This window comes from Giraffa tippelskirchi, chromosome 3 (genome assembly GCF_054371585.1).
Source record: "Giraffa tippelskirchi isolate mGirTip1 chromosome 3, T2T-mGirTip1v1.2.pri, whole genome shotgun sequence".
NCBI classification, from domain to species: domain Eukaryota; kingdom Metazoa; phylum Chordata; class Mammalia; order Artiodactyla; family Giraffidae; genus Giraffa; species Giraffa tippelskirchi.
Window position 1 is genome coordinate 131,775,781 of NC_137277.1, and position 287,179 is coordinate 132,062,959.

Consider the following 287,179-nt stretch of genomic DNA (forward strand, 5'->3'; position numbering starts at 1 on the left):
GTTGGTCTCCCTCGGCTAGGACTTGGGTCTAGGTGGCTGTGGCCCTGGTCTCCCAGCTCTTAGGGGTGTGTTTGATGCTTCACAGTCCTGTGGTTATAGCATGCACCCCTGGCCTGGGGCCGAGATCAGCCTGGTTCCCAGGGTCAGCTGGGAGACCAGGCCCAGGAGTCCTGTCCAAGGGGACAAGAGCCAGGCAGGGACCAAGGAGAAGGGCAAGTCAGGCCTTGAGTAGACAAGGGGCCATAAATGATGCTCAGAATATTTAACCACCAGCACCCCCCCACCCCAACACACACCCAGACTGAGTCCTGTCATTAAACCAGCTGGGTAGTGGGAAGTGGGGTGGGTAGGTCACAAGGGGTGGGACTTCAGCCACATCTGACTGGTCATATTTCCACTCCAGAGAGTTGCTCAGGTCAAGATGTTGAGAGGGTTGTGCTGTGGAGCAGAGGATGGAGGGCAGGAGGCACTTGGGGTGGGAGGCCCTTCCCCAGGAGGGACAGCCCCTGTGGCCAGGCTACTGGGAGCAGAAGGGGTTGGCAGGGGACAAGAAATGGGATGGACCAAGTGGACCCACACTCTGCACACAGGGTGGTGGCAGGTGACACACACAGGGGAAGGGCATCAGTGGGTGGAGTGGGGGACCTGGGGAGCCCGCAGCCTCCACGGTAGAGGGAGGTGTTGAAACCCACTTCCCCTCCCAGGCCCTTCAGTGAACCATTTAGCCAACAGGACATCATGACTGTCCATTCCTACTTCCTCTTGACGGTCAGGGTCACCCTCCTCCAGCCAACACAGCCACCCTTCCAGTGCCGAGGTCGGGGGGACTCTGGGGATAAGTGTGGCTGCCACAAAAAGCAAAGAGGATTATGGCCAGGATCCAGGCATTCCCTCAGGAGTTTTAGGTGAAATTATTAATAAAGGAAAACCCAGCGAGACTAGCAAAGGGCTCAGGCCCCCCAGAACGAAGGTATGAGTTACCCCACTGGGTTACATAACCCAGCCACCTAAGGTGCTGGCGGAGGCCAATGGGGCCATGGAGGGTAGCAGAGGAGAGAGCATCCTGTAAGCTGTGGGGCAGACCAGTGCCTTTTACTGTCCCTTCCCTGCCATGGACATGGATTTTAATGCATCTCACCCAGTTTTCATTTTCCTTCCTCTCTCTTCTGCCCACAGGAATACAGGGCAGCAGTTCTCAAAAGTTGTTGGTCATGGGACCCCTTCAACACTCTTAAACATTGTTGAAGACCCCAAGGTGCTTTTATGTGAGGAGTAGTAACGTTTACTACTATAGACAGGAGAAACGATGACTTTAAAAAATATTATTTCTTTTAAAAACAAAAAGTCTGTTACATGTTAACTTTTTTTTTTTAATGAAAAATAACAAGAAATCTGGTGAGTTGAGGAGTGGCATTGTTTTTGCATTTTTGCAAACCTTTAGCATCTGGCTTAGTAGAAGGCGCTGCGTCTCAGGTCTGTGTCCGCATCTCACCTGCTGTGGTGTGTCCTCTCGGCTGAAGGATGAAGAGAATCTGCATCCCCCAGAGGTGTCGTGGGGAGGGGAGATGCTTGCAGGCCCCTGGGATCTTTGGACCACATTTGGAGGCCTGCTCTGGTGGTCACTTAATCCACACATTCTAGAATATACAGAGAACATGACAGGAGAGGAAGAGACGTCTCTAAACGCTGTGGATTAAGAGGTGGATGAAGCAATCAATGCGGCAGCTCTGCATTGTCTCCCTTCTCCCTCGGGGAGGGGTGATCCCTGCTTGGTCTCGAGGCCACTTGTGTCCTGCCAGACGGGAGCCATGATTTTGAAGCATAAGCTCATAAGAAGGACACATGACCGATTTGGTCATTAGCTTTGGTCACCCAGTGTCTGAACACCCTTCTCTTCTGGGCAGATCCTCTACTGAGCATGTTTTGGCTAAGCCCGGCCAGCCTCCTCCTCCCAGCTCCACAGGAACCAGGTCACCTTCCCTCTCAGTTCTGGAGTCTGAAGGGCAAATGCACACCTGAGTATTGCCCATCACACCTGCCCTCCGGGTACTTAAGTCTTGAGTTTTTGGCAGACGGTTGAGGAGTTACTCATAGCAGCAGGGGCCACACTGGTGGCATTTGTCATTCTGGTGGCAGCGTCTTGTGACAGATGGTGGGGTCACCAGCTGCAGCATCCTCACCAGATGGTCCCTGAAGTACAAACTTGCTGGGGTTTCTGGCAGCGCAACTTCCCTTGATCCTCACATGCCTGCTGAGTTTGGTCCCAGTCTTCCTGCCAGCATGTGAGCTTCCTGGATGCTCCTGATGGTTTCCTCCACCGGTCAGAGGCCTGGACAGGAGGATCCACTCTGACCCTCACCTGCTGCTGAGGCCCATCTAGACTCCGCTTCTTCCTTGTTTCCCAGCACCTCCTACCTGGCTGTCCCCCTGTGCTCAGGCTGGACCTTTCCAGAACACCCTGCAGGGTCCCCAGGGAAACCCTCTTGAGTCCAGCACTGTTATAATCCCATTGTGTGTGAAGCCCCCAGAACCCTCCACACTAGAGGAGTCTTAATGCAGGGTCTTTCTCATCTCACCTCAAATCCCCTCCTCCCTCCCAAGATTGCCTTCTATTATTACAATAGTAAACAGTGAACTTTAAAACGTTTGTAAAACATTAATGGAGAAGGCAATGGCACCCCACCCCAGTACTCTTGCCTGGAAAATCCCATGGACAGAGGAGCCTGGTAGGCTCCAGTCCATGGGGTCGCTAAGAGTCAGACACGACTGAGCGACTTCACTTTCACTTTTCCCTTTCATGCATTGGAGAAGGAAATGGCAACCCACTCCAATCCCAGGGACGGGGGAGCCTGGTGGGCTGCCGTCTATGGGGTCGCACAGAGTCAGACACGACTAAAGCGACTTAGCAGCAGCAGCAGCAGGGGGTAAATAACTCTACCACAAATTTTGTGATTCCAGCCTTCAAAACTATCTCACAACATCGGTGCAGACTGTGTCATCATTCCTTCGGCTTGAACTGGCCACCCTGAGGTTGGGCTTGGCCTTGTGCTTGGACCAACAGAACAGTATGTCATACACCATGTGTGAGTAGGTATTACGGGTCTGCTTGTGGGATTTGCTTGGCCTCTTGTGCTTCTGCCATGAAAGGACATCTCCCAGAGACTGCTAGTGCTGCTGCAGGACCTGGAACAGAATCAGGGATGCGGAATGCTTCGTGGGACAGACCTGGACCATACCCACAGCCTTGAGTGTAAGTGCCACAGGCCCCAGGGTGAAAATTTGTAATTGGTAGGGTGCCGAGATTTTTGAGGATGTTTCACAGTAAAAACTAAGCATCTTACAGAACAAACTAGTTACAGAATTTAACACATGCTACATACTGTGGATAGTCAGAGTTGCCTGTCAATTAGGTAAATCCCCAGGCAGAGCTGAGACTGTATTAACTTTTACAGATGAAACAACTTTTCTACAACTGTCATTCCCATTGTTTTTACTTAATATGTTCTTGAGGCAGGAAAGTGGCTTGACAGGGGAAGACCCACTGGGTGAGCAAGCGTATCATCACATCTAGGCACTGGTTTCCAACTCCAGGCCACCCTGGGGGTAGTGAGGAGATGGGTAGGGTAAGTATGGGGGGTGACCCCCCAGGTTAGGAGGGATTGTTTCAGGTGTCAACAAGTCCCTGGCCTCAAACTGTAACCAAGAGGGACGGGTTATCCCAATGCTGCCATTGAACCTGCCCTTTGATTCCTCAGGTAACCTTCTCCTTTCCTCCCAGGTCTTCCCAAAGTATAAGCCAAGCCGTTGGAGGTATTATTTGGGAGTGGAAGGGCATTCAGGGCAGGGCTCCAGAAAGAAACATGGGCCTGAGGTTCCAGGTGAAGTTCATCCTGAACCAGTGGCATCCTCCCATGTGTGTTGGCCTGGCTTCTCCCGTAGGCAGGCTCCTGTGATAAGCAGGCTGGGGCCACCTTTGAACTATTCTCCAATGGATCTGCACATACATGTCTGGCTCAGAGTAGGTCCTCAATATATATTTGTTGAGAAAGCAAACGAATGAATCCTCCCTTAGGAAACATTACACCCACTGTTTCTCAGCCCACCTCCCACATCCTGATAGCTGGCAGGAGCCAACTGTGTGTGGCTCTGACCTCAGTTCAGCTCTAGGTGACTAAACTGAGCTACAGCGCCCTTAGGCTTCCAGGGACCCGGATTCCAAAGGGCTGGCTTTTGCTGCTAGCTTGTCCTCTCACCAGGTAGACTGTTTACTTTAAGGTTCATATGGAGCCCGGTAATATAATACTCCTTTTACTTTTAACCTTTTTTTTTTTTTTAAAGGGTAACCTCCTTTTGAAAGTATTTATTTGTTCTTAGTCAGAAGAACATTACTTTCCTAGGATATGCTTTTTACCCTTCTGATTCCCTGGTACCACCAGTACCTAGAAAAACTACTTATTTTAAAAATAACCTGAGCTATTATTTCCCTGTCACTGCCCGATCAAGAAGGTTGGGGCTTAAAATAATACTTGAATCTGTTGGCCACTTCAGGTTGAGGTCAATTTCTCTGGCTTTCCAATGACAAGTACAAACACCACTGTATCACGGCCAACTAAGATTCTAAGAAATGGACAAACCATGTGCTTCTTTTGATTGTTCCTGAAGAGATGTTCTTGCCTGTGTGGAAGAATTCAAGGTGCTAAATAATAGTGTCACTTTAGGGTCTGATACCACACTGGGGCATGTCACCTGTTCTCAAAGGACAGTGGTTCCTTCCAAGAGAGACCTCCCAACTGTTAGAATCATCTAACACCTGACTAGTAAGATCCTCGGGATCTTCAATCCCTGTATTCATGCCTAGAACTGATAAGACCCCACACCAGGTACATATTCATGTTTTAAGCAATTTTTAACAACATCTGCAGTAGACATATATATCTTCACAAACTTAAAAAAAAAATACTTTAACATAATACACTGCACAGAACTAGAATTCAACATAATATATATTACATTGCTAAAACAGTCATATAAATATGGGTGGACTCACTGCATTAGAAAAATTCACCTATTAGGCTATTAAAGACCAGTATCAGTAAAGCCCAAAGAAAAACCATTTTAACAGCGGAAACACTGAAAGTAACAACTATGAGGTTTATATGCAAGTTGTGGGAAAGAGAATTCTTTACATTTGCTATTATGTCACAGCAGGCACAATCTGAAATACAATTTTACATTAGCAGTGTATAAAAATACTTTTCTAAATACTTTCAATAGGTATAGTACCACTTTAAAAAACTCCAGGTAGTTATTCCATTTGAGGACCTACCAGAACAACTCAATTTACTGCTCCCAGCTAGCTCTGCAATCATGAGCCTAGAAAACAAGTTCCTCCCTCATGGAGGAACACTGCACGTGCGCGCGCACGCACACCTACACAGTAAAAGAACCTCGTGCATCTCTGGTGAATACTGATGAGTCACTGATAGGCAGCAATTTCAAAGCATGAAATGATGTTCTGAAGCCTGTTTTCAGTTCCAGATTTGGCATGGATGGGCAAAGAGGCCAAAGTAAGGTGGATTTTGTGTGTATATGACTTCTCTTCCACTTGTGGGCACTCCCCAGAAGAGAGGTTTAATCAGGCATGTCAATATTTAACTTGGGGGGTGGGGGGACATATTTCCCAGGGCTCTGTGTTATCACCACCCTGGCTTTCTTTCCAAACATTGGAGCGATCTTAGGAGCTTCTGGAGCCGATGTTTCTTCAGCATCTTCACTATCTTCATGATGTAGATCATAGGAAATGTTCCCATATTCTCTTAAACATGGGAAAATTTCAAGCAGAAACTGACAGAAATCTCTGCGAATACCAAACCACCAATGGTTGCCCCCTTTTCGCCTAAACGTTGTGGCCATTAATGTGATTAATGAGAGCCAAAGGGGGACGAATATGGAGATGTAGGAGAACATGTTGTGTCCATCCAGCCTGTGCACCAGCAGAACCTCGAAAATGAGCAGGGGCACCACGATCGTTATCCAGCAGATGGCCATGGTCACGTGGGTTCTTCGCTGCTCAGCAACCACATCCAGGGAGCGCAGGAACAGCAGGGACCAGACGATGTAATAGAGGACCACCAGGCAAAGGAACGACATGAGGATCCACAGTGGCACAAACACCACCAGCCACGGCCAGTGGATGATCCGGTCCAGCCTCAGGGCGATGAAGATGAACTGCAGGATGTTGACGGAGCACAGGATCTCCAGCTCCAGGGACCGGTCGTGTCGGAAGCCCCAAACGCAGGCGGCCACGGACACGGGGGACACAAAGAAAAGCGGCATGAAGACCAGCAGCCAGAAGTGGGTCCCCCGCTCCACCCGGTCACAGACCAGGACCTCAAACATAAGCAGCAGCAGGTGGATGCCCACGGCGATCAGCATGGCCTTGAACTCCACACAGGCCTCTCCCTCCGTGCGGTAGCGCGGGTTTCGCGCCCAAACACCCGCGCCGACCGAGGCGCCCGCGAGGACCAGAAGCTTCCACAACCAGATGGGGGCGAACACGGCCCAGTAGCTCCATTGGATGACACCGTCCAGTCGGAGGGGCAGCAGCACTGAGAAGAGCAGCAGGCAAGCGTAGATGAGGAACTTACTCGGGTTGAAGTCCTGGAACAGGCCCCTGGGGTTCATGGCCAGGCCGCTGCCCGCCTTCCGGCGGGCGCCGCCTCTGCGCCGTTCCCAGACCCGCCGCCTCGCCGGCTAGCCCGGGCCCGCTCTTGGTGGACAGAGGCCCGGCGCCGGCCAGGACCGGCTTCCGGCCCCGCCGCACCTAGAGGCCGAAACACGTGCGCGCGCGGTCACGTGGCCTGGCCGGAAGAGCGGTGGGTGGGGCGTCCGCGCTGGCGCTCTCCCCGCGACCCGAGAGGCCGGGCGGCGCCGAGCGTTTGCGAGCGGTAGCCGCGCCAGCCCTGCCGCCCGCCTTCACTTTGTACCCATTTGGAAGGCAGCTACTGCGTGTGGCGCGGGAAGGGTAGGGGCAGAGGATTCTGCCTGGATTCCTGGCGCGCTGGTGACTCTCTGGCCGGTCCGTTGCTAGCGAGCGGGCGGCGACCTCGGGCGGCCGCTTCCTGGCGGCGTCGGGAGTAGGGAGGCGGGAGTGAGCTCACATCCTCCGGCCGGCCCGGGGGCGGGGCCGAGGAGAGGTAGGGGGTGGGGCTCAGCCCAGGGGGCGGGACCGAAGAGTGGTAGGCGCGGCCTGCCGCGGGTGCCCCACCTTCGCCCGCAGCCGACCAGGGGTTCAGACGCCGGCGGTGAGGCTTGGGCGCCCGCTGCGCTGATGGCGGACGGCATGGGAGCGAGCTGGGCGGGGGCCGGGGCGGGGGCCGGGGCGGGGGGGTGGGAGTTTGTGAGCGAGGGAGTGGGTGCTGCTGACTGAATGCACAGGACGGGTGCGCGCGGGAGGCGGTGGGCTTGTGCCTGTGCGGAGAGGCGCTCGTGCGTGCGGTCAGCGCCCGGTTTGTGCGTGGAACTGGCGGCTTCCGGAGCTGGACCCCACCGGGCGGGCCGCCGGCGGTTCTCCGGCCGTCTGTGAAGTGGCCGAGGCAGAGTGCCGTGGGGGGGGGGGAGGGTCTCAACCCGGAAGTGGAGGGTGGGCGCTGGAAGGGCATTAGACCCTGCAGGGTCCGTTGGCAAAGTTGCGACAAGCAGGTGCTTCCTGCCGCTGGTCATCCGGCAACTTAGAGCAGAATGGAGATTCCGGTTGAGTCCTTCGTCCTCCTTTGACTTGTCTGGTCCTGCCTTAGTCTGATTCTCACAGATACTGTTGGGGCCAGGGGTTGGAGCCAGAGATCAAGAAATCTGGCTTCCAGTTCAAGTCCTACCACCCAGCCGCTGAGAAGCCTGGGCAGGACGTGTGCTTTCTTGGCCTCAGGGGTCCTGGGCTGTAAGTTGGGGTCCGGCCGTGGTGGTATCCAGGACCCCAACTTGTCTGCTCCGCCGACGCTAGAGGCCCCTCCCTGCCTTCTCCAGGCTCCCTCTTCAGAGCCCTGGCTGCTCACCTTTCCTGCCCTTCAGCTCCCATAGAATCTGCCACACTCAAGTGCTGGGCTCTGAGCCTGTCAATGGGGCTCGGCTGGTGTGGGGTCTCCCAAAGAAGGGATTCTGGAGACAAAAGTGGTGGCCATGGTCCAGACTCAGGAGCCAGCCTTCCCCAGTCCACCTCGAAGTTGGTGAAGCCTGGTGAAGGGTGGACAGTCCCATCTCTCAAAGCTCTCCCACAGCTTCACCACCCTCCCCTCAGCCAGGCCAGTTGGGCGGTCCTCAGGAAAGGGACTCCAGCTGAGTGAACCTTAATCTCAGATTCCAGTCTTCAGGGTCCCTTGTTTGTTAGGACCCCTTGGGAGTCACTGTGGGGAGACTGTTGACTATATGGGACACCAGGTTCACCCTCCACCCCTTCTTCCCAGGCTCCAATCCATCTGTTTTGCATCCTGGTTTTTCTTTTACTGTTTCCTTTCAAGGAGGGATTTGTCAGCTGAAACAAAATTAAAAATTCGAAACCCCTCTACCAGTCCAACTACAAAATGGGCTAATAATAGCACTAAGGACCATTTGACGTTGAGATGAATCCATACATGGAAAACACTTTGCGTTTAGAGAAACAGGAGCCGGTAATATTTACCACACTGGGGCAAGTAAATCCTTTAGGGGTGGGACTGACTGGCAGCCCCCCAGGGAGGCAGTGGCCAGGCCAGGTCTTCTGGGCCCTGTTGGAATGGGCAGAAATCCTGTAGCCAGATGACCTCAGGGTCATCTATCTTTACTGTCTTTGTGGCAGAGGTTGAAGTTTGGAGTATGTTGTACTATCTCTGCAGCTCCTTAGGACAGGGACCTGTTTTTCTCCGTCCAGGAAGGGGGAATCATACGATGGCTGGTCACCATCCAATGAGTCCTTGCTGCACCCTCCTGAGGGGGTCAGAGCCTGCTTATGGGTTTGAGGTGGAGCCACAGGGAGAGGCTACTGTCTGCTGCCCCCACAGCTGGCTTTCCTGTGCCCGTAGGCCTGAACCCTCAGTTCTGTACAAGACTCCTCTCCTTTGCTACTTTCCCTGATGTAGTTAGGGTCTCAAGGACCTCCCCCTGTCCTTACATTGACCTTTCAAGCTAACAGAGGTTGTTTGTTCTGTGCCAGGTGCTGACCACCAGTGACCTTGAGCCTGGCATACACCCCAGAGCATCAATGCCCTGGTCCCCCAGTGTAGGCCTGTCATGCTGATTCTGGGCAGCAGCCTGCAATGTGTCTATGCCGCATGATCTCACCCCTGCTCAGCATCCTCAGTTGGCCCGGGAGGCCCCCAGAGCTTGCCCTGGCCCACCTGTGGTCCCCTGCTAGTCAGCTGTCCTCCCTCAGAACTTGCCATGCTGATTTTCTGTTCAGGGTCAGCCCACCACCCCAGCCTCCCTCCCTCCTGAACTACCAAGACTCAAGACAAGGCTTCAGTCCCAGGAAAACATTCTCGACTCCTGGTGGATCGATGACCCTTCTCTGACCTCCCTTCACTTCAGGGGCTTTGTTTCTGGGGGACTTCTTTCACTGGGTTGAGTCTGTTTGGCCGTCTTTTTCTCCGTGAGATTGGAGCTCGGACCCCCGGGCAGCACATATGTTGCAGCTAGTGCTTGAGGGAAGTCAGTTGAGTGAATGAGTCCATCTGCATCTGCTCAGGATGGTGCTTCTCTGCCCCCTCGCTCTGAGCATGTGGGGTCAGTAGCCAGGCCCAGTCCCCAGGCCAGCATCATGGGCCCTGTGCTGTCCCTTCCCCCTCCCCCGTCCCTTCTTTCCAACTTGTCATAACCATAGCAGCTCACAACAGTGGTCAGGAGCCTGGGCACAGGGTGCTCAGTGGGTTTTCTGTTCAGGTCTCACAGGCCAGAATCGAGGGCCTCATTCACTTCTGAAAGGCCCTGATGAGAATCAGTTTCTGGGTTCATTTAGCTTCTCTGCATTCAGTTCCCTGGAGCTGTGGGACTGAGGCTCCCCTTTCCTTGCCAGCCGTCAGCCAGGGTTGCCTCTTGGCCACCCATTCCTTGTCAGTGGCCCCCTTCACCGCCACCAGCATTGGGTTGAGTCATTCCTCCACTTTGAATCGCTGTGGCTCATCCTCCTGCTGCATCTCTGCTGCCTTTTCTGTTTTTAAGGACTCATGATCGCATTGGGCCCTGCTGGATGGTCAGTTCCCCTGAGCAGCTGGGACCAGGGCAGGAGTGTGGCCCCAGGAGACAGGGTCCCCCTCTGAATGTCCTCCTAGTAGTGACTTAGGTCAGAGAATGATCTGTACAGAAGGCCCAGGGACATTTTCCCTTTCAGACCCTTTTGGGTTTGCTCACCTCAGCTTCTTCAGGAGGAAACCACAGCCCACATGGCCCTTTGTGTCACCCTTGGCGCCTCGGTGCTCTGTGGTCCCCTCCATCTCCCAGGCCAACTTGTGAACCCTGGCACTGTTGTCCCCAAGCTCTGTGACCTTGGCAAGTATTCCCACCTCTGGTCCAGTCAGTGAGATGGAGATGAATTCATAGAATTGTTAAGTGTAAAATGAAACAACGTATAAAAACTCAGAACACACTCACTTATCCTACCCTGTTGGTGGCCGTGGTCTCTGTTTTGGCCGTAGAGGAGGCATCCCTCCTTTGAGAAGCCTGTCCTCCCTGCCATGTGATCAGTCCTGGGGCTCACACCACCAGGCATTGGAGCCCTATCCTTGCTTGCCTGGTTGTTCCTGGCACCCCGAGGGCAGGGCCCCTCTTTCATCTCTGTGTCCGCAGTTGCTAGCTCAGGCCTGTATGCAGTAGACATGTCCAGGAAAGCACAGGCAGGCAAGAGGGATGCAGCTGATGTGGCAGCTTTCCCATGTGCTGAGCGACGGAGCAGAGCAGCTTGTCTAAAGCTCAGAGATGCTACATTTACAGGGAGGATTCTGGGCTCCCAGGAGTACACCCTGGAGCACCCCAGCCCTTCAGATGTGCTAGGCTCAATATTTCAAAGCTCTGTATCATCTGAAGTTCATGCGGTGGCAGAGGCATGACCCTCATTTTACAGATGGGGAAACTAGACACAACTATAGTTTTCTGCTGAATTTTCAGCTGCAGACTTTCCTGAGTCCTGCCTTTGGCCCAGCTGGTAGCCTGGCCCTGTGCAGTGGCTCAGTCCAGTGAGAATAGGCCCACTGAAGAGCCAGACTCTGAGGCCCTTGGAGACCTAGGCTCATGTTTTAGCAGATTTTCCTCAACCTGTGTATTCATTTAATAAATACATATCTAGCATCTGCCCCATAACCTGGGCCCCATCCTGATGTGGGATGCAGCTTTGCACAGCTCTGACTACTCCTTTGCTGCCCCCCTTCCCAGTTCAGGAATCACCTCCAAGAAGCCCTCCCTGATCACTCCCTCCCTATGTACATCACCCTGTTCTATTTCTCCTGTTTCCTTTATGGTCACTAAATACATGCTTGCTTTACGAAAATCTGGAAAATGAGTTGTTTACAGAGAGGGGGAGAAAGCTCTCATCTTACTACCTACACAAAATCACTATTAACATTTTAGTGTAGTTCGTTCCACATGGTCTCCTCTGCAAAAGACATGTCATTATCCACATACCATTTTAGTCTGCTTTTTTGCTTAACGTTAATCCTGCAACTCACTTATTTTCACATCTCTGAGTCATGAATTCACTGCCCAATTGACGGTGTCTTACAGGCACTGTCAGCGTGTTTTGAAATCCAGCTCTTCCAAAGGGGGTTCTGTTAGCTTCTGATGGTCGCCTGGGGGGCACTGTCAACTTGAGAGCACTTTGTATTAAATTTCACATAAATTCAGTTCCAACTCATGGTGTTTTTAGGCTGTGGTGTTAGTGCAAACTCAGACTCCAGCCTGCCTGAGTCCTGGCTTGTTCACGTTCTCAGGGCTAATTTTGTTCCCTCCCTACATCTGGAATCGAAGTCGAATGCCATTTCTCTCTGACAGGGCTGTTTATCATTCCTCTTCCATGCAGGGAATAGCCCTTGTTGGGGGGTCCCAGTTTTACTTAGATGCCTCTTACTAGCTGCTCCTGCCTGGGATTTTTTTTCCTTCGTGATACATGAAACAGTGGTATGTCTTATAATCAATGATATTTCCAAGGTGATGAAATAACATAAAGAGAACCATGTCAGGTCCCCATAAATTCATCATGAGCGTCTTTATAGTGGCCCCGCAGGCTTGTCCCTAGCTTTCCTCACCTGTTCCCTTGTTGCATCTTGGGTTTCTTCCTGTTCTTTTCTAAGATAAGAGTCACTGTTGTCTTTCTTACTCCACGTATCCTCTTCTGCACTGAGTTTCTTATGGTAATTCCCAGAAATCGAATTGCTGGATTGAAGGAATGAATATTCCTAAGACTCTTGACATGTAAAGTCTAGTGTTTTTAGAGGTTGAGTCTTTTTCTTTTTTCTATGTTGTCTTTGCAGAAACAGAATCAGTACGAATCTGCCACTACTGAGAGCAGCTGGTCAAGTGTTTTCGGTCTATAAAACTCCACAAAGGTGAAGGATAACGTTAACAAGGTAAAAAGGCCCCAGTGAAATGTAGACTTGGGTGTCGGGCTGCATAAGATTGAAAGTCAACTAAAAACCAGGACTGGTTTTGACATGTGTGTGTGGGGTCAGTGGTTTATTTGGGGTCAATCACAGTAACCTCCAAATATTAGGAACCCATAAACCGAGCCCTGGGATTATTTAATTTGTTGTTGTTATTGTTACGTTGCTAAGTCGTGTCTGACTCTTTGTGACCCCATGGACTGCAGCATGCCAGGCTTCCCTGTCTTTCACCGTCTCCCAGAGTTTGCTCAAACTCATGTCCATTGAGTTGGTGATGCCATCCAACCATCTCCTCTGTCACCACCTTCTCCTTCTGCCCTAAATCTTTCCAGCATCAGGGTCTTTTCCAAATTCCAATTTATTTTGAGGCATCCAAATATAGTTAAACTTCATTAATTCAAACCTTTTCTTGTAGTTATGGGCAAGAAGCTTTCTGAACGATGGGATGTTGTTCAAGAAATGGTAGGCCACTCAAAATCCATTGTTTGTACTTAAATCGGCACTACCTGAATATTTTCAACAGTTCACATGTGAAATCTAAGTCTTCTTCTCCCAGTCTCATTGAGTACACTGTTAATTTACTCCCCCAAAAGTCTACTATGGCATAGGGTTAATCCTCACTCCTCTTCTCACCTGGCTTTGTCACAAATTGTGGGAGCATGTGTCATGGATGATGTGTTTACTGGGACAGAAGCAAGACATTTGTCAGCTTTAAATCACGATTTCACTCTGGAGTACCTCTCATTCTTCTACTAACTGGTGCAAAGTAGCAAATGACAATAAACAAACCAACAAGTACAAGAAATGCCTCTGCCTATCACTCAGTGACCCCAGGAACTGTATGAGGTTCTTGCCTTTAGGGGACCGTCAGTCTGGCCTGCAGGGTACATGGAGACAGTGGGTCACAGGGTGGAGTCTCCCTGCCACAGAGCTTTGGCAGCTTCTCATTACTAAGGACCGAAGCCAAGCGCCTTCCCATGCCCTTTGAGGCCTGGTTCACCAGCCTCCCTCCTCCCATCTCTCTGGCCTCATTTGACTGCTTGCCCTATGGCTGCCTCAGAGACATCGTGAGTTTGCATGTCTGTGCATACCCCTCCGGGGGCAGCTGGGACTGAGCCTGGCTCTGCACTTGGGCTTCAAGCCATCCACCATCACTCTGCCGTGGGCACCTCCCAGGACAATTGTGTGCTGGATCCTACGGCCTTGACCCCAAGGACTGCTTACTCAGCCATACAGTCACACGGCACAGACATGACACACGGAGCAACCCTGGAAGAGCCAGAGGGTGGACCAGAGTTCCCTGGGCTGAAACTAATTGAAAGTCAGCTGAAAATGAGAGAAAGAGAAGCGTTGGGAATAAGCTGTCGGGTGAGGATTGGGCTGGCTGGGTGATGGGGGAGGAGGAGGCTGGAACAGAACCCTGAACTAGATGGATGCCAGAGTCCCCCGGTGGATTTAAGCATGAACCACAGAAGGGACCACCTGGATTCAAAGCTCAGCTCTGTCATTTATGCAGATATGTGTCCTTGACCACACGACCCAGCGTCTGTGAAATGGGGATGATGACTTTGCCCCTGATAGGATAAAGGCGGGCTGATAGAGATGCAGGGCTGGCACGTTTGGGCAACCACCACCATGTGTGTACCTGCTGCTCGCCCTCTCGCCTGTGCTGAGGCTCAGAGAAGGGTGTCTTCGCAGGAAGCGAAGACAAGAATCACGCTTGGGGGGCACAGGTAACAACTAAAGGGGAACTTTGGTTCTGTAGTGTAAATAAACCCAGGTGACTGTACCTAATTCATTTCTCCACCTGGACCCAGGTCTGTTTTATCAGTTAAAGGGAACAGGACAGGGCGGGGATCTCCCAATGCAGCGCTGCTGGCTAAACAAGCAGATCCCTCAACTCAACCCCAACACCCCGAATCAGAGTCCTTGCAGGTTGGGTTCGGAATCCAAAGTTTTTTAAAGCTCCCTGAATGATTCCAGCGTGTGGCAAGCTTTCAGAACCCTCAGCCAGCTGACCTCTGACAGGTTATCTTAGTCCTTGGTGGTAGGTTTAGTTGCTAAGTCGTGTCCGACTTTCTGCGACCCTGTGGACTAGAGCCCACCAGTCTCCTCCATCCATGGGACTTTCCAGGCAAGAATACTGGAGTGAGTTGCCATTTCCTTCTCCAGGGGATTTACCCCTCCCAGGGGTTGAACTGGGTCTCCTGCATTGCAGGCGGATTCTTTACCAACTGAGCCACTAGGCATTGCTCCTTAGAGTCTGTGTTTCTGTCCCCATCAAAGGCCCTGTGCCGCCATGGGAGCACCTGGTCCAGAACTCACCTGCTGTCATCAGAGATGGGGCGGATCCCCTGGTGCTGACTCAGGTGATGAAACAACAAGGAGGGGGACCACTAAGTCTAGAACTAAGTTTCTAGCCGCCACCCAGTGCCCTGCCCTGGCAGTCGTCTTTGAGGAGAGGGAAGCAGCAAACTTCAGACCTGGGCTGCTTTCTCACCATGAATCAGCTGAATGTAAATGGAAAATGTATTTTTGAGGCTGGAGATACATTACAGCAGCAGTCCCCCAACCTTTTTGGCACAAGGGACTGGTTTCGCGGAAGACAATTTTTCCATGGATGGCTAGGGGGTAGGGGGAGATGGTTACAGGATAATTCTCGCACAGCTGTCGGGAGCGGCTGTAAATACAGATGAAGCTTGGCTCGCTCGCCCACCATTCATCTGCTGTGAGGCTCAGGTCCTAACAGGCCATGGACTGGTACTGGGGTTGGGGATCCCTGCATTACAGGACGAAAACCAAGACCAAGCAATCCCTCCTTTTATAGCAAGGAAGATGAAGTTGTGCAGAGTTCCTGTTGGTCTTGGCTTTTTGTCTTGTAAGAACATAAAAATTATTTACCATCATTGAGGTTCTTTCTGAATTGCCGGAAACAGCTATAAACTTTCTGGTCTTATCCAGGGAGCCCTCAGGGTGGTGAGTTACTGCTCACGTGATGAATTCCTATTGCAGATCAGCACTTGCAGATTTCCCCCATGAAGACAGATAATTTCTTGAACCCCAAGTGCTTTTACAGAGCAGAGGTTGGAGAAAAGAAGTTTTACTTTACAGTTTCTAAGTGGGTGATTTTTAAAACTCAGTGAAATGGTTTTACTGGCTATCAGGCACACCACAACAGATGTATAGGCGAAAGGGAACATCGTCAAGTACATGGTTGGGAGCTGGGGTGTGCGGGGGGCAGAGGTATGAAGAAGAGCTAAGATTTTTTTTTTTTTTAACGAAAAAACAGGTACACATTTAGAAGTAAATAGCAGGCGTTTCTGGCTGAGTGTGTTTCTGGAAGCAAGAGGCCAGAAAACAGTTTTCACTGTCACATACAATGACGGTGCCCATGGCAGTGATAACAGTAAGAAGAACTTGCTTTATTCGCGTGGGGTGGGGGGGAGGTTTGCCCACATTCCAAGGAGGACACTGATGCTCAGAGAGCCCAAGTGCCTGACCAAGGCCACAGCCGGATTGTGCACCCTGGGGTCACTGCACAGCGCTGCCTTATCTGCACAAAGTGCGGGGAGGAGACAGAACATCATTCTGGCTTGCGCTAAGTTGGATGTACTCCTAGGAAAAATCCTGGAGGGATTCTGCCAAACAGCTGGTGAGAAGTTGTTTTTAAAGAATCATTTCTTGAATGACTATGTCTCACCATTAAGAAAAAAAAGTGTGTATTGACCTTGGGTGAACAGAGAGGAGTGGATAAGAACCCCTTTTCTGATACAGTAACACAGGCAGTGCTTCTGGGTGGGATTTTGAGAAGATGCTGGGAAGGGTCTTTGTCCCTCCCACAAGGCCCGGGTTGCTGGGAGTCCTGCTCACCTGTCTGGGTCACAGCCGCCAGGGAGGGGTGAGGGTGACACTCCTGATGAGCTGGGTTTTCTCCTTTTCTTGTGAGTTGACATTCCTGTTTCTATCCCAGGGAACACAGGTCCAACCAGCAGACTGCCTGCTTCCCGTGAGCAAGGCTCTGACCTCGGTGTTGTCCTCACCTTTCAGTGGAGAGGTCTGCATGGATCACTCCTGCATTTCCACCTGAACACAGGGACCAGGGGAATGTGGTCGGGGGATCAGGGCTCAGACCCAGGCTGGGTTTGGCTTCTCAGCACACACAGTAGGCATTGACATCAGGCTGTCTCCTCAGCAGAGCCAGTGAGGGACATGGTCTGGGGCCCTGCTGCTTCCAGCTCCTTGGTCCACTGTCTTGTGGCCCATCGACTTATCCTACCCCTGTCTCCTGACCAAGCTGCTTCCTGGCCTTGTGCCCCTGGGGCAGCTTCTCTGTCTGGTTAGTGGTAGCGCTGGTCCAGATCCCACCTTTGCTGCTTACTGGGCACACAGCTCAGTCATGGTACCTCTGTTCTCTTTACTGTAAGATGAGGTGATGCAGGGACTCAGGAGGGCAGCCATGGGACTGGCTGAAGGCAGGCTTGGGAAGCCCTGGAACAGTCCTGACGTGCAGGGAAGCCGTCCAGAGCTGTTAGCCACCCTCCTGTGTAGAAAGCAGTCTTGCTTCCTTTTATCTTCACGCAGTGGGTCCTTGCAAAAGAACCTGGGCAGGCCGGCTGCCGGCTGCAGTATTTCCTCACCAGCCTGGTCCTTTTCTCTCTTGTTTGCAGCTTTGGGGAAGGGAGTAGGATTTTATTGCCGCTTTGGTGGGACAGTTACTTCCTATGTGTGTGTGTGTACTATTTGTGTACTCAGTTGTGTTCATCTCATTGCTGCCCCAAGGGCTGTAGCCCCCCAGGCTCCTCTGTCCATGGATTTCCAGGCAAGAATACTGGAGTGGGTTGCCATTTCCTCTGCCAGGGAATCTTTATTTTTTGGGTCTGTGATAAAAACCTGATGACCATATGCAACAGAGGGGCTTGCTGTAGCAGTCGGTCCATGAGGGAGGTGGCAGGGCTCACACAGGAAATTGCTGCTCCTCAGAGCCAGGGCCTGTCTCTAGGTGGCAAAGGAGAGGGTGGAGACCCATAGTACCAATGCCCCCATGCCTTGGGCTGGATTCAAGCTTTTTTTTTTTTTAATTTATTTTATTGAAGTATAGTTGATTTACAATGTCATGTTAATTTCTACTGTACGACAAAGTGACTCAGTTATACACGTATATACTTTCTTTTTCATATTCTTTTCCATTATGGTTTATCACAGGATATTGACTAGAGTTCCTTGTAGGAACTATACCGTATACAACTATACAGTAGGACCTTGTTGTTTGTCCATTCTGTATATAATAGCTTGCATCTGCTCACTCCAAAGTCCCAGTCCATCCCTCCCCACCCCCCTCTCCCTAGGCAACCAGAAGTCTGTTCTCTATGTCTGTGATTCTGTGTATGTCTTATAGATAAGTTCATTTGTGTTATATGTTACATTTCACATACAAGCGATATCATATGATATGTCTTTCTCTGACTTACTTTACTTGACAGGACAATCTCTGTGTCCATCCATGCTGCTGCAAGTGGCATTATTTTATCCTTTTCTGTGGCTGAGTAGGATTCTCAAGCTTTTATTTTGTACTAATCCCTCATTTAGTTTGGACACAGCTGGCTGGACTTCTCTCTTAAGATAAATCATAGCAGACACTTACATGGCCTGTGCCAGCCCAGGCGCATCGCACAGGTGGGCACAGGTGTCTGACAGTTTCAGCTTCGGGGTCACGGCCTCCCCATCTAAGCCCTCATAGGACACCCAGGAGTGCTGACCCAGCAGTTGGGTTGTGGAATCCAAAGCCCAGTTGATGTGGGGCTCGAGGGGCAGTTGTCTTCCAGCAGTGTGGCCAGACCTTCACGCTCTTGTGAGATGGAAGGTGCAGAGCATGTGCCGGGGCTATTGCTTGGGATCGGCTGCTGCCAAGCAGGCCAGGACCCCCACCCCCGAGATGCCTTACCCCCCCCCCCCCAGCCATGCCCTCCCCTAACTCAGAGCAGCAGGGCTGAATCCGGGCGAGGAGCTCTCCAGGCAGCTGTGCCTCCTCTGTACATTGCCCCAGACCCACATTTCCTGTGCCCCGAGAAACAGGTGCGTCAGCCCAGGCAGTTACAGGGCTGCTGTATTGCGTGGTCAAGGTGAGGGCTGAGGTATCAGCCAAGGTCAGAGCCAGGTGCCTGGGGGAGCCTTGTGGGCAGAGGCAGTGGTGTGCTGGCTGCCTGGCCTCCATGCAGACTCAGTGTCTGCGGCTGCCCTCTGATGGCTCTGGGACAAGTGCAGGGAGCATGACTTGGGACGCCCCCCAAATTGTAACAGGCCTCCTCTGTCTATGGTCATTTCCTTTGGGTGGGTTTGGCAACCATTTCAAGACAGGTGTCCTTCCTTGGTCACTGGGCTGATGGTCACTCTCCACGTGCAGTCGGGGGATGTACTCCTCAGCAGAGAGGTGGAGGTGCAGGGGCTTCTGCTGCAACCAGTCAGGGGGCTGAGCTTGTTGAAGCTGGAGCTGGGTACAGACGGTGGGTGGGCCTCAGAGAAAGAGTCCACCAGGCCCACCCTGGCTCATGCCTGTGTACAGACTTTCCTGGGAGACAAGGAGGTCATGGAAGTTGTTGAGGGGGCAAGGCCAGACCTTGATTGTGAAGGGGCAGGAGGGAGTACACTCCCTATCCCCCCACACAAACGTCTCATAGGAGCTCTGACTGCAGTCACAGAGACCAGAGCTGAAGATGAGAGAAGCTGAGTCAGAGGTTACCGAGTGTGGGAGGACTCCTGGGGGAGGCAGAGATGGGCTGTGGAAGGGTGGTGATAGTGGCTTTGCCTTCCAGAGCCATCTCTGGAGGCTGGGATGTTCGAGTTTCTCCCGCTAGCCCCGCAACCCCCTGGGCAGGGCTTTCCATGTGGGGGTGTCAACAAGGGCTCCCCAACTCTGAAACACCACCTCCCGCTGCCCCAACATTGCCCCGTGTCCACAGCATGCCATCCTTGCCCTGCTGGACTTGCTAAAGCCATTCCAGTTCCTCTGAGACAGCCCTGTTCAGCCTTGCCTGCCGCTTCCTGGGCTTCCCCACTTCCAGCCTTTGTTTTTCTCAGCACCCCGGCCTCCAGTGCCCTCCACCTCCTCACCCTTGTGTTTGGCAGGATCCTCTTTGCTTTTTCTAGCCTGGTTCTGCAAAGCTCCACCTGTCATCGGACACACCTGGCCACCTGCTTCATTCTGCTGCGTTTCCACTTTGCCCTGAAGTTCTCTGAAACCCTCTCCTCATTCAAGGCCTTGGTTTCCTGCTCTGTAAGACGGGACAGTACCATGTCGGGGATCTAGTATGAAGATTGTTTGCCGTGACCTTCGTGGAAGCGCCAGCACACAATAGGTGCTAAATAAAGCCATCAGTCTTTCCTGCTCTACACCAGGCGTGAGGCCACTCAGGTGGAAGACACTGGAGGAGGGGCACCTCACCTCTCCAGGGACTAAGGAGTAGACAGTGGGGAGCTCCAGGGGAGGGAGGGGAGGCAGAGGGACGTGAATGACAGGGGTCCCCCTCCGGGTGCTGGGTGCTATCAGGGAGACGAGGTCATGGAAGTTGTTGAGGGGGCATGGCTAGGCCTTGCTTGTGGAGGGGCAGGAGGGAGTGGAAGGAGGGGAAAGGGGAAGAGACGGGGGAGGCTTTGGGAGAGACTCTGGTCCAGGCCTCCCTGCCCCCGTCACCCATCCTGGGATGAAAGGAGAGCATTTGGAGCCCTCTCCGGAGATGTCTTGCACTCGGACTGCGGAAGGAAGGTGGAAGGTCTTTCCTCAGGACCCCAGCTTCCCTTCCCCTGTGCCCGCCTACTTCCTTGGGTTGAACTCCAGTCCTGCCCCAACACCCTGTCTGTCTGTCTACTGGGTGCCGGCTGCTTTCTGGACTTCACTTTTCTGCCTGCTTTCCCTGCTCTCAGCTTCCAGTGGGCAGAGCTTTGAGCACCAGTCACATGGGGAAAGGGGAGGGGGCAAAGCAGGCGGCGCCTTCCCTGGGTCCCTATCCCTGGGCCACCCCCCCCCCCCCACGGGGGCCTGAATTCCCGGCACAATGCCCAGCCACTGGCATGTGGTCAGCATAGCATCATGAAATGACTGCTTATCGGATGCTGGAGTCTCCGGGTGTTCAGTGAGTGCCTGATCATATCTCTCTACCTCTGCCCCTCATATGTTTGAGGTCCAGTATTTGGTGGGGGCAGGAGCCACAAGCCTGGAGGACGTGACTGCCTCCACCCCCATCAGGTTATCTTTTGGCATCTCAGCACATTCCACGAGGCCACGTGCTAATGGGTGTGTGGCCCAGGTGACGTGTGTCTGAAGGTGGAGGGGGTGAGGGTGACCACAGGGGCAGCCATGTCTCTGTTCCATGTCTGAAATGTGCTGGCCTCCTCCTGAAAGTGGTTCACTTTTCTTCTCACTGAGTTTGGCAGCCTTTGGGGAATTTTGGGAGGGAGGGGGGACCCTGGAAGGAAACCACCGTGGGACCCTTTGTTTCCTTAGAAGCCCGAACACAAAGAGAGGATGAAGTTGAGGTGGGGCTGCAGAGGGCTTGTTTTTTCCCTTCAGAACTGGCCAGCCCGAGTCAGAGAAGGAGGGTGTTATCCTTCCTTTTAATCTAGCGCTTTGTTCCTTCTGATGGTCTGACCGTGGAGGGGGATTTCGGCAGCTGGGGGTAAGAGTGGGCGGAGGGTAGTTTCTGTGTGAAACAGAGGCAGGAGGGTGGGTGCAGCGAGTGCCGGGCTGCATGGTGCCCCTGGGATTTAGGTGTTGGCCTTCTCACGGGGAAAAGCCCAGAGAGATGAAGGGGCTTGCGTGGCATCACACGGCAGGTATTAATAGGGCTGGGATTTGAACCCAGGTCTCCGTGGCTCCAAAGTCCTGCTGAAGCATCCCCCTTAATGTAAGGAACAGCAGGATACACACAGGCCCCCTTCCCAGTCTTGTTCTGGATCATTCCAGGCCTTCCCTCCCTCAGTATTTACCTTGACCACATGCCAGCCATGGTCATGCCTTCTGCCCCGCGTGCTGCTGGGTTAGTGAGGGGGAGGCTTCCAGACATCGAATGTGAGTGCTGGGGACTTGGGGAGATGGTGTCCTTGTGGTGGGACTTCCAGCTGCCACTCAGTCTGCTTTGGGGTGGGACAGTGAGGGCTTAGCTCCAGGGGGAGCGAGAAGACCTCTTTGGGGAACCAGGAGCGAAGTCAGTGGTCCCTCCAAGGAGAGAAAAAGCCTGTTTGCCTCTCAGGGACCCAGAGGGCCAGGGGAGGAAGCTCAGGACAGACTCACAGGACTAACAGCCACAACTTCCTGCTGGGAGCAGGTCCAGAAATAGGGGGGACTGGCCCCCCTCAAGCCCCAAGGACAACTGCTCTGAAAAAGCAGAAAGTAAGTGTGGGTGAGGCTGAGGAGAGAGTGGAACCCTCCCACACTGTTGGCGGGAGTGTGAAATGGTGCAGTCACTGTGGAAAAGAGCACGGGGTCCCTCAAGAAGTTAAAAAGGACTGTGTGATTGCAATTCCACTTCTGGGTATGAAACCTAAAGATTTAAAAGCAGGGTCTCAAAGAGATATTTGAGCACTGTGTCCACAGCAGCAGCATCCATAATAACCAAAAGGCGGAAGCAGCCCCAAGTGTCCACTGTTGGATGAATGAGATAACCATATACATATATATGTATATGGTTATTATATGTATGTAATAGAATACTACTCAGTCTTAGAAAGAAAGGAAATTCTGACACATGCTACTACATGGATGGACCTTGAGAATGTTAAGGGAAGTGAAACATGCCAGTTACAAAAGACTGACACTGGATGATTCCATTTACACAAGACCCCTTATAGGAGTCAGATCCATAGAGGCATAGCTCCCCCTGGAGCTAAGCCCTAAGAAGGGTGGGAGCCAGGGGCTGGTGGGGAGGAGGGTCCTGGGAATTACTGTTTAATGGGAAGAGTTTGGGTCGTGCAGGATGGAAAGAGTTCTGGAGATGGACGGTGGTGATGGCTGTACAAGAATGTAAATGTGCTTAGTGCCACTGAATTGTGCACCTAAAAATGGTTGAGATGGTGAATTTTATAATGTGTATTTTGTTTTTTTATGTTTTGTCTTTTTTTTTTTTTTGGCTGTGTGGCATGTGGGATCTTAGTTCCCCAACCAGAGCTCATACCCATACCTGCTGCATTGGAAGGCAGAGTCTTACCCACTGGACCACTAGGGAAGTCCCCTATAGTGTGTATTTTACCACAGTTAAAAAATAATAAATTAATTCAAAACAAAATATAGGAAACGGATGTGAACCAAGGTCTCCTACAGGCCAGATTGGCAGCGAGCTCTCTGCATTGTGTTATTTAACTCTCCCCTCCACCCTATCTCTTGTGTTACTTGTGTTAGCTGACTCTCCTGCAGACAGGAAAACTGAAGCTCAGAGCCCTGACATGTCTTGCTTGAGTTCCCTCGGCTGGGCTGCGGCAGGCCAGGATTTAAGTCAGCCTTCCGTTCTGGCTGAGAGCTGGCTCCAGTGCATCACTCTGGGCTGTAGCATCAGGCACTCAGTCTGCTGGGGTCTAATGATTTCAGTTGGGGCTTCTCCAACCCACAGGACAGCAGAAGAGTACAAGGAGCCATGCAATTGGTGGTGAAAATGTGTGCACAGATCAGAGAGGCCTGAGTCCAGAAGAGTTAGTCTTAGAGGAGGAGTTGGGATTGGATAAGACCTGGAGGGTGCCTCCCTGTACCACCTTCCTGAGGGGTAGGGCTGCCACACACCATCTCACTGAGCCCTGCTGTCCTTGCTGGAGGGGATTCTTGCATGCCCTGGGGGGAGTCACTCTGTCCAGGCCTGCCACTCTGTCCTCCCTTCTCAGCAAACCTTGCAGCTGGGGCTTTGACAACATTGGTGGGTGTGAACCATTGAGATCTGCCCACCCAGAGACCCCTGGGCTTGGGTAGCATTGTCACATTTTGCAAGTAAAAATACAAGATGCTTATCTGATTTTGAACTTCACCAATGAATAATCTGTAGTATAGATATGCCCCCAATATTGCATCTCTAGTTGATGTGGCAGCCTTAGTAGTCTTCGGACTTTGTCCACTGAGGGAGGGGCAAGTGAATGGATGCTCTGGGTGTTCCAGATCAGGGGCCTGCTGGCGTTGGTCATCAAAGCCTGGGCCCAGCCTGTCACAGCTCTGCTGAGACATACGTGGTGGCCTTGGTCAAGCCACTACCCCATGTGAGTTGACAAGGCTGACAGCAGAGGCCCTAATCACTAGGTATGAGTAAGATGGGCCATAGGCCATGCTGCTGTGTGCCACGCAGGGCCTGCAGTGGAAGACTGGCACTGTTGAAACGTTGGAGGTCTGTGTCCCTGATCTGGCACACTGGTCGCTGCATGTGCCTTCCCTGTCTCCTGCCTGTATTCTCAACACCTCCAGACAACCCTCTGGCTGCCCTTCTCTTGTGTCCACCACCTCACACCTACCTCATCAGGGTGTCTCCAGTTCAGTGAATGGCACTCTCTCATCATGGAGCCTCCTAATCGTATTCCTCCAATTCCTCCATTTCCTTGTCCACACACCCAGCCATCTGCCCACCTGTCCATCCACTCAATCGTCTGTTCATCCATCCATCTACCCATCCACCCATCCATCCACTCATCCATCCATCCTCCCAGCCATCCACCCAGCCACCCATTCATCCATCCATCCTCCCATCCATCCACTCACCCATCCGTCCACCCACTCATCTACCTATCCCTCCATCCACCCATCCATCCTCCCATCCATCCATCCATCCACTCATCTACCCATCCATCTACTCATCTACCCACCCATCTATCTATCCATCCATCTACCCATCCACCCATTCATCTACCCATCCTCCCATCCATCCACCCACCCACACACCCAGCCATCTGCCCACCTGTCCATCCACTCAATCAACTGTCCATCCATCCATCTACCCATCTACCCATTCATCCAGTCATCCATCCATCTACTTATCCACTCATCTACTCATCCTTTCATCCATGCATCCATCCTCCTATCCATCCATCCATCCATCCATCCATCCATCCATCCATCCATCCATCCATCCTCCCATCCATCCACTCACACATCCATTTGTTCACTCACTCATCTACCCATCCTTCCATTCACCCATCCATCCTCCCGTCCATCCATCCATCTATTCACCTCCCATCCATCTACTCATCTATCCATCCATCTATCCATCCTCCCATCCGTCCACCCACCCACACATCCATCCATCTTCCTATCCATTCATCCATTAGTTAACGAGCATTTCACTGTAGCAGGCTCTTTGATGTTTAACATCTCAGCTGTAGGAGGGACTAAAGGAATTAATATTTAAATGTGAGTGGCTGACAACAGCCATCAGACCTCCAGTGAACCGAAGGACCTGATCTCCCACGTTTCAGCACCAGGTCATCTGGGGAGAGATTCTCTAGCCTTGCATTTAGATGGCAGCCACTCCTCCAAGGAAGCTCCTAGAGAAGACTTCAGGCTGTGATGAGATGGGAGCAGAACACTGTGGGGCCAGGAGTCTTGGGAGGCCTCAGCAGCAGGGAGCTAAGCTAGCTTTGCCAAAGGTGTGGTGTCCACCTTGTCTGGGCACCCCCCCCGCCCAGGAGGGGTGAGAGCACAGGACGTGAGAGACACTGTTCCCTGACAGCTGGTGTCTGGCAGAGCTCTGGCCCATAGCAGGTGCTCAGCAGACTTGATACTGTCACCAGACAGAGGAAACCGAGATCCAGAGAGGGGAGGTGACTTGTCCAAGGTCACACAGCCTCGCTGCCATGGGACTGGGATAAAGAGTGTGTGGTCTTGTCAGGCACAGCTGGTTTGAACTCTCAACCTCACTGACATACCTGTGAATAGAAATCTCACCTCCCTCTTGGAATGTGCTGGATGAAAGATACCGAAGGGTGTTGTGAACCACTCAGCCCAGGACCTGGTGATGTGCTCGCCTGAGGGCTGAGGGGCAGGGCAGGCCCCAGTCTCAGTTGAGAGGCTCCCTGTGGCCTCAAACCCATCCTTGTGGCTTCCTGAGCTCTGGGCCTCATCTCCTGCCTGTCTAAGGTGAGGGCAGCAGCCCAAGGGGCAGAGGGCAGGAATCTGGCCTCGGGCCACTTGGCCCTTCCTGTGTGCAGGGGGTCTGCGCAGCCCCCTGAGTTGCTTCCCGCAGATTCTGGTCCGAGTGTCACCTATTGTGGCTGGATTTGCCTCCTGCATGGGTTGTGGAAGGAGGTCCCTGGAGTGTGACTCTCGCCATCTCGTTCTCTAGCTGTCCCAGTGGGATCCCAGCCTCCCTGGGAACCTGCAGCTTTACAGCCCTGGGGCCATACCCACCTCATTGCCGCTTTCATTTTGTTCTTGTCTACCTAGTTTCTTCTTGGCCATTGTAAAGAATTAAAACTCCCCAGACAAATGGATGCTAGAAAAGGGACTTGTTCCCCAAGCCCCAGCCCAGAGATGTTCTTTTTTTGGCCAAGCTGAGACCAGGGCTCGAACCCAGGTTCCCTGCAGCAGACATTGTAATATTTCGATGGTCTTGCTTCTGGAGGAGAGACTCGGGGCTGGGGGTGATTCTGCTGATAATAGTTTGCTTTCTTTCCAAAGCAAGGGTCTCCCGGCTCAGGGGTCCCTTATCCCCTGCCAGTCCCCCCACATCCCTCAGACCTCTGACCTGGTAGCCTTGTTCTGCTTTCTGGAGCAGATGCAGGGAAGAGATGGGGCTATCCATAAAAAAAAAAAAGCACATTAAAAAAGTCTTTTCCATGAAAAAGTCATGGCAGGGGGTGGAGGATTGGCATTTATGGATGGGAGGGGCAGATTGACAGTGGCTGCAAGAGCAGGTTGACTGTGGGGCCCCTCCCCAGCTGCTGAGGCAGGGGCTGAGATGCAGTTCCGCCCCTCTCCCAGGAGCAGGCAGGTGGTGATGAAAAGGCCTGGGCTTCCCTGGACCACACTGCTGAGGCGGGGGTGCGAGAAGGGAGGAGGGGGCCCCCGCCAGGATTGCTCTGATTGCACTAAGGCAAGAACAGAGCCAGTCAAGGCCAAGCACCAAGCCTGGCTCTTCCCTTTGGTCCTGTGGGCCCCTGAGGCCCAAGGTCCTCATCTGTAAAGTGAGGAATAGCAGCCCCATGGGCCATGGCAAAGGGCATGAGAGAGCAAAGGTCAGGCTCTGCAGTGCAGGCCCGTGGAAGGCATTGAGCTGCTGGGGAGGAAGGACTTTCCTTGACCCTTCTAGGTTCTGGTTGGTCTAAGAGTTAACTAGACATGGGAGAGATTAGCAAGAGAAATGAAATTTAATTATGTACATACAGGGCCTCTCTAAGCATGTGGAGTCCCAGAACAAGTTAGGTAGTTGAGGGTTATATGCCATTCTAGAGGAGAAGGGGTAGGGTGGGGACTTCAGAGAGGAGGAAGGTAGTTTATAGGAAGACAAAATGAGCAAATGTTTGGTAAACAAATGTCTGCTGAGCTGTGCAGTGACATAGGGATGCAGAGGTCCTCTGTTCTATTATGGTTTTCTATAGTGATGGGTCATCCTGCAACAGGTCCTCCATCTAAGTTCTTTTTTTCTTTTTTTAATTTATTTATTTTTGGCCATGCTGAGTCTCATTGCTGCAGGTGGGCTTTCTTTGGTTGTGGTGCATGGAGGCTATTCTCTAGTTGCCGTGCACAGGCTTCTCATTGTGGTGGTTTCTCTTGTTGCACGGGCTCTAGGGCACGTGGGGTTCAGTAGTTGCAGCACGTGGGCTCAGTAGCTGCGCCTCATGGGCTCTAGAGCACAGGCTTGCTAGTTGTCGCGCATGGGCTTAGTTGCCCAGTAACATGTGGGATCTTCCTGGACCAGGGATCAAACCACTGTCCCCTGCATCGCAAGGCAGATTCTTAACCACTGAACCACCAGGGAAGCCCTATCTAAGTTCTTTTAAGCAGTTAGGGGGAGGGTCACAGTCTTTTGGGCCTCGATTGTTTTTAGCTCAAAATGATTTTCAAGACAAAGAGACACATTTTGGGTTGGCACAGTTTGCTCCCCTACACAGCTGACATCACTGATTTCCTCATCCCTCTTCCTAACTCAGGTTTTGGTGTCCTCGTGTCCTTCTTGTTTGTCTGCCTAGCTGCCCAGAGCTGGCTAGCTCCATGGGTCTCATGCAGATCAGGAGAATGTCTGGGCTGGGAGAGAGGCAGGGCGTGTTCATCCTGTGAGAGGGGGCTAGCTTCCTGGGAGACCGTGGCGGATAGAGCTCAGCACAGGATGCAGGCACTTGGATCTCATTTTCTCTCACCCTTGTGGGCCTTAGCAGCACTCACTCTCCGGGGGGTTTTCTCTAGTTACCTGGAGGTCAGTACTGGATCTTGGCAGTGGTTTTCTGTGCAGAATTTCAGAAGCACAGAGCCTGTGTCCACAAAGCAGGAAGGGGAGAGCGTGAGCTGGCATGTGGTGGGGTTTAGCCATAATGATGAAGACATTACTTAATGACAAGACAGACTTGTCCTCATTTCTAAGGAGCTAGCTCATGGTAAGCTGTGATGGCAGAAAGATAAGTGCAGCTGATTCAACTATTCAAAATAGCAAGGAATCAGTTTTTTCTAACATGTTTCCCATGTGGATTAATTTCTGTTGGAAGATGAAAACATCTCCCCTAGCTAATTCCCAGCAGAGTAATTCCTGGGACACCTGGTTAGTTCCTGCAACTGGGCTGGAGCTGTAGAGACCACATAGGAAAGTGGTAATGGGGAAAGAGAAGTTCTAGATAAAATACTTGGCAAAAGTTCTAGATAAAGTACTTGACATCACACCTGGGAAGTCTTTTTCAATGACAGGAACTAAATTGAACACCAAAGTCAAGATTTTGAATACATTTGGAAACAAGCAAGCACCAGGGACTTTTGTTGGTAGCTGCCAGCAGAAGGCTACAAGGGCAAGAAGGCTTGGGACTACTCCCCAGGCTTTGGAAAAGGATCCTAAGAATGCATTACTGGCACCTTGAATGAGAACCCAGGAGCTTAAATCTTTTCCCAGGGAGGGATAAGTCACTTCATCCTAGTTGTGTAAACTAAACATCTCTGGTCCTCCCCTAAAAACTTCCCCTGGCCTAAGACTTCAGCTTTTGGTTTTAGATGATGCAAACCCTCAGGAAGGAGTGGGTACCCACAGAGCTGTCTTTGGTCATTTATTCCTGCATGCAAATGAGCCCGTGAGACCTGTTCCTGAGAAGAGGATGAGGTAGCAGGAAGCGCAGGGCACCGAGAGCTGAGGAAACACAGGAAAGACGATGCGAATGCTGGAGATGAACCTGTTTGGTTTTGCTTTTACAATAGATTCTTCCTGTAACCGTCAGTAGGTGAGAACGGCTGTTCACCGTCTGCAGATCAGCAGCTCCCCTCTTTTTTCTAGTGGAGGTGGTCACCAAGTATCAAGGGCCCACTGGGATGCTGGAGCTTGTCAGACTCTTTCTAATAATACCATTTGTTTATGTAACACAGCAGCTCAGGGGAGCAAGTCTCTTCTGCTGGCTGATGTTCTAGGAAATTGGCCAGCTGCTCGATCCACAGCCTCCCTCCTTCTGCCTGGCTTTTGAGCACCCGTCTCCCTGGGGTCAAGACATCTCTGGGGGTCCCAACTTCCAGCCTTGCCTCTGCTTTTTCTGGGAGTTGGCAGGAAGATCTTCTTTTTAGTCTTCAGTGCTTTTGCTCCCCTCCTCCTGCAGTCTCCCCAAATCTCCTGAGGGCAGATTTCTCTTCCCATCTCTGGCCCTGTGGACCTCACTTTGTTTGGACCCCTGGAACAGCCTTTAACCCCCATGCCCACATCGGCCCCTTATAGCCCATCCTCTACACAGTAGTGAGAGTTGTCTTTCCAAAATCTAAATCAAAGCATGTCACCCTCTGGGCTTGAACCTCCTCGGTGTCACAGTTGGAATAAATCCAGTCTCCGTATAACCTAGACCCCCCTGCCTCCCTCTGCCCTCTCCTGTGGTCTCACTTCCCTCCTGACCCACGGCTTTCTCTCCGCCGCCCCATCTGTTGTCAAAAGGACCACACTTTTTTCTGCCTTTGGAGTTTGTGTAGCTTGTTATTCCTCTCAAAATAATTTCTCCTTCCCCTCACTCCCAAACTTTCCTGGGACTGATTCCTTTGCATCCTTCAGGTCCTAGCTTAAATGTCACCTCCTGAGAGGAACTTTTCTTGATCACTCACTCTAAATTAGTTAATTATCTAGTTTATTTTATTTATCTAATTTAAATTAGAATTATCTGGGATTCTCCAGTCACTTGTCTGTTTACTGGTTCTCTCATCTGAGTTGTTCACCAATACACCCCCAGCTTGGTACACATCAAGGCCTGGCATCAGTCAGAGGAGGCTAAGCTTTGCAGCCAGAACAAACAACTACCAACTCTCAGTGCCTTCAAAACACAAAGGTTTATTTCTCAGCCACGTTAAATGTTCATCGCAGGTTGGGGTGGGGGGCCGGGGGGTGGGGCAGGGGCTGCTCTCATTGCAGGGGCCTGGGCTGATGGAGGAGCCACACTCCCAGACATTCCCAGTGGCCATAGAGGTGGGTCTCTCTCTGAGAAATTCTCCAACCCAAAATGATCTGTGTGTCACTTCTACTTCCAAATCACCGTGGAGAACTTGGCACGTAGCGTCACTCAAGCACAGGGAGTTAGAAGGTCAAGCCTCTCCAGCACCCAGGAAGGAGAAGTGGAAATATACGTCAGATGGTGCTCAAGACTCACACAACACTCAACTGATGCTTTTGAGCAGGGGGTGCAGGGGGTGAGGGAGCACCTAGACTGTTCTTTCTGCAGCTGAGCGTGGCCTTTCAGGGTCCTGCTGGGGATTTGTATCCCTGTTGTTCAGGCCCCTGGCGTATGGGGAGTCAGGGTTCCCTCAGGAGCTCAGCAGACAAGGGAATCCCCTGAGAACTGACAGGAGCAGTCTCAGAGCTTCCAAGGCTGGTTACCCTCCCAGAGCTCATCCCCAGTGCGTCGTGTTCCCCGGCTGTGTCCTCCGTGAGACAGCTCTTCCTAAAGGCTCCTATAATAGCCTTGAGTGTAATCTCGGCCTCTGGTGGCCATCACGGTTGAAGCTAACGTTTGTTAAGCACTCATCAAGTTCCTGGCACTGTACTGAGAGCTGTACAAGTAATCGCATTTACATCCTCACATCTGCAGGGTGCAGGTGCTGCTCCTCTGAGGGTGGCAGAGGCTAACTTCCTAATTAAGTCACTGCTAGTTCTGTGATAGAGTTTTCCTCTGAATCTATGCTTCCTGATTCTAAACCTGTGCACTTAGACATTACTTCATAGGAAAAAGTTTGCATCTGTTTCCCCTTCTAGGTTATAAATACTAGACAGCTTCTGTTAATTTTTTTTTAATTTTTATTTTAAAATTTATTTTATTGAAGGATAGTTGATTTACAATGTTGTTTTAATTTCTACTGTACAGCAAACTGACTCAGTTATGCAGGTATATACATTTTTTTTCATATTCTTTTCCATTATAGTTTATCACACGATATTGACTGTAGTTCCCTGTGCGATACAGCAGGACCTTTGCTGTTTATCCATTCTGTATATAATTGTTTGCATCTGCTAACCGCAAACTCCCACTCCATCCCCTTGGCAACCACAAGTCTGTTCTCTATGTCTGAGTCTGTTTCTGTTTAGTAGATTAGTTCAATTGTGTCACAAATTTAGATTCCGCATATATAAGTTATATCATATGGCATTTGTCTTTGACTTACTTCACTTAGTATGATCATGTTTATCCTTTTTGAGAAGTCTTCTACCTTATCCCTCATAGCATCCAGCAGAATTTCTGTCATATAATGAGCAGGCAATATAAGACTTTATGGAGAAGGAAACGGCAACCCACTCCAGTATCTTGCCTGGAGAATTGCATGGACAGAGGAGCCTAATGAGCTAGTCCATGGGGGTCACAAAGAGCCAGACACGACTGAGCAACTAACACACACACACACACACACACACACGACTAATGTGTATGAGGACAAAACAGACTACTTAAGATAGTAGGGTAACACTAGGATATTCTGGCGACATTTTGTTGTTGTTAAGCCTGTTACTTAAAGACTAAGTAAAAGCTTCTGTGCTTTTTGTTTCAGCTCTTGGTAGAGTGCCTGAATCTGTTTATGCTTATACATAGCAATTTAATCACAGCACAAAGCCTCTCATATAATACACACAGTACCCTGATGTATAATTATCAGCGAGGAAAGAATTAATTATACCGATGCTAGCTACTGTGGATATCAGATTGAACAAGAGATAGTTTCCATCCCTCGAGATTATGGAGGCGGTCATTTAAACAATTAATTGCCATAGGGTGGGTAATGGGCATGCCGTGAGGTTTGTGAGGGATCAGTGGGGCCATAAATCCTACGGAGGCAAGTGGAATGAGGGTAGGACTCAGCTCTGGGAACGGGCGGTTAGGAAAATCAACCCAAACCCTATTTGGATCGAAAGAACAAGTTCCCCGGCTTTGGGGGACCTTAACGGGACATACTGTGGGTAGAAAACCTGTCGGCCCACTGAACTTGCTGCATCAAGGCTACGGCTGGGGTAAGGATTCCAGCCCCTGTACGTGACCTGGGCCAAGTTATTGCTGGCACCGAGAGCCGCATTACTGCTAATGGGGTGCTATCAGCCTGGCGAGTCCCGGCGGCAGGCGGAGGTCCCGCCTCGGGAGGCCCTGGTCCGCGAGTCCCGCGCCGCCGCATCGTGATTTACCTTGGTTTCTCTATATCAGGCCAGACCTTCCCTTTTGCTTTCCAGGGTTCTGGCCTCGCCCTGACGTAAACTCACAGCGGGAACACCCCGGCCACCACACCCAGAGTCCCCAGACCGGCTGGGATTCCTTCACTGCAACAGCGGTCACGTGCAGCGCGTCCGCCGCAGACAGGAAGAAGCGGAGGTGGGCGGGGCCAGGGTGCCGAGCCCGCCCTTCCCGCCCTAGGCTTGGAAGTTCCGCTTCAGATTGGCTACTACGCTCCCGATGGGCGCGGCCTCCGGGGGGCGCGGGCAGGAGCGGAAGGCAGGGCGCGCTCTGGAGGGGCGGGGTTGCCTAGGCGACGCCGGGCGCGCGCTCAGGGGTGGGGAAGCCGGCAGGCTGCTCAATGACAAATCGGCGGGGCACGGCTGGGGTCCAGCCCCCAGAGGACGAGAAGAAGCGGGCGGAGCCGGTTTAAGGGCAGGGGCGGGTGCTGACGGCCAGGCTGCGCGGGACGGGTCCCAGGTAAGGGTGTCCGCGCTCCAGGGGGCCCCCCTCAGGCGAAGTGGGGCGCGCGCGGGGAGCGGGTGCGCGTTGCGGGCCAGTGGCCTCTACCCCAGTTTCGCGCTGGTCTGTGGCCGAAGGGCGTCCTGGCGGCGGCGGCCCCATTCGGGCGGGGATTGGGGTGGGTGTCGTCCCAGACCCGCTTGGGGCCGAGGAAAAAGGGGCGGCGCCCCGCTTTTCCTCCCTCTCCCCCACCCCCGAGTCTGCCACTCCTTCCCTTTTCCCGCAAGTGGCCTCTGCCTCCACTTCCTGCCCTTCGGGCCTCCTGCCGAGGATGGTCTACTTCCTCAAGCCCTTAGTCGCCGCTGTGGTCAGGGCGAGTCTGTGAATGTTGCAAAAACTTTGTTAGTGCCTTAAGAACTTGGCCGTGGACCGACCCGGGGCCGCTCTTCGGAAGTCGTGTGGTCTCTTCGCGGACTTGGTTTGGTCCTGTGTTGGAGATGAGCATGAGTTGGCCCCGTACCCCTGGCTCCATCCCGAGAGGGGCCGGCGTTGGGCGGCTTCTCCTCGGGCGCACCTGAACCTGCCCGTGCTTCTCTTCTCGCCCCCGGTAGGTCTAGGAGGTCATCTTTGGTGGATTCAGACGGCTAGGGGCAGCAATAGCTGCGCCCAGGCTCGTGTCCGTGTTCGTTTTCAGGTGAATCTGGAAACGATGAACTTCGTTGCTTTCAGGTGATTCTTCTAGAGAGAAGCTCTCCTGTCTGGCGGACTCATTTAGAATTGCCAGTGAGAGACTTGGCTGATTGCTCTCATTGGAGTTATCTGTAACTTGGTTTCAACCCTCGTAGAACGTGAACTTTCTACTTTGTCCTGGTCTCCTAACCTCATCTGGGGGGGAGGAGGACTAGGTTTTGAGGATGGATAGTGGGTACTAATGATCGGAGGGGATAGGGTATCTTTTCAGTGGATGAATGACCCATGTTATAAGCACGACAGTAAGATTCTCGGATGTAAGAATTCAAGCAATTTAAGGCAATGGTCCTTCAACCTGGAGCAGTATCATTGGAATATCAGATATGGGCTGAGCATGAAAGGTAGCATTGAATATTGGGAAGAACAGGAGGATCCAGATTCTGAAACTTGATTCGCTGTGTGATCTTGAGCAGGGCTTTGCCCCTCTCTGTACTGCAGAGTCCACAGCTGTGAAAAGGTGATAATAACTGACCTACTTGTTAGTATTAAACAAAGTAAGGAATGTTCGAGGTGCTGTTTGTGGTAGTGGGGGTAGATGGTGGTTGGGGTGGGAAAAAAGCCACGCACACACATCTCTTCTATGTGGTTTCAGTTGGGACAGCTAGTCTGTCTTCTGATCCCATCTGGGTCTTTCCTTCCTTTCTATTCATGTTATTTCCCCCTGGAAACAGTGGGTATTCTGATCTGAGATATCAGCAAGATTTCCCAACTATGCCAAAGGTGTAGAACCTTTCCCAAGATTTCATGTGAAAAAGAGTGGAGACATAAGTTAATTAGATACTTTATTTGTGTCTGTGTGTTGGGGGGGCGGATATAGGACTGGACATCTAAAGATAGGAAAAGAGAATTAGAGCTGTAAATGGGGTTTCAGTGAGTCTTGGTAGAAGGTAGACGAAGTGTAAAAGTTCTGATTTCTTGCCTTAATTCTTCAAGGTTCTTGCCTTGGCCCAAGATTGGCTTGAGATGCTGGAAATTTTTAAATCACACAGTTGAGATAACTCTTTGTGCTACATCACCCCATCCCACAATACTTCTTTGCATTCAGTTACTAAATTCTTATTCACTTAGTGGATTTGTGGATGTTAGAAACATAATTGGAGCTCTTTTCTGAAAGCTAAATGTGGAAACAGTGTAACGACCTAGAAGGACAGTACTGAGTAGTCCCGGGAGCTGTAACTTGTCTCAGGGTGATAGCAAGAGGCCCACTTTTCACTGGCTCCAATTACAGATCGTCCTTGACTTAGGGTGAGGCATGTCCTGGTAAACGCATCATAGGTTACAAATATCATAAGTCAAAGATACATTTAATACACTTCTGAACCTCATCGCTTATTCTGGTCCGTCTTAGACCTGCTCAGAGCACTCCTTAGCCTCCATTTGGAAAAAAATAACCTAACAAAAAGCCTGTCTTGTAGTGTTGAATATCTTATGTAACCTATTGAATTCTGTGTTCAGAGTGGAAGGCAGACTGGCTCTGTGGGTTTGGAGGGTATGGACTGTTGCTGTATCAGTTGTTCACCCTCATGATCCTGTGTTGAAAGGGGCTGTGGCCCATCATCACAGGAGAGGGTCTTTTTTTTTTTTGCAGTATAGTTGGTTTACAGTGTTGTATTGGTTTCAGGTGTACAGCACAATGATACATACATATATATATGTACACACACATAAAAAATATATACACATATATATATGCATATATGGAGAAGGGAATGGCTACCCACTCCAGTATTCTTGCCTAAGAATTCTATGGACAGATGAGCCTGATAGGCTACAGTCTATGGGATCGCAAAAGTTGGACACAACTGAGCGACTAACACACACATATACATACATATATATATATATTCATCTTCAGATTTTTCCCATTAAAAGTTATTGCAAGATATTGGATATGTAAGTACCCTGTGCTATACAGTAGGCCCTTGTTGTTTATCTGCTTTATATATAGTAGTGTATATATGTTAATCCCAACCTCCTAATTTGTCTCCCCGTTCCCCTCCCTCCTCCACCTCACCCTCCCTTTTGGTAACCATAAGTTTGTTTTCTATGTCTGTGGGTCTATTTCTGTTTTGTATTTAAGTTCATTTGTATTATTCTTTAGGATCCCACCTATATGTGATATCATGTGGTATTTTTCTTTTTCTGTCCGACTTCACTTAGTATGATAATCTCTAAATTCATCCATGTTGCTGCAAATGATGTTATTTCATGCTTTTTATGGCAGAGTAGTATTCCCGTATATATATGTACCACATCTGCTTTATCCATTCATTTTCCCATGGACATTTAGGTTGTTTCCATGTCTTGGTTGTTGTTAATAGTGTTGCTGTGAACATAGGGGTGCCTGTATCTTTTTGGATTAGTTTTCTCCAGATCTATGCCCAGGAGTGGGATTGCTGGATCATATGGTAGTTCTATTCTTAGCTTTTTAAGGAACCTCCATACGGTGTTCCATAGTGACTGCACCAATGTATATATATTCCCACCAACAGTGTAAGAAGGTTCCCTTTTCTCCACACCCTCTCCGGCATTTTATTATTTGTAGACTTTTAAATGATGGCCATTCTGATTGGTGTGAGATGATTGTAGCTTTGATTTGCATTTCTCTAATAATTAACAATGTTAAGCATCTTTTCATGTGCTGGTTGGCCATCTGTATATCTTTTGGGGAGATATGTCTATATAGGTTGTCTGCACACAAGAGAGTATCTTACTGTATATTGCTAGCCTAGAAAAAAGATCAAAATTCAAAATTTGAAGTATGGTTTCTAATGAACATATGTTGCTTTTATACTATCATAAAGTTGAGAAATCGTAGGTTACATCCTAAGTTGGCGGCTGCCTGTACCTCTCAACAAACATCCCCTTGGATATTTTTCTAAAGTGAATGCAAGTTGCTGAAGGAGTCCAAATGAAGGAGAACTAAGCAAGTACTAGAGAAAATGAAGCTGTTCTCACCATGCTGGGGAGCCTGGGGGGAGGTGAGGAGGAGGATGGAAACTGGTATTCATTGAGCATTAGCTGTCTGCTCACACAAGCCCTCTGATCTGACTAATGGCAGCTGAGTATCTGGTCTTGGACACTTGACCATGAGCTGTCTTCTTTTGCTCCTTGTTTTTTGGTTCCTAGGAATACAGTTATGGGTGTGTATATACATATTCTTGGATGTTCCAAAAAGTAGAGGGGCAAAGAAGGCAAGAGGACGTGGGAGCCTTTGGGTGAGTGAGAGTAGGAAGAAAGTGGAAGAGAATGTGAATGCTGCTTGTGAAAGAGGGCAGGTGCTTGTGGTTACCATGGCAACTACAGAATGCCAGCCAGATCTCAATTTCACATTTATGTTACCCTTAAAAAACAAACAAACAAGTACTTGTCGTTTTCCTGGGTGTTCTCTCTTACTGCTATAGACAAATCTTTGAGGAGTTTTTGCCGTTAAAAAAATTGAAACCTAAATGCAGAAACAGTTGCTTATATTAATTGATAATTGCTAGGGACTTCCTTAGTGGTCCAGTGGTTAAGACTTATCCTTCCAATGCAGGGGGTGCCGGTTGGATCCTGGTTGGGGAGCTAAGATCTCCCATGCTGCGTGGTCAAAAAGCCAAAACATAAAGTAGAAGCAATATTGTAATAAATTCAATAAAGACCTTAAAATGGTCCACATAAAAAAAAACTTAAAAAAATAGGTAGTTGCTAGTACGTTGTTCTTCTTTATTGCTTTTGTCAGTGTCTTGTGGGCAGTTTCTATATAGTATGTTTTAGGCCCACTGATTGGGAATTGACATACAGAATATTAAGTTTGGTCTGATCCAAATTAAAATATTGATACTCCAAGCTATGTAATTTTGCTTAGTATATGAGTTGAAGGAAATAGAGTAGTTTGGCCCTGTGTGACTGCCTACCTCTAAAGTTTATCTTTTGAATGAATTTTCTACTGCTGTGTAACAAATTTCCCCAAACTTAGCAGCTTGAAACAACAGACATTCATAATCATACAGTTTCTGGAATCTGGGAACAGCCTGGCTGGGTGCTTTTGTTCAGAGTCTCTGCGGAGGTTGTGGTCACTGCCCCAGAGTGGGGCACTCACATGGCTGTTGGGTGGAGGCCTCAGTCTTTACCACGTGACCACCCTACAGGACTCTTCACAACATGGGAGCTCACTTTCTCCTGAGAGCAGGTGATCTGAGAGGGAAAGGGAGGATGATCAGGCTGGAAAGTGTGGTATCCTGGTACCTAGTCTGGAAGTATGCCATCATCGCTTCTGCCAGCACATGGACCAGCCTGGTGCATTGTGGGAGTGGACTGCCCTGGGGAAGCTTAAGGACCATTAGCGTTCTTGGACACTAGCTACCACAGTTTCTTTTTGAAGGTTTTGTTTCATGTGCTTCCTGAAGTCTGTACCACAGGAGATTAAAATGCAGCTGGATTACTATTCTAGAACTTTTAATGTTATACCTGAAACTTTATGTTCTTTCTTCTGGTCCTTCATTGTCAGATGCTAGAGTTAATTAGCCAAATATGCAGTAGCTTTGGAAATTAGAAATTAAAATCTTGCTAGTCCCTAAACCAAATGGAACAGCTGAGTTTTTTTTTTTAACCCTAAAACAAATTGGTTAAAAATGATTGTCAAAATGATCTCCTTGATGAGCAGCATAAAATTAGTCATTAATCATCTGTGTATTTTTTAAACATAAAACTCACTGGCAAAGTAGCTGAAAAAGTCTCAGAGAACCTGGTGATGGGTACAAGGCTGTTTATTAAACACTTCTTCCTACCCTTATGTATGTGTGAAACTTTCCACAATGAAAAGTTTTTTTTTTAAGGGGGGAGGGAAGAGGCATAATCACAAGAAAAGTGCTTGTAGAGCCCTGACACTAAGACCAATAAATAAACTATGGCATTCCAGGGGGAAGAAAAAAAGCCACTCTTCCAGTTACCTTAAAGCTTTGGACAATATCTGCCTAGCAGTTCTTCATTTCTCTTTGAAACCCTGCGGTTGCTCTGCTCAATCGTGTTCAACTCTTTGTGACCCCAGGGACTGGAGCCAGCTGGGTTCTTCTGGCCATGGAATTTTCCAGGCAAGAATACTGGAGCTGGTTGCCATTTCCTTCTCTAGGGAATTTTCCCTACCCAGGGATTGAACTTGCGTGTCCTTCGATTCCTGCATTCACAGGCAGATTCTTGACCTACTGAGCCATCTGGGAAGCCTAACACGTTTTAATTATCCACCTGGAGAGAAGGGCCTCATTCTTTTAGTTTCTCAGTGAAATCCTTCTGGAGTGTCTGTATCTGGAGACAAGGATTTAGGGACCCTGAGCCAGAGGCCTGAGTCAATGATCTGCAGATTTTTCCTGTCTCTTAAAAATTCTGTGATTCTAATACTTTCATGTGACAAATATCCTTTGACTCAAGCATATTTATAACAAGAAGCTTCGTAAATCATGTTAAATTGTAATTTCAGAAAATGAAGTCCTCTGAGAATTGCTTTTGTTCATTCCAACCCAGTTCAAGCCTGTTAAGAGTCACCAGGAAGCAGACTGGAGAAGTCAGCACAATTTGCCTTTCCTTTCTTCCTGTTTTTGGCACCTTTCCCATCCACTGCCCTAATTTATGAGCTAGTATCTTCGTCTCCTCTTATCCTGCCTCTCCCGTCATCCCCCTCCTTCCTCCCATCCCCTTCCGCTAGTAAAAACAGGAAAAGATCTGTGGCCAGTCATTCACTGTGTATGAGTTGATGGATTTCAGCCAGAGAGGTACCTCTGCTCACCCTCGCATATTAAGCCTTTTTAAAATCTCAAATTATATATATTCATTCATTAACTGTACCATTTTTTAACTCCTAAAAGGGTTCTACACCCAATTCCAATGTGGGTTGTGTGTGGGGTCACATCACTGAGGAATTCTCTGACCCCAGCAGGGTGTCCTGCAGATGAACTCACCCGTGACACTCGCTACCCAGAGGCAGCATCAGACACCACAATTCAAGGACTCAGTCCCACAGGACTGGCCCCATTTCAGACACTAGTCACACATCCAGACTGTGTATCTGCCCAACTGCCTACAACTTGGAGGTACCCACAACACCCTGACTGGATTTCACATGCCAGTCACAAGCCCAGTCATCATCTGTACTCCTGACCCACTGGCTATCGACTACAGGGTCTCAAAACCCTCTGCTTTGGTTTGGTTAATTTGCTGGAGTGGCTCACAGAACTCAGCAAACCCGTTTAATCACTAAATTACCACTTTATCACAGAGGATGTTAGCAAGTATAAATCAGTAGCCAAGTGAAGGGGTTCACAGGACAGAGTCCTCATGGAGTTTGGAGCCTCCTATAGTCACTTGCTCCGCCACCTGGAAACTCCTTGACCTTGCCTTTTGGGTTTTTTGGAGGTCCTGTTCCATAAGCATGGCTCATCACATCATCAGCTGCTGGTGGTGGATTCAGCCTCCAACCCTCGCCTCCTCCCCAGAAATCAGGGGGTGGGGCTGAAGGTTCCAACCATCTTTTCAAGGTCAGTTCCCCTGGTGTCCTGAGGTGGAGCCCCAAAATCAGCTTGTAGGTGTGCCCCAGTTGTGGTCACAAGGGACTTGTTGTGAGCAATGAGGTGACCATTTCACCTTTATACCTCTGAGTTGGTTTCAGGAACTGAGGACAGGACCAGACATAACAACAGATGCTCCCCCTGCTCTTGTCACTCAGGAAGTTCCAAGAGTCGGAGCTGTGAGCCAGGAACTGTGGACAAAGACCAACTACACATGAGCATGGGTCTCTCTGGTGGCTCGTTGGTGAAGAATCTTCCTGCAATGCAGGAGACCCCGGTTTGATCCTGGGTCAGGGAGATTCCCTGGAGAAGGGAATGGCAACCCACTCCAGTATTCTTCCCTAGAAAAATTCTGCGCCTAGTGAGCTACAATCCATGGGGTCTCAAAGAGTTGGATACCACTGAGTGACTAACACTTTCACACATGAGCACTTTAATTAGGTCACCTGAATGACCAAATATATATCCTTTATAACTCAAAATATCATAACCTCCTAAGTAGTTCTAGAGTCTGGTCACCTTTCCCGTGTCCACTGTCTTTCCCTCAGGTCAGGCCTGCTGGCTCCACCCTGCCCCTCCTCATCAACTCTGGGCCCCTCTGCTTTTCTACACTATAGCTACAAGGACCTCAACAGGCAAGTCTAATTGTGTCACCCGCTGGCTTGTAACACTTGGAAGGCTCTTCTGTGTTCTCAGCAGCAGGTCTAACATCTCTAAACTGCTGTGCCCCTGGTCCCACTTTCCTCTCCAGCTTCATCTCCTGCTAGGCTCCGCCTCTTCCTTTCTGCTCCAGGCAGCCCCGAGGGCCTTTCTCCAATTTCCTGACAGTACTGTGTTTCTTCTTGCTTCCGGTCCTCCTAAAAGCAGGATGAGAAGGGGAGAGTGTATGAGAGGGATCCTGCAGGGCCCCACTTAGCAGGCCCTGCGAACTGGAAGAAGGTGCCTCCGGGTCTTGGGGGCCTGGTGGATGGAGAGTTTGGATTTCGTTCACATTGAGCCATTAAAGGGCCGTAGACACACGTTCACTTGTGCGGCTTTTGTTTACAGCAGGGACTGTGTGGAGAAGATGTTGCAGAGGGCTGAAGTGGCGATGAGAGGTCTGCTGGGAGGTTGTGACTGGTCAGTGGTTGGTGGGCGGGCTGGGCTGTGGCAGAGGAGGTGGAGGAAGCAGGTGGCTTTGGAGGTGGAGTCAGTAGAACCGGTGGTGACTTGAGTTGGGGAAAGAGCAAGGGGAATCAAAGGTGACTCGCATGTGTTCGGCTTTAGTGATGAGACCTGGATAGGATTCGATATGGGGAACCATGGAGGAGCAGTAGGTTTTAACGTGGCAGGGAATCAAGAGTTGTACTTTGGGAATGTTAAGTTTGAGATTCTTGTGAGACACCCTCCCTGGGAGAGGCAGCACAAGGCAGAGGGGAGTGAGTGAGTCTGGAGGCCAGGAGACACTCTGGTGCATGTTCTGAAAGTTTGGCTGCTGAGACAAATGGGATCCCCGAGGGGAGAGTATAGAGAGGTGAGGGGGAGCCTGAGCTCTGGGGGCAACTAACACTAGGAAGCCAGGTAGGGAAGGAACACCTGGTAGGAGCCTCTGCCGGTGACACTGCTACCAGAGGAATAGCAGGTGCCGTGAGAGGTGCAGGGTGCAGAGCCTGAGGGAGATGGAGAGGGGTTGGTTGGTGGTCCACCAGGGGCCTTCCACTTCTGGGCACAGTTTTATTCCAGTTGCTACAGCTCATTTAAAAGAACTAGAGAGGTTTGGAGAGGAGGAAGGAATGCTTTGATTGGAGTTTGCAACATGGAGTTTACTGGTGACCTTGATGGAACAGGTCTCCTTAAAGCTGTGCTGGGTTGGATTAGAAGGGATTTCGTACATGAAGGTGTAGGGAAGAAACACTGGGCTCTGCTGTTCAGAGTGGGGTCTGTGGCAGGAGCAGCATTTGGAGGGGCCAGCAGTACAGAAGCCTGTGCTCCACCCTAGACCTGCTGCATCTGATGTGCCTTTGAACGAGATTCCCTGGCAATTTGCCTGAGAGGCACCGGTCCAGATAACCAGGCCTACAGAGAACTTGTGTCACTGCCTAGAGGGACAGATGGGGACCAAGGGGGTGTGTTTAGGATGCAGGTTAAACAGAATGTGTCTGTGTGCTGTTGGAGAGGACCCCGTAGGGAGTAAAGGCTGATTAATGATGCAGAAGAAAGAGGATGATGGCAGAATGACGTTCTTGGGCATGGGGGTGGGGGCAGCACAGTGTCCAAAATCTGTGTCCAAGGCTGGCCTCTGCTGAGAGCAGGAGATGAGAAGGGGCGGGCACAGGTGCTGGTGCTTGTAGATTTGGAGATGGGGCAGTGAGACAGGTGTGTTCCATGGCCTCTGTCTGGGGAAATAAGGTAAGGTCACTGGTGGAGAGCTAGCCTGGGGAGCCTTACAGGGAGATTTCTGGGAGTGTAGAGTGAACGCTGGCTCCTGGTGTGTGATCATAAACACACTGAAGGTGATGCTTCCTAAGGCTGGCTGTGTGACTTTCTTTCCCGCTTCAGCAGCATTTGCACACCAGGTGCAGGTGCTGGAAAGGGTCGTGAGCCGGGGGAGGGAGAAGACCTTATTTGCAGGAGGGACTTGGGGCCTCAAGCTGGGGAAAGAGGAGAATGGGCCCACGGGGGGGTTGGGGCACCTGGAGAAAGTGCAGGAGTCCAGCACGCCCAAGTTCAGAGGTGGAGGTGGCAGCAGGCAGGCACATGAGCTGGTGAGCCAGTAGGTAGAGGCTGGGGCTGGACGGTTAGAGGAGAGGACACGGATGATGGCAATGCCCGGCCATGGGCTAGCTTCGGCTCCTTGGCCGATTTCTCTCTCAAGACCTTTCTAGAATATCAGAGCGATATTCAGAAAGCAAAGTGCTTACTGAGAGCCAGGTATCGTGATGGGTGTTTTCTCATTTCTTCACAATGACCCTGAGGATACAGATCTCCTGTGTATTTTCTGCATCAGACTGAGGCTGAAAAAGGCAACTTAACCAAGGTCATAAGCCTCCTTGGGGCAGGCTCCAGACTTCAAGCTGAGCAGTTTTTTTCTCCCCATCCACACCGCAGTTGGTATATAGCTACAACAACAACAAACAACAAAAAGACAATGGTAAAATATACATAAAATTTACCATTTTAATAATTTTTACGTGTATAGTTCAGTGGCATTAAGTACATTCATATTGTACAGTCATGAACACTATTCTGTTTCCTAAACATTTCTGTCATCCCTTTCTGAAACTTGAGTTCAGTCGCTCAGTCGTGTCCGACTCTTTGCGACCCCATGGACCACAGCACGCCAGGCCTCCCTGTGCATCACCAACTCCTGGGGTACACCCAAACTCATGTCCATTGAATCGGTGATGCCATCCAACCATCTCATCCGCTGTTGTCTCCTTCTCCTCCTGCCGTCAGTCTTTCCCAGCATCAGGGTCTTTTCCAATGAGTCAACTCTTCACATGAGGTGGCCAAAGTATTGGAGTTTCAGCTTCAACATCAGTCCTTCCAATGAACACCCAGGACTGATCTCCTTTAGGATGGACTGGTTGGATCTCCTTGCAGTCCAAGGGACTCTCAAGAGTCTTCTCCAACACCACAGTTCAAAAGCATCAATTCTTTGGCGCTCAGCTTTCTTTATAGTCCAACTCTCACATCCATACATGACCACTGGAAAAACTATAGCCTTGACTTGGTGCCCATTAAACACTCACCCCGTCCTCCCTGGCCCCCAGTCTGGCCCCCACTAGTCTACTTTTCATTTCTATGAACCTGATTGTCCCAGGGACTGTACATTTCCTCCCAGGTGTTTGTTTCAGAGCGTGTGCTCTAGTTGCCTGTGCATTTCTGCCGCTCATTGAGCTTTCTGATCCATGAATTCCAGGATTTCACACCACGTTTGCAGGTCTCTTCTTGTCCCACCCAAGTCCACTAATAGAGCCACACAGTGTCGGGCTCAGAGTGGGGACCCCAAGGCAGGACAGTGGGCAGCTGTTCCTAGCCCTGCACTGACCAGTTAAGTGACCTTCCAGGTCACAGCTCTGCTTGTGTGCATGTGATGTGCCAGTAGATGATGCAGAAATGGAAATGGTGGTAGCACACCTCTAAACAGGGTCTTACTTGGATACATCATTCAGGACAGGGCCATGTATGCTAGTTCCAGACTTGACATTCAGCCATCAGTAAAAGTAGCTTTCGTGACTCCTTTGCAGGTAGAAGGAATTTAAGTCTGTCTAAATAGGTGGCCTTCATCAAAGCCTGTGAGATCCCCAGATTCTACTGGGAGTGAGGGTCTCGTAGGAGAGGTCTTTATTTCAGAAGTAATCACACATTCTTTAAAAAAAATCAGAGCTTGAAAATTACCTCCCCCTGTTTCTTGCTTTGCTTGTAGTTCACGAATGTCACCCTTTAAGTGAATTGACTTTTCAGATCTTACTAGTTACCACTTGTCCTTTTGAGGACTGTCAACCCAGGTGGAGAGCTTGCTTTTTTTTAATCCACCAAGGACTGAGCGTCTCCTAAGTGTTAGGCACACGGCAGCTCTCAATGTAGTGGGAGGGACAGACCTCATCCAAGAGGAAAACGCTGTTCATCTCAGTGCAGCTGTGGGTGGTGTTGGTGGGCCTGGGAGCCCACTTGGACTGGGAGGGTCAGCTACGGTGGGGCATGGGGTCCAGGGAGGTGGTGGAGGAGATATTCAGGTGGACCTTTCATCAAGAGGAAGGAATAACCTGTGCCCAGAGGTACAGACCAGAGGCTTACAAGGAGCAACTCAGAGCTTTCTGGTGGTTTTGTTTTAGTCAATTGAGTTTGTTTTTATTTAGTTTTGTTTGTTTTCCACACACACACCCCTGCCCCCGCCTTAGGCAGGAGAACAGATTAGAGACACGCTTTAGGCAATGGAAACACCTAAAAGAAATTTCCTTAGGCACAGGGGAGCACTAATTTGTTTTGCAGACCTAATTTCAGGAAAAAAAAAAACTGCAAAAAATTGGAAAGGAACTTAGATCATTTAATTCAACTTCCTTATTTTCATAGAAATGGATACTGAGTCTATCTGTATGAGAAGATAAAAATATTCTGCTCCCTGGTGCTGATGGCTGTAGCAGCCACACACAGGGAGGGGACGCTCAGAGTTTCCTTGTCTGAGTCAGTCCATGTGGGAAAGGCTGACACTACAGAGAGAAAGACTCAGACTTCAGTTGTTTCCTGCCAGGATCATCACTTCTGGAATCCCGGTGTCATGAAAAGCAATGACAGTACAAACTTATCAACCAGAGAGGTCCAGTCTGAGCATCTTCATTTGCTAGAAAGATTTACTGGAGGCTGAGCGGTGGCCCTCATGAATCTGGTTGTAGAGACCCTTGGCTGGGTGACCAGCAGCCCCTGGAGCTCAGAGCCACGGTCCTGCTGTTCCTGTCACCTGACCATCCAGGTTCACTTGTCCCCTGGAGGGCCCTGGCTCCCTTCTAAGAGGCAAAGTCACATAAGAGATGACCAGTCAGAAAGGTCACTGCCAATCAGATAGCAATCAAGTGACCATAAATCCTCATTTAAAACAGTAGGTGAAATGATGAGATTCCTATAAAAGTAGGTGCTCTAATTTTTAGAGTATCTCTTGTATAATTGTAGGGAGTTTGCATATTGGATTGAAACACCCAACCACTGAGGCTATGGTTTTTTATTTATTTGACAAGACAAATAAATAAATAAACACTTTATTGTCAAATAAATAAACTTACTTTACCTGGTGCTGGTAATCTGTTTTGTGGGTGTCTCATCACTAATAACAACAGCCTCAGAATAAGTTCAAAGAAGACTGAAATAACCTTAAGAGATTAAAAATTTTTAGTGGCAACTTCTCAAACCTGAGACAATATATTAATATTATTCATTTGTCAACCTTTGTTTTTAAAATAAGGAAGTAGTGGCTTACAGTTTTTAGGCTTTTGACTATAAGTACCAGAAATAAGATATGGATGAATCCCCAAATGTCATATATATGCCATGTGCTAGATTTCACGATGACCATAGTTATGTCGTGTGAGTCGCTCAGTCATGTTTGACTCTTTGCAACGCCATGGACTGTAACCCACCAGGCTCCTCTGTCCATGGGGATTCTCTAGGCAAGAATACTGGAGTGGGTTGCCATTTCCTTCTCCCATGATGACCGTAGTTTGGGTAAAATTCGTGTTACTTAGGTTGCAGCATGCTTTATTTGATGATAAAGGGAAATATCCCTACAGTGGCAGGGTATGAGAGGGAAAAGGTAGCCCTGAGGCCAGCCTCATGGAGCTTCACCTGTAGTGGAATAAACAGCAAAAAAACAAGGAAGTAGAAAAAAAAAAAAAGGAACTGCAGGCTGCAGTCAGGGCAGCGAAAGATGTGTAAAGAGCAGAGGTGGGGCATGTGAGGTCCGGGAGGCCTCTCTGAGCACATGAGGTGTCTGTGGAAAACCGCAGGAGGAGGCATCGGGTCTGAGCATTGATGGCGAGGGATCTGGGGGTGGGGGCGGGTGTGATGGTTGGGGGAACCAGCAATAGAGAAAGTTTGGATCCCAGAGTTGCTGTCTGGGTCCCTGGAGCGAACTCTGTTCCTGAACATCAGCTGTGTGAGCCAGTCCAGGACTTTGTTGCTTAAGCTGCTTTCACCTGGGGCATCTGTCATCGTGGACAAGAGTCCTGATGTACAGGGGCAGAGTGTTGGGATTCCCTGGAAGCTCCTTCAGCAGAGTTGATGTTGGAGTTCATGCTTTATTCCTTTAGGAGGAAGTGTTCTTATGTATTTTCCCCTGGCCCTGCCTGGATCTCAGTTTCTGGACTTGAGTCGTTTGTACACTTCCAAGCTATGTGTGCTGTCACCTGGAGCCTTGGGCAAGAAGGGAAAGAAATGTCAGGTAAGCAGCATCACGCCACAGAGGGTTTTTTTTTCCTTCTAATTGAGGTATAATTGATTTACATTGTCATGTTAGTTTCAGGTGCACAACAAAGTGATTCAGGTATGTGTGTGTGTGTGTGTGTGTTTTTGAAGATTCTTTTCTATTATAGGTTATTGCAGGATATTGAGTAGAGTTCCCTGTGCTGGAACTTGTTCAGTAGAGTTCCCTTGTGCTGGAACAGTAGGTCCTTGTTCGTTATCTGTTTTATATATAGTAGAGTATATATCCAAAATCACTGCAGATGGTGATTGCAGCCATGAAATTAAAAAATGCATACTCCTTGGAAGGAAAGTTATGACCAACCTAGATAGCATATTAAAAAGCAGAGACATTACTTTGCCAACAAAGGTCCCTCTAGTCAAGGCTCTGGTTTTTCCAGTGGTCATGTATGGATGTGAGAGTTGGACCATAAAGAAGGCACTGAGGAACTGATGCTTTTGAACTGTGGTGTTGGAGAAGACTCTTGAGAGTCCCTTGGACTGCAAGAAAATCCAACCAGTCCATCCTAAAGGAGATCAGTCCTGGGTGTTCATTGGAAGGACTGATGTTGAAGCTGAAACTCCAATACTTTGGCCACCTCATGTGAAGAGTTGACTCATTGGAAAAGACCCTGATGCTGAGAAGGATTAGGGGCAGGAGGAGAAGGGGGCGACAGAGGATGAGATGACTGGATGGCATCACTGACTTGATGGATATGAGTTTGGGTAAACTCTGGGAGTTGGTGATGGACAGGGAGGCCTGGCGTGCTGCGATTCATGGGGTCGCAAAGAGTCAGACACGACTGAGCAACTGAGCTGAACTGAGAGTATATATGTTAACCCCAAACTCCTAACTTATGCCTCCCCCGCTTTCCCAAAGGAGGGTATACTAGGAGGGTACCAATGTATGCCGTTGACTCAGAGAGAAAATGAAGCCACAGGAAGGAGCAGAGGATGTGCAGGGCTCAGGCACGGCTGGAACCACCACCCTGGATGTTGCTGGGACTGGCCAGTGTTTCTCGCCACGTGTGGCTCTGTCCCTCTTTCTTGCTGTAGATCAGCTTCTACTACTTGGCAAAAAGGACAGCTGTCAGTTTTTGAAAGTGAGTGGCCTGCAGACATGCTTTGTTTGCTCACAGTGCTTTTAAAAATAAATTTGAGTTACTAACGTTGAAAAAAAGGGACATTGCATATAAAAACCCAGATTTCTGGTGCCTCATAAAAAAATCAGATGACTGACATTCCCAAATCCCAGCTGGGAGACTGCCCTCCTTTTGGAAGGAGCAGTGTACGGTTTGAAGAACCTCAGTGGTTCCTGCTTCTCTCTCAGCTCTGCCCCAGGGCTCCTCTCCCAGCTGCAGCCACCACAGACCCAGCGCTCTCAGCCTCCCACCCAAACTTGGGTCAGGTGCCTTCCTTGGAATCAGCATCTCCCCCGGGATGGAGCCAGATACTAACGTGGATATCTCATCTCCCTCAGCCCTGTCCTCCTCCTGTAATAGCCATGAGGATGGTGGAGGGGAGCCGTCTCTAGAAAAGGATGCTAGGCAGACAGTACTTATTTGTGTATGTTGTGTGCTATGTAGTGAAATCTTTTTAAAATTCATTTTACCACATGTACTTTTGCCATGTATATATATATATATATATATATATACACACACATTCCTTATATTCTTTTCCATTATTATTTATCTCAGGAGATGGAATATAGTTCTTTGTGTGATATAGTAGGACTTTATTGTTTATCCATTTCCTATGTAATAGTTTGCATCTGCTAACCCCAAACTTCCAGTCCGTCTTTCTCCCTCTCCCCACCGTGGCAACCACAAGTCTGTTCTCTATGCCTGTGAGTCTGTTTCTGTTTTGTAGTTAGGTTCATTTATGCTATATTTTAGATTCCATGTATAAGTGATATTATATGGTATTTGTGTTTTTCATTTAGTATGATAATCTCTACTTGCATCCATGTTGCTGCAAATGGCATTATTTTGTTTTTTTATGGCTGAGTAGCATTCCATTGTATATATGTACCATCTTCTTTGTCTGTTCATCTACTAATGGACATTTGGTGGCTTCCATGTCTTGGCTGTCGTGAACAGAGGGGTGCATAGGGGTGCATTTGTTTTAAGTTAAAGTTTTGTTGGGATATATGTCCAGGACTGGGATTGCTAGATCATACGGTAGTTCTGTTTGTAGATTTTTAAGGAACCTCCACACTAGCTGCATCTATTTGCATCCCCACCAACAGTATAGGAGGCTTCCCTTTTCTGTATACCCTCTCTTGCATTTATTGTTCATAGAGTTTTTGATGATGGTTGTTTTGACCTGTGTAAGGTGTTATCTCACTGTAGTTTTGATTTGCATTTTTCTAATAATTAGTGACACTGAGCATCTTTTCATGTGCCTTCTGTATGTCTTCTTTGCAGAAATGTCTATTAAGATCTTTTGCGCGTTTTTTGATTGGGTTGCTTGTTGTTGTTGAGTTGTATGAGCCGTTTGAATATTTTGGAGATTACACAAAGGGCCTGTTATTCTTAATGTGTTATTGTAAGCAGTCCTCTGCTCTTTTATTTTGGAGGAGAGTTGGGAGAGCTTTGGAGAAGTTTAGTGATTTATGGCAAGAAATAAAATAGCATATGAAAGTACACACCCATTGTTTTACCAGGTGATTAAATGTGTGGTTTGACAACACTGCATCTGGAGACATGCAGTCTTGCTGTAGACATGTTCTCCCACCACACACGTCATATGGAAGATTTGAGTGTGTAAGCAAATCTTTAAAATACTGCCCTGAATTGAATTTCTAGGTTTCATTGAGAGAAGATGAAGCAATTTGTACTTTTTTTTCTCAATATAAAGATTGATAAGCAGACCATCATTAAGAAACTAAAGTAATAATTTAGTCCTGGGAGGGTATCCATCAAAAATTAAAACATAAATTGAAATTTATGATGTAACATGGCTTATCCATTTGTTTTTATGGATGATTTAAGGTAGGATTCCAAAATGTTGCTATAAATAAACTAATAATGTTCCAAACCTGATTTAGTAAAAATTAAAATTTAGATATTAATAGAATTTGATAAAGTGTTAAAAGACATGTTTCCTGGTTTATGGAGTCTCTATCTGTTCTTTCTTTCTTTGGCTCTGCTGGGTCTTCAGGGGCTTCTCTTTTATGGCATGTGGGCTCTCTAGTTGCAGTGCATGGGCTTAGTTGTCCCACAGCATGTGGGATCTTAAGTTCCCCAACCAGGGATTGAACCCATGTACTTGGCATTAGAAGGCGGATTCTCAACCACTGGACCACCAGGGAAATCTCTTCTACTCTATTCTAATTGTGAAAATTCAAGAATGAATTTTCAAATCAGAAATCACTTTGTTTCTTTAAATTTATTTCATTATTTGGAAGTGAGCATTTGTTCTAAACCTTCATGATTTTGCCCTATCCTTGGTAAAATTCTACACTTTCCCAAGAAAGTGTCATTTAAAAACTTAAAACTTTTAAAAACTCCCAGTCTTTTAAAAACTTTCTTTCTTATTTACTCAGGGATCCTCTATTTCTGTAGGCTTTACAACTTCAGAGTGAATATATGGAGATGATTTTAGTACTTGAATTTGAAGAACAGAAGTTCAATAGATAAATCTATGGTAAATAAGATTCTCTAGTTAGGTGGTGAATATGAAGAGGAAAAGAATTCATTTGATGGGCTGAATGAAAAATAAAGAGATCATCTCTAGGGATGACATCAGAGAGCTGAGTGATGGTATTTCTCATCTCCACCAGGATACTAGAAAAATCAGGAAAGTAATTTTGAATCAATTTTTGAAAAGTGAATCAATTTTCTTAAGATAGCAATGAACCATGGCCCTTGCAAAAACAAAGGTGGTAGCATACTGTTAACTGTGAGACTGTCAGCTAGCAGTTATTAGAAAGTAGGAATTCTAGTTGAAGCTAGATTGGTTCCACCCAGATGATTGTTCTAGTTGTTGTAAAATTTAAGGTGACAAATTGGCTCCAATCTTAGTTCATTCAGTTGATATTTAAATATGCTTTCTGTGATAGGTAATGGGTGACATTGCAGTAAACAAAATACAGACTCTATTCTCAAAGAACTCAGTCTAATGGGATGGTTTTCAATCTACGTGTGAATTGGAATCACCTGGACACAAAGAACCTAGTTTCCTTGTGCCTAATTTGGAATCTCTAGGGGAGTGGGACCCAGGCACCTATATTTTTGTCCTCATTATTTTAAAAAGCTTTTTAGTGTGGAAATTTTCAAATATAAACAAAAGGGCAAGTACTAATATGATGAACTACTTTGTGTTTATCAATCAGCTTCAACAGTTTCTGATCAATTTATGGCTAATCTTATTTTCTCTACATCCCTACTCACTCTCTTCCCCTTGATAACTTTGAAACAAATTCCATATTCCATTTAGCTTCATTTGTAATGAAGTTAAATGTAGTCACTTGAAATTTTTTTTTAAAATAATAGTTCCTTAGTATTATCCAAGCCCGCCAAATGTTCAGAATTCTCCAGTCTTCTTATGTGTGTGTGTGTGTTCAACTTGGGATCCAAATAAGGTCCATGTATTTTAATCAGTTGATACGACTCTTAGGTCTCATAATTTACAGGTTCCCTCTTCATCTTTTTTTCTTGCACTTTGTTGACAAAACTGGGTGGCTTATTGCATAGAACTTCTACAGCTTCTGTGTTGCTGGTGGTGTGTCTGTGGTATGTTCAGCATATTCCCCTGTGTCCTGCACTTCCAGTAATTCAGTAGTTAGATTTAGAAGTTCCTGTTGTTTTTTTTGAAAGACTACATCTTTCATGGTTATGTGTCTTTCTCAAGATGTCAAGTTGTATCTTTTTTGTAATATTAGCAGCTATCGATACTCAACTTCTTTTCCCTTTTTTTGGCTGCATCACGCAGCCTGTGAGATTTTAGTTCCCTTTCCAGGGATCAAACCTGCACTCTTGTCTGTGAAAGCACAGAGTCCTAACCACTGGACCATCAGGGAATTCCCCCTGATACTTGATTTCTTAACTCATGAGGAGCTGCAAAGTGGTGATATCCCAAATTTTATTGTTCTTGATTAGTTAGAATATTTTGTTAAGGGAATCTTCGCTTCATCTATTATTTGGTACAGTTGGTATGAGAGAAGCAAGATACATTTTTAATTCTTTTCCTTTACCGGTTTTTAAAATAATGACTTACTAGTCCTCCAAAGGTGATGAATAAGGTGGTTTTTGGTATAATATCATTGTGAACAAACTAGGTATGTTTCAATCCATTGCAGTTATTATCTTTCTGATCTATAATTATTCATCTTTGACTCGTCTCTTCGGATTGGCCGCTGAGCGTGTGTGTGTACATGTGCACATGTGTGCATTTAAAAATTATGATTTTGGCGCGGCCGGAAAGGCAGCCGCCCCCTCGCCCGTCACGCACCGCACGTTCCTGGGGCACCTGGCGCTAAACCATTCATAGACGACCTGCTTCTGGGTCGGGGTTTCGTACGTAGCAGAGCAGCTCCCTCGCTGCGATCTATTGAAAGTCAGCCCTCGACACATAAAAAAAAAAAAAAAATTATGATTTTTGTAGCTAACAGCATTTATTGCTAAACTATAATAAAAACCTCTGGGGAGGGCTGCTGCTTTAATTGCTTACCTTCTAGAATCAGTGTTCACAATGTAACATTCGAGCCAATGTTTCCTTGACAGGTAGATGAGAAATGTATTTTTACTACAGAAATTGTTTAAAATGTGTCCTCATTTTTATTTTTTAGAACTCTTCTCTCATCATTCATTCATTCTTTATTCATTCTCTGGGCATCTCTAGGTCTCTGATTCACTGTAGGCCCTGGAGACACACAGGTGAACAAGACACTACCTACCTCTGTCCAGGGAATGTGTGTGAGACTGTTTACAAATTACCAGAAGTTTGTGTCATATCATTAAAAAGACAGTGATGTAGGGACTCAGTGCTGTCAATTTCTATTCTCACACACACCCATATATACAGTCATTTTATCACAATGATGTAATAATTTGTGTTAGATGTAATAATAGGTGTTAAATGCTGAGATTTTCAGTGTTAATGGAAATGATGTTGCCTGCATAGATGGCATCACTGCGCTCTTCTTTTTCCGTATTCAGCATTTACTGTCACTGCAATCCATCTGTTTCCTGTGCTCCTTCATATCTGAGAATGCTGTTTTGGGGGGAGGGTCCTTCATGACCTAATTTAGATCGGGTTGTTCCTAGTTTGGATTGTAACAGGATGTGGTATGAACAGTTGGGAGCTGTCTTGACACTTGGAATAGTGCTGCTTACTAAAGTGCAGAGTCTGATTCATAAGTAATCTGTGGAGACACTTTAAGACCGTGCAAATATCCTGTTCCTCATCTCAATCTCCCCTTTAGATTTAGCATCTTCTAACAATTCTTGCCTGAATCAGTCTTTACTCTGATAGCTGCAAAATGTTGATTTTTTGTTTTTTTCACTTCCCCACCCCTATGTTTATTTGCCTGGTGTTGGCATTCTTCCCTAAGGGGGAGCCCTCCTGTCTCCCTTGTTTAATATTTATTATAGGTATGGATTTGTGAATTCCTCATTTTTTAGTGTCTGCTTTCCTTACTGCCCATAATCATTTTGGCGCTTAAAGTGTCCCAAGTTTAGGATTCTCTCCCATTTTGATTATCTCAAGGATTAAAAACATGAATAACATTCTGAGAGACTGAAATATTATGATGATGGCCTATTAGTAATATCCAGGTTACTATTCGGAGAAAAAGTGCTAAATGCAGTTCTCAGCACGTGTAAAGTTGTTGGATCACTCCCTGTGCGTGTTTGTGCACCGTGTTACCCAGGACACTTGAATTTTATGAGGACTGAGGAGTAAATTTGTTCCTGAATTTTCAAATTCTCATTTGATTTTTATGACAGCCCTGTGATAGGCAAGGTACTATATTTTTCATTTTGACTCTACCTACCAATTTGTTTTCTTCCAGCCTAAGAAAGAGTCATGACCATGTTAGCACAGGGGACTGGGGTGCAGTAGAAACCACCGCCTCCTCATAACACACATTTGCATGGTTTATGTTTGTATATCATGATTTACTTTCAGAATTTTACTTCTCAGATAAATCTGTGTTCTTGTATTTGAATCAACACTAAGTGGTAGGGAGCCCCATCTAATACTAGTATATCCTATGAAACATTACATAGGACAAGCATTGCCCAGCTCTCTGCTTCCCTGCCGGAGAAGGCAATGGCACCCCACTCCAGTACTCTTGCCTGGAAAATCCCATGGACGGAGGAGCCTGGTAGGCTACAGTCCATGGGGTCGCTGAGAGTTGGACACGACTGAGCGACTTCACTTTCACTTTTCCCTTTCATGCACTGGAGAAGGAAATAGCAACCCACTCCAGTATTCTTGCCTGGAGAATCCCAGGGATGGCGGAGCTTGATGGGCTGCCGTCTATGGGGTCGCACAGAGTCGGACACGACTGAAGCGACTTAGCAGCAGCAGCAGCAGCAGCAGCTGCTTCCCTGCCAAGCCATCTAAATGAAAGTGTCTGATTTTCTGTATGGGAGGGTACATGTTCATTCTTACTGACCCAAAGCCTTACAGTGAGGTTGGGTTGGGGGACCCACCCTGCAGTGACTCCCTGTTTCTGTAGGATATGTTTCTAAAAACAGTGTTTTAGGTTCATTTGTAGATGAACAGGGCTTCGCAGGTGGCACTAGTGGTAAAGAATCTGCCTGCCAATGTAGGAGATGAAAGAGTTGCAGGTTCGGTCCCTGGGTTGGGAAGATACCCTGGAGGAGGGCATGGCAACTCCACTCCAGTATTCTTGCCTGGAGAATCCCAAGGACAGAGGAGCCTGACAGGCTACAGTCCACAGGGTCACAAAGAGTTGGACACTACTGAAGCGACAGCAGACATGCATGTAGATGAACGGTCTATCTTTTGAGACACAAAACCTGGCAGTTTCCTGCCTCACACCTGTGCTTCACTGTCAGATGACATCAGGACCCGCCAAGACACTTCCTGCCTCCATTGCTTGGCACATGCCCTCTGTTCCACATGGAAAGCATCCCTCTCTCACGCCCACTGCTGAATGAACTTGGACTCAATGTTGAACATTTCCCTATCTTCTTTTCCCAGAGTTCATTACACTCTCCATCAGACCTTGGCCCATCTTTATCACTGCATGTGGGCAGTTCTGTTTCCATGATCTGTTTATATATCTTCCCTTAGATTGAGTTTTCTAAGGGCAGAGATGCATAGCTTAGCACAGAGTCGTGTTTACATGTTTTTTGGACAAAAAATGAAGCCTACTTTAGAGCTTTCCTGTTGGTGGGTAGAGACATGGTAAGGGGTGTCTGCTGGTGTGTTTCTCAAGTCCCCGGTAAAAGACCTCCTACTGTAAGGTGTGAACTTGCTAGGACTTGGTGTTATGGGCCCTGGAGGAAAGTCTGTGTTGTGGCTTTTGGGTATTGGCTACGAACTCAAAACAGTTCATGAAAAGAGATTAAGAGTTCCAGGAGAGGTATAATTGCTTTGTAAAAAAACAGATGTCTGCTGGTTAGGGATGGCAGGTATTGATGTCTGCAGCTTCCATGGAAACACGTGAGAAAGCCAAGTGGATTGATGGATGGGGAGAAGGATGCCTGGTGACTGGGTCTGTGATAAAGCAAAAGTAGCAACATGTTGACTGTAGAATCCAGGTGGTAAGAATATGGGTTCCCCATGCAACTCTTTCTACTTTTCTGAAAACTTGGAACTTTTCATAATAAAATGTTGGGGGAAAGGACTACTGTGTTATTTTTTAAGAACACATTTATTGGTGAAGCTTATCTGTTATAAACATGAAATCATCAATGTGAAAACACTACTGTGTTTTCTTCCTGGTGTTTCTCCTCCTTTGTAGTCACTTCCTTCAGGGCTCAGTTCTCCTGCAGGACTGAGGAGAGGTCCCCTGACCTTATTCTCTGGTTTGGAAGTCCCTCCTCTGTACTTCTGACATACAATCTGTCAGCCCACACTAGAATCATTCACTCAGCTTCTGTACCTAATCACTAGACTTTGAGTTTCTTGAGTGCAAAGAGTGCTTCTGAAATGCTTTCGGTACAAGTAACAATAAAGAGACTCAGAAAGACTTAAACAGAGGTTTATCATCTCCAGGGACAGGGGTCTGGAGGGTTGGCATTTGCCATTTCCAGGTCAGGTCCAGGGCCGGGCACATGGCTGATCCTCCTGCCCTCTCCCTCTTCATGTCAGGTGCTCACACGTCATACAGACTGTATAGCGCCTGGTTATTTCAGTTCTTGAGCTCTGAGCACAGACACTTTGGCAATATCTGTGGATTTGTCAAACCAGTCCTCAATCCATTTATTATGGTTTCTTCTAGAGAAACTGACTTTGCGTTTTGAAAACAACAGCTCAGAATTAGATGTCTACATGTGTTTGAAAGCACCCCTGCCTCTAATCTGGAAAAGGGTTTCTCTATTTTCATACAACTATAATAATTAATGGAAGCAAGGTTCCTTTAGAGAAATCATGTGCCAGGCTGGTGTTCTGGAGTTTTCTAGCCTCAGGCACTGGCCTCAGCCCTGTAGTGAGCGATGGTCATGGCCCAGAAATTCAGTCAAAATCAGTTTCACCTCCTGAGCCTTTGGGGAGGCCTGCTCCTCATCCCACTTACCCTATTTTAGTCACAATTCAAATGTGCTTAATTATCTAGTTAATTGCTTAGAACACTTATTAAAAAGCACACAATTGGAAAAGGGGGAATTGGGACTTCCCTGGCAGTCCAGTGGCTAAGACTCCATGTTCCCAACATTGGGGGCCCAGGTTCGATCCCTGGTCCAGGGAACTAGATTCTCATATGCTACAAGAAGACCTGGAGCAGCCAAGTAAATAATATTTTTATAAAAAAGAAAAGGAGGAGTGAACTGAGGATCCAGCCTGAGGGGAGCAAGCAGACATGTGATCCCACCTGGAGCAGTCCAAGGTTGGTCACACAGCTGGTTTCCATAGAGATGGTGTTCCTTAAATCATCCAGAAAAGGTATGATTATGTTCAGTTCTCTGTTTAAGAATACAGGTAGATATGATACATGAAAAATAAAATGAAAACCTACATATATATGATCTTAGAAAGATTTTAAATATAGGAATATATGGATTAAAGTATAAGAATATATTGATTAAAATACAAGCAGGAAATAATACTGATAATAGTGAATATCTCTGGATGACAGGGTGTTTTTCTTTTTTAAAGCTAGTTTTGTGTATTTTCTAAACTTTCTACTGAGCATTGAAGGGGTCAGGGTATGCCTCCCCCAGAGATGCCACTTTGACATGCTTATTTGAGCTGAAGGCAGTTGAAAAGTGACAGACACAAAGAAAAATTCTCTGCCTTCCCCTCTGTACCAGGAAGGGTGGGGTGATTCTTAATCACCCGGAGGTGGCACCATGCATTAGTCCCCCCTGTATTTACCTTCTCCCAGTTTCCCACTCCTAGAAGTGCAAGGCCCCTGACCCTTGTCTTGTCACTTCCCTGCAGTACTCATTGTTTTTAGGTTCAGATGCTCTGTGAGCCCAAGTTCTAAGTGTCCCCTTGGAGTCACCACCACTGACCTCTGCTATGTGTGTGCAAGATGCACCTGTCTGGTTTTTGCTCCTTAATCTGTCTTTCGTCAGCCTGATTTTCAGGGCCCCAGCCAGTGAACTAAGATGGGTTTGTTTTCCTCCTACTACATTTTTATTACTTTCTGTGGTAAATACTTTTAAAAAGTACTGTAGACATTCAGAATGATTCTGTTCAACTCTTGGCCTTTTGATCAGTTCTCCTCACATTTTGGTTTTGTCTTTGTGAAAAATGATCAAATACCACTCTTTATAATGGCTGTCTGCAAAGTCCTGCTTGTCACAGATGCCAACTCTCCTGGGTGGTTAGTTTCTTAACTGTCTCATAGGATGGAGCTGTGGGCTCCTGTCTGGCCTTTGATTGTAGGAATCCTGAGCTGTCTTCACTGCATGCTGTCCCTGCTCCTCATGGGTTGTGTTTAGCCTCCTGACCAGCCTGGGGTTACTTTTTCTTTTATCTTCTGGCATTGGAGGAGTGCTGTGGTTATAGAGTGTCAGGGCACACTTTCCTTGGCCAGGGCTCAGGCAGACACACTTCCTTGTCATCCTCCCCTCTTGGTGCTGTAGGGGAGCAGAATTTATTGTCCCCAGATATGTCTCTTTGGCATACTAATGGTTGTTTTCCAGGAAACAACAGACATGGAAAAAATTCCAAAAACCATATGGGAGCTAAACTTCTGTAGGAAACATTGACACTTATCAGGTACAGATCCGTTTGTAAGGGCGTCTCCCTCGCTGTACCAGGAAGAAGAGGATGATGGAATCTCTAGAATCTCTTATCAGTGAAGCAGGCAGGATTTCAACCTGCATGACAACCTTACCTTGTTTACTGGGCTTCCCTGGTAACCGCCTGCACTGACTCTCCCCACCCTCAACATCCTCCTTTGCCTTTAGCTGAGGGTTTTGGCCATTTGAACAAGTGACTGAGTCTATGTGGGTCTCTCCTAGGTCTGTGTGTTACTAAACTTTGTTGGATTGTCTCTGTTAATCTGTCCCACATCAGGTTAATTCTCAGACCAGTCAGAAGAACCTAGAGGGAACTTCTTCCATTCCTTCAAGGGTCTTGGCTTCTCAATTCTCAACTGAGAAGAGTCTCAGTTCTAACTCCCACCTGGCATGGGCATCTGGTCTCCAAGCCCTGTGTGGTGGTGGTGGTTGTTCAGTCACTAAGTTGTGTCTGACTCTTTGTGACCCCATGGACTGCAGCATGCCAGGCTCCCCCGTCCTTCACTATCCCCCAGAGTTTGTGCAAATTCATGGTCCATTGAGTTGATGATGATATCCAATCATCTCGTCCTCTCTTGCCCCCTTCTTCTGCCTTCAATCTTTCCCAGCATCAGGGTCTTTTCCAATGAATCAGCTCTTCCCATCAGGTGGCCAAAGTATTGGAACTTCAGCATCAGTCCTTCCAGTGAATATTCAGGGTTGATTTCTATTAGAGTTGACTGATTTGATCCCCTTGCTGTCCAGGGGGCTCTCAAGAATCTTCTCCAGCACTACAATTCAAAAGCATCAATTCTTCAGGGCTCAGCTTCCTTTTTGGTCCAAACTCTCACATCCATACATAACTACTGGAAAAACCATAGCTTTGACTATACAGACAAGAGCAGCAGCCATCCAGAACTGTGGAAATATCAGCTCTTACTGCTCTGATTTTTTTCTCCCCAGCTTGGGGATTTCTTACTTTCTACTGAGCTTACCTGTGCATTAAATAGAAGTTCTCAACCTTGGTATCTACTGTCATCGCCTGGGAAGTGTTTAGATGTTCCCTGGTAGCCCAGACCAAAATCAGAATCTCCGGGGATGTTTGTAAAGCTCCCCAGGGATTCCCTTTTGCCACTGAGGATGGGAACCACCGATTTAACATGATGTTTTATGTTACTCAATGATATGTGTGTTTAGACATATTTATTTTTCTACTGCGGGTATTTTCAAATTACTTTGTCAGAAGTAGATTTCCATCATGTCTAATTAGAAAAAAGAACTCTCTTACAATGAGATAGGAAGGAAGCCAGCTGTTAAGTTCCTCTTAAATACTAGGCTCAGTGCTTTGGTGTTTCACATGTGTTATCTCATGTAATACTCAGAAAAATCCTGTAGGGTGGGTGATAGTTTGCTTGTGTTTGCAGGTAAGAAAACTGGCTTGGAGAAAGTGAGTAACAAGCATCTGGGTCCACATCTCACCAATGACAGAACCAGACTTGGGCCCATGACATGCCCAAGCCCACACCCTTTTTCCTCATGCCTTGGCAGATGTGAAAGATTTTCCATACAAATCTTTCAAAATAAAAATTGGCACTTGGTTTATGTAGATCATATGGCAACTCTATTTTTAGTTTTTAAAGGATCCTTCACACTGTTTTCCATAGTGGCTGCACCTTTTCACCACACCCTCTCCAGCTTTTATTGTTTGTAGATTTTTTGATGATGGCCATTCTGGCCAGTGTGAGGTGGTATCTCGTTGTTTTGATTTACATTTCTTTAATAATTAGTGATATTGAGCATTTTTTCCTTTGTCTATTGGCTGTCTGTATGTCTTCTTTGAAGAAATGTGTGTTTAGGTCTTCTGCCCATTTTTTGGTTGGGGTTTTTTTTTTTTTAATATTTATTTATTTTTGGCTGCTCTGGGTCTTTGTTGCTGGATGTAGGCTTTCTCTCGGGCTAGTTGTGGCGAGCAGCGTCTATTCTCTAGCTGTTGTGTGCAGGCTTCTCATTGTGGTGTCTTCTCTGGTTGCGGAGCACGGGCTCTGGGCTCTTGGGTTTCAGTAGTTGTGGCACACGGGCTCAGTTGTCCCACGACACGTGGTATCTTCCCAGACCAGGGACTGAACCTGTGTTCCCTGCCTTGGCAGGCAGATTCCGAACCACTGGACCACCAGGGAAGTCCAGTTGGGTTGTTTTTTGATTTTGAGTTGTGTGAGCTGTTTGTGTATTTTGGAAATTAATTCCTTGTTGATTGCATCATCTGCAAATATTTTCTCCTATTCTGCAGGTTTTTTGTTTTGTTTTGTTTATGATTTTCCTTTGCTGTGCAGAAGCTTTTAAGTTTAACTAGATCCCAAGTTTCAGGTATGTGTTAAATGTACTTATTCAGACTACTTTCTCTTCCCACACCACCCAGGTTGCTCTGTTCTACATACTTCATCTCACTTCTGATGAGGCTAAATTGATTTTGAGTAATAGTTGTTTTAGAAAAGCTTAACTCACTTTAGTTCATCAGTGTAGATCAATATGGAGTAAAAAATTGAGTTTTCCTCCTTTTAACTGTCCTGTATCATGAAGAGATGCTGATTATTAAAAGCAGGTTTACTCATCCTTTTCAGAGCCCCTCCTGGTCCCTGGGGCGGGCTGTGTGCATGTGTGTGTTGGAGGTGGGGGGCAGGGGTGTGAGGATACAGAGAACAAGGCTGAGGCCCCTGAGCAGTTCCCAGGGCACAGATGATGCAGGGTCACTGTCTGGTCCCTCCACGGGTTTGATGGTGGCTCTCCTCCCTGCCTCTCCAGTGATGGGGCATCAGATGTGCACACTTGTTTCTTCTCTGTGTCTCGCCTTTACTCTGCTCCTGGTCCATGACTGCGGAGTGGTTGGGGCTTTGTCTCTGCCTGGAGCCTGGATGAATGACTTCTCTGTTGGAACCTCTGGGTTAGGCTTTTACAGAGCATAGCATTTTCATTTGATTTCCTTCGGGTGGAAACCAAACTGCCTCTGAGTCTCTTGTTTCTTTCCTTGGCAGCTCTTCCACTGGGTCCTCCAGCTACGTCTCGCAGAAAACCAGCAGGATGGCTGCAAACAAGAGTAAGACCCAGAGCTCCCTGGCCCTTCACAAGGTGATCATGGTTGGCAGCGGAGGGGTTGGCAAGTCGGCCCTGACTCTGCAGTTCATGTACGATGAGGTAAGACATGCCAGCACATGCTGCCTCCCCATCGGGTCTGCTGTTGCCCCATCCCTCTTGTGCCTGTTCCCCCGTGCACATTAGTCATGGGGTAAATTATGTTACAGTGGCTTCTGAACAGCTTTCCAGCAGGTTCTAACCAGGGTAAGCTCTGCACTGCTGATGTTAGGTGATCATTTCAGCTCTGGCACGGGGTGTTTGGGGTCCCTGCTCCATTATTCTCATGATTGAATCATGACAGGAGCATAGGGGGCGCTTTTGCACAGGTGTATCTGAAGAGTGAGCCAGGTGCTTAGCTTTGTGACCGTTGATCTGGGGGACATACTGACAGCGAGAGTTGAGTTGTCGTAAGAAATTCATCTTTTCTCAAGTGACAGACGTCGCATGTGTTCTAGTTGTCCCATTGGTCAGGGTAAAGTTCCAAGTTTCCATCACTTACTGAGTGTAACGGCACTGGCACAAGTCCAGTGTGATGACACAGGCTTGATTCCTGTGGCAGCAAGTGTCCCTGCTTGACGGCCACTTGCCAGTCCCACGGCAGAGCCCCAGACCAGAGTTTGAGCCTCGGGGCCTCTTGCCGGCAGTGTGTTCGCATGACACGGGCTTTCCAGAATTTGTGAGAGAAGATACTGTCACCACAGTCAGTTAAGATCATCCTCTCTTTTCACCAGACTTTGACCCCCTGTCCAGCCGCCTCTTATGTAGCGTGGGGCTGGATGGCCATGACAGTTTGGGATATGGCTGAGGGAAGTGGGATTAACGATACACCTAGCAGGGGACCAGTGATGCACATTTGTGTGGTTTGGAATCACTGGGCATGTGGTTGGGTTATCACCAGCTATCCCAGTGTCTGCTGCCCGCCAGGATTATTCCTACCACCCACCTGACTCAACCTGGCATCCTGATGGGAGGTGTGGGGCCAGGGTTATGTCCTGGCACGCGTGTGTCCAAGGCACCAGGCACGGAAAGTGTGTAGGAAGCAGAGGAGGGGCAGGCTCAAAACATGGAGTCAGAAACTGGTCTGGAAGATTCTTCCAGATCTTACCGCTCCTTTCAGGGAAGATGGATAGAGGTTGCCACAATTTGCCAAGAGTCCTCAAATCTTCAGTACTAGCAATGTCATGTAGTTGTGAAGTTGTAAACCATCATCAAAGAGAAATTTAGATCAACTATGCCAGAAGAAAGACTACCTGAGTTTTTAATGCTCTATAGGAAATATTTCAGGATCACTGGCATATGACAAGATAGTTCAAGCACATACAGCAAGTGTATACAACATAGGACAGTATTCTAGAGGTGTGCCAGGCAGTTAATTAACAAGATTGTTATTGTGCTGGATTTGGGGAGTCAGTGGTATTTGTAGTGTTGCTGTGTAATAAATTACCATATGTTCAGCAGCTTCAAACTACACACAGCTGTCGCTTCCAGTTTCCAGGGGTCAGGGGTGTAGCCTGGCTGAGCTGAGGGCACTGCCTAGCGTCTCAGGCTGCAGGGAGGGTATCCAGCTTCCTGCCAGCTCACTGGCTGCTGGCAGATGCAGGATGGCACCCTTGGCTCCTGGAGGTTGCTCCTAGTTCTCTATTGTGTGGTCCGTTCCACAAACAACTCTTCCCCAGCCAGCAGGCAAATCTCTGGTAGTTTAAACAGTCCTCCTACATAGAAATGTAGTCATGAGGTCATTTCATCACAGCTGTCATATTCTGTTGGTTTGAAGCCAGTCTCGGGGTCCCCTACAGTCAAGGGGAGAATGTCACACAAGGGATTCCCGAGGGTGGGTTCACCAGAGTATTTTTACATTTAATAAAATGTATAATGAATTGTGATTTCTCCTTCGAGATAAATCATTTTTGTATTTAATATTATATGTGTGATTTCATATTTATTTCTTTAAAGAGTGCCCTTCAGTGAATAAGCTTCAGACCCAAACCTCCATCACCTCCTGAGTCCTACTCCCCTGTACCTTTGGCTGTTATGGGCAACGCTTCCTACAGATTTTTGTGTAGACACCTCACATTCTCTTGGGTGTATACCTCGGTGTGAAATTTGCTGGATTATATGGTAACTCTATTTAACTTTTTGGGAACTGCAAAACTGTTCTCTACAGCAGCCACACCATTTTACAGTTTATGAGGGTTATAATTTCTCCATGTTCTCACCAATGCTTGTTATTGTCCATCTTTTTAATTATAGCATCTTAGTGGGTATGAAGTAGTAGCTCATGGTTTTGATTTGCGTTTTCCTAATGACTAGTCAGGCTGAGCATCTTTTCATGTGCTTTTTGGCCGTTTGTATATCTTCTTTGGACAATGTTCAGATCCTTTGTCTATTCCTTTTTCATTTCATTTGTTATTTTCTTCCTTTGCCCATTTTAAAATTGGTATTTAACTTTAAAATTGTTTTCTTATTGAGTTTTAAGAGTTATTTATATATGCTGGATACTAGTTCCATATTAGATATGGTCTTTACAGATATTTTCTGCCATTCTGTGGGTTGTATTTAGACTTTGGTGGTGTCTTTCAAAGCACAAAATTTTAAAATTTTGATAAAGTCCAGTTTACCTATTTTCCCTTTTGCTGCTTGTGCTTTTGGTGTCATATCTAAGAAGGCATTGCTAAATTCAAGGTTATGAAGATTTCCACCTTATGTTTTTTTCTAAGAGTTTATAGTTTCAGCTCTTGCATTTAAGTCTTTGCTCCATTTTGAGTTAATTTTTGTAGGTGATGTGAAATAAGGGTCCAAGTTCATTTTTTCACATGTGGATATCCAGTTATACCAGCATAAAGTCAATTTTAATAGTACATTGCTGTCATTAAAATTATCCCCTGAATATCCTGACTTATAACATTAAAATTTTATGAATGATGCAATATCAAGAAAATAGCTCTGTATCATTATTACTAAGTAATATAACCACTGAGGGAAGTTTAACATTTCTTTGAAATTTTTTTGTCTTTAGTCTCTTTTAGTGGGATGTATTCTATCCAGATATTGCTTTAAAGTCTCTTGAATTAATTTCTTTCTCTGCTGGGCTCCAGTTCCAATTTAATATTCATTTACATTCGTTTCAGTTTTCCTGTTTAACAGCTTTTATTTTGCTTTGTCCTCCCAGGGCGTTTCTTCTCTCTTTCTTTTTTAATAGCTGCATAGTATTCCATTATGTAGATCCCTGGCCTGGGCAGTGGGGTGGTTTTTAACCTTTTGTTGTTATGTATGGTACCACAGTGAATAACCTTGTGTGTTCCTGTGCAGGTGTGTCTGTAAATTAGATTCCTAGAAGGAGGACAAAGCTTTTCTAGCTTGATTTGGTGTTGCCATATTTGTCTCCATACAGACTATATTGTTGTCTCCTCCCACTAGCAATGTGCAAGAGGGTCTTTTCCCAAGAGTATGTTGTCAGACTTTGGGATTTTTTGCCAGTCTGGTAGGTGAAAAATGGTATCTCTATGTAGTTACCATTTTTATTTTATTAGTGGGTATGAACATCTTTTCCTGTGTTTAGCATCATATGTATTTATTTTTGTGTATTATTTGTCTGTTGCCACTTTTCCCTATCAGCTTGGTCTTTTGTCTCTCCCTGTTTCTAGTTAATATATAGCTCTTTGTGATATGGCTTTAAATACTTTTTCCTTGTTTGTCATTTGTCTTTGTTTATAGTGTGTTGTGCCATATAGAAGTTTTAAAATTTTTTATGTAGTCTAATTTATCAATTTTTTCTTACATGGCTTCTGGATTTTGAGTCATAGTTAAAAAGGCCTTCCCCACTTCAAGGTAATAAAGGGATTTCACCCATGTTTTCTTCTAGTTCTTGAGTGTTTTGTTGTTAACATTTAATCTTGACCCATTTGGAGTTTATCATGTTGTACAGTTATTTAAGCCTCTTGGTACCTCTTGACCAATTACTTTTCAAATTAGTTTTATAATTCTGTTGATTATGAATAAGAGCTCCCATTTCTTACCCTCACCAGTGTTTAATTATAATTGTATACTGACAAGAATATTGCCAAGCATTCTGCTCTCTGCTTGGTGTCCTCATCTGTAAAATGGGAATATCTGCTCTTAATGTTTTTAAACAAAATTTAAAAATGGTAGAATTGAAAGGAGCAAAGAACAGAAATACTGCGTAAGGGATTATCTTTATTTTATAGTGCCTTACACATGGTGTTGATAATTATCCACACTCAGTACTCAGTTGATAATAAGCAAAGTGCCCATATATTGAAATTTATTTTTTTGGCAGCTTTTCTTTTATCTTAGAAATTTGTTAATTACTGATTGTGTTGTCTGTTTGCTCAGTTCGTGGAGGACTATGAACCTACCAAGGCTGACAGTTATAGGAAGAAAGTGGTCCTCGATGGGGAAGAAGTGCAGATAGACATCCTGGACACGGCAGGACAGGAGGACTATGCGGCCATCCGTGACAACTACTTCCGGAGTGGGGAGGGCTTCCTGCTCGTGTTCTCCATCACCGAGCACGAGTCATTCACAGCAACTGCTGAATTCAGGTGCGTTTGACGAGAAACAGCCTCCAGCAGGCCCTGTGCCTTCGGTCGTGTCTTAGCCTTGGGAGGAGTTTGGGGTTAAGCATACTCCTCCAGGGTTGAGCCTTCTTATCAGGAAGAAATCTGTCTAAAGAACTTTCTGGGGCTTTATGGATCTTAGCACATTATAGCTCATCATTTGTTATAGTCTCTTTGGGCTTCCTCGGTTTGAAATTTCCAAATATAAATGATCTTAATGATCTGTTGTCCCTAAAGAGGACAAAGCCATTCCAGACAGTCAGGAAAATAACAGGTTTTTGTTTTCACGTAAATCCTGAGAAGCAGGGGTTGGTAAGAGTTAACGATCTTTACCTCTTTTCATAATTTTGCTAAAAAGTGAACAGTTCTGCTCTATTTTGAGGTTTCTGAGACCTCCGAGGTCAGGAGATGGACGCCAGGGTCAGAGTGACTGTGTGCTGCTCCATGGGGACACGTAACCCGTGGAGTGGGAAGCACCGGCTTTAGGTCACACAGAGCCAGGTCTGAGTCCCTGCCCTGTCACAGTCGTGTGACCCAGGGCAAGTATAGTGTTCTGCTTCTTGTCCTGAAAATCTCTTACTGATGAAATGAAATGCTGTGTTAGGCTAAATTTCCCAAGTAGAACCATCACTGTGTGGTGGCCCGTATCTTCTCACCATGTGGGCACATTGTGAGTGTTCACTGCCATCACTTATTTGAAATCGTGAATTCATTGTTATAAAGAAATAGTGAGTGTGCAGGCTCAGTGCTCCAGGGATTCTAGCAGGCAAGCTCTCTCTCTGCCCCATCCCCTTGCCATCTTTTACACACCTGTGGTTTTTCATCCCGCTTCCTTGGAAGCAGACCTATCCAGGTGACTTTTCATTTTTTTGGTTGCCAGGGATGGCTTGCAGGGTATCTTAGTTCCCTGGCCAGGGGCTGAACCCACAGTCCCTTGGCAATGAGAGTGCCAAGTCGTAACTACTGGATGGCCAGGGGATTCTCAGGTGACTTTTTATTCTAAGAACCAAATCTAGAGCGGAAAAAGTGATTTTTTTTTTCACTCTTTAGCAAGTTCTGGTCAGAAATGAAAGCCATCAGCCAAAGATAAAACTGAGGAAGCTAAAAATCCCCTCAGGGTGTGGAAGGAGCATCAGTGAGCTGGGAGGGAGGCCTTGGGGACCCTGGCAGAGCAAGGGGAAGGGAGGCAGGTAGAGCCTCACTTGTCAGCTTCATGGTCTCAAGTCTCCCAAGGGTGAGTATCAACAGTTCTCAGCAACTAGGGTGTGTGTTGTGAGCAGTTAAATGGCTAGGATTCCCTGGGAGAAATCCTATTAATTTGGAGCTCTTTCTGGCATAGGCAGAGGTTTCTGTAAGTATCCCCTGTGTTCACAACGAAGTCTGTCTCCACATAGTCCTTTTGTGATGCCTTCTTGAGGCAGAACGGGACAGCGCACACACCACCCTGTCTCCTGCCCCGTCCTGAGTCTTTGCTTTCCTGTTGGCCCCAAGACTCCCCAAGAAAGGATGTGCTGACAGTAGAAGTCACCTCCGAGAGTAACAGGGCCACCATGTCCTGTCCCCGGGTCACCACGGGCACCTTCTCCTGGGAGAAAGGCTTTGTTTGGAAGGAAGGGAAAGGACAATCCTAACCTTAAAGAAAAGGAAGGGGAAGTTAGTGCTTGCAGCTTGAACTCTGGGCAGTTAAAGAAAAGCCCTAGAGCTGCCCACGTTCCCAAGGTGCACAGGATGCGTGTGGGCTATCTGAGCCCTTATGGTTAAACTCAGGCACTTCATGCCTGTTAGCAGTTTAAAAACAGCACTTCTGCATTTATCTTCCAAATGGAAAGCCCCCAACATAAATAGAACATTAATAGGTCATCTTTTCCTTGCAACTTTTCCTGGACATAATCCATAAACTAGAGAAGTAGTTTTGTTACATCAGAACTTGGTGCTCCTGTTTTTCCATCGATATGTTTATCAGTGAGGTAATTAGTCATGCCTCTGAAGCCTAATGAGCCAGAAAGCAGTCAGTTTTTATTGTTCATCGTGTATACCGACCACGTAACTTCTAAACACAGCATGCTCTTTGACACCTGGGAAATGCAGGATGTGGCAAAACTACTTAGAGGCAATTTTCAAGCATCCACTTATTTTTTTTTCTTTTTCATTTTTCTTAAAGGGAAGGATATATATATATATTAGGAGTTTGGAATCCACACTACTGTATATAAATTAAACAACAAGGACCTACTGTATAGCACAGGGAACTATATTTAACATTTTGTAATAACCTGTAAGGGAAAAGAATATGAAAAGGAATATATATACAGCTGAATCACTTGGTCATACAACACAACATTGCAAATCAACTGTGCTTCAATAAAAAAATTTGATATCTGGTACTTGACTGTATGGAAAAAAATTTAAATATTTTTATTATTATGAAATGTCACCCTATATTATATAAAAATCAATACAGATCTCCACAAAATGTTTTTGAAGGGGTCTCTTGTAGAAGTAGACATGTTCCCCCTGGATCAAAATAATGGAAGTGGAATATTTACTTTTTTTAAATATGTGGTTTTTTAAAAAATAATTTTAGAAAGCTGATTATTTTTAGTAGAGGTCAAGTCTGATGTGCCACAGGTAACAGTTACTTTAGAGAAGATGTTTTTGAAGTACTTTTCCATAGGCCTTGGAGTATTTCATTTTCTCCCACGACTTTGTAGTAGAAAAATTACGCACATTGAAGTAGAGTTCCTGCCTCACGGAACCAGTGGGGAGGGCAGGGGGCCCACACATGCAGATCAGATTTGAAGCAAGAGTTTTACAAACCATACTTACTGTTACTACCGGAGCATCTCTCTGGTGTTTCTTTGCTTTTCTGTAATATTCTATTTCACTGAGGTAAAAAGAATTACCAGTTGTAACTTGCTCCACTGATTTCATGGTCTGCTAATAGACTGTTCCCTTCTATATTCCTGTGGCTCAGACAGTAAAGAATCCGCCTCCAATGCAGGAGACCCGGGTTCGATCCCTGGGCTGGGAAGATCCCCTGGAGAAGGAAATGGCTACCCACTCCAGTCTTCTTGCTTGGAGAATCCCATGGACAGAGGATCCTGGAGAGCAACAGTCCAAGGGATCACAGAGAGTCAGACATGACTCTTTACAACTTACCACTTGAACTTGCTATATTCTTACAAAGAAATTACTTTTTTTCTCCCAACGTAATTATTAAGCATTTTGTATATGAAGATATTTCTTTTATCTGGTTTCTATCCAAAGCATTTTGTATACGAAGATTATTTCTTTTATCTCGTTTCTATCCCAGAGGGTCCCAAGTTTTCCCTTTTTTTGTTTTGTTTTTACAGAAGCATAAACTGGATATGCTGTTGAAGTGCAAAATCCTGGGCTCCTACCCAGACATTTACTTATGGGCCCAGGAACCTGCATTTGTAATGAGCACCCCAAGTAACTCTAGTGCAGCAAACTGAAACCAGACTTGAGGAACTCCAGCTAACCACAGGGTGGAGGGGGTGCTTCCTCAGCATGAGTTGTAAGTGGCAGCTCCCTCAGCCATGCCCGCCATCTTGCACGGGTTGGCAGAACTGGGCTCCTCATCCAGCCTTCTTAGCTGCTTTCTTCTTGATCCACTACCACAGGGAACAGATCCTCCGCGTTAAAGCTGAAGAAGATAAAATCCCACTGCTTGTCGTGGGGAACAAGTCAGACCTGGAAGAGCGGAGGCAGGTGCTGGTGGAGGAGGCCAGGGCCAAGGCCGAGGAGTGGGGCGTGCAGTACGTGGAGACCTCGGCCAAGACACGGGCCAACGTGGACAAGGTGGGTCGGCTCCCGCCTGCCATCTGCTACTCCTGGGGGACCTGTTCTGGGGAGACCGGGGTCACGGGGCAGGGAATGGATCCTAGCATCATGACAAGAAGCAAAGGGAGGTCCGACCCCAGATTCCACACCCCAAGCCTTTGTCAGGTGCAAGTCTTTGGCCAAATGGAAGCCCAGCGAGTGAGGCCATGACCGTGGAGGCCCTGTCCTTGCACACCCTGTGGCCTGTATCCTCTGGGGGCAGGACCGGCTGTGTCAGGTGGCCTCTTGGTTTTGCTTTCATTGACGGATTGGGTGGGCTTCCCTGATAGCTCAGTTGGTAAAGAATCTGCCTGCAATACAGGAGACCGTGGTTCAATTCCTGGGCCGGGAAGATCTGCTGGAGAAGGGATAGACTACCCACTCCAGTATCCTTGGGCTTCCCTTGTGGCTCAGCTAATAGATAAAGAATCCACCTGCAAGGCGGGATACCTGGGTTCGATCCCTGGGTTGGGACGATCCCTTGGAGAAGGGAAAGGCTACCCACTCCAGTATGCTGGCCTGGAGAATTCCATGGACTTTATAGTCCATGGGGTTGCAAAGAGTCGGATATGACTGAGCGACTTGCACTTTTCACTTTCACAAATTGGGTAGATTTGTTCTTTTCACCTTCCTCTCCCCCAACAGAGCCCAGGAGTCCTGTCTTTATAACTTGGTCCCTACATCGTAGTTTCTCCCAGGAATTGGCTCTCTAGGGAGCTCTTCTGTCTTCCTCAGCCCCAGAGTACTTTCTCATTCAAATGTCTGTAGCTAAGGAAAGGATGACCTTGACAGTGATAAATACCAACAGTTGAAAACCCACCTTACAGCGATGCAAGGCCTTTTAAATATATTATTGTATTTTTTGGCCATGCTGGGTCTTCACTGCTGTGTGGGCTTTTCTCTAGATGCAAGGGGTAGGGGCTGCTCTTCATTGCAGTGCATGGGCTCTAGGGTGCGTGGGCTGAACAGTTGTGGTTCCCAGACTGTAGGGCACAGGCTCAGTAGTTGTGGGGCACACAGGCTCAGTTGCTCTTTGGCATATGGGATCTTCCTGGATCAGGGATCAAACCCATGTTTCCTGCATTGGGAGGTAGATTCTTTACCACTGAGCCACAAGGGAAGCCTTTTAACACATTATTGACCAGAGACGTATTACATCAACAGGCATTAGTTTCTACAAAGATCTCTTTGTCCATAATGTGTTTTTTGGGGGGAAAAAAAAGTTCACAGTGGTTACCCCAGAGCATCTAAAGCTGAGACGTTCTCTCTGCCGTCACCCTGTTTCTTAGCTCTGACGTCATGACCTGGCTCCTGTAAAACCTGCACATATCACTTTGCAGCCAAGTAGTGGATACGTCTGCTCCATCTGCACAGCATCTGAGTCCCCCAACTTCCTTCTCACTTCTCCTTTGCTTCTTTCCTGAAGAGCAAGAAATCTGATACCAAGTGCTACTGCAGCCAGTGATGCTGGAAGATTTAGGATGTTGGTATCAGGAGGGGTTCACTCTGGAAGCCTCTCCAACAACATAAATCTGTTTAGTTATGTCTACAGTGTGAAGCAGGTTCCTTCGGCAGCTCCTTTTTCTCTGTTAGCTCTTAATGTTGATTCTTGTGTGTTTCCAAATCTTTCCATTTTTATCAAATAGTTTTCTAGCCATAGAATTATAACACACAGGAAATCCAGTCACATACTTCATTTTTAAAAAATCAGGATGACTTGCCAGGCATGGAACTGTGGACGTGGGGAGCAGGGGCTGTCACAGAGTAGCTTGTCACCTCCCCTTCCTGCCCCAACCTGGTGGACCTGCCAAACAGGAACCGGCAGAAACTGATGACCAACAGGCAGCATTGTACTCACTTGTCAACAGTTCATAGGAAAGGGGATTGTTGATAAGACTGGCCAGTGAACAGCTTGGTCAACATTTGACATGCACCCTTCCTCTTTCTGCCTTTTGCTGTTAGAAAAACCAGCGATATTTGAAGCTGTTCTCAGTCACTATTGCGCTTCCCTGGTAAAGAATCCACCTGCAGTGCAGGAGACCTGGGTTTGATCTCATGGGCAGAGGAGCCTGGCAGGCTACAGTCCACGGGGTTACAAAGAGTCAGACATGACTGAGCGACTGACACTTAAGCCACTATTGCACGGGGCAGGGGGTGTGCTTTCCCGAGAGACAGAAGGGAAGGAAGGGATACTTAGATTAGCCTGATCCAGTTTGGGGGATCCTTCACTGCACCTGAGCTGGTGGTGAGTGCTTGTGGAGCCCCCACTCAGAAAGCTTGATCTCACTTTCCCCAGGAAAGTAACAGGAGCCTGTTCTGTGCAAGTGTCCAAAGGTGAAAGCCTACTCTCAGTCTCACACTTGCCATCTTCTCCATGAGAAATCATGAACCTTTCTTTGTAGGAGGTGTATAATCAGTACCCGGGCATGGCTGCTGGGAGCAGAGGGCCAAAACCTTGTGATGAGTGACAATCCGTATCTAACACACCAGCGTTACACAACAGGTCTCATCAGTTCCTGATGAAGCCCCTTCAGCTGACATCGGGGAGTGGGGGCGCAGGTGTGGGGAGGAGAGGACAGGCTGCTCTTTCTGCTTCTCCCCGACCCCTGCATTCCCAAGTCTGCTGCTTGGGGCTTGTGATGAGGTTCCTGCCTTTAGGGTCATTGTTTCAGGAGTGGGAACTCACACCTCCCTTCCTTCTCCTGGTGCTTGGGAAGTACCGGGAAGTTTGATGACTGTTGTCACTCTCAGTGTCTATACGTTTCACAAACTGCTGTGGCTCTGTCCGGTGATTTTTATCCCTCATCATACTTACCCCGAGAACAGCTTTTATCATTCTGCAATAAGCCACTGGATGCAAGAACAGCGTGATGCTTCTGTCCTTAGCTTGACCCGTCGTGTGATGTGAGCAGAGATATCTCCTTTGTAGAACCAGAAAATGCTTTTAATGTTAATTATTCTCATTTGCTTTAAACCTTTTGTTTTTGATGACCAGTGGTTTCTAAGAATACATTTGGCTTGATGCTTTAAAATGTAACCACGTATCCTGCTTGGTCAAACTACTTCATTACATCATGAAATGGCTTTTTCCTCCCCACTCCAGGTGTTCTTTGACCTCATGAGAGAGATCAGGACAAAGAAGATGTCAGAAAACAAAGATAAGAATGGCAAGAAAAGCAGCAAGAACAAGAAAAGTTTTAAAGAAAGATGTTGCTTACTGTGAAGGCCCAGGTGCTGGACCAAGTGGGTCGCCACTGAGGACCGAGGGCAGGTTCCTTGAGATAAGACTTCCGTTGACCTCTCAGCCTGTTCCTGCGCTCCCCAACCTCCTTCACACATACTTCTGTAAATGGGGAAAAATATCTGTGAATCGTTGGCTGGCAGAAGAAATAAGCCCTTGACCCTGCGGTGGGATGGCTCCTTTGTCAGGAGGTTGCAGAGATTGATCTCTCTTTTCCTTCCTAAGGTTAACCATGAATGTAGTGCAGGGGTTAGCCAAGTGTAGTTAAAAAGACTGTCCTTGTTTCTTCTTTTTTCCTCCAGTTTGATAACATTAGTATCTCCTGCTTTGAAATAAAAATGTCTTATTTTATTAGATCTTGAGAGGCAAGGAGTGGGGTGAGACTCCCCCTACTCTTTGTCAGCTCCACAGTAGTTCTCAGAAACACCCATTAGGTTCTAATGACGCTGGAAAATTCAGAGACTTTTTGGATAAGTCTTTTGGCTATACCCTGTGGATTGGAAGCAGAGCTAAAAAAAAAAGAAAGAAAGAAATTTTTGAGTTGGGCCAAGCAGGTCAATACCAAGCTCAGAAATTCTTCTCAATATGAAAGTTGCATTCTTCAGAGTTAGTTAAGTATCAGCCAGTCACAGTCTGTGCTGGTTCCTCTTCTGCAGCATCCCGATTTTTGTGAAGGAGCTTCTTTTTAATAAAGATTCAAGATCAGTATACTTTATAATGAATGAAGATACAAGATAAATATACTTTATAAATGATACTTTTCTAATAAGAACTTAAAAAAAAAATCCTCTGGCCAAATCCTCTCCTCATTGCCAGTCATGAGGTCCTGCCCCTGCTCCTCTACCTGTAACCAGCACACTCCATCCTGACCATCTTCTTGCTGCAGAGGCTGAGAGGACCTTTTCTCTTGTTTTCTTTCAGTGTATCCTCAGTTCTTCTGAAGTACGTGATGAGTTAAAACTGTTCTGAACTCCTGAAGCCAGAGCTGTGCCACACACCTGGCTACCTCTCATACAATTGCTCAGTAAATACTGAATTTAAAATCAGAAGAAGTGGAGCAGGATAAGAAAAGCCAGTGACGCTTCACGTCTGAGAGCTGGTTGCTGTATCTAATGCAAATTTGTTTCTGAGACAACCATCTAGTTAAAAAAAAGATTTTTATGGATGACACATCATCCGTCTTTTTTGTGTCAATATTCTAAATTCGGCAATCAGAAAGTTTTTCATCGGGAAAAGACGACTATGATAAAATCCTAGTACTCAGCATATTTTTCCCCATTTTTCAGAAGTGACATTTCACATAGGTGCCAAAAGTGAATTGGGGTGGGGAGAATGGGAACCTTTGGAATTTATGGTTATTACAGAAATTGTAGAAATTATGATCTGACTGGAAAACAACCTTGTTATCACCTCCCAAAGAATCATGGGCTTTTTTCAATAAAAAAAGCAGAAATACAGTTTTTCAGAATTGCAGCCTTTTTATTTTATCCTTTTGTCATATATGTGAAATATAAGTATTAAAGAGATTGACCATAAATTATTCATTGTTGTTCTTATTAGATGTTCTACAAACTTTATTTCAATTATTTTTTTGAATTGTGCCATGGGAAATAAATTTTTTGATATAAACAGTAATTTTAACTAAATCTTTCCTTTGGGAGAGATGACTCCTTCCTAAAATTTAAAAAAGTTGAAGGTGATCACATTGTTGAATTTTCTGAAACCATCTTTTTCTTTTCATCATAGTTTGTCAGCTGTTTGACATCAGTTCCACTTGAGAGTAGGCAGATTTGGAACATGTGCAAATTAAGGGTGGTATGAATTGTTGCATCCTATGGAAATTATTCTTGGTGTATGCCAATAGTATATTTCTGAAATTATGTTTAATGGAAGAGCAATCAGCAATGGATTTTCCCAATATAATAATTTATATAGATGAGATTCTCATAGAAAAATAAGTAATGTTATTTATAAATTTGAAACACAGTACCTTGCTAAATGACTAGATTGTGTCCGTAGCCTAACATCATTTTTCTGAAATCTTCCTTCTAGACATATCTGAGCACCTACTGGTGTCAGGCTTCATCCCAGGTGCTGAGATACTGTGTTGAACAAGATAGGCCAGAGCTTGATTCTCCTGGAGCTTATGCTTTAGTGAGGAAAGAGATAAATAAGTGAAACTATCATAACTCTGATGACCATAAAACTGGGTAAAAGGAAATGTTCTGGGCCATTGAGCTGATTTCAGTTGGGATGGTCAGCAAGTTTGTGCAATGTTACTACATTCATTAAGTGACCCGAATGAGCCACATAAGCTCCCAGGCTCGGATGCGGCTGGTCCAGAGGTCATAAGGTACTCAGGAAAAGGCCCCAAAGACCAGCAGATGGCCACAGTGTGGTGAGTGGCAGAGTAGCAGAAAAAGGTGTAACAGGCTATAGTTCCATAAAGTGATGTAGAGGAAAAATACCCACACATATCAATTTCCTACAAGTTCATCAAATATCATATACCACTGATTTTAAGATATCACCATAATCTATGTACCACTAAGAAAAAGCCTGCCAATTAGGTGAATCCATCCTGATTTCAATGACATGAATACTTGGGGGAAAGAGAATGCTTTAGATTAGGTGAAAAGGATATGTAAATTTACATTGAGATACAAAATTCACCTCTGTTGGTCTAAACATGGTATTATAATACTATAGAAGCTTAACCATGGATAAGTATTAACAGTGGGAAAGTACCCAAGGTTGAGGTGGGACCCAGAACAGCACCAACAACAGTGTACCTTGTGAGCCTGCACAACGCGTGGAAGGTGAACAGCTCCAGTGGAGGAAGACTCGGTGGCTCCTCTCCCGGTGGGAGTTCTCCAATCCCACTTACCCCACATCACAGCTCAGAAACCAGTCTGGGGGCTGCTATTCCAACAACGAGAGAGTAGAAGCAGAGCCTGCCACTGACAGGGCTATGACAACCACGGAGCAAGGAGAAGGCCCTGCTAACCACGAGTGTCATAGCTTCTAAGAGGCAGCCGGCATTCACACTAAAACCAGTCCTGGTGCCAAAAATACTAAACCCACACAAGCTACACAGGCACTCTCCTGCATATAAATACCCTTCCAAGACCACGGTAGGTAACTGCTTCTAAACTTATGGAGTAAGAGAAATGTAAGTAAAATGGAGTAGAGGAAACACTCCTAGTTAAAAGATCAAGAAAACTCGCCTGAAAAAACAAACAATAAAACATCTCTTCAGTCTACTGGACACAGTTCAAAAAAGAGGTAATGAAAATACTGAAGGGATTAAGAAAGGTAATCAATAGAAATGCAGATTATTGTAAAAAAAGAACTAGAAACTACAAGGAGGAGTCAAGAAAAACTAGAAATTTACTGAAATGAAAACTGAGCTAAAGGCTATGAATAGAAGATTGAATAATGGAGAAGAAGGAATAAGTGATCTAGAAGATAGAATAATGGAAATTACCCAATCATAACAGCAGACAGAAAGCCAAATCTTAAATAATTAATATGAGAGACCTATGTGCCAATGTACATGTATTAGGGATTCCAGAAGGAGAAAAAAAAAGGGATAGAAATGTTCTTAAAATATGGCTGAAAACTTCCCAAACCTAAAGAAGGAAACATATCCAGGTATAGAAAGCACTGTTTGTCTGTGCTCAGTCACTCAGTTGTGTCCAGCTCTTTGTAACCCCATTGACTATAGTCTGCCAGGTTCCTTTGTCAATGGAATTCTCCAGACAAGAATACTGGAGTGAGTTGCCATTCTCTTCTCCAGGGCATCTTCCCAACCCAGGGATTGAACCTGCAAAGCACAGAGGGCCCCAAACAAGATGAATGCAAACATGCCTAAACCGAGACAGATTATAATTAAAATGGATTCTAAAGGCAGCAAAAGAAAAACAAACAGTTAATTACCAGGAAATGCCCATAAGGCTGTCAGCTGATTTCTCTACAGAAATGTTGCAGGCAAAGAGGGAATTGCAAAATATATTCAAAGTCTTGAAATAGAAAAATGTGCAACCTAGGATACTCTACCCAGCAAGATTATCATTTGGAAGAAGAGATAAAGAACTTCTCAGACAAGCAAAAACTAAAAAGAATACAGCAATATTAAAAAATTCCTAAAGGAAATATTGGAAGATCTTTCTAAATAGAAAGATGCAAGAAGCTATAGGGAAGAGGAACTCACAATTGAAAAATAAATCACTTAAATAAGCCAGTATACAGATTAAAAATAAAAAATCAGAATTCTAGTGAAAGCAATGATAAGCACAATGAATAGTAAAACGATAAACATGAAGAAGTAAAGGAAGACATCAAATCATAAAATGTGGAGGAGGAGAGTAAGAAAATTTGTAGATTTTTTAAAAAGAATGTGTTTTAGTCTATACAACTATCAATCTAAATCAAGCAGATATAGGAAGGAGTTAACATGCTTGAAAGACAGTATAACCACAAATGAAAAACATATAATCGATTCATAAACACCAAAAAGAACACAAAAACATAATATAAAAAAACAAACATAACATCAAACCACAAAAGGAAAAAAGAAGGAACAAAGAAGAAATATAGAATCAACTGGAAAACAAGGTTGAAATGGCAATAAACAATATATTTATCAATAATTACCTTAAATGTCAGTGGGTTAAATGCACCAATCAAGAACACACAATGGCAGACTGAATAATAAAACAAGAGTCTACAATATGCTGCCTACAAGAGATCCACTTTAGGGCAAAAGATAGACTGAAAGTGAGGGGATGGAAAAAGGATATCTCATGCAAAGGGAAATGACAAGACAGCAGTGTCACACACTCATATCAGACAAAACAGGCTAACACAAATGCCATAAAAAGGGAAACTATATAATGATAAAAAGATCAGTACAAGAAGAGGGTATTATGTGTGTCAATATACGCACCCAATAGAGGAGCACCCAAAGACATAACAGAGAAGGCAGTGGCACCCCACTCCAGTACTCTTGCCTGGAAAATCCCACGGACGGAGGAGCCTGGTAGGCTGCAGTCCGTGGGGTCGCTAAGAGTTCGACACGACTGAGCGACTTCACTTTCACTTTTCCCTTTCATGCACTGGAGAAGGAAATGGCAACCCACTCCAGTGTTCTTGCCTGGTGAATCCCGGGGACGGCGGAGCCTGCTGGGCTGCCATCTATGGGGCCGCACAGAGTCGGACACGACTGAAGCAACTTAGCAGCAAAGACATAAAACAAATGCTAACAGACATAAAGGAAGAAACTGACAGGAATACAATAACAGGAGACTTGTACATCCCACTCATACCAGTGGAGTGATCCTCTAGACAGAATATCAATAAGGCAACAGAGATCCAAAATGATACACTAGAACAGTTAGATTGTTCACATTTTTCAGGACATTACATCCAAAAGAAAAATATATACTTTTCAAGTGCACATGGGATATTCTCTAGAATTGACTACATACTAGGGCACAATATAGAAATTATTTCAAGTATACTTTCTGACCACAATGGGGAAACTACAAATCAACCTCAGAAAAAGAAATGAGAAGAAATGATTATAGGAGACTAAACAATATGCTACTAGGAAAACCAGTGCGTTGATGAGAAAATCAAAGAGGGAAGTAAAAATACCTTAAGACAATGAAAACAACCATGCAAAATCTATGGGATGCAACAAAAGCAGTTCTTAGAGGGAAGTTTATAGCCAAATAAGCCTTCTCTAAGAAACAAGAAAGATCTCAACCTTACCTCCCACCTAAAAGAATTAGAAAAAGGAGAACAAACAGAACTTAAAGTCAGCAGAAGGAAGGAAATAACCAAGATCAGAGAGGAAATGAAGAGATTTTGAAAACAAAAGAAAAAATTCAATAAAACAACCAAGAAGCTGGTTCTTTGATAGGGTAAACAGACAAACCTCTGACCAGGCTCACCAAGAAGAAAAGAGAGAGCACCCAAGTAAACAAAATAAGAAATGAAAAATTAGTAATACCAACTGATAATGTAAATATACAAAAAAAGTAAGAGAATAATATGAACAATTCCATGCCAACAAATTTGACAACCTAGAAGAAATGGACTAGTTTCTAGAAACAGCCCACCTAAATTGAATCAAGAAACAGATAATTTGAACATACTGATCACTAGAAATGAAATAGAATCTATAATTACAAAAGAAAAAAAGGCAACATAAAACCAACTCCCTACAAACAAAAGTCCAGGACAAAATGGCTTCATAGGTGAATTCTACTAAACATAGAATAATTTATACTGATCCTTCTCAAACTCTTCCAAAAGACCGAAGAGGAAGGAATACTCCCAAAGACCATCTATGAATCCACCATCACCCTCAATACCCAAAGCAAAGATACCAGCAGAAAAGAAAATTACAGGCCATATATTATCTTTCGTTTATATAGATGCAAAAATTCTTAAGAAAATATTAGCAAATTCAACAATGCATAGAAAAGACCATACACCATGACCAAGTAGGATTCATCTCAGGATCATAAGGATGGTTCAACATATGCAAATCAATCAACGTGATACACCACATCAACAAAAGACAAAAACCACACAATCATCTCAATACATGCAGAAGCAGCACTGGACAAAATTCAACATCCATTCATGATAAAAACTCTAACCAAAGTGAGAATAGAAGGAATATATCTCAACATAATAAAAGCCAGCTATGACAAACCCACAGTCAATATAATACTCAATGGTGAAAAGCCTGCCCAATAAAATCTGGAATATGACAAGGATGTTCACTCTCATTACATCTCTTCAGTGTATTACTGGAAGTTCTAGCCACAAACAAGGAAAAGAAATAAAAGGTATCCAAATTGGAAAAGAAGATGTAAAACTGTCATTGTGTGCAGATGACATGATACTATATTTAGAAAACACTAAAGGAACCAGAGATCAAACTGCCAACATCCGCTGGATCATTGAAAAATCATGGGAGTTCCAGAAAAACATATGCTTCTGCTTTACTGACCACGCCAAAGCCTCTGTGTGGATCACAACAAACTATGGAAAATTCTTAAAGAGATGGGAATACCAGACCACCTGACCTGCCTCCTGAGAAATCTGTATGCAGGTCAAGAAGCAACAGTTAGAACCAGACAAGGAACAATGGACTGGTTCCAAACTGGGAAAGAAGTACGTCAAGGCTGTATATTGTCACCCTGCTTATTTAACTTACATACAGAGTACATCATGCGAAATGCGAGGCTGGATGAAGCACAAGCTGGAATCAAGATTGCCAGGAGAAATATCAATAACCTCAGATATGCAGATGATACCACATTTATGGCAGAAAGTGAAGAACTGAAGAGCCTCTTGATGAAAGTGAAAGAGGAGAGTGAAAAAGTTGACTTAAAACTCAACATTCAGAAAACTAAGATCATGGCATCTGGTCCCATCACTTCATGGCAAATAGATGAGGAAACAATGAAAACAGTGAGAGACTTCACTTTTGGGGGCTCCAAAATTACTGCAGATGGTGACTGCGGCCATGAAATTAAAAGAGGCTTGCTCCTTGGAAGAAAAGCTATGACCAACCTAGACAGCATATTAAAAAGCAGAGACATTACTTTGCCAACAAAGGTCCATCTAGTCAAGGCTATGATTTTTCCAGTAGTCGTGTATGGATGTGAGAGTTGGACTATAAACAAAGCTGAGCACCAAAGAATTGATGCTTTTGAACTATGGTGTTGGAGAAGACTCTTGAGAGTCCCTTGAACTGCAAGGAGATCAAAGCAGTCCATCCTAAGGGAGATCAGTCCTGAATATTCATTGGAAGGACTGATGCTGAAGCTGACACTCCAATACTTTGGCCACCTGATGCGAAGAACTGATTCATTTGAAAAGCCCCTGATGCTGGGAAAGATTGAAGGCAGGAGGAGAAGGGGACGACAGAGGATGAGATGGTTGGATGGCATCACCAACTCGATGGATATGAGTTTGGGCAAGCTCTGGGAGTTGGTGATGGACAGGGAGGCCTGGCATGCTGCAATCCATGGGGTCTCAAAGAGTCGGACATGACTGAGTGACTGAACTGAACTGAACTGAATGCACCCAATGTATAACAGCCATAAAAGGGGAAATCAACAGTAACACAGTAATAGTGGGGGACTTTAACATCCCACTTACACCAATGGACAAATCATCTAGACAGAAAATTAATAAGGAAATATAAGCTTTACACGACACATTAGACCAGACAGATCTAATTGATATTTAGAGGATATTCCATCCAAAAGCAGCAGGATACACTTTCTTCTCAAGTACACATGGAACATTCTCCAAGATAGATGACATCTTGGATCACAAATCAAGCCTTGGTAAATTTAAGAAAACTGAAGTTGTATCAAGCATCTTTTCCGACCACAACACTATGAGATTAGAAATCAATTACAGGAAAAAGCCTGTGAAAGTCACAAACATATGGTGCCTAAACAATATGCTACTAAATAACCAAGAGGGGAAGACTTCCCTCCTGGTCTAATGGTTAAAAATAGCTAGGACATGGAAGCAGCCTAGATGCCCATCAGCAGATGAATGGATAAGGAAGCTGTGGTACATATACACAGTGGAATATTACTCAGCCATTAAAAAGAATACATTCGAATCAGTTCTAATGAGGTGGATGCAACTGAAGCCTATTATACAGAGTGAAGTAAGCCAGAAAGAAAAACACCAATACAGTATACTAACACATATATATGGTATTTAGTCAATCGGTGAAGATAACCCTGTATGCGAGACATCAAGAGACACAGATAAATAGAACAGTATTATGGACTCTATGGGAGAGGGCGAGGGTGGGATGATATGGGAGAATGGGGAAGCATATAGATTATCATATGTGAAACAAATCGCCAGTCCAGGTTCAATGCATGATATAGGGTGCTCGGGGCTGGTGCACTGGGATGACCTGAAGGGATGGGATGGGGAGGGAGGTAGAAGGGGGGTTCTGGAAGGGGAAAACATGTACACCCATGGTGGATTCATGTCAATGTATGGCAAAACAAATACAATATTGTAAAGTTAAAAAATAGAAAATAAACTAATTAAATTAAAAAAAAAATCCATCTTCCAATGCAGGGGACACGGATTTGATCTGTGTTCAGGGAACTAAGATCCCATATACTGTGAAGCAACTAAGCCTGCACACTGCAATTAGAGCCCGTGCACTGCAGCTACTGGGCCCACATGCTCTAGAGCTCATGCTCCACAACTACAGAAAGCCAGCACATCACAACAGAGTCCACACACTGCAATGAAGACCCACCACAGCCAAAAACAAATAACCAAGAGATCACTGAAGAAATCAAAGAGCAAATAAAAGAATACATAGAAACAAATGACAACAAAACACAACAACACAAAACCTATGGGATACAGTAAAAGCAGTTCTAAGAGGGAAGTTTATAGCAATACAATCCTACCTCAAGAAACAAGAAAAATCTCAAATAACCTAACCTTACACCTCAAGCAACTAGAGAAAGAACAAACAAAACCTAAAATTAGTAAAAGGTAAGAAACCATAAATATCAGAGTAGAAGTAAATAAAATAGAAAAGAAGAAAATTATTGCAAAGATCAGTGAAACTAAAAGCTGGTTCTTTGAGAAGACAAAATTGATAAACCTTTAGCCAGATTCATCAAGAAAAATGGGAGAGGATTCAGATCAATAAAATTAGGAAAGAGGGAAAATTATAACTGACACCACAGAAATACAACGGATCATAAGAGACTACCACCATATGTCAATAAAATGGACAACCTGGAAGAAATGGACAAATTCTTAGAAAAGTACAAATTTCCAAGACTGAACCAGGAAGAAACAGAAAATACAAACAGACCAATCACAAGTAATGAAATCCAAACTGTGATTAAAAATCTTCCAAGAAACAAAAGTCCAGGACCAGATGGCTTCATGGGCAACTTCTATCAAACATTAAGGAAAGACTTAACACCTATCCTTCTCAAACTCTTCCAAAAATTGCAGAGAAAGGAACATTCCAAACCTCATTCTATAAGGCCACCATTACCCTGATACCAAAACTAGACAAAGATATCACAAAAAAAGAAAATTACAGACCAAGAATCACTGATGAATACAGAGGAAAAAATCCTCAACAAAATACTGGCAAGCAGAATCCAACAATATGTTAAAAAGATCATATACTATGATCGAGTAGGATTTATCCCAGGGATGCAAGGCTTTTTCAGTATATACAGATCAATCATATTAACAAATCGAAGAATAAAAATCCTATGGTCATCTAAATAGATGCAGAAAAAGCTTTTGACAGAATTCAACATCATTTATGATAAAACTACAGAAAGTGGGCATAGAGGGAACTTATGGCAACATAATAAAGGCCATATATGACAAACCCACAGCAATCATTCTCAATGGTGAAAAACAGAAAGCATTTCTCTAAGATCAGGAACAAGGTAAGGATATGCCCGCTCTTGCCACTATTATTCAACATAGTTTTGGAAGTCCCAGCCATGGCAATCAGAGAATAAAAAGAAATAAAAGGAATCAAAATTGGATAAGATGTAAAACTGTCCTGTTTGCAGATGACATGATACTATACATAGAAAATCCTAAAGATGCTACCAGAACACTATTAGAGCTGATCAATGAATTTGGTAAAATTGCAGGATACAAAATTAATACACATAAATCTCTTGCATTCCTATACAGCAACAATGAAAGATCAGAAAGAGAAACAACCCCACTTACCATCACATCAAAAAGAATAAAATACCTAGGAATAAACTTTCCTAAAGAGACAAAAGACCTGTATCCTGAAAACTATAAGACACTGATGAAAAAAAAATCAATGATGACACATATAGATGGACAGATATACTATGTTCTTGGATTGAAAAAAATCAATATTGTCAAAATAACTATACTACCCAAGGCAATCTATAGATTCAGTGTAATCCCTATGAAATTACTAATGGAATTTTTCACAGAAATAGAACAAAAGATTTTAAAATTTGTATGGAGACATAAAAGACCCCAAATAGCCAAAGCAATCTTGAGAAAGAAAAACAGAGCTGGAGGAATCAGGCTCCCTGGCTTCAGACTATACTACACAGCTACAGTGTCAGTATGGTACTGGCACAAAAATAAGAAATATAGATCAATGTAACAGAAATGAAAGCCCAGAAATAAAACAATGCACCTATGATCAATTAATCTACAACAAAGGAGGCAGGAATATACAATGAAGAAAACACAGTCTTTTCAATAAGTGGAGCAAGGAAAACTGGGCAGCTATATGTAAAAGAATGAAATTAGAACATTTTGTTACACCACACACAAAAATAAACTCAAAATGGACTAAAGTCCTAAATGTAAGACTGGATACAATAAAATGTCTAGAGCAAAACAGAAGCAGGACACTCTTTGACATAAATCACACCAAAGTATTTTTGTATCTGTCTCCTAGAGTAATGTAAACAAAAATAAACAAATGAGACCCAATTAAACTTAAAAGCTTTTGAACAGCAAAGGAAACCATAAACAAAAGAAAAGACAACCCACGGAATGGGAGAAAATATTTGCAAAGAATGCGACTGACAAGGGATTAATCACCAAAATACACAAACGGTGTGTACAGCTCAATATAAAAAAAAAAACCCAATCAAAAAATGGGCAGATCTAAACAGTTCTCCAAAGAAGATATTCAGATGGCCAACAGGCACATGAAAAGATGCTCACCATTGCTAATTATTAGAGAAATGCAAATCAAAATTGCAATGAGCTATCACCTCATACCAGTCAGAGTACCCATCATCAAAGATGTATAAATAAACAAATGCTGGAGAAGCTGTGGAGAAAAGAGAACCCTTCTACACTGTTTGTGGGAATGTTAATTGATACAGCCCTATGAAGAACAGTATAGAGGTTCCTTATAAAACTAAAACCAGAGCTATGATCCAGCAATCCCACTCCTGGGCGCATTATTTGCAATAAATCATAATTCAAAAAGATACATACACAGCAAGGTTCACTGCCCCACCATTTACAACAGTCAAGACATGGAAGCCACCTAAATGTCTATCAACAGAAAAATGGATAAAGAAGATGTGGTAATATTTACACAATAGAATACTACTCAGCCATGAAGGACTGATGTTGAAGCTGAAACTCCAATACTTTGGCCACCTCATGCGAAGAGTTGACTCATTGGAAAAGACCCTAATGCTGGGAAGGATTAGGGGCAGGAGGAGAAGGGGACGACAGAGGATGAAATGGTTGGATGGCATCACCGACTCAATGGACATGGGTTTGGGTAAACTCTGGGAGTTGGTGATGGACAGGGAGGCCTGGCATGCTGCGATTCATGGGGTCGCAAAGAGTCAGACACGACTGAGCAACTGAACTGAACTGAACAGCCATGAAAAGAATGAAATAATGCCATTTGCAGCAACATGGATGGACCTAGAGCTTATCACACCAAGTGAAGTAAGCCAGACTGAGAGAAACAAATACCATATGATATCACTTATATGTAAAACAAAGATACAAATGAACTTATTTCCAAAACAGAAAGAGGCTTAAAGACACAGAAAATAAACCTATGGTTACTAAATGGGAAAGCAGGGGAAGTTTAAATTAGGAGGTTGGGATGAACATACACACACTACAATTAATGCATAGAAAATAAGCAAGACACAGGGAACTATACTCATTTTGTAACATCTTATTATAGGAAAATCTGAAAAAGAATATATATATATATATATATATATATTTATTTTATATTTCAGTCAGTGTGCTGTACCTGAAACTAGCATGATGTTGTAAATCAACTGTTCTTCAATTAAAATAAAAAACAATTAGAGATAGTTTAGACAATTTAAAAAGTTGACTTTTCTTTTGCAGCCTAGCCCTAACATGCCTCTGGTGACCAGGAAAAGTGGACACAGAATGGATTCTATTAATTTTCACACCATTTTACAACTGGACCTGTTTTGTAAGCAGTGCCCAAAATAGAGACAGGTCCCATATGTGCAGGCTTGTATGAGACTTTATCAAGAATCTGGTCTGATGGATTCCTGTCATGTGTGTATGAAGCCTCTATTCCTGTGATGCCCCCAAAAGATTCAGAGCCACACCTTCTCATGGACCCCCTCTTTCAACTGCTACTGAGCCTCCTTCTCAGGCCCTCATTTCTTCTGCTTCACAGTCTTCTTTAGCCCATGGGCCCCCACCTTACCCTGTCTAATCAGAACCCCTCATATCAGAACCCCCAGTGTTGTCCCCAGTGGAGCTCCAATTAGGTTCAAAGTTAGACTGACTTTTGCCCCCCAGGCCTTCACTCCCTCTGGAATTAGCTTATGTGATTGAAGGGATTACTAGAGTGCATTTCCCCTTCTCAATGGGGGACTTAGGAGTCTGTAAGGAGAGGTTTGGCAGGTTCTTGGAGAACACTGCCAAGTTTAGGGACTAATGGATCAGGCTGGGGTTGGCATTCTCTCTCACCTGGCAGGACACAATGGTTTTTCTGGCCCACTGTTCCATCCTGGATGAAAAGGAAGCATATACTGAGAAAGGCCAGGGACCATATAGATGGCCTACTGGCTACCAATCCACACCACCGAATTTATCAGGTGGGTGGGGATACAATCCCAGAACACGACCCACAACTTTCGACTGGGACTGTGAAGATCATGTAGGCCAGGCTAGGATGTGACATTATATTACTTGTCTGTAAGAAGGAATGAAAAGGTGTATGGTGAAGCCTGTAAATGATAAGGTCCAAGAAAGATGAGTCTGGCAGTCATGAACCGGGAGATAGAGGCATTCAGGAAGTCCACCAATATAGAGCCTGAGTCTGCAGAAGTGAGGTGTCTGTTGGCCCTGCGTTTTCTCATCTAGGCCACCCCTGATATCAGGGGAAAGTTACCAAAGCTTGAGGCTAAGCCCCCCAAACCACTGTCAATGTTGGTAGAGGAGGCCTTCAAGGCCTATAATGCCAACTGAAAATTGTCACTTGCCATCTGCCTCTAGAAGGATGAAGCCACTGCAGCTACTGATCTTTAACACACCCTGAAAGGAGTTCAAAGTGGAGACCAGGAATGAGGCACTGTGCTCTGGGAAAAATTGGCAGAAGAGGTCTTCAGATAGTTAAGATATTTTCAGGAGAAGATCTTATAAGCCCAGTTCTTTTATAAAAATTTTATTTACTTAATTTGGCTGCACTGGGTCTTTTTTGCTGCACGCAGGCTTTCTCTAGTTGTGATGAGTTGGGGCTACTTTCCAGTTGCAATGCAGTGGCTTCTCTTATTGTGGAGCATGAGATCTAGGGTGCACAGTCTTCAGTAGTTGTGGCGCATGGGCTTAGTTGCCCCATGACACATAGGATCTTCCAGACCATGGATCGAACCGATGCCCCCTGCATTGCAAGGTTTGGATTCTTAACCACTGGAATACTGGGAAAGCCCAAGCCCAATTCTTGTATCTCCTCATATCTAGAAAAGCACTAAAATCATAAATGGTGACACCTGTTCCTTGTGACTAGCAGCAACCTTCTGCAAAAATTTTATGTGCTTGATTGCATGAACTCCCCTTCACTGAAATCACATATATACTGACCTTCCCCTACTTCTTTGGAGCAGTTTCTCAGAGCTCTCCAAAATGCCCTCTCCTGGGCTGTAGTCCTCATTTTGCCCCGAAATAAAACTTAACTCACAACTCTCATATTGTGCTTTTCCCCTTCTGAGTTGATAGTTTTGGTGACCACAATGAGACCCAGAGCAGACTTCTCTCCTCTGTCTGAACTCTACAAAGATCTGGAGTCTTGGCACCAGCAGAGGCCCCCTGCACTGTCCACTCCTCAGGGAGTCCAAATGAATTTCAGGGAGACTCTCCTGGTTCTCAGATCTCCCATACTGGTTGATGATCCTGATTTTTATTTGGCAGTGTACAACGGTTACGTAACCTCCCAGTTAAAAGGTAGTGGGGGGCCTAGTTGAAAGATACCAGGGAATACCCAAGCAGTCAAAGGTACTGGAGGAGCCTGCTTGAGAAATATTGGAGTTTGCTCAGTTATAGGAGACTGAGTGGTTAGGTAAGAGGCTGATCTGATGCTTTGCTTCAATTGCCTTAGTAGAATTTGTCAAGATAAAAGTGAAGATATTACCTGAGAACTTCTGCTCCAAAGGAAAGGGATAGAACTCCTCCAGGCTGGTTACAGCTATCTTAGGCAACTAAGAAATTTACAGGAATTGTGGAGGCAGAGTCCTCGCTTATCTGGGGGTCATTATAAGAATCGGCCATTCATGATTCAAGCACCTGCAGTGCTCTTAGCCTGCTAAAGGGAGAAACTGAGACAACTAGAGGGCTGAAGAGATTCTAGGGTGATGCCTGGAGGAGTTAAGCTCACAAGCTATGGTCTTCCCAGTGGCCACATACGGTTGTGAGAGCTAGACTGTAAAGAAGGCAGAGTGCCAAAGAATTGATGCCTTCGAACTGTGGTGCTGGAAAAGACTCTTGAAAGTCCTTTGGACAGCAAGGAGATCAAACCAGTCAATCTTAAGGAAGATCACCCTAAACATTCACTGGAAGGACTGATGCTGACACTCCAGTATTTGGGTCATCCGATGCAAACAGATTAACTCACTGGAAAAGCCCCTGATGCTGGGAAAGATAAAGGGCAGGAGGAGAAGAGGGCGTCAGAGGATGAGATGGCTGGATGGCATCACCGATACACTGAACATGAACTTGGGCAAACTCCAGGAGATGGTGTATAATTTATTCAAACAAAACCAACTTAAAACTGAACTTCTTTGCTGGGATGTAGAACATTCTGAAGCCATGGAGACCTTTAAAAAACTTCTGGCCAGGGGCCCAGTCCTGGGACATCCAAGTTATGATCTACCCTTTGCCCTCTTTGTTCATGAAAAAAGAGGGACTTACAAAGAGGACTAACCCAGCAACATGGTGGTTACTATCAACCAATAGAATATTATAGCCAATGGCTAGATTTGGTAGCTAGGGGCTTTCCCCCTGCCTCCCGGCTGTCACAGGAGATATTCATGAGTCACCCTCTTACTACCTCTGTTCCTCACTCTGTGGAAGGGTTTACCCTCATCACACACACACATTATTCAGCAAGTCAATTAACTTCCCATGAGATTGTATTGTTCTCACTGAATATAACTTCATGGATGCAACAAGTTTAATCCAGCCACCTTACTACCAGAGGAATCAGATGTCAATGATGAAAAATATGATTGTATTGTTTTTTACAAAACATTTATTTGGCTGCTCTAGGTCTTAGTTGCAGCATGGGGATCTTTAGCTGTGGCATGTGAACTCTTAGTTGCAGCATGTGGGATCTAGTTCCCTGACCAGGGATTGAACCCAGGCCTCCTGCAATGGGAACACAGCGTCTTAGCCACTGGACCACCAGGGAAGTCCCCAGTTGTATTGTTTTAACTGACACACTCTTATCTCCCAGGATCCCCCTTCAAGAAAGCCCTATGGACAATCCTGCTTTTATAATATTTACTGATGGTTTGTATCTGCAGAGACCTCATATAAAGTAGCAGGATGGGTATGCTGTCATTTCTCCATTTTCAGTCCTTGAGAAAGTTCCCTTACCTAATGGCTCTTTTGCCCAACAGGTTGAATTAATAGCACTAAGAAGAGCCTGTCAGTGGCAAAAGGGAAATCCACTAAGATTTATACCCATAGCCACTGTGCTTTTGGGGCAGCACTTGATTTTGGCGTGCTTTGGAAACAAAGAAGATTTTTAACATCTTCAGGGCAGCCTGTTAAAAACAGAAGACAAGATGCAGAATTACTGGATGCAATTCTGCTACCAAGTGCCTTGGCTATTATTAAGGTATCAGGTCATTCAAAGTCTGAGACCACAGAAACAAAAAGGAACTCTTTAGCTGATCGCACCACCAAGACAGCAGCTCTACAGAATGGTAACAGTCAACTAACAGCTGGCTTTTTTCAGTCTCCCAGTAACCTTACTGACACCCTGTTAAATTTTTAGGAAATGGCACCAAATGGAGAAAAGTGTATGTGGAAACAAAAAGGAGGAATATTTGACTCCATCAACGGGCTCTGGGTAGGCCCAAATGGAAAGCCTATCCTTCCATTTGGAGCTCAATACCCCTATTTTACAATATATTCATGAGTTAACTCACTGGAACCCAGATAAGATGGTACCATGGGGTAAACTATTTCTGGATGCTTTCCTTCATCAAAGCTCAGAAAATTTATTCTAGATGCACCACGTGTCTAAAATACAACCAAGGAAAGACATTACATAGTTTTCAGGCCACCCTTTTGAACTTGGGCAGACTGATTTTATCCAAATGCCCCCCCACTCAAGGTTACCAGAATGTACTTGTCATGGTCTGCATGTTTTCACATTGGGTTGAGGCACTCCCAATGCAGAAGAGCCACTGTGCTAGTCGTTAGGCAAATTAATATTAGAAAGGGTAATTCCCATTTAGAGAGTTCTTGCAAAAATGCATAGTGATAGAGGAACCCATTTTACTGGACAAATTGTCAGGAAATTTGCTTAATCTGGCCAATTATGCAGCATTCCTATTCTGCTTACCATCCCCAGTCCTCTGGGCTATTAGAAAGAACAAATGGAACAGTTAAAAGTCATTTGGCTAAAACTGTAGATGCTTATTCCTTACCCTGGCCAAAGGCCCTTCCACTGGTCCTCCTCAACCTAAGAAATATCATTTGTCTCCCAAGTGAGACCAATGAGACTAGATGAAGGACTGTATGAACCTGTATTATTAAAAGGGGACATGTTACAAATGTAAAACCTTACTCAAGCTCTTAAAAGAGCATTCTAAGCTTGCTTCGGAAGCTCATCAAAGTAACCTATCTTTGGATAAAGATCAGATACTCCATGATCTACAACCTGAAGATTATGTATATCAGAAAAGACATCAATTAAAGGACCCACAACAACTCAGGTGGAAAGGCCCTCATCAGGAGCTCTTAACTAGTTCACGTGCAGCAAAACTAAAGGGAACTGACTCTTAGCTTCATATTTCCCACTTAAAAAGGGCCCCTGCACTGGACTGGTTTACAGAAAGACTGCTGACCTCAAACTTACTTTAAAACAACAGTCAAGCAGAGGAGAAACTACACACCTACTAGGACAAGAAGATGATGACATCGGAAGTTGACAACCTGAAATCCCATATCTGACCCATATGATCATTAAGTGTTTCCCTGACTTCTTGAACCTTTGCATATGAATCAAATGTTTTTTTTATCATGAGCAGGATCCTGTTAACTTTAAAAAGCAATCCAGCTATTGGATTTGTGGCCAATTACCTGTGTCTAGTAACTCTGGGTTACCTTGGTGGATTTCTCTTCTCCTAGGCTTGGATTGGATGGCCCTTAGGAAACTTATTTTAGAAGAAAGAAAATCCAGTCCTGTTCTGGCTACTGATATTACTAGGTGAGATTTCTTCACCTGGCCAGTTAATAATACCTGCTCTGACTCTGACCATAAATATGAATTTTCTTTTAGGATCACTCAAGTTCAATCAGAAAAATGACTTAAATCTCAATCAAAAACCATAACATCCCATTTATTAGAAGGAAACCTCACACAATTACAGGATAGATTTTTTGGTTAACACCAGGCTACTGTCTATAAGGCTCCTCTATTTGGAACAATTAAATCATACTAAGGATCATCAGCCTAGCAACATTAGAAATCAGGGTGGGTGCCTTATGAACAATGCCTACATATTATTACCCTTAGAGATAAGAATTGGTACAATACCGATTGAGTCAGATGACCAGAGATTCAGTGGGCTGCACCTAAAGAAAGTCAGTAGATTTGTGGTACTAATTCGTGGTCTTGGTTTGGACAGGTATCCCAGGATGGATAAGAAGATGTATCCTAGGATCCTCTTTGACTCAAGGTCATAGTGTAACAATTCAGAGATGGTCCCAGCCAATTTACCATTGGTACAAGCCTGATGGGTGAAGAGATCTGTATTCCGCTAATATGACCATTTAGCAGCTATTTTTGTGCCTTCAATAGGATTGAAAGATGAGTGTTCAGTCAAATCTGACTCTTTGCAACTCCATGGACTAAACAGCCCACCAGGCTCCTCTGTCCATGGAATTTTCCAGGCAAGAATACTAGAGTGGATTGCCATTTCCTTCTTCAGGGGATCTTCCCTGACCCAGAGATCGAACCCACATCTCTTGCATCTCCTGCATTGGCAGGCAAATTCTTTACTACTAGTACCATCTGGGAAGCCAAGCAGTCATATCAAAACCTTAACAAAATTTACTCAAGAGGCTTTACATGATAGTAATCAGAGTATTAACCTACTGAATTCTGTGGTCTCTACTGTTTTTCTCCAAACAGTGCTACAAAATCACATGGCCCTTGACATCCTTACAACATTCCAGGGAGGTACCTATGCCATAATTCATACTGAATGCTGTGTTTTCATACCTGATGAATCCTCAAATGTAACATGCTTAATGAACAATATGAAAAATCAGATTTCTGCCTTAAGTGACCCACTCCCTAGTCTTGATATCTTCTTAAAAAACTGGTTTGGTAAAGGAAGCTCTTGGCTTAAATATTACAACTCTAGTAATGTTATTAGATGTATTATTTGTATTTTGACTGTTTTACAAGATTATTGTTTCTTGCATTACCAAATGTGTGATTGAGCCTCCAATAAAAATAATGATGACTAGGTCACTTGAAGCTGTTGACCAGATATACAGTTCTATATGAGATCAATGGTTGTAATAGTGTAACTCTAGATATGTAAAGAAGCAACAAGAGGGAATATAATATTTCTCTGAGCCATAAGAGGCCAGTAAGACAGGTGGTCCAGACACTTTTGGCTACTGTTAAACCCTAGGCCAGTAACAACAGCACACTGAATGACCTGTCAATGAAATCTTTGCCAGACCTGGGAATGAGCATTCCTAGCACTGTGGGATGAAATGCCTCCAAACCATGACCAAATTTATTACTATGATGGGGTCCTGATCACTAAAAATTGGCACTTGCCATCTGTCTCTATAAGGACTAAGCCACTTGCAGTTGCTGACTTTTAACACACCCTGAAAGGAGTACAGAGTGAGGACCATGAATAAGGCACTCTGTGCTCTGGGAAAAACTGGCAGAACAGGTCTTCAGAAAGTTACATATTTTTAGGAGAAAATTTTAAGAGTCAAATTCTTACAACTCATCATATCTAGAAAGCACTAAGATCAGAAATGGTGATGTCTGCTCCTCATAACTAGCAGTCACCTTCAAGAGAGTAGCAGCGACCTTCTGCAGAAATGTGTGCTTGATTGCACGTACTCCCCCTTCACCAAAATCACATACATACTGACTTTTCCCTCCTCCACTACCTTTCTGGAGCAGTTTCTTAGGGCTATCATGCATGCTGTATCCCAGGCTATAGTCTTCAGTTGGCCCCAAATAAAACTTAACTCACAGCTCTCGTGCATTTTTTTTCTCAGTTGACAGTAATAACTGAGACTTAATAGAGACAGCCAATAAGAGTAAGAGGCTAATAAAGAAAACACAGCTTTTGGCTGCTCTGATTCACCCCACACATCATGGGGACTCCAGAGGGCTGAGAAGGCTGTACAAACAGCCAAGAAGTCACCTGGGCCTGAACTAATGTTCCTTTTGTCAGCAGAAGGTGTACTGGGAGGGAGAATGTCCTGAGCACCCTCCTGTGGGATGCCCAAGGGACAACCCCAACTGACCCCAGTTCCTTGGAAATCTCTCAGATGAGAGATTCCCACATACCAACTGAAGGGGCTGAGTGCCTGCTAGCTGCCTGATCCCACTTGATCTATCCTCATTATATCAGCGGAGCTTCACATCACCCTTGATGTGGCAGGGAGGAGAAATGAATGTCTTGTAGACACTGGAGCTGCCTGCTCTGTTCTGACTTGACTAGCTCTCTCCAACCATGACTATACTGTGATGAGAGTTGATAGACAGCCAAAAGTAGAGTGATTTACATCTCCCTTTGCCTGCAGAATTGGGCCCATTATTATTACACGTTCCTTCTTATGTATGCAAGAATGCCCTGTCCCCCTCCTTGGGAGAGACTTGCTAAATAAGTTAGGAACAAGTATGTTCAGGTGGTGCAGTGGTAAAGAACCTGCCTGTCAATGCAGGAGATACAAGAAACTAGGGTTTGATCCCTGGGTCGGGAAGATCCTGTGGAGGAAGAAATGGCAACCCACTCCAAGCCTGGAAAATTCCATGAATAGAGGAGTCTGGTGGGCTACAGTCCATGGGGTCCTAAAGAGTCGGACATGACTGAGCAATGGAGCACACATTTCTTAGGACAAGGTGAAGTCCAAGGAGGTAAAGAATATGAATAGAGAATGGATCTATTAGGAGCCCCAGATGACCTACCAGTTGGGCATCAAAATATTCCCCAAGATATCCCCCAAGAAATTAGAGAACAGGTGGGTCCTGCAGTTTGGGATACTTCAGTGTCAGAAAGGGCAAAACAGGTTCCTCTGATAGAAATAAGATGAAGGCCTGGGGAAAAACACCCCTTGCAAGAGATAATATCCTTTAAAGCCTGAGGCCCTGAGAGGGATCCAACTGCGGCTCACCAAATTCCTAAAACATGGACTCACTAGGCCCTGCCAGTCCCCTTGTATCACCCTGATCCTCCCCATTCAGAAGGCTCACAGGGAAGATCGGTTTGCTCAAGACTTATGAGTAGTGAATGAGGCAGTCATCACTATTCACCCACTAGTGACAAACCCATACGCCCTCCTCACCCTAGTGCCAGGGAGAACCCAGTATTTCTCTATTTTGGACCTCAGAGATGCATTTCTGTATTCCCTGACCTCCAGACTCTTAAAACCTTTTGCCTTTGAATGTTGTTGTTATTTAGTCGCTCAGTCATGTCCAACTCTTTGCGACCCCATGGACTATAGCCCACCAGGCTCCTCTGTCCATGGGATTGTCCAGGCAAGAATACTGGAGTGGGTTGCCATTTCCTTCTCCAGGTGCCTTTGAATGGAGGGACCCATTTACCCTGGAGGCTGCCCAATATACCTGGACAGCGCTTCCATAGGGTTTTCAGGAGAGCTCCCATCTTTCTGGAAATGTGTTAGCAAGGAAGCTGAGGGAACTGAGCTTTGAGAAGGGAACTCTGCTATAAAAAGTTGACGATTGATTGATAAGTAGTGTGACAAAGCAAGATTCAGATCAAAACACTGTTAAAGTCTTCAGTTTTCTGGCAAAAAGAGGATGTAAAGTCTCCCAGACCAAAGGTCAGATCTCATAGGATTTAGGATTTGTTTTGACCCCTGGGGCACAAGCTCTGGCCATAGATTGAAAGCAGCAATGAGGGCATTACTACCTCTAACCACAAAGAGGTGGATCTGAGGCTTTCTCAGGATGCTGGGTTCTGTCCTATCTGGACTCCAGATCATGGCCTTGTACCCTACTTCCCTGGTGGCTCAGGGGTAAAGAATCCGCCTCCCAGTGCAGGAGACACAAGTTCCATCCCTGGGTTGGGAAGATCCCCTGGAGAAGAAAATGGCAACCCACTCCATTATTCTTGCCTGGGAAATTCCATGGACAGAGGAGCCTGGCAGGCTACAGTGAACAGGGTCACAAAGAGTCAGAGACGACTAAGCGACTAAGGACACACGTACAGCAAAATCCCAATATGATGCTCTAAAGGGAGGAGACAGAGAACCTCCTCAGTGGAGTAAGGACCACCAGCAGGCCTTTAAGACTCTAAAGACTGAGCTGAGTAAAGCACCAACAACAGGGCTTCCAAATTTGGACAAGCCCTTTCAGTTCAGTTCAGTTGCTCAGTCATGTCCGACTCTTTACAACCCTATAAACCGCAGCACGCGAGGCCTCCCTGTCCATCACTAACTCCCAGAGTCCACCCAAACCCATGTCCGTTGAGTCGATGATGCCATCCAGCCATCTCATCCTCTGTCGTACCCCTCTCCTCCTGCCCTCAATCTTTCCCAGCATCAGGGTCTTTTCCAATGAGTCAGCTCTTCGCATCAGGTGGCCAAAGTATTGGAGTTTCAGCTTCAACATCAGTCCTTCCAATGAACACCCAGGACTGATCTCCTTTAGGATGGACTGGTTGGATCTCCTTGCAGTCCAAAGGACTCTCAAGAGCCTTCTCCAACACCACAGTTCAAAAGCATCAATTCTTTGGTGCTCAGCTTTCTTTATAGTCCAATTCTCACATCCATACATGACCATTGGAAAAACCATAGCCTTAACTAGACGGACCTTTGTTGGCAAAGTAATGTCTCTGCTTTTTAATATGCTATCTAGGTTGGTCATAACCTTCCTTACAAGGAGTAAGCATCTTTTAATTTCATGGCTGCAATCACCATCAGCAGTGATTTTGGAGCCCAGAAAAATAAAGTCGGCCACTGTTCCTACTGTTTCCCCATCTATCTGCCATGAAGTGATGGGACCAGATGCCATGATCTTAGTTTTCTGAACGTTGAGCTTTAAGCCAACTTTTTCACTCTCCACTTTCACTTTCATCAAGAAGCTCTTTAGTTCTTCTTCACTTTCTGCCATAAGGGTAGTGTCATCTGCATATCTGAGGTTATTGATATTTCTCCCGGCAATCTTGATTCCAGCTTGTGCTTCTTCCAGCCTAGCATTTCTCATGATGTACTCTGCGTATAAGTTAAATAAGCAGGGTGACAATATACAGCCTTGACGTACTCCTTTTCCTAGTTGGAACCAGTCTGTTGTTCCATGTCCAGTTCTAACTGTTGCTTCCTGACCTGCATACAGGTTTCTCAAGAGGCAGGTCAGGTGGTCTGGTATTCCCATTCTTTCAGGATTTTCCACAGTTTATTGTGATCCACAATCAAAGGCTTTGGCATAGTCAATAAAGCAGAAATAGATGTTTTTCTGGTACTCTCTTGCTTTTTCGATGATCCATCGGATGTTGGCAATTTACCCTATACATTCATAACAGCACTAGGAGTTCTGACTCAAAGGCTGGACCAGAACAGAGACCAGTGGCTCTGGGATGGTCAAGCTGCCTGCAGGCAGTAGCAACCACAGCTGTTGGTTAATGAGCTTCCAAGTTCACCCTGCGACAACACTTAGATGGATTAACCCATCATCAGGTACAATCTGTGCTGGAGATCAAAGGACATCATTGGTTGACTAGGGGAAGGTTAATAGATGTCAGGCTCTCTTAATGGATACCCTCAACATTCCCTTAAAGTTGTGCCAAAACTCAAACTCTGCAACTGTGCTTCCAGCTGTCAAGAATGGAGACATGTTGCATCAGTGTATAGAGACCATAGAAAAAACTTACTCCAGCAGGTCTGATCGTTTACATGAACCATTTGACAGACCTGAGGACAATTGGTTTATTGACGGGAGTGGTTTTACAGCCATGGTAACCTGAAAGGCAGTGTATGCCACATTGGTCTAGTTGAAGTCACAGAAGCCAAGACCCTGCCACCCAGACATCGTCTGAGCTAATTGTATAAATGACAGTTCTGCAATCAGGGAAGGAGAAAAAATTGAATATTTTTACTGACTCTAAACATGAGTTCCATGCTGCTGCCACATGCTCTAGAGGAAGGTACCAGCCACCACACCTACTCCTCCAATTAAGGGAATACTGGTCAGCACATGCTGAGGAAAGATGAAGCAGACATCCATACTAAAAACAGCCTTCACACCAAAAATATTAAACCCATGCAAGCTACATGTGCATGATCTCACATAAAAATAGCTCTCGGAGACTACAGTAGATAATTGTTTTTTTATAAACTGAGAGTAAGAGAAATATAAGAAAAAATGAAGAAGCAAAGGAACTGCTCCCCATTAAAAGATCAATAGAATTTCCCTGAAAGAACAATGGAACAGAAGTCTTCAGTCTGATAAGACCCCCAGTTCAAAAAGGAGACAGTGAAACTACTGAAAGAATTAAGAATGTCTACTAACAGAACCTCTTGACAAGGGTGAAGGAGGAGAGTAAAAAAGCCAGCTTGAAACTAAATATTAAAAAAAGAACTAAGATCATAGCATCTGGCCCCATTACTTCACGGCAAATAGTAGGGGAAAAGGTGGAAACTGACAGATTTCGTCTTCTTGGGCTCTAAAGTCACTGAGGATGGTGACTGCAGCCATGAAATCAGAAAAGGATTGCTTCTTGGCAGGAAAGCAATGACAAACCTAGACAGTGTGTTGAAAAGCAGAGACATCACTCTGCCGACAAAGGTGTGTAAAGTCAAGGCCATGGTCTTCCCAGGGGTCATGTACCATTGTGAGAGCTGGAACATAAAGAAGGCAGAGTGCCAAAGAATTGATGCCTTTGAACTGTGGGGCTAGAGAAGACTAACAAGGAGATCAAACCAGTCAATCTTAAAGGAAATTAACCATGAATATTCATTGGAAGGACTGATGCTGAATCTCCAGTATTTTGGTCATCTGATATGAACAGCCAACTCATTGGAAAAGACCCTGATGCTGGGAAAGATTGAGGGCAGAAGGATGGGAAGGCATCAGAGGTTGAGATGGCTGGATGGCATCACCAATACAATGGATGTGAACTTGGACAAACTGCAGGAGATAAGAGTGAGGCACAGGGAGGCCAGGCATGCTGCAGTCCATGGGGTCGCAAAGAGTCAGACATGACTGGGCAACTGAACAACAACAACATTGACAGAAATGCAGATTAGTGGTTCAAGATGGCAGAGTAGAAGGCCACGCGCTTATCTCCTGTGAGAGCACCAAAATTGCAACTAGCTGTTGAACAATCATCAACAGGAAGATGCTGGAACCCACCAAAAAAAAAAAATACCCTACATCCAAAGACACAGAAGAAACTGCAACGAGACTGTAGGATGGGCACAATCACGGTAGAATCAAATCCCATATTTTCTGGGTGGGCGACCCACAAACTGGAGAACAATAATACCAAAGAAGTTCTCCCACTGTTGTGAAGGTTCTTAGTTCCACTTTAGGCTTCCCAGCCTGGGAATCCAACAAAGGAAATGGGAATCCCCAAGGAATCTGACTTTGAAGGTCAGTGGGATTTAATTACAGGACTTCCACATGACTGGGGGAAATAGACTCCTCTCTTGGAGCACACAAACAAAACATTGCATGCACCAAGACCCAGGGGAAAGGAGCAGTGACCCCACAGGAGACTGAACCAGACTTACCTGCTGGTGTTGGGGAGGCATGGGTCAACAGTGGCTTGCCATGGGGATGGGGCACTGGCAGCAGCAGTCCTGGAAGGGATCCCGTGACATAAGTCCTCTTGGAGATTGCCACTAACCCTACCATAAAGTCCACAGACCACAGGGCTGGGTCATATCAGGCCAAATAACTAACAGAAAGACAGCACAACCCCATTCATCAGCAGACAATTGGATTAAAGCTTTACTGAGCACAGCCTTGCCCATCAGAGCAAGACCCAGTTTTTCCCACCACCAGTCCCTCCCATCAGGAAGCTTACACAAGCCTCTTAACCTCCTCCATTAGAGGGCAGACAGAAGAAGCAAGAATAACAACAATCCCACAGTGGCTAGAACAAAAACCACATTACAGAAAGAAAGTTATGTCCCAGATGAAGGAACAAGTTAGAACCCCAGAAAGACAATTAAATGAAGTGGAGATAGGCAACCTTCCAGAAAAAAATTCAGAATAATGATAGTGAAGATAGTGAAGATGATCCGGGATCTCAGGAAAACAATGGAGAAGATGTGAGAAATGTTTACCAAAGACCTAGAAGAACTAAAGAAAAAACAAAGAGAGACAAGTAATAGACTAGAAGGAATCAATAGTAGAATAACTGAGGCAGAAGAACAGGGGGACAAAAGACCTGGGGGACAAAATGGTGGAAATCACGGCTGCAAAACAGAGTATAGAAAAAAGAATGAAAAAAATGAAGACAGCCTAAGAGACCTCTGGGACAACATTAAATGCACCAACATTTTCATTATAGATGGCCCAGAAGGAGAAGAGAGAGAAAGGACCGGAGAAAATATTTGAAGAGATACTGGCTGAAAACTTCCCTAACATGGGAAAGAAAATAGTCAACCAAGCCCAGGAATCACAGAGAATCCCAAGCAGGATAAACCCAAGGGGGAACCCACTGAGACAAATAGTAATCAAACTGACAAAATTTAAGACAAAGATAAAATATTAAAATCAACAAGGGAAAAGTCACAAAAAACATCCAAGGAAACACGCATAAGGTTATCAGCTGATTTCTCAACAGAAACTCTACAAGCCAGAAGGGAATGGCATGATATATTTAATGTGATGAAAGAGAAGAACTTGCAACCAAGAATAATCAGCAAAACTCTCATTCAGATTTGACAGAGAAATCAAAAGCTGTACAGATAAGCAAAAGCTAAGAAAATTCAGCACCACCAAACCAGCTTTACAACAAATGCCAAGGAACTTCTCTAAGCAGGAAACACAAGAGAAGGAAAAGACCTACACAAAATAAACCTGAAACAATTAAGAAAATACTAATAGGATCATACGTATTGATAATTACCTGAAATGTAAATGGATTAAATGCACAAATCAAAAGACATAAGACCGGATGGGCAGATGAAAACATGTGCATGTATGCACTTCCACATACCACATCACTCTACTTAATCCTCCAAATTGTATGTAATTAGTTTATATTGTTAGGTTAATCATGTTTCCCTTATGGCTTGCAGTTGTAACTATCTTTTATTTTTTGTCTGGCTATTGATACAACTGGTAAATGTCTTCTACTATTGTGATTTTTGCTTAATACAATAATTGTATCATAATTTGGAAAGACAAAGCAAGAACAATGTGCATCTGCCAAGATGAAACCTGAGCTGAAGGAAATGAATAGCAGAATGCAGAACAAAGAATAAGTGATCTGGAAAACAGAATAATGGAAATCACCCAATAAGAACAGCAGACAGAAAGCCAATTTTAAACAAATGAAAGCAATATAAAAGACCTATGCCAATCTATGCATAATAGGAATTCCAGAAGGAGAAGAAAGGGGATAAAAAATGCATTTGAAGAAATTATGGCTGAAAACTTCCAAACCTAAAGAAGGAAACAGATATCTAGGTACAGGAAGCAGAGGGTCCCAAACAAGATGAACCCAAATAGACCTACACCAAGACACATTATAATTAAAATGGCAAAAGTTGAAGAGAATTCTAAAGGCAGCCAGAGAAAAACAGTTAATTATAAGGGAACTCCCATAAAGCAATCAACTGATTCCTGAACAGATATGTTACAGGCAAGAAGTGAGCAGCAAGACATATTCAAAGTCCTGAAAGGAAGAATCTACAGCCTAGGATATTCTACCCAACAAGATTATCATTTAGAATAGAAGAAGAGATAAAGAATTTCTCAGACAAGCAAAAAATAAAAGAATACAACAGCACAACTAAACCTATCTTGACAGAAATATTGAAAGGTCTTCTCTAAATAGAAAAGAAGCAAGAAGCTATAGGAAAGAGAAAATCACAATTGGAAAGTAAATCACTTAAATAAGCCAGCAGACAGATTTTTAAATTTTAAAAATAAAAAAAACTTGTGAAAGCAATGATTACCATAATGAAAACCAAAACAATAAACATAAAGATGTAAAAGAAGATATCAAAATAATAAAATGTGAGGGAGGAGAGTAAGAAAATGTAGGGTTTTTTTTAAAGAATGTGTTTAAGCCTAAATGACCATCAGTGTAATACAGGTAGATATGGGAAGGCGTTAACATACTTGAAAAACAGGGCAACCACAAGTCAGAAACATACAACAAACTCGTAAAAATGAAAGTGAACACAAGCGTAAAATAAAAAGAGGACCAGAGAAAAAGCAAAAAGAAAGAAATGAAATGCAGAATCAATGAGAAAACAAGGTTTAAAAAGGCAACAAATATATATTTATCAATTGTTATCAAAATGTCAATGGACTAAATGCCCTAATTGAAAAATATAGAGTGGCAGATTGAATAATAAAACAAAAGCCTACAGTATACTGTCTACAAGAGGCCCACTTCAGGGCAACATATACACATACATTGAACATTGAGGGGATGGAAAAACAGATTTCATGTGAACAAAAAGGACAAAAGAGCAGGGGTTGGTGGAGCACTTGTATTAGACAAAACAGACTTTGAAACAAAGGCCACAAAGAAAAAGGACACTATACAATGATAAAAGGGTCAATATAAGAAGAGGATATTATAGTTGTCAACATATATGCAACCCAATATAGGAGCATTCAAGTATATAAAACAAATACTAACAGATGTAAAAGGAGAAACGGGCAGGTATACAATAATAGTAGGAGAATTTAACACCCACCCTAACATCAATGGACAGATCTTCTAGACAGAAAAACAATAAGGCAACAGAGATCCTAAATGATACAATAGTTAGACTTAACTGATAATTTCAGGACATTACATCCAAAAAACCCAGAATACACATTCTTTTCAAATACACATGGAACATTTCCTGGATAGACCACATACTAGGGCAGAAACAAATCTCAATAAATTTAAGAACACAGAAATCATTTCAAGCATATTTTCTGACAACAATGACATGAAACTAGAAGTCAACCACAGAAAAAGAAAATGATAAAAAACTGATTACATGGAGACTAAATGACATGATATTGGCGAAACCAATGAGTCAACAATGAAATCCAAGAGCAATTGAAAATAATAACTTGAAACAAATGACAATGAAAACACAACCATACAAAATCTATGAAAGTGAATGTGAAGTTGCTCAGTCGTGTCTGACTCTTTGCCACCCCATGGACTGTAGCCTACCAGGCTTCTCTGTCCATGGGATTTTCCAGGCAAGAATACTGGAGTGGGTTGCCATATGAGATGCAGCAAAAGCAGTTCTCAGAGAGAAGTTCATAGTGATACAGGCTTTCCTCAAAAAAAAAAAAGAAAAATCTCAATTAAATAACATAACCTACCACCTGAAATAATTAGAAAAAGAACAACAACCAAAACCTAAAGGCAACAGAAGAAAGGAAATAGTGAAGATCAGAGAGGAAATGAAATAGAGATTAAAAGAACAATAGAAAAAAAAATCAATAAACCTACTTTAGGAGACAAAAGACTTGTTGTATGCAGAAAACTATAAAACAATGAGGAAAGAAATCAAAGATGACACAGATGGAGAGAGATACTATGTTCTTGAATTGGAAGAAAAATATTGTGAAAATGACTGTACTACCCAAAACAATCTACAGATTCAATGCAATCCCTATCAAATTACTAATGGCATTTTTCACAGAATTAGAACAAAAAATTTTACAATTTGTTTGTAAACACAAAAGACTCTGAATAGCCAAAGCAATCTTGAGAAAGAAAAGAATTGGAAGAATCAACCTCCCTGACTTCAGACTATACCACAAAGCTACAGTAATCAAGACAGTATGGTACTGGCACAAAAACCAAAACACAGTTCAATGGAACAGGACAAAAACCTCAGAGATATGCATCTATGCATCTATGGGCACTTTACCTTTGACAAAGGAGGCAAGAATATATAATGGAGAAACGGCCTCTTCAATAAGTGGTGCTGGGAAAACTGAACAGCTACATGTAAAAGAATGAAGTTAGAACACTTCCTAACACCACACACAAAAATAAATTCAAAATGGATGAAACACCTAAATGTAAGGCCAGACACTATAAAACTCTTAGAGGACAACATAGGCAGAACAGTCTTTGTCGTAAATCACAGCAAGATCTTCTTTGACCCACCTCCAAGAGTAATGGAAATAAAAACAAAAATAAACAAATGGGACCTAATTAAAAGCTTTTGCACAACAAAGGAGACCATAAACAAAATGAAAAGACAACCCTCAGAATGCAAGAAAATAACTGCAAATGAAGCAACTGACAAAGGTTTAATCTCCAAAATATATAAGCAGTTCATGCAGCTCACTATCAGAAAAACAAACAATCCAATCAAAATTGGGTAGAACACCTAAACAGAACTATCTTCAAAGAAGACATACACACAGATGGCCAGCAAACACATGAAAAGATGCTCAACATTGCTCATTGTTAGAGAAATGCAAATCAAAACTACAATGAGCTATCTCCTCACATGGATCAAAATGGCCATTATCAAAAAACTCTACAGACTAAATCCCGGAGAGGATGTGAAGAAAAGGGAACCCTCTTTCACTGTTGGTGGGAATATAAATTGATACAGCCACTATGGAGAACAGTATGGAGATTCCTTAAGAAACTAGGAATAAAACCACCATATGACCCAGCAATCCCACTACTGGGCATATACCCTGAGAAAACCATAACTGAAAAAGACACATGTACCCCAATGTTCATTGCAGCACTATTTACAACAGCTCTGGAGGAGGAAATGCCAACCCACTCCAGTATTCTTGCTTGGAGAATCCCATGGACAAGGGAGCCTGGCAGTCCATGGGGTCGCAAAGAATTGGACATGACTTAGCAACTATACAGATTTACAACAGCCAGGACATGGAAGCAACCTAGATGTCTATCAACAGATGAACAGATAAAGATATATGTGGTACATATATAAAATGGACTATTACTTGGCCTTAATAAAAAGGAATGAAAGTGGGTCATTTGTAGTGATGTGGGTGAACCTAGAGTCTGTCACACAGAGTGAATTAAGTCAGAAAGAGAAAAACAAATTTTGTATATTAACACATATATGTAATCTAGAAAAATGGTACTGATGAACCTATTTGCAGGGCAGGAATAGAGATGCAGATGTAGAGTGGACACAACGGGGAAAAGAGAGGGTGGGATGAATTGAAAGAGCTGAGAGAGTTGAATTGACATATACGTATACTACCAAAAACAGATAACTAGTGGAAAGCGGCTGTATAGCACAGGGAGCTCAACTCAGTGCTCTGTGAGGACCTAGAGGGGTGGGGTGGGGGTGGGTGGGAGGGAGGCTCAAGAGGGAGGGGGTATATGTATACTTATAGCTGATTTGTGTTGTTGTACAGCAGAAACTAACACAACGTTGTAAAGCAATTATCCTCCAACTAAAAAAAACTTTTTTTAAATAAAATCTTTTGTCAAGTCCCATCTGGGAAACCAAAAACTAAAATAAAATTAAAACAAAATCTTTGTCAAGGAAAAAAACCAAAATAATAAAATAGAACAGTTAGACTTAGTTGATATTTTATAGCATTATATCCAAAAAATCAAGAGTCACACTCTTTTCAGGTGCACATGAAATACTCTAGACTGACCATATATTAGAGTAGAAATGAGGTTCTACAAACTTAAGAGAATAGAAATTGTTTCAAGTATCTTTTCTGACTATGATGGCATGAAACTATTAAGAGAAATCAACCACAGAAAAAGAAATGAGGGGGAAAAACTGATTACATAGAGACTAAACAATATGCTACTAAAAAGCCAATTTGTCAACAGTGCAAACAAAAAGGAAATTAAAAAATACCTTGAGACAAATGACCATGAAAACACAGCCATACAAAATTTATTGGATGTAGCAAAAGCAGTTTTTAGAGGGAAGTTCATACAGACTTTCCTCAAAAAACAGAAAATTTTCAAATAACTTAACACTACTACCTAATAGAATTAGAAATAGAAGAACAATTAATATCCAAAGTCAGCAGAATGAAGGATAGATAAAGATCAGAAATGACATAAATAACATATAGATTTTTAAAAATAGAAACAAGTCAATAAAACCAACAGTTGGTTCTTTGAAATGGTAAACCAAATTGATAAACCTCTGGCTAGGCTCACCAAGAAGAAGAGAGAGAACACCCAATTAAACAAAATAAGAAGTGAAAAAGGTGAAATAACTGATATCACAGAAATACAAAAACTATAAGAGAATACTGTGAATAATCATATGCAAAAAAACTAGATGACATAGAATAAATGGACAAGTTTCTAAAAACATACAGTCTATCCAAAATTGAACCAAGAAGAAATAATTTGAACAGACTGATCTCTAGAAGTGAAATAGAATCTGTGAAAAAAGAAAAAAATATAAAAAACTTCTTACAAACATAAGTCCAGGACCAGATGACTTCACAAGTTAATTCTACTAAACAAAGAATAACTTATATTTACCCGCAAACTTTCCCAAAAGATTGAAGAGGAACAAAAGCATTCTATGAAGCCACCTTCACCCTGAAACCAAAGACATTCTATGAAGCCATCTTCACCCTCATACCAAAACCAGACAAAGACACCACCAAAAAAAGAAAATTATAGGCCAGTATCTTTGATAAATATGGATGCAAAAAGTCTCACAAAGTATCAGCAAACCAAATCTAACAACACAGAAGGATCATACACCACTGCCAATTTGGATTCATCCCAGAGTCATAAGTATGGTTCAACATATGCAAATCAATCAATGTGATAGATCACAATAAAAGCAAAGACCAAAACCACATGATCATCTCAACAGATGCAGAAAAACATTTGATAAATTCAACCCCATGCGTGATAAAAATTCTTAACAAAGTGGATATAGAGGGTACATATCTCAACATTAAAAAAAAAACTACTTATGAGAAACTGACAGTCAATAGAATAGTCAATGGTGAAAAGCTGAAAGCCTTCCCAGCTAAAATCTGGAACAAGACATTCTCACCATTTCTTTTCAACATAGTATTGGAGGGCCTAGCCACAGACAAGGAGAAGAAATAATAAGTGTCCACATTAAGGGAAGAGGTAAAATTGACATTGTATGCAGATGATATGATATTATATATAGAAAACCCTAAAAACTCTACACAAAAGCTACTAGAACTGATAAACTGCAGATGGTGACTGCAGCCATGAAATGAAAAGATGCTTGCTCCTTGGAAGAAAAGCTATGACAAACCTAGACAGTGTATTAAAAAGCAGAGACATCACTTTGCCTACAAAGGTCTATTTAGACAAAGCTATGGTTTTTCCGGTAATTGTGTATGGATGTGAGAGTTGGACCATAAAGAAGGCTGAGCACCAAAGAACTGATTTCAAATTATGGTGCTGGAGTAGACTCTTGAGAGTCCCTTGGACTGCAAGGAGATCAAATCAGTCAATCCTAAAGGAAATCAACCCTGAATATTCATTGGAAGGACTGATGCTGAAGCTGAAGTTCCAATACTTTGGCTACCTGATGTGAATAACTGACTCCTTGGAAAAGACCCTGATGCTGGGAAAGATTGAGGGCAGGAGGAGAAGGGTACGACAGAGGATGACATGGTTGGATGGCATCACTGACTCAATGGACATGAGTTTGGGTGAACTCTGGGAGTTGGTTACCTAAATCAATAGATTTAATTTGATCCCTATCAAATTACTCATGACATTTTTCACAGAACTAAAACAAATAATCCAAAAATTTATATGGAACCATGAAAGACCCAGAATTGCCATAGAAACTTGAGGAAAAAGAACAAAGCAGGAGGCATAATCCTCCCAGACTTCAGATAATACTGCTACAGCGAGCAAAACCACATGGTATTGGCACAAAAACAGACATAAGGGTCAGTGGAATAGAAGGAGAGCCCAGAAATAAACCCACACATCTAAGGTCAATTATGCTTTAACAAAGGGGGAAGAATATACAATATGGAAATGACCTGTTCAGCAAGTGGTATTGGGAAAGCTGGATAGTCACACGTGTAAATCAGTGAAGTTAAAGCACACCCTCCCAACATACACAAAAATAAATTCAATTGGATTATAAGCTTAAATATAAGACATGACACTATAAAACTCCTAGAAGAGAACATAGCAATATATTCTCTGTTTTAAACCGTACTAGTTTTCGTAGGTGAATCTTCCAAGATAGTACAAATAAAAGCAAAAATAGGACTTCCCTGGTAGCACAGTGTATAAAAATCTGCCTGACAATGCAGGGCACATGGGTGTGATTCCTGGTCTGGGAAGATTCCACATGCCATGGGGCAACTAAGCCCATGCACCACAACTACTAAATCCTAGAGCCTATGCTGTGCAACAAGAGAAGCCACTGCAATGAGAAGCCTGCGTACTGCAGTGAAGAGTAGCACCCCCATGCGGCAACAAGAGAAAGCTGGCGCAAAGCAACGAAGACCCAGAGAAACCAAAAATAAAGAAATAAATAAAAAGCAGGAATAAATGGGACATAATCAAACCTAGAAACCTCTGTACAGCAAAGGAAACCATACACAACGTAAAAAAAACAACCTAAAGATTGTGAGAAAATATTTGTAAATGATGTGACCGACAAGGGCTTAATTTCCAAAATATACAAATAGCTCAAACGACTCAACAACAACAACAACAAACACCCCAGTTGAAAAGTGGGCAGAAGACCAAGACATTTCTCCAAAGAAGACCTACAGATGGCCAACAGGCACATGAAAAAGATGCTCAACATCTCTAATTATTAGAGAAATGCAAATCAAAATTACAAGGAGGTGCTACCTCACACCAGTCAAAATGGCCATCATCAAAAAGCTACAAATAACAAATGCTCCAGCATTTGAGAAAAAGGAACCTTCTAAATACTGGTGGGAAGGTAAGTTGGTTCAGCCATTATGGAAAACAGTATGAAAGTTCTTTAAAAAGCTAAAAACAGAGTTGCCATATGAGCCAGCAATCCCACCCCTGGGCATATATCCAGACAAAACTATAATTTAAAAAGATACCTGCACCCCAATGTTCACTGAAGCACTATTTACAACAGCCAGGAGAAAGCAACCTAAATGTCCATCAACAGATGAATGGATAAAGAAGACGTGGTACACATACCTAATGGAATACTATACAACCATAAAAAGAATGAAATAATGCCATGAAGCAACAGGGATGAATTATTGTACTAAGGGATTAACATACTATGTGAATAAATCAGAAAGACAAATATCATGTGATATCACTTATATGTGGAATCTAAAATATGACACACATGAACTATCTATATAACAGAAATAGACTCACAGACATAGAGAACAGACTCGTGGTTGCCAAGGGGTAGGAAGGTGGGGGAGGGAAGGATTGCAAGTTTGGGATTAGTAAATGCAAACTATTATATATAGATGGATACACAAGAGGGTCCTACTGTATAGCACAGGGAACTACATCCAATATCCTATGAAAAATCAAAATGGAAAAAAAAATACCCCAAATATGCATAACTGAATTAGCCATGAAATTAAAAGACGCTCCTTGGAAGAAAAGCTATGACCAACCTAGACAGCATATTAAAAAGCAGAGACATTACTTCGCCAAAAAGGTTTGTCTAGTCAAAGCTATGGTTTTTCCAGTAGTCATGTATGGATGTGAGAGTTAGACTATAAAGAAAGCTGAGGGCTGAAGAATTGATGCTTTTGAACTGTGGTGTTGGAGAAGACTCTTGAGAGTCCCTTGAACTGCAAGGAGATCAAACCAGTTAATCCTAAAGGAAATCAGTCCTGAATATTCATTGGAAGGACTGATGCTGAAGCTGAAACTCCAATACTTTTGCCACCTGATGTGAAGAGCTGACTCATTGGAAAAGACCCTAATTGTGGGAAAGATTGAAGGCAGGAGGAAAAGAGGATGACAGAGGATGAGATGGTTGGATGGCATCACTGATTCGATGGACATGAGTTTGAGCAAGCTCTGGGAGTTGGTGATGGACAGGGAAGTCGGGTGTGCTGCGGTTCATGGGGTCGCAAAGAGTCACACATGACTGAGTGACTGAACTGATAACTGAATCAGCTGGCTGTACAGAAGAAACTAACCCAACATTCTGAGTCAAGTATACAAGTATCAACTCAAGAGAGAAATGCCTTGGTTTGGACTTCCAAAGTCCCTCCAAAGAGATAATGAGTTCCATTTTATAGCCAAAATCATACAAGGGCTCACATCAGCCCGAGGGACAGACTACAAGCTGCACACTTCTTGGCACCCCAGTCTTCAGGGAAGGTAGAGAAAATGAACCATACTTTAAAGAAAGCCTGAGCAAAGCTTTACCAAGAGAATCACGAGCCCTGGACCAACTTGCTTCCTATTGTACTCCTCAGGGTCTGTGCAGCACCCAAGAATGGTCTGAGGTTTAGCCCATTTGAAATGACCTATGGTAGGCCTTTTATTACTAATGACATTCCACTGGATGAGGAACTGATCAGATCCTGAGATATATTATTAATCTAGGACAAGTTCAGAAGGCAATCCAGGACTATGCTCACAAGACACTGCCAGCTCCCACTAAAAATAGAGGAGGGAGCAGTTCCTGCACAAATAAACCCTGGGGGCCAAGTTCTTAAAACCTGGAAAGAGGGGTCTCCCCGAAGACCAACTACTGCTAAAATGGAAGGGCCCCTAGGAGGGAATTTTAGTCATCTCCACTGCTGTCAAACTGAAAGGGACATCCAGTTGGGTACATCTGTCCAGACTAAAGCTTTTACCTCCAAAAACCCTGCAGGTCACAAGAAAAGAGCAATAAACCCACGAGCCAGTGGAAGATCTGAGATACCTATCCAGTAGACAGGCACCATTGACACGTAAGTAAAATGATGTGGTGGGCTGGATATCTGTGCTCATTCTTGCTGTTGTAAGTCTTGCTTGTGGTCTACTGGTTTGCTCACCCACCCCTGCCAGGGAAGGAGCTCCTTTGTCCCTGCTGGGTTTAAGGGAAACACTCCACCACACTCTTACTGCCTGCCTGCCTTACTACTCCCTGTAACTAGGGGACAATGGCAAGAAAATTCACTACCAGCAGTTCCAGAATATCTGCAGGGGAGCTTTGAAAAGAAAGCTGGATATGTCATCAACAACTTAGCTGGCTACTGGCCCTCCTCCTGCATTTCCCCTGAACCTGCTGGTTCCAGTGGTGATTAACGATCTAACTCAGGGACAGTGGCCACCCTCTTTACCTCTGTGAGTCACACATGCACTTTCCAGGAGGCTATTCCAATGCTTTAGACTGACTCACCCCTACAAATGGACCCAAAGTGCAGGTTACACTATGTTGAACTGTATAAACGGCACAGAACCTCCCCGAGGCATAATCATACCAGATATTTGCCTCTTATATAGGGACAAACTGTACCCATAACTATACCCACTGATGCCCTATTTCAAACTATGGCCCTGTTCCCCTCAACAACATGGAAAGGGAGAGAGTGGTGGGAAGATCCCATCGCCTGGTCAAGCCAATTCAACCCACCTGTGAGATTCTAGGCAAAGAGTGATCTGACCTCTTGTGTGTGAGGCTCTGATGATGCCAGCAGGATCATACATGAGCATCTTGTTACAAATGGTGTAGAGCTTTATATGTTTAATTATGAATGTCATGGCCTGTTGTCCCCTCATTGTTCAAATACCAGCACCTGCTATGTCCTTCAAGGACTCTATACTCTTAATAACTGTGAGACAGACTTTCAGGTCTGCACCCCTGAAGGGTTTGTTTGTTTCCCTCCATGGACACCCAAACCATCCTATGTTGTGGGATTATGGTCAGGCCCTGTCCCTTTCCACCCAAGTTGTTACCTGTATGTGCACCGATAACGTCCATTTCATAGGAGAGTGTCCTCTAGGGAGATAGGAGTAAGAGGAATTTTGGTCCATAACAGGAGCACTCCAGCTCACCACCAAATCAGGGAGCACTAGGAATGACCTTGGAAGGGGCAGGACTGGCTATAGGACCAGCAGCTACATGGGAAGGCTTTGCCTATCACAAAGCAACACTGAGAAATCTCTCCAGACAAGCCTGATTCTATGATGGAACAGACAGGTCAAACCTTCATGGGACTTAAGACCACCTTGTTTCTTTGGCTAATGCAATTCTTGACAATCGTCTAGCTCTTGACTACCATCTGGCAGAACAAGGTTTGTGTAATAACCAATACTTCCTGCAGTGCCTGGACCAATGCAACAGGACAGATGAAAGTTAATATGAAGGAGATACACACCTAGGCAGAGTAGCTTCACAGGTTTGTCAGAGGCGACATCGCCTCCACTGTTTGGTTCACAGTTAAGGAAGTCCTCCCCAAAGTAACCTGGTTCCTTCCCTGTCTAGGCCCTTTAATGGCTACTGTTGGTCTTCTGCTTTTTGGCCCTTGTCTGTTTAGCCTTTTGGTTCAGTTTGTGTCTTCTAGGCTACAGCAGTTTCAAGAGAGGCTCATGATGGCTCAAGGAATTCAGCCCATTCCAGCAGAGGATGGCCCAGATCTTGACAGGTCCTTGCCTCAGATATGCAGATGACACCACCCTTATGGCAGAAAGTGAAGAAGAACTAAAGAGCCTCTCGATGAAAGTGAAAGAGGAGAGTGAAAAAGTTGGCTTTAAAGCTCAACATTCAGAAAACTAAGATCATGGCATCCGGTCCCATCACTTCATGGAAAATAGATGGGGAAACAGTGGCTGACTTTATTTTTGGGGGCTCCAAAATCACCGTAGATGGTGACTGCAGTCATGAAATTAAAAGATGCTTACTCCTTGGAAGGAAAATTTTGACCAACCTAGACAGCATATTAAAAAGCAGAGACATTAATTTCCCAACAAAGGTCCATCTAGTCAAGGCTATGGTTTTTCCAGTAGTCACTTATGGATGCGAGAGATGGACTATAAAGAAAGCTGAGCGCCAAAGAATTGATGCTTTTGAACTGTGGTGTTGGAGAAGACTCGTGAGAGTCCCTTGAACTGCAAGGAGATCAAACCAGTCCATCCTAAAGGAGATCAGTCCTGAGTGTTTATTGGAAGGACTGATGTTGAAGCTGAAACTTCAATACTTTGGCCACCTGATGTGAAGAGCTAACTCATTTGAAAAGACCCTGATGCTGGGAAAGATTGAAGGCAGGAGGAGAAGGGGACAACAGAGGATGAGATGGTTGAATGGCATCACCAACTCGATGGACATGAGTTTGGGTGAACTCCAGGAGTTGGTGATGGACAGGGAGGCCTGGCGTGCTGCAGTTTATGGGGTTGCAAAGAGTCAGACATGACTGAGTGACTGAACTGAACTGAACTGCAACAGTGAGGGACTTCTACAGCTCTATGGTAGGCTAGAGTCTGCAGCCCCTGTCCAGCAGGAAGAAGTTTAGAAGAGACTTTTGCCCACTTACCCCTTAAAAATAAGGGTGCAGAATCCCTCAGAGGAGAATGACACGGGCTGGGACCTAAATCCTGAGGCCCTTTGCTGTAGTACTTGCATCTGAACAAATGTTTCCTTGAGCTGTGCTGTGCTTAGTCGCTCAGTCATGTCCAACTCTTTTCAACCCCACGGACTTTAGGCTGCCAGGCTCCTCTGTCCATGGGATTCTCCGGGCAAGAATACTGGAGAGGGTTGCCATTTTCTTCTCCAGGTGATCTTCCAAACCCAGGGATTGAACCCATGTCTCCTGCATTGCAGGCAGATTCTTTACCATCAGCCACCAGGGAAGCTACATACAAAACACAAAGAAAACTATAAGGGACTGAAAATAACTGTGTGCAGGTGAGTTGGGGCAAATTCTGGACAAGATGCAAAAAGACCAAAAAGCCCAACTGCCATTTCTGAAGACCTGGGAGCAAAAACGGTACTGTGCATGCTCCCTGCATGCAGCACCACCAAGGGGGTGGGCAGACCACCCAAGCCATCCCTCTGGCCCGACCTCTGGGTCCGCCTCCATCTTCACTCCTTTAATCAGCTCACTACCCCCACTCAGGGAGCCAGCAAGGACACCTGTTGCTTATTCTCGCTCCTCACTGCTCCAGAACAAGTCCCAATAAAGTCTTGCCTGAATTACTCGTCTGGTCTCTTATCAAGAAATTTCTATTGATTGAAGAGTCCAAGAACCTGGGTTGGTAACATTGGTTTCAGATGTACAGCAGACTGATTCAGTTGTACATATATATCTCTATTTCTTATTCAGATTCTTTCCCTCTGTGGGTTATTATAAGATACTGAATGTAGTTCCTCATGCTAAAGAGTAGGTCCTTTTTTTTTTTTTTCAATTTTATATACAGTGTCAGCACACATTCCAAACTCCTGATTTATCCCTCTTCCACCTCCTCCTTTGGTAAGCATAAGTTTGTTTAAGTCTCTGAGTCTATCTCTGTTTTGTAAATAAGTTCATCTGTATCCTTTTCTTAGATTCCACACTTAATTAAGCAAAGTACCTTACTTTAAACCTGTGGTAAAAATATGGAAAAGTAGACTCTGGCTTACCTTCCTCAGTCATCTGTTGGTCGAGAGCCTAAGATAGGAGGAGATCTTGCCTATGAAGCGTCTTCATTTCAGCACAGTTGAAAATGTAGCTCCAAGCCAGCTTCTCAGCTTGTCAGGTGGGCTTACCCGTGTCCCTGAGGCTTGGTGGCCAGTTAAGTGCTCACAGCTGTGTCCTGTTGTGGACACAGTGGAGTGGAGCTTCCTTAAGGGTTCTGGTAATTACAGGCCTTTCCACACTGGATTGGTTAACTCAGGCTGTGCCGCTTGTGTTCTCTGTTAGGGACAGATTGCTTTACGTATGCATGCAGATTTCTTTTTCTGCAGAGGTACTTCAGTTGTGTAGGTGTAGGAAAACATTATCCCTTCTTTGGTCTTTAATGGTTAAAACATCTTATTTACCTCAGGCGGGGAGAGGGAGCCTCGTGTTCCAGGAATCAGAGCCCCTTGTCATCTGCTTCCATTTCTGCCAGGTTCTTGGGGGCAAAGTTACCAGTGATCTTCCTGTAAAACCAGGACACCTTCTTCAGTCTTATCGGTGGTATCTTCCTGACTTAGCTCTCTCTTATCTCTGACTGTTCTAGGTCTCATTCCTTTACAGGCTTCTCTCTTGCCCTTTTTATTTGAAATATATATATATATCAAGTTTATTGAAGAGGAATATGCAAACAATAAAATATCTTCCTAAAGCCCAGATCTGATCATCTCTGCATCCTGGATACTCTTGTTTCTGCAGGACATCACCCAGACCTGCCGGCTCCTTCCCTCAGCCGGCCTGGGGGCTCCCTTCCCTGGCCTCTGAGCTCCAGGACTCCCTAGTGAAAGCTCGTCCCAGCCCTGCCAACCACTCTCCTTGACCTTCTCCTAGCCCCTCACGTGTACTCCTGGCATCTTGGCATGTTCTTCATTCCTATTGTGCAGCCACAGAAGCCAGTGCCCTTCACCTCTTTCTCTGACCTCACTCAGTTCTTGGCTTAAGTGTTTGCTCAACTGAATTAAATAGCTCAAATATGGCGTCAGATGGCCTCGGGGAAGCACTTAATTAAAGTTTCTTTATAAAGGGATGGCTTTTTTAAGACCCAGGGCCAAGAGGTAACTGGGAAATAAGAGCTAAGAGCAATTATCCTAGAAAGTCTGGCAAGAATGTATTTTTCCAAAACCAGATTGGAAGCCTGATGTGTTTTCTGCGGCCAGAGAAACAAGGATGCGGGGGCAGGCGTGTGTTGGGGAGGGGTGTGGTGGCTGCAGATGGCCGCTGACTACCCACCTGCTGCTTATGTTGCCTCTCCCGCCATGGCCGCGGTGTTGGTGGACCAGCCTTCCTGTTCTTTCTGGTCCTTTTCTCAGTGCTGTCTGCTGGCTCTCCTTCCCCCTCCCCATCAGCCCCCCGAGTGTAGAAGTTTTCCATTTTTACTTTAATTTTCTCTCCCCCCGCCCCATTTCCCCCGCTATCTCACACTCTCTGGGGATACCCAGTGCTTGAGTGCTTTGGTGGTCTTCCCACTCAGGTCTCTGTTTCAGCCCATTGTGTGCAGCCCCTGCCCCGCCATTATGCCCCTGCCTGTTGTGCCTGTTAAGTGACCTACAGGTGATTCAGTGGGCCTCACAAGAAAATTGACGAACTGCCTCAAGTAAGTATGAACTTCACTTACCATCACGGTGCAATCTGTGCTGTGGGAACGCAGCGTTGCGATGAGCCCCTACACAACCCCCCGACTATCCCTGCAAACCTCTTCTCGGTAGGAACCGGGAGTGCGAGCAGCTCCCGTGGACACTCCAGCGGCTGCCATCCTGCCCTCTGATTTCTCTGAGCTCACGCCCCACAAGCCGCCTCCCACCCCCAACCACGCAGCCACCCAGTGCCTGGGGGCGGGGTAGGTGCCCCGGCCTTGGAGTCAGACATTCCGGCGTTTGAATGTTAGCTCTGTGACTTGGGCGCACCTGTTAGATGAAGATGGCTACGGAGGCTTCACGAGGTGGTGGTAAAGATCGATACTTTGCAAAGCACCTCCGCCCCCTTTCCCACGCCTTTTCTCACATAATTCGTCTTCCAGGAACCTTTTTCTCCTCTGATTTCTGATGATGTTCTACCCATCCTCTCAGAGCCTCTCATCACCCTATAAAGATGCTCCTCCCTTGTAGTGGACATTGCACCCCACTCCATCCCGTGCAGAGCAGCCTCCCAGCTCTTCACCGCATCAGAAGGCTTTCATGGTCCTCTGCTCTGGACGTTCTCTCTCCTCCCTTAATCCCCACCATACTTTCCTCAGATTCTCCCGTCACCTGCCTTCGCTGCGCCCCTCTTTCCCTCTGGGGCAGAGGCAGGTCTCCACTGCTTCCTTAGGGCACCTGATCAGTGGCTTCAACACCAGAAGCCCCATCAGGCCTTTGCCTTTGAAAAGTGTTGATCGTTCAGTCATGTTCAACTCTTTGCGACCCTGTGAACTGTAGCCCTCCAGGCTCCTCTATCCATGGGATTCTCCAGGCAAGAATACTGGAGTGGGTTGCCAATCCTTTCTCCAGGGGATCTTCCTGACCCAGGGATCAAACCTGGGTCTCCTGCAGCGCAGGCAGATTCTTTACCATCTGAGCCACCTTAAGGGGACACCAGGGCCGCAGGTTCTTTATACGAAATTGATTGAAATTGTGACAAGAAGCCATGGGGTCTATTTCCCAATTAACTTTAGTAAACATTTACTAGTACTCTATTTTATGAGTTAAAGTAAATTTATATACTAAATAGGTAACATTCACTCAGTGGTGACCAAAGAGCAGTTTTCAAAAGTGAAGTTTCTGGAAATTCCTTGGTGGCCCAGTGGTTAGGACTCTGCACTCTCACTGCTAAGGATCTGGGTTCAACCTCTGGTCCTGTCCCTGCAAGCTGTGCATTGTGGACAAAAAGGAATGAAATTTCCAAGTCCTTTTTGAAATCTGTGTCTGTAGGGAAAGAGCAAATTAGCCAAGATGGCAGTGGTCAGGGTCTCTCACTCCATGGCTTCTCATTATCACCCCACATTTTATAAATACATGGTTATGTAACAGCTGAGATCACTTATAGCACTGCGCATGTGCATCAGAATGTACCTACTTGGCCACGGGCCACTTTTGTTCTGTAAATATATTTAAGCTCCACCTGAAAAGCCCTTGAGGCTGCGTTGAGACTGCGTTATGGCTGTGTCTGCTGGGTCAACCACGAGAGAATACAGCATGTCTGCTGCTGCTACCATTGCTGTGCCAGTCATGAGAGAATAAACACGTCTGCAGTTCCTATGGCTCCTTGAGTTTTCTTTTAGCTTCCCTGATTGTGCCTTGCCTGGGTTCGGTGAAGAGTGTGAACACTGAGACAGTGTGTAATGTACACATCTAACCCCAAGAGTAAACTAGCAGAGTGCCTGCACACACCAGGTGTGCAAGATGGAATATGTGAAATTCACAGTTTGTATCAGCATGGATTTACAGTAGTTATCTGTGGGTGGTGCATTTTTATTGCTTTATATATTAATTACATAGACTTTGTAGGTATCTGATCTAGAGGGAAGGACAGCTTGCCCTTCTGTTCCTTGACTGCAAGGAAGGCTCTAGCTGCTTCCCTAACGCTTCACCCATGGAGGTCCAGGATTTAATCAGGGCTGAGCAGCTGGATCAGGGCACCAGAACATGTTGGTTACTGAAAGCATGTCTCTAGGTGGTGGTGCAGAGAATGAATGTTGTTGTTGTTGTTCAGTCGCTAAGTCGTGTCCACCTCTTTGCCACTTCATGGACTGCAGCATGCCAGGCTTCCCTGTCCTTCACCATCTTCCAGAATTTACTCAAACTCATGTCCATTGAATTGATGATGCTGTTTAACCATCCTCTGCTGCCCCTTTCTCCTTTTGCCTTCAGTCTTTCCCAGCATCAGGGTTTTTTCCAATGAGTCAGCTTGTCGCATCAGTGGCCAAAGCAGTGGAGCTTCAACTTCAGCATCAGTCTTTCCAATGAATATTCAGGGTTGATTTCCTTTAGGATTGACTGGTTTGATCTCCTTGCTGTCCAAGGGGACTCTCAAGAGTTTTCAACACCACAATTCAAAAGCACCAATTCTTCAGTGCTCAGCCTTCTTTATGGTCCAACTCTCACATCCATATATGACTGCTGGAAAACCATAGCTTTGACTACATGGACCTTTGTCGGCAAAATGATGTCTCTGCTTTTTAACAGTCTAGATATGTCATAGCTCTCCTTCCAGGGAGCCAGCATCTTTTAATTTTGTAACTGCAGCCACCATTTGCAGTGACTTTGGAGCCCAAGAAAATAAGATCTGTACTGCTTCCACTTTTTCCCCTTCTGTTCACTGTGAAGTGATAGGATCAGATGCCCATCTTTGTGTTTTGAATGTTGAGTTTTAAGCCAGCTTTTTCACTCTTCTCTTTCACCCTCATCAAGAGGTTCTTTAGTTCCTCTTCAGTATCTGCCATTAGAGTGGTATCATCTGCATGTCTGAGGTTGTTGATATATTTCATGCAATCTTGATTCCCACTTGTGATTCATCCAGCCTGGCATTTCACATGATGTACTCAGCATACAAGTTAAATAAACAGGATGAAAATATATAGCCTTGTCATACTCCTTTCCCAATTTTGAACCAGTCTGTTGTTCTATGTCCAGTTCTAACTGTTGCTTCTTGACCTGCATACAGGTTTCTCAGGAGACAGATAAAGTGGTCTAGTACTCCCATCTCTTGAAGAATTTTCCAGTTTGTTGTGATTCACACAGTCAAAGGCTTTAGCATAGTCAATGAAGCAGAAGTAGATGTTTCTCTGGAATTACCTTGCATTCTCTATGATCCAATGAATGTTGGCAATTTGATCTCTGGTTCCTCTGCCTTTTCTAAATTCAGGTTGTACATCTGGAATTTCTCAATTCACATACTGCTGAAGTCTAGCTTGAAGGATTTTGAGCATAATCTTGGTAGCATGTGAAGTGAGCACAATTGTGCAGTAGTTTGAACATTCTTTGGCATTGCTCTTCTTAGGTATTGGAATGAAAACTGAACTTTTCCAGTCCTGTGGCCACTGCTGAATTTTCTATATTTGCTGGCATATTGAATGCAGCACTTTAACAGAATCATCTTTTAGGATTTGAAATAGCTTAGCTGGAATTCCATCACCTCCACTAGCTTTGTTCATAGTAATGCTTCCTAAGGCCCACTTGACATCACATTCCAGGATGTCTGGCTCTAGGTGAGTGACCCATGGTTATCTGGGTCATTGAGGTGTTTTTTGTACAGTTCTGCTGTATGATCTTGCCACCTCTTCTTAATATCTTTTGCTTCTGTTAGATCTTTGCCATTTCTGTTGTTTATCATGCCCATTCTTGCATGAAATGTTCCCTTGATATCTCCAATATTCTTGAAGAGATCTCTAGTCTTTCCCATTCCATTCTTTTCCTCTATTTCTTTGCATTGTTCATTTAAGAAGGAGTTTCCTCTCTTCTTGCTATTCTCTGAAACTCTGCATTCAATTGGGTACATCTTTCCCTTTCTCCCCTGCCTTTCACTTCTCTTGTTTCCTCAGCTCTTTGTAAAGCCTCCTCAGACAACCACTTTGCCTTCTTGCATTTCTTTCCTTTGGAATGGTTTTGGTCACTGCCTCCTGTACAATGTTATGAACCTCTGTCCACAGTTCTTCAGGCACTCTGTCTACCAGACCTAATCCCTTGAATCTATTTATCACCTCCACTGTTTAATCATGAGGGATATGATTTAGGTCAAACATGAATGGCCTAGTGGCTTTCCCTGCTTTCTTCAATTTAAGCCTGAATTGTGCTCATGATCTGAGCCACAGTCAGCTCCAGGTCTTGTTTTTGCTGGCTGTATGGAGCTTCTCCTGTACAGCTGGGAAAACCACTAGGCCATTCACATATGACTACTTCTGCTTCATTGACTATGCTAAAGTCTTTGACTGTGTGGATCACAGCAAATTGTGGAAAATTCTTCAAGAGATGAGAATACCAGACCACATTACCTCCCTCCTGAGAAACCAGATCAAGAAACAAAAGTTAGAACCAGACATGGAACAACAGACTGGTTCCCAATTGGGAAAGGAGTACATCAAGGGAGCATATTGTCACCCTGCTTATTTAATTCATATGCAGAGTACATAATGCAAAATGCTGGGCTGGATGAAGCACAACTTGGAATCAAGATTGTCGGGAGAAATATCAATAACCTCAGATACGCAGATGACACCAACCTAATATCAGAAAGTGAAGAGGAACTAAAGAGCCTCTTGATGAAAGTGAAAGAAGAGAGTTAAAATCCTGGCTTAAAACTCAACATTGAAAAACAAAGATCACTGCATCCAGTCCCATCACTTCATGGCAAATAGGTGGGGAAACAATGGAAACAGTGACAGACTTTATTTTCTTGGACTCCAAAATCACTGCAGATGGTGACTGCAGCCGTGAAATTAAAAGATGCTAGCTCCTTGGAAAAAAGCTATGACCAACCTAGACAGCGTATTAAAAAGCAGAGACATTACTTTGCTGACAAGGTTCATCTAGTTAAAGCTATAGTTTTTCTAGTAGTCATGTATGGATGTGAGACTTGGACCATAAAGAAGCTGAGCATTGAAGAATTGATGCTTTTGAACTGTGGTGTTGGAGAAGACTCTTGAGAGTCCATTGGACTGTAAGGAGATCCAACCAGTCCATCCTAAAGGAAATCAGTCCTGAATATTCATTGGAAGGACTGATGCTGAAGCTGAAACTTCAAATCTTTGGCCACCTGATGTGAAGAACTGACTCATTTGAAAAGACCCTGATTCTGGGAAAGATTGAAGGCAGGAGGAGAAGGGGATGATAGAGGATGAGATGGCTGGATAGCATCACCGACTCAATGGGCATGAATTTGAGTAAGCTCTGGGAGTTGGTGATGGACAGGGAGGCCTGGCGTGCTGCAGTCCATGGGGTTGCAAAGAGTCAGACACGACTGAGCAACTGAACTGTACTGGACTGATAGAGCTTCTCCGTCTTTGGCTACAAAGAACATAATCAGTCTGATTTCAGGATTGACCATCTGGTGATGTCCGTGTGTAGTCATCTTTTGGGTTGTTGGGAAAGAGTATTTGCTTTGACCAGCATGTTCTCTTGATAACTCTGTTAGTCTTTGCCCTGCTTTATTTTGTACTCCAAGGTCAAACTTGCCTGTTATTCCGGGTATTTCTTGACTTCCTACTTTCACATTCCAATCCTCTATGATGAAAAGAACATCTTTTTTTTTTTGGTGTTAGCTCTAGAAGGTGTTGTAGATCTTCACAGAACCATTCAACTTCAGCCTCTTCAGCATCAGTGATCGGGGCATAGACTTGGATTATTGTGATGATGACTGATTTGCCTTGGAAACAAACTGATTGTTCTGTCACTTTTTAGATTGCACCCAAGTACTGCAATTTGGATTGTTGTGTTGACTATGAGGACTGCTCCATATCTTAACGGATTCTTACCCACAGTAGTAGATATAAAGGTTATCAGAATTAAGTTTTCCTATTCCCATCCATTTTAGTTCACTGGTTCCTAATATCACCGACTCGATGAACATGGGTTTGGGTAGACTCCGGGAGTTGGTGATGGACAGAGAGGCCTGGCGTGCTGCAACTCACGGGGTCGCAGAGAGTCAGACACGACTGAGCGACAGAACTGAACTGAATATATTGATGTTCAATTTTGCCATCTCCCGCTTGACCACATCCAATTTACCTTGATTCATGGACCTAACATTCCAGGTTCATATGCAATATTGTTATTTATAGCATCAGCCTTCACTTTCACCACCAGACACATCCACAACTGAGTGTTATTTCTGCTTTGGCCCAGCCATTCATTCTTTCTGGCACTATTAGTAATTGCCCTCTGTTCATCCCCAGTAGCATATTGGACACCTTATGACCTGGGGGGGGGGGGCTCATCTTCAGCTGTCATATCTTTTTGCCTTTTCATATTGTTTATGGGGTTCTCCTGGCAAGAATATTGGAGTTGGTTGCCATTTCCTTCTCCAATGGATCACATTTTGTCTGAACTTTTCACTATGTATGATCTGTCCATCTTGGGTGGCCCTGCATGGCATGCTTCATATCTTCATTGACTTATGCAAGCCCCTTCACCATGACAAGGCTGTTATTCATGAAGGGGGTACAGAGAATATTTCAGTATATTCCAGAGGCTGTGGGTTTGTAAGCACACAGTTCAGCAAACAGCCAAATGAGACTGGCCCCATGTTACTGTGCAAGATAAGTATGAACTTCATTTCTGAGCTAAATCAGGGAGAGAGTTATTTTGGTAGAACTTTTGTTTAAGCAAAGGAATTATCTTTTTGTTGTTATTTTTTCCTCTACCCATTTAATAGAAAAACAAGTGCCATTCTTCCTCCACCAAAGAAAGATGATCAAATCAGAAAATGAACATAGTAAGACTGATCTGATCAATTCTGAACTTCCATTATAACATCTGGAGAAAATAGCATGATGGAATGAGTTAAAGTTTTAATTTTGGAGAGGATATGTACTGATATATACAGACCCTCTGATGATTTCTATAGAATTAGAGCCTTGGGGCATTTTTTGTTCATCAGTTTTAACTGAAGTATAGTTGATTTACAATATTATATTAGTTTCAGGTGTACAACATAGTGTTTCACTATTTTTATAGATTATACTTTATTAAAAATTATTACAAGATAAAGTCGATCATTCCTTGCTATATACTATACATATATTTGCTCATTTGAAACCTTGGAGTTAATAGACATTTCTTTCAAATGCTCTTATCACAAAATAGGAGGATTTATTTAAAGTTGAGTTATTTAAAAACATGCCTTTTAACCATTTTATTAGTATAAGTGTAAACTAGAGTCTTTTGCTAAGCACCGGCACAATCATATGCTATGGTTAAATCTCAGAAAATTTGCTGTGTTGTATACTGAATGTTCAATAAATTATAATGAAGTAAAAAAACATGCCTTTTAAGAAAAACCTATACTGTAATATACCTGTTGTCCATATTTGTGTTGTTTCCAATGTTTTTTTAAATTGAAAATTTCAGACTTTTAAAACGTATATAAAATATATTTTCTTCCTTGTGACTTTTGATGAGAATTTTACCAACAATAGAGAGATATATTTAACATTTGCCATGCAGTTCTGTGGCCATTTATTCTGTTTCAATTGCCAGAAGTCTCTTATATCACAAGTCAAGCGCTCTTTCTAGGCAGCAAAGTCTCTGAATTACTGCAAGTCTTTTCCCACTAGGAACACCCAGTGCTTCCTGGACCAACAACGCCAACAAAGACCACTAGAGGTCATTCTTCTGCCTCTGTTTGGGCAGGTGTGCCCCAGATGCTCCCAGATGCACTTGTTTGTGTCCAGCGGCTTCTAAATGTCCACTAATCGATACAGCCCAATAGTGAACGCACGTGGGGGTAACAAGGCTCCAGGGACCGAAGTGGCCTCTCCTCCTTGGATGGAGGGTGAGAGCCCAGCGGCTCCTGGGTGGGTTAAGGAGAGTCAATTATGTTACAAGTGTTTATTCACTTGTGGAAACTCCTAGGCCAGGTGAGTCCTAAAGTGGGTGATGGTAGGTTTCCAAGTTAAATGAAACCAGCCTTGTCTTCAATCAGCCTGCACACTCCTGGTGCTGTGGTGATGAGTGCTGCAGGTGGTCATCTTGTGGGCACAACGGTCACTTCAGCTGGCATCCTACTTGCCCCAAGCTCTGGGCTAAGCACTGGGATGGAGAATGGAACCGTGCACAATTGTGATCTCAGGGAGCTTCCAGGTCACCTGGGGGACAGGAACAGGTCATGCTGTGTTGTCCCGGGTGGTGATGTGCCAGCCACATGCATCTGGAGCTATGCAGAATGGCGCAGGGGAAGTGACCCAGTCTGGAAAGGGAAGGAAAACTTCCTGGAGGAGGTGATAATGAGGTGAGTTTTGAAGGATGACAAAGGAGAGAACTAGGCAAAAGAGGAAGTTTGTTCAAGACAAAGGGACAATAGGAGCAAAGTCAGGAGGAGCAGAGAGCAGCCAACTTTGTGCAGGGAACTACTGAAGTTTCCACCTTCCTGATGGGAAATGGGAAAGCCAGGTGGTGGCAGGTGCTGGAGCTCACATTGAGGGCAGGGACTCAGTTCAGCATCTGAAGTGCCTGCAGGCAGTGACCTGATGGATCAGGTTTGGAGTGGACCACACTGGAGACCATGGAGATGAAAGGATGTCCAAGAAAACATTGGCCACATCCCTCCTTGGCCTCCTGCTGTCTGCGGGACCTCGCCCTTAAGGACAGGACCACAGACACTATCAGGCTCAATTGTAATAAGTGGATTAAGGGGGTAACTGAGACTCAGAGAAGGGCAGGAATTTCCTTGAGCACACATAGTGGGAAAAGTCTGTGACATAAAACCTGTAAGCTCCTTGTAAGATTCACTTCCTCTAGTTATGGAGGTACTTTGGTTAATATGTTTCATGACTTACAATGACATTTCCAGGTTGATCTCGAAGCCTTTCTTGTTGTCCAGCTCTTCAAAATTGGAAATGGCACCCATACTGATGTCTCTGTCCTGCTTTTAAACTCAGGTTCAATTTCATTTTCAGCTGCTTACATTAAATCTAATTTTCAGTCTGAAGCTAAAACAAGGTTTGACATATATAATGAACCACCATTTGACAAAAATAGAGAACACATTACCTATGAGACCTTTGTTTCTCTAATTCAAAGGAAAGATCTCCTGTGCTTTTTGAATTCCTTCCAAAGATCTCCTTCTTCCTTGTGCTTCAACGTCCTCATCTGGACTTGAGGGAGGGCGCTCGCCTGAGCCTAAGCCCTGAAGATCTGGGCTGCCCATCTCCTGGCTCCTGGTAAGGATCAAAGGACTAAGCATATGAAGGTGCTGGCCACCCAGTCACCAGCCAGAGCTGTGGTGACACCACAAAGGGCTTTATCATGATGCTGCAGGTATTTTTAATTTTATTATTTTAATACGTGCATAGTTGCTTTAGAATGTTGTGTTAGTTTCAGGTATATAGCAGAGTTTTCAGTAACCCATCTATATCTATATCTTCTTTTTCAGATTGTTTTCGCTTGTAGACTACTACAAACTATTGTGGCGAGAATATACAGAAGAACTGTACAACGTAGGTCTTAATGACCCGGACATTGTCACCCTGATTATTTAGCATATATGCAGAGTATACATCATGTGAAATGCTGGGCTGGATAAATCACAAGTGGGAATCAGGATTGCCAGGAGAAATATCAATAATCTCAGATATGCTGATGACATCATCCTAATGGCAGAAAGTGAAGAGGAACTGAAGAGCCTCTTGATGGAGGTGAAAGAGGAGAGTGAAAAACCTGTCTTAAAACTCAACATTGAAAAAACTAAGATCATGGCATCTGGTCCCATCACTTTATGGCAAATAGATGGGGAAAAAATATAAACAGTGACAGACTTTATTTTCTTGGGCTCCAAAATCACTGCGGATGGTGACTGTAACCATGAAATTAAAAGATGCTTGCTCCTTGGAAGAAATGCTATGACCAAACTAGACAGCATATTAAAAAGCAGAGACATCACTTTGGCGACAAGCATCTATATAGTCAAAGCTATGGTTTTTCCAGTAGTCAGGTATGGATGTGAGAGCTGGACCGTAAAGAAGGCTGAGCATTGAAGAATTGATGCTTTTAAATTGAGGTGGAGGAGACTCTTGAGAGTCCCTTGGACAGCAAGGAGACCAAACCAGTCAATCCTAAAGGAAATCAGTCCTGAATATTCATTGGAAAGACTGATGCTGAAGTTGAAGCGCCAATACTTTGACCACCTGATATGAAGAGCCGACTCATTGGAAAAAAACCTCCTGAAGGCATGAGGAGAAGGGGATGACAGAGGATGAGCTGGTTGGATGGCATCACTGACTCAATGGATGAGCAAACTCTGGGAGGTAAGTGAAGGACAGGGAAGCCTGGTGTGCTGTAGTCCATAGGGTGGCAAAGAACTGGACACAACTGAGCAACTGAAGAAAAACAACTACATGATAACATGATATTTGTCTTTTTTTTACTTACTTCACTTAATTTGATAATCTCTAGGTCCATCTATGTTGCTGGAAATGGCATTATTTCAATTTTTTATGGCTGAGTAATATTCCATTGTATATATGTACCACATCTTCTTTATCCATTCATGAGTTGATGGACATTTAGGTTGCTTCCATGTCTTGGCTATTGGGTTTTATCCAGATATATACTCAGGAATGGGATTGCTAAATCATTTGATAGCTCTGTTTTCAGTTTTTTAAGGAACTTCGATACTGTTCTCCATAGTAGCTGTACCAGTGTACATCCCCACCAGCTGTATAGGAGGGTTCACTTCTCACACCCTCTCTGATGCTGCGATATTTTTAATGGAGTTTCTTCTCCAGAATTCTAGACTGACTTATTCACACTTCCGTTTATACATCTTTTGGAAACCTATTCCATAGAGATCCTAACATAACCTGCTAAGCCCTGGAGCAGAGGTCTAGCTAGACTATTCAGAAGGTGTTATAATAAACGTTGGGTATTTGCATTCCTGACTTGAATGAGGCTTCTGCGTCCCTTTTGTCTTCAGTCCCATATCTGTGACTTGTACTCTTGTTGAATCAGACTCCATGGGCACCTTTACTTCACTGGTTCCAACCTGACTCCAGTCAGCACTGGCCTGAATGTTCCACTTGATTGGGTTCATATTCCTCTAAAAATGTTGCACAAAATACTCATTCTCAGGAATGCTAGTGGGCTTTTCAGCGAAGAAGGGCTGTGATCAAACAGGTCAACGAAATTACACATGGACCTCCACCTTATGTGGGTTTGAAGTGCTCATAGTCACTTTATTTTTAATTCAGCATTGCCTGGATTTATTTGAACAGAAAGCACTCTTTTTTTGAATGTAAAAAAACTTAGACAAAACGCATTAACACCCTGTAGAGCAAAACCATAGCCTTGCAAATACCGTATATGTGCGTGAAATGCTTTTTCTTGAAGCTCAGCTCAAAAAGTCCCTGGAGCTGAATGCTTCTGCCCAAGTCTGCTGATCTGATCTCTTTTCACTGTATTAAATTTAATTTAACGAATGTGATTTAATTGTATTACACTGCTTTAAAAAGATACATATGTTGCTCTAATAAACTTCTCATGCTACACGTTTTGGTGGCTTGGTTGCAGCTTAACAACCAGCTTTTCTCTTTCATTTCACAGTCGCCATAAACTGAGCCAGAGATTCCTGATATGGAGACTGTGTTGAGGTCCCCTGTCCCCTCCTGGGAACAGAGCCCTACAGCTGGTTCTGCCACTACCAGAGGCTCCATCACCTGCCTTGATCCTGGGGTTGTTCAGGCACTTGGTCACCACGTACTTGCCATGATTTAAAATTTTTAAATTTATTTTTTGAAGTATAGTTGATTTATAATGTTGTGTTCATTTCTGCTCTATAGCAAAGTGACTAAGTTATACATATGTATTCTTTTTCATATTCCTTTTGGTGTATCACAGGGCATTGAATATAGTTCCCTATGCTCTATAGTGAAACTTTAGTTACGGAGTCATCTCCGACTCTTTATGACCCCATGGACTATAGCTCACCAGCCCCTCTGTGCATGGAATTCTCCAGGCAAGAATACTGGAGTGGGTAGCCATTCCCCTCTCCAGGGGATCTTCCTGACCCAGGGACCAAACCCAGGGCTCCTGTACTGCAGGCAGATTCTTTACCATATGAGCCACTTGCTTTTCATCCATGCCATGATTTATTTTTCATTAAGGTTATCTGAGAAGTGAGTTTGATCAAATAGAAGGTGTGTTTAAATGCATCTGATAACATAACAAAGAAGAGTCATCTTAAACAGCCAATGCCTTCTGTCCCCCTCTTTTAGTCCATCAGTTTGTTTCTGATAATAAATAATAAAAACAACTCTACATTTTGAGAATGTTTCATCTTTTCAGAACATGATCACATTGGTTGGATAGCGAATCCTCTGGGCAACCCTGCAGGGCGTGGGTGCCTGGGTGCAGTGACCCTGCCCGGCAGCATCGAAGTTCCAGGAGCACTGGGGTCTCCAGGCTCCAGAGATACTCGGGTAGGGGGAGGCTTCAGGCTGGCCTGGATCAACAGGAGGGGGAGGGTCTGAAAGGGCTCCTCCCCTCCCCCTCCTGGCTGTTTCCCCCACATATAGTGAGGGATAGACTCCTTTCTGAATTTGGCAATAAGAAGTTCATGATCTGAGCCACAGTCAGCTCCCGGTCTTGTTTTTGCTGACTGTATAGAACTTCTCCATCTTTGGCTGCAAAGAATATAATCAATATGATTTCAGTGTAGAGTTGTCTTTTGTGTTGTTGGAAGAGGGCATTAGCTATGACCAGTGCGTTCTCTCAGGAAAACTCTGTTAGCCTTTGCCCTGCTTCATTTTGTACCCTAAGGCCAAATTTGCCTGTTACTCCAGGTATCTCTTGACTTCCTAATTTTGCAGTCCATTTCCCTATGATGAAAAGGACATCTTTTTTTGGGTGTTGGTTCTAGAAGGTCTTATAGGTCTCCAAGGAACTGTTCAACTTCAGCTTCTTCAGCATCACTGGTTGGGGCATAGACTTGGATTACTGTGATATTGAATGATTTGCCTTGGAAACGAATAGAGGTCATTCTGTCATTTCTGAGATTGCATCCAAGCACTGCATTTTGAACTCTTTTGTTGACTATGATGGCTACTCCATTTCTTCTAAAGGATTATTGCCCACAGTAGTAGATATAATGGTCATCTGAATTAAATTCGCCCATTCCAGTCCATTTTAGTTCACTGATTCCTAAAATGTCGATGTTCACTCTTGCCATCTCCTGTTTGACCACTTCTAATTTACCTTGATTCATGGACCTAACATTCCAGGTTCCTATGCAGGATTGCCGTTTATAGCATCGGACTTTACTTCCATCACCAGTCACATCCACCAGTGGGCATTGTTTTTGCTTTAGCTCTGTCTCTTCATTCTTTCTGGAGTTATTTCTCCACTCTTCTTCAGTAGCATACTGGGTACCTATTGACCTAGGGAGTTCATTTTTCAGTGTTTTATCTTTTGCCTTTTCATACTGTTCATGGGGTTCTCATTGCAAGAATACTGAAGTGGTTTGCATTCCCTTCTCTAGTGGACCACATTTTGTCAGAACTTTCCATCATGACCCATCTGTGGCCCTACGTGGCATGGCTCATGGTTTCATTGAGTTAGACAAGGCTGTGGTCCATGTGATCAGTTTGATTACTTTTCTGTGATTGTGGTTTTCATTCTGTCTGCCCTCTGACAGATAAGGATAAGAGACTTCTGGAAGCTTCCTGATGGGAGAGACTGACATTGTACAAGAGGCAGTGATCAAAACAATCCCCAAGAAAAAGAAATGCAAAAATGCAAAATGGTTGTCTGAGGAGGCCTTACCAATAGCTGAGAAAAGAAGAGAAGCTAAAAGCAAAGGAGAAAAGGAAAGATATACCCATTTGAATGCAGAGTCCCAAAGAATAGCAAGGACATATAAGAAAGCCTTCCTCAGTGACCAATGCAAAGAAATAGAGGAAAACAACAGAATGGGAAAGACTAGAGCGCTCTTCAAGAAGATTAGAGACATCAAGGGAACATTTTATGCAAAGATGGGCACAATAAAGGACAGAAATGGTATGGACTTAACAGAAGCAGAAGATATTAAGAAGAGGTGGCAAGAATACACAGAAGACCTGTACAAAAAATATCTTCATGACCCAGATAACCATGGTGGTGTGATCACTCACCTAGAGCCAGACATCCTGGAATGAGAGGTCAAGTTGGCCTTAGGAAGCATCACCATGAACAAAGCTAGTGGAGGTGATGGAATTCCAGGTGAGCTATTTCAAATCTTAAAAGATGATGCTGTGAAAGTGCTGCACTCAATATGCCAGCAAATTTGGAAAACTCAGCAGTGTCCGTCCACAGGGCTGGAAAAGATCAGTTTTCATTCTAATCCCAAAGAAGGGTAATGCCAAAGAATGTTCAAACTACCCCACAATTGCACTCACCTCACATGCTAGCAAAGTAATGCTCAAAATTCTCCAAGCCAAGCTTCAACAGTATGTGAACCATGAACTTCCAGATGTTCAAGCTGAATTTAGAAAAGACAGAAGAACCAAAGATCAAATTGCCAACATCCTTTGAATCATCAAAAAAGCAAGAGAGTTCCAGAAAAACATCTGCTTTATAGATTATGCCAAAGCTGTTGACTGGGTAGATCACAAGAAACTGTGGAAAATTCTGAAAGAGATGGGAATACCAGACCACCTGACCTGCCTCCTGAGAAATCTATATGCAGGTCAAGAAGGAACAGTTAGAACCAGACATGAAACAACAGACTGCTTCCAAATTGGGAAAGGTCAAGGCTGTATATTGTCACCCTGCTTATTGAACTTATATGCAGAGTACATCATGCAGAATGCTGGGCTGGATGAAGCACAAGCTGGAATCAAGATTGCCAGGAGAAATATCAATAACCTCAGATAGGCAGATGACACCACCTTTATGGCAGAAAGTGAAGAGGAACTAAAGAGCCTCTTGATGACAGTGAAAGAGGAGAGTGAAAAACCTGGTTTATAACTCAACATTGAAAAAACTAAGATTATGGCATCCAGTCCCATCACTTTATGGCAAATAGATGGGGAAACAATGGAAACAGTGAGAGACTTAATTTTCTTGGGCTTCAAAATCACTGCAGATGGTGGCTGCAACCATGAAATTAAAAGACACTGGCTCCTTGGAAGAAAAGCTATGACCAAACTAGACAGCATATTAAAAAGCAGAGACATTACTTTGCTGACAAAGGTTCGTCTAGTCAAAGCTATGGTTTTTCCAGTAGTCATGTATGGATGTGAGAGTTGGACTGTAAAGAAAGCTGAGGGCTGAAGAATTGATGCTATTGAACTGTAGTGTTGGAGAAGACTCTTGAGAGTCCCTTGGACTGCAAGGAGATCAAACCAATCAATCCTACAGGAAACCCATCCTGACTGTTCATTGAAAGGTCTGATGCTGAAGCTGAAACTCCAATACTTTGGTCACCTGATGTGAAGAACTGACTCATTTGAAAAGACTCTGATGCTGGGAAAGATTGAAGGTGGGAGGAGAAGGGGACGACAGAGGATGAGATGGTTGGATGGCATCACTGACTTGATGGGCATGAGTTTGAGCAAGCTCCGGGAGTTGGTGATGGGCAGGGAAGTCGGGTATGCTGCACTCCATGGGGTCGCAAAGAGTTGGACACGACTGTGTGACTGAAATGAACTGAAGACTCCTTTCTGACCACATCGGATTGGGGGCGCTTCCTCCAGTATAGAGTGTCTGGCTGCTTCGCCTAATACGGTACCCCCCCTCACCCCGGTTTTTGAAAATATTTCTGTGCTCAGAAGATGGGCATCTCCACCAGTCCTGAGCGGCACCAACGCCCCAGCGGCCCTTTTTGGGTAAACACCGCCACCTAGTGGCCAGTGGAGAGTCCCTGTCACCAAGAGACCAGAGGGGCTGGTGTTTGGCCCCTTTTCAGTGGAGGGTAGCACTTTATAAAGTGATCTCGTGGGGAGAGCGCTTGCCTGAATCACTCCCTTGAAAAAGATCCAAACGTAGTTGTTTAGTTTAATGACCTGCATGATTATAGGCTTCGGATGTGGCGTGCGTGCCAAGAAAAAGGGTGAACAATACACAAACTCTTGAGGGGAAAGTTCCTTAGGAGAGCAGAGCAGACAACATAAGCCCCAGTGTTCGGGAGGGCCCGTGGTTGCAGTCACATTTCTACGGCATTAATCAATTTGTCCTGTGATGGACAGGAGTCCCGTTCCCACGCTGAGGTTTGTTTGCTGGGGAAAGACTTGGAATGTAAAGAGAAGCCCCAGCCCTGCACAAAATCTTAGCAAACGCTTCTTCTGTGTGAAACGCAAGCAGGCGGGGAGGTGTGCTGGCCTTGGAGGAGGCTCTATTGCCTTTGCCCAAAGAGCACCCAGACCTGGAATACAAGAAGCACCCTGTGGGATGTCACTGGGTGCTGTGCATGCCATGTTGGCTGTGATCAAGCATGATGGCCTTCGATTCAAGGACTGGTTATTTTTGTCCAGACAGGCTGACCTCAGAGGTCTGAGCAGGCAGATGGGGGTGGGGGTGGGGTTCTGACCCCAAACTGTGAGCCGGAGCCCCGGGGTTTTTCGACTTGGGTGGGTGGTAGGTCATGGGAGACCATCTTGGACGATGCATGCTTTGTTCTTGTCCCAAGTTAGAGTCGAGTGTGTGTGGCTTGGAGCCCCAAAGTGCAGGAGGTTTGCCCTGACATGTGGTCTTACCCTCTAGAATCTGCCCCTCAGCCCTCCTTTGATAGTTCAGGACTTAGCAGGCAGAAGAAACCCACTTGTGCATTCCGAAGTTGGGACCATATGCTGCTTTGCATTTTGAAGCAGACTTTTAATAGCTGTCTCCTGTTACCTAGCTAAAAGTAGCTGCACGCCGCTCGCCATCCACTTTCACACCTCTTCTCCCTTTCTCCTGGACCGCTCCTTCTGTGCGCCCTCAACTACAGACCCTCACTGGGTCTGAGTATCCAAAGGCATCCCTTGGCTTCTCTGGTTCATGAATGCAGGTGTGATGTCAGCCTGACCGCCTGCTCCGCCTGCATTTCCTCCTCAATTGGCCCCTCCAGCCCTCCTCTTTCCCCACCTATGAGCGATGGGTCCCTGGACCAGCTCCAAAGCATTTTCTTTCATCCCTTGATTGGAGTTTTATTTTTAAGAAGAAAGCCAAGCACATTTTTAACAGCCGCAAGCAGATGGAGCGAGCTCTTCTGAGGCAACGTGGAGGTAATAAAACACAGAGGGCTCATGGGCCCTCGCTAATGAGGGGCCCTGGGGCTCCCCACCCGCTCTCACCACCCTGCAGGATGCCTTGGCTGGGTGGGAGGCGGAAACCCTGGGCAGCATTTTCCTGCCTTCTTCTGTCCTCAAACAACTGACCGAAGTCTGCACCTTTCCTGTCCCCAAGCCTTGCCACCTCCGTCTGGAATGTGCTTCATGCCTTGGGCTTCATGACAATTCTTTCTTCTTGGTAACCCTCACTGTAGGTACCTGCCTCCGGCCCCCATGGTGCACATGCATACACACACATGCACACACACGCACATGGAGTAACATAGCTTGTTTCTCCATCATTAAGTCATTTCCTTTGAACCATAATCCTTTCTTTCCTGCCCTCCAGCCCATCTTCTGGAGTAGACTCTCAGCTGTCTCTACTGCGAGCTTGCAGCAGTCTCTGCCCCGAGAGTAGGATCAGGACCAGCCCTCCACGACGGATGCTTCAGGCATCCTCACTCTGCCCCCGGCCTGGCCATGGGGACCGATCCCCAGTCATGCTGGCTTTCCTCATCTGCTCTCAAGTGTGTCCCTGCTTGATGGCCTCCCCTGCCCCTTGGTGTCACCCTTTATACTAACGCCCCTTCCCTTCCCCCAGACAGAGGGAGACACTGCTTCCGCTGGGACAGTCCCAGGAAACGTCCCCATGCGGCCTGATCATCTTATAGGATGATGTTCACTCAAGTTCACTCCCTGTCCCTAAGCCTCTACGCAGGGCTCGCCTTTGTGCTCCGTGAATGTCCGTGGGTTGCAACAGAAAAGAGCATGCTGATCTGAGCAAGCGGGCTGAGTGACCACGGTGCCAAGCGCATCATGTCCAGCATGTCCATCTATCGCCACAGCAACCTTGGGTGTGGGCTTGTATTGTAACTGTTTTAGGGAGGAGTAAACCAAGACTCCAAGAGGTTGGATAACCTGCCTGAGTTCCCACGGGCCTCTGTGCCAAGCATCCTGCAGGCAGTGGGAGAGGGCAAGGTGGGGGGGCAACCCTCAAGGCTGGGGCTGAGGAGCTGGGTTGGGTGGGAGAAGCCATGAGAAGCTGTGGTTGGCTTAACAGTGGCTCACAGCAACAGCGAGGGGCATCGGAGGAGGAGGACGCTCAGGCTGGAGCCATAGCCAGTCTGGAGGAGCCTGAGGAGGGGATCCAGAGGGTCTCAATGGTGGGCGAGGGAGGAAGAGGCATCTGGATGGCAGGGGGTTGAGTGCATGGGTCCCATGACCAGAGAGGGGGGAAACAGGAGACAAGCCTGCATGGGGTCATACTGTGGGGGGCTGTGAGCTTTGAAGGGTCCCCTGGTCCTCTTGATGGAGTGCTTGGATGGCGGCAACTGGAGCTGTGATTGGCATCTGGCTCCTGGGCCATCAGTACGTCTAGGGTTGTGAGAAGTGGGCCGGGCGTCTAGGTCACAGCAGCATGAGGGGAGGGGCAGGAAGCAAGGAGGCGGATGGAGCAGGTGGCCGAGATGGGGCTGCCTCAGCTGAGCTGCCAGGGCCCTCTGTGGAAGGGTTGTGAAGGGCACCCCCCCGCAGAGTCAGCTGTCACCCCCCATGGCTGCTCCTCGGCCCTTTCTGGGGCAGGGGCTGTGCGTCTTCTCTCTGCATCCCTCCACCCTCACCATACTGGTGCCCAGGGCAACACAGGTGCCCTTACTGCCCCTCCCTGGCTGACTGAGCATGGTCCTGGACCCCATCTTCAGACGCATGCTTCCCCAAGAGCCTTCCCCAAGAGCCCCTCTCTGCTATGAATGGCTGGGAGGGTGGGGCATCTTTCCTTTTCTCTGAACCAGGGGGAGGCAAACATCTTCTGCAAAGGGCCAGGTTGTTAATGATTTTGTTTGCTGTCCAGTCTCTGTGCCAACACCTAGGAGAGGAAAAGCCACCCTTGACAATGTGGACAGGAATGAGGGGACTTTGTTTCAATAAAGCTTTATTTAGAAAAACAGACAGTGGGGTCCCATGAGTGGTAGCTTGCAGTTGTTGTGCTGGGTAGTAACCAAGCTCTCCAGGACCAACAAGGTCGGGGGAGGGTGCCGGGGGAGGAGGGGAAGGAGTAGTTCTTAGAACAGGGTGCCCCCTCCCTCCACCGTGGGGTTCCCAGTCCAGGGCTCTGTGAGCCCCGACAAGCATTGGCTTCCACATGAGCTTTCCCCATTTCCTCCCCCTCCTCCCTCTATAGTAATTCAACCTTCCATTCCAGGTCCTGCATAGAACAGAGCATGAACCTGTGTCCTTACTTCTCCTCCATCAAGAAAGCCATCCTCAGTTACAACAGGCAGCGAGGACAGACTTAATTCCATAATTCAGTAAATTTGTGGTGAGCACCCTGTGAGCTGAGCCTGTGCCGGGCGCTGGTGCTGCCCCTCCGCATTTGCTGAGGGACTTTCTTGGGCTTTGGGCTTGGACCCCAAACTTGGTAATGCTGTCAGTGGCTCTCACATTGCCTTCCTTTGATTTCTAATCAAAGGCATGCAGCCCCTGTTCCTTCTTCTCTAGCGCTCTCCCCTCACCATCCCCCACCACCCCAGAGCCTTAAGCTTGTTATAGGCCAGATCCGCCTGGCAGGTGGGATTTCCTGGGTGGCTCAGTGGTAAAGAAACTGCCTGCCAATGCAAGACACATAAGAGACCTGGGTTCAATCCCTGGGTTGGGAAGAACCCCTGGGGGAGGGCAAGGCAACCCATTCCAGGATTCTTGGGTGAAGAATCTCATGGACAGAGGAGCCTGGAGGGCTTCAGTTGGGTCGAAAATAGTTGGACACAACTGAAGCAACTTAGCAAACATGAGCGCCTGGCAGGTGATTCTTGTGCTAGGAGTGAAGGGCCCCTCCTGGCCCATCACCAAAATCCCTTCCCTGTTGACCCTCACGAGGGAGATGAAACATCCTTCCCCTCAGCAGTGTGGTTACAGCTCACTCCAGGTGGCCCCTGGGAAATGCAAGACAGATAGTGTTGGCCACTTGGGAAGCATCACCCACTCACCCCCTGCACGTAGCCATGAAGTTGGATGAGGAGAAACTGGAGCTCATGGTGTGAAATGCTTGGCACAAGGCAGGAGCCAGGGGTGGGATCTGAGACCAGAGCCATGAAGTCCAAGTGCACTGCTCTCTGCCGTTGGCCCCACCTACTCAGGATGACCAGCCTCTCGGGTGCAGAAATGGGCCAGGTGACCCTTCAGGTGGGATGGTGTATGTGTGTGTACGGCAGGGAGTGGGGATAAAAAAATTCAGGGCAAGAGGCTGTGGGAGGCAGGCCTGGAGGGTCAGCTGCAGGCACCCAGGGAGCATTTCAGGGTCACTTGGGGCTCCCAGGGGCTGGGAGGAGGGTCATCAACAGTGGGGAGCCAGGTAGGGGAGGGATGGGGGTTGTCCAGCTCCTTGGCCTCTCTCCTCTGCCATTTAACCTGGGCATGAAAAGCATGGGCTCTGTGCCAAGCCCTGATCTTGGCACATACTCTTCACGCTGCCCTGGAGGAGTTTATTATGATTGTGTTAAAAGGAGGCTGCGAAATCACAGCAAAGACGGGAAACTTTGTTTTCATACAGAATGGGAGGGGCATGTGGAAACAGAAATGCGAAACAAAGGCTGATTGATTTTCTGTTAACCGTGGACATGGGGAGATGGGATGCAGGCGGGTGTGTGGGTCACATGGGGTGTGGGTGAGCAGGAGGACTCTCAGGAGCCAGTTCATACACCAGTGGGGGCCATGTGGCACCTCTAAGGCCCATGCCTCTGGGAGAGGGTTCCCCATGGGGACGTGGGCTCCTTGCTCCTTTTGTTTTGATGTGGACCATTTTTTTTAAAGTCTATTGAATTTGTTAGAATATTGCTTCTGTTTTTATGTTTTGGTTTTTTGGCGGTATGTGGGATCTTACCTCCCTGACCAGGGTTAGAACCTGTACTTTGTGTACTGAAAGGCAAAGTCTTAACCACTGGTGTGTCCTGTCCTGGGCTTAGCAGCACATCAGCCAGGCAGGTGCTTATAGCCACCTAGTGCATATATGCGCACTCAGTCACGTCCGACTCTTTGAGACCCCGTGGCTTGCAGCCTGCCAAGCGCCTCTGTCCATGGAATTTTCCAGGCAAGAATAACGGAGTGGGTTGCCGTACTCTCCTCCAGGGGATCTTCCCGACCTAGGGATTGAACTCGAGTCTCTTATGTCTCTCGCATTGGCAGGCAGGTTCTTTACCAGCTGAACCACCGGGGAAGCCTCTTAACCACTGGACTGCCATGGAAGTCACTCCTTGCTCCTTTTGAGCTCCTCGAGGCTGGAAATTGTCCCTCTGAGGTCTGTATGCTGGTGACCAGGGAGTCGAGAGTAGAGGGTTCTGGGTGGAGTGACTGGAGGGCAGAGCGGGGGGATGGGACATTTGAGAACAAATGGTCTTGGCTTGGTCCTCCCACGTGGTCTCACTAGGATGGTAACCAGCAGCCCAGGCATTTTAGACACTTTACATATATGATCATCTCATTGGGTGCTAGTTACTGTTTCTGATTTATAGACTAAGAAGCTGATCCATAGAAAAGTTAAGCAATTCACCAGAGTCAAAGAGGCAGTGAATGGAGTCAGGCTGGGGGATGGTGGCTACACAGGCTGGCTGGACCCGCCTCCTCCAACTATGACCTCCCAGGGGACATAGCTAACCTGGCTTGGCATCCAGCTCCCACTGGGCGCCGCTTGAATGTTCGCCAACTTTGGGAGCCAGCAGGACCACAAGCATTCTCTACTGTCATTATTGATCTTTATAGAAGAAGAGGCATCATGTTTCCGATCCCAGTCACTGCCTCCAAACAGGTCTGTGGAGTTCAAAGTCATCAAGGGTGGTTAGCAGTTTCCTGGACCTGCTGTTCACAGTCTCATAAGATGCCCCGGGGCTGCTGAAACTCTCAGGCTGCCTGACTCTGCAGCTCTGACCCAACCTCCTTGATTTTCCCTTTGCGAGCCTTTGCTTGGGCTGTAGGAGCTTGCTGGGTGTTTCTGGTTGAACTTTGCAGACCGATATCAGGCACGGTTGAAGTGTGGCAGGGAGGGAGGGACTCAGACCGCCTCTGGTAGCCCATCTCCTCTGTCCCAGGGCAGTGGTGCCCACATCCAAGGGGGGGGTCTGTGCCCACCACTCTTTGGCCCTTGCTGAGCAGACGTTGTTAATGCCAGGTGATGAAAGGAGAAGGGTTAGGCTTTGGGGCAAGTTGGGAATGAATGGGCTTCTGTTCTCTACCCTGACCACAGGTGTTGGACACAAACAGACACCTCACTTTCCTCCTGTAAACACACCTCGTGCAGGTAGATGCTTGTCTGCTCACCTATCTTACGTGGGAGAGATGCCCTTCTCATGCCCTGGCCTCTCTGTTGCCTAAAGGACACTGCAAACTTGAAGCAGCTCCTTGTGTTCCTTCCAGAGGGGATGAAATAAGCCATCAGCAGGGCTTTACCAGCTCCTGGCAAGGCCCCTGGGAAGGCAGGTCCCAGTTGTGCAACACCCAGGCACAGCTGGTGTTTCTTCCAGATGCCTCTGGGCCTCAATCGTATTCTTCCTCTCTCTCCACCCTTCTCCCCACAGTTACGGATTTTGCAAGATGCGTACAACACATGACCAGGGATTCATCTCTCCCAGGCCATTTAAATCCATCAGCCCCATGTTTCTTTTGCCCTTCGATGCTGATAGGTTTCAACAACTCTGTATGACAAAGCTGTGAGATGAAAGTAACAGGTTATTAACAGTACTCACATGGCCGCCCCTGTGGGCAAACAAGTACCTCTGTTTTCCCAGAATGGGAACGGATAGAGCCACGTAACCTCAGTACAGGCCTGGGAACCTTTTTTTTTTTTTTTTTTTTAAATAGAAGACAATATCTTTGTTTGTAATGAAGGGAAGATGTGGGGGAAGCTTAGTGTTCTCAAGACAATTCCTACAACAAGAACTAAAGGGAAAATCTTGAGATTTCCCTGAGATCTATTGATCTTCAGAAGCCTTCTTACACGTGGACATTTCCTAGCTATTGTGGGTATGTGTGATGGACCAGTGACTCCTCTGAAAGTGTCTGCTGAGGTGAAGATGGAGTGATACCCAGTGATGGCTGCAACCCTAGGCTTCCAGGGACCCTCTGAAATGCCAGCATGAGGGCTTTGCTCCTTTGGATTGTGGAAGATGTTTTGCGGCAAATACCTTACACTTGGTGCCAATCAACAACTAACTAGTCGAGCTCCAGCTTGTGGCAGAGACGTGTGGAAAAGGCTTTGTGTCCATGGGTTAGAAATACAGGACAGGCCAGGGAGAATGATGTACTCGGCACCTTCAGAGTTTTTGGAAAAGGTTTGCTAAGGGGACCCAAGCTCGAGGGGCTGTTCATTTCCCATCTCCTGTGCTGACCATTCATGATCCAGATTCCAGAATCTTCTCTCCTCTATTTGAACTGAAGGCACTGGCGACCCACTCCAGTACTCTTGCCTGGAAAACCCCATGGACGGAGGAGCCTGGTGGGCTGCAGTCCATGGGGTCGCTAAGAGTCGGACATGACTGAGCAACTTCACTTTCACTTCTCACTTTCATGCATTGGAGATGGAAATGGCAACCCACTCCAGTGTTTTTGCCTGGAGGATCCCATGGACGGAGGAGCCTGGTGGGCTGCCGTCTATGGGGTCGCACAGAGTCAGACATGACTGATGCGACTTAGCAGCAGCTTAGCAGCTGGCAGCAGAATTGGCTGTGTTTCAATCACGACCTGTGTCCTTTCTTCCTGGGAACCCCCTGGATGACTTGTTCTAGCTTCCTGTTGGGTGTGGCTCTGCACCTGGTCCTGAGCAAGGAGGTGTGGGTGGGATGACACTCCTCTCCAGGTCCCCATAGGCCCATTCCCTTCTAGAGGATGGGGAAGATGCCAAGGGCCTGAGGTCTTGAATGACCATGAGTAGAGCCTTGGGCTTCGAATGAGTGAGAAATAAACTTCCATTAGGTTTAGTCCCTGAGGTTTGGGGGACTGCTTGTTTCAGCAGCTAGCATCACTTAGCCTAACTAATATAGACTGACTGGACCTTCCATGCCCCAGCAAACTTACAATTCCCATGGCCCTTGGGTCTTGCTTTCCAGGATCACCCAGAGCTGACTATGTGAGTTTCAGCTCCCTCACTGTGGTGGTATTACATTTCCAGCACTGACTGTGTGGATCACAATAAACTGTGGAAAATTCTGAAAGAGATGGGAATACCAGACCACCTGACCTGCCTCTTGAGAAACCTGTATGCAGGTCAGGAAGCAACAGTTAGAACTGGACATGGAACAACAGACTGGTTCCAAATAGGAAAAGGAGTACGTCAAGGCTGTATATTGTCACCCTGCTTATTTAACTTACATGCAGAGTACATCATGAGAAACGCTGGGCTGGAGAAGCACAAGCTGGAATCAGGATTGCCAGGAGAAATATCAATAACCTCAGATATGCAGATGACACCACCCTTATGGCAGAAAGTGAAGAAGAACTAAAGGGCCTCCTGATGAAAGTGAAGAAGAACTAAAGAGCCTCTTGATGAAAGTGAAAGAGGAGAGTGAAAAAGTTGGCTTAAAGCTCGACATTCAGAAAACTAAGATCGTGGCATCTGGTCCCGTCACTTCATGGCAAATAGATGGGGAAACAGTGGCTGACTTTATTTTTTGGGGCTCCAAAATCACTGCAGATGGTGATTGCAGCCTTGAAATTAAAAGACCCTTACTCCTTGGAAGGAAAGATATGACCAACCTAGACAGCATATTAAAAAGCAGAGACGTTACTTTGTTAACAAAGGTCTGTCTAGTCAAGGCTATGGTTTTTTCCAGTAGTCAGGTATGGATGTGAGAGTTGGACCATAAAGAAAGGTGAGTGCCGAAGAATTGATGCTTTTGAACTGTGGTATTGGAGAAGACTCTTGAGAGTCCCTTGGACTGCAAGGAGATCCAACCAGTCCATCCTAAAGGAGATCAGTCCTAGGTGTTCATTGGAAGGACTGATGTTGAAGCTGAAACTCCAATACTTTGGCCACCTGATGCAAAGGGCTGACTCATTTGACAAGATCCTAATGCTGGGAAAGATTGAGGGCAAGAGGAGAAGGGGACGACAGAGGATGAGATGGCTGGATGGCATCACCGACTCAATGGACATGAGTTTAGGTAAACTCCGGGAGTTAGTGATGGACAGGGAGGCCTGGTGTGCTGCAGTTCATGCGGTCACAAAGAGTCAGATGTGACTGAGCGACTGAACTGAACTGAACCCTCATCTTAAAGGCTAACATATCTTTTCCTTTCTAATTTATCCTCATCTGCCTGTCCCCTCCCTCCCGATCCCACCTACCTCCAGTTCCTTGTCAGCTCTACCTTTCGAAGACTCTCTCCCCTACAGTTTGCATCTTTATCTGTCACCGGTTTCTTGTCTGTGAATGTGTTCAGGTAGTTCCTATCTTTTAAAATAATGTCTCCATCCATCTTGTTACTCATGCATCGCCTTACCCTCAGCATCAGAGTTAGCTCTTTCTCACTCTCACCTCCTCCTCTTTTCACTCCTCAGCAGCGTGGGACCTGGTCAGCAGCCAGCTCAGAGGACCCTTGGCTGCTACATTTGCCAATGTCCTCACAGTTCCCATGCCTCATCTCTTCTGGGCACTTGGTCCTCTGGCCAGGTCTTCCCTCTTGAGCTGCGCCGGCCTTTACCACTCTGCTTCCCTGGAACTCTGATCACTCCTCCACCACTGGCCAGTCCCCATGCAGGGATGGAGGGAAAGGTACAGCATCTGGCCTCTTCCTTTCTTCATGGTCTCTCCTTTCATTCTCTGTATTCCTCACTCTTTTAGCTGCAGCTGCCAGCTTCACGCAAAATGAAACAACCTAAATGTCCATGAATGGACAGATGAATGGATTAAGAAGATGTGGTATGTGTGTATACATGGAATACTACTCAGCCATAAAAAGGAAGCAAATAATGCCCTTTGCAGCAACATGGATGGACCTAGAGGTTATCATACTAAGTGAAGTAAGTCAAAGAAGGACAAATATATGATATCACTTATATGTGGGATCTAAAAAATGATACACGTGAACTTATTTACAAAACAGAAATAGATCCATAGACATAGAAAGCAAATTTAGGATTACCAAAGGGGAAACGGGGTAGGGAGGGATAAATTAGGAGACTGGGATTAACATATACATATTACTACATACAAAATGGATAAACAAGAAGGACCTACTGTATAAATCAACTATACTTCAATAATAATGATAAAAAAAGATGACGTCTTAGTCCTGAGCCTACTTCAGGGAACCCTCTGCCCCACCTGTGGGCCTCTCCCAGGACCACTGAACACACGTATGGTGGAACTTGGCCTGCGGCTGTTGCCTGACCTCCCTGGCTGCTCTGTCCCCTGCCACGACAACACCCACCTTGTCCTCTGCTCCCTAGCTGTGCTCTTGTACCCCTGCCCCCACAAGTCTGCTATTTTTGGGGGGGTGCCAGGGGTGACAGGGCAAAGTCAGCAGCTGCCCACCCACCCTCCATCATGTTGATGGAGCCTCATCCGAGGGTCCAGCCCTGGGTGTCTTTGCTTAATGGAGATTTTCATAGCAGCCAACCTATGGCCACCCTTTCGCTCACCTCCCACCCACCCCGTCTCTTTCCTGCCATCAAGCCCCTGGATCTGGCCATGTGTGAGGTGCTCCTGGACACAGTGCCCAGAGCTGGGAGAGTGTGGGCTATGGGTTGGGGCAGACCTGGATCACTGTGCTGGCCCTGCCACCCAGGAACTGTTGACTTTGGCAACAACTTAATCTTTCTGAGATTTTGCTTATAAAGTGGTGATAATACTTGCTTTGACAGGGTTGTTGTAAAGATTGATGGAGGCAGGTTCAGGAAGCCCCAGGGCACATGGCAGGTGGTCCTCGACCCCTTGCTTCTCCCAGGGAAGAACTGGGCTCTGTCCATCCTCAGGTCGGCTGTGGTTTCTGCTCCAGAGCCTGCAGATCTGATGAACGACTTCAAAGCATGAAACCATATTTTCATCTCTCGTTTTTAAGCTCTTTTATTTCTAGAACATTTACAAACAGCGAACCCTTCCTCTAGACCTGGTCTTACTCCCTGGGAGGAAATGAGGCCCCTGAACAATCACTTCATGGCTGCAGAGGTGGAGGCTAGGGGAGCCTTGCTGAGGGACACTGGGGTCTCCAGGAACCTGGTGGTGTTGGGAACGCTGCCCGGGGCCACATCGGGGCCATGATACCTCAGGAAGAAGGGTGGCTGCCAGGGCGGTGTCCAGGCTCAGGACTCGGGAAGGGAAATCCTTCCAACTTTTAGGTCTTCTGTAAGGAAACTGAATCACACAGCAGCCTGAGGCCTGAAAGGTGTCCTCAAGAGGCACCAGCAGGCCGGTGCCGACCGGTGCTTAGAAGTCAGTCATTACCATGTTGTGCCTGACTCTGAGACCCCAGGAACTGTAGCCTGCGAGGCTCCTCCTTCCATGGGATTCCCCAGGCAAGAATATTGGAGTGGGTTGCCATGCTTTCCCACTCTGCAGACTCACCCCCAACTCAGAACCTGTCACAGACAACAGGGCACCTTGGCAGCCAAAGGACAGTGCTGCAGCAGGGGGATCGTTGAAATGAGAGACTTTATAAACCACTTGTTTTTAAGGGGAAAAGGCTGCAAACAGGCAGAAGCACAGATGAATTCACTTGATATGACCCAGGGCCCAAGGTTGTCTATACCTGGCTTAATATTAATAACTGCTTTAAAAAAAACCTTCTATATTTGGTGTCACATGCAGCTACGTTCCGGCCATCCCCTTGTCAATCATCATGCCTGTGAAGGCTAAGAGCTGTGGGGCAGGCTGTGCTTGTGGGGAGAAGCCCATTCTCCTGTTGTCATCCTCACCTGTAGCCTCTGGAACGTTCCACAGCAGCACAGAGGGAAATGATAACCTGAGTACTTTTTTCACATGAGCTCTTTAGAAAAATGCTTTACAAACAGTCTATTAGAGTAGTGGGTGTGGTTAAAGTTACATCAGTGGCAAGTCCGAGCACAGACCTCCGTCATGGTTTTGGGTCTTGCTTTTGATTTTTCTCTGAGGACAAGGTGAAGTAAGGGATTCATGCTAAATTCCCTGGAAATGAGTTCGTTCAGGTAGGTGTAGTCACGGAACCCCTGTCAGTGGCTTTCTTCCTTCGGATGCCCTGGGGAGCCACCACAAGGCACAGCTGGGATGTGAGGGGGTGGAGGACCCTCGGGTAACAGGGGAGACCCACGAGGTCCCGCAAGGCTGAGATGCACCCTGATGCTCTATCACAGCAGCCTCTGGACTTCAGGTCTGTAGCTGGATGCTCAGCTGCCCACAGAAGCTTGCTTTGGGGTGAGGGATGAGAGGCAGATGGGGACAGTGACAGGGGCTATTGCAAGGCCTGCATTTGCTCAGGGAGCAGGGTCTGTGCAGGGCACTGACTGAGGGCTGTCAAGCCAAGGCCGTGTGCAGGACAGGGAAGCAAGGGGATCTGCAAGCAGCTCCCTGGGCCCCCTCTCAGCTCCCACACTAGGGCACTGAGCCTGCTAACCTGCTCAAAAGTGGAGACACAGATGCTATCCCCCAAGGCAAGCACAAGGACCCAGTGTCCCCGAAGGCACGGCCTCAAGCACAGAGCAAGTAGATTTGTTCTACTGTCACGATGACAGCCCAAGCCTCGCCTACCAGGAGCCTCTAGACTGGGGAGGGGGCGGGGGAAGGTGGCTGTACAGACCAGTACAGAGAAGTACTTGAGCACTTGACCTTGAGGCTGAGCTTGACCAACGAATTGCACTTTATCAAGGACAGAAGGATATGCCAGGTGGAAGGACCCAGTGAAAGGATGTGGCCTTTGGGGTCTGAACGGGTGGGTTTTCAGATTCACAGGACTCTCATCATGACTGGATGCCAGGTGATGTTGGTCACCAACATGATGAGGGGCAAGGCTGGCCTGCAGGCAACTGGCCACACAAGACAGATGTTGTCTTCAAAGCAGCGGGGTCTGGGGGAGACTCTGAAGCACACAGACTGATTCTCTGTAAATCTACTTCCTTGATTGAATTTTTCATGCTTGGCCAATATATGCAAAGCCCAGAAAATCAATACCTTTCTTTGAGGGTAAGACCTCCTGAGTAGGAGGAGGGTGTTTGTTGTTTCTCTTTATTTTTGCGGTGGTTGTTACAGAAAATTTCAAACATATAGAAGGATAGGTGGGTCTGTCACCCAGCTCCAACAGCTGGCAACTTGGATGTGAGTTTTCAAGCACAAGCCTTGCGGTTAAAGATGCATTTTAGGTGGCTTAGGAAGCTGACCCACAGCACCTAGGGGTCCCCTGCAAGGAGCTGAGCTGGAGAGAGGAGAGGTGGCTGGCCTGGCAGCCTTGTCAGGTGAGGGATGGGAGAACCCAAACCAAGGCAGAGGGTAAGGCAGAGAGCAGGGAGCTGGGAGAGGTTTTGAAGCAAAACCAACAGGATTTGGTGGCCAACCAAGTGTGAGAATAATGAGGAAGGCTCAAGGTGTGATTCTGTGACCTATGGGTGAGTATTGGGGCAGGAAAGGGCCAAAGGCCAACCACCGTCCTTGAAACCCCGTGGGACCCCATTTTGCATCACAGGTTGCTTCTCCCTCCTTATCCTTCACACGCTGTCACAGCTTGTGTATTTGTCTCTCTTGCATTCGTCTTATGCTTCCAACATGAAACTCTTTGAAGGAAGGTAACTTTTCTTCCACGTCAAGTATAGACCCTCAAAATTGTGTGTGGCTGATTCGATGACTGATGGTAAGGTTCATGGATGATTGTGCTGTTATATACCAGGCTTAAAAAAACAAAAAGCCAAGCTGATTTCAGAGGTGGCTAGAACAAAACAATTTCTTAGAAAAGTATGAGGACCATCAAGACGGTGCCAACCCACTGGGTCTGGGGCAATTTGGGGCAACACTGGTGTGATCTTAGCCGTCTCTTAGTGTTTCTTGTCTTTCAATGCGAAACAGGGAGGGCCTCCTCCACCCTTTTCTTCTTGAGAGATGTGGTGAGGAAAATCCACATGGCAAAGCTAAAGGCATGTACCACACTTGGTTAAAAGCTGCAGTTCTTGGGGGAATTCCCTGGCAGTCCAGTGGTTAGGATTCCACAGCAGGGGGGCATGGATTCTATCCCTGGTTGGGGAACTAAGATCGTGCATGCCTTGTGGCATGTCCAATAAATAAATAAATATTTTTAAAAAAGAATAAGCTGTGATTTTCACCTGGCTTCTCTTGATCTGAGGGGTGGGACCCCCTGAGCAGCCCTTTCTACCACCTTTGCACAAATACATTCTCTGTGCGCGTGTCCAGGACACACGCATGGACACACACCTACTGCTGCTTCTCAGGTCAGGCTCTTCCAGGCTGCTGCTTGCTCTGTCACATGGGTAACCTTGGCAGTTGCCAGACTTGTTGCTGTTTGCAAGCCTACCCATTGGTGATTACCCAGACCGGGCCACCCTGTTACTGCTGGCTTCAGGCCAGCGGGATCGCTCAGTTACAGTCACTCCCCAGATGTTCATGTCTGCCTGAAATCCCAGGGCAGGAAGGGCCCCTAGGAGGTCCTCTGGCCCCCTCCCGCCTCAAGGCAAGACCAGACCACAGTCAAACTGACCCAGACAGTGGGGGAACAGGCCTGCTGGTAAAACCTAAGAAGTCCTCTCCTGGGTAACTAGTTCTGACAGTTAAGAAGCTCTTCCATCAAGGAACACCTGACGTCCAGGGCGATTTTGGCTGCTCACCTCTGGAGCATCTGCTGGTGGGTTTGAAATTCTAGGTTTGCCATTCTGCCCCCGAGGGAAGAAAGACTGGGCAACAGAGTGTGGATTCAGTGTTGGAGGTTTTGCCACCCGTCAGTGAGCTATCTGATGCTCTGGGTGCAGCCCCAGCTCTGAAGTGCCCCAACTTTACTGGTGGATGGTGAGTTTGGTCCAGAATTCTAATGAAGTTTCAGCAGGAAAGAGATGAGGGCAGACCAGGTGTGTTGAATCCGTCAGAACATGCATTGGTTCATTCACTCGTTCAGCAAATTCATGTTGGCCCCACACTTCTGTGCTCTGCAGGAGGAATTAGAACCAGGGGACCCCCAGGTTCCCAAGGCTGGCTGAGGGCGGTGCCTGCCCCAGGCTGCAGGTCTCTGGGGCTTCTGTGGAGATGGGGAGGTGTGTTTTGAATATATTTACAAAGCCTCATGTGTGTGCTCCAGGCTCTCTGGAGGGATTCAATGAGCTATTGGAAAGAGCTGCTCCCTGGGCCGCTGGCCTTTCTTCCACATGTCACTCACACGGTGGCATCCAGGCCCGTGCCATACCCACTATGGCCTGTTGCACAGCAGGCACTCAGTGAAACCTCATCAATGGTTCTTGGAGCTACACACTGCCCCCACCACTGGCCCTTGGGAGCCCATCATGAGCTGGATTGTGTTCCCATGCCCCCCAAATTCATGTGTGGAAGTCCTAATCCCTAGTATCTTAGAACTTAGCTGTATTTGGAGATGGAATCTCAAAAAGAGATAATGAAGGTAAAAGAAGATCATCAGATAGGGCCTAACCCAATGCAACTGGTGTCCTTATTTTTTTTTTTTCCCAAGCCATGCATGTTGCAGGATCTTAGTTCCCTGACCACATATTGAACCTGGGCCCCTGCAGCGGAAGCGTGGGGTCCTAACCACTGGACCACCAGGGAAGTCCCTGACTGAGGTCCTTATAGGAAGAGGGGATCAAGACACAGACACCCACAGAAGGAGGACCATGTGAGAACACTGGGAGGAGACGATTGTCTCTAAGGTAAGGAGAGAACCCACCTCAGAGGAAACCTTAATCTTGGACGTCCAGCCTTCAGAAGTATGATACAATGTGTTTCTGCTGTCAAAGCCCCCAGTTGGGGGTACTTTGTCCTGGCAGCCCCAGCGAATGTACACCTTTGTGGGGAAGAGGGGTTGTGATTTCCATCTTGAGGTCTGTGGTTCCTCCAGACTCCAGATAGGGAACACTGGGCCAATTCCTCAACTTGTCCACCCTAGGTTTCCGCATTTGCAAAATGCGACTAGTCATGGGTTTGTGGTCAGGAACTGATGAGATAGGCGCCCAGGCAAGGCTCAGCCTGATCTGGTGCAGGAGCCCATCAGCCTGGGCAGAGGCTGGCTCTGGGTCCTATGTCTGGTGGGCAGGTGCTATCGAGGCCGCACATGTAAAAAGTCCTCAAAATATTGGATTGGCCGAAAAGTTTGTTTGTGTTTTCTGTAACATCTTACGGAAGCACCTGAATGAACTTTTTGGCCAACCCAATATAAACAGTCTGTGTTCACGGTAGAACCTGGGATAGGAAGGTCTCTGAGCAGACTACACTGGGTGGCAGGTTTCTCTGACTTGAGAACGTGAATGGCGTGGAAGATGCCTGCCTGGGGAACTATGAGTTACAGAGTGCTGCCGGCTACAGGGAAGTTGAAATGCTGGGCTGCAAGTGACCTGCCCAAGGAAATACAGAGGCTGCATGTTGGTCCTTGGACCTGTGGTTCTTTATGTAGATGCACTTCTGCATCAGCCTCCATCTGACCCGGTAGGGGTGGCAGGAGGGTCTGCCTGGCCTGAGCCTGGTGAGGGATGCATGGGAGGCAGAGCCTAGGACCAAGCTGTCCAGGCCAGGGGCCAGGGCCAGCGCGAGCTCTCCAGGGCTGAGCTCCTGGTGCAGAGAGCTACCCCCAAGTGGAACATCCTTGTTTAGCTCTGCGTGGCTGCAGAAGCCAGCTCATCCTATGTTAATACCCTAAGAGCATCATGGGGCTCAGGCATGTCCCTTCCTGGGGTGGGTACCATTTCCTCTTTTACTTGGAACTTGTCTCTCAGAGTGAAGTTGCCTTTGAGTCTTTCTGACCTTTCTCTGCCCCTAGAGCTATGACCTCCTTGAGGGCCATTGCAATCCTAAAAGTCACTCTGTGAGACGCTGAGTCTGGGAGGTCTCTGGGGTGGAGTGGCTGGTGATGGTCATTCTGGAACCCTTCTTTGGGTGGGTCTGGGGACCTTCTCTGCACCCCTTAATTGTATTTTAATATCTATCTATCCTCTTTCACACAGCAGTTACTAAAACATTATTAATTAGGTTACACACACACCCTGTGTAACCATGATAGAAAACGCCAAATTCCAGTTGACAAGAAGCCAGCAGCCCAACCTTTTCTTTTAGTTGAACAGAGAGACCCATTATGTTGGAATTTTATTTTCTTATGGTTTGGAACCATTACATCAGCGTTGATGTAATAACATGGTTAACTTCAGAGGTGTATTTATTTTGGTTTGGAGTTCAGATAGCTTAGCTGTTAGCCTGGGATTGAGCAAAACCCGAACAAATCCACTCAAGCTTGAAATGAGCCATTTTGCCGACCTCCTTCTCCCCTCTCCAGATAAACACACTTCAGATGTATTTTCATCTCGTGGCAAAGGTGGTGACCTTGGGACTGATGGATTTTGGAGACAATGTTCCTTTTTATCTAGTGTGATTAGCCAATTTGTTGTTGACTAGCTGGGTGCTGAGAGGCTCAGCAAGCCCCAAACCAGAAAAGATTCAGGAATTCCACAGCAGCTTCTCTGAAGACAGACTGGGATCTGTTAAGCCTTCCTCTGCAAGCCCAGTTCTCCTGAAATAAGTAGGTAGAGGGGAAGCACACCATCCCGGCGGGGGGATGGGGGAGGTTCCTGTTGGTGTCTGAGCCCAGGGGCTGGGTCTCCAGATAAGAGCTGTGTCCCGGAGGGTTTACTGGAGGCGTCTAGTTGTTTTCTTCTGGGCCCAGTCCTCAGAGGACTCGAACAGGTGGAAAGGCCTCAGACACTGGGTGGTGAGACCCTTTCGGATGGGGTGAAAGCACGGGAGGGCTGTGGGCTGCCCACAGAAGCTGGGCAATGTGTACACGGGGTGGATTGCACTAATCTGTCCAACCTCGAGTGTGCTTGGTAATTTCTATAACCCCAAATTATACAATCTAATCAAATTCCAGGTCCCAGGGATGTTCGGACAACTCCCTTCTTCCTCTGATACTTAGGGAGAAGGAAGCAGAGGATGGGCATGGATAGTCGGGGAGGGGCTGGGGCGGGAGGGGAGGAGCAGACGTCTGAAGAACACAGGAGGATGCATCCATCTGTAAAGGTGTGCCGTGTTCAAGGAAGGTCAGGGGAGTGTGACTGAAGGTGACCCGGTGACCTGGCTCACTGCTGGTTCCTGTGCACAGCCAGATACGCCATCAGGGTGTTTCTATCAGGGGGATACTCTGGGGTCTCTGGAGCAGGAGGCAGAGAGGACTGAACAAGGGCCCGACATCCTGAGAGTTTGCTGGGAGCCGCTACCACCTTCTGCCACACCCAGGAGACTCAGAGACTTCGGACACTGAAGCCACAAAGCACATCTGTCAGGCTGCAAAAGGGAGGAGGCGGTACGGCTTCTGAGGAGTTCCACGACCTTCGTTTAGGGAGCAGGAGACTCACCTCTTCTTCCAGGTGCAAACATTCAGGTATTCATGCATCCAGGTTTAGCCCAGGTCCCATATTACATTCAGCTTCAGAGACTCCCAACACCTCCCAGCAGCCTCCCAATCTTATTGCATTAGGATCTCTGGGAGCAGAATGTGCAGGGAGGCTGAGAACCACTGGTCTGTCCCCCTGACAACGGGTCACGGTTCCAGTGCATTAGATGTTGACTCCCAATGAAGTGGGTCGGGTACCACAGCCTGGATGTAATAGTTCTCCAACATGTCCATCCAGGACATGCAGCCCCACTGCTGTAAAAACAACTGTTGCAGGCCCTTAGTGGTGACCACCCACCCAGGTCACTGTGTGGAGGACATCACTGCTGGAGGCCCGGAGACAAGGGGAGATTCTAGAGGCCAGTGACTTTCCCCTCCTTGAACCTTAAACTTGATGTAACATCCACTTGACATGGCAATGTAGAACATATGTGTACAAGCACAGATGTACAAATGTTTGTAGAACAGAAATGTACAAACACAGATGCCACTGAGACGAGTGTCATGAAAGACATTCATCTTTTTATGTGTGATTGCTGTTATTTTCGATCTTCTTCTTTTATTGCATTAGATCCTAACCCACTACATTTAGACGCATGACCTGTTTGTATTTAACAACCTGCAGTCTGAGAAACACTTCTCTGGGCAGTTGGCAAAACGGATTCTGAGATGGTGAACTGACCAGCATTTGGTCATCCCCCTAGAGCAGGAGAAACTGACTCAGAGCCAGAAAGAGGCCAGAGGGTTCAAAGGCCCTCCCCCCAGACTGTGAGCAGCCCCAAAAGAACTGAGGTGGTGCAGGGACTCTGTCCAGCGGGGGACCTGTGCTGGGTGGGGCCTCAGTCTCGCTTTGCTGGCTCTGAACTGCCCCCAGGACCACAGGGAAAGGACCAACATCTGAGATTCCTGACAAGGGTCTAACTGTCTAGACCCAAGCCTGTTTGGTGCTCACTCTCTCTGTGGATCTTGCAGAGCAGGGTTGGAATTGCTCATTATCTGGAATGACTCTGGGTACCTAGGCTTGAAGATGGAGACCCCTCCCTGGCCTCCCATTCCCCTAACTTGGCCCCATCTCTCTGCCGGCCTCCACAGTGACACCGCTGGGAAGAGCATCCTAGCAGGTCCGTTTGCTCATCAGCTATTCTTTCCAGGGCCACCTTCACCACCGCTCTGCTGAAATGGCTGTTGGATCTAATCAGTTGCTAAGTCCCAGGGTGAATTCTCCATTCTCTCAGGACTTGGCCGCTCCCACCACTTGGCAGTTGGCCCTTGCCCCTGCCCCATCTGCCACTTTAGCCACAGGTCTCTCCTCCTTCACTGATTCTCCCACCTCTCAAGGCCAAAGTGCCTGAGGGCCTCACCCTTGGCCGCCTCCCTTCCTCTTGTCCATTGGCACCCTCTGGCTGGGGGAGCTCATCTCACCCTGACTTTCAGTACCATCAATATGCTGGCAGCTCTCAGATTTGGTTGATCTCTGCCCCAAACCCCAAAGTTACTCTAGCAGCCACTACCGGTGCCCAATGGGCCTCTCAAAATTCATACATTCAAGGGGAATTTTTTATTGCTCCACCCAAGCCATACCACATCTTGATTGCTCAGCCCCAAACCTGAGATCCACCCTCTGAATTCTCTCTTGCCTTCATACCCCCACGCTCAATCCATCAGCATGTCCTATTGACCCAAGCCCCCAAACAGAGGACAGATCCAGCCACTTCTCACCACCTCCACTGTTGAAATGCTGGCCTGACTACCATTATCTCTCACCTGGATTATTGCAACAGCACCTAACTCATCTCCTTGAAGTCTAGTCTGCACCCTCAGCTAGAGTGATCTCGTTGCGTAAATTAGATCACAACTGCACTTGATAAAACCCTCTAAAACCTTCCCATTGCACTTAGAAGAAACTCAAGGCTCCCTTGCCACACTCTTTGTGCCTTCTCAGTATTTATTCTGTGTTTCTTACTTTTTGAATGAAACCTTGTTTAATTTGGAGCAGGGTAGCACCCCACTGAGTGTCTTTATTTCCCAGCCTCTTGTACATCTACTGGTGGCCAAGGAGAGAAAAGCAAATTTGTTGAGTGGGGCTTTGGGGATTATTCCTCCAACAAAGCTGGCTCAGCTAAGAGGATGCAAGGGTTTGCTCTACTTTCCTCCTTCCCACTGCTTGAAATGAAGATGTGATGGATGGTGCTCCAGCAGCCGTCTTATAATTATGAAATAATTTTGATGAGAGACACCTCATGATATGAGAAGCAGAATAAGTATGCAAGCCTGATGACCATGGAGCCATCTTACCAGGCTTGGAATTCCTAATTCTGATCTTTTCCTACATGAGAACTATCTTTTGTTAGCCACTGAGGTCAAATCTAATCCTAAGGAGTGGAACTTACAAAGCTTAATGTGATCTATCCTCTGCTTCTTTTAGTCCTCTTCTTGCTTCACTGTGTTTCAATCACATTGGCTTGCTTTCTATTCCTTGAATGTTCTAAGATTAGTCTTACTTTGGAGTCCCTCCCCCAGTTCTCTGTGACTGCCTCCTTATCTTTGGATCCCCTCCTCGGAGAAGTCTTTCCTGACTTATGTAGCCTTCTGACCAGTCTGCATCCCATGCACCACCTTTTAAAAATTCATGACACTTTTCACTCTTGGAAATTCTTTGCTTTTGAAAAAAAAATCTCTATTTATTTATTTTTGGCTGAGTTGGGTCTTTGTTGCTGTGGTCAGGCTTTCTCTAGTTGCCACACGTGGGCTCAGCAGTTGCGGCATGTGAACTCTAGAGCGAGGCCTGAGTAGCTGTGGCACATGGCCTTAGTTGCCCAGAGGCGTATGAGATCTTCTGGCACCAAGGATCAAACCCTTGTATGTTGCATTGGCAGGCAGATTCTTAATCTTTGGACTACCAGGGAAGTCCAGAAATTATTCGCTTTTAAAAACGTATTTATTATGTGTTTCTTTTTTTTTTTTTTTATGGGTTTCTTTCTTAGATGGTAAGTTTTGTGAAGACAGAGATTTTGACCGTCTTGTTTGCTTCTATAGCTCCTGGGCCTGGCAGCTGGGTATTCAACGAGTATGTGTTAAATCAATCAGAGGAATAAGATGACTTTAAAGAATATTTGAAAGAACTTTTATCTTGGGTGTCTCCATTCATCACAGAATTCCTTCCCATGTATTTGAAAATAGGTTTGTCAACACCTGTGGCTCATTCATGGTTGCTGGGCTTAGCGATGGCCATAGAAACATGAAGACACCATAGTCTTCTGCTCCATAAGACTAGAGTCTAGCAGGCAACATGGATTATTGAGCTTGAGGATGCTAGTGGTAAAGAATCCCCCTGCCAATGTAGGAGACTCAAGGGATGCAGGTTCGATCCCTGGTTGGGAAGATCCCCTGGAGAAGTTAATGGCAACCCACTCCATTATTCTTGCCTGGAAAATTCCACAGATAGAGGAGCCTGGCAGGCTGCAGTCCGTGGGGTTGCAAAGAGTCAGACATGAGTAAGCGACTGAGCAGCACAGCAGAGGCAAGTATTGAAGAGCTGGCTACTGGGAAGGAGACACCGAGGGAGGGGCAGTTGGTCCATTTCCGTGGAGGCAGGAGCTGACTCAGAGGAGCTTTGCAGAGGTGACTTTGGATATAGCATACTCCTAAAGCAGACAAGTTTCAGGGAGAGGATGCTGCAGTTGGGGGTAATGGCATCAGTAAAGATTAAAGGGGTGAAGCACTGCACCCAGTGTGACCAACTCTCCCAATTTGTCAGGGACCATCCATGGAATGTCCTACTTCCGGGGAAGCTCCTCAGTCCCCAGAGAGCAAGGAGCAATGGTCATCCTAGAGACATATGGCCATTCAGGTCACTAGAAGTGGTCCCTGGTGGCTGCAGGAGAGAGAGCGTGAGTATCTGAGGCTGAGGAAGGGAGTGCTTTGTCAGAAGCAGGAGAGGCTGCAGGAGTAGATGAGAAGCCTGAGGCCTCATCAGGGATCTGAACCGCTGCCCTGACAGTGGAGACCCCTATAAAGACTGCACGGTGGAGCGAGGTTGTGGGGAAGAGTTAACTGTTTATGAGCTGGAGAATGATTCTTCCTCCTGAAGCTGCAGGTCACCAGTCTGCCCGGTGGCGGGAGCAGGAGTGCCCATCGCTGCTTTGTCTCCACGCAGACTCTGCCTCTAGACCAGTCAGGCTAGAGGTGTGCTGTCCACCCAGCCCCACTTCCCCCACACTGAGGCTCACGGGCGGCTTTGGGAGAGCCACTCAGCTGCTTCCTTTGGAGCCTCTGAGGACCGCATCTTGCAGACCACACCTTCTTGATGTTTCTGAGGAAAGTCATTCCAGGGGAATCTGGGGAGCGTTTTCTTTCTGTGGCTGCAGGGACTTGGGAAGAACAGGAGGGCCTGGGCAAGTCTGTGCTTTCCCATCCAGTGGGGTGGTGGCCATACGACCCATGTGCAAGGCCCTGTAGACCCCCTCTGACATCTGGCTTGTCCATGGGCAGGAAGAGGCCCCCGTGCCAACACCTGCTGCTCCTGACTCCTCCTTCTCCATCTCCTCCCCTGTCACACACTCCTATGAATTCTGCCTTCTAAGCCTCTCCTGAAGCCAGGAGTGAGTTCTTAGAGGGCAGAAAAGGGACTTAATATTGTTTCCCTCAGTCTTAATCTTATTGGCGAAAGTACCCTGAGACTGGTCATTGTCCCTGTATTTGGTGACTTAGTTACACATCTACACACACACCACACCCACACCCCTGCTACACTAACACATGTGCACCCCAACACACACATCCCAACACACAAAACACGTATGCCGCCACACACACATATGTCACCACACACAGGTACAAACACTAATATACACATTTGCTACACACACTTTAACACACACATAGACTCATACCCAAGGCATATATACCTCAACACACACACACACACACACACACACACACACACACACAAACACACACACACATACTTTCACCATCCAGCCTTTTGAATTCAGTTCCTGCAATGACCTTTCCGGACCTGCCACAGTCCTCTTCCTCCATCTCCTTGGCTGGGCTTTAGCTTGGGCCTCCATGTCTACCTCTCAGTGTAAGATGTCCCAGGCAATCCTTTCCCCCAGGGACTCGGCCCAAGGGCTGCCCGGCAGGCCTCCCATGCAGTCTGCTTACCTCTACTGCTGGGATTCACCCATCCTGGGATGAAATCCCCTTGAAAGTGGGAAAGCTCACAGGTTTGGAGGCTGACCCCCTGAAAAGAACACTTCCCCCCTCAACCCCAGTCTTGAACTCCAGACCCTGAGGTCTGAATCAGGAGGGACACAGTGCCTTTTTGCATCCACAAGTCTCCCCTCCCCTGGGCAGGTTGCTCATTTGGAGACCACCCATCCCCTGGCCTAGGGTGTCCCCAGAGTGACCTATCCAGCCTCCCCCTGGGACCCTTCTGTTGCACTTGGCCTTCTTGGCCACCCCTGCTCCTGTAGCCCCTCCAGCTTAGTGACACCACCCTGTCCTGGCTTTTCTTCCACTTCTCTGACTGCTCCTTGTCTCTTTCTTGTCTTCTTTTACTTCCTGCTCCCTATCTGGGTAGTCACCCCGTTTTAGCCGCACGTCTCCTTGCTCTCAGGGCTGCTGTGGGAGGGTGCAGTCCTGAAGTCAACATGACCCCGCTGGGGTCTTTCTGCTCCTTATTCAGAAGTCTGCTATCTGGAAGGCCCCAGCAAGATACTGTCCCCAGCCTCTTCCCTCCATCCTCTGCAGATCCCACAGTGCTGGGGAGGGGAATGGTGGCAGTGGAGGGGAAGGGGAGGGTGTTGCCCACTCACCTGCTCCCAACATGCTGCTCTCTGGGGGGCCCAGCGCTTGCTGCCATGAGGGGCCTGGCATCAGAGTGCCACAGCTCTGTGGTTGCCTGGCCGACTGCTCTGCTCCTACCTGGTCCTCTGTATAATGGTATTCTGTATGACAGATGAAAAAGTACTTTGGGAAGAAAGGATGGAGGCATTGGGAAGGGTCAGAGATGATGCTGAGAAGCCCTGAATCCAGAACACGCCCTTGTGGCTAGAAAGGATGTCACCCACTACGTGCAAGATTTTGGGCAAGTGTGTCAGAGTATTTCTATATTGAATTGATAAGGGATTCTTGGGGAAGTACTTCCCTGCTGTCCAGTGGTCGAGGCTTCACCTCCCAATGCAGGGGTGTGGGATTGACCCCTGGTCAGGGAGCTAAAATCCCACATGCCTAGCAGCCAAAAAAACTCCAAAACATAAAACAGAAGCAATATTGCAACAAATAAAGACTTTAAAAATGGTCCACATCAAAAAATCTTTAAAAAATAGGATTCTTGGGGAGCTGAGCTTAGGTAAATAACAGTTTGACCACATTCCTTACAGACACCAATAATGTCATAAGGGATTCTGTATGAATGCTTATTCTTAGCTTCTTCTGATTAGGGAAAGTGAATGTTGGTGGATGAGTGTTTTAGCTCCTGTATCCTTGATGAAAGGCAAGGCACTGGCAGCTTCTTTTTATTTTGAATTAAGTTCCTTGCCCTGTGCTGTAATTTCTGAGTCAGTAGGACATTGCGGGGGTTCCAGAAGTGTCAAACCCTCTAAGGGAGGTGAAGCTCAAATGAAAGTTGAATGTTGTATGTGTCTTCATGCTAAAGATGCTGGTTCCTTCCTCCCTCCCTGCCTTCGTCTCTTCTCTCCCTTCCTTCCTCTCTCTCTTTCTTCCTTTCTTTTTCTTTTCCTGTCTCTTTTTTTGGAAGGGCAGAATAGGGCAAATCCTCAAACCCCCACGGCTTGAGAACAGCTTGCGTGAAACAGCTCTGGGCAGCTGGGCCCCACGAGCAGGGAAAGCCTTGAGGACTCTGGAGTTCACCAGGGTCCCGCTCCCAGTTCTATTGACGGCGCTAATGCAGACGACTCTGGGTCCCTTTTACCAGCTCAGAGAACAAGCACATAATAGTTATTTGTCCTTCAATAGGCTAGAATGAAAACACTTCACCCCCTGCACAGTGGGGGCTCCTAATTAGATATAAATACATTTATCCATCAAGCAAAATTCAGAGCCTTTTCTTTTCATTCTTCCTTTTTTTCCTCCAGGATTTCAACTCATAAGCTAATATATGGGGGAAGGGAAGGGGCTAAAAGAGCTGAATGCTCTCGCCCCGAGGAGGGGTGTAAGAAATGCCTCTTTTCTGGGATCAGCAATTGACTAACAGAGGCCCCGGGCCCAGCCTCTGCCAGAGGGAGAGGGCTGAACGTGGAGAGGACTTAACATTAACACAGCTTCAGGAGCCACTTGACAGGCCTGGGCTCTGGGGGAATGAAGCTGGTAATCGTGCTGGGTCTTTTTCCTTCTTCTATAACCACAGCGGTCACCCCGAAGAGGTACCTTCATCAGTGAGACAGAGACCATTGTACTGATGACAAGGAGTTGGTTAGTGTGTTCTGTAAGGAAGAGGAGACTGTGTGTGGAGCACAGCCTCACAGCAGCCTCTTTCTGAGCTGCTTTACTGTGGGAGGCCCCCAGGTATGGATCCACAAGAATTTGGGGCACACAGGTGCACTGCGGTATGGAGTGACCTGTGGCCATAGAGGTCCTTAGCTTCACATACATAAATGGATGAACATGTTCATGGGTCTTGTTTAAAAAAGTGAAAAAGATGTCTTGCCTGCACCTGTATACAAGGTTAATTTCCCTATTTTTTTTTCCGTCTTGTCCCTGCCTTTCATTAGAACCTGAGAAACGCTGTCTTGGTTCAGTCATGCATTTTTCATGACTCACTGGATGGATCAGGCACACCTCATCCCTCAAGGAGCAGATACAAAGGTCAGTTCTGAAGTTTAAGAACATCTGAGGACCGAGGAATGACATTTAAGCAGAGTTTGATGCTGGGACCCAAGTGTTCCTGAAGGGGACACAGTTGGGTTTGGAGACCCAAGGTAAAGAAACTTTAGAAATGCTCCCCTTGGCACTTCCCTGGTGGCCAAGTGGTTAAGACTTTGCCTTCCAGTGCATGGGGGTGCAGGTTTCTTGTGGCCAAAAAGTCAAAACATAAAACAAGCAATAAAGACTTTCAAAATGGTCTACATCAAAAAAATCTTACAAGAAAAAAAGGAAAAGAAATGCTCCCTTTCCCTGTGTTAGCTGCAAAATAACCAGCTCTTTGGGTTCTGGCTACACATAGGCATCTGGAAGCTGTATACAGGATCTCTCACGGCAGAAATGGGGTAGGGGGAGAGCCTCAATTCTTCCTGCTTATCCTCCCACCTGGCACCAGCTGCCCAGGACTTGTGTCCTGAGAAAAAAGGTCACACCCCCCCCTTCCTTCCTGGTGGCCCTCACTGCCTCCCCGATGCCAGTGGGGGGCACTCCCAGCCCCCAATGTTGCCAAGTCTTCCTCAAACACTCCTGCAAAGGACCACATGCCCTTCTGGCCTTGACACCCCTTTCTGGACTGACAAGGCCCCTCCCCAGCCTTGTCCCCATGGACTTGCCCTTGCTCTTCACCTGGACCATATGTTCTCATCACTTGGGTTCCCCTCTGCCGAGCTCCGCTCTCTCACATCCACCTGGACAACGCCCTCCTTCTGCTTCAAGTCTCAGCTCAGATCATGCCTCCTCTGAGCCTCCTGGCAGATGGAGGTGTTCCTTGTCCTGGCTCCTGCTGCACCGCAGGTGTCAGCAAGCTGCCTGAGCCATCCTGTCTCCCAGGTACACCCAGGGGGAGGGGGTGACCAGGGTCGGACTTTGATTCTGTGTTGCTAGATTCGCAGCAGCTAGTTCAGTGTGGTTATCGAGTGGATAGGAAGGAATTCTGTGCCAGGACTAGTTTGTGATGAGCAGTTTGAAGTGGGACACTCACCAAATGCTGTATTTAGCACCTCTATTTTTCCAGAAAAAAACACCAACTTGGACAGCCATCCCTACGGGCCTGCTGTTGAAATAATTCCTGAACATTCAAAACATGTTGAATCCTACTCCTGCATAGCCTCTGGCACCCCTGCCCCCAGCCTTGCTCGGGAAAGAGGATGGGGGCTCCCTACGTTCCCTCAGGCTAGCCCATTCCCAGGAATGGAACCTCGAATACAGTGATTTGTGTGGTTTTTGCTAACAGACAGTAGATTTCAGGAGACTGGGTGCTGAGGGAATCAGGTCAAGAGGAATGGCCAGACAGAAGCTCCACAAGGTGATTCTGTGTTGGAGCTAGTTTAGAAACAGCACAGGGCCATGCAAAGGTGTGACATGGCTGTGTCAGATGCTCGTGCCAGGTGGGAAGCTGGGGAAGTGGCACGCATGAGGTGGGATGCCCTGTGGATCCATTGGAATTCTCGGGTCTGTGTTTGAACCCCAGGACCACTGGCCAAGTCACACACAGGTGCAGGTGAGCAGGTGCTGAGTTGGGTGCCAGGCACGGATGCTCCTTGGCACAGGCGGAGTTTCAGAGATGACCGCCATCATTTCCAGGCCACAGCAGACTTGGGAATGTGGAGGGCTGCTGGGGCTCTTGGAAGGTGGGCACTGTCCAGTTGCCCTGGTGAGAAATAAGGGGCTGCCTTATTAAAGTAACCCTCCCATGCCCACTCTCTCATCAAGGACTTTCCTCAGGATGGAAAAATGCATGAGGTCATCTTGGGGCTTCCTGAAAGGGCTCTATGTTCATGTCTGGGCTTTTATACAGGTCAGCTGGTGTCCCTTGTGGTTCCCTGGCTCCATCCTGCTTTGCACCTGGCTCCGGGTTGCCCTGCTCTTGTGCCTGGGGCTGCTGGTGGGCAGACTGTCTCGTGTGGCCTGGCATGAAGCTCCTGTTCAGACAGCGAGCTGCCCTATGAAGTTATAATGCGTGATGGTGATGTCTGGCAGCTGTGGCTTCTTGACCAGTGGTGAAAAAGTGAACACAGATCCCTGGAACCCAACTTAGACAGAGGCCCCTCTCCATCCCAGGCCTGGAGCACTCATGCTGAGAAGGACTTTGCCCCAACACTCCGTAGGGTCCGTGTCACCAAGAATTGCATGCTGAGATGCACTTTTATCATTTGCTTTGTCACTTCTGGACATCTTCGTCAGCTCCAAATTGACACTGAGCTGCGGGTTATGCAAAACAAAATAATACACGATTTTGAGAGCACGTGCTCTGAGCTCCCTGGGGGAAGCCTCTTCATACTCTGAGTGCCTGGATCCATGCTGCTGTCATGTTTCCTCCTGCCTTTCCCATTGGGCCCGAGTTCCTTGATGGCGTCAGGGAGCCAGCATTCTGTGTGGGGGCGGCCTGGTCCTGCAGCCCGCCTAGAGGGCGTTGGCTGAAGTATTGATGTACATTATTGTATTCAAAACTGACAGGCGCAGTCACATCCCTGGCTCAGACTGAGGGCTGAGGTCACCCTCAATCTAAAGGAGAACAGAGTCCAGTGCTAAATGAGGCTTTGAAGCAACAGGAAAAGGTCTCTGCCCCTCAGTAGGGAATGGGGGGCTCCCCCTCAAAGCACAAGGTGATCTGGAAGAACTCAATTTACACCCTTGGCTCCTGCGGGCTGGGGGATCAGCAGAGGGCGGGATAATCCCAGCTTCTCGAGCAGATGGTTTCTGACTACCGCTTGACCCAGTTCCCTCCCAGCAGATGACTGGCAGCGGGGCTGCAGCTCCTTCATCAGGGGAGCAAAATGTGGACCCTTCTCTGAACCTCCTCTTCCCTCCCCCGACCAACAAGGACATGGTGGCTTTTGCCTCTTCCCAGCACCAGGGTGATGAGCAGGATGCTGCACCTTCACAAAGGTGTGGAGCCCTCCCTTCTTCCCACAGCTCTGTCCAGCTCTGTCCACAATAAGGGTTGCAGGTCTTCCCTGATGGTCCAGTGGTTAAGACTCCACTGCAGGGGGCCTGGGTTCAATCCCTGGTCAGCGAACTAAGACCTTGTCTGCTGTGGGACGTGGCCAATAAATAAATAAATATAAATAAATACATACATAAATAAATGGACTTTCCTGGTGGCTCAGAAGGTAAAGAATCTGCCTACAATGTGTTAGGCTGGGGTTCAATCCGTGGGTGGGGAAGATTTCCTGGAGAAGGGAATCACCCACTCCAGTATTCTTGCCTAGAGAATTCTGCGGGCAGAGGAGCCTGGTGGGCCCCAGTCCATGGGGCCACAAAGAGTCAAACACAACTGAGTGATTAACACTTTCACAAAAAAATAAGGGTTGTAACTGAGAAGGCAAGGAACACTACTGTGAGTTTTTGCTGAGAAGTAGAAGTGTTAAATCCTTTGCTGGCTTACTGACTTCTCTCTATCCACTGATGAGTCAACCAACCAAACATTGGTTCAATAAGTGCACCTGATTATCTTCCAGGTCTGGCATCACACAGAGGCCTGGTCCCTGTCCTCCAGGAAGCGAGGCCCCACACAGAAGATAGGTGAAGAGATAACATCTGGGCACTGGGCTGAGGGGCCAAACCAGCAAACAACTATTCAGGGCACAAGAAGGCCATGGCGGCTTCACCAAGAAGAGATTGGGCTGGGTCTTGAGGACTGGGTGAGAGTTTCCCATGTAGGTTGGTCGTTGTGGTGATGGAAAGGACCAGTAGACCAGAGCATGTGTGCCTGGCAGAAGAGGCAAGCAAAATCACAAAGGTGGGTTGGGCTGGCTCAGGGCCACCGTGTAGAAGGTGGTGGTACAAGCTGCCCAGGAGGCAGAGGTACCTCCTCTCTGCTCAGGGATTCCCAGGCTCTGGGACAGGGCCAGGGGTGGTAAGCCGAGGGAACAAAGGACTGTCAGTTTGGGAGTGGCAACAATTTAGGATCTGGAGAAAGCTCTAAGGGAACCAGAAGGGTTGCCATTTCGGGGACTCTCCCGGGCCCCTATTTCGGACTTTCAGTTGATAAAACCAGAGCAGCGCATTTTTGCACCGTGGGACTGGCCCTGCACACCTTTGAGTCGGTTCCTCGGATCGAGAGGGAGGGGGCGCTCCTCCTCCAGACTTGCGGACCTCGGTGAGGCTGCGGTCCGGCTGAGGCTGAAGGGCACAGTGCCCGGCTGGCCTGAGAAGCTTGCGATGAGGGGCCGCGGGTGCTGGGGGGCAGCCCTGAGCCGGAGGCCGCGGTCCACCTCGGTTGTCCCGGGCTCCCCGATACGCTAAGAAAGCTAAACTCCCTGCATTTCCGTTGTTATGCGGCGCGTTCACTGTGGGTGGGGGTCTAGGCAGTTGAGACTGAGAGCGCAAGGCCGCGTTCCTGCTGCACCCTAGGAGCACCGTCCTGTTGCTCCACATGGAGGTCGGGACGCCAGGAGGGACAGAAGGAACGGACTGCGCTTGGGGTTCTGGACGAGGCTGGGAGTCTGGTGTCCACTGACAGCGTCTTTCGTCTAGCGGCCTAAGAACGGCAGCCTTGGATGTGTACTTTCTTGAGCTCTGTGAGGAGCTTGGCCCGGTTGCCTACTTTGGGTCTCCCCACCAGCCAGTGTGATAATAGTCGTTACTGTGCTCCGTGTACGCACGAGGCGGCAGAGACTAGGATGGGAAGGCTCTAGCCACGGTCACTCCAGCAAGGCTGGCCGTAGCGGAGCCTCGACTGGGACCTGGCTTTGTCTGAGGCCAAGCTTTGCCAACTGGGGGGGGAGGGGGGGGCGGCCGCAGTGGTGCTGGAAGCCTCGCCAGCCTGGCAAGCCTAGAGCTCGGGAGGCTCACGGGCCGCGAGGCCGGTTCCCCATGCAGTGGAGGAGCTTCTCGGGGCGCGGCGCCGGCGGAGGCAGCGGCCCCCCAGACTCCTTCAGTCTGCGGGGTCCACGCCTCACCCACTGTGCCGGGGGCCCGGGGCGCTCGGCTTCGGCACTGCAGCCCCGGAGCGACATCCACCGGCGGAGCCAGTCCGCGGCGCCAGCGGCCGCCCCGCCGCCCCCGCCTTGCCGCGGCCAGCCGAGGGAGCACCCCAGGAAGGCCGGGGGCGGCTGCGGTGAGGAGAGGTGCCTCTCCTGGGCGGGGAGGGCGGAGGCAGGGACTAGGACAGGGCCTGCGCGGCCGCCGGCAGTAGGCGAGCGCTGGGATCCTGGGTCGGGGAGCCCGTCGGTGCCGCCGGCCGCCCAACCGGGCGGGGGTCCGGGGCGCCCACGTGGCGAGAAAGTTTCGAGACCGCAGAAGTGGCCTGGTCCTGTTGGGGGGGGGAGGGGAGCGAGCCGGTTCGCTCCTCCTTCTCGCTAAGGCAGAAGGAAAAGAGCGGAGGGAAGCTGGGGTGGGCGGGGAGCGGGCAGCATCAACCTGAACAGATTCCGCCTCCCCCTCCCCCTCCCCCTGCATCCCCCCCGCAACCCCGGGAAGCGGAGCGGGGAGGCACGGACAGTCTCCTCCCGCACGGCCAGGGCGAGACTCCCCCCCCTTTTTATATATTTTTTCCTGCCAACCTCTATCACAACGCGCGCACATACGGAGATTGTGCGGCTTTTTTTTTCACCCTTGGGAGAAAAAACGAGGAGAGTAAAAGAAGAGGGCAAAGCGAAGAACTCCTCCTCGGCGGGCTCCGCACTCTGCTGCGGCCGGGCGCGGGGACACGGCCGCCACCCGCCGCTCTCTCCTGGCCCTGCGGCGTGTGCCGGCGGGAGAGCCAGCGAGGGCACCCGCGCCGGGGACGCGGCGAGACTTTTAGGAGCTCAAACCGACATCGCCGCCGCCGCGCAGGCAGAAGAGACCGGGACGAGGAGGGCCCCGTCGCCGCCTAGCCTGGCGCTCGGAGCCCCGCCGGCCCGCGCAGGCGGGCGGAGGGAGGCAGGCGGCGAGGAGGCGGGCGGAGCAGAGGACCCGCCGGAGCGCGCAGCGGCCGGCCCGCCCGCCCGCCTGCCGGTGGATGCGGCGCCCCGGGAGCCTGAAGACAACTTTGCCTTGTGACGCGCCGGGAGGACTGCAGGGCCCGCGGCCCGGGGCTCCGCGCCGCCTCTGAGCGGGCCGGCGCTCCGCGGCGCTCCCGGCACCGCACTCGCTCCGCTGTCTGCCCGCCAACCCGCGGAGAGGACGACCCGCCCGTCGCCACCGCCCGCGGCTCTCTCTCGGTGCTAGGCGGCGAGGGCGAGGCGCTCAGGTGCGAGCGCGGGGCCCCGCCGCAGCGCCCGCCGCAGCGCCGCGCCAAGCCGCGCCCGGCTCCGCTCTGGGGGCTCAGGCGCCTTCGCTTCCGTCTCGCCCAAGTTGCGTCGACCGGCCCTTTTGCCACCTTCCCCGCCCGGCCGCCAAGCCGCCGCTGTCGCTGCTTTCGCTTCACCCGAGCGGGGGCAGCGGGGCCCCGACGCGGAGAGGATGGGGAAAAAGCTGCGGATGCCGAGGCGCCCCGAGACGCCCGTGCGGCAGTAACCCTCCGGCCCCTGCCTGGCCCAGCGCGCCTCTCCGGCCCCCCGCGGCCCACGGCGCCCCTTCCCCGCCGCGCGGGAACCCCCGCAGCCCAACCCGGCCCCCTCCCCCTGTGAGCCGGCTGCTGCCCTCCCGGCGGGCGGGCGGAGGCCCGGGCGGGGGCGGGGCGGGGCGGCGCGCCGGGAGCCGTGAGCCGCCCTGCGCTCGGCTCGGCTCGCCTCGCGGCGGGCGCCCTCGTCGCCAGCGGCGCACCATGGACGGGCTGCCCGGTCGGGCGCTGGGGGCCGCCTGCCTTTTGATGCTTGCGGCCGGCTGGCTGGAGCCCGGGGTCTGGGGCTCGCCCACGCCCCTGCCGTCGCCCGCCGCGCCGCAACCGCCCCCGCCGCCGCCCGGAGCCCCCGGCGGCTCGCAGGACACCTGCACGTCGTGCGGCGGCTTCCGGCGGCCGGAGGAGCTGGGCCGGGTAGACGGCGACTTCCTGGAGGCGGTGAAGCGGCACATCTTGAACCGCCTGCAGATGCGGGGCCGGCCCAACATCACACACGCCGTGCCCAAGGCCGCCATGGTCACGGCCCTGCGCAAGCTGCACGCGGGCAAGGTGCGCGAGGACGGCCGGGTGGAGATCCCGCACCTCGACGGTCACGCCAGCCCGGGCGCCGACGGCCAGGAGCGCGTCTCCGAGATCATCAGCTTCGCCGAGACAGGTGGGTCGGTCCCTCGAGCGGCCCTCGCTACCTCCTCCACCCGCTTCTCTTCGCTGACTCTGGCCGCCGCCGCCGCAGCCCGCGCGCCCTGGGGGAAACCCGGACTGCTGGCTCGGCCCGCTCGCCTCCGGCCCTGTGCGCTCCGTCCGGGTTGCGGTCCTCTTCTCAAGGCAGCAACCCCTTCCTACTCCCCTGTCCCCGCCGAGGAGCGCTCTACCCTCCACCCCTGCTCTCTGAAAGGAGCCCCAGCGCCTCTGGGCGCGCGTCCCCCTCTCGGCGGACGCGTGCGGCCCTGGCTCCGCGGGCACTCGCTTGGAGATTGCTTAATGTTTTTGTTTCCCACGATCGGAGTGTAGGCTTAGCAGTATAGATGGAGATGTGTGTGCTTGTTGATACCCGTGGGCCGGAGGAGTGTGTGTATGTGTGTGTGACTGTGTGTGTGTGTGTGTGCCTGCGTGAGAGGCCCCTGGGGCCGCTTCCATCGCCGGGCGGCGTGGGCTTGCCAGGATTGCTGAAGCTTCGCTGGGGAGAGCTAGGCAACCTCTCTTCCGATTGTGTGGGCACCGGAATCGGTGGAAGGCAGGCTTCTCAACAGGTCCCATCATTTAGGCAGAGAAAGGCTGCAGCTCGGGGGGCAGCCCCGTGCCTCTCGGCTTGCCTGGGAGCTGAGGCAGCTCCCTGGCTTTAGAGCCAGCAGAGTTCCTAGTTAACAAAGGGTCGGAGTCCTTTCTGGAATGTTCCTCCGGCCCTATATTGCAAATTTTTACCACTGTCTGAATATAAAAAATCAAGCGAGGAAAAACATCTTTCGAACTTTAAAAGAAGGAGAAAAATGTGCTCACGCTGAAATGCTGCAAGTGCTTTCGGCTCTGCTGTCCTTTTCAGGACTTGAATGAGCCAGGCTGGCTTTTGTGCCTGGAGCTCAGCCCCGTTTGTGCAGGGGGACTGCCGAGAAGATCGCGGGGGGAAGCTCGGGTTTGGGCAGGGCAGGGTGGGCAGGGAGCCTTGGGCGGGGGGGAGGGTTGGTGGCAGTTGTGTCCCCAGGCTGCGAATGCCTCCCCCCAACCCCCAAGGCAGCAGGCAGACTGTGCAGGTGCCGCCTGGGGATGAAAAGGGATGAAAAGTTTTGCATGGCCGGGTGTGGAGAAAAGCAGAGACAATCAGGGCTGGTTTGTGCTTAGAAAGAAATGCATTGCCATTTTAGCTGTCCGACAGAGTCAGGGGAATCTGGACATGCAATTAGAGAGCTTGGATTAAAAGGTGCTTTGGGGCCCAGAGCAGAAATGTGATTCTGGAAGGTCGAGGAGGCCTTTTGGTCCCGGTGGCACAAAATGACAGCGGGGGCTGTTATATTTCTGGTCGGTTCCACGGAGCCAGCTCTTTGACTTATAAATAACAGATTCAGGTCACAGGCAGCTCGTCCAAGACCAGCTTTTAAGGCTGCACTTTCCCCCATTTCAAAGTCAGATGTCAGTGTTATTAGAGGAGCCAGGAGAGGCCTGAGGAGGGGGCTGGGAGGGGGGCAGTGGTAGGAGGTTTGATAAAACCAGCCGAGGCTACACAGTTGGCTTATTTGTTCTTCCTGGAGAAAAAAAAAAAGTAGGGATTGTCAGAGAGCAGGGTCACTGAAATGTAGGATGAGAGAGGATTCCTCTCTCAGTTGGCATGGCCGCTCTTCTTATTGAGCTGTATTATTGAGACAACTAATAAACCAATTCTCCTTATCCATGGAGATTTCACATGTGCCATTCACGGAGAGCCAGTGTCTCATGAAAGGGGTGGACTTCAAGTTTCAAGACTGAGCGCCCCGTCCCTTGGAAGTACTCGGAAGCAAAGGCTGCACTTTGCAGCCTGCAAAGCACACGTTCCCGTGTCAGAAATCTGAGCAGAGCTGGCTTGTTTGCAGTGGAGGTTCCACTGGGGGTTGGATCAGATCATGCTTAGGTAAACACTGGAAAGAGGCTGTAGGTGGCTCAGCTGGATTTTGCAATGCCCTAAGTTAACCAAAAAAAAAAAAAAAGAGAGAGAGAAAGAACCCAAACTCTGCTAAAACAACCCACCCCAAATCCTTAGTGAGATCCTGGTTTTGTTTTTCAGATTTCACAGATACCCATAACAACTTGTTAAGATCTTGGCCTCTTGACAAGTTCCTCTGTTGAGCTTTGGGGCCTGACAGCCTGTCTCCAGGGAACCCTGGCCTGGGAGAGGTGAGGCCGGTTTTCTAGGCCCGGACCTTCCGGCTCCAACCTGGTCCGGGCTTCTCGATAGGAAATAATTTTCCCTGCCTCTCCCAGGTTACCGTTGGAGGCCGCGGCCCCAGGAGTGGTATTTCTGGTCAGGACGGTCCTCCAGCTGCTCGGCCAGGGCCCGGTCCAGCGTCATGCGGCAGAATGTGTTTTCTGCAGTGCCTAATGTTCTCCTTGATCTAACTTGGCCTGCTCTCTCGCTTCTCCGCAGATGGCCTGGCCTCCTCCCGGGTCCGCCTGTACTTCTTCATCTCCAACGAAGGCAATCAGAACCTGTTTGTAGTGCAGGCCAGCCTGTGGCTCTACCTGAAGCTGCTGCCCTACGTCCTGGAGAAGGGCGGCCGGCGGAAGGTGCGGGTCAAGGTGTACTTCCAGGAGCAGGGCCCTGGCGACCGCTGGGCCGCGGTGGAGAAGCGCGTGGACCTCAAGCGCAGCGGCTGGCACACCTTCCCACTCACCGAACCCATCCAGGCCCTGTTCTCGCGGGGCGAGCGGCGTCTCAGCCTGGATGTGCAGTGCGACGGCTGCCGGGAGCTGGCAGTGGTGCCTGTGTTCGTGGACCCGGGCGAGGAGTCGCACCGGCCCTTCGTGGTGGTGCAGGCGCGGCTGGGCGACAGCAGGCACCGCATCCGCAAGCGGGGCCTGGAGTGCGACGGGCGGACCAACCTGTGCTGCCGGCAGCAGTTCTTCATTGACTTCCGCCTCATCGGCTGGAACGACTGGATCATTGCGCCCACCGGCTATTATGGGAACTACTGCGAGGGCAGCTGCCCCGCCTACCTGGCGGGGGTGCCCGGCTCCGCCTCCTCTTTCCACACGGCCGTGGTAAACCAGTACCGCATGCGGGGGCTGAACCCGGGCACCGTGAACTCCTGCTGCATCCCCACCAAGCTGAGCACCATGTCCATGCTCTACTTCGACGACGAGTACAACATCGTCAAGCGGGACGTGCCCAACATGATCGTGGAGGAGTGCGGCTGCGCATGAGGGCGCGGCTCCGTCGGGGCATGGGGACCAGGGTGTGGCAAGTGGAGCACGGTGATGCCCGGGAGGTGCCCGGGGCCAGCCTGAGATCTTTTCCTACTTCCTCATCTAGCAATCTGTCAAAAACAGAGGGAGAACCCTCCATGGACACGAAGGACTGGACAATGCACACGCAGACGCGCACAACCAGACGCATCCTGCCACCCACATGGCAGCCTCTGGGATCCCGGCAAGTGTATGCGGTGACAAATGGCAGCTCAGCCACAAATGCTTGTCACTCGGAGAGAATGGGGTGAGCAGCCACCGTCCCCCCCACGCCCCCCCAGCTGGCCTGGCCACTCTGAATCGCGCCTTCCGAGCACACAGAAAAGCACAAAGACAAGAGACACAGAGGGAGAGAGAGCGAGTGAGCCCGGAGCTTGGAGAGGAGCTGCAGATGAGGGGGTGGGGGGTGGGGAGCAGGCAGCCTACAGAGGGCCGCGTGTCCCCCTTTGCCCGTGCAAGGCCCCCAGGGTCCCCACATCTCTTGGCTCCAACATGTGGGCTTGCTCCCCTGGCCTGGGATCCTTCCTGCTGCAGGGGGCCAGGCAGCCTGTCCTTTCCCATCCTTGGAGAGGGAGGCCCAAATAGGCTACCACCTGCCAGAGACCGGAGACCATGGAGCTGTGGTAGTGACCGTTTGACTCGCTTGGGGCCCTGGTGTGATTTCTATGTGTGTGTGTTTTGGGGGTGGGGAGGGAGGGAGAGGAGAAGGGTCTTAATTTGATGCTTTAACTGATCACTAGCAGTTGAATGGTCATTCCTTCTGGTTGTATAATTGAAAAGGGACTTTTCTACCAGATCTGACCTTTTAAGTTAAAATCTGAATTGTTCCAAGTGGAACAAAAAAAGTTGCAATCTGTGCCCTTCCCTGGGGAGACTCCTCTAGGACTGGTTAGGGAGGGGTGGAAATGACTCTTAGGCAAGGGGAGGGTGAGCTCTTAGAAGGAGGGAATGGTGGGTTGAAGGCATTCTGGAGATGCTCGGGGGGTGGGGTTGCCCCTTCTGCAGGGGTTGAGGGAGGGGAGCAGTTGAATGGGTCTGGGGAAAAGGGGGAGGCTTTCAGCTGCTTTGCAAAAGTGGCCCATGTGGGCTCTGGCCACCAGGGCCGGCCACGGATGTAGCCCATACCTGCTCGCCCGCCCCCCTCCTAGCACTTGCATACCCGCCTGAACGCACATGATACAACCCTTGCCCATCCGCGTGTATCCAGAAGTGGCCCTTGGCAGAGCACTGAGCTCACCCCAGAGGTCCAAGTGCCATGTGAACTATGCAATTTAAAGGGTTGACCCACACTAGATGTAACTGGACTCGTACGACTCTTTTTATATTTTTTTATACTTGAAATGAAATCCTTTGCTTCTTTTTTAAGCGAATGATTGCTTTTAATGTTTGCACTGATTTAGTTGCATGATTAGTCAGAAACTGCCATTTGAAAAAAGAAGTTATTTTTATAGCAGCGAAAAAAAAAAATACAGTTAAATGTATTATACATAATTTTGGAACCAAAGAGGCCAACAGATCAGTTTTAATTTTTATTAGATGGTGAGGCCATCTTTATGAGGTGGACATTCTGAACAATCCCTTGAGTGGCCTGCCAGCGTTTCAGGGTATACATGGATTTTGTTTATTCAGTTTGATGTGTCTTTTTTATCCTTACACACCCAGAAGCTAGAGTAAAAGCGACAATGGTAGAATGCAGGTGTGTATCCTTAAATCCCCATCTTTATGTTTATTTAATAAAGCTCCCCTTAGGTTCTGTTTCATAATAATTTAAAACCAAACAATTTTTCCCATAGACTTGCTGTTAAAGTATTTTACATTTGTGTACAGTTGAAGAAAATAAAAGATGGAGTGCCACGGGCTTCCTGACTTGTGTGATATCTGGGGTGGTGGGCTCTGGGCCGGAGGGGGCACCTGGTGGGAGGGTGAGTCCAGGTGTCCGACTTTGAAGCCAGTGCCTCCCTGGGCCGCACCCGGCACTCTTTTGAGTCGTTGCCACAAGCTCGGATGTCAGGCAGAGTCTAGGAAAAATGGCAGGAGATCAAAATGAAGGACAATTAGCAAATTCATGAATTACACATTTGTTTACCCTTCTAGTCCCAAGACTAATTATGTTGCACCAGGGCTGAGTCTATTACCATTTGAAAGTGCCAGTGAAGCCCCCTCTCCCTGGGAGGAAATGTGAAACCTGAGAGGTTGAAGCCAACCTGACCCCGTGCCCATCTTCGTTTACTAATAGAGATGACTGCGACTGGAAAGAGGTTAATATCTTGGAATGGAAGCCGGAAGCAAGGCTTTCATCTCTCCTGAGGATGTCAGTTGTCCTTTTGCTGTGGGGATTTTAGCAGGTGGTAGATTGGGTGGTGGTAGTAGTAACGTGCCCAACTACAGTTGAGGGGATTCCTGGAGATACCCACTGGCTGGTGTTATCAGGCAACCCTTGTATCATACCTTTGCGGGCAATGATTTCATCTTTGTTTCCTAGGGTTTGGAATCTGAGGCTCAAAGAGTTTCAGGGCTTACCTGAGGTCACACAGCCAGGACAGGCACCCTGGGCACTGGAGTCCAAGTGCCACGGCTGGTCCACTTGTTTCCCTGGGAGGACTTTGGGGTTAAGGCCTTGCCTTCATCAGAGGCCCTCTGGAGTCAGAGGGGCTGCAACTTTTGGCTTGGGGGGTTTAGGCTTCAGCCCAGCTCCTACCCTGTCCCTGGCCCAGAAATTTTTGTTGCAGCCTCCAAGAGGGGTGGCATGTGAGTCACCAGGGTGTTTCTGCTCTTCGGATGCTGAGCATGCCTGGGCACCCTCCTGGGTCACAGGGTGGCCCATGGGTCCCACAGGAGCCCAGGAAATTCCCAGGACTTGAAGTGGGAGGCCAGTGGCTGGCATACGCCTGAGGAGTGCCCTGCTGCCCTGAGCTGGCCTATGCCTCTGTTGGGTCAGGCTGCCTGGGTGATGGCAGGTGGCCCCTACTGTTCTCGTGAGGACAGGCAGCAGGGCTGGGGCTTCTCCTCCAGTGGGGTCATGCGGATTCCTTCCTGTGCATCTGTGGTTCTTGCCTCTCTGTTCCTTTTATTCTGCCTGTGGCTCTTCCCCCATTTGCTTCCCCTCTTTTCCAGAGGTGGCCTTGCTTAGGGTCCCACCTCTCCCAAGGTTCCCTGGAGCCCCAACACGGCCCAGAGAGTGAGCCTCCCAAGCCGTTCACTAGATCCAGTGCCTCTGACCCTGGCCCCTCCTGCTGTTCTTCCTTCTGTCCCTCCCCTCCTTCTTCAGGCCACCAGGCTGTTAGCCCCTCACAGGACTGGTGGGTCAGGCCAGGCCAGCCAGAGCCATCACTGCCAGCCCCACCTGCCTCAGATGTTTCCATGGGCCAGATTCACCTTTGGTTGACCTTCAGATATGCCCTGAGCCCTCAGGGAACCAGTGGAGTCTGAGGCTGGGGTGTGTGGGGGAGAGGGGACCCCAACACGTACCTCCCATTGCTTCCCCGCATTTCCTAGATGGGCAGACTGACAGTCCAGGAAGCAGAGGTTCCAGGGGCTTCCTGTGTCCATTTCCTCTCTCAGCCCCTTTGGGCATGACACTACGGCTGTGGTGGGGGCTGAGTCCCCGCCACAGATCCAGGAGGGGGCCCCTACATTGGGCCTGGGCCCCTGACCCACCTGGAACTCAGGCTGGCCTGCAGCATGCCCTCTGCAAAGTCCTGTGAGAACTCTTGCTGGGGACCCCTCAAGGGGCCTGGCAGGCTACCCTCCCAGGCCTCCCTCAAGGGCGAGAGGGGGCAGGGAGGCCAGAGGCTGCCGCCAAGCCACGGAGACGGCTGTGGGTTGAAGGAAGTGCGCCTTTGCAGGCAAAGAAGCCGAAACAAAACACCCTTCCTGTGGGCAGAGGCCCTGGGAGCAACCCCAGCCTGGTTACCAGGCTTTCAATGGGATGTTTGGAGCAAGTGACAAATTACCTGCAGGCCTTGCAGGAGGGGGTGGGTCTGCAGTATGTGAGGACTGGGGGAGTGGGGTGGCTGTGTGGGGAACTAGGATGAGCGGTGCTTGGGGTGCTGGGCTGTATGGAGAGTGGGGTTGGCTGTTGGTGGGAGTGGATGGGAATTGAGGGTGAGGTTGAGTGATGTGCCATTGTTCTGTGCCTGTAGGTGTGTCTGTCTGCTGAGCTGAGGTGAGTATGAGACTGTGACTGTGGCCATGTGTGTTCAGCTGTGTGTGAGTTTGGCCATCTCTGAGGCTGTGTGGGTGAGTGTGTATGTGTGTGGTTGAGTGGGTATTTAGACTGTGATTGTGGGTGAGGTTGCATGGTTGGCTGTGTGTATTCCTTACCATTTTCATTTTCTTCCTGGTCAAAAGGTGATGCACCTGGCCCATTATACACTGTGATGGGGGTCGTGTGTGCTCAGTTGCCTCTCTTTGCAACCCCATGGGCTGCAGCCTGCCAGGCTCCTCTGATGATGAAATTTTCCAGGTAAGAATATTGGAGTGGGTTGCCATTTCCTCCTCCAGGGTATCTTTATGACCCTGGGATCAAACCTGCCTCTCTTGCGTCTTCTGCATTGGCAGGTGGATTCTTTACCACTGCATGTGATGGGGGCCATTACATATTTAAATCTGGGCTAGATCACCATCTAGCTGGGCAGGTGCTGGGGGCTGGGCTGGGGGGTGGGTGCAGGCACCATTTCTGTGGCCTATATGTTTGTAGCCCCACTGCCCTTCCCTGGTCAGTAACAGAAGTCACTGTGATGTCCCTGCAACCCCAAAGCTGGAGCACTTAAAAAGTAGAATGACACTATCTGGCCAGTCCTTTAGTCACTCAACAAACATTTCCTGGGTGTGTGCTTTTTTTTTCATGCATTATTTCAAAATAGTCCTCACAACAGCCCCAGGGTTGGGGAGGGGATAGGTAGCATTATGGGCTTCCCAGGTGGTGCTAGTGGTAAAGAACCTGCTTGCCAATGCAGGAGATGTAAAAGACGTGGGTTCAATCCCTGGTTTGGGAAGACCCCCTGGAGGAGGGCATGACAACCCACTCCAGTATTCTTGCCTGGGGAATCCCATGGGCAGAGGATCCTGGTGGGCTACAGTCCATAGGGTTGCAAAGAGTTGGACATGACTGAAGTGACTGAGCATGCTACAGGGGCTTCCCTAGTGGCTCAGCGGTAAAGACTCTGCGGGCAATGCAGGAGATGCAGCTTCCATCCCTGGGCCAGGAAGACCCCTTGGAGAAGGAAATGGCCACCCACTTCAGTTTTCTTGCTTGGAAAATTCGGTGGACAGTGGATCCTGCAGGGCTACAGTCCATGGGGTCTCAAGAGTGGGACATGACTTAGCGACTAAACCACCACATCTCCCTTTTATAGATGAGAAAGTTAAGGTTGAAGAAGCCATGCACTGCAAGTGGCAGAGCTTAGATTCGCTTCCAAGAGCTGTTTCCAAAATCACTCATAGCTACTGGGCTGCTCAGGAAGGGCAGGAAGAGACATGGCTGTTTTGGGGCCTCCCTGGAGTAGGGGAGAGGCTGGGGCTCGGAGTGTGCTTGGCTTTCAGTTGGGAGTGTGCCACCTGCTCACTCATGCCTTCCCTCCAACCTGCGATATCCATGGCACCTGTGCATTGAACTGTTCCTCTCTGGGGGGACATCCCCACGCCCTCCCAGGCCAGGTAGGTGGCATGGCCGCTGGGTCTCTCCAGTGTGGGTGGAGAAGTTTGCCTGGAGTGTGGGCTCAGAGCACCCCTCAACCCTAGGTTTTTGATCCTGGCCTAACCTCTCAGTTTCCTCATCTGGAAAATGGGGACCACGACAGTGCCCGCCTTGGGCCCTGTCAGAGGGGTGTTGTGTGCATTAAGGTGCTTGGAACAGGCCAGGCTCCAGTGAGCGTAGGTTCGTTGTTGCTGATTTCTGTGTGTCAGCCCCTCCCTTCTGCCCAGAGACTTCCCCAGAGCATACTCTTTCATCCTGTATATTCACTGTGTGAACATTCAGAGGCTGACGATGACAATCATGATGCCTAACAGTCATGGAGAATTTATTGCTTCTCTGTAGCCACCCTGCTGGGCAAATGACCTCTGCCCATTTTAATGATGCAGAAGTTGAGGCTCAGCGAAGAGCAGTGTCTTGCTTGAGGCCTCACAGCTATTCAGGGGAGGGTCCCTGTCTGGCCCCCTAGATGCTGCCTCCTATTCCCTCCCATGTTCTCCAGAGAACCTCAGGGCTCTGGGGGCTGTGGGAGTTGGGGGCTGCTGTTGGCTATGTTCCGCACAGGCCCTGGAAGTGGGACTGGCTCAGGAAGTGGGACTGGGTTAGCGCATGGTGTTTTGCAGCCCTTGTCTGGAATGAGGGATGTGGGGGGCTGGGTCTGCCACACTCCCCCCCCCCCCCTCACTTCTGCAAGGCCTTCAGGAGGAGCACAAATCAGGTCCCTGGGTCCCCAGGTGGTTGGATTCAGGCTGTGGAAGGGAGGCTCTTCCTGGCCCCTGTGGGCACGCGTACGTGTGTGTGAGAATCAGAGATGACATCTCCACCCCGGAGGGAGCTTTGGGTCTTGTGGAAAGAGCCCTGGGCCTCCCTGAGCCTGTAGCTTGGTTTCTAGGCCACCGGGGACCTCTCTCATTGACCTGAGAGAGGTCAGGAGCTGGAGCTTTAGGGTGATTTCATTTCTACAAGAGATAAGTCACTGACATTCTTCCCCCTTGGCAGATGAGGCTCCCAGGGGCTGCTTCTCATTCCTGGGGCCACAGAGCTCCTCTGGTGGGTGAGCAGGTCACTTTCTAACTTCCCTGCCCTGGGAGGGGCGTCAGGAACACCTGGGCTCCTGTGAGGCCTCATCTTTCCCAGAGGGGTTCCAACGACCCCTCAGCACAAATAGCACAAGTTGCCTTGGTCCAGCGGTCCAGGAGTCGCTCCCTGGTGGCCCAAGGCAGCCTTAGGTGCAGCTTTACCCCTGGGGCTTTTAGGTAAGTCCTGCCTTTGGAGGCCGGCTGGGCTGGTGCTACCTGGGCCCTGCCGGGTGGCTGAAGGCAGGCCCTTTCACCCTTTCACCTGACTGGTGGTGGCAGCCACAGGCCAGCACTGCAGTTGGGGGATCACAGCATGTGTGTGCTCAGTTGCTTCAGTCGAGTCTGACTCTGTGCTACACTATGGACTGCAGTCCGCCAGGCTCCTCTGTCCATGGGATTCTCCAGGCAAGAATACTGGAGTGGGTTGCCATGCCCTCCTCCAGGGGATCTTCCCAACCCAGGGATCAAACCCGCATCTCTTATGTTTCCTGCATTGGCAGGCAGATTCTTTACAACAAGTGCCACCTGGGAACCCCTGGGGATCACAGGTTTTTTTTCCCAAAACACACCCATGACCTTCTCCAGTTCCTCCCAGGTAGCGTGAGGAAAATTTGGTGGATTTTGTCACTCCTGTATAAAATCTGTTCAAGGCCCCGTGGCTTTGGAAAGAAGTCTGATGGTTAATGGGCTCACAGTGGCCCAGGCCTGGCTGCTCCCTGGCTTGTTGGAGCCCCCAGGCCTCTCCACGTCCCCAACGCTTGGGCTGCAGTTACCACCCACAGCCCACCACCTTCACCTTGGTGCCTCCCAACTGTGCCAAGGTGCCTCCTTTGGGCAGAACATGCTTCTGCTCCTCTTCACTTGGCTACTTGTGCTTCACCCTTCAGGGGCCTGGTCTAGGAGTCCTGACTCCCAGTCTCACCTGCACAGTTACCAATTGGGTATATATCTGCCTCCTCCCCCAAGAAGCTGCCACCCTGGACTCGAGGGTACCTGGAGTCTGCGTCGTTCACCCTGCCACTGTTTTGAGGCTGGGGCAGGTGTGCTACACACACTTGGTACATGAATGAAGGGACAGCAGTCTTGGGGTGAGTTATATGACCCCGCTTACCCATTTCCCTGCTGGAACAACTCAGACTGAAGGGGCCACAAGACCAGAGAGAGGCTCAACCCTGGTGAGGACGAGAAGCTGGCACTCCTGACCATGCCTTGTTATGTTTCTCCTTGTTAAGGGCACCCTGTCCCATGGCAGATTCAGGCAGTAGCATGCTTCCAAAGTCTGTCATTTGCCCTGAGTGTTCAGACCTCGAGGTGAAGCTCAGCCTCACTCAGGAGCTGCTGCCACCGCTGTGGCCAAAAGCAGTGCCAGCCCGACAGGGAGCTGCCCGGTACCCAGGCTCCAATAAAGTGTCACTCTAGAGTCCCTGTTACTCCCTGGGATGTGTGGGCCCTGGAGCGGGCATCCTTCTTGCCCTGGTCATCCACTCCATGAAGGTGTGGTTTGCCACCCGAGGGCATTTCATAGTCAGTCGCCGAGAGAAGAACTGATTAATAGGGGCCACTCCCCCATGGACGACTGTCCACTATCTCAGCAGCAATCAATGATGCACCTGCAGACAGAAAGAAGTGCACAGTCCAGAGTTGGCTCGGCAGGTCAGTCCACCACCAGGGCTGCCTGCTGCTCCCTGGAGGGTCTGAACAAGGCCTAGGGCAGGCCCTGTGTGCTATCTCAATGTAAGAAAGCACAGTGGACTGGGATTTGGGCACTGGCCCAGGAGCAGACTGGAAGCTCCATGAGGGCAAAGCCTCCCTCCCCGTCCCCCACTGGCCGGTTGCTTGGGCAGTGCTGTCTCCCCAGTGCCAGGAATTGTACCTGGCACACAGCAGGTGCTCAGTAAAGACTTTCTGATGGACGGCTTAATCCAGGCCCTGCCACTCAATTCTGCGACCTTGGGCAAGCATTTTGCTGTTTCTAGCATATTTTTTTTTTCTCATTTGAAATTGAGTTGGACTAGATGGTTCATGCATTCATTCTTTTCTCTGACTTCATTTCATAAGTGCCTCATAGGAGGTAGCATCCTAGTCTCGTTGAGGACTGTCACTTGTAGCCCCCATGCATCCCTGCTGCGACCAGCCACCACTCCCATCAAATAGGCAGGGGCCCTGGAGATTTTCCATGGCATTTGGAGGGGTGGGGTCTCCTGAGCTGGGTTCGTGTCAGCTTCACCACTTACAGGATGATTCCATGTCCTTTGGTGCCTCTAGTCCTGGTGGGTGGGGGCGGGGGGACAGAACACTGCCTTTACACAGGGTTCTGACTCTTCTGCACTCCAGGCTGGGGCAGCCCTCACCTCCTGCCTGTCTGGAGTGGGCAGGGGAGATGGCTGGTCTGGCATTAACAAGGCTGGTGGTCTCCCCCAGTGGTCTCCCCACTGGCGGCACACTTCAAGGTAAAAGTTAAGAAAGAAAGCTCCTGTTCTGTCCTGGTAAGGCAGCTCCTTCAACATTTAGTGTTTTGGGGTCTGAGGGTGGGGAGGATGTTGCTGAAAGCTGATGAGACCATAGGACCATGGAGAAGACCGCCCAGGCTCTCAGTCTGCAGAGGGGAGCCAAGGGGCAAGGATGGCCCCACAGCAAATGGTGCTCAGCTTAGTAGCCCAGGACTTGCTCTGTGCACAGGATGACAGGGTCCCTCCAAAGCAGAGTATGGCCCCCCAAGTTGGACCCTCACCCGGCACTGTGATATGCGAGTGTGCACACATTGCTTGAGGACGGGAGGTTGGGCCGTGGGATCATAAGGAGCCCTGTCTTCCAGAGGAGGCAGCTCCATCCAGGCAGGGTGATCCCAGGACACCTTGCTACAGGGTCCACTGTGAGCCCAGGGCTCTCTGTTCTTGTGGTTTCCCAAGAAGACATGTAGGCCAGGGCTTGGAGGCAGTTAAGAGCTTGGGCCCACAGGCAGACTCCACTTTCCAGACTCTAGGTCCACCCTGTCCCAGCCGTGTGCCCTTGGGTTGGTTACTTAACCTTTCTGTGTCTCTGTTTCCTCATCATACAGTGGGACTGCTGCTGCTGCTGCTGCTAAGTCGCTTCAGTCGTGTCCGACTCTGTGCGACCCCATAGACGGCAGCCCACCAGGCTCCGCCATCCCTGGGATTCTCCAGGCAAGAATACTGGAGTGGGTTGCCATTTCCTTCTCCAGTGTATGAAAGGGAAAAGTGAAAGTGAAGTCGCTCAGTCGTGTCTGACTCTTAGTGACCCCATGGACTGTAGCCTATCAGGCTCCTCCGTCTATGGGATTTTCCAGGCAAGAGTACTGGAGTGGGGTGCCATTGCCTTCTCCGACAGTGGGACTAGCACTAGTAATTACCTCACAGACTTATGTGGATTAAATGAGTAACCACAACACAGGCTTCCCTGGCAGTCCAGTAGCTAGTGCTTCCACTGAAGGGAACTAAGTGGAACTAAGGTCCACTGGTCAGGGAACTAACGTCCCACAAGCCACATGGCCTGCCCCACCTCCCCCTTAAAAAATCGTTACACCTACCACTGATGGAGTGTGATTTAATGGAGTGCCTAAGCCCTTGACATACTTTAACCCAATGGATCCAACACAACTCTTGGGGTTTTTATCATTTCTATTCCACAGATGAAGAAACTCAAGTGCAGACAGTGGAAGTGGCTTGTCCAAGGTCACACAGTGTGACAGGGAGGAGCTGGATGTTAATGCTCAGGTCCTGGCCCGTGGGGCCTGCTCCTTGCTGGCCTCGTGAAGTCAGCAGCCTCGGTGAGGGGGCAAATCTCCTGTCTCCTGCTACCTGCCCCAGGGCTTGGATAGCCCAGGTTAGCTCTCAGGGTCACCAGGGTGATCATGACCTTCCTTCAAGGCTGAAGCTAAGACAGGGCTCTGGAGATGTGTTAGGAAAGAGTGAAGTGAGCAGCCCAGCATGATTTGCCCTGGAGTTCACACTCGTTTATTTCTGATCTTTAGTCCCAAATCTCAGCCTTTAGCAGAGACACCATGGTTTCCTGCTGCCATCGACAGGGGCTGAAGAGCCAGGAGAGGGTTGGTAGCAATGCCAATAGGTGCCAGGGCCAGTGCCTGCTTGGATCACTGGTGAAGTCTTTTCATCATGGAACCAGGTCCTAACCCTAACCCTGAGCTGGAGGAGCATCCTGCCCTTGTTGGCACAGGGGGACCTGGTGTCTTCCCAATGCCCCTGCCATCAATTCCAGAAGAGGGTTTGGTAAACCACAGCCAGGGGCCAAATCTGCAAGCTCAGAATGGTTTTTTTTCCATTTTTAAATGATTGCAAACAAATCAGTGGAAGAATAATATTGCATGACATGAAGACTGTATGAAATTCAAATTTAGTGACTAATAAAGTTTATATATTAGAAAAGACCCTGATGCTGGGAAGGATTGAGGGCAGGAGGAGAAGGGGACGACAGATGATGAAATGGTTGGTCAGCATCACCTACTCAATGCACATGAGTTTGAACAAGCTGTCGGAGATGCTGAAGGACAGGGAAGCCTGGCATGCTGCAGTCCATGGGATCACAGAGAGTCAGACACAACTGAGTGACTGAACAACAACATGTTAGTTGTGCCAGAGGTGTGGCCTGCAAAGCGTAGAATATTGAATCTGACCTTTTATAGAAAGGGTTTGCTGACCATCCTTGGCTGGTCAGATGTCCCAGGAGGCCACAGTATTCTGCCTCCCATCCTCCCTGTGGGAGCCTTTCCTGCAAGGCTATCCCACCCCCAGGGCCCCCTAGAGCTGATGGAGGCAGAGGGGGACACACGGCATCAGCCAAGATGATCACAGTTGGCTGAGTGTTGACATGCATTGTGAGGGAGGTCTCTCCTGGACATTTATATCAGCAGGTCCTGGGGAGTCAAGGGTGCACTAGTGGTCCCTCAGAGCCCAAGTAGTGTCTAGTGCAGGAGCAGGGAGTAGGTTGGTATTAAAACCGACATCACTGCCTCATGCCCATGGATGACTGCCATCAAAACCCCCAGAAGATAATAAGTGTTGGTGAGGATGTGGAGAAATTGAAACCCTTTTGCACTGTTGCTGAGAATGTACATTGGTGCAGCCACTGTAGAAAACAGTATGGAGGGCCCTCAAAAAAGTTAAAAATAGTTCCAGAAATTGTACATCTGCGTATATACCCAACAGAAGAGAGCAGGGTCTTGAAGAGATAATTGTACATCATGTTCATAGCAGCATAATCACAAGGGCTAAGAGGTGGAAGCAACCCAAGTGTCCATCAACAGAGGAATGGATAAACAGTGTATAGAAAAGGGAATAGGATTCAGTTTTAAAGAGGAAGGAAATTCTGACACAGGCTACAACACAGATGAACCTTGAGGACATTATGTGAAGTGAAATAAGCCAGTCACAAAAGGCAAGTACTGGGTGATTCCAGTTACATGATGTACTTAGAGAAGTCACATCCATAGGGACAGAAAGCAGAAGGGTGGGTGCTGGGAGCTGGGAAAAGAGGGTGTGTGGAGTTTTTTTAATGGGGACAGAGTTTCAGTTTTGCAAGATGAGAAAGTTCTGGAAAGGGACAGTGGTGATGGTTGCATAATTACTTAATGCCACTGAATTGTACATTTGAAAACAGGAAAGATGGTGCATTTTATGTTATACATATGAAATGAAGTGAAAGTGTTAGTCTTTCAGTTGTGTCTGACTCTTTGCAATGGCGTGGACTGTAGTTCACCAGGCTCCTCTGTCCATGGAATTTCCCAGGCAAGAATACTGGAATGGGTTGCCATACCCTTCTCCAGGGGATCTTCCTGACCCAGGGATCCAACCCGGGTCTCTTCCATTGCAGGCTGATTCTTTATCGTCTGAGCCACCAGGGTTAAATATATTTTACAACAATTAAAATTTTTTTTAAAAAACCAACAATGTAGCAACAGAAATGCTCTCTGCTGTGGGCATCCCTGTTTAAGGCCTCCCTAGCAACAGATGTCAATGTCTTCTAGCCTCACTGGCCACCCCTCCTGTCCAGGGGCCAGTTGCTCAAGGCTAACCTTGCCTTGGCCTTCCTCACCTGTGAGGTATCTCTGTTAGTGAGTGGGGTGTGTGGGCCTGCTGCTTCAGGTTTCAGGCCTCACCTGGAGCAGACTCTGGGAGCAGATGTCACAACAAGCCCCAGAGCCCCTGGAAATGGGGCTAGAGATTGCCTCTGAAGGAGTGGGTGGTTTGAGGAGCCCCCAAGAGAAGCTTGGTGTCCCGTGGAGGATGCCAGGGCTGCCTAAGCCTGGGCCAACTCCAAGAAGAGCCTGGCTCAGGCCACCTGGTTGGCTACAGACCGCAGGACTCAGAGATGCACCTGAGCCTCGTCTGCAAAGGCCACCACCTTCCCACCACAGGCCAAGAGAGGCATGAGACTCCTGGGCTCAGGGCATGTCCCCTTGGCCAGGCACAGGATGGGCATTCCCCACCTCACTTGACTCTACAATAACCCAGTGGGAGGCAGGATCCTTGAATTCCTGCCTGGCCCTTTGTTGCTGTGACGCTCTGGACCAAAGGGCTTGACGGGGTAGAAAGGAGCCTGGGACCTCACCAAGGGGGCTTTTGAGACCTACAGGCCTCAAAGGGGTCTGCCAGAAATGCTTGGCATCCACCCCCTAAATGCTTTAGTGAAACTGCCCTGCTTGAGCTCTTACAGGTAGGCCCTTAGCAACTGCTGGGCAGAACCCAGAAGAGCGGGCAGTACCAGGCACAGTGCCTGATGATGGAGGGCTTTCTGGGTGCTAGACATGGTCAAAGATGCCTGTTTGAAATACCTTCTGTCACCCACTTGCAGTCCTTTGGGTCCTGAGAGGGTCCTGAGGGGGTCCTGAGGGATCCCACAAGAGGGCAACTAACCCTGTCCAGAGGCTGGGCGATGGGGTTATCAGGGAAGTCTTCCTGGAGGAGGTGATCCCTGAGCTGGGTCTTGTAGGACAAGTGGGAACTGACCAGAAAAGGAAGGCAGAGGGAAAGATATTCTTGGAAGCAGATGCAGAGAAAGAAAAGGTACAGAGCAAATAGGCTTGGCTTTCAGGGCTCTCTATTGCCCAGGATTCCCTCACCCCAACCCAGGCCTTATTCCATAAGGCTACCTTGCCCAGGGGAGGAACCCACAGCACCCCAGCCTCTCCCATTTCCATTCTAACTCCCCTCCACCCACACTCCCTTCTTGGGGTCTTGCCATAGGCTGTGTCCCCAAACCTGATTTATCATGCCCTGTAGCAGAATAAATTGATGTTAAGAGGGCCTCTTTCAAGGGACAATCATATTTTATTTTGTAAAAAGGGATATACTTCACTGGTTGTTTCATTATCATTATTGTAAGATAGTTTCACTGAATTAGGAAAACAGAAAAATGAAAGTCTATAAAAAAAATCACCTTAACCCTAACAATCAGAGTGCCTGCCGGTGATGTGTTGATGTACTGACTGTGTACGTAGGCTTAAGGGGGCCTTTCCCACGAATAGTATAGTATAAACTTTCCCCTATGCAGCTGAATATTCTGTCCAAAGAGCATTTTGATGGCTATCTCTTAGTTTAGGACCCTTTCATCTATTGCTGGATATCTAGGTTATTTCCAGATTTTCTCCTTTGTAAATGATGCTGTGATGAACACCCTGGAGTAATCGTGCTGTCAGTGGGTGAGCTCACAGGCCTCCAGGAACGGGGCTCCAATAGCAGGCAGCAGGCCATCAGGGCGCCTGGAAACAGAGCTTCCTCGGTGCTAATGTGAGACAGGGCTCCTGGGGTTTTGTTCAAACTGATTCTGCTAAGTGGTTCTGGGGTAGGGCCAGAGATTTTTTACAGTTCTAACAAGTTCCCAGGTGAAGCTGATACTTGGAGGAAGGCACTTGGAGGGGCAAGTTTCCCTTGAAGTCCTCCCTGAGGCCACTGTGCTCTGGGGAAGGACCTTAAGCCAGGCTCAACTTTCTCTGCTGTCCTGGGCACCTTGGGAAGCACAGGCCCTTGGGGGGTTGTCTGAGGCTCCCAGGCATGTTTACAGCCACTCTGCATCCCTGAAATGGTTCTCCCAGAGCTGTCAGGGTCCCTGGCTCTCAGCCCCCCTTGGGGGTCCCCAAAGTCTCCACGTGCCAGCATCATTCTGGAGCCACAGTCTGTAGTGGGCCGATGTTGACTGTCCTCATTGCTCCTCTTCAGCCCCGGGGCCCACAGAGGTGCCACATTTTCCCCATTAGTGAAGTAGGCTGATGCTAGGTCCCACTTCACAGATATACTAAGATGTTCCACCTGTGGTGAGTAGTTCTCTACAAGTACTCAGCCTTGGTACTTTCAGTGCTGTGGGCATCAGGTGGCCAAGGACAGGGTGTAGGCAGAACCACTCGCTCTGACTCTCCCTGTGTTGTTCCTTCACCTCCTGGGTGTCCTCAGGCTCCTCTGTGACCCCTTCCTTTACCTCTCAGCTTCTCATGAGTGTCCACGGGTGCCCATGCTGCGGAAGGGGCCAGAGACACAGGGGCCAAGAAAGCAGCCATGGTCCCCGACCTTCCCATGTTCAGGAAGGGTGACAGACAGATGTGAACAAGAAACAATAACACACAGCCTCACACAGCCTGAAGCTTCAGATGAGGTGGTCAGGGAAGCTGTGCTTTCAAGAGGCCTGTTCAGCTGAGTGTGAAGGAAGACACTTGTAATCACAGGAGAGGCTGTGTCAGGGTGGGATGGGCAGAGCTTTCCAGATGAGGAAACTGCACGTGCAAAGGCCCTAAGGCAGTCACAGTCTTGACATCTTAGGGGAACTGAAAGATGCCAAATGGGGTCAACGTGAGGGGAGTGGGGAGAGGACACAGCCCCCAGAGGTTAGGGGGCTGGGGCCAGGGGTGGAGGGAAGCCCTGTGGGACTAGGCAAGACCCTGGAGGCGGGACAGGCAGGACATGGCAATGGCAGGGAAGCCTTAGGACCACAAAGCTTGGGGCTCTACTGTGGAGAGGGAGTCATGGAAGACCAAGCAAGAGGCCTGGCTCTCCTGGCTGCAGAGCAGGGTCTTGGGGCAGGCGCAGGATGGCACCTCCCTTGTTGGGTGTGAGAGGTAATTGCGGCCCTCCTGGTACCCTATGGGGCTGAAGCTGCCCTGGAGCCAGGCTTCAGAGCAAGCTGAGGGTGAAGACCTCCCTTCTGTGGGGCTGGGAGGTGGGGGAGGGTCTCCATCCTCATCTCACCCTCTGGCTGATGGAAGACAGAGCCTGCTATTGGCCAGAAGTGCGGGCACCTGTGGGGCTGGCTCCCGTGAGCCCAGGTTGTATGGCCTCACCTGTGGGGGTGCTGAGCGGTGGCTGGGCCACTTGCTGGTGGTGTCTGGAGGAGGAACAATGGCTTGGGACAGTTGGGCAAAGGCTTTTGAGATTCCTTCCCAGTGTGGTTCCTACAGACCTCCTGACAGCTTTAAAACTCACAAAATGATGAGAGAAGTAGAATTTTTCTGTGCCTAGGCTGTGGTCAAGAGGCCAAAGTCTGCCTGCCAGCAGCCTGGGATGCAATGGGAGGAAAATGTGGGGATGGGGGCCACAAGCAGTACAGTTGGGAATATGCAGAAACTACGAGTGTTTGTGTGTGTTGTGTGTGGGAGGTGGTCTGGATGGAAAGCGGCTCCAATAGGCAGTTCCAGCCCAGTCCCCTGAAAGTTCCAGGGCCATGAGGGATGTATGTTCTCCAAGCCACTTTCCCGGAAGGCAGATTCTGGTTTGAGCTGCCTGATTTCCTTTGCAGAGAGCATTCCTTGCAGCCTATCTGCAAGGCTAAGATCCAGGTAGGTGCTGATGAGTAACGGGGAGGGAGATGGGTCATGGAGACCCACCGGAACTGGCCCCAAACACTGAGAAGTCCTTGCCAAGCCCTGTGCCTGGATCCCATCACAACGGTCTCAGGAGGTATGCAGCAGTGAGAGGCCCCGAGACAGCACGTGACTCCCCCAACATCACACAGCTACAGGAAGACTAGCGGAAATAAACCCAGCTGGCAAATTCAAGGACACTCCATAGACCAGGGGCCCTTAGAATCTGTCCTCCTCCCTCCCTTCCCTTTCTTCTTCCTTCCTCATTACTCAAGAAACAAATTATGTGAACATCACTACAAGGCTGGCTATGCCCTCAGAAATTCCTAACCCTTGAGCTTCTCCTCCTAGAGGCGGGGGCCCTCTGCCTTCAGAAGGCTCGTGGGTAGACTTGTGAGGAGCTATTTCTAAGGTAGGAAAAGAGAAAGTAGATCACAGAGCTCTGGGGAAGGGCCATGGTTGGCACAGAAAATAAGTGATACCGTCAGCAGGTGGGCAGGCTGTGGGCTCCTCCCCACAGCTGGGATGGGGGCATTTCTGGGGCTCCAGGGACTGAGGCAAGGCTTGTCTTGGGAACACGGTTCCTGAGTGCATGAGCTCAGACAGGCGCTACAGAGAGCCTGGGGTCAGCCTGTGACCCGGGGGCCACGCCCACTAATCGCAATGGGCTATCTGTCTATCTGTGGAGCTGAATGTCTGCCTTACTCATCTGGGCCCTGAGTCACCTTGTTTTAAAATGCTGCCGTGTTCCTGGAACAGAGTTGAGCATCAGTGGGTGGGCCTGAGTCATTTCTGCCACTGGGACCTGCCTGCACCTTGAAACTGGTGAGGCACCAGGGGCCCAGATGGGTCGGCCTCACAGGCTCAGAGAAGCCCTGGTGATTCAAGGGCTGTTTCAGCCTCTACAGAGGCTAAGTGTGGGTGATGCTGGCTGCACAGGGAGGGGAGGGGGTGGAGTGTGAGGACATCCAGGGTGGGCACCAGAGGAGACGCTCTGTTTCTGCCGGGTAGTGGCTGGATGAGGCATGAGGGAGGAAGAAGGGAAGAAGCAGGTAAAGGAGGGGTGAGGCAGGGAAGGGGTGAATGGAGTGGATTGCCTGGCAGTGGAGGGCCCAGCTAGTACGTGCAGCTGTGGGGTCCTAAAGCTGCTGCCTGAAGCTCCCATCTCCACCATTGCCCATGACTGTGAGTTTGGGCAAGAGACATGCCTCTTTGAGCCTCAGTTTCTGCACCTGTGAAATGGGGTAATAATAGTTGCATTGGCCTTGTCAGGTTATGGTGAGAATTCAATAAGATAACGCTGGTAAAGTGTGCAGCACAGAATCAATGCCCAGCAAGAGTTGTAGTTCTCATCAGCATCATCGTGAGTGTCACTGACATTGTAACAAGAAGACAAGGACATGGGTCGGAGAAGCTCTCAGGAGAGAGCTCTGGGATGTGTGTGTAGGGGGTTGGTTGCCCTCACCCTGGGGACATACACACAGGAGCAGAGGCTGGGAGGAGCTGGGGTTGCCTGAAATGAGTGTGGGATGAAGGAGAAGGAGGGTTGAGGAGGGGATTCTGTTACCATTTAAGGCTCAGATAGATTGAAAAGACACCTGGGGAGGTTTCAGCCCACCACCCTCAGCTCCAGGGCCATCCCTCAAGGGAGTCCAGGGCTGTTCGTTTTTTAAGTTGTAAGAGCATTATGCAAGGGAAATTCATATACCATACATGTCACCTACTTAAAGTGTAGAGGTCCTAGGGTTTCAGAGGTCCATCCTCTGAGTCAGTGGTTTTATTTTGATTTTTTTTCTCTGTAAACTTATAGCCTGCTTTCCTCCATTTCAATTCCTGTGAGCTATGCCAATAAATTTTGCCATTATTTTTAAAAAGGTATGAAATCTAATGGTTTTTAGTAGCTCTTGGAGTTGTGTAGCCATCACCACCATCAATTTTAGAACATTTTCATCACCCCAAAATCCTGTTCCAGTTATTCCTCTTTTCCCCCTACCTCTACCCCCAGCCCGAGGCAACCACTGACCTCCCTCTGTCTCTGGATTTACCTATCATGGACTGTTCACATAAATGAACGTGTGCAATATGTGGCCTTTTGCAGCTGACTTCTTTTGCTGGGCATAATATTTTCAAGTTGCATCTATATTGTAGCCTATATTACATCTATATTGTCAGTACTTCATTTTCTTTCTATAGCTGAATAACATTCATGGTGTGGATAAACCACATCTCCATCCATTAACTGGTTGATAGACACTTGGGTCATTTCCACTTTTTGACTATCATGAAGAATGCTGCTGTGAATGTTTGTATAGAAGTTTTTATGTGGACACATGTTTTCAGTTTTCTTGAGTGTATTCCCAGGAGTAAAGTTGCTAGGTCATATGGTAACTCTGTTCAACTTTTTGAGGCCCTGCTAAACTGTTTTTGAAAACAGCTACACCACTTACACACCTACCAGCAAATCAGGATTCAATTTCTCTACCTCCTTGTTAATATGTGGTATTGTCTCTCTTTTTGATCACAGTTATACAGATGGGCATGAAGCAGTACCTCACTGTGGTTCTGATTTGCATTTTCCTAATGGTTAGTAATGTTGAGCATCTTTAAAAAAATTAATTATTATTTTATGTTTTGATTGCACTAGGTCTTTGTTGCTGCGCTCCGGCTCTTTCTAGTTGTGGCGCCTGGGGCTTCTCATTATGGTGGCTTCTCTTGATGTGGGGCACAGGCTCTGGGTACACAGGCTTCTGGAGTTACAGCACACGGTCTCAGTAGTTGTGGCTTGAGGGCTTAGTTGTTCCAGTACATGTGGAATTGTCCCAGACCAGAAATCAAACCCATTTCCCCTGCAGGCAGATTCTTCTCCACTGTACCACCAGGGAAGTCTCGAAGTTGAGCATCTTTTCAAGTGCTTATTGATCATTTGTGTATCTTCTTTGGAGAAGTGTCAATTCCGATCCTTTGCCTATTTTTAAATTGGATTATTTGTCTTTTTATTACTGAAGTGTAAGGGTCTTTTATATATTCTGGATGTAAGTTACTTATAAGACCTGTTTTGCAAATATTTTCTCCCATTCTTTCCCCTCTTGCCACTTTATTGATGGTGTTCTTGGAAGATGAAAGTTTTAAATTTGGATGAAATCCAATCTATGTATTCTTTTGTTACTTGTGCTTTTAGTATCATATCTCAGAATCCGTTGCCTAATCCAAGATTTATACTTACGTTTTCCTTATCAGAGTTTTACAGCTTTAGCTATAACATTCAGGTCTTTGGGTTGATTTTTGTATATGATATGAGGCAGGGGCTCAAGTTCATTCTTTTGCATGTAGATAGCCAGACAATTAGCACCAATTGTTGAAAGACTCTTCTGCTCGAATTGAATTGTCTTAGCACCCTTTTCGAAAATCAGCTGTCCAGAATGTAAGGATTTATTTCTGGACTTCCAGATCTCTTTCTCTGCTCTATATGTTTATTCCTGCTCGAGAAACAAACTGTCTTGTTTATTGTTGCTTTGTAATAAGTTCTGAAATTCGAAATGTTAAGTCCTCTAACTTTGTTTTGGTTTTTCTGGGTCCCTTGAATATCCATATGAATTTTAGGATCAGCCTGTCATTTTCTGTAAAGAAGCCAGCTGGAATTTTGACAGGGACTGCATTGTATCTGTCGATCAATTTGGGGAGTGCTGTCATTTTAACAATATTAAGTCTTCTAATCCATGAATGTTAGATGTCTTTCTATTTGTTCAGATCATCTTTTACTTCTTTTAATACATTTTTATAGTTTTCAGAGCATAAATTTTTTTATTTCTTTTGCTACATTTATTTGTAAGTATTTTATTTTTTGATACTCTATTGTAAATCAAACTGGATTTTTATTTAAAAATTTTTCTTAATTGGAACTGTTTATTTTATTTTTGGATTGTTCATCCCTTAGGATTTTCTATATAAAAGAGCATGACATCTTCATATAGAGACAGCTTTATTTTTCCTTCAAAGTTGGTGGCCTTTTATTTCATTCTTTTGCCCAAGTACCTTGGCTAGGCCCTTCAGGACACCTGCTTTTGCACAGAAAGAGAGTCCACCTGGGCCCACACACCCTCTGTCCCCACAGTTCTGGGCTGCCCCAACCAGCCCGTAGGATCATGGGGAGCTCCAGCTCTTCATTCCTCCCCTTTCCCTGGCCTCTGACCTCATACTTCCCTTGTCCTCACCCCATTCCTTTGCATTTAGTTTTTTGGTTGCACCACGCAGAATGCAGGATCTTAGTTCTGTAACCAGAGATTGAGCCCACATGCCCACGTTGGGATCATGGAGTCTTAACCACTGGACCATGAAGGAAAAAAAGTCCCTATTTTTTTTTAACTTCAGAGAATGTACTAGCTCAGTGTTGACCTGCTATGATGTAAATATCCTGAAAGTCTCCAGGATCTCCCAAGCCTGGACCATCCTGGGTTAAGGGAAGTTAGTAAGTTTCTTCCCTGCAGGACTTGTCAGAGCCTTCATTATATTATGTCCTCTGGGTGCTTTCAAGACGGGACTGACACACTGTGTTTCCCCACTCAGCTGGACTAGGAGACTGTGTTCTCCTTGTGGCGTCTCCATGGCCCAGAGATGTCCATGTCTCACCTTCAGAAATGCTAGCCTTATGGCAGGTCTCTGGGCTCAAGCCTTACCTTCTAGCCTGGGAGAAGCCATACCGGGGCAAGGATCAGCTCTGTCATCAGAAGAAGATCTAATGGCTTGGAAAAGAGCAAGGAGTCAACAAAGTTTCCAACCAGGCATCAACACTGGGGAAAGACCAGTTTATTGGGGAAAAAGTGGAAAGGGCAGAAGGATGCCACTTGTGAGAGTGTGTAGCACACACACACACACATGCACACACACGGAGTTCTGTGTTTCCTGTGGACACATGTTCACATATAAAAAGAATAATGATAACCAACAAGGACCTACTGTGTAGCACAGGGAACTCTACTCAATATCTTATACTAACCTATATGGGAAATGAATCTGAAAAAGTATATATATGTACTTATAACTGAATCACTTTGCTGTATGCCTAAAACTAATACAACATTGTAAATTAACTATATTTCAAGAAAACTTTTTTAAAGTAAAAAGAAAGGTTTAAAAAAAGAGTGAAAGAAGTCTGAATGGCTGCACTTCCAATGCCTATAGTTCTATCTGGGGCCAGGAGCTGAAGGGGCTCAGATGGGTTTGCTGTCTGAGGGGGTTATCTATGTCTAGTATGTTATCACAAGGAATGGACTCATAAATTTACTTGCAAAACATATAATTACAATGTAAAAAATATTAAAGAAAAAGGAAAGTTTCCAGAGTCTGGCAGGCAGAACCACTGCAATGACACATCAACCCCTGCCTTTAGATCTAGAGCATACAAATCCTTCCTGGGATCTGGTCCCTGCTAAGCCTGTGCTTGGCTAAACCTGGATAGTCCTAGGGCAGCAGAGGAGTTCTTCATGGAAATAGAGACCTTCCCTTTGATATGGGGGGAAAAACTGACTGCCCAGGGGAAGGAGAGGGGATGGCCAAGCCTGTTGGGGTGGGGGGAGGAATGGTTAAGGTTGGGAGGGACAGTATCTAGTAATATATGGCTTTAGAGGAGACAATGCCTGGGCCAGGTCCTGAAAGGTGAGCTGGAGTTATCCAAGTGAAGGAACAAAATTCTGAGTAGAGAGAACAGCAGAGACAAAGGCTCAGGAATGTTAATAATAATAATAATAGCAAGTGCATATAGTGCTTACCAAGTGTCAGTCTCTGCTCCAAACTCTTTAAATAAACTTCAGAGCAATATAATGTGGTAGGTCCTTTAGTGTCCCAATTTACATATGAGAAAACTGAAGCACAGAGAGGTTAAGCAATTTGCTGAAGGTCACACAGCAGGCAGTGAGACCTGAGCTCTTAATCACTGTGCTTCTTGTAAACAGTGGGACTTGTGTGAGAAGGTATGAGAGAGGTGCAGTTAGAATAGTGACAAGGGGCCCCAGATGGGACCAGAGGAGGGGACAGCCCCCCTCTCTGTGGGGGCTGCATGTGCCCTATCTACAAGTACATTGTCCCCAGCTCAGAGTAGCCGGCAGGGGAGAGGGCCAGAAATGAGGGAGGTGTCAGAGGGGCAGGGGGCAGTAAAGCCTCAGAGGGCTTCCTGAAGTGGCATGTGAAGCGGCAGGAAGCAGAGTCCCCAGATGACACCTGTGGGTCTGGAGGCCACATGGGGCCACAAAGCAGAGAAAGACCAGACTTGCCCAGTCAGAGCCCCTGGATGGGGGAAGCAGCCTCCTGTCACAGAGAGTATGGCAGTCTCGTGACCTTGTGTCCTACTGGGCTGGCATCATTGCCCAGGGCCAAGATGTCAGAGCAGAAAGCCCCAGGGCCCTTCAGCCCCCCCAAGATGCCTGCTGGGAGAGGGAGGCAAACCTGGGTGGGCCCAGGCTTGTTTGCTCATCTGTGAAATGGGAAGAAAAACCTCCTGCAAATCCTCGTGCAGGGCTGCTGTGTAGCCAGCAGGGGCGTGCCAGTGGCTGTGACCACACTTAGGAGCACAGAAGAGCCGGGACCCCCAAGAAGCTCAGAGGCTGGGATCTGGGGCAGACCCTGGGGCCCTCACAGGATGGACAGTGCGGAGGTCCCTACTTAGAAATCCTGTGCGTCTCTTCCACCGAGGTCAGGAGACAGCCAGCTCCGCACACTCGTCACTCTGTCCCACTGAATCCCCATAGCAACCCTGCCAAGGTGGCCGTCTTGTCCGAAGCACTAAGGGGGGATGTGACTTGCCTGTAGTCATCAGGCTTGGCGACTGGGCTTGGATCCTGGGGCTGGGAGACCCCAGTGCTCAACAGGGGATGTTCCCTAGCCTCCCCCGGGATGTCTTGGGGACATCCCACTCCTGTCCAAGAACTTCCTGGCAGTAGCACCCACCCCCATGGGACATTCCTGAGGCTGAGGATGGGCTTGGGCTGATGTCCCTGTACTTTGGATGGTGTCGTTCTCTTTGGCTGGGAGCTGGTTCCCCACCTAAGACGCCCGCCCTCCAGGACCAACTGTGGCAAGCCGAGAATTTGGATGGTGCAAGTGCCTGGGCCACTACTTTGGGGGCATCTTCCCCTAAAGGGAATGTCCCTCAATGGTCCCCTCCCTGACTCAGGTCCCTCAGGAGAAATCACCCCCAAGTCCCTGGGCCCCTTGAGGAGCTGGCAAGTTGCCCGAGGAAGAGGCTGCACTGGCTGACTGCCAGCCCAGCCCCATCGCCTCTGCAGATAACCCCCTATCGCTGTTGTGTCTTGCTGTGGACCAGGGGCTTCTCCACCTCCCATTGCTGCTGGATGCTGGCCAGGGCCAGAAACAGCTATCCTTTGCCCCAGCTCCTCATCGGGCTCTTCCACCCCCTCACCATCCTGCCCAATCCCAAGGCCTGGAGAGCTTGCTCATGCATCTCCTCGAGCGCTTCCAAAGAGTCTGATGCCATATGGCCCCAGACCCCATACTCACTTGGTTGCTGCTTGGCTGAGAGGTCGGGGCAAGCTGGGTGTCCCTATGCATTCCCATTGGAAGCGTGGGCACTGGGGTTATTCCCGGCAGGGTTGACTTGAAGGAATGAGAAGGCAGTAGGTCCCCCCAGCCCTGCCACTTCCCTCATGGCTGGGTGGCTTTAGATGTCCTCAGTTCTGGTTCCCACCCCTGCCCATCAGGGCCCTGTGAGCTCCAGACCCTTCCTGCAGCCAACAGAGAAGCTCGGGGCCAACAGACTCAGTACCTGGCCAGGTACCGCCCCCTCTGGCCAGCCCTGTGTGGGGCAGTTCAGGGCAGTTCACTGCCCTGCTGTGTGGTCTCAGGCAGGACCCCTACCCTTCAGGTGGCCCCTGCCTTATTGGCTTCAGTGGATTTTGAGAAATGAGTCCATTAGAATAGGTGGCTTTTGGAACATTTTCTGTGAGTTTCGAGCCTGGCAATGACCATGACCCCTCCTCCCTGGAGGCCCACCTCCCAGCTACACCTCCCTCCATACCCACCCTTCACCCCGCACTGCAGGCTGCAGGCCTCAGGGAGAAGGGCTGAGCTTCAGGCTCCCACCCAGGGAAACCAAGATGACAGAATCTCTAGACTCAGGGACTGTCCTCTAGGTGGGTCTTTAAAGTGGGAGGGTTTTGCCTACAGGGGTTGATGGAGCAGTGACTGAGCCCTGGACACTGGGGTCAGGTGACCCAAGTTTGGATCCAGGCTCCACCTCTGGCTGGCTTATGCCCTCAAGGCGGGAGCTGAGGCACATGTCAGATGGATAGAACCACAGACGAGAGGCTTTCCTGATGGGTGAGGGGTCTCTGATGCCGCTCCTCCCAGGGTACCGCAAGTGTGTCTCAGCCCAGAAGCCCAGACTCAGTCCGGGTCTCAGTGCCCGAGTCAGCCTCATCCTGGTGACCTTGGCGTTCCTCTGTCCTCTAATCTCCCCCGCAGTGCTGCGACCCACCACTGCTCAATCACCTGGTGGGTATGCCCTCCCTTCCTCCCCTGCCTCCAGGACCTCTGCCCACCTGCCCTTCTCCCTTCACCTGCTTTACTAGCTTAAAACATAAATCAGCACCAAGAAATGGTCTGTTGGAGAGACTCATCCCACAGGTGGAGGTCCTGCTCAGCCCAGAATGAGCAGTAAATGTGGGCTCCACTCTCACAACCCCTGGTCTGGGGCTGCCTCTGGCATCTTGGGATTGACCTTGACCACCAGCAAGCTCTTGCTGGGTGCCTGGCATGCGCTGCGTGTGGCCTGGCTCTTGTGACCACACAGCAGCCTGAGCGTGGAGGATTGTCATTGGTTTCACTTCCCAGCTAGGGAAATCGAGGCACCTTGTCTTAGATCACAGGTGGGTAGAGCCTGGATTGGAACCCAAGCCCTCTGGCCCCAGAGTCCAACCTTTGAAGGAAGCTGATGCATCCTTGAGCCTCCCTGAGCCTCAGTTCCTTCATCTGTAAGATGAGGGCATGATTTGATGATGTCCCAATTAGAAAAGGTCTGGCATGGTGCCTGGGATGTGTGTTCCTTTCTCTTTCTGGTGTCTTTACTGTATGTCACCTGCACAGGGGGCTTCCCAGGTGGTGCTAGTGGTAAAGAACCTGTCTGCCAATGCAGGAGACATAAGAGATGTGGGTTCTAACCCATTTCAGTATTCTTGCCTGGAGGATCCCATGGACAGAGGAGCTTGGCAGGCTACAGTCCATAGGGTGGCAAAGAGTTGGACATGACTAAAGTGGCTTAGCACACACCTGCACAGGACCCTACAAAGTCTGGCTCACTGGTTGGGCCAGAGGTGTGAGGGGGCAGGCAGACCCCACAGGATGCTCCGCCCTCTCCCTGCCACCCTTCCCCCCTCAGGAGAGACTGGCAGCTCCAGCCCCGCCCACACCCTCAGCAGCGCCTCCTGAGTATGCAGGGTGGATGTGCTGCTCTGCAGACCTCCTCTCACCCGCCCCCCCATCCCCATCCTGCCCACGTGGTCCATGACCCTCTGCACCTGCATCCCTGCCCAGCCCAGTCCCTGCCCCCAGGAGTGGAGAACCCCTGAGCCTAGCCTTGGTGTTTGGCTCCAGCTGCTTTGAGAGTGGACGGGAAGAACCAAGTGCGGGGTCGGGGGGAGAGAGATGGGGGGGCAGGAGTCCTTCACTCACTCTTCCCAAACCCCACTTCACACCCCTCCATCTGCCTCCTCTCCTGCTGCAAGTGGGGAAGGGTCCCTCCTCTCCCAGTTCAACCCTTCCTCTTAGATGTCAGGCCCCAGCTCTTCCTGCCTTTCAGGGAGCTTCGTACTTACATGGTCCCTGTCTTCTGGCCTATCCATCCCAGGATGTGATCTGGAAACCTCTAGCCAGGACACCCCTCCTCTGTGCCACATCAAGGCCAAACTTTTCCAAATGGACCCATGTCCTCTCGAACCTGATTTTTGACCCCGTTCCCCCGCCCCCTCCATTAAGTCAGATGTCCCACTGCAAGGCTGCCAAGCCCAGTGGCTTCTTCTTTGTCCTCATCTTGCTACATGTCACTCCTCTGTGGCTCCTGTTTCCTTTTTCTAGCCTCCTCCAGGCTAGACCTGGCCCTGAGGCACGGGGAAGTGAGCCCCCCAGCCTCGGTGCCCCAGAGCCTAGCCTCCCACAACTGTCGGCCCCACAACCCCTCCTTGCTGTCTCCCAGGCACCAAAACACAACAGGAACCACACAGATTTCTCCTTTGCCCCTCGACCCAGTCTTCCCTATCAATATTCCCCACTCCCTGCCTCCACTGTCACTTGTGCCAAGAACCCGTGCCTCCCCTTGGCTCCCTTTGCCACCTGCCCCACACTTGGCCCACCAGCCAGGTCCATGGTTTCTGCCTCCAACTCCTGTTGTGTCTGTGCTTGTCTGCTTCCCTCGGCTCCAGCTGGCACCTTGTTACAGGCCACTGTCCTTGGCCCCCGAGGCCCACTTCCTGGGCTCCCTCATTTCCTGGCCCTCTCCAGCCAGTGCTCCTCCCAGAGGCTTCCATCCAACCAGGTACTGCCCTCTAGTCCCCATCTGGTCACCCCAGATGGCTGATGCCACACGTTCACTTCCTTCCAGCCCCAGGACCTTGGTGCCTGCCATTCCATGCTCTCCACAGGGCACCTGGGGTTCTCCTGGCCGGCCTAACCTCACTTTTACTTTCTCATGTCTTAGAGTAGGGGTCCTCAAACTCTAATGATCTGAGGTGGAGTTGATGTAATAATAATAGAAATAAGTGCACAATAAATGTAGTGTGCTTGAATCATCCTGAAACCATCCCCCCACCTGCCCTGGTCCGTGGAAAAATGTCCTCCATGAAACCAGTCCCTGGTGCTGAAAAGGTTGGGGATTATTGGCTTACAGGGTCAGCTTCACCCCATTTATAGGCAGGACAATGGAGCCCCCATGGCCAGACAGAGCCTGTTGTTGTATCTCCATGGGGCTTCGGAGTCTGGGACAGCCAGGGGTCATTCCACCCGGCAGAGCCAGAGGGCTCTGTGTTGTGCTGGGTGGTTTCCTTCAGCCTGTTTTCCTCATGGTCTCACACTGCAGGGAAAATATCAGGACCACTCTCCTTTGCTTTGGTTTGCCTTTGATCCTGCTGTGTCTGGCTGGGGACTCTTGTTTACTTCCTCAAGCTCTCTGAACCTCAGTTTCCTTGTCTGTAGGATGGGCTCATAACTACTCACATGCAGGACTGTAAGGGGTAAGCAAGTCAGTTTTGTAAAATGCCTGACTCACGGTAGACAGCAATAAATGATCATTTTCATTATGACTGTAGAGTCGTACATCTGAGGAAACCAAGGCTCAGAGAACTTAAGTGACTTGCCCAAGGTCACACAGCTGCCCTCAGTTGTATACTCCAGATTAGAATCTGCAAAGCAACAGAAATGTGAGCAGATTTTCCATCTGGGGAAGAGCATGGAGAAAGCAGCTTGCGGTGGGCAGAGGTGAGGGGGAAGATGGGCTGCAGGTGGGGGTTTGGAGAGCCTGCATGGGCTACAGGGAAGGGACAGATGGAGGGTGTGGGAGTTGGGGAGAAGCCTGGCCTCTGCACCCGCTGAGGGTCAGGTAACTGACTGCTTGGCTTTTGGCACCACCAGCCCCAGCTGCGTGTCCTGGGGCTCTGCTGTTCCCTCCCCGCTGTCTTGCTCCCCACTTAAAGCTAGGAGGTGCTGGGCTGCGCCTCAGGGCCCCAAGCTGCCTTCTGACCCAGACCCATGGAACAAGGCCCAGGGCTGTGCACTGGCCTCCAGGCCTCCCATTTCTCAGCCTTTCTGGTATGTGTATGTGTGTATGTTCTGCCATGGGCTGCATGCAGCTAGATCCCCTCCAAGGGGCCCCAGAAGCCATCTACGTCTCAGGCAGTCCCCAAGTTCCCCGCCAAGCTTGTCCCAGAGGTGACTTCTGCCCTAGGAAGACCTGTGGTTTATTGAGCTTCGCCTAGGAGTTGGTTTGTAAACAGCATGGCCAGGCAGGTCTGGTGGCTGCCCTGCCCCATCCAGACACAACACTGAATCCTCAAAGCACATGGGCACAAGGATGATGGGCTGTGTACACCAGGAGGAAGGCCAGCACTTCAGAGCAGAGGCCAGGCCCAGGATCCTCGCTGACTTGGCAGCCCTGGGCATGGGGCGGCAAGGAGTTGGGGAGGGTAGGTACCTTCAAGTCTCCATGAGCGGAGCCATCCTCTGCAGGGATGTGTCCAGCTTTGAGCTGGAGCCTCCCTGAGAAGCCACTAGGGATGCACGTGGACACTTAGACATCAAGGCTGGGAGAAGGAGGCACCCCAGGAGACATCTGTGGGAAGAAACTGCTGCCCGATATGTTCATATTTGCTACAGATGCTCACTGCAGGAAGCAGCCGTTCATTCATTCCAGGAACTTTTACTGAGCACTGACTATATACCAGTGCATGCCCAGCACGAGTGTTTCAGAAATAAAAAGTTGGAAGGAAAAAAGCTCGTTTCTTGATCTTCCTGCTCTGCACAGAACATGGGCCTTTATTATTGCTCCTCACCAGCCCCGGTGCCCTCATCCCTGTGCCTTGGCTCTGACTTTCCAGCCCGGAGGCCTCACCTCTGGGCATCTTCCTTGCACGCAGCACGGAGGACCTTGCACGCCGCACAGAGGATTAAGTGTCTTGTTCCACATCCAGTCCCCAGGCCAGGGCCAGTCACAGGGAAGACCACTGGGGAAAGATGAGCTGATAAGGAAACAGGTTCAGAGAGATTGTGTAATTTGCCCAGGGAAACTGACAGGTAAGTGGCCGAGCCTGGGTTTATACCTGGCCTGGGGAGATGCTGAAGCCCCAGCAAACCAGAGCCCCATCCAGCTGACTCTCCATCTATTGCCCTGGCCTGTTTGGCCAAGCAGGCTGGCATAACTTTTGGGGGGCTGTGCACCCCTTGCAGCACCCTTGGGTTGACCCATCTCAGGACCCTGCAGGCTTCCCAGGGTGCAGTGACCCTAGCTGGGTGTGGGTCCCTCCTGTCTGGGTGCCAGGAGCACCTTCCAGTGCTCACGCAGGGAGAGCCATTCCTTCTGCCTTCCCGTCGCACCCTGGTTTGCTCCCGTGGCTGGCAGCTGGGTTTAACAGTAATGTTTGTTTTGAACTTGACTGTGTTTGTTAGAGGAAAACGCTTCAAGGAGAAGGACAGGTGAGGCAGCGAGGCAGGGAGAGGGGTAGCCCGCCCAGCTCCACCTGCTTGTTCAACAGCCCCTGCAGGGCTCTCTCTGCCTGGTGAGCCCCCCACACCCCCACCCCAGCCACGCACAGATCCTCAGCTACAGGCACAGGAACAGGTGTCAGGAGCACCTGGCAGGTGAACAAACCCAGGAGGCAGGGAAGACTATTGGGGCATCAGCCAATTTCACTCTTGACTTGCTGGGCAGTCTTAGGGGTGAATCTCTTTGTCTCTAGTCCTCAGCCTTAAAAGCTGAAACACGTGTCAAGTGCTTGTCATAGAGGTTGACCAACAGCCTCTTTTTGCCTAGGACGATCTCAGGTTTAGTCCTGAAAGTCCTGCCCTCCCCCAACCAGCGCCTCCAGAGAAACTCCTCAGTTCAGTTCAAATCGGGACAGCTGAGTGCGTTACAAGTCTCCTCTGTGTTATCCCCTAGGGCCTCAGGGTGCCATCAGGTGGATGAAGTCATGACTTCACAGGTGTGGAAGGCAAGATGGGCAGAACTTCAGTTTTAGAGGGCAAGACATCCTGGTGCTGCTGCCCTAAGACAAAGTGCTTGACAAGCACAGACATCCATGCAGAACCCAGGCCAGACACTGTGCTGGTCCCGTCCTGGGGCCACCTGAGGCAGAAGCAGGGAGCCAGGAATGAGAGCTGGCCCCCAGCCATCTGTGAGGGCAGACTCCGGGGACGTGCCTCCAGCACCTAGGGCCTGGCCGTGTCAGCAGGTCCCTGAGAATGAGAGACAGCTTCCATTCTGGTTCTAGGAGCCGGGGGCGGGGCTGCTGAGAAGTGAACTTGAACTGAGATCCGGAGGATGACCAGGGAGCTGCCCAAAGCCCTATGGGGTTGGTCTACGCTGGTCGCTTATTAGCTGTGTCCTCAGGTAAATCACTGGGCCTCTCTGACCCTTGGGTGCTGTCCCTGGAGATGGCACACATCTCCCAGTTGACCGGAGGCTTCAGTGAGTCCTGGAAAAGCAGCTGGCTGAGGCAGGCTCTTCCTTGAAGGAGAAGCTACATTGAATTGTTGACTTGTGTGCCTGGCTTGGGAAGGGTTGGGACACTCCCAACCCAGGATTCTGCCCGAGTGACTTCCACCCCAGAAGAGGCACCTGGCATCACTCCAGCCAACAACTGGGGCCTGGGGACAATTACATTCCAGAGAGATAACCCGCAACAGTTAACACACAATTATTAGAGCACAGCAATTAGGAAATCGTATGGACTTAATTGTATCCTCCTGCTTCGGGGCCCACAGGGAGCTCCCCAAAGCCATCCCCTCTGAGCCCTAGAGCCCATGTTTTATTACTCCTGCCAATGGGGCTGTGTGTGAATTTTTTAAATTTCAAGCTCTGCACAGTGCACTGTGATTCTCAAAGTATAGACCCCAGGTCAGCAGCATCACCTACATGGGGACTTTCATAAAAGCAGATCTTTGTGCAATGGGCGTGGGGAGCCCTCCAGGTGATGTTAATGCTTGTGTAGGTTTGAGAACCACAGGGCTATAAGGCCTCAGACTTTCAAAGCTCCGTTCAATCCCTATTACCAGTAATAGTCATAGTAACAGCAGGAATCCATGTGTAGAGTCTCCCATGTGCCACCTGGTTCTAAGCACCGTACACGCACTGTCTCATAACATCCCATGAGACTGACATGGTCATTACCCATTTCACAAATGACCACACTGGAATTTGGCAGCTCACACAGCTGACAGAGTTTGACCCAGCCATTGGGTTCTGGGTTCACCGCTTGAATCTCCAGGCCACCCTGAGGCCAGAGTCATAGTCTGAGCCATCGGGACCTGGAGGTCACCATTCACCTCACATTTTGGCCAAGGGCAAATGACTTCACTGGCCTCAGTTTTCCCATTTGTAGAATGGGGACAAGAGTACCCCTCTCATGATAATGTTGTGAGGATTCCGTGGGGGTGACCAAGGAAACAGCTGGTACTCAGGAGGTATACACAGAACTAGGGACTCCTTTTGCTTGGAGCTTGCAGGGGAAGAGGTAACTAGTCCATGCCTCAGTTGACCCATTAGCACCAAGGGAAGGAAGCCCTCTAAACCAGGGGCTCTCTCTCCACAGAATGGGTGAAATGGGTGTTCTTGACATGGTGATGCAGTGGGGTGTGGTGGAGTGTGCAGGTCCTGAGGCCAAGAGACTGGGCTTGTACCTGACTCTGCTAGTCATGCTGTGTAGCCCTCGGCAGGCCACGAACCTCTCTGGCCTCAGTGTCCACATCAGTCTAAAAGGGATGAGCCTAGGTTTCATAAAAAGGCTTGAGAGCCAGCAGGCATGTAGACCAGTTAAACAGGCCTTCAAGCCTCACCTGTGTCACCTGCCCCCACCCCACCCCCACACTCCCCATCCAACTGCCAAGAATCTTCCAGGCATGAAACAATCTCTCGACTTCTGCCTCCTCATCCAAAAAATGAGCATTATCATTGGATCTGGAATGCAGGCGAGCCTTGTGCAACGCCAGCCTCTGTCATGTCCTCGGCCTGAGGGGTCAGGAGGGCGGTCCCCTGGGACTTTCCAGGGCTGTCTCCGGAAATGGTGCTGTGTTCTCAGAGCCCTTCCAGGTCCTTCGCCAGCCCTGACTGGAAGATGACAAGATAGCCTGTAGAGAAGACTCTCCCCTTGAAGACACAACAGAGGGCCCAGGAAGCCTGGCCTGAGGTGAGGGTTGAGGAAGCCACACTGACCTCACCGTGTCTGCTGACCGACAAGGTGGCCGAGGCTCAGCAAGAATGTCTCTGCCTGCCCCGCGCTCCCCACAGAGCAGCTGGCCTTGGTGCGGGGCAGTGGGAGGGATCCTCCTAGGAACGTGGATCTGTGCCTCTCCTTCTCTTGGGGCCTTGGGGTGGGGCGGGGCTTGGGGCTCTCCACTGACCTGTGTTCAAGTCCAGGCTGTCGCCTCCCAGTTGTGGACTGCATCAGCTCTCTGCCCAGGGATTTTTCATGTGCAAAGTGGGGATGGGCCTGGAGGACCACTGCCCCGCAGGACGCCCTTCAGGAATGGACACTCAGCCACGGCAGGGTTGCAGGGTTTGGACCAGCGGGACTCATCCTCAGACACTGTCCCTGCCCTGGGCCATTGGCCGTCCCACAGCCAGCCACTCTAGGGCACTGTTTTGAGGTGGCCAGCCCATTTATGCTCCTGTAGGCTTCCTTGATGTCTGGGTTCCACTGTCTGTCCACTCTGGGGGTCTGGGGCCTGTTCCCTGGGGGTTGCCAGTTCTCCCGATAGGGAGTCTGGCCTTGCAGTTCCCCCCAACTCCTAGCCCTGGGGAAATACTGAGGCCAGGAGGGCTCAGACTGGGGGAGCAGGCCACAGAGTCAAGGCTTCAGCCTCCTAGGCCTCTGCCAAATTATGTGCAGGGGTTTGCAGCCCCGGTGCCTGGCCATGGAGAGAGCGTCTGGTTGGACTTCAGCAGACCCATCTTCTCACCTGGGGACAAGCCCTGCCAATGGCCAGGGGTCAGCAAACCTAACTTGGTACTTTGGGGTTTGGGGCCGCGTGGAGAGGGTGTGACCTTCTGCAGGGGGACGAGGCTTAGAACCTGGCACGTGGGCAGTAAGTGCAGGTTTTAGAAGGAGGCCTGAACCACGGTTCCCCAAGGAAGTCCCCCTCTCCCCGCCCAAATCGTTTTGCCAAGGTCCACAGGGTAAGGAACCACTCTGAGATTCGTGAAGCATTTCCGGCTCTGGGATGGGGCTTCCAGAGCCCCTGGAAAATGTCAACTGGGAACCACAGATGCTTGATCTGGGAGGAGCGGCTGGGCTGGGCTGGGGGCGGTGGGGGAAGAGAGTGGAGTCCTGGCGGAGAGAATGCAAATCGGTGTCATGAATTATGCATCAGCCCGAGCTTCTCACACATTGGGGCTGAATGAAATCATGTTTGCCTGGAGAAGGGGGAGGGGAAGATAGGACAAAGATGAGCAGGGCCTGGCCCCGGGGCAGTTGTCTTGCTAGGCTTCAGGAAGGGTCTTGAAAAGGTGCCTGACCAGGGTTGGCAGCATCTTCCTGAGGTCTGTGTGACCTCAAGCCAATGTCTTACCCTTTCTGATCTGTGCATTTCCTCATGGACATAATCTGGTTGAGAGCCTTTGCTCTGTCTCACTGTGATTGTGAGACCCAGTTCATTTGTACAATTGAGAGTGATCTAGGGGAGAACTGCTATTATTTTAGAAAAGTAAAACTGATGATCACAGGGTGATTATTATTTACTTATTATTATTAATCAATGGCTTTGCACTTATTTTTCACATGATCCTCTCAATCATCTTTGTACCCAGGGGTTATTATTCTCCACATTTTACAAATGAGAGGCATGGGGCTCAGAGACATGAAGTCATTGCCTAAGGTCACACAGCTGAATAAGGGGCAGGGCCAGCACTGGATTCCATCCTTCTGGCTGCTGGGTTGCTGTGTTGTGGTCCAGGGCAGGGAATGGCTTTCCTGGCCTGCATCAGGTCAGTCTGGCTTCAGAGGAGAAGTGTCTTCTCTTCTCCTGAGTGGTGAGAATCGGGTGGCTGGCTGGGGCGTTGCTGGGGTTCATCAGTGTTGATCCCAGAATGCCTATGATGACGCTAAGCCTAGAAAAACTGCTCAGTTAGCACTCCCTGAAATGTGTGATGATTTCAACCAAACAGAAAAGAAACCAGTGTTTACTGACCAATTATTATATTCTGGGCCCTCTTTCAGGTGCTCCACAAGAGCTAATAGACCAGAATACTTTGGAGGGGGGCAGTGGTGGAGTGCGTGACCCCTCTCTAAGATGCAAAAGTCATTTTCTTCCTCTCCACTCCTTCTAAATCAGACCCACATTGTGGAGATTCTCTGCAGAAGAGACAACTCTGCTCTGTTATTTCAAGTCAAGGTCCTGGACATAAGAGAAGGAAATAGGGCTTCCCTGATAGCTCATTTGGTAAAGAATCTGCCTGCAATGCAGGAGACCCTGATTCAACTCCTGGATTGGGAAGATCCGCTGGAGAAGGGATAGGCTACCCATTCCAGTATTCTTGGGCTTCCCTTGTGGCTCAGCTGGTAAAGAACCTGCCTGCAATGCAGAAGACCTAGGTTCATCCCTGGGTTGGGAAGATCCCCTGGAGAAGGGAAAGGCTACTCACTCCAGTATTTTGGCCTGGAGAATTCCATGGACTGTATTAGCCCATGGGGTTGCAAAGAATCGGACACGACTGAGCGACTTTCACAGAGGTGGAGGTAAGGAGAAGTACTGTTTCATTCCCAGATTGCAACTGGATGAAACATTTAAACTTTGTAACCAAAACAGTGATGGTCAAATTAGTGGAAAACACTGGCTGGATGATTTTTTAGTAACTGTATTCATGGGAAAACATACTATATTTCTGGTTTGTTTCAAAATGTTTTGGGGCCACTTATTGCACCCAAACCACATCACCCAACTGTGTTCCATCCACCCACCCATCCACACACCCATTCACTTATTCACCCATCTACCAACTCATTCACTTTATCCATCCATTCATCTGTCCACCCACCCACCCATGTACCCACCTTCCTGTCCACCCATCCACCCATCCATCCATCCATCCATCCCATCCATCTGTCCATCCAATAACTGGGTGGGAGGGATGGGGCCGCAGAGCTAGCTATTACCTTTACGTGTGGTCTACGGAGAAGGAAATGGCAACCCACTCCAGTACTCTTGCCTGGAAAATCCTATGGACAGGGGAGCCTGGTAGGCTGCAGTCCATGGGTTCGCTAAGGGTCGGACATGACTGAGTGACTTCACTTTCACTTTTCACTTTCATGCATTGGAGAAGGAAATGGCAACCCACTCCAGTGTTCTTGCCTGGAGAATTCCAGGGACGGGGGAGCCTGGTGGGCTGCCGTCTGTGGAGTCGCACAGAGTCGGACACAACTGAAGTGACTTAGCAGCAGCAACCAGTAGGGCTTCCCTGATGGCTCGGTTGGTAAAGAATCTGCCTGCAATGCAGGAGACCCTGATTCAACTCCTGGGTCAGGAAGATCCATTGGAAAAGGGATAGGCTACCCACTCCAGTATTCTTGGGCTCCTCTTGTGGCTCAGCTGGTAAAGAATCCACCTGCAATGCGGGAGACCCCGGTTTGATTCCTGGGTTGGAAAGATCCCCTGGAGAAGGGAAAGGCAACCCACTTCAGTATTCTGGCCTGGATAATTCCACAGACTGTATAGTCCATGGGGTCGCAAGGAGTCAGACAAGATTGAGCGACTTTTACTGTTACTTTCTTTGGTAGGATGCAGTGGAACCCTCTTTTCAGGAGTTACTAAACTGCTATAAGCTGCTGCTGCTAAGTCACTTCAGTCGTGTCCGACTCTGTGCGACCCGATAGATGGCAGCCCACCAGGCTCCCCCATCCCTGGGATTCTCCAGGCAAGAACACTGGAGTGGGTTGCCATTTCCTTCTCCAATGCATGAAAGTGAAAAGTGAAAGTGAAGTCGCTCAGTCGTGTCCGACTCTTAGCGACCCCATGAACTGCAGCCTACCAGGCTCCTCCGTCCATGGGATTTTCCAGGCAAGAGTGCTAGTTTGGGATTTTGAAATAGTTCAGTTTCCTTTTATCATTAGGATTCCATCCATCCATCCATGCACCTGTCTGGGATGCATGCCCTGTCTGTCTTCCCAGGTGTCCATAGGAATTTATGACAACAAAGTCAGAGCAAGAGATCCCTCAAGCCCTGGAGGACCAGTGCTCTGAAGTGATGCCTTAGTGACTAGAAAGACAAAACCTGTGTGTCCTTGGAAGTGCCCGTCCTGCTTTTGCCAGGCTATGAAATCCTCAAGGGGTGGGGCCGGGTCTCTGCCGCCGGGGGCTGGGGCCAGCTGCGTGCCTCAGAACCGGATGGCCTGCCCTGCTGCTGAGGCCTTATCACTTCTGTTTGGTGTTCCTAGTTATCTCCTCCGTGGGAGGGCCTTTCTCGCCTTGCCAGCTTCCACTCCCTTCGCGCCTGCCTCCTGCCCTCCAGCTGCCCCCATGGCCACTGCCAAGGTCACTGATGACCTCCTAATTGCCAGATCTGACAGGCGCTTGGAGGCTCTTATCGAGGTTGCCCTCTCCGCGGCATTTGACAGGGCTGACCCCGCCCGCCTGCCTCCTCCGTGCTGGCTCCCGCTCCCGTCTGTGCTCCTGACCTGCTCTGCTCCCCATCCGGGCGCCTCACCTCCGCAAGCATCTGGGATGTTTTTGGAACTCTGACTGCAGGCTTTCCTGGGGGTGCACAATCCCACGGCCTCTCCCCACCCTGCAGCCGGTTTCTCTAGTTCCATTTTACACTAAGTGCTGCTGCTGCTGCTGTGTCACTTCAGTCGTGTCTGACTCTGTGCAACCCTATGGACAGCAGCCCAGCCGGCTCCTGCATCCTCAGGATTCTCTAGGCAAGAATACTGGAGTGGGTTGCCATTTCCTTCTCCTTACACTAAATGAGATTCTGAAAATCAAAATACTTGCCTAAAGCCACTTAGGAAGAAAGTGGTCCAGTGGGGATGCAGACTCAGGCCTGTGGACATGGGGACCCACCCAAGTCCCGAGACTGCCTCTTAGAGGGAGAAAGGACAAGGGACGCCATATAAACACACACAAAATCTGCAAAGTCCTGGTACTCAGGTGTCTGGCTGGTGATTAGGATTTTATGTCTCCATTTCACAGTTGAGGAGATAGAGGCTGGGTGAGTTAAAGGACTTGCCCAAGGTGATGTGACAGTCAGGATTCAGAGCAGAGGCTTCAGAGTCTGGACTCTGGGGCCAGGGACTTTACTGGATATCCTGGCTCTGACACTTCTGAGCTGTGTGACCGTGGGTAAGTTAATTACCCTCTCTGTGCTTCAGTTTCCTCTTGGGGATAAGGCTGCCTTAATCCTCAAATGAGGATCAGGTTTGCATGTCCTCATAGGTCATTGTGAGGATTAAATGAGCTTAATCACTTAGAAGAGCCCCGACTCATGGTGATATTCAGTGTCAACAGTTATCGTTCCGGACTTCCTGCCACCCTGAAGGAATTATGCTTTTTACCTCGTGTTGTTCTCCCTCATGCTGTTCTCTTTACCTGGAATGTTCTTCCTGCCTTATTCTTCTGGCAAATTCATGCTCATCTTTGAAAACTCTGCCCAAATATCTTTTCCCCCAGGCAGAAAAGTGGTCCTTTGATGGTAACCCCATCAGACCATGTCAGACGGGTGTCTACAGCTGCAAGGCACAGAAGCCGCGCACCCCCCCTTGGTGGGCTTACACAGTGGGGTGCTCTGGGCCTCCCAGAATGACAGGTCTGGGAGCACAGGGCTCTGCGGGAGTCTCAGAGCCTGGTCTCCACAGTTCCCTCAGCTTTGCCTCCCCATGTGCTGGCAGCCCCTCTGGGCAGGAGTGAGACTTCCAAGTGGCTCTGGGCTCCCTTCTCTGCAGGACAGTGGCTGGAAAAGGATGAGAGGGGTCCCTTCTTTCTGGAAGAGAAAGGAGAAAGAGAAAGGAGCCAAGTGAGCCCTTCCCTGAAACCTCCGTTCCAGCCTTCTCATGCCACATCTGGACTGATAACCAGCAAGGAGTGAGGTGCCATCACTCTTGGGGCATCAGTCAGCTGCTGCCCACCCCCACTGGCCTGCTGGCAAGAAGGAAGACGGGAGTGGCTGATGGGTGGTGGAATGTGGGTGCCGAGTCAGGGCGCTGGTGGGAGGGAGGAGGGGACCGACGACAAGTGAGGAACGGGGGCAGGGCCTGCTATTGAACCACTTGCTAATTTCTGATGGCTGTGTCTTCCCCCCTCATTAAACCCTTGAATCTTTCGCCCAGGGACAGTGGGCAAGGCTGGTTCTTTTCCTCTCTGACTCCCCACCCTGCATAGGTGCTTGTTCACACAGACACCCTCTTACTAAGGACTTGTGGGGGAGATCAACAGTGATCTTCTAGCCCATGGCTGTCAAACATTCATTCATTCATGTATTCATAGCTGGCAGGCTTTTTTTCAAATGAAATACTTTTCAGGAGCCAAATACGAGGAACACACTTGTTGGAACAGCTTTGAGGCCCCTGCTTGACACCTCTGGGGAAACTGACACAGAGTATTCATTCCACAGGAGCAGGGCTCATGCCCTAAAATGCCCTTGGTGGCTCTTGCTTGCTCTGTCTGGCGTCAGCTAAAAGCACTGTGCCCCAGAGATGGCCATAGGAATCTGGCAGAAAAAGTGGGCTCCACTGGGTCTCTGGTCAATAGCCACTGGACAAAAAAATGGAGCAAGCTTTGCTTTTCCCTGGGCTGGGGTGCAGACACCCTCTGGGAGCTGCCACTTGGCTCTGACTCCCGTAAGTTTGCCTGGATGCTGACGCTGACACTGTGGTACCCAAGCCATTCTGTGCCCCGGTCTGGGTCTAGCCCCTTGGCTAAATGGAGGCAAATCACTCTTAGGCAGAAAGTCACCCTGGGGGCCTGTGTGTCTGGGCCAGATCTGAGGGGAATCATCTGCACCAGATGTTTTATTACCTTCTTCTGACATTAGCATTTCCCAACGTTTATTTTTCTCTTTGGAAAAGACCAAACTGACTGATTGGAAAAGACCCTGATGCTGGCAAAGATTGAAGGCAGGAGGAGAAGGGGACGACAGAGGATGAGATGGTTGGATGGCATCACCGACTCAATGGACATGAGTTTGAGCAAGCTCTGGGAGTTGGTGATGGACAGGGAGGCCTGACATGCTGCAGTCCATGGGGTCACAAAGAGTCAGACGTGACTGAACCACTGAACTGAACTGATTTTTCCCTTTAGTGTCCTTGGAGGTCCTTTCTGGAGCCAGAGAGACTTGTGAAAGAGATGTGGGTGCAGCTGAACCTGGCCCGGGTCCGGGGGTGGGGAGCAGAGAGGATTTGTCCCCACATGGCGTGGTACCGCCACTATGACTTCCTGCAGGCGATGTCCAGATATGAGGCAGCCCTGCTTAGGGCTGGGGTCTCTGCCCAAGCTTCTCAGCCTGGGGTGGTGGGTGCTGTGGGGAGACTTGCTATGTGAGGGAGACCTCTCTGTGGGTGATTTGAGGACTGCCCTGAGTCCATAGGCTCTACTGGTGGGGTGGCAACTGATCATTCTTTGGGTACATGGATGTTTACTTTCTTTAAGAGACACAGATGCATAGAACAGTCTTATGGACTCTGAGGGAGAAGGTGAGGGTGGGACGTTCTGAGAGAATAGCACTGAAACATGTATATTACCATATGTGAAAGAGAACACCATTCCAGGTTCGATGTATGAGACAAATGCTCAGGGCTGGGGCAATGGGATGACCCAGAGGGATGGGATGGGGAGGGAGGTGGGAGGAGGGTACAGGATGGGGAACACATGTAAACCCATGGCTGATTCATGTCAATGTATGGCAAAAACCACTACAATATTGTAAAGTAATTAGCCCCCAACTAAAATAAATAAATGTATTTTAAAAAAAACTAAAAAAAAAAGCACATATACATTTAATACACACTTTTGTATGCATAATATAATTTCACAAATAAAGTAATAGAAAAAAAGTGATTTACTGCTCTCTAAACAGTCCACAGGCCTTTCGTTAAACTGGCAAGAAGGGGAGTGGCTTAACTCCTCCCTTCCCCTCTACCCCTCTTCCCTTTGCAGACACTGCTAGTTTCATACTCAATATTCATTCTTTATATCTTCTTTTCTGATACAAACCTGATTTATTCTGGGTGGCCAAGTTCCCAGCTCAAGGACCACATCTCCTGTTCCCCTTTATAGCTAGTGTTGACTAAGAAGACATGAAAAGATTTGCTGGGGCCACTCAGCTGGAAGGCACGCTCTTTAGCATACTGCCTCTTCTGTCTACCCCAGTTTGTTCTGCTTCTCGCCTGGAATAAAGATTGATGGCTGAACTCCAACAGCCATCTTGGAACAGAAGGCAACCTTAAAGGTAGAAGCTATATTGAAGTGGCAGAGCAGAAACTGGGAGAAGTCAGGAGTCCCCAGAGGCTTTGAGGAGCTTCCCTAGCACTTCTGGATAGCCACCTCAGGACTTCTTTCGATGAGAGAAAGACAAACGTCTATCTTGTTTAAGTCATTTCCATGTGCTTTCTGTTTGTGGTAGAATGATTATGAAAATGGTTGTCTTATCCACTCCTTTCCACACAATGTGATGTGTCTTTCCAGTTCCTCCCTCAGAGGTGGAGTTGGCTTCCTCACCCTTGGAATCTGGGTGGGGCTTGTGGCTTGCTTTGGTCAACAGTATGTGGTGGGGGGACCATGAAACAGTTGTGAGCTTAGGTCTCGAGGCCTTACAAGCTTCTGCTCACCTTCTTGAAACCGTGCCCAGCTGGTTTTCTAGGGGATGAGAGGCACATGACTCAGTCCCCATCATTTTCCTAGCTGACCACCACCAGTCCCCAGATGACCCATCGCTGATACCTAACCACCTGGCCAGGACCAGCCTACAACCTGCAGAGACCAGAGGATCTCCCCACTAAGTCCAACCCACATTACTGACCTGCATGACCTTGGGCTAAATAAGTGGTTGTTATTTTAAGCCTCTGGGATTTGGGGTGACTTGTTATACATCATTAGTTAAATGATGCAGTCGTACCCACCACCTGTAACCATCAAAGATACAGTGAGATGTCCAAAAGGCAGCTTTGCTGCCCTTCTGTCACCACTAAGCCTTCAGGCTACATCTCCCCCTGCTCCATTTCTCCTTTCCTTCTCTTCCTTATCTGTTCTTCTCTGCCTTTCATCTATTCATAGCATCACAGAATCTCAGTGCTGAGATGCCCCTTCTCATTTAGTTTGACTTTCTGTTTGCCCACAAGAGGAACGTCCCTAGCACCTGTGATCACACCCCTTTGCATGTCTTCTATACCTGGGGGCCTATTGCAGGGCCAGGAACCTTGGGGAAGAGTTGGAAAGAGGTCTGCTCACCTGAGGACCTCCCACCATCTGTGAGCTGGAAGGCACATGACCTGTAAGATCTGGCAAGATCCACTAGGATTGGCAAGATGAGCAGAGAAGCCAGAGGTGGGCAATAGGGAGGGGTGGGGACTGTGGTGAGCCCTACTGGCTTCTCCATCGTGGATGGCTATTATGCACCTACAGCAGGTAAATGCCTTGGAGGACTGGGAGATTCTCAACAGTCACCTAATTCTGAAATGTCAGCAACTAGTATGACTTTTTAAACGTTATTTGTGGACCACAGTATATTGGCCAAAGCAAAGCTATTTAAGCCTTTAGGTCCTAAGTGTGTGACTCTGATCCAGCATCTGATCAGCCTCAACCTCCCCAAAACTACAAGCACACCATCCCCAGTGGCTCAATGGCCCTGACGGCTCACCTCAGCCCCCAAGCCCAGGACCCTGGGCTGAAAGGACTATAGACCCTCTAGGGGGCCCACCCACAGGGCCTGGCACTTCTCTGTGACCTGCCTTGGTTAGAGCAGTCTTTGTGAAGAGGTGTCCCTGGCCATCCACTGCCTCCATGTTGTCCTCCCTGCTTTCCTCTTGGGATGTAACCTGGACTTCAGAGTGTCTTACCTCTCCCTTCAGAGCCTGTATGAAACCTCCCCAAACCCAGAGCACCCAAAGTTGTGGAGTCAGATAGACCTGGGTTCCGACTCCAACTCTAGGTCACCGCAGGACGTTGTGTAACCATGGGGATTGAAATGCAATTAGGGTGGTGAGCTAGTGTGTCAGCTGGAGGTGGGGACCCTTGAGTATTTGCTGAGTGGGATGGCAGCTGTCTGGAGAGGTTCAGAAGTTGGGTGTGGGGTGCCTGTTTGGTTACCTGTCCCAGTCCATGGGCATCTCCTGGGTTTGTTCATCAGAACCCTTCCCACCTCCCAGCCTGCAGACCCTTCCATCTTCATGGAGTCAATCTCACCATGGGCACCTGTGTGTGTGTGTGTGTATCTGTATATGTATCTGTGTCTCCGTGTGTGTGTATAGGTCTGTGTGTGTGTCTGTGTATCTGTGTATGTGTCTGTGTCTCTGTGTCTGTGTGGGTGTGTATCTGTGCATGTGTCTGTGTCTCTGTGTGTGTATATGTCTATGTGTGTATATGTCTCTGTGTGTCTGTGTCTGTGTCTCTGTGTGTGTGTATATCTCTGCGTGTGTCTTTGTGTGTGTGTCTGTGTATCTGTGTATTTATCTGTGTCTCTGTGTGTGTGTATGTGTGTATGTGTGCGTATGTCTGTGTGTATCCATGTATGTGTCTATGTCTCTTTGTGCATGTATGTATTTATATGTCTGTCTGTGTCTGTGTGTATGACTATCTCTGTGTGTGTATCTGTGTATGTGTCTGTGTGTATGTGTATATATGTCTGTGTGTGCATCTGTGTGTGTGTGTATGTCTGTGTCTGTGTACCTGAATGCATGTGTGTGCACATCTGGTGACAACACAGCTCTGTTCATCTTTAGGTCTTACTGCTTTAGACAGCTTCAGGACTGCCACAGCTGAACTAAAAATCTAGAAACTGTACTCAGGGTGGCCATCTCCGTCCCAAAGTGAGGCTCCTTTCTCTTTCTCCTTTGGGCTCCATCGTGGCCTTCTGGGGTCTCTGTTTCACCGAGGCCTGGTCTCTGGGCTCTCCTCTCGGTTTGATGTGAAGACCCAAGTCAGCTGGGTTGACATGCTGGTGCGGCCACTTCTCACCTGGAACTGAGTGCCTCCCCCCACCTTCCTGAGTCTGGGTTTTCTTATCGCAACCACAAGGGTGGTGAGTGAGGAATTACTGCCCATCTTGCAGGGTAGTTGGGAGGATATAAGGGAAGGTGTATGGAAATCACTGTGGGGTCACTGATGGGGTCCCCTCATCCTGATCTCAGCAGGGGCTTGGGAAGCCCTCGACAGGCAGGCTGAGGGGGAAGGGATGCTCCTGGGGGACAGGCCGCTTCCGGAAGCCTTCAAACCATCCTCCAGAGCCAGCTGCCTGTGCAGAAGGCTGCCGCGGATGCTGAGCCAAGAGTGGGGGGCTCTGAGTGAGCTCCAGAGACTCAGGCACCCACCCACCCGCCTGCTCATTCACACACGCATGCATGCACGCAGGGCACTTGGGGAGCACTGGTGGAGGGTGGGGCTGCGTGTGCACATGGCTGTGAGTGTGTGTGTGTGAGTAGATGGGCTTGCTTGAGAATGAGGATTGAATGTTAAGTGACTTGCCTGAGTTCATCCTGCGGTCGGCGCTGGTGCTAACACAAACCTGACTCCAAGGGATTCACTGGAACGCAGGGCAGCTCCCCTTTCCTATGCTTCATTCTAGCATCTCTAGGGCGGCTCTGCCCACCATGGGGTACCAATGAGAGAACAGGGCTCACTGTCCAGCGAGGCTATGGACCATCCTATCCAGCTGCTTCTTCTTGCCCAGGGAGCCAGCGATGGGTGGGGGCTGGTTGTCATGGAGGCCAGAAGCTTTGAAGCTGCTTTCTTTTCAGCTCTGACACTGGACTTGTGATGACTTCAGCCTCAGTTTCCCCACCTGTCAAATGGGGATGATGGTCCAGGCTGCTTACCTGTCAGGACAGTTGTGAGAAACAGATTGGTTCCGCCCAGGGACATGACCACAAAAATACTCCTGGGATGTAGAGATGGAAGGAATCTTGCCCCCACCCCCACCTCTGCCCTGGCTGGGTCAGAGGAGGTGGAGGTGACCTTGGGAATGACCTCCTCTCCTGGTCCTAAGGCAGGCTGAAAGCTGACCCTGCAGCCACAGATGAGGCCTAGGCCATGCAGGTGCTTGGTGCTGAACCCTTATTGGCAGGCTGGAAACTGTCCCAGGTGACCTGAGGGGAGGGCCAGGGGCTGTATGTGGGCTTCCCACAGGGCAAGGCTTCCCCTTGCCTCAGAAGGTTATGGAAGAAGGGGGTGCAGGTGCTCTAAACCCTGCCTGGCTCTGTGGGCATCACTCACATGGAAACCTGGACAGCACTTTCATTGATTTGCTCTTCACACATGCCCCAAGAAGGATATGAGGAAGGTTATCTGAATGAGAACTCACCCAATGTAGGGCAATTCAACAAGTCCTCACTGAGATCTCTCTCCTGGGTCCCCAGTTTTGCATATTTACTACTTTGTTTGGGGACTGAGTCATCACCCGTGAGTTTATTTCTACCCCAAAGGCAGCAGTGATCGCCGACCCTGGTGAGATGGTCACACTCCCTGGAGCCCCTTGGGGGCCTCTCTCCTGTGTACACCCCACTCTCTGTGGCTGCTGCTGGCAGAGAGCTCATGGGGAGATGGGTCTGTGGATCCTTAGGGTCTGCACGGGCCGGTTCCCAGTTCAGAGCTGGCTTAGGCTGGCAAGCAGCGAGGGGCAGAGAGAGTGTGTCACATGGGTGGTGGACTCGAGGGCAGGTGCGAGGCTGCAGGGAGGCTCTACCAGCTTCACAGAAGCTGACTGCCAGGCACGAGAGCTGCTCATAACTAACTCAAGTTCAAGTGTGAAGGACTTACTATTTCCTTCAGCCCAGTGGGCTTGCAGCACACAGCGCAAAACTCAATTGGACAAGAACCTGGGATGAGGGCATATGAGACACACTGAGTTTCAGGTGTACAAACATCTCAGATGTTGGGATGTTCCCAAAAAGCAAGAAGACCCACCTTCCCCAAGACTTTCCAAGAGGAAGAGCAAGCCAGGGTGGAGAGACTCCATATGTAAAATTATATCCTTGCTCTGTTCCCTTCTGCCTGAGTGATTTTGGGCAAGCTACCTAACCTCTCTGAGTCTTGGTTTCCCATCTGTAGAGCGGGGACCAGAGAAGTGCCTACCCCTTAGTTTGCTGTGAAGTTGAAATGAGACGATACGGGAAAAGCAGTCAGACCGCACCCAGTGTGCAGTCAGTGAAAATTAGCAGTTTCTATCACTCATTCATTCGCTCCGTGAATATAAAGCCCTGATGATGTGGTAGGCCATGGGAAGTAGCTGAAAATAAGATCCTCCACCCCTTGGAGGCTACAGACTCCACCACGAGATATGGACTGCACAGCTGCTCTGAGGGGATGTGAGTTCTGGGGCGTGAACTTGATTTCCAAATTGCCGAGTATTAATAATGATGAGACTCCTGAGAAACTGGGTGGGAAGCAGGCCTCCTTCTCCCTGGGTGCCTCCCAGCAGCTGGCTGAGAGACAGATTCCACGTGGGAGGCAGGAGGCAGAAGGCCGTCTGTTGGGGCCACAGGTCCCCTGAAAGCAGAGTAAATCAATATGGCCAGGGAGGGCATGGGTGCAGGCTGTGGGGGCATTTGGGTTGTGAGAACAGAGATGCAGCCAGTCGAGGAAAAGGGGGTGATTGTGCTGACATGCAGCTGGGCCGCTGATGGGAGGCCACGTTCGCGCCCCAATATTTTTCCTCTGGGTCAAGGGCCACCATTCTGAAGATGTCTTTCTCTTTCTCCCCAAGGCTCCCGCCCCCTCCCTCTGCATATGGGAACTCTGGATGGCAACTCAAGGCCTTTTCCACAGGCTGCTGCCAGCGCAGCCCTTGGAATGGATTGGTCCAGCCTTTCTTCCAGGGGCTCTCGGACCATGCCATCTGCAGGCTGCCTGTCCTCCCAGCTGGACTACAGCAGGGCCCCCTCCAGCCAAGCACGACCCCACCCCAACAGCTCCTCACTTCTCCTCCCCCCCAGGCCAGCTCCTGGAGGCAAGTCCAGAAGAGGACCGGTCATGGTCTAAGTTCAACTCATCAAATCCTCCCAACCTCCCAGCATCTTCCCCACCCTGGGACCAAGGCACGGTGAAATACCCTTCTCCTCCTTACTCAGTGATAGTGGCATGCTGTGGGTACATAGAGCCCCTGGACACCACCCTAGCCCTGCCTTAGGGAGCTTGGTGTCTCCCAAGAGGCTCAGAGGCCCTGACTGATGACCTGAGTTTTGAGCAGAGCTGGACTCTGTGACCTGGGAGGCCGGGCCAGCCTGGGGCCCTGGCAGCACGGTCCACCTGGCCCTAGGGGTGGGAGCTGACCTGCCCCGCCCCGGAGTCCCTGCTCTCCCAGGCTGGGCCCAGGAGCGGGATCTGGGAAGCATTGTTTGGCTTGGTGTTTTTAAAAAGGAAACAATGGGATGCCTTAGGGAGGCAGCCAGCCAGGGAACCAACCCTGGGAGCTCTTGGCTTTCATGCTCGGCTTTCATGTCCCCGACTGAGCAATCTCTCTCCCCTTCGCCCTTAGGTGAGGTCACATCTCCCCAGAGGCCTCACCACCCGTCCTCACTGCCAGCCACATCCTGGATCAGAGGTTCCTCCAGGAGAAGTGAAACTGGACTTGCTTCCCCAGCCCCAGCTGGCAGCGCCCCTCAGAGCTGAGCGTTTCCAGCTGTGCGATCTGCTGGGTGAGCACTTTAGGTTGTAGCTGAAAGAGCCACCAACAGTTCAGGGGAGCTTGTGGAAAGGCATTGCACCAAGGGACGATGAAGGGTTATCTTCTGGGGGTCATATCATGAGTCTTCTGAATGTTATTGTGATGACTTGGCAGTGGAGGCTTTACTTCAAGTTTCTCTAAATGACCAAGACAACAAGCCAGTCAGGGTGACTTGCATTCTTTCATTCACTGGAAAATATTTGTTGCCTACTTACCATGTGTCAGGCTCTGTGCTGGGCCCCCGAGGCTGGGGACAAACCCTCCCCCTCTGGCCCTGCTTGTGGTCAGACGACAGTGTCAGATGCAGGTGGGCAGGTCTGTGGGACTTTGAAGGCTGACCATCCCCATAGAAAACAGGACAAGAGGAGAGAGGTCCCTACCTGCCTGCTGTGTACAGGGAAATATCACTCCTGGACACCGCAGGCCAAGGAGGAAGGGATTTGGCCAGTAATTAGCAGTGGGGGTCAGCAATGGGGTGAAGTCATCAGAGGTGTGTGTGCTGCAAGCCTGATTCTTCCAGATCTGTCTGGGGAGGAAGGAGACTCAGGGAAAGAGAAAGAAAGTCAAATGGTGGGGCCAGTTCAAATACCCTTCCTTTAGTCAGCCTCCATCACCTACTAGATGGGGAGAGGTGGCAGGGGACTCAGCAGGCCCCCAAATGGAGCTGTTTTTTTTCTCCGCAAGTGGACTTTCCAATTAACATAGAAGCACTACTCTATATAAAATAAATAACAAACAAGGGCCTAGTATATAGCACAGAAAAAGTGAAAGTGTTGGTTGCTCAGTTGTGTCCGACTCTGCCACCCCGTGGACTTAGCCGGCCAGGCTCCTCTGTCCATGGAATTCTCCAGGCAAGATTACTGGAGTGGGTAACCTTTCCCTTCTCCAGGGTATCTTCCCCACCAGGGATCGAACCTGGGTCTCCCACATTGTAGGCAGATTCTTTACCATCTGAGCCACCAGGGAAGTCTACTTAATATTCTTTAATGACCTATATGGGAACAGAACAGAAAAAAAGAATGCATATATGTATACACATAACTGAGTCACTGTGCTGTACACTTGAAACTAACACAACATTGTAAATCAATTAGACTCAAATAAAATTTTTAAAAATAAAGTGAAAATAAACAAAACACAAATGAGCTTCCCATCCTGTCTACCTAAATACAAATAGGGCAAAAATGCATCGAGTTCTTCATTTATGGGTAAATGGATAGTCATTCTTCATCTGTGCGTTAAGCCTGGGTGCCAGGCACTGGGGATCTGGCAGGGAAGGTGGACAGAGTCCCTGCCCTCCTGAAATTCACATTTTGATGGGTGAGTGGGTGGGTGGGTGGGTGTGGGTGGGATTAGCAGAGATGAAACCCAGATAAATCCGAGTGTGGTGGGTCAACGGTAGGGAGGGGAAGGGAGAGGAAGGGAGATGGACAGCTCCCGCACCAGTGCTCTGAGCTCCTCTGTGGCCCCAGCATCCAGGTTCCTTACTCCAATAAGATGCAGGCCTCTCTCCTCCCCCGCATGACATTCCTTGTCCACGCTTCCCCTTCCCTCTCCATCCAGTCTTCCCATGTTGCCCTCTGGACAGAAAGCCATTCTCCTGAACGCTCACATTCAACTCCCTGGGCCTTCCTCCTGTGATGTAGAGGAAGTGAACAACACCCGCACAGTTTATAGCTCCAGAAGGGGATTGGGATATGGGGATCTCCTCCACGCTCTTCTCTGCCAGTGATGGGGAGCCATGGTGGGCTGAAGAGGGAGGGGCGTCACCTGAACTGCGCTGGGCAGGTCTTGAGGGCAGGGCTGCTCAAAGGCCCTGCGATTGCTCAGGGAGGCAGGGGGAGGTGCGAGCCACAGGTGTGAGCTCCCTCCACTGCAAGAGGAGGCCCAGAGAGGGAGAGATGGACATGCCCCTGAGCTTTCCAGTGGGCACCAAGACAGGGCTGGGGCTGAGCCATAGTGCCATGTGAGGTCTGGGGAGGAGGAAGGCTGGTGGCAGATCTGTGGAGAAGCGGGCAGGTTTAGGGTAACAGAGGTGGGGACCATCGCAGTGAAGGGTGTGTCCGGCTGTGGGGAACTTGGGTCAGGCCTCGGGAGAGAGGTCAAGGCATTTCTGGAAGATAAGGTCAGGTTTGGGCTATGTGTTGCCTCTGGGCTTATGCATCAGATGGGCTTATGTCCAAAGATGGCAGAAACTTAGTGACTTTGCAGTGGGAGGGTGTGGCAGAACCAGGCAGAGTCAGGATCTGGGTGTTAGAAGCATCACCCCTCGGGTCCCCCAGGACCTGACAGAACAAAGGCTCCTGGCGTGGGATAGATTCAGGGGCTGTGTCCTTGGCCCATGGAGCTCAGCATCTGCAGGGAAGGCAGTCATGCAAACACACGATTACCATGACAACACAGGAAGGCCCCAGAATGTAGGATGGTCCACAGGGTGCAGAATCAAGGAGGGCCTTTTGGAGGAGGTGATGCTTGAGTCATATCTTGCCAATTTCTGGAATTTCCTATGCCAGTATTTATGTAATATCTTTCTTTAGATTAATATACTAAGAAAAAAAAACCCAAACCAGAAAACCGATTTATTTATTTTAAAGATTTTTTATGTGGACCATTTTTAAAGTTGTTATTGAATTTGTTACAATATTGTTTCTGTTTTTCTCTATGTTTTGCTTTTTGGCTGGGAGGCATGTAGGGTCTTAGGCCCCTAACTAGGGATTGAACCCACATCCCCTTCATTGGAAGGTGAAGTCTTAACCACTAGATAGTCAGGGAAGTTCCAAATCAATTTATTTGCAAAGGAAACAGTTCCATACCACTGCCGTCAATAGAAAACCTTATCACCTGCCATTTGTAGGAGACAATACAACCAAACAAATAAAGAAGCCCATTAAACTTCATCTAGATGTGGCTACCTGCAGGACCGCTCTGAACTTGAGGTCTGGTGAATGAGTATTAGAAAGACGTTCAAGTTGCCAGCCCAAAGCTCCTTGATAGACTGAGCAGTTGTTGAAAAAGAGCTTACTTAAGAGAAAGCAATTTTCTTCTGGTGGCATCGGCCTTAACAGAGCTACCAGCCTCACATCCTGGGCCAAAATGTCTGATAGAGCAGGTTGAAATCTCTTAGCCTGCGTGCAAGTGTGTATGTATGTAACAGTGTGTACACAGTGGCGAGTGTGAGTCTGTCAGTGCGTGTGTGAGGGTGGGGTTACAGAACACAGAGCTGAGAAGGCCCCTGGGTGTGTTGAGAGAATGGGGCCCCTTGGAGGGATGTTTAGTGAGGATGCTGTGACCTGTGACTGGGATGAGGCAGTGTGTGGGACTGGACTCTCAAGTGCACTGTCCCAGGAAACCCTGTGCGTTGCGGGAGGCCTGGGGGACCAAGGCCCCTCCAGCTGATGAGCTGACCAAGATGGCCTCATGGGCTGGAGGCATAGGGGGTCTTGGGCAGGGCTATGTGAAAAGGACTCTCTTCGGCCCACCCCTTCCTCTAGAGGCCTCACCTGGAGCATGTGTGCTTGTGTATGTGTGTGTGTGTGTGTGTGTGTGTGTGCATCTCAGTGCCTACCTTTGGGAGTGTGTGTACCTGTCTTTTTGCCCTCATGTACTCCTGCCTCCACACACATGTGGAGGCACCCTGCATGGGGTGGTCTCACACCAGCTTACACAGCCGAGCCCCAGGGGGAGGGGCCCTTTCCCGCTCAGGAAGCTTTCTGACTCACCCGCCTCTCTGTGTCCACACTTGCAGAGATTGTGTGACCTGCTCCAGGTCACATGGTATAGACGCCATGTCTTCTCTAGGAGGTTTACTTGAAACTTTCTGGAATTTCAGGAATTTGGGGGGTTGTCTTCTGGTCAAAGGCAGAAAGGGCAAGGAGATAGGAAAATTAACTTGAGACAGAGACATTCCTTCCGAGTGACAGCCTCCCAAGGACTGGGATGGTGGGGATGGGAGGTAATGGGATTGGCGGTAAGGATCCCCCGAGTGCTGGCTCCTTCCCACGCCAGACCCAGGAAGGGGCCACAGAGTCAGGGTTACTAGACTCCTGAGTATGGGACCCAGCCTTGGGTGGAGCGTGGTGACTCCAACTTCGAAGGGACAAAAATTCCTAAGCTCCCCGGAGCTCCAGTCCCCCATCTATTAAATGAGATGTGGTGGAAGAGTCTGTCCCCGAAGCTGGTGAGGATTGGCTGGAATTAAGCGTGAAGTGACTTAACACAGTGCCTGGCATCTAGTCAGTCATGGATGAAAACACAGCCCAGAGAGGTTAAGAAACCTGGCCAGGGTCCCCTTGCCCCAGAGTGAGAGATGGACCTCAGTGTCAGCTTATCCCGGCTCCCCTCCGCCCCCTAGCCCACACATCACGGTGTTGGGGCAGGTGGTGGTTCTGAGAAGCACCTACAGGGTGTGTTCTGGACTTCCTATGGCCCCATCTCCATTCCCAGCTCCTGGACCACGACAGAGAGCACTCAGAGGGCCTCAGAGGGAGGGTCTGACTGCATGGGCCACTGCTCAGGGCCTTTCTGGGGAAAACCTGGGGGCCAACCACACTCTCTCTGGTATCGGGCCTGCCTTCTGGGGACAAAAGGCTCTTGGCAGCCATCAGATGCCCTGGGCAAGTGGGGTGGCTGTTAACACACCCAGGCCAGTGTCCACTCACCGCTAAGGCCAGCAGACCTCACTGATCCCACTTTCCATCTTCTTGCCTGTCACACACCTCCACTGCCCAGGCAGACTTTCTGAGGCCAGAAGCTACCAGTGGCTCCCACTGCCCGCTGGATGAAGTCTTCACAGCATTCTCCGAGGTCTCTCTGTCCCCATCCCTTTGGCCTTTGTGCTCCTTCATGGCAAATAGATGGGGAAAATAAACACAGATTTTATTTCTGGGGGCTCCAAAATCACTGTAGACTGTGACTGTAGCCATGAAATTAAAGAAGCTGGAGGGGCCTTGGTCCCCCAGCCCTCCTGCAACGCACGGGGTTTCCCGGGACAGTGCGCTTCTTGGGAAAAAAGCTATGACAAACCTAAGAGAGCGTATTAAAAAGCAGAGATATCACTTTGCCCACAAAGGCCTATATAGTCAAAGCTATGGTTTTTCCAGTAATCATGTAAGGATATGAGTTCAGTTCAGTTCAATCACTCAGTCGTCTCCGACTGTTTGCGACTCCATGGACTGCAGCATGCCAGGCTTCCTTGTCCATCACCAACTCCTGGAGCTTACTCAAACTCATGTCCATTGAGTCAGTCATGCCATCCAACCATTTCATCCTCTGTTGTCCCCTTCTCCTCTCACCTTCAATCATTCTCAGCATCAGGGTCTTCTCCAAGGAGTCAGTTCTTCACATCAGGTGGCCAAAGTATTGGAGTTTCAGCTTCAGCATCAGTTCTTCCAATGAATATTCAGGACTGATTTCCTTTAGGGTGGACTGGTTGGATACAAGAGTTGGACCATAAAAAAGGCTGAGTGCTGAAAAATTGATGCTTTTCAATTGTGATGCTGGAGAAGTCTCTAGAGAGTCCCTTGGACTGCAAGGAGATCAAGCCAGTCAATCCTAAAAGAAATTAACCCTGAATGTTCATTGGAAGAACTGATGCTGAAGCTTCAATACTCTGGCCATCTGATGCAAAGAGCCAACTTGTTGGAAAAGACCCTAATGTTGGAAAAGATTGAGGGCAGGAGAAGGGGATGACAGAGGATGAGATGGTTGGATGGCATCATCGACTCAATGAACATGAATTTGAGCAAACTCCAGGAAACAGATGGAAAAGGAAATGGCAACCCACTCCAGTAGTCTTGCCTAGAGAATCCCATGGATGGAGGAGCCTGGTAGCTACAGCCCATGTGGTCGCTAAGAGTCGGACACAACTGAGAGACTTCACTTTCACTTTTCACTTTCATGCATTGGAGAAGGAAATGGCAACCCACTCCAGTGTTCTTGCCTGGAGAATCCCAGGGACAGAGGAGCCTGGTGGGCTGCTGTCTATGGGGTTGCACAGAGTCAGACACGACTGAAGCAAGGCAGCAGCAGCAGCAGCAGCAGTGGGAGATAGAGAAGGACAGGGAAGACTGCTGTGCTACAGTTCACGGGGTCACAAAGAGTGAGTGAATGACTGAACAACAGAGCACTAGCTGGCATAGGCTGATACTCCAGGAGGTCCGCACCTCTGCGCCTTCACCAAGCTGCTGCCACTGCCCGGGATGCCTTCTCCTGGTCACTATGGCAAAAACTTTCTTACGTCTCAAGACACACTTGCCTGCCATCTCTATTCTGCAGATTTTTTCTGAAGCCCCCTCCCAACCCCTAGGTCCCCCAATACCCAGACACTCCAGGGAAGATCTTCATGGAACATCTGCAGCTCCCAGACCCTGACAGCCGTCTCCTTGGTGACCAGGGTGACCCCTAGCACATGGCAGGTGTCTGGAGCATATGCGTAGCTCTTGGCTTGGCAGGGGTGGGGCGAGCTGTGGTGTGCCGCGTCTGGTGGGGCACCTGTGTCAGGGACCAGCCTGTTGCACCTGTTCTCACCTCTGGGTCACCGAGCCAGGCCAACCTGAGGACCCCCACTTCTGTCCTCTCTGGCACAACGCCTTGCAGCGATTCTCCACCCCCTCAGAAAACAGAGAGCTCCATTAAACATAGAAGACAAAACAACCCAAACCAGCACACACCTGCTGGAGCGGGGCCATTCAGGGAGTGTGTTGCCGGGGCACACCCCTCTTTGAACCTCCCATACACCTGTTTTCTGGGCTCCCCAGAGAGAAGGCTGCTCACCAGCGTGGGTGTCCTGGGTCAATGAAGGGGTGCTTGGGAGCTGTTCTCACCCATCTTTGCCCCCAGAGTTCCATCTCTACCTAGCAGGCCAAACACCTGGGTACCTGTGTCTGGCTTCCAAGGCACCAGCCCATGGCCAAGGGAGCCCTGGTCCCTTCTTCCCTTTATTATTTCTGAGGAAGGGCCGGGGCTGCAGGTGGAGGTTGGGGAGGGGACTGGGAGGGGCACCTGGTCTGGTGGGGTGTGGTGTGGACCCGAACAACTTGGACCATTATTAATGCTCTCGTCCCTCTTCCTGGAACATTCTTCCCAGCCCTTCTCTATTGGTTCCTGTTACTCATTGCCCAGCACTCCTCCGCTCAAGTGGCTTCTTCCCTGGGAAGCTCCCCTCGGGCTGGTTTAGTCGCCCTCGAGGCTGGAGCCTGGGCAGCCACACCTGGCCCGCAGGCTGTTTGCCCAGCTTCCCGTTTCAGAAACATGTGAATTAGTTGCCAATGTTTCAAAAACGTGTGGCTTCTCCAGAAAAATTGGGCATTGGGTTAGCTCGAGGCTTACATTCCCAAACACTAGCAAGGGTGGCTGAACCTTCTAGAGAAGGCAGGTCGTGCAATCCACAGCAGCTGATGGATTTCTCCTACCTGCCTGGACCCTGTTTGCATTAGAGGTGGCCATCCCAGGTTCCAGAATCCTCCAGGGAAGGGCCTGGGGTCCCATCCATCTCTGAATCTGGGTCAAGCACAAGCATAGCTCATGGGGATGCCCACTAAATATTTGCAGGATGTGTCTGAAGAACACCTGCCAAACACAGAGGAGAAACTGTTTTTAATGAGAAAGGGAGGTTGAACTGGGTCCCGCAGGAGTGGCAGAGATAGGACCATCTGGAGAAGTGCCTTCCAGTGAGAAAGAGTGGCCTGGGCCGAGGCTCAGAGGTGGGAGCTGGAGGTGGCAAGGCTTGGCTGCAGTCCAGGTGTTGGTGGCGATGTGGCGGTGGATGAGGTCAAAAGCACCGGAGCTGGATCTTGAAGGGTGAGGTGGTATTTATGAGGAGTGAGATAAGCCTTAAGGGAGAATTTTGGGGGGAGGAGTCCCAGAGTGCAAACACAGTGAGAGGAAAGTGTCCCTCAGGGTTGTTCAAGGCAGGGAGTTCACAGTGACAGAGGGCAGGGGTGTGTGTCAGGGATGGGGTGGATGGAGAGAGATGAATCTTATGTAGGAGGTGAGTTAGGCCTGGGAAGAGGGTAATTACAGAAGGCCAGCTGAGGATTGACCTTTTTTTCACTTTCTTATCCAAAAGTACTGGGAGTGATGCAGTTGGATTTTTGTGTGAGAAAGTTTGCTTTGGTAAACCAACAATTGAATTTGTCAATGTCAACACATACTTCTCAGAAACTAATTGATTAAATGGACTAAAAAGGATATAGAAAAATTGATAGACACCATTAACAGACTCAAATTTCCATGAGCATATAAATGTTGCACAAGCAGAGAATGTGAAGTTTATCCAAACACACATGGAGCAGTCACAAAAATGGTCCTTGTGCTAGCCTCGCAGAAAGCCTCCATGTACTTAACCACTATGTTCTCTGACTGCTGCTGCTGCTGCTGCCGCTAAGTCGCTTCAGTTGTGCCCGATTCTGTGCGACCCCATAAATGGCAGCCTGTCAGGCTCCGCCGTCCCTGGGATTCTCCAGGCAAGAACGCTGGAGTGGGTTGCCATTTCCTTCTCCAATGCATGAAAGTGAAAAGTGAAAGTGAAGTCGCTCAGTCGTGTCCGACTCTTCGTGACCCCATGGACTGCCGCCTACCAGGCTCCTCCATCCAAGGGATTTTCCAGGCAAGAGTACTGGAGTGGGGTGCCATTGCCTTCTCCAGTTCTCTGACTACCATGCAATAAAATAAATCAAGGACCATAGGATAAACACAAACAGTCCATATGTCTGGGGATTAGACAGCATCCTAGTCAATTACACCTGGATCAAAGAGAAAATCACCTGGGGAAATCATAAAATGCTTAGACCTGAATGACCTTAAAGGTGCTCTATACCCAAATTTTAAGACATAGCTAAAAAAAAATAAGTACTCACAGGAAAATATATAGAATTAAATACATTTATCAGAAATAAGAAATAATGAAACAAATGAGCTAAGGATTCAACTCAAGAAGTTACAGCAAAACATAAGAAAAGAGGGATGAAATAATGACACCAAAAATAGGGGACTAAAGAAATAGGGGACTTCCCTGGTGGTTAAGACTTTGCCTTCCAAGGCAGGGGGTGTGGGTTCGATCCCAAGTCGGGGAGCTAAGATCGCACATGCCTCAAAAAACCAAAACATAAAAACAGAAACAATATTGTAACAAATTCAATAAAAGACTTAAAAAAATCAGAGAAACAGAGCTAAAAAGGATGGACTACTGAGTGCCAGCAGTTGCTTCTTTGAATAAATTAATATGACTAATCAAGGAAAATAGAATAAATATGCAAATATGATGTATAATAAAAAAGAAAAAGCTCAAAAATAATATTCTGTGGATATAAAAAGAATAAGAATCACCATGGGATAATAAATTGATGTGCGTGTGCTCAGTGGCTTCAGTCGTGTCTGACTCTTTGCAACCCTCTGGACTATAGCCTGCCAGACTCCTCAGTCCATAGGATTCTCCAGGCAAGAATACTGGAGTGGGTTGCCATGCCCTCCTCCAGGGGATCTTCTCAACCCAGGGATCAAACCCACGTCTCTTATGTCTCCTGTATTGACAGGTGGGTTCTTTACCACTAGCGCCACCTGGGAAGCCCAGGAAACTAATAAACCTGAGCAAAATGAAAAAATTCCTAGAAAACACAAAGCAATGAATAAACCCAAGAAGAAATACTTGAATAGATCAATAGTTGTTTTAAAAATTGAAATGATAATCACGATCTTTTTATAAAAAATTCTAGAGTCATACTGTCTTATAGGTGAGTTTTGCCAAACTTTCAGGAAATAGATAAATGTTCTCTAACAACCTTTGTTTCAGAATTAAACAAAGCAAGGAAGATACCAATCCATTTAATAAGGCTGGTTAGCATAACCTGGATTCTGAAACATGATTAAGACAGTACAGGAAATTATAGATTTATTTCACTTATGAGTGTAGTGGACATGGGGTTTATTTAAGAATGCAAGCATAATTGAGCATCAGAAAAATGTATCAATGCAATTCTTCCCAAATGAAAGAACAAAATCATTTCATTATTTCAATAGCACTCAAGAAATGCCAACATCTACTTCTGATTAAAAACTTCTTAGTAAACCAAGAATAGAAGGTAATTTCTTTAACTTGATAAAAGCTGTATCCAAAATCCTACAGCAAAATCATAATTAATGGAGCAACTTAAGACTCATTTTCATTAAGATTTAGAACAAAGAAACTCTACTCATACTATCAGTGCAATTTTTTTTTTTAAACATAGTATTACAGGCCGAAGCTATAAGACAAGGAAAGGGATAAGAGGTGTAAGGATTTAGATGGAACAGATAAGACCGTCATCCATGGAAGCACTACCAAATGCATGGAAACCCCAAGGAAATCAACAAGAAAGTACTAGAACTGGTAAGAAAACCATCAGCTTTCAAGATGAAAGACCGCTTAGAAAAATCAGCAGAATTTCTTTATAATAGTTGGTATTTTCCTTTCCTTTTCTCTATACTTCTTTTCTTTTCCTTTCACTTTCTTTCCTTTAACAACTCTTTAAATGTATGAAACAATTTTTAGCTCATGGGTCACACAAAAACAAACCATAATCTGAATTTTACCTGCAGACCACAGCTTGCTGTTCTTTACCAAGTAACTGCAATGCTAGCCAGACAGAGAATCAAAATAAGATGCTATTCACAATATCATAGGAATGTGAATTATCTGGTCTTAACAAAAATGAACAAAAAATGAACAAGACTTTATTATCTTAAGAATAGCCTCTCTACCAAAGGAAATTTTTTAAAAATTTGAAAAATGAAGAAATGTTCTATATTCATAAATGTTAATAGCATCCAAAGCAATCTGTAAATTAAGAATTAACCTCAATAAGAAGAGATTAGGTTTCTCAAAGAAATCAACACATTCATTCCAAAACTTATTTAGGATAATAAAGGTTCATGGATGGTAAGTCCGTTTTGGGAAAGAATAGCAAAAATTTTTTTTTGTTGTTGTTGTTGTTGTTGTTCATTAGTTCAGTTGAGTCCAACTCTTTGTGACCCCATGGACTGCAGCAGGCCAGGCTTCTCTGTCCTTTGTTGATTTAGACCATTTTTTAAAAAGGTTTTATTGAATTTGTTACAATATTGCTTATGTTTTATGTTTTGATTTTTTTGGCCACAAGGCATGTGGACCAGGTATTGAACCCACACTCCCTGCACTGGAAGGTAAAATCTTAATCACTGTACCACTGGGGAAGTCCCAAGAATAGCAAAATTGAGTGTGAGGCAGACACTGCTTTCTTGACCTTCCATGTTTTTGCTATGCCTTTTTCTTTTAGTAGAGAACTCTCAAATTTTGGCCCAGCACATGGTTGCCCAGAGACACCATATTTCCCAGCATCCCTTGTAGCCAGGTGTGGCTTGTCACAGTTCAGGATGTGAGCAGACGTGTGAGCAGCTTCGGGGCTGTGTCCTTAACAGGATGTCACTGCTAGAACAGTGAGTCTATCTGCCTCTGGCAGATAAGGATCACATCCAAGGGAAGAGAGGAGCAACAGAACTGATGGGGCCTGGGAATTTGGGTGATGTGCAACAAAACTTCCTACCAGCTAGGACATATACACAAAAGAGAATTGACTTACATCTTGCTAACCCTCTTGCCATTTGATCTCTGTTAATACAGCCAGACCAATATTATAATTCATACAATGGGGTATTTGCTCTGTCAGATAATAAACCTACTACAGGTTATAGTAGTAAAAGGGGATGCTGAAGCAGGAACACACACACAAAGACAATAGATCAGAGTACAGAGCTCAGGAATAGTCCCATGAATATATAGAGACCAGATGGAGTGGTAAAGATGGCAATGCAGGATGATGGGGAAAGACTGGGCTTTGGTAGATTGTATTGGGACAACCAGATCTTGCTATGGAGAAAGATCAAGTTGTATCGCTACCCCAAATCACATACAAAGGTGGATTCCAGATAAACTGCAGATCTAAATATGGATGGTAAATTTAAAAGATTAACTAATGAAAGTGTACAAAAATATTTTTGTGTGTCAGCTAACATGGGAAGACACTACTGTATTTTTTAAAAAATTTTATACATATACAAAAGATGATGAGAACAGTATAGTGAACCCGCCTGTACTCAAGACATTATATTCAATAGTCAAAAACATTTTCCCAACTGTATTTCCGCTTCTCATGCAAAGAAGCCGAAGAAAATGTAATTAATATGCATGTACCCCAGGCTTATATTCAACTGGTATGTCCTGGTTAGTAAATTACTTTCATCTAGGTTGGTAAAGGGTTGCTGTTCTAAGATCTCTGAACAATTTCATTTCATCCACTTTGTTTTGTTGTTGTATTTTATTTTTTTGTTTTCAAGGAATATTTAATAACAAGGTAAATAATATATGCTTATCTAATATTTTTATATCACTGAGGGTAAAGCAAAATGTCCTGTTTACTGGGTAAGTATGACCTGCTGTATGTGGACACTGCAGTGCAATTTTAAAAATACTGTAATTATAATTTCAGAACTTCAGAATCTGAATAGGTGCCAGTGTTCTCTTCTTTTTTAATATGGGAAAAGAAAATCCTTTGAAGATCATTTGAAGCTTGGACCAAAATTCCATAGCTGTATTATTAGGATCACTCTGTAGTCTTTAGGATTCAGATACAAGGGAAGCTTCAATTCAACCTTTTAGAGAAGACATTCCAGCTCTCGTGATCTTATCAACCAGGAGAATGCTGGTGGCAATCACAGTGTAGGAGTGAAGAAGCTGTTTCTTTATGCAATAGTTATCCCATAATGCCTGCTTCTGCTGCTACCATTGGTTCATCAGTGTTCAAGTCCACACCCACAAGCTGACCAGATTCTGAATGTTCTGCTTGAACTTTAACTAGTGTTTCCTGAAGGTCAAAACCAGAGTTCTGAGCAAGAACCTTGGGAATAATGAGTAACGCATCAGCAAATGCTTGAACTCCAAGCTGGGCCCTGCCCTTTACACTGGGCTTGTATTTAACCAGGGCTTCTGCCATTGCCACTTTCACTGCGCCAGCACCTGGGACTACACAGCCATCATCAATAGCATTTTTAACAGCCCTCAAGCCATCTCTTATTGCATCTTTGATTTGAGTAAGCATGTGCTTATTTGGTCCTTTGATCAATCATGTGACAGAGCAAGGATTGTTACATTTCTCAATAAAGGTGAATTTCTCTTCTCCCAATGTATATTCATAGACAAGTCCTGCACGTCCCAAACAATCAGGGTTTAGGTCATCAAGAGAATTTAGGGCTATCCCACCACAAGCAAGAGTCAGCCTTTCCATGTTTCTCCTTTTAGCTCTGCGCAAAGCTGTTATGCCTTCTTTGGCAAGAGCATCTAAGGAAAATGGATCAATTCCTTTTTGATTAGTAACAACAAATCCTTTACCTGAATCACCACAGACTTTCTTTTTCAGGTTGATTATTTTTTTAACTCTGTCTTCGATGAATTTCCTTTCAGCTTTCACTGATTTCTCTCTCTCCTCTACACTCTTGTAAAAAAAGCCGGAATTCACGTCTGTTTTTTCATATTCTAATGACATGTTGCACGTGAGGATGTATGCATCTTCAATTCTCTTCTTCATATCAGGATGCCATGCCCCATGGTCCAAAACAAGACCTCTGATTAAGCTTGTATCTGTTTCAGATTTATGTTTCATCTCCACGATCTCAACCATGAGGAGGTCAATATGTTCATCTTGTTTTTTAATGGCCAAAATGGAGTCCACTACAGTACTCTTGCCTGGGAAACCCCATGGACGGAGGAACATGGTAGGCTGCAGCCCATGGGGTCGCGAAGAGTTGGACACGACTGAGCGACTTCACTTTCACTTTTCACTTTCATGCACTGGAGGAGGAAATGGCAACCCACTCCAGTGTTCTTGCCTGGAGAATCCCAGGGACAGAGGAGCCTGGTGGGCTGCCGTCTATGGGGTCACACAGAGTCGGACACAACTGACGCGACTTAGCAGCAGCAGCAACGGCCTCTGTTAAGACATCAGCAAGTTCAGCATGAACTTTAGTATGTAGAGATGTTCTGGCCACTTCTATAAGTGTTTCCCTGTCCATCTCTTTGCTTACTTTGACTTGTTCCAAAAACTGAAGTGCCTTTTCCTTTGCACCTTCAAATCCTTCTGTAATGATTCTGGGATGAAGACATTCAGAAGCATAGAGATCTGCCTGCTTCAGCAGCTCTCCAATGATGAGGACATTGGAAGTGGTACCATCACCAGTTATGTCATCCTGGGCTGTTGCTACTTTGGCTATTAAGGAGGCTATTTGGTGTTGAATTTGCATTTCATGAAGCAGGACATTTCCATCTTTAGTGAGTTTGATGTCTCCAGCACCAGAAACAAGCATCTTCATGGTGCCCTTAGGCCCCAAGTTGGTCCTCAGCTCTTCCTGCAGCCCCTGGGCTGCGCTGATGTTGACCGCCAATACCGCCTGGGCTCGGGCCACCTCGGCCTTGGGGTTCAGGGTCTTCATGGCTGCCATAGCTGACCCAGCAGAGGAAGAGAAGGGGATGCGGAGTGGTGAAAAGCCCTGAGCTGGTTCAGCGTGGCTGGGAGTTGTTGTATTTCAAAGCAAACCCAAGACATCATATTAATTCACTCACAAAGAAAGTGAAAACACTTGTCGCTTAGTTGGGTACGACTCTTAGCATCCCAACAGACTGTACACTGCCAGGCTCTTCTGTCCATGGAACTCTCTAGGCAAGAATACTGGAGTGGGTTGCCATTTCCTTCTTCAGGGGATCTTTCTGACACAGAGATTGAAGCTGAGTCTTCTGCATTGCAGGCATATTCTTTACTATCTGAGCCTCCAAGGAAGCTCTTTCACCCATATAAGTACTTAAACATTCACCTCTAACATATAGACTTAAAAAAATCTTAAAAGGGTCCACAGTACTAGGGTCACACCAAACAAAATTCATAATTATTTCTTAATAATTTTATGTCATATTTAATTTGTGTTCAAATGATAAAGACTTTTAAAAACAAGACCTAAAAAGCACAAACCACAAGGCCAAAAGAGAAAAGATGACAATATCAAAATTAAAGATTCATATTCACAAAGAATACCAAAGATACATGGTAGGTTAGGAAAATCAACACAGAATTCATATCTAGACTTGCTCTCTTCAAAGTGTGTGCTGGTCTGTAAGTGATGAACTTGCATCAGAATATCAGTCAATTATGGTCACTAAACATACTGCTTAGATTAGCTGAGATTTTTGTTTTTCATAGCAAGAATTTCTTTTTAAATTTTTTTATTGAATTATAGTTGACTTACAATGTGTTAACTTCCGCCACATAGCAAAGTGACTCAGTTATACATACATACGTGTATGCATATATTATTTTTCATATTCTTTTCCATTATGGTTTATCACAGGATGTTGAATATAGTTCCCTGTGCTATACAATAGGACCTTGTTTATCCGTCTTATATATAATATTATAATTTGCATTTGCTAATCCCAAACTCCCAATCCTTCCCTCCCTCACCCCCCACCCCTTGGCAACCACAACTCTGTTCTCTATGTCTCGAGTCTGTTAGGTTCATTTGTGTCATATTCTAGTTTCCACATATAAGTGATAACATATGGTATTTGTCTTTCTCTTTCTGACTTACTTCATTGAGTATGATAATCTCTAGGTCCACCCATGTTGCTGCAAATGGCATTATTTCAGTCTTTTTATGGCTGAGTAATATTCTGCTGTACACTTGTACCACACTTTCTTTATCCATTCGTCTGTCAATGGACATTTAGGCTGTCTCCATACCTTGGCTATAGTAAATAGTGTATAGCAAGAATTTTTTAATGGAAGAAGAATGCTTTGATTTTACCAACGTTTCTTAGGTAGGCAGTGAGTCCCCATTTTGAGTGGCGCTGACTGAAACTATTCAAATAATTCCAAATCAACAAGATAAAGACAGAAAACCCAACAGAAAAATGGGCGAGGGCTATGAATAGGCAATCTTCAGAAGAGAATTCTCGACTGATTGAAGCAGATGTGAAGAGATGCTCCAGCTCCCCGATAATGGGTGAGTTGAAAATCAACACAAGGAGTCATCATTCATGCCCATCAGAATGGCAGATTAGAGGTGTGGGTAATGAATGCCAGGTGTGGACAGATGTGTAGGGAGATAAAGACTCTGTGTACTGCTGAGTGTAGGATGTTAACAGGTATAGCTAGCCTGGAAAGTATTCTTTATTTTAGTTAAATAGGCACATGCTTTTTGGCTCAGGATTCCACTTCTGGGTTTGTATCCCAGAAGATGCTTCAAATCAGACCCTGAAGGAGAATGTTCACAGAGATATTGGTTATGGAAGCTAGAAGTTGCCAGTGACCCAGGGGTGCATTCTGAGGGCTTGGGTACCAAGCAAATGAATATTTTCTTCAGAATAATGGATAAGATGTATTTACAGAACAAGGAGGAGCCTTGAGTCATATGCCAAGCCCAAAAGAGCAGAGAGAGAAGGAAATTGATCACAGTATTCCAGCGATTCTCACACTTTCATCTTAGATTCTCTTAAAAAGTTTTGAAGATTCCAAAGAGTTTTTGTCTATATGTGTTATATCTACCTGCATTTATCATATAGAAACTTAAATTTTAAAACAATGTGTGGAGTCATTAAGAAAAATGTCAATGTATATAAATATTTTATGAAAAACAGTTTTATTTTCCAAAGTAAAAAATACGGTGAGAAGTGACATTGTTTAACATTTTTGCAAATCTTTTGAACATCCACCTGGATAAAAGACAGATGGCTTCTCATATCTGCTTCTGGATTCATTCTGTTGTGCTATAACACATCCTATAAGCTCTGGAGAACTCCAGTGTACATTCAGGAGAGAGCGAGATGAAAAAGGCCAAGAGTATATTAGTATTGTCATGAAAAGTATGTCAACCTGAACCACATGTTGAGAATTTCTGTATTACAACATTCGTGTCTATGAACAACACATACAGACCCGGATAATTTCACTACACATTTTGCTTTTTAGGCACATTCAAGGCTGTACATCAAATCTATTGGGTCAATGCTTGTGGGGCACAAGAGAGGAATGGGAGGGGCTTGGGGAAAAAGGGAAAAGAAGACAAAACTAAGCACATCTATATGTGCTTTACTGAAGACTGAAATTAAACTCAGGTCTCCATACCTGCACGTGAAGAATAAAAATGATGAAAAACAACATGAAATAAGAAGACAGTCTGATGTAGCTGCTAAGTGGAGCCTGACTGGCCAGGGCTCTGTGAGGAGGCAGGGAGGCTGGTGTGTGTGTGTGTGTGTGTGTGTGTGTGTGTGTGTGTGTGTGTGTGTGTGTGTGTTTATGCACACATGCTTGGGGGTTAGAAGTGATGAAGTCTGATGGGAGCAGAGCCATGAATTTATCTGGACCCAAACCCAGGATATTCAGGGACAAGAGGGAGGAGATGCAGCTTCTGCCACATCCCTCTCCTTCTCTCCCCCAAACCCTCCAAGCTCCAGGTGAGGACCCATCTCATCTTAGACAAAGTCCACCTCCTGGTTTGAGGCTGGGCCAGTATGGAGAGGTCTACAGTCATGCCCACAGCCCACTGCAACAGCAGTACAGACCCGACTGCAGGGCTGAGGGGAGATGCTCTGGGTGACCCCAGACCTTTAGGGCTTGACATCAGGATCATTTGGTGGCCACAGCTCTGAGCTACCCAGCTCTGAACTCCTCCCTCCCGGCCTCTGCCCTGCCAGGTACAGCTCCGCAGTTGGTGGGCACCTTATACCACGGTGTCAGCTGGGAGCAGTGCCCTCCCCAAAGGACTTCCCCACTTGCCTCAAAGCAGGGCCACAGGCTGCATCCAGTCCCCTTGAGGACATCCAGCCTACCCTTCCCCTGCTAGGCACTCAGGAGTAGGAGGGATTCACCTGAAAGTCTCTGGCCAATGCCAGCCAGAGTCCACAGCCAGCCAGCTAGCTCATAGGTGGCTGGCTCTGCCTGCCCAACCTCTTTTAGATGGTAGGTGTTCTGGAGAGGCCTTCTGTGGATGCCCCTTTGTGTTCTATTCAGCCTTTGCCCTGTCTTCACAAATTGCCCTTTGGGCTCTTTGTCACTTTGTCCAAGTGTACGTCCACAGGTGTGTCCCCTGACTGCACTGTAAGCGATTGAGATCAGGGACATTCTTCTTTCCTTCCTGTGTTCCCAGGGCTGGGCACTCAGGAGGGACTTGGCATTTGAGAAATGAATGAGAAGTAAAGTCCTGTGCAGGAGTATGGCTGCAAGAGGCCAGGGGTGGGGGATGGGGTGGTTAGGAAGGAGGGTGGCTACTTTGGGTCACATTCCCCCTTCTACCATGGCCAGGGGCTCTGCCTCCCTTCTCCACCCCTCCCATGATAGTCAGCACTCTTCTTGCCTGTATCCTTTAATCAGAGGTATGTTGCTATTGTGTTAGTTGCTCAGTCATGTCTGACTCTTTGCGATCCCATGGACTATAGATGACCATGCTCCTCTGTCCATGGAATTCTCCTGGCAAGAATTCTGGAGTGGGTAGCCATTCCCTTCTCCAGGGGATCTTCCCAACCCAGGGATCAAACCCAGGTTTTCCGCATTGCAGGCCGATTCTTTACCACTGAGCCACCAGGGAAGCCCTAAGTATGAAGCATTCCAAACAGGCAGAAAAGTCAACAGTTGTCATGAATATAATTAACACTCATGGACCCCAGGCTTGTATTCAGCTGAGATGGCCCTGTTATTAAAATATATTCAGACAGGTTGGGAAATGAGCTGTTTTCCTGAGTTCTCAAACTTGCTCCTTCCACCGCCCCATCCCCCCCCAAGACATCTCCGCCACCAGCAATTAAATGGTTAATGTGGGCCCAGCCCAGGGATGGAGTGTGCAGAGCTGGGTGCCAAGACCTTAGGGGTTCTTACAGATCCGCAACATCTCCCTGGAGGATCCACTTCTCAACTTTGTCACAGGCGAACATGTTTTCTTATTTATTTCAGATTTTCTTTAAAGAAATAAACAACAGGGAATCTCTGGAAGCTCCTGGTGGACCCCTCCTCCTTCCATCTCTACCATAATGAATTTGTTGCTTTTCATTCCCTTGCATGTGGTAGTATTTTGCTAGAGATAAGTATCCGTCAACAAAATATTGTACTGTTTTGCATAACTTCGAGCTTTATATAAATGCTATCAAGCTGTCCACATCCTTCTGCAACATGCATTTGTGCCCAACGTTGTTTTGAGAGGGTCCACGTCGACACACGTAGCTCTCTGCGTTCTTCCTCACTGCTGAAGTGTAGTCATGCCATTGGATGACTAGACTGTGATTTGGAAAATCTACTTTTTTCTTATGAGGATTTGAGTTGTTTCCAATGGTTTGCTTTTGGCAAACTGTGGTAGAATAAACATCCTTGTGCATATCTTTTGGTGCACACGTGCATAGATTTCCATTGGATATGGTTCCAGTTATCTGTGGCTGCAAAACAAACCCCCAAATGTAGTGACTTTACACTAACAACCATTTCATCAGATGCGGTGTGTCAGGAATTCGGGGCAGGGCTCTGTGGGAGGGGGCTTCTGTTGCCCGTGCACTGATAGGGGTCACCCCATGGGAACCCTCTGTGTTGGCCTGGATGGTGGTTTGGCGGGGGACGGCTGGACGACTGAGCATCTCTCTGGTCTCTTCAGCGTGGAGGTCTTAGGGTCTTCAGAATACTTACCTAGTGGCTCAGATTTTCAGGAATGAGTGTCCTGGCCAGTAGGGCAGAAGCTGTGTGGTCTCTTGTGTCATCTAGCCTCACCTCCACTGAACTCATTGACTGCCATGGCCCCAGAGCCACCAAGACTTCGGGGAATGGAACCTACCTGTGGGTAAGAGGCATGGCAAGCAATTTTCAGCCATTCTTAAAAACCATGTCACATACCCAGGGGCGGAGCTATGTGCTGGGGGTCTGTGTGCCTTCAACTAACTGCACTGGGCTTTGCCAAGTTACCCTCCTAGGTGAGGGCACAGCCTGGTGTGGGAGTTCCTAGTTCTCTGCATGCTCGTCAAGACTTCGTAGTGTCTTCTTATTTTTTGAGACATGGTACCGTACTGTGGTTTCAATTGATTTCTGTAACTGTAATCATGAGATAGCATGATTAGTAACGACACCGAATATCTCTTCATACGTTTATTAGCCACTCAGGTTTTCTTTTCTCCAAAATGCCTGTTCCTGTCACTTGCGTGTATTTTTTCTTGGGTAGTCTGTTTTCTTCCAATGTATTTGTAGGCATTTGGGGGGGGGGCGGGCCGTACCATGCAGCACGTGGAACTTCCCTGACCAGATGTTGAACCCGTGTCCCCTGCACTGGAAGCACAGAGTCTTAACCACTGGACCCCCAGGGAAGTCCTTGTAAGCATTCTTGATAGTACTTAGATACCAATCAGTCGACAGACATAGGCATACATATCTCTCTGTTTGTGGCTTGTCTGCTTGCTTTTAAAAACGTCATTTTTTTGATAGACAACTTTTTCATTTTAACGTAGTTAAATTGGTCATTCTTCTCCTTTACGGCCTGTGCTTTGTGTGTCTTAACAAGCCAGGCATACCCTGTGCTTACTCATCAATTGCCTGAGCTCAGTGGCCTGTCTGGATTCTGTCTGCCCCTCTACCAAGCCCGTCTGACCCTCACATCTTCCTTCCTGTGTCCCCAGCACATGGGGATGCCTCTCCTCCTGCTACTAACCAGGGTTCCTGGCCTTCTTTAATCAATAGAAATTGATCAGAGGCCAGGAAAGAAACTCAGACAAGGCTTTCCTGGGGCCCCTGCTACAGCAGTGGGGAGTGAGAACAGACAACAGGTTCCCTTGCTTGCTGAGGGAAGGTGAGCTGGTTCCTCATACGGGGTGAGGACAGGAGTGTGTCCAAGGGTCGGACCAAAGAAGTGGCTTAGGGAGTTTGCCCATCCCTTTGGTTGGTGTTGAATGAAGGGGGCATGCTCATGGGCGGTAACCTGCTTTTTACTCCTGACCCCCTGTTTTTGCTTGAGGCTCCTCAGAGTAGCAGTTGGGTTTTGTTTGTATCTTTTTGTCCATTATTTGCCTGAACTGTGCACATGCGCACAGCTACTTTTAGTCCATCATAGTTTCTTTGTGAAGATTCGTGTTCAGTTACAAGCACTGAGGCAAAGGGTCCCAGGTCCCAGGTCCCAGTCTGTCTCACTCCAAGTGGGCCATGACTACGCTACCTGTCCCTGAAAGTCTCCCCAGGCCCTGTCCCTCTCAGCATTTCCTCAGGGTCTTCCTCTGTCCCTCCTTCCTTGACCTACTCCCAGGTCCCCTGGTGCCTATTTTAGCTTCTTTTTCTTTCCTGCAGCTCTGCTCTGATCTGCATTTGTAAGCCTGGAGTTTTAGGCTTGGTGTTGCCTGCTCAGATTTGGCTTGCACCCAGGAAAGGTGGTTCCTGGGTTTGGCTGCAGAGGCCTAGGGTTCTATGTTCCCCAAGTGTCATCAACAGAAACATCAAACTTAACAAGGTTCACAAAACACACTATTAGAACTATGAAAAAAAAATTATATCATACAATATTAAAATAATAGCTTAACTTATTAGTAATCACCCTGAGACACACCAACAAGAAAGGGATACACTGCAAAGCAATCCTTAAATAAAAACACCAAGTCACATCCAGTCTCCTTTGACACTGAACTCCGGGATGATTAACTGACACTTGACGTTTCTTCTCATTTAGAGGGAAACCATGCCCCTTTGAGCTTCTGAGGCCAATGTCGGGGTCCTTCTTCACAGCTTCCCACTCTGGGGCAGCTCTGGACATTTCTGGCCATGCCAGGAGCAGCTGGCTCCCTGGGTACAGATACAGCATCGTGCTCTCGCATGATCAGTCACTCCTAGCCCTGTTCCGGGCACTTAGCCGCACCTGGATCCACACTTTCCTGAGCACTGCACCTCATCTTCAGGGGGAGACGGTGGCAGCAGAAGAAGGTGAGGATGTGCTGACCTCTCCTTGGAGGCTGGGGGTCAGGGAGTGATGGATAGGGTAACCTCCACTGGGCAGGGATATGGGGGTGGGAACTGGAGAGTGTTTTCAGAGGTCCATGGAATATCCAGGGGTCAGGGAGAAGCAGACGTTGGTGCTGCTAGGCAGAAAGAGCAGGAGAGAAGCAAGGATGAAGGAGACTCAGTTGGCCCTGCAGGAGGACTTCGAGAAGGGCTGGGCAGGTTGTCAGTGCCCACAAAGAGGTCTGTCCTCCCCACATCAAGGCTCGGGTACTTTTGTGCCCGTGACGCCTCACCTAAAAAACAGGAGAAGGAAAATGTGACCTCTTCCTAAGGTTTTATGAAAAGTAAGCTCATTTTACTTAAATATAAGAGTGATTAGAACAATGACCAGCAATTTAAGTGAGGTTTGTTTTTTTTTTCCCATTAAAAACAAATACCAATTACTCGAGAGAGAGAGAGACTGGGCAGGTTATGTTCCTTATTTGATAGACGGGGAAACTGAGCCCCAGGGACTAGAGGGTGCCCTTCAGGGAGTTTGGAAGCCGTTCTCGGGGCTGGCCTGGAGAACTTTCCCACGAGGCAGGGTGGGAAAGCATTCTTGCCCGAAGTGGATGCCAAGCAGGGGTGAGCTTCCATGTGACTCCTGCCGTGATAACACAGTGTGACACCCGTCTTCTGGCAGCAGAAAAGCTGAGAGCAGAGGGAGGGGCTGCAAGCCAGTTGGTTCCCAGCAAGGCTGGCTGTTTCCATTCCCCAGTCTCCACCAGGAGGATGAGGCTGGCCTTGAGATGGCAGAGCTGGGGAGGGGAGACACCCACATCCTCCCAGCTCAAGAAGCTTCCCCTGACATCCCCTTCCCATCGCTACCTTCCCCCTGCAGCGAGGGGGGGGTGGTCATCTGATGCAGTTACTCCCACAGGCTACTCAGACGGCAGAGAGGCCCTTCCCACAGGATCTGAGATTTAAAAGTGGGTTGGATGAGGGCAGTGCTTACCCTGAAGAAATGAACTGGGAACTGTGGAATTTCAGGCAGCAGCAGGAGACCTAAAGGGCAGGGGGTGAGGTGGCATTGGGGATGGGTTTCTGGTTACCTGTCAACATCATTCAAATTCCTGATTCCTGCCCTCCTGGCAGACACCAGGGGAAAAATGAGCTATTATTAATAGCTTCAGGCATCAGCCCATTTTCTGCAGCCACCTATACCAACACATTCACCCATTTATTGTTTTTTTCATTCTACATCCGTCCATCCATCCATCCATCCATCCACTCTTCTGTCTATTCAATTCATGTTCATCAAGGGGCAGTCTGTGTTTGCAGTCCCCAGGTCCCTCACTTACAGGTTGGTTGCCCTTGTGCAGATCACTTCACTTCTGGGTCCTCAGTTTCTGCAAGTGTACACAGGAATGATAATTGTACCTACTTCATAGAACCTCCTGTGAGACTCAAGTGAAATATATACCCAGCACATGCACACATAATTTTACGTGTTAGTATTTTTTTTTAATTATTTTTCAATTCACTCATTTATTCAGTTTCTTTATTTACTCATTTGTTTATTCTTAATCACTGCCCTAGTACCAGAAAATTAACTTGATTTTCTTCTTAGTTTTTCTTTTTCATAGCTTCTCATCTCTGCCCTTTGGTTGGAGGATTGGGGCTCTTCTTAGAAAACAGAGCCTAAAAAAAAAAAGAAAGAAAATAGATCCTAGAAGCTGATCCTGGACACCAGTGTTTTTTATTTTTAATTTATCAAAGTATAACTGATTCACAATGTTGTGTTAATTTCTGCTGTACAACTGAGTGATTCAGATAGTACACGTATATACATTCTTTTTCATATTCTTTTCCATTAATGATATTCCATGTACTATACAGTAGGACCTTGCTGCTTATCCATCCTATATATTGGATATTGGAAGTCATATTTTAAGAGAGACCAGGAGAGGGGAGGACCCTCCCAGCAAACTCCCAGAATCCTTCCCACCAGTCTTACTTGCTGATCAGCTTGAGGCTTCTGGGTTCCCAGGTCCCATGTACCCACCTTGTCCAGGCCTTTCCAATGGACAGAAATCTGAAGGCAAGAAGGACTAGAGAGGGACTACCAACCTCTTCTCTTTTCCTAGATCTTCTCTGATTTAATATTCCTTATAGACTTTAGAAGTATAAGACTAGCTCCATTTTGTGATAAGAAAATTAAAGTTCAGAGAGGTGAAGAGACTTGCCCCAGGTTACACAGCAAACAAATAGCAGAGTGGGGATGCACACCTGGACTTAGTAGGTTGCAAATCTCAATGCCCTCCCCTAACTGCAAAGCCCTAAATTCTCTGATTGGAGGAGAGGTGCTCAGAGTTGAGTGTCTTGGCTGTGGCTCCTCTATTTTCCCCCTGTCAACCCCTCAGTTCCCTCGCTGCTGAGTCTACACATCCCCCTTGACCCTAGATAGCATATTTAAAAGCAGAGACATTACTTTGCCAACAAAAGTCTGTCTAGTCAAGGCTATGGTTTTTCCAGTGGTCATGTATGGATATGAGAGTTGGACGGTGAAGAAAGCTGAGTGCCGGAGAATTGATGCTTTTGAACTGTGGTGTTGGAGAAGACTCTTGAGAGTCCCTTGGACTGCGAGGAGATCCAACCAGTCCATCCTAAAGGAGATCAGTCCTGGGTGTTCACTGGAAGGACTGATGTTGAAGCTGAAACTCCAATACTTTGGCCACCTCATGTGAAGAGTTGACTCATTGGAAAAGACCCTAATGCTGGGAAGGATTGGGGGCAGGAGGAGAAGGGGACGACAGAGGATGAGATGGTTGGATGGCATCACTGACTCGATGGACATGGGTTTGGGTAGACTCCGGGAGTTGGTGATGGACAGGGAGGCCTGGCGTGCTGCGATTCATGGGGTCGCAAGGAGTCGGACACGACTGAGCGACTGAACTGAACTGACCCGCCCTCACCTGAAGTCCCAAGAGCTGCTGGAAATCTGCAACAGTTTCAACTGGAGTGGGAGGGTGCCTGACTCTGGACTCTCCTGGGAGAGCAAGGGCACTGTGGTTCTCACCAGAGGGGTGAGGGTGGCCAGCTGGACTGAAGCGCCAGCTCAGGGTCTGGAGACGTGGTTTCCCTGTTTCCCCTGCCAGCCCAGGGTGCGAGGACCTTCTCCCAACCCCCTGACTGTAGCAAAAACAGGCACACAGTCTGCCCTGTCCTTGCCAGGCTGGAACCTGGCCTCAGGCCCAGGCAGATCCAGGACTCTGGGAGCTTGGGAGTCACTCTCTCTCATCATCTCCCAGCCTGGGGCAGCATCCCTGTGTCAGCTCAACTCAGTTCCATCCATTCCACTTGTATTTCTGAAGCTCCATTCACATGCCAGCCCCATGCCAGGTACAGATGTCATCTGGCCCTTGGGGGATTGACTTCATCCCTGTGCTCACAGAAGGCTCCAGCTTATCCACTGTGTGGTCAAGAGCAGGGTTGTCCAAAGGGTGGCTGTCTGGAGAGGTGCAGGGAGCACCAAGTGGAGCATCCAGGATGAGGTTGGGTTTGCCTCATTCATTGCACGGGGCATTTCAGTGCCCACAGCTGCAAGGTGACAGGCTGGGGGTGCAGTGGGGTTGGGGCTCTGCATCCATGCTGGAAAAATGAAGCTGGTGTCACAGACAACTCCATGCCAATGACTAAAAAGCCACCCCCAACACACACACATACACACACACACACACACACTTGCCTCTGCATGCATTTTGCTTCTAAAATAATCTGCTTCAGTGTGACAACAAATATGGTGCCAATACCCCAAATACCCATCATTAGGAGAATGAGTGGTACCATGCACACGATGAAATACTACAAAGCAGTCAAAAAGAACAAACTATTTTTACACAGAACAACAGGAGGGAATCTCACAGCCATCACCGCTGGCCATGGCCCAGATACGTGTACCCGCTGTTCTGATTCTATCTGTAAAAATTCGAGAACAGATAACCAGAATGTGATGATGGAGGTGGGAAGAGTGGGCATCTTTGAGGGGGATGTCTGAACTGGGAAGGCACATGATGGGGAACTTTCTGGCTACTTGGGTGTAATCGTATGAAAAAATATTGTGTACTTCATAGTATGCACTGTATGTTGTTGTTCTTCAGTCTTTAAGTCGTGTCCAACTCTTTGTGACGCCATGGACTGCAGCATGCAGTCCTTCACTATCTCCCTGAGTTTGCTCAAACTCATGTCCATTAAATCAATGATGCCATCCAACCATCTCTTCCTCTGTTGCCCTTTTCTCCTCCTGCTCTCAATCTTTCCAAGCATCAAGGTCTTTTCCAATGAATTGGCTCTTCCCATCAGGCGGCCGAAGTATTGGAGCTTCAGCTTCAACATCAGTCCTTCCAATGGGTATTCAGAATTGATTTTCCTTAGGATTGGCTGGTTTGATCTCCTAGGTAACGTATGCTATTATAGCTTAATTAAAAAGCAAAACTACCCCACCCCCACCCCTGCCAAGCAACCTAGTAGAAAGTGACAGTGGACCTTTGCTGTGTTTCAGCTTCTCAGAATCCCTTTTCTAATCACCAGGCCTGCAATTTTCTTTGGGGAATACCTACCCCATCCCCACCCTCTGTGGACACAACCTCAGGGCAGCCATGTGACTGTATGTTGCCAACTGGACACTCCCTCTTGGAATGTGCATTTGGGGTGGAGGAAAGAGAAAGACCCCAAATGGTGGGAGTTCACTGGCTGCAGAGGCTGTCTGTCAGTTGGTCCTGCCCTTGGACACCCATGGAGGCTGCAGGTGGGTCTGCTTGACCCCCAGCCTTCTCTCCTTCCTGGGAGCCCCATGATCTTCAGGTCAGTTCAGTTCAGTTCAGTCGATCAGTCGTGTCTGACTCTTTGCGAACCTATGAACCACAGAACGCCAGGCCTCCCTGTCCATCACCAACTGCTGGAGTCTACCCAAACCCATGCCCATTGAGTTGGTGATGCCATCCAACCACCATCTCATCCTCTGTCGTCCCCTTCTCCTCCTACCCTCAATCTTTCCCAGCATCAGGGTCTTTTCCAATGAGTCAGCTCTTCATATGACGTGGCCAAAGTATTGAAGTTTCAGCTTCAACATCAGTCCTTCCAATGAACACCCAGGACTGATCTCCTTTAGGAAGGACTGGCTGGATCTCCTTGCAGTCCATGATCTTACAACCAACTATACCTGGTGGAGGTCAGTTTTAGAGAACTGCCCCAGTGGTACCTGCACCAACTTTACACAAGCACCAAGCCTTGGGGGGCATGGGATAAAGATGGGGGCCCCAACTCAATTCTGTAGCCTTTGGGTCACTGTTCATTGAGGAAGGAAATCAGGGCCTTTCTGAGATGCTCACCCAGGATCTCACCTAACCTTCAAGAGTTTACAGCATGAATGAGAAAGAAGCCTTTGCTATTGAAAAGGCCCCTGTTGGGCCCTGGGCATGGAAGCCTTTCTGTATCCCAGTTTCTTATTTATAAGGAACAGACTCCAGACTCCATGACATTCCCTGAGTCCCAAAGTGCAGATTAGGACAGTTACTAATCAGGGAAGGGATGCAGGGACAAGGGAAGAACAGCTAAGAAGTGAGAGTGCAACTTTGGGACTGGGTGCTGGTTCCCCCTCAAGGAATACTTGAAACAACATCTTTGAGCTCTTTTAGAAAGCTAAAACCCCTGACAAAAGGAAGATGTTAGCATTCTCCATTCCAGAGAGAAGGTCACAGTTTGAGAGCCTCAAGAACCATGTAAGCTTATCAGGAGATCACATGAGGTCTCCAGATTAAAGGAGTGCAGGCCCTGCACACACCATGATCCTTATCAGCACCTCTGCCCTTGAACCATTTCCATAAAACTCCTCACCAAATCCTCCTGGGGTTGGGACATAGTTTTTGAGGGTACAAGTCCACTCTGTCTGCTTTTGCCTGGCAAAGCAATAAAGGTCTTCTTTTCTACTTCACCCCAAACTCTGTCTCTGAGATTCAATTCAGCACTGATGCACAGAGGCCAAGTTTTTGGCATCACCGTTACAAGCATCTTAGATCCGTGGGTGGTTTGCTACCGATGTATAACATGGCTGCTCTAACTGTGCCAACAGCCACAACTTGGGATCTCCTGTCCAGACCTCTTTTCTGGATCCCATGGCAATTCCCAAAAGAGCATCTCCATGTTGAGGCCCTCCTGCTCTCTTCCCCTTGCCTGCTCTTCAAGCACTGCTCAGCCATCCACGTGAAGGACACATAGCCATCCTCCCTTTTAAGCCAGAATCCTTGCACCATTCTCACACCTCCGACCTCCTTAATCCCGCCGTCCCCTCCCTCCTAAGGCAATGTGGGTCCTGAGCAGCCCTGGCCCCCATCCACTCTCAATCCTCACTATCCGGCCCCCTCATGCCTACCGTCTTTCATTTCAATGGCTGCCACTTCTCTCGGCCCAGTTCATTGCCCACATCTGCACTCTACCTCTCAGCCAGAGTGGGCTTTGGAAAATTAAACTCTAATTATGCCCCTGCATGTCTAGTTACCTTCAGTGGGCACCCTTTGCTTCCAAGGCCCCCTTTGCTCATGAAGGTGTCTCCAGCCACCCTCTGGCCACATGGGTCCTCTTTTGGTTCTGTCTCCTGGCCCAGGAGCACCCATATGAACTGTGTCATTTATATTCAGATGTGTTGAAATCTGGGGCTTTGCCAGCCCTAGAAGCACGGCCCCTCTCAGGATAATTCCTAAGGATGCTAAACAAAAGCGAGTGTGCTTTTCAAATACAAGCCAACAATCTTATATGGGCCACTGTTCTCCTGCCTTGATCACCCCAGGGCCAGGTACCAGGTAACCAGAGCCAGCCCCTGTGCCCAGAGCCCACTGGAAGCATTCAAACTAGCCAGTCCTAAGTCTGCTGACCCTGCCTCATCCATTCTATTGTATGGAAACCACAGTCAAGGTTCTTGTTCACATTCTCCCCTGTTCCCTCTGTGTCCTGACCAAAAGCAGCACTCCTGGGACACAAGGTGCCCACTGCCTTGGGATCTGTGAGTATAACTTGTTATTTTCAATATACTGGCCTTCCCACACTGAAATAATAATAAAAACCTATACAAAACAGCATCCTTGCCCCTCTGCTCCTGAGAAGCTCCTGCACATCCTCCAGCCTATCTTAGGTGTCCTGCTTCTGCTGGCTTCTCCTTTCTCCTGCTCTCTCCTCTGAGGCCTCCTATTCCATAACACTGTACTATCATTGGTGGTTTCTTCTTCTTTAAAAAATATTTATTTATTTGGCCACGTTGGCTCTTAGTTGCAGCACATGGGATCTTCAATTTTCATTGCAGCATGCGGGATCTTTAATTGTAGTATGCAGATGCTTAGTTGGGGCATGTGGAATCTACTTCCCTGACCAGGGATTGAACCTGGGCCCCTTGCATTGGGAGTGCAGAGTCTTAGCCACTGGATCATGAGGGAAGTCTCTCATTGGTGTTTTCAAAGCTCTGTCTTCCCAGAATGGATCTAACCTTCTGTGGAACAACAATCACTATCTTCTAGCTCACTTATTGTATTCTTGGTATATAGTAAGTGCTCAATAAATTTCAGCTTTTGAATGCCTGAATGAACAAGCAGGTGCTGCTCATAAGCCCCCTTATCACAGAGCTCAGCTACCCTTCCAGCCAAGAAGGGACAGGAATAAAACTGTCTGCAAGGTCTTTGCCACTTTCCTCATTGAGAACATGGGTCAATTTCCCCTCCCTTTGGATATGGGCTACCTTTGACCCACAGAAGGTACCGGAAGTGACATTGCAGCTTCTGAGTCCCTAAGAGGTCTGCCACTTCTTCTTCTCCATCTTGGAACATTCCTCCTTGGAACCGAGCAGGCACATGGAGCATCCCGTAAGTACAAATGACATGCTCAGCTTACAGTGCAAGCTGGGTTCCCCGAGGAACCTGCCTGCCATGTGAGTGAAAGCAAAGAGGACCCTGTGGGGCTCCTGGGCATGAAAGCCTTTTGATCCCCCATTTCTTTTAGGTGAGACCCCGGCCTCCATGACCTTACCTGAGTTCCAAAGGGCAGATGTGAACAGTCGCTAATCAAAGGAGCAGCACCCAAGAAACCACCTGAAGCAAGATTAAAGGAACCAGAGAAGCTCACCAAGATTAGGAAACTGACCACCTGAGACCCTTTGTTGTTGTTGCTAAGTTGTGTCCGACTCTGCCACCCCATGGGCGGCAATATGCCAGGATTCTCTGTCCTTCATCATTTCCCGGAGTTTGCTCAAACTCATGTCCATTGAGTCAATGATGCCATCCAACCATCTCATCCTCTGTCGCCCTCTTCTCCTCCTGCCCTCAATCTTTCCCAGCATCAGGGTCTTTTCTAATGAGTCATTTTCAAATCAGGTGGCCAAAGTATTGGAGCTTCAGGGTCTTTTCCAATGAGTCAAATTTTCAAATCAGGTGGCCAAAGTATTGGAGCTTCATCTTCAGCACTAGTCCTTCCAATGAATATTCATGGTTGATTTCCTTTAGGATTGACTGGTTTGATTTTCTGAGTTTTCTCCAACACCACAGTTTGAAAGCATCAATACTTCAGGGCTCAGCATTCTTTATGGTCCAACTCTGCCATCCATACATGACTACTAGAAAAACCATAGCTTGGATTACACAGACCTGAGACTCTGCTCACACCCTAATCTTGTCAGCAATCCCACCCTTGAAGTACTGTTATAAAAGTGAAAGTATTAGTTGCTCAGTAGTGTCCGACTCTTTGCAACCCCATGTACTATAGCCTGCCAGGCTCCTCTGTCCATGGAATTTTCCAGGCAAGAATACTGGAGTGGGTAGCCATTCCCTTTTCCAGGGGATCTTCTTGACCCAGGGATTGAACCTGGGTCTCCTGCACTGCAGGCAGATTCTTTACAGTCTGAGCCACCAAGGAAGCCCCAATTGCTATAAAACTCCTCATCAAATTCTCCTGAGTTGGTACACATAGTTTTCGAAGGCAGAAGACAGCTGTGTCCCCCTTTGCCTGGCAAAGCAATCAAGCTATTCTTTTATACTTCACCCAAAACCGAAATTCGATTTGGCACCGGTGTACAGAGAAGCTGAGCCTTCAGCATCATGAGTGGGGCCATTCTGGACCTTTCAGCTCAGAAACTAGCTGAAGCAGGGGCACAACCCTCCCCGTATGCTGCAAGGAGCAAGACTTCTTATCAAGCGCTGCCAAAGTTCCTGGCCCACATACATCATGAGCAAATAAAATAGCTGCTGTTTCAGCCGCTCAGCTCTGTGGTAGAGGGTTAGGTGGTGATGGCACTGGGGGGGAAGATCCCACTGAACGTCAATTCGTGGTCTCAAACCATTTACGAAGCTCAGAACAACCCTGCCAGGAAGATATGATTCTCACTGTACAGAAGGAGACCGAGCACCAGGGATGAGATCATCTGCTAGTGTCACAAAGGTAGAGAAAGTGACAGCAGGATTTTGTCTGGCTCCAAACTCTTCTTCCTTCCATCCACCCCCTTCCATGTGGAAGAGAAATGACTTGAGACTCGATGGACGGACCTAGGGGTGGGCTTGGGGCTAGAACCCAAGAGCTTCTGTGGTGGGCAGAGGAGGGGAGACGGTGCTGGGGAGATACCCCATGACCAGCCAGCCCCACATGGCCCCAACACTGGATGGCATGAATGCCTGGCTGTGGGCCTGGGTGTGAAATCACATTTTCTCCACCAGGCCGATGCTTGGTTGCAGGGTACCCCTGGCCTCATATTGCCCTGCTGGCCTCGGCTTTGCCTGGGAACAGATGCTGTCAGCAGCGAGGGGACACCCCGAGGCCTGGCTACGCTTGTCGGGAGGCATTAGAGGGAAGCTTTGAAGTGGGGACCTGTGGGCCTCGCTCATAGTCTCTTTGTAGGAGTTTCCCGATCCCTTTCTTCCCACGGGGGTGGGGGCCATCCAGGGCCAGTATGGGCACTCTCGGCTCTGAGGTTTTCCACTGGGGCACTTGGCCACCTGGCTCCTTCAGTCCTGGTAGGGTGTTGGAGGGCTTGGCTGGGCATCACCAGCACAGGCTGCCGGTCAGCACCACTGTCTCCTCCATCTCTGACCAAAACAACAGTAATAGGTGTGGACTGTCAGACGTGGCCCCAACAGAGAAGATAGAAAAGCTGGACAATGAATTATGGTGTGGAGATGGGATCTGAACACAAATAGGCTGCTCCTGAGGATGCTGTACTAGCTCAGGTCATTACTGTGTTAAACAGGCACCTGGTACCTACTTTCAAGTTAAAGACCAGAGGGATTATAGAATTTATAGTTATATATCTCTTTCCCTTTCTCTTCCCTTTTTGCCATCACTGACTGTTATTATTGAAACAAACCAAACCTTGATAGTATATCTAAAGCTATTAGAATAACAGAATGTGCAAAGGAAAAAATTGCTGATTCATAGATTGGATTCCAGACTACAGAGAGGTTAGTTAAGCTGCCCAGGATCACACAGCATAAGGAGCAGAACTGGGGTTTGCATTCTGTAGACTTGCCCCCTGCCTTAGTCATTCACAAAGCAATCTGCTTTGGATCAACCCCTCCCTCTAGGGTTCTCATCTGCCTCAATGGCCCCTATTACTTCCTTCCTGGGGTGTGTCTAACTCACCTTTGAACTCACAGACCACTGTGCAGCACCTGGTACTTGCTGGGCACTCAGCACTACTTTCTGAAATGAACAGAGTCCATGGAGGATGGACAGCAGAGGCACAGAGAGGCCAGTGACTTATTTCAGGTCGTCACAGCACAGGGACCAGATCCCATGACTCCAGGATAGGACCCTGGTACCGCCCAGGAGGCCAGATCAACACACTTACACCTTGGATAAAATCCGGGGAAGGGGTCAAGGTTTGGTCAACAAAGGCCTTGTGTGTTGAGAGAGCACCTGCTGGGTAGGGCTCTGGCAGGGAGATGGGTGGGGAGGCTGGTGCCAGAGGCCTGGAAATAGAGGGGTTTCCGGAGCCCAGAAAGAGGGCAGGGAGAATGGAATGGCCCCTTTTTTTCCTCTTTTTTTTATTCCATCTTGGCCTTGGTGCTAAGGTTGGCAGATAACATACAGAGCACCCAGTTAAATCTGAATTTCAAACAAGCAACGAAATCATTTTTAGTATATGTATATCCCAAATATTACATGGAATAGAATTATACTAAAAAAATGTCCTCATTGCTTACCTGCAGTTCAGATTAAACTGGGTGTCTTATATTTTTATTTGCTAAACCTGGCAACCCTACCTGCAGCTGGCTGCCCAGGCTGGTGAATGGGCATCTGGACGGGGCAGGGCCTGGTTTGTCCACCGGCCATGGGGTCCTACTTCCTTGGCAATGTGACCTCAGGCAGATTCTCTCCCTGAATCCTCACTGCACAAGAGAAGTCTGACCCAGACCCTGTCCTGGGCTTCAGCCCCTTCCTTCCTACACTCACCTGACTTGCTTTTCTTCACCCTTCGTGGAAAGCATCATTCTTTGCAGTCAATTGTGTCTATTTCGTTGTGCTGTTTTACTGCCCTCCCCACCCCCACCCCCACCCCCGATTGAAAGCACCATGAAGACAGGGCTTAGATTTTTATCTGTGCATCTTTCATTCATCTGTGCACATGTGTGCCCTCAGAGCACATAGTAGGGCTCATATGCACTGTCAATGGAAGCAACGAGGAAAGAGAGAAAGGCTGAGGCGCTGTCCAAAGCCGTACAGTCAGCAAGCAAACACCGAAGCTGGGGATGTCGGAGCCCTGGGGACACATGCTGATGATTTAAACTGCACTTGAAGATTTTCCACGTCTGATGCTGGAGGAGAGAGCTTCCCATCTCAGTGGTGGGGGGGGGGAAGGCCCAGCAGGATGCTTTCCAGTCCCTCCCAACTCCCCACTCTGGGAGCATCTGCAACTGATTGGCCGGCTGATGGCTGACCCCCAACCTCCTAGACAGTGGGAAGGCAGAGGGGAGCTGAGGGGCTTTGCGGGAGGCCTGCCTGGGTCTGTCTAGACAGCAGCCGTCTGTGTGGACGGAGCAGCGGCAGCGGAGATGGGAGAGCCAGGCGGCCCTGCCGGGGAAACAGCCTCTGTGGGGCTGTCACCCCAGGACTGATGGCAGGAAGGCAAGTCAGGATATTGCCAAAGCCTGTCTTCTTCCCCCCTCCCAGGTCCTCTGGGGCATCCCTGGAGGTCCAGTGGGTGATGAACTGCACTCCTCAACCTTGGGAGGAAGCGCGGGCCTGAGCACACCCATCATACAGCATCCTCGTCTTGAGGCGCGGGGGTGGGGGACGTTGCCTGGCCTGGGCTGTGGATCTGCCCGCATGCTGCACTCAGACCAGCTACAGAAAAAGTGAACCGTTTCCCTGCTGGTTGGTACAGAGCCTTTGTCTACACAGCGATCCCTTGAGTCACTGAGCAGCCTTGTCAGTGGCCACTGCAGGGGAGTCACAGACCTGGAGGGCCCTGTGGCTGCGTAGGGGGCTGAGGTTCAGGCTGGCTTGCAGGGATGTGGGCTCTCCCCGTGGAGCTGGTGGGAGGTCAGGCAGCCTGAATGCTGGGTCATCCGCTAGGTCCAGAGCAGGCTCTCCGGAGTGCAGGTGTGCTGACCAGCTGGTCTCTGATGACTCTTGGCCTGATGAACACAGTGGTAGAGGCTTCAGACATGATGCTCCAGAATCAGATTGGGGCTGTTTGTCTGGCGATAGCTGCAGTCAAACCGAGGCTGGGCAGCCGGCGAAGGGAACGGCAGATGATGGGGAGCGATCTGGTTGTAAGTTGCATCACTTGGGAAGCACTCTAGCTAGTAGGTAGAGTGCACGTGGCAGATAAAAGGGAAAATACTTTAAAATCTTACGTGGATATTTTCACTTGGCAGCCCCAGGTGTTACATACCCTGACTATCACAACTGCCATGACTTGGCTTTTCGGTGGAGGCCGTGGGCAGTGTCCAGGGTACAGTGGTGCCCATTGAGTACAGACCAGCCTGGGAGCAGGCAGGTCCCTGCTCTGGCACATCCCTGAGGCTCAACAGTAGCTCAAGAGGTCTCTGGGAGTCCAGGAGTGAACTGTGGACTCCAGTTCCCAGCATCAGGTTCTGGCAGAGAGGAGCTAGCAGGGCCTAGACTGCCCCCTTGACTCCAAATCCTCTAATGGGATCCTGGCTCATGTCCCACGTGCAAGAGGGGACAATGGCCAGTCTGAGCTTCCTGGCTGACAGCCCCCTCTCTGGACTGCTGTCCTGGTGATTTACTGGCCCCACCCCTCATGCCCCAGCTCCCAGCTTGGGAAGAGGCAGCTCTGAGGTACAGTCTTGGGGCTCAGGTCATGACCTTAGGAAACTGACCATGTTTTGGCGCCTTGGTTTCCCCACATGTAAAGGAGACGGATGCAAACTGCAGAAACAGCTTCTCAGGGTGGTTTTAGGATCAGTGCTAAAGCTGACTCTGAGCAAGAGCTCCATCAGAGCACACAGTTGTGTCCAAGGTTCCCTCTGTGGGTCTTGGTCCCTCCCACACATGACTTCTTCCCTCCTTAGGGTGCAGTCTCAGGTTCCGAGGTGGTCTGCATGGCCCTGCCTCACATACTCAGTGGCCCCTCCATTCTCTTCTCTCCAGGCTCCCTTGTGCTAGCTCTGCTCCAGCCACCCAGGTCCCCTCCTTGCTTGTCTTCAAACCCACCACTCATCTGCCTCAGGACCTTTGCACATGCTCTTCCCTCTGCCTGGAACTCTCACCTCCCAGATCTCCCATTCCCCCCCATCCCCTTCAGGCCTCTGCCCTCCTGATGCTAAGTGCCCACCCCCTCATGCCCTCGCCCCTAACTGTGTGTGGTTCCCTGTGCTCACTTGCCCTCTGGGGCATGTGTCTCCCTCACCTGTCTCCCAGGAAGGGGGAGCCACAAGCACTCAGGAGGTGTGAGGGACAGAGAGGCTCACCCATGCAGCAAGAGGAGGTAGCAGCCCCAGGGTCCCCGGGCAGTTGGGTAGGCCTGTGCCCCAGTGTGAAGCTGCTGAGGAAGCCAGTGCTCTAACCCAGGGCTCTGGAAGGAAGCGGTAGGCTGTGAATCTGGAACCCTCAGAGTCACTGCCAAGTGCAACAGGCCAGGCATGGGTACTCTGCATGTTGCCCAGTGGTGACCGGAGCCTGGGGATGGGGTAGGGGGCACGACTGGGGAGGAGAGACCAGCCATGGGAAAGCATGGGGCTCAGGACTGGGCCAGGGCTTCCTTGCCCCGCAGGCCGCCTTTCCAGGCTGCTGCCCGCCCTGGGGCGTCTGGCCTGCAGCACCTCCACCTTCTTCCAGCCTGTGGCTGCCGGCAGGACCAAAGGCCCTGAGCACTGCTTGCCAAGGTCACTGCCTTCTGTGGTCACTGTGACCTGGGCCCCAGAGCCCAGCTTTCCCTGCCCACCACCCTCCCCCCTGCCATCAGCTCAAGGACTAAATAACATGTGGGTGTGTGGGGGGATTAGGGGGCGGGTAAGGAGCAGATTTCAAAATTTCATGGAGATAAAAAACTGCCCAGAAAACATGAGCTTGGGGGAGTCAGGTGCTTACTGTCATCCAAAGCATGTTGGCCTGGGGAGGGGACCCAAGGTGGCACTTGTGCCCCTGAGCCCCAGGTGAGGAGGCAAACACACGCTCCCTGGGGAGGATTCCGCTCTCTGGGCCTGAGATGCAACATCTAGTGAGAAGGGGAGCTGAGACCCCTCCCTCAGGATGGGGGCTGGGAGGGGCTCCCTTGTATCCGGATCCCACCCTGGACAGGACACTTTTCTGTCACAGTGGTCTTGGAGGTTCAGACTTGGAGGGAGAAAGAACCCGCGGTCCCCAGCAGCAGGGCTGGATAAGACCTGAGTCTGCGCCAAACCCAAGCTTCATCCAGGCTCCTCCCGGGCCTCCCTGAAGCTGGCTGAGCCCTCATCCCTCACCACACAGAGCATGAAATGGAGGTCCGGAGGTCCAGAGGCCCAAGTCAACTGCTCAGGGCCGCTGCAAAGGAGAGATGAGCCAGCTTGACTACCGCAGCTCCTGTCTCAGGGACATCACAGGGAGAAGAGCCCAGACGCCTCTCTCTGCTCCCCTGCCAGCCCCTACTGGACTGTCTGGAGACCATACCTTTGAGGCTGTCAGGGAAGACCTGGTTATCACCCTCTTCTTGCAGGTGAGGAAACTGAGGCCCAGAGAGGTGAAGTTACTTATGCAGGGTCACACAGCAAGTCAGCTGCCTTGTGCCTGGGCCTCTTCTGCTTTGTGACTGTGGTTAAAATTAAGATCCTTGGATGGAAACCTGGGTTCTTAATCCTGACTCCGCTCTGTGCACTTGGGCAAGTTACTTAGACTCAGGTCTCCCTTTTCAGAATGGGAAGAGTGATGCTAATGGCGGGTGCTGGGACCCTGTTCTGCATGGCACTTACAAGTGCCCACAGGAACAATGGCCATTATTATTACTCCCTGAGGTGGCCGCTGGCTCTGTCTGAACCAATTCTCCCCCAGCCCCAGAATCCAGGCCCCCTTGAGGTCTGGGGCTTCCTATGCTGGGGAGGTGGGGGACAGCGCTGCTCCCCTCTCCCAGGAGTGGGAGAGTGTTGGGCCTCTTGGGGGCTTGCCTTTGTTTTCTTCCGCCCCAATCTGTTTTGAATAAACCACGTTTTCATCATCTTAAGTTGTAATCCCCAGCATCAGAGGAGTATTGTGAAATGTCAGCCCTTTCTGGAGGAATCTCAGCAACATGTTTTTTAATGTTCAGCATCACATATGGGGACAATAAATACCGAAAATATGTGGAACAGAACAAGGATGGGAGCGTGCTTGGCGCTCAGCTCTGCTTCCCGCTGCCCTGGAGCCTGATTTTTGCATCACAATAAATTAGCCCCAGAGGCTCCCCCGGGAGCCCCTGATCCTGGGAACCAAGTTTTGGGGCCCTAACCCTCTGCACCAGGTGCTCCTGGGGACCGCAGTGGGTCCCTGACTGGGCAGTGCCTTTTGAATCTCATCTGGGTCTATGCTGGACCCACTTGCTGAGCCAAAGCCATCTCCCCACCTAGTAGCTAAGGACACTGACACAGGAGAATGTGGACCTGGCTCACCCCAGGTTAGCCTTCTGGAGAGTCACACAATGGGGAGCTCCAGCCTGGCTTTGAAGACACTGTGTCACATTCTTTCCATCTGAGGGTCACAGACCCCTGGCTGTCAGAGCCAGGAGGCTTCAAAGATAAAGTCACATTGCCTACTTTCCCCCTTCCAGAGACAAGGAGACGGCGGACTCTCACCAGGGCACATAGCACGTCAACCCCAACTTCCCTCTCCATCCACAGGGTCTGTGTTTGAATCGAGTTCAGCCTCTTCTGAGATGTCTGACTTACACAAGGTGTTTAACCACTCTGAAACTCAGTGTCCTAATCTGTAAAATGGGGGCAGAGTACTTCCTCTTTGGAGCGACTGGGAGGATGAAGGGAATCACTCACAAGAGGCATGTAGAACTGAGTCCAGCTCCAGGAAATATGGATCCTTTCTATTTCTCCCCTGGCACTCCTGTCTGTAACAGAGAGAGTGATGCTTACCTGGCCTATCCCATTGGGAAGTGGAGACCAGAGATGAATGGGCCTCATAAATCATCATACGTCAGTCTCTTATAATTGAACATCAGCGTTATTATCAGCTCACTGGGCTGCCCAGTTCTGGACAGCTGGACAGACCAGTGGCGAGTCCAGATGGCCCCTGGGGGTGCCCAGCTCAGGTGGCTCCTTTTTCTGCTGACTGCAGCCTGTGCTGGAGTCAGATCACTCTGGGAGCATCTGCTCTTCTTCTGAAAGGCCAGGAAGCTGAGGTTCAGAGTGAGAAAGATACTTGTCGCTGGTGACCAGAGGGAATGATGTCTCCAACCAGAGCACCCAACCCTCAGAGAGGCCTGGCCTCCCTCCTCCTGGGGCCAACTGGCTACTCTCTGCTAGCTCAACTCCTGCAGGTGCCCAGGGAGCTGCCCCACCTGCCCTCTTTCCTCCAAACCTTGCTACCTATGGACTGACATCTCCCCGGGGTCTCCCTAAAAGTGCATGTATAGGCCACTCAGAGGAATGGCCCCTGCAAAACAAGGACCTGAGTCATCCTGGACTCTTCCCTTTGCAGCTGGAAGACCTCAGGCAGTTATCTACTTCTGCTCCTCACTCCTGCAAAGTGAGGTTAAGCTCCTCCCTAGGGTCGCTGGGGACCAGGACTGGTTTAGTGGCATCTTTGGGTCCTGCTAAGAGCCATAGTAGATGCTCAGTAAAGGAGTCACTGCTACTCTCTGGGACGAATCTCCAGGCTCTTCTTCATCCACTCTGGCCCCATCTGGGCAGGGCCCGTTTTGACCCTCTCCTGGCTCCCCAGGGTGTTCCCCTCCCCAGCGTGACTGTGGCTCCCGTCTCCGGCAGCCCCTCTGCCCGGCTCCCTGCCAGCAGCAGCTGGCTCACCAAGGCCGCACACGTGGGTGAGTCATCTGTTTTGGTCTGGGTCCTGCCGGGAGCACAGCCACTGTCGGCCCCAGGTCAAGTGACCTGAGTCCTCGCCAACAAATAAGGGAGCTGCTCACCACCCCATCCCCACCCCCACCCCAGTCCCCCAGCCTCTTACTCACCCACCCACCATTCATCCAGTGCCCTGGCACCAGTTCTGCATTCATCCTTAAGTTCAGTCTCTCAGTCCCTGCTTACTCACATGGCCAGCTCTTCACTTATTCAGTCCCTTTACTGCCCAGCACGGACCTAGCACACAGTAGGTACCCTGAAAACAGTTGTGGACTTGTCAGGTCGCTCACCTATTCCTTTGCTTCCTCATCCAATCTTTCATTCCAAAAACTGAGCCTGCCTCTTGATCTCTTGGTGGACTTGTAGGGGGAGCGCCGTGTAAGAGGCAGAGAAGGACGGAAGAAGGGGTCCCAGAGACAGGGGACAGAGGAGTGGGAGCTGATCCAAGGTATTGGCTGGGATTCTGGGAGAAGGTTCAGCTGAGCAGCAGGATTAGGAAGAGCCTGGAGGAAATGGGGACCTGGCAGGGGCAGATTACTTAGGGCTAGGGACCCCTGGACCTTGCTGGCTGGTGGAGGTAGAGCCACAGAGACTGGGAGATGAAAGGACAGGAACAGAGGCTGGAAGATACTCGGGCAGGGGAGGCCTGGAGCTCATGTGCCCACGAGGATGGAGACCCACCATGCTCTCTCCTGGGGCAGGGGTGCTGGTTGTAGGGGAGGCCCGCTGAATCCAAGGCTTGCTCAGTGGTTAAGGATGAAGTGACTTGGAGGGGGAGCCACCTGGTGGCACCGTACCCAAACTACTGACTAAGTCCTGAGACCAAACCCAGGAAGCTAGACTTCCTCTGAAAGGCCAAAGGGGCCAGGTTCTCATGACTCTCTCAGGCTCTTATCCGTCTTGGTCCTGAGGATGTGAAGGGGCAAAGGGGGTGATGGCCAGAATCATGGGGTTCCAGAGTGTCCTGATGAGCCTGTCTGGTGGCAAGTGTCTTCCCACGCTGCTGAATGATCATCACTCAGTCTCCCACTTATGGAGCTTCTGTGACCTAGGTGGGTTCAAGGGTGACCACTGGGTGAGTTCCCTGTGAAGGACTGCCCTGCTCCCTACAATCACGGGCAGTGAGGGGTTAGCACCACGCCCTCTACTCCGTGCAGGGCAGGGTCTCTGCCAGGGCAGGGACCATGGGAGTCAGAACTGCCCAAACAAGTCAGGCTGCTGTCTACACTCCAGAAACAATGTGCCCTGTGGCTCCCTTCCCACTGGCCTGGTCCTGGTCTGGGTCTCTGGATGGGCCTTCAGGACAAAGAATAAACCCCTCAGGCTGGAGAAGAATGAGGCTTGGCAGTGCAAGCCAGGAAAACCCTCCTGGGGCCCCTCTCCCCACCCAGCCATCCCCACAGTCAGCCAGGGCAGAAGCCTCCCTGGGCTCATTCATCCCGTCTCAAAAATGATGCTAATAATAATAACATCAACTCTGATCTCCTGGCTTCAAGACTCTGCTCTAAATCCTTTACTATTCAGATTCATTTAATCCTCACAACAACCCCATGAGGTTGGTGCTATCGTATGTCCCCTTTTACAGACGAAGAAATGGAGGCAGAGAGAAGTAATCTGCTTGAGGCCACATTATGTGAATAAGCCCTGAAACTCGAGATCTAGCCCTCTCCAACGTGTTGTAGCTGGGAATCCCAGCTCCCAGACCTAAAGGCTCTCCTTCATGGTTCCCCCTGCAGAATGATGAAGAAAATCCTTGCCATTCAAACCCCACCGTGGTCAGACCCCAACCATCACTCACGGTCCTTGCTTCCCACAGGGGACCAGCCCTGCATGTCCTCCACCCCATCTCCATGCCAGAGCCAATGCTGTTCCCACCACCCAGAAATTCTCCTGCTCTGTTCTCCACCTGGATTCACCAACACCCTACCCATCCCTGGAGACCTATTCCAAATGCCCCCTCCTTTCCTGACCTCTCCTCCATGGTGGAGTTTGAATCCTGCTGGGCAGCATGTGACTGGGTGGCAGGTATGCAATCTCACTGGAGACAGTGGAACAAGCCTTCAGCTCCCAGTTCCACTGTCTTCTGGCTAAGTCATTGGGCACATTATTCAACTTCTATGCACGTGTGCGTGCTTGCTAAGTCACTTCAGGCATGCCTGAATCTTTGCGGCCCTATGGATTATGACCTGCCAGGCTCCTCTGCCCAATGGATTCTCCAGGCAAGAATACTGGAGTGGGTCACCATGCCCTTCTCATTCAACTTCTATTTTTTTGAAGTTGCTCAGTCGTGTCCGACTCTTTGTGACCCCATGGACTGCAGCCTACCAGGCTCCTCTGTCCACGGGATTTTCCAGGCAAGGGTACTGGAGTGGGTTGCTGTTTCCTTCTCCAGGGGATCTTCCCAACCCAGGGATCGAACCCGGGTCTCCCACATTGAAGGCAGATGCTTTACATCTGAGCCACCGGGAAAGCCTCTCAACTTCTATAGTCTAATAAATACTAAGTGAGGGACAGGATGGGTATCTCGAACAGATGTTCTGCTAAAAGGTGATGCTGTGAGACCTTGTTTGTGAGCTGAGTGTCCCTCTAATTTCTTCATCCTCTCAGGGGGCTTACATGGTATATGATTGGATGGGGGAAGAAACAGGGAGCACCTTGGGGCTCTCAGCTTTAGGGGTCCCCGGACACATCTGTGGCTCCAGGGACTCGAGAAGGGAGTGGGCAAAGTCCCTCTCTCTATCCCACCACCCCAGTGGGTGAAAACCCAGAAGGCAGTTCTGTCCAAGTGGGGTGGTCCAAACAAGAGAGAGACTGGAGGAGCCTAATGCTCTGCAATCTGCCCAACAAGGCAGGAGACAGGGTGATGGCGAGGGGTGGAGTGGAGTGGAGCAGGCAGTGCCATGTCCCCTGCTTCCTTGAATCCTCTCCCCCCAGGATCATTGGTGAAGCCCATGTGGGTCTCAGCTCTACCCTGTCCCATTGCTGTGGGAGGAAGTCCCACATCTGGCTGAGGTCTCTCTCTACCCCACTCCTCCTCCCTAGAGCTGCAAAAGGTCTGAGCCTTGAAGTGTGCAGAAGCACCCAGAACCCCATCCACCAGCTCCAGGCTCTGCAACTCCATCCCCAGCACCTTGGGCTGGAGAGTGGACACTCGGTATCTGTGGCTGTGAGCTGGCGGGACAGCAATCCCTCCCTGGAGCTAGGGCTCAGTGATTCCTCTTGCTTCTTCCTCCCAGTGCTGCTCTGAAGAACACAGAGGGGGTTGACAGGACAGGGAGACTAACAAAAAGCAGCAAGGCGGGGGCAGGGTGGGGGGGTAGTCCAGAAAGGGACCCATAGCTCCCTGAGGGGTGAACTGTGTGCTCTGAGGTTGGAACTTGAAGCCACCTTCCCACTGGCTCCTGTGCCATTCTTGCTCACCCTAACAGCTTTGACCGCTGCTTATTTTCTTCCTATAGAATTGGATTCCCTCCTCCAGTCCTGCTTCCCTTCCTCACCCATCTCCATCCCAGGCAGGCCTGCCTTATAACCAGCCATGCTCTGTCCTGCCTGGGGTGGAGGTGGGGATGGAAAGTGACATGTACACACGTGCATGTGGGTGACATAACATTTTCTGTGTGTTGTACTGCAGTAGGAAGTGAGGGCAGGCTTCCTGGAGGAGGTGAGGGGGCTTCATGGAAATGGCAGGCTGGAAGGATCAGGAAGGTTTCTCCAGGGAGCACAAAATGCAGAGTGAGCCAAGGGGGCCAATTCCAGGTCTGGTCTCCTGAGAAGCACAGGGATTCTTGAGGTTCCAATCTTCCCATGCTGGTGGGATCAAGTTGGCAGATCTATGACCTCCTGACCTGGCTGTGCTCTGGGAGCCCACGAGGGGTGCCCAGGTGTGCTGCCCACCTACAGAAATTTGCAACTGGGGGTCATACCATGGGAGTATCAGGTCAATGCAAGTGACAGAGGTGCAACTTGCTTCAAACACGGACACAGGAAGATACCCATAACTTCACAGATGGCAGCAGGGTGAAACCAGAAATACACACACATTTTCACCATTTACAGGCCCAGTCACCCTCACCCTTGCCTCATGTAAAGTATGTGCACACAGGCTTTTGGCTGAGACTTTCAACAGTTACCATGAGCCTCACCCCCATGACACCCCCAGAGTTCTCTCCTGGGAACTCCGCCCTCTCACTAAGGGTGGCAGCCTTGGGGCCCCAGCCTTTATGCAAATGCCAAACCACAGCTCCCGCTGTCTTTTCTCTCGTCTCTAATTGACTGTTTTCCCTCCTTGCTGGGGCTGCCGGAACCCCGGGTCGACATTCAGGAGGGATCTCCCCCCGCATTGCCCAGCCTCTCCAACTGGGGCTCCCAGCGCTTTTAATCTAGTTACTTTTCCATCAACACACTGGGAAAAAGACACAGAGGGGCGTAATCGTATCTGTGGCTGTTGACGTTCAATTAACCACATAACCTTTAGACCCGCTCTCTTTCTGTCTCCCGGACCCCCTCCCCCCAAGCCAGCTGCCCTTCTGAGCCTGACTCTGCCCCAGAGGCCCTCAAACATCACCCCCCACGCCTCGACCTGGTGCCTGGGGAGATGCTCTAACTCGGGGGGGGGGGGCAAGCCGCCAACCTCAAATACAGCCTCACTTCCCATCTGACCTCTGCTGCCCTGGGCTCTGCTGGCCCCTGAGGCCACCCCTAAGTCCACCCTCAGGCCGGGAGCGAGGGGGTGCCCCAGGGAGCCGGCACCCTGCGAAACTCCACTTTCTGGCCCTCTTCTGGGGCCAGCAGCTGTCATTTGCCAGGCGTTCCGCTTTCTCCACTGTACCATGCTAATTTTTCGAGGGACAATTTTTCGACAATGAGTCCTCCAGCCCGAACAGAAACCCTTTATGGGGCCGGCCCCAGGGAGGCCGCGGCGCTGCCAAGGCGAACAAAGGCGCATTGCTGCCGCGAACATGCCTGCGCCTTTCAGGCCCAAGAGCGCAGAGCAAGCCGCCTCCAGCCCCGCCGAGGTGACACCTGGTCCGCCGCCTCTTGGCGCCCGATCAAGTTATCCATCCCGGGGCGGGAGGAGGGGCGGTGCGGAAGACTCCAGAAGCCTCGTGTGCAGGTAGCCATCGGCCAGCGCTGCTTGGCAGGGAGCGCGGGGGTCGGAAGAGATTCAAATCCCAGAGCTGGAGCACTTAATTAGGCTGATATCATCCCGCACAAATGTTCCTCCGAGAGGAAGGCTTCTGGGCACCAAAATTATTTTGTGATTAGGTGTGAAAACGAAGAGAAATTATTCCGCCTTCTGAAGAGCTTGGAGGGATGAGGGAGGCGGCAGTGGGGGAGCGCAGGGTGCCAGGACCCAGCCAAGCTCCCCACCCCAGCCCCGGCCCACCCCCAACTGGGGCAGACAGGCTCAACTGTGCATCATCCCCTTTCACTGTCAGCCTTTCCTCACTGCCCAGGACCTATGAAGTTCAAAGGAGTGACTGGAAATGCCTGGATACCTTCCTATAGGTTGGTTCTTTGATCTTCACACCAAGCCTGAAAAGCAATACACCCTCTTATCACCCCATTTTGTAGATGACGAAATGAACTCAGAGTAGCATCTTGTCCAAAGCCCCACGGTAGCCCGTGGAGAATGTGGAATGGCATGGGGCCATTCCTGCAAAACGCTGTCAGGAGTTGTGGCCCTATTGCCAGGTACACACCCATCACCGTCTCTGCTCTGAAGATCTACCTTACGATGAGGGCAAGCATCTCAGCTCTAGAGAGGAGGACCTGGTGGGAAGCAGCAGGCAGGAAGGGGCAGTGCTAGGCTTAGGATACACCTCCTTAGAGCCACAGCCTCGACCAATCCCAGGCCTTGAAAATCATGCCGTCCTGCTGGCCCCGCCCAGTACCTACACAGAAGCCACAGGAAGGCGAGCCACTACTTGTGTGCCGGAAGTGTGTTCTGCGTGGTCCAAGAGGATCCCTCCGCAGGTCTGGTTTAGGACCTGGTTCAGTCACTTTCTGGCTGTGTGACTGCCAGAGAGCAGCTTCACCTCAGAGTCTGGGTGTTCTCACTAGGACATGGGACAGTGGTAGTACCTCCGACCTTCTGGTGCTCTTTGAGGATTGGAATGACCTCACTGTGAAGCTCAGCTCAGGACTGGCAGCAGGTGAGCTCAGAAAACTCCACGTGCAGGGCTGCATCCGCCAGAGTCTTTGCGGAGACGCTTTTGCAAAGTGATAAAGAGCTGTGCATTTCAAGTGCCCCTCCTTCTGGCCATTTTGTCCTTCCCTCGGACTCGCCCACAACCTCCCCAGGGTCTAGCACTAAAAGGGCCCAACGGGAACCCTAGGACCTGATCCAACTCTGAGGAGATGTCCTCCCTTATTGGTACTCATCCTGTGCTAGTTGTTAAATATTTGAATATTACTCCAGTTATGTATATAATAAAATATTTTGCTATGCTGCTGCTAAGTCGCTTCAGTCGTGTCCGACTCTTTGCGACCCCATAGACGGCAGCCCACCAGGCGCCCCCGTCTCTGGGATTCTCCAGGCAAGAACACTGGAGTAGATTGCCATTTCCTTCTCCAATGCATGAAAGTGAAAAGTGAAAGTGAATCCGCTCAGTCCGACTCTTAGACACCCCATGGACTGCAGCCCACCAGGCTCCTCCATCCATGGTATTTTCCAGGCAAGAGTACTGCAGTGGGTTGCCATCGCCTTCTTCGATTTTGCTAGGACAAATATGTAAATAATGACTGCTCCTGAGTGTGTGCTCAGTCGTGTACGACTCTTTGCTACTCAGTGGACCATAGCCTGCCAGGCTCCTCTGTCGATAAAATTTTTCAGGCAAGAATACTGGAGTGGGTTGCCGTTTCCTACTCCAAGGGATCTTTCCAACCCAGAGATTGAACCCACTTCTCTTGTGCCGCCTGCATTGGCAGGCAGATTCTTTACTACTAGCACCACCTGGGAAGCCCATATATATAGTATACATACAGAAAATTGGGATCTAGATACTGTTCTATTCAATCAAGAAACCAATCATTCTTAACTTGAGTCACTCATTTAGACAGCTATTGATTATTGATTCATTGAAGCATTTATTTCTGTGCATGTTCTCTCATAGCTCAGTTATTAATTATGCTACAGTCACTTTGTCTTCATAAATTCCTTTTCATGGACCTGGGCACACCAGACAGGCCTAGAAGTCTCTTTCTGAGGAGGCTGTGGTTGACTACAGGGGCTCAAGTGTGTGTACTGCCTTCTTTAAACCGAGAATAAACAGGTGACTGGCAGGAGGGAGGAGTTCCAGGTATTCAAAGAGAGGGGACAGGTGGTTTTGTGAGGAGGGGGCAACTGAGCTGAGCTGAGTTTTGAAGGATGGACAGGGTGAGGACATGAAGGTGGGGGCCCTTGGCAGCTTGAGAGTAGGCAGTGAAGATGGTCAGATATGCATTTTAAGCAGAGTTACTTGTGACATGAGAGAAGAATCCAGGAAGGCAGAGGTGGCAGCAAGGGTTACTTCCAGAGCTCCTGGGCCATCACAGAGGGCATAGACTGAGTTGTGGCAGTGCCAAGGTACAAAATACCATGGGCTTTGGGCAAGTCTAGGTTCTAACTTGATTCTCTAATTACCCAACTGGGGAGGCTCAGACAATCTACTGAGCTTCTCAAAATCTTAGGTGCTTCAGCTATAAAGCAGGGACAGCAAACCTATTTCATCCAGTTGTCATGATTCCTCCATGAGTACTCAAACTGTATTAAGAGCAGGGCACATAGTAGGTACTTTGGCACATAGTAGGTGCTCAGCAAAGGGCTGGGGTTTTGGTTTTGTTTTTTTTTTTTACTGCCAGGATGGTGGATATAGGGACCAGAGGACACAGGATGAAAGTGAGAGACTCCTTAAGATCAAATCAGCAGACAGGAAGCAGCAAAGAAAGAAAAAAACAGATTGTGATGGTTGAGATCTGAGAATGGGCAGGAAGAGAGTGGCCATATCAGAAACAAGGACACTGGAGGGCAGATTAGTTTGTGGAGAGTATTAGTTTTCTGTAACAAATTACTCCAAAACATAATGGTTTAAAGCAACAATCAACGTTTAATACCACTCATGGTCATTCTCTTCAAGCAAGGCCACAATTGTACCTGAGAATTGCTTTCAAGTTCCCAGTGAGAAGGAATCTGGCCCTACTTGGGTCAGGAGTATTCTCAATCAGCTATGGCCAGAAGAACACTTAATGCATCCCTGGGGTGCCTCTCTGCATGTGTGTGCGTGCATGTGCTTGTATCCCAATGTGTTCAGTTCAGTTCAGTCACTCAGTAGTGTCCAATTCTTTGCGACCCCATGAGCCGCAGCATGCCAAGCCTCCCTGTCTATCACCAACTCCGGGAGTCCACCCAAACCCATGTCCATCGAGTTGATGATGCCATCCAACCATCTCATTCTCTGTCATCCCCTTCTCCTCCTTCCCTCAATCTTTCCCAGCATCAGGGTCTTTTCAAATGAGTCAGTTCTTCGCATCAGGTGGCCAAAGTATTGGAGTTTCAGCTTCAACATCAGTCCTTCCAGTGATCACCCAGGACTGATCTCCTTTAGGATGGACTGATTGGATCTCCTTGCAGTCCAAGGGACCCTCAAGAGTCTTCTCCAACACCACAGTTCAAAAGCATCAATTCTTCGGCGCTCAGCTTTCTTTATAGTCCAACTCTCACATCCATACATGACCACTAGAAAAACCATAGCCTTGACTAGACGGATCTTTGTTGGCAAAGTAATGTCTCTGCTTTTTAATACACTGTCTAAGTTGGTCATAACTTTCCTTCCAAGGAATAAGCATCTTTTAATTTCATGGCTGCAGTCACCATCAGCAGTGATCTTGGAGCCCAGAAAAATAAAGTCAGCCACTGTTTCCACTGTTTCCCCATGTATCTGCCATGAAGTGATGGGACCAGATGCCATGATCTTAGTTTTCTGAATGTTGTGGTCATAGGTAAATTTGCATGCATGTCTATGTGGGTGGTCATCATGGCCAAAGAAGTCATCATGAGTGAGGCTTCCATTCCCAGAAGTGTCAGCTGGAGTAGCACACTTAATCTGGGAAGGGCCGCATTGGAACTTGTTTTAATCTCCATGGGCCCTACGATCTCGGTCGCAGCTACTCTGATGTTGCAGGGCCAGAGCAGCCATAGGCAATAGACACAGAACAAAAAGAATGAGCCAGGCTGTGTCCCAGTAAAGCAATTTCCAAAATAGGCAGCCAGCCAGATTTGGCCTTTGAGCCATCATTTGGCAGTCCCTGAACCCAGTGCTGAAATTATTGCATGTTTGTTTTAGATTTTTCATTCTTATCTGCAGTGGACGTGGAGATGCACACCCCCCATCCTGCCTCCGTCTTGCAGCAGAGCCTCCTGTCCAGAAGGACTGGCTGCCAGCTGCAGCCAATGTGGGCAGCAGACAGCCCTGGGGGGACCTCGCCAAGGCAGCCCCAGCTGCAGGAGTGTCCCCACTGAGGACATGCCCTCGCCTTTGCTGGGGGATGGCCAGCAATGGGGTGTAGTGGAGAGAGGCTTGGCCATTTTGTCCCAGAGTGCCTCACTGCTTGGCTCAGCTTTCAGTGGGCCTGTACCACAGTTCAACATTCAGCTTTGTCCAATCCTGCCTTGATGGTAAATCTTATGCATTCCTTAGAGAACAATTTTTAAAAACTCAAACTTGTAATGTCATGAGTGTGGTACCAAGAATAACTGCTCTGATGGACCAGAGGAGGAAGAGATCTCTGAAGGCTGAAGCAGTCAAGGATGGCTTCCTGGAAGAGGTGGCATTGGAGCTGCTTTTAAAGGATTCCTTAACAAGTTAATTTGCTGAATGCTGGCGCTGAGCTGGCTGTTCTGAGGAGGAAGCAAGTCAGTGCTCCTTAGAAAAGGGGGGATCTCACCCCGGCACAGGGCACAGAGGGCTTGGTGCTGGGGAACAAGGGCTGAGCTGACCTGGGAATTAGGTACATTTCCACCACAAGTAAGGTCTTCACAGCTAAGAATTCCTTTCATGTTGAGTCTCCAGTTCTGAGTGAATTTCTCTGCTTCTGGTTTGGGGGTATCCTTGGGATGGGTTTGGGGAAAAAGCAGAGAACAACAAGCCCCATGCCCTTCCTCTCCACCGTACTGGGTCATCCTACCGCAGACTCTTCCGCTGAGCCCTGTGCTGTGGTTGGGCTCTCAAAGAGGTCACACCTTCGTGCTTCCCAGCGATGAAGTCATGGGAGCCGTGGGGAGGTGCAGAGCAGGTGCCTGGGGAGGAGAGCCTTTAGGAAGGCTTCACGGAGTTGGGGTCAGGTGAAAGTATGCGTGGGATCAGGGTGGGCAGGAAGAGAGGAGGGGCCCTTAGAGAGAACAGTGGCCAGGAGTGGACCCCATCCAGGACTGGAGAGTCTTCAGGGGAGCCTGGGTGAGGCTCCATGGGTGTCGGTGCTCTGAGCCCCATAACCTCTCTGACCAGCGCCCAGTTATGGGTTAGGGACATTCTGCCCTTGTGCCGAATCCTCTGGGCTCAGGCCCACCCTAGGGCCTGAGGTGTCTGCTCCCAAGATGGGCTTATCCCTCATTTATCCCTGGTCCCATCACCGGCCAGCTGTGGGGGGGGGGTGGGCATTGGGCAGGAATCAGTCATTCAACAGAGATTTACTGAGTGCAGGTGTGTGACAGGTGATGGAGCCCATAGTAAGCAAGGACAGATACCTGGGAGAGTCTTGGACCTTGATAGTCCCCTTCCTGAGAATGACCCAAAGGTGAGAGTCACAGCTGTGCCAGGAAGCCCTCATACATGCTAGGGATGCTGGCAAAGCCAGGTCATTTCCTCCCCCAAAATGAGCAAAAGATAAATTGAAAAATGGATGGAATACTTCAAACAAGGCCTAACGCATCAGGGGAAATCCAGAACTTTGCCAGATGTCCTTACACTGACTTGACTGCTACTATTTAATGGTGTGTCCTAGTGGGGGGAGGCTGGCTGAGTGCCCCAAATGTTTCCAGGGCTCATATGCCTCCAGAGTCTTAATCTGCTCTGTAGAGGGTCATGAGGATATGGCTACAAGTGTGGTTGTGGAGTGGTGCGTGAAAGAAGGAAAAATTAGAAACAACTCCAATGCCCACCTATGGGGGACCAGTTTGCTATGTCAGGGGATGCGGCCCGCTGTGCTCCAGGTATTGAGAGAAAACAGGAGGATGTGGGATCCCGCAGAGATGCCCAGCTTAGCAGCAGCAAAGCATTACTGATATAGGCCACTTGGGTTTTGTTTTTTAAAGTATAGAGGCACAGAGAAGCCTGAAAGGAAGTATTCTAGAATGTAAGAAGTACATCCCTGCAGCTGGTGGATTTTGTTTTATTTTACTTTGTAATTTAATTTAACTTTATTTCACTTTTTAATTTTATTTTACTTCTTTTATTTTATTGTACTTTGTAATTTTATTATTTTGCTGTTAATTTCCTTTTTATTTTATCTTACTTTATTTTACTTTATCTTATTTGATTTGATTTGACTTGATTTTTGCTTTTATGTGTTTTCCAAATTTTCTACAATGTACAGATATCACTCTGGTAATCAATTACAAGCTTCAGTGGTCCCTGTAAAGCATTAGCCAACCATTTCTAAGCTCTCTGGGGCTGCTGCTGAGAGCTGGGCAGAGGGGATCAGGTGGGGCCCTGACCCCCAAGACCTCCAGCCTCTTGGAGTGGGGTCGGGCAGGGGTCTCTAAGCCCTGGGAATAGAAGTGCCCAGAACCCTTTCACTGAGCAACTCCTGGCAGGAGAACTATGAAGGGGCAGGTTTGGAGCCTTGGGGTCCCCCACACAGAGAAAGTGAAGGAAACAACACAGACCAGAAACTGCTTGAGTTGGTTGTGAAGACAAACACTTGGGGCTGCAGCCCCAGCTGGCAGGTTTCAACACCTGTTTCCCTCCTGTTTACCTGCCCAGGGGAGCTCCGGGCACAGGGCCAGGCCCACCCGCAGCCTGAGTGCACCCATGTGCATCCCTGGCAGAGCAGGACCTGGGGAGTCTCCCGGGAGAACCCTGTGATACCCAGCTAAGGCCTGCAGGATGTGGAGTCCAATGCGAAGGCTGGAGGCAGGGAAGCAAAGGGCTCGGTAAGGCCTTCAGGTGGGGCTGGCAAAGCTTAGGCATCAGCTGACCACACTGGACGTGGGGGAGGGACGACTCCAGGTGAGAGTCTGAGAGGGGAGGAAGGGACCTGGTGTTTGAGAAAGGATGCAGGAGCCATGAACCCGACAGACAGTACAGGGGCAGGTTTTGAGGCCAAGTGGGGAGAGGGGTGAAGCCAGAGGCTGGGGGTCTTGATGAGACTCTGGGCTGCTGTAAGGGCATGTGGGGGACAGCAGGAACCCTGACCAAAGCCACCACCAAGCAAAGTACTGGATGGACATGTTACTGAGGGCTGGGCACCCCTCAAGTAGCCAGAACAGTGGGGGACAGGCTGTGCTGTCAGGCAGAGGGAGCTCCGAGCCACTCTGCCTCGTCATCAGCGTCAACATGGCGGCACCAACAAGGCAGGACAGGAGAGCTTTGGAGTGAAGCCCCAGCGGAGAAGAGCTCCCATTTCTAGAGTCCACCTTGTCCTGGAGTGTGAAGGTCTCAGGACCAGGGGCTGACAGGGGAGTGGCCTGTGCTGAGTGGCAGGGCTGACTGCTAGAGCTGTTGTGGGGGGAAGGGTGGCAGCATCCCAAATCTGAGGGGCCTCCCTGTATGGGGGACGGCTGGTCTCTCCAGTGGAAGAGATGGTTCCTGGAAACCCCATAGCAGGAAAGGACAGCTCTGCAGTCACACCCTGCAGTGGATCTCGGGTTCAATTACATTTCCTGACTTTGGTCTCAGCTATGTGTAACTGGGTTCTTGCCCCTCTTGGTAAATATTTCTGGTTTTGAAATAACTTCCCCATTTACTCTTCCCCTCTCTGGTGTGTGGCTGCCTCTCCAGGAGCGTCAAGTCTGAGGAAGGAGGAGAAGACACCCCATCCTCTGGGTCCCCAGCCACCACAGGAGGGTAACATCCTGGATGTGGACCCCCAGCCTCAGTCACGCCTTCAGATGACGGTAGTCATCCTGCCACCTAGATGACAGCCTCCCCAGAGGCCTTGAGCCAGAACAGCCCAGCTTAGCCGCTCCCAAATTCCTGTCCCGCCGAAACTGGGTGAGATAATAAACGTTATTGTTGTTTGGGCTTCTGAGTGTTGTGGGAATTTATTATGTAACAATAGAGAAAATGCTGGAAGAGCATAATGCTGAGTGAACTCTGGGGGATTGGGGGGTGGGTTGAAGTCCACGTGAGGCTGGAGAGGTGGGCAGAGGAGGATGGGGTTTGAACTTGAGAGCCACAGGGAACCCTGGGTGGAGTGTGTTCAGCAGAGGCGGGACACAGCAAGATGTCACACTAGGGAGCGAGAACACTTGAGAGGCTCCTGCAGGAATGGGTGGGGGTGGGGCATGAGGCTGAGCTGGGAAAAACAAGTGAGGCTTGCAAAGTGCCCTTAGGCCCAGCAACCAGACAGCTAGAGGGGCCCTTGGTCAGAGCCATTTTGGTGGGTTGGGGTGAAATCAGACCACACGGTTTGAGAAGTGAGCAGAAGGTGAAGAAGTGAATAGATAGGGAGGTGGCTCTGAAGCAGGAGAGAGGCAGGGAAGGGGGCTGCTGCCCCTTAGCAGGGGGCCTCCCCACAGGGCTCCAACACTCCCTTCCTCCAAGAGTGTCTGAGTGCCTACAACTTGGGCATTCACTCATGGTGGTCTCCAAGTGGGTCCTGAAGAGCAGGCAAGATCTACCCTGGACGATGGGCTTCTTCTCGCCTCCTCTGTGTTCCCTGCCCCACCTCCCACCCCTGAGTGGGTCTGTGGAGTCAATTAGTGAATGGGCAAGTGTCTGCTTGGATTATTATAGGTGGAGAAAGAGGGCAATTTGCAGACTGGCATTTCCAGATGATTGAGCAGGTGGCCACCACATCCCTGTGCACTTGAATGTGTCCTGTTAATGACCAAGCTTCCTCCCCACGTCATGACATGGGCAGCAGTTCGGAAGGTCACGTGGATGGCTGCACTCTTAACTCCAGAGCCAGTCACACTGACCACTTGAATGACCTCAGACTTGGCTTATCCATCAATGAGTCAGTGAAGACATGAGGGCCAGCAGGGTGTCCAGGTGAGAGCCTGTCTGGGCTTGAGGTCCAGGGGATGGCCTTGACGGGGCTCTGGAAAGGAACAGCCTCTACCAAGCCCAGGTCTGATGGCAAATCTAGGGCCCTTCACAGAGGAAATTCCTCAGCCTCACTGGGTGGTAACAGGAGACCTGACAGCAGTCCACAGGGTCTGCCATGAGGACTTGACTGACATGGAGAGGCAGCCAGAAGGTGGTGGACAGGCAGTGCATGCAGATTAGCGTCCATCTCTCTGTCCCTTCACGTTGGATTGGCTGCTCCACTTCAGCTATAAGCAGGGGCACAACCAGATTAAGATTTGGGCCACAAATATTTGGGCACAAATCCAGTCTCTCTGACTCTGAGCCTGTGTCCTCTCCTCTGGGCAGACCGAGAACTTAGATGACCTGATTCCCTCAAAATGACTGCAATCAAGACAGAGTGGTATTGGTAAAGGGATAGACACATAGATCAATAAACAGAATCAAGAGGCTGGAAATAGACCCATATATATGGCCAAATGATTTGCAACAGAAGTGCAAAGGCAACTCCATCGTCAAAATCTAATCTTTCAGCAGATGGTGCTAGAATAATTAGCCATCCATAGGTAAACAATGAACTTTGATCCATACCTCACATCATATACAAAAAGATGCCTCAAAGTGGAGTGTAATGTAAATGTATAATTTAGAAGTATAAATTTCTAGGAGAAAAATATCTGTGACCTGTGTTAGGAAAAAGAGACAATTTGTAACGAGAAAAATTCATATATTGGAGTCTGCCAAGATTTAGAAATTTTTGTTCTTTGAAATGAAGAGTAGATGGGTTCAGAGTCTATTAAGGATTCTCAAAGGTCAATGATAAGAAAATAAATCACCTGATTAAAAATGGACAAAAGACATACGAGTGGCAAATAAGCACCTGAAAAGATGATGAGCATACCTAGTGGTCAGGGATATGCAAATTAAAACAGCAGTGAGATCCTATGACACGCCTATTAGGGTGGCTAAAACAAACATAGGGCTGACAAGGATGTGACACAACAAGACCTCTCATCCGCTACTGATGGCAATGCAGAGATGTATACAACCACTTCGGAAAACAGTTGGCAGTTTCTTAAAAAGCCAAACATAGCCCTACCGTATGATCTAGGCTTTATGCTTCTAGATATTTACCCAAGTGGAAAGAAAACTGATCTCCACACAAAAACCTGTATGTGAATGTTTATAGCAGCTTTTGTTGTTGTTGTTCAGTTGCTAAGTTGTTCCTGACTCTTTGCGACCTGTGGACTGAAGCACACCAGACTTCCCTGTCCTTCACTATCTCTTGGAGTTTGCCCAAACTCATGTCCATTAAGTTGGTGATGCCATCCAACCAACCATCTCATCCTCTGTTGCCCCCTTCTCCTCTTGCCCTCAATCTTTCCCAGCAGAGGGTCTTTTACAATGAGTTGGCTCTTCTCACCAGGTGGCCAATGTATTGGAGCTTCAGCCTCAGCATCAGTCCTTTCAATGAATATTTAGGATTGTTTTCCTTTAGGATTGACTGGTTTGATCTCTTTGCAGTTCCAGGGACTCTCAAGAGTCTTCTTCAGCACCACAATTTGAAATCATCAGTTCTTCAGCACTCTTTATGGTCCAACTCTCATTTTATTCATAATCAATTCAAGCTGGAAACAACGCAGATGTCCTTCAAGAGATGAACAGGTAAGCAAGTGATGCTATATCCATACAGTGGCATGAAATTTTCAGCAATACAAAACAAGACAAAAACAACGTGGATAAATCTTAAAGCATTTTGCTAAGTGAATGAAGCTAGAAATAAAAGATAACATGATGTATGATTCCATTTTTATGACATCCTGCAAAAGACTATTGGGACAGAAAACAAATAGGTGATTGCAGGGTTGAGGAGAGAGGCTGAGTACAAAGGAGCAGCTCAAAGGCAGTTTGGGGGAATGGGACTGTTTTGTTTGGTACTGCGCTGGTTGAATATACAACTATATGCCTTTGTCAAAGCCCATGGGACTGTATACTACAAAAAAATAAATTTCACTACAAACAAATTCTAAAAATTAACCAGGGTGTGAAGAACCCAAAATGGAATGCAGATTGTGACCAGTGAATCAGATTTTATTTAAATAATCACATTTAAGGAGATGGGGGTGAAAGGAGATACCTGAGTAATTTTAAATAGTGTTTTGTTTGGTTGCTATAAGACTGGATCAAAGGATCTATCCACAAACGTGTACACTGGTTGATGAGTGTGTTTCTCACAGGATACAGGTTAGCGTTCTGACACCTGTGTACACGGATACTGTGTGTGGTGCTCAGTCACATCCAACTCTTTGTGACCCCATGGACTGTAGCCTGCCAGGCTTCTCTGTCCGTGGGATTCTCCAGGCAAGAATACTGGAGTGGATTGCCATTTCCTCCTCCAGGGGGTCTTCCCAACCCATGAATTGAACCCATGTCTCCTGAGTCTCCTGCATTGCAGCAGGTGGATTCTTTACCCACTGAGCTACCTGGGAATCCCCTGCATGTATGTATACTAGGGCTAAACAAATAAGTAATTTACTGTGGATAAGGACACTTCAGAAAAAAAACTTTCAAGTAAACAAGGAGAAGATGCTAGAATGAACCCTGTGGTGTTGGGTTGGAGTTGGAGGTGTCAGTGTGTATATACACATTGAACCTTATGTGTATATATACACACATACACGCACATGTATAAATGGACATACGAATAGGCATAGATGTGTGCACGTACATGGTTAGCATACAAGCACACATTTCCTGGCTCTGTCCACTGAGAGGGCCTAGAAGCAGTGACACCTCAAGAGAAACGTATGTATCTAGCACACAAATCTTGGTTCCTAAGAATCATCCTCCAGTAGAAGGAACCAGGGTTCCTTGGGGCAAGTGATTGATTCCAGGGCTGAGGCAGGGAAAATATAAGGCTAAAAAACATAGATGCATATCAAAATGATACAGGGCAAAGGAGAGAAATTCCAGTGCCAGGAAGATAAGCTTGATGTGCTTTCTCTGATTCCTATCACTAAGTACAGCAAGAACCCCCAGGCCATATATAAACCAAATATAAGAAGCTCTGAGAGGTGGAGAGAAGAAGGCAGACTGTCTAGGGACAGTTGGATGCTATTTTATTGGAGTATGTTGGTTATTGAGTAAAACTTTTGTCTTAATAAACCCTTAACTCATGTCAAATGACAAAGATTCTAAGACCATTCAAGGGGAAAAGATTATCTTCAAAAAATGTAGCTGAGAAAATGATGTTCACATGCAAAAAAGTGAAGCTGGAACCTTATATACAGAAATTAATTTCAAATGTATCAAAGACTTAAATGTAAAAACTAAAACCTCTTCGAAGAAAACGTAGGGGAAGAGCTTCATGACATGAACTTACGAATGATTTTTTAGGTATGAAAACCAAAAGCACATGCAACTAAAGAAGAAATAGGTAAATTGGACCACACTTGAATAAAAAAATTTCTATGCACTAAATAACACAATTAATAGAGTATAAAGTCAACCCATAGAAAGGAAGAGAAAAATTTGCAAATCATATATCTGATAAGGGGTCAACATCTAGAATACATATAGAACGCCTACAACTCAACAACAACAAAAAGCCTGATTTTATGGCAAAGAATCTGAACATACACATTTTTCCAAAGAAGATATACCAATGGTCAGCAAGGATATATTCAGTGATACTAATCATTGCTGCTAAGTCGCGTCAGTCGTGTCCGACTCTGTGCGACCCCATAGACGGCAGCCCACCAGGCTCCCCCGTCCCTGGGATTCTCCAGGCAAGAGTACTGGAGTGGGTTGCCATTTCCTTCTCCAGGGCATGAACGTGAAAAGTGAAAGTGGAGTCGCTCAGTCGTGCCCGACTCAGTGACCTCATGGACTGCAGCCCGCCAGGCTCCTCCGTTCATGGGATTTTCCAGGCAAGAGTACTGGAGTGGGGTGCCATTGCCTTCTCCAGATACTAATCATTAGGGGAATGGAAATCAAAACCACAATGAAATAATACCTCACACCCATTAGGATACCTGCTGTCAGAAAAACAAAAACAAAAACATCAACCAAAGGGGGGAAAAACACAGAAAATAACAAGAATGTGAGAGAATGTGGAGAAATGGGAACCCTTGGGCTTTGCTGGTGGGAATGTAAAATGGTTCAACGACTATAGAAAACAGTATGGTGATTCCCAGAAAAATTACAAATAGTATTACCATATGATCCAGCAATTCCACTTCTGGGTATATGCCCAAAATAATTGAAAGCAGGATCTTGAAGAGATTTTGGTAGGCTTAAGGTCATAGCAGCATTATTGATAATGGGCAAAAGTGGAGGCTGCCCAAATGTCCATTGATGGATATGTTGAAAAAATGTGGTATATTCCATATATGTAATGGTAAATATTACTGAGTTTAAATAGGAAGGAAATTCTAACACATGCTGTAACATGGATGAACCTTAAAGACATTATGCTAAGTGAAATAAGCCAGTCACAAAAAGTCAAATACTATATGATTCCACTTGTACGAAGTATTAGAATAGTCCCATTCACAGTGTCCTAAGTACCATGGTGGTTGCTAGCGGTTGGGGGAAGGGTGGTGTGGGGAGTTACTGTTTAATGGATATAGAATTTCAGTATTGCAAGATGAAGAGTTCAGAGATGGATGGTAGTGATGGTTGCACAACAATGTACTTAATGCCACTGAACTGGAAAAATGGTTGAGATGGCGAATATTGTGTCATGCACGGTGGTGGTTAAATCGCTAAGTCGTGTCCAACTCTTGCAACTCCATGGACTGCAGCCTGCTGAGTTCCTCTGTCCATGGAATTCTCCAGGCATTAGTCACAATTGAAAAAAGTTCTGTGTCTTGTTTAGGCTACCCTTTTTCTGGACCTTTAGTTGGTGAGAGCAGGCTTTTTGTTGTGTTTTTTTTTTCCCCTTGTCTCTGTCCGTTGGTGTTTCTGGGTTATTGACTCTTTTGCTCAAAGTCTGAGGTGTATGAGGCAACTCTCTGATATGTGGATTCCTTGGGACCCGGACTCTCTAGCCAGCTGGCCTCTTCTCTCCACTTTTGAGTCCTTTTTTTTTATAAATTTATTTATTTTAGTTGGGGGCTAATTACTTTACAATATTGTAATAGTTTTTGCCATACATTGACATGAATCAGCCATGGGTTTACATGTGTTCCCCTTCCTGGACCCCCCATCCACCTCCCTCCCCATCCCATCCCTCTGGGTCATCCCATTGCCCCGGCCCTGAGCCCTTGTCTCATGCATCGAACATGGAATGGTGTTCTGTTTCACATATGATAATATACATGTTTCAATGCTATTCTCCCAGAACGTCCCACCCTCACCTTCTCCCTCAGAGTCCATAAAATTGTTCTATGCATCTGTGTCTCTTATTCTGTCTCGCATATAGGGTTATCGTTACCATCTTTCAAATTCCATATATATGCATTAGAGTCCTTTTATGTTAAAAAAAAATTTGTAATTGAAGTATAGTTGATGTACAATATTGTATAAATCATCTGTGTGCTCAGTCATGTTAGACTCTTTGTGACCCTGTGGACTGTAGCCCACCAAGGTCTTCTGTCCATGAAATTTTCCAGGCAAGAATACTGGAAGAGGTTGCCATTTCCTATCCCAGGGGATCTTTTTGACCCAGGGACTGAACTTGCATTTCTTGCATCTCCTGCATTGGCAGGCAGATTCTTTACCACAGGGCTACTTTATATAAATTATAGGTGTATAAGTCACAGTTTTTAATGGTTGTACTCCATTTATATTTATTATTAAAATGTGAGCTATATTCCCTGTGTTGTACAACATATTCTTGTGGCTTATTTTACACCTAATAGTTTGCATCTCTTAATTTCCTACCCCTATTTTGCCATGCCCCACCACTCCACTGATAACCACTATGTTCCTTATATCTATGTCTGCTTCTTTTTCTGTTATATTCACTAGTGTGTTGTATTTTTTAGATTCCTCATATAAGTGACGTCATACAGGGTGTACTTTTCTGCTTGTGAGTTCTCTTCTCTTGGTGTGAGAGTTGACATCAGGGTTTTTAGTTGTTCTTGGAGGGAGTAATTCAGAAATGCCCCCATCTCCCCAGAAATGGAGGTCTCTGTCTGCTGTGTTTTTATTGGTTCTCCAGGCAATGTTGTACTCTCCAAGGTCTGAGGACTACTGACCTCGCATTGGAGCCCCCAGTCTCCAATGGCAAGGACTGGATCATCCTTGTTTACAACGAGTTCCCTGAGCTGCCCAGAGTCCTTGCCCAGTTGCCCCCAAACCAGTGTTGGGTCTTCCAGGTGGTCCTTCCCCACCATGGTGCGTGAGTTCATTGATTTATTCCCCACTCCTCTGGCCACCCATTCTGAGCTTTCTCTTGTTTTCCTCAAGCAAGAGGTCAGACCCTCCTCTTCTCCCACCCCCCAGGCCTCCGGAAGGTGCTGGAAAGCTCTGGGTCAAAGCACAGCAGGGAAACCTTTGTATTTTCCTCCTCAAAGAGCCAGCCTCAGCCAGGCCCAGCCTTCAGCCAGAAGGGACTCCTTTCTTCTGGGTCCTTTTAGTGCCCATGCTAAGTCACTTCCGTCGTGTCTAACTCTGTGAGACCCTATGGACTATAGCCCACCAGGCTCCTCTGCCCATGGGATTCTCTAGGAAAGAATATTGGAGTGGGTTGCCATGCCCTCCTCCAGGGGATCTTCCCGACCCAGGGATCGAACCGGCATCTCTTACATATTCTGCATTGGCAGGCAGGTTCTTTACCACTATCGCCACCTGGGAAGCTCCACATTTATCGCAAGATTGTGGGGTTAGCAGGTGTAAAACATCACACTGTCCCAGATCCAGCCCTTCTTAGAGCTCTGAGGAGGGTCTTCTGGATTCTGGCCCTTTACAGAGGACAGTCTCATTGAATCCTCCCAATTCTTCAAAGATCAGACTTAGTGCCAATTCACAGAGGAGAAAATGGAGGTTCAGAGAAGTTAATTCATCTGCCCAAGGTCACACAGCTGGTGAGTGGCAGGGCAGGAGGACCAGGAGTCAGGTGGCCTGACTTTTCTTCAGCCCAAGATTTTCTGCATATGAGACATCCCAGATGTGGGTTTGTCTTAGGGACCCAAAGCTTCATGGAGCATCATCAGTTTGGTCCATTGTCCACCTCCGAGGACTGAGTACAGTCCTCACAGCCATAACCTGTGTTCCACCTGGTTGGGTAACAGGTAGGCTCCACCTGACTTTAAAAGTCAAGAGGAGGAGGAGCAATAAGCCAGCTGACTTGAGATTTTCTGAGGAGCATACAGGTTTCTGTTTCCTTGCTTCAAAAGGCCTAGCTGGGTTCAGGGTTAGAACCACCGTTTCTTCTACAAAGCAATTAAGCTGCTCCAGAGACTCTGTTCAGCCATTGAATACCATTCTTGAGAAATGATGGCAGATATGTACATTCAGGAAACCTCCCATGTCTGATGACTGGCTGGCTTTGGACGTGGTCCAAGACCCAGTGTGCTGTTGGTCTCTGGTTCCAGTCCCAGCTGGTCCTGGCTGCCCTGGGTGAGGATTTTTGTTGGACTGGATTCTTGGGACTTGACTTAATACATACCGAACTGTTTGAGTCTCACACCAAAAAAAAAAAAAAAGAAAGAAAAACCTTCCCTGGATCTCAGGAATAGTCGTCATCATAATCCTCAAAGCAGTGACAATCCAGCTTCAGGGCAGCCACCTTTTCCCGAGGCCCACCATGTGCCAGGCTGATTGGGGGTCTGTCTGCTGGCCTGTGGGGCAGGCACTGTTTTTATCTATTCATTGTACAGATGCAAAAGCAGAGGCAAAAAGCAACTTCAAAGGAGCCCTGTTTTTTTGTAACTTTTTAATCTTTAATTTCAAACTTACAGAAAAACTCCAAGAATAATACAAAGAATTCCTGTTTACCAGTTTTACTTGGATTCCATTGTTGTTAGTATTGTTGCCACATTTGTTTCATCATTCTTTTTCTTTTTTAAAAAATTAATTTATTTATTTTAATTGGAGGCTAATTACTTTACAATATTGTAGTGGCTTTTGCCATACATTGACATGAATCAGCCATGGGTGTACATATGTTCCCCATCCTGAACTCTCCTCCCACCTCCCTCCCCATCCTATCCCTCAGGGTCATCCCAGTGCACCAGCCCTGAGCACTCTGTCTCATGCATCAAACTTGGACTGGCGATCTATTTCACATATGTTAATATACATGTTTCAATGCTATTCTCTCAAATCATCCCACCCTCGTCTTCTCCCACAGAGTCCAAAAGTGTGTTCTTTACATCTGTGTCTCTTTTGCTGTCTCGCATGTAGGGTCATCGTTACCATCTTTCTAAATTTCATATATATGCATTAATATACTGTATTGGTGTTTTTCTTTCTGACTTACTTCACTCTGTATAATAGGCTCCAGTTTCATCCACCTCATTAGAACTGATTCAAATGCATTCTTTTTAATAGCTGAGTAATATTCCATCGTGTATATGTACCACAGCTTTCTTATCTATTCGTCTGTCGATGGGCATCTAGGTTGCTTCCACGTCTTGGCTGTTGTAAACAGTGCTGCGATGAACATTGAGGTACACATGTCTCTTTCAATTCTGGTTTCCTCGGTGTGTATGCCCAACAATGGGATTGCTGGGTTGTATGGCAGTTCTATTTCCAGTTTTTTAAGGAATCTCTACACTGTTCCAAAGGAGCCCTGTTTTTGAAACGCTTCCTGAGTTCAGATTCTTCTCTTAGTGTAAACTGTACACCCAGGAGGAACTGGCACAGAGCTAGTCATTGCTAGGCATTCAACAATAAATATTGGTCAAATGAATGAAGAAGGAATTCCTTGTTTCTTTATTGTGATCTTTGACATCATTTAGATCAAATTCCCCCTCGGTGCAGGAGTCCCTTCAGACACCACGTCCCCAGACACCACGTCCCTGGTGGTGTCATCCATCTTGAATACTTCCAAAGATGGAGAGTTCACTCCCTCCAGGGACAGCTCTTCCCACCTTTGAAGAGCTCGAATCCTCAGAAAGGACAATAGCTTCTTATTCTGAGCTGGGCTCTGCTTCCTTTCCTTGGGTCCAGGAAGCCTTGGCTTTATCCAGGTTCTGGTTTTATCCTTTGCTGTGTTTGAGCTCCTTCCATATCTATAGGTCTGTTCCTAAAAATCAAAAGGGGAGAATTCCCTGGCGGTCCAGTTGTTAAGACTCCACACTTCCACTGCAGGGGGTGAGGGTTCAATCCTGGGTTGGAGAATAGAGATCCTGCATGCGGTGTGGTATGGGCAAAAAAAATCAAAAAGGGCCTATTCCTTTTCCTCCCAGGCTTTCTCATTTGGAGACTTGGGGGAAGGCTGGCCAGAGAGTCAAGAGCCTGAAACTCAGTGACAGGGTGACCGCTGAAGGAAGGGCAGTGTGTGTTTAGCTGGAAGAAGGTAAGCCAGTAGCAAGGTGAGGGTGTGTGATTGGAGCCCTTGGCTACTTTCAAGGCACAGCAGACAGATGAAGAAATAACAAGGAGAATAACAAATAATCATCACTGCAGTTCTGGGCACTGAGCTCACAGCTTTCCTTGTGTCATCTCACCTGATCCTATAGGAACCCTCCACAGTGACTCTTACTGTCCCCATTTTACAGATTGGGGAACTGAGGCCCCAAGAGCTCAAATCCCATGTCTAGTGTCACTCAGCTGATTCGTGGAGCAGTTGGCACGCAACCCCACTTGATCTGACTGGATCCTGCCCTCCCACTTGCCCCATGCTTGGGGGTCACTCTGCTCTTGGTGGCCAGAACCTGGCTGACAGGTAGAAGCTGTAACAAAACAGGCTGGAGCTCTTTCTACAAGCCAGGAATATTGGGCTGATGGAATTAGTTGCCTTAGAAGAAGGTGACACCGATATGCCCAGATGGTCCAGGAGGAGTTGTGGACAGGCCTTTGGTCCATACTTCTTCAGTTGAATCCAATTAAAAATTAATAGCTGGAAAAAAAATTAATAGCTGGGGCAACCTTAGAAAGAAAAAAAAGAGAGTGAGGGATGAGTGGATTTTGTGGCATGTCTTGAGGCCAGTGGTGTGTTGACCACAGCTGGGAACTTTCTCTTTAGTGCCTGCTTCTCTGAGTCTTTCCCCAAATGCTATGATGCCCTAAAAACTGGGGTCCTTGGGAGGTGGTCTTGACTCTGCTCCCAGGAGCTGAGGAGGGGAGAAGAGATGGTGGGTCTTTTGCTTGAGGAAGCCCAGGCCTCCCACCCAGCCTGCCTATGCCCAGTCCCACGTCTAGAGGGGCTGTCTTGTCCTCCATCCATTTTTGTACAACCAGGATGGCCCTTGAAGGCCCCAGCTGGATTTCTTTCTTCATTACTGGTGCCCCCAGGAAGGCAGAGCTCATGGGTGGAGATGGGAAGCAAGTATCAAGGAGAATATCACCAGGAGGCTGCCCGCCTCATCCTGACCTGGGTTCAAATCCTGACCCTACTACTTCCCAGCTGAGGACCTGGTGCTGGTTCTATAATCTCTCTGCGCTTCCTCTCTAAAATGGGGATAAACACCTTCCAGCACTGAGGAAATTCTCAATGAATGGTTACTGTTTGGACAAACTCTGGGAGAAGGTGAGGGACAGGGAAGCCTGGCGCGCTGCAGTCCATGGGGTCACAAAGAGTCGGACACAACTGAACAACAACAATACTGGTACCTCCAGTTGGAAGTCTGAGGCAAGAGAAAGAGCCAGAAAAGTGGATATAAAGAGAATTAACATGGTTTCCAGGGGTGGGGGGATGGGGGGTGGGGGTAGGGATGGAGTTTGGGATTAGCCAATGGAAACTATTATATATAGGATAGATGAACAAGAAGGTCCTGCTGTAGAGCACAGGGAACCATATTCAATACCCTGTGATAAACCATAATGGAAAAGAATATGAAAGAGAATGTACATATATGTGTGTGTATATATATATATATATATATATATATATATGTACAACTGAATCATTTTGCTGTACAGCAGAAATTAACACAACATTGTAAATAAACTGTACTCCGATTAAAAAAATTAAAAGAAATAAACCAGTGAGGGTTATTCAGACCCTACAGTTGTTTACAAAGCTATTTTGTTTGCTGGACAGTATTTAATCTTTACCAAAACCTACACAGCAGATGTCCTCTCATTTCCACTTTCTATATGGTGAGATGAGCCTCAGAGAAGATGAATGATTTGCACAGGGCCACACAGCTCATACACAGCTCAGCTGGAGACCTGGGAGGTTGGGCTGCAGGGGGCTTGCCCTCATCCTGTCCTGGGAAGCCACCCACTCCCTCCAGGTCACTGGTTCTGGACTCTAGAATAATGTAGTTAAAGCATTTTGGTCTTTGATTTCTTCTGGCTGGTGAATCCCAGGTTCATGAACATCAAGCTCTGAGTGGTCTGAGATCCGGGGCCTGGCTGGGAGCAGGGCTGGAGGCATGTCTTACCCATTGCTGCTGTCAAGGGTTGGGTTGATGCCCACACGGTGCTGGGGCTCATCTGGGGGGTCATCTAGGAGGCAGCCCTGTCAGACCTGGGGTCTGCGCCTTTTCCCACCCACCTTCTGTCAGCTCCTCCTGTGCTTTAGTAGATGAATTACATTTGTCTATACTTCCAGCTCTGTCTCCTGCAGGCTGCACAGCAACCTGGCATCTGGGTGGCAAGGAGTCCCCTCCTGGAAGGGCGAGGGTCGAGGGCACCTGGGAGAAGGAGGCCGGGGAGAGGACAGGACCTCATGGTGGCAGCAGGCTCCTTGAGGACAACCCACCTGCTGCCACCCAGGACCCCCTTGGCCTGGAGCAGAAGGTGAGGGAGGCCAAGTGGTGTCACCTCCCAGAGCAGGAGGCTGAGTCACCCTCCTGAGGTCATGCAACTGGTGAGTGATGAGCCGGGAACCTGACAGGGTCAGCGTGACCCCCAACCCCGATCTCACCACAGAGCTCTCCTCCCAGGGCTGGACTTTGCCTGCAGCGTCATTGCCTGCTCAGGGTGCCCACTCCCACTACCTCACAGGCCCCTCGGGGGTCAGAGGTGGGCCTGGGCTTCAAGCAGCTCCCTCTTTCCTCAGAAAGCCTTCCCAATGGAGGCCTACGCCCTCCTCAGACTTCCCTGCTGTCAGAAGGCAAAGGGCTGTGGAGAGCATCTTACATATTCTTTTTTTAATGTTTTTTTTTCAATTGTGGTAAAAGTCACGTAACACAAAATATGCTATTTTAACTCATACTCAACTGTACATTTCAGTGGCACCAAGTACATCCACATTGCTGTGCAACTCTCACCATCACCCATCTCCCAAATTTTTCAACTTTCTAAACTGAAACTCTGTCTCCATTAAACACTAACTCTTCATTCCTCAGCCTCTGGCATCTACCAATGTACTTTTTGACTCTACAAATTTGACTATTCTAGGTACCAAACATAAGTGGAATCAAACAGTATTTGTCTGTGAAAGTGAAAGTGTTAGTCACTCAGTTGTGTCCAACTCCTTGAGACTCCATGGACTGTAGTCCACAAGGTTCCTCTGTCCATGGAATTCTCCAGGCAAGAATACTGAAGTGGGTAACTATTCCCTTTTCCAGGGCATCTTCCCGACCCAGGGATTGAACCCAGGTCTCCTGCATTGTAGGCAGATTCTTTACCATCTGAGCCACTAGGGAAGCCCACTTGTCTGTACTTAATATATATTGGAATGCACTTTTAAGGTTAATTTAATATATGTCCTACAAATTGTACCTTTTTGTTCGCCGCTATAACCTCAGATATGTAGATGACACCACCCTTATGGCAGAAAGTGAAGAAGAACTAAAGAGCCTCTTGATGAAAGTGAGAGAGGAGAGTGAAAAAATTGGCTTAAAGCTCAACATTCAGAAAACTAAGATCATGGCATCTGGTCCCATCACTTCATGGGAAATAGATGGGAAAACAGTAGAAACAGTGTCAGACTTTATTTTTGGGGGCTCCAAAATCACTGCAGATGGTGATTGCAGCCATGAAATTAAAAGATGCATACTCCTTGGAAGGAAAGTTATGACCAACCTAGACAGCATATTTAAAAGCAGAGACATTACTTTGCCAACAAAGATCCATCTAGTCAAGGCTATGGTTTTTCCAGTGGTCATGTATGGATGTGAGAGTTGGACTGTGAAGAAAACTGAGTGCCGAAGAATTGATGCTTTTGAGCTGTGGTGTTGGAGAAGACTCTTTTTTTTTTTTTTTTTTTGAGTTTTGAGTATTTATTACATTTTTTTTTTTTTTACAAATTGAAACAAAAAAATAAAAACAAATGTTTATTAACTACACAAAGAAAATAATTATTTCAAGTAACTTCCATAAAATTGTCCTGACTTTACATTCTTGTGAAATATATATATATATTTTTTTTAATTTGATGAAATTTTACGATAAAAGTAACACGATTTGGTTGTTTCTGTAACATACAACATTCTAAATAATAATTGGAATTATGACTGTTAACATTATGCCAGGATATTTCATTGAAGTTACTGATAAATTTTTAGAAATTTCATATAGTTTCTGAATACATACATTAATAATATTTATCCATACAAATAAAGCCTAGGGAAGGTTAAGCATCACTTTTTATTTGACAATGCTATACATTCAGTTTAACACGTCGAACACACCTGATTTCCTTTTTAACTTATTAACTTATTTCCTCTTTTTACAAAGTGAGAAAAAAAAAAACCTTTTGCGATGTTCTAGGAGCTTTCTGTGAAATCTCAAAGTCAGTTGAAGGTCAAAAAGACTTCATTTAGAATTTGATTTGGGGAAGTTGTCAAAAATGTCCAAGTGTTTAAACACTTCATTAACCAGGAGCACAGATCACTATGCAACAATACTTAGTTGTCAATTTAACTGAAACAACAATAAGAAATTTCAAAAGTAAATACAGGGAGTAACATGGTTGAAAAAAAAACAACACAAAAAAATCTCTTATAAAAAGTGAGAAGAATTGTTTCTCTTAAATAATTGAGGACATGATAAAGACAACACAGGAAATTATTGTGATAAGATTCAGAGTTGTTTCCTAGGTAGATTAATCAAAAGGTAGAGAAAATCTTTTACAATCTCTTACTGAAAACAGGCCAACAATTCAACACATTTTGTCTTTTTAAGAGAGAGAAAAATCACACTCTAGTTTTGCATTAGTGTACTATCGATATTAAAGTTCACTTTAAAATCTTATAACAAATTCACTTAATCTTATCCAGTTTGACCACATGAGATTAAATTATTTTATTTTATTTTATTTTATTTTATTTTAATAAATTTATTTATTTTAGTTGGGGGTGGAGAAGACTCTTGAGAGTCCCTGGGACTGCAAGGAGATCCAACCAGTCCATCCTAAAGGAGATCAGTCCTGGGTGTTCATTGGAAGGACTGATGTTGAAGCTGAAACTCCAATACTTTGGCCACCTCATGTGAAGAGCTGACTCATTTGAAAAGACCCTGATGCTGGGAAAGATTGAGGGCAGGAAGAGAAGGGGACGACAGAGGATGAGATGGTTGGATGGCATCACTAACTTGAGTTTGGGTAAACTCCGGGAGTTGGTGATGGACAGGGAGGCCTGGCATGCTGCGATTCATGGGGTCACAAAGAGTCGGACACGACTGAGTCACTGAACTGAACTGATATAGTAGATTCTCATATATTAACACATATGTGGAATCTAGAAAAAAATAGTACAGAGGAACATGTTTGCAAAGCAGAAATAGAGACAGACTTAGAAAACAAATGTATGGATACCAAAGGGAGAAAGGAGTGGGTGGGATAAATTGAAAGATTGGGATTGACATATACACACTACAATGTATAAAAATGGGGCTTCCCAGGTGGCACAATGATAAAGAATCTGCCTGCCAATGCAGGAGATGCAAGAGACTCGAGGTTCAATCCCTGGGTCAGGAAGATCCCCTGGAGTAGGAAATGGCAACCTGCTCCAGCAGTCTTGCCTGGAAAATTCCGTGGACAGAGGAGCCTAATGGGCTACAGTCCATGGGGCCACAAAGAGTTGGACACGACTAAGTCTCATACACACATACACACACACACACTTGTATAAAATAGGTAACTAATGAGAATCTCATGTCTTCTTTGATGGATAAGAAAACTGTGGCCAAGGGAGGGCGGCTGAAACTAGGGTGTCCTGACTCCCACACATGCTTGTGGGTAAGGCCTCCATACCGTGTCTTCCAAGAGTGATGCCTTGTCACATAAATGTGGGAAGGACCAGGTGCAGCCATGAACAGTGCTGTCTGTTCAGCCGTGTAAATATTCCAAGAATCCATGAAATGGAACAGTTTGTTGCTGGGGATGGTTATGGCTCCAAGCACGCCCCTGTATGGGCCAGGGGCACCAGAGAAGCAGCTAAAGTCACGCTCCAGCAGCTCTCTCATCTTGTTATTCCCCATCTGAAGAGGGAGAAGTTAGAACAGTTTCCTTCCAGCCACCAGCTCCTGGGTCCCTCTTCTGCGCCTTGGTTTCACTGTCTGTGAGACCTGACTCCATGTCAGCTTGTTGTTTGCATCAACAGAGGCAAGGGCTCTGAGTGCAAGGAGGGTACAGGGGAGCCAGGGATCTGCTGAGCCTCTACCCACACTTAAAAAAAATATATTTTCTTTTATTTTGTGCAGTATGGAAAGTAATCTTTTTTTTTTTTTTAATTTTAGTATAGTTGATTTACACTGTTGCGTTAGTTTTCGGTGTATAGCCCAGTGATTCAGTTATACATATATTACACACTGAGGCCCACTGCCCTCCAGCCACAGCCTCCACTTCAAGAGGCTCTTTCGCTGTGTTAGGGACCCACTGACCTCACAGGCTGGTCCAACAAAGGGGCCCTGCCATCTTTGGGAACAATGTCGCCTGTTTACCTGACAGAGCGTCTGCTTTCTTTTCATCTTGGAGGAAAAGAGCTCCCGCTGGGAGCCGCTAAGCCCAGAGTAAACGGATGACCTCGTGGTGCCTTTCTGCCCAAGGTGGAGTGACCAGCTTGTGCCCCAACTGTGCAAACAGACCTGAGGTTCGGGCCGCAGGGGCGGGGCTGCCCGGCTGGGAGGGGCCTGCCCTCTCCCAGCCCCTCCTCCTCCCTTTGTGGTTTCGGGTTGAATGGGGAGAAGCTCAAAGGCAGGGCAGGGAAGGTCAAAGCCAATTTGCAGGGCCAAGCGTGGGGGAGGAGAGCGGGGCAGAGACCACGTGTTTCTGGAGGCCTGACCTTCACCTGGAAACCACCCCGGCCTTCCCTCCCCGCGCTTCTGCCGGCAGCGCCTAGGCAGGGCCGGCTGGTGTCCTGGCTTCTTAGCCTCAGTTTCCTCATCCTCGAGGCAGGGGTGAAGACAGCCGTCTACTAAGCCTGAGCCCTCCTCTAGGGGTAGTGATTTATGATGAGGGAGCTGCTGCTGCTGCTAAGTCCCTTCAGTCATGTCCGACTCTGTGCGACCCCATAGACGGCAGCCCACCAGGCTCCCCCGTCCCTGGGATTCTCCAGGCAAGAACACAGGAGTGGGTTGCCGTTTCCTTCTCCAATGCGTGAAAGGGAAAAGTGAAAGTGAAGTTGCTCAGTCGTGGCCGACTCTTAGCAACCCCATGGACTGCAGCCTACCAGGCTCCTCCGTCCACGGGATTTTCCAGGGAAAAGTACTGGAGTGGGGTGCCACTGCCTTCTCCAATGATGAAGGAGGGAGAGCTCCAACTGTGGGAGCTGGAACCAGGTGCATGCGGAGAGGCAAGTTTTCCCCGGGGGAAGGCCAGACAAAGCCTTCAGCTAGGGCTGACTAGCACCTGCCAGGGACACATTGAAGACACCCGCTTGCTCTCTGCAACAACGTAATCCCCTCGCGGGTTGTTATCTCTGGGAAAGAGCCTGCACTCCCCCGCTTCCTAGATGTGAGTCCTTGGGAGGC

The 287,179-nt window shown here is 48.1% G+C and overlaps 4 protein-coding genes and 3 long non-coding RNA genes across 22 annotated transcripts; 3 read left to right on the forward strand and 4 right to left on the reverse strand.

Annotated features, from left to right (window-relative positions):
* Positions 1 to 2,958: 2,958 nt before the first annotated feature.
* On the forward strand, positions 2,959 to 74,723 carry RALB (RAS like proto-oncogene B). 13 transcript variants are annotated; one of them, XM_081575995.1, is made up of 7 exons: positions 6,082 to 6,624; positions 12,489 to 12,584; positions 32,444 to 32,582; positions 61,506 to 61,665; positions 65,959 to 66,167; positions 69,827 to 70,004; positions 73,129 to 74,723. In XM_081575995.1, exons 4-7 carry the CDS (start codon positions 61,552 to 61,554, stop codon positions 73,246 to 73,248), a joined length of 621 nt encoding a protein of 206 aa, XP_081432121.1. In that variant the 5' UTR covers positions 6,082 to 6,624; positions 12,489 to 12,584; positions 32,444 to 32,582; positions 61,506 to 61,551; the 3' UTR covers positions 73,249 to 74,723. The 13 variants fall into 13 exon arrangements, 12 of the variants coding, with proteins under 12 accessions (XP_081432116.1, XP_081432115.1, XP_081432114.1 ...); XM_081575991.1 differs by lacking the exon at positions 6,082 to 6,624 and adding an exon at positions 6,882 to 7,078; XM_081575993.1 differs by lacking the exon at positions 6,082 to 6,624 and adding an exon at positions 7,266 to 7,304.
* Positions 4,892 to 7,132, reverse strand: TMEM185B (transmembrane protein 185B). 2 transcript variants are annotated; one of them, XM_081575982.1, is made up of 2 exons: positions 6,650 to 7,132; positions 4,892 to 6,472 (listed from the first exon to the last, which is right to left on the reverse strand). In XM_081575982.1, exons 1-2 carry the CDS (start codon positions 6,682 to 6,684, stop codon positions 5,632 to 5,634), a joined length of 876 nt encoding a protein of 291 aa, XP_081432108.1. In that variant the 5' UTR covers positions 6,685 to 7,132; the 3' UTR covers positions 4,892 to 5,631. The 2 variants fall into 2 exon arrangements, with proteins under 2 accessions (XP_081432108.1, XP_081432107.1); XM_081575981.1 differs by having other exon boundaries at positions 4,892 to 7,132.
* Positions 74,724 to 75,338: 615 nt separating the features above from the next.
* LOC145540816 (uncharacterized) lies at positions 75,339 to 121,832 on the reverse strand. The gene is made up of 4 exons (XR_014078564.1): positions 121,687 to 121,832; positions 114,907 to 115,008; positions 114,508 to 114,780; positions 75,339 to 75,415 (listed from the first exon to the last, which is right to left on the reverse strand). It is a non-coding gene; the product is annotated as an uncharacterized LOC145540816 (long non-coding RNA).
* Positions 121,833 to 124,044: 2,212 nt separating this feature from the next.
* On the reverse strand, positions 124,045 to 125,408 carry LOC145540815 (uncharacterized). The gene is made up of 3 exons (XR_014078563.1): positions 125,221 to 125,408; positions 125,007 to 125,095; positions 124,045 to 124,316 (listed from the first exon to the last, which is right to left on the reverse strand). It is a non-coding gene; the product is annotated as an uncharacterized LOC145540815 (long non-coding RNA).
* Positions 124,310 to 150,982, forward strand: LOC145540812 (uncharacterized). 2 transcript variants are annotated; one of them, XR_014078561.1, is made up of 7 exons: positions 124,342 to 124,459; positions 125,251 to 125,487; positions 125,603 to 126,473; positions 135,649 to 135,765; positions 137,625 to 137,736; positions 142,267 to 142,445; positions 148,073 to 150,982. It is a non-coding gene; the product is annotated as an uncharacterized LOC145540812 (long non-coding RNA). The 2 variants fall into 2 exon arrangements; XR_014078562.1 differs by lacking the exons at positions 135,649 to 135,765; positions 137,625 to 137,736; positions 142,267 to 142,445; positions 148,073 to 150,982 and adding exons at positions 129,857 to 131,287; positions 132,344 to 132,459 and having other exon boundaries at positions 124,310 to 124,459.
* Positions 150,983 to 164,443: 13,461 nt separating this feature from the next.
* On the forward strand, positions 164,444 to 171,157 carry INHBB (inhibin subunit beta B). Of its 2 annotated transcripts, XM_081575999.1 has the most exons (3): positions 164,444 to 164,611; positions 165,787 to 166,023; positions 168,481 to 171,157. In XM_081575999.1, the coding sequence occupies exons 2-3, from the start codon at positions 165,837 to 165,839 to the stop codon at positions 169,254 to 169,256; spliced, it is 963 nt and encodes a 320-aa protein (XP_081432125.1). In that variant the 5' UTR covers positions 164,444 to 164,611; positions 165,787 to 165,836; the 3' UTR covers positions 169,257 to 171,157. The 2 variants fall into 2 exon arrangements, with proteins under 2 accessions (XP_081432125.1, XP_081432124.1); XM_081575998.1 differs by lacking the exon at positions 164,444 to 164,611 and having other exon boundaries at positions 164,950 to 166,023.
* A 57,791-nt stretch (positions 171,158 to 228,948) lies between these two features.
* LOC145542613 (T-complex protein 1 subunit zeta-like) lies at positions 228,949 to 230,959 on the reverse strand. Its single transcript, XM_081581780.1, is given in 3 exon segments — positions 228,949 to 229,226; positions 229,228 to 230,202; positions 230,447 to 230,959. Coding segments are annotated over 3 exon segments (1,602 nt in total). The 3' UTR covers positions 228,949 to 229,112.
* Positions 230,960 to 287,179: the final 56,220 nt, after the last annotated feature.

Excerpts from the sequence above, each read along its gene's own strand:
- TMEM185B (XM_081575981.1), bottom strand. The coding sequence starts at position 6,684 with ATGAACCCCAGGGGCCTGTTCCAGGACTTCAACCCGAGTAAGTTCCTC.
- RALB (XM_081575990.1), top strand. The coding sequence starts at position 61,552 with ATGGCTGCAAACAAGAGTAAGACCCAGAGCTCCCTGGCCCTTCACAAG. Across the intron at positions 66,168-69,826 it reads ACAGCAACTGCTGAATTCAG|GGAACAGATCCTCCGCGTTA; the intron begins GTGCGTTTGACG and ends CCACTACCACAG. Across the intron at positions 70,005-73,128 it reads CACGGGCCAACGTGGACAAG|GTGTTCTTTGACCTCATGAG; the intron begins GTGGGTCGGCTC and ends TCCCCACTCCAG.
- INHBB (XM_081575998.1), top strand. The coding sequence starts at position 165,573 with ATGGACGGGCTGCCCGGTCGGGCGCTGGGGGCCGCCTGCCTTTTGATG. Across the intron at positions 166,024-168,480 it reads CATCAGCTTCGCCGAGACAG|ATGGCCTGGCCTCCTCCCGG; the intron begins GTGGGTCGGTCC and ends GCTTCTCCGCAG.